At 41.7% G+C, this 232,124-nt stretch overlaps 4 protein-coding genes and 1 pseudogene across 12 annotated transcripts; 4 read left to right on the top strand and 1 right to left on the bottom strand.

Annotated features, from left to right (window-relative positions):
* Positions 1-5,163: 5,163 nt before the first annotated feature.
* Bmx (BMX non-receptor tyrosine kinase) lies at positions 5,164-67,726 on the bottom strand. 2 transcript variants are annotated; one of them, XM_075957047.1, is made up of 20 exons: positions 67,557-67,684; positions 57,345-57,491; positions 55,612-55,716; positions 52,959-53,040; positions 48,894-49,013; positions 47,348-47,412; positions 40,882-41,057; positions 36,275-36,331; positions 33,548-33,619; positions 32,591-32,644; positions 27,309-27,363; positions 25,058-25,137; positions 21,810-21,937; positions 18,714-18,788; positions 17,880-18,051; positions 12,995-13,211; positions 12,088-12,152; positions 11,695-11,813; positions 9,199-9,356; positions 5,406-5,605 (listed from the first exon to the last, which is right to left on the bottom strand). In XM_075957047.1, exons 1-20 carry the CDS (start codon positions 67,557-67,559, stop codon positions 5,531-5,533), a joined length of 2,025 nt encoding a protein of 674 aa, XP_075813162.1. In that variant the 5' UTR covers positions 67,560-67,684; the 3' UTR covers positions 5,406-5,530. The 2 variants fall into 2 exon arrangements, with proteins under 2 accessions (XP_075813163.1, XP_075813162.1); XM_075957048.1 differs by lacking the exon at positions 36,275-36,331 and having other exon boundaries at positions 5,164-5,605; positions 67,557-67,726.
* A 3,553-nt stretch (positions 67,727-71,279) lies between these two features.
* LOC142840807 (ADP-ribosylation factor 1 pseudogene) lies at positions 71,280-71,863 on the top strand (annotated as a pseudogene).
* Positions 71,864-79,230: 7,367 nt separating this feature from the next.
* Pir (pirin) lies at positions 79,231-169,566 on the top strand. Of its 2 annotated transcripts, none has more exons than XM_075958159.1 (10): positions 79,231-79,480; positions 81,409-81,537; positions 90,846-90,938; positions 109,394-109,477; positions 112,495-112,701; positions 134,047-134,131; positions 145,910-145,954; positions 155,111-155,193; positions 165,423-165,489; positions 168,958-169,566. In XM_075958159.1, exons 2-10 carry the CDS (start codon positions 81,442-81,444, stop codon positions 169,071-169,073), a joined length of 876 nt encoding a protein of 291 aa, XP_075814274.1. In that variant the 5' UTR covers positions 79,231-79,480; positions 81,409-81,441; the 3' UTR covers positions 169,074-169,566. The 2 variants fall into 2 exon arrangements, with proteins under 2 accessions (XP_075814274.1, XP_075814275.1); XM_075958160.1 differs by having other exon boundaries at positions 79,342-79,480; positions 112,495-112,712; positions 134,073-134,131; positions 168,958-169,216.
* Positions 169,567-169,809: 243 nt separating this feature from the next.
* Positions 169,810-202,545, top strand: Vegfd (vascular endothelial growth factor D). Of its 2 annotated transcripts, XM_075958140.1 has the most exons (7): positions 169,810-170,430; positions 185,668-185,893; positions 191,347-191,537; positions 194,121-194,269; positions 195,631-195,731; positions 200,543-200,738; positions 201,977-202,545. In XM_075958140.1, exons 1-7 carry the CDS (start codon positions 170,341-170,343, stop codon positions 202,098-202,100), a joined length of 1,077 nt encoding a protein of 358 aa, XP_075814255.1. In that variant the 5' UTR covers positions 169,810-170,340; the 3' UTR covers positions 202,101-202,545. The 2 variants fall into 2 exon arrangements, with proteins under 2 accessions (XP_075814255.1, XP_075814254.1); XM_075958139.1 differs by lacking the exon at positions 201,977-202,545 and having other exon boundaries at positions 169,813-170,430; positions 200,543-201,902.
* An 11,794-nt stretch (positions 202,546-214,339) lies between these two features.
* Piga (phosphatidylinositol glycan anchor biosynthesis class A) lies at positions 214,340-229,447 on the top strand. Of its 6 annotated transcripts, none has more exons than XM_075957708.1 (7): positions 214,340-214,404; positions 215,908-216,048; positions 217,635-218,414; positions 222,821-222,953; positions 223,827-223,959; positions 224,105-224,311; positions 227,183-229,447. In XM_075957708.1, the coding sequence occupies exons 3-7, from the start codon at positions 217,697-217,699 to the stop codon at positions 227,447-227,449; spliced, it is 1,458 nt and encodes a 485-aa protein (XP_075813823.1). In that variant the 5' UTR covers positions 214,340-214,404; positions 215,908-216,048; positions 217,635-217,696; the 3' UTR covers positions 227,450-229,447. The 6 variants fall into 6 exon arrangements, with proteins under 6 accessions (XP_075813823.1, XP_075813825.1, XP_075813824.1 ...); XM_075957710.1 differs by having other exon boundaries at positions 217,635-218,037; XM_075957711.1 differs by having other exon boundaries at positions 214,395-214,783; positions 217,635-218,037.
* The last annotated feature ends 2,677 nt before the right edge of the window (positions 229,448-232,124 follow it).

Raw genomic sequence — 232,124 nt, forward strand, 5'->3', positions numbered from 1 at the left:
ATTTCTCCTTCATTTACATTCTCATTTTACTGACACCCTGTTGTCTTGTGTAAGTCCTGTCTAATATAAGAAGGCCTTCTGCAAGCTATTATCTAAACGTCCCTTGTAATTGCCACACTCACTTTCTGAAGCTGTCACTCTGTTTTTTTAGTTCAACACTGTGCAAAAATAATCTTCATAAGAACTAATTCTATCACCCAACACCTTCAAAAGAGCCTCTTCATTTGTGGTAAAGTACCCATGGGCACGTGACACAATCTCTAGTTGGAACGTGGAAATTAGAAAACTGCTGTCATCCCAAAATAATTTTTACCCAGGTCAGTCATCATTCTGCCCACCAGGTGAAAGCTGTGGTCCTTCTCCTATGCAGCAGCATCCTCTGAGAGGACAGAGGCTGTACAAAGGTGGTCCAGTACTGGGACTTAAGATAAGAGTTGACAAACTGTCATTCTTAGGCCAAACTATGCCCAGCCCCTTGAGTTAAAAATGAGTGTTATGTTTTTTAGTTGTTGGGAGAAACGTAGACAATTTCATGGCACATGAAAATGATATGAAATTCAAATTTCATTGTCCATAAATGAAGTTTTATTGGTACACAGCCACGCCCATCAATTTTCATATTATATAGGGCTGCTTTTGTTCTACAAAGCTGAGCTGAGGAGCTGACTTAGAGAAGCTACGGCCCACAAAGCTTTTCGCAGGCAAACATTGCTGACCCATGGGCTATAAGGAAGCAACGATGTTTATGTAAAAGAGCAATTGGAGTTCGGAGAACCAAGGGGCATTTGTTTATTAAATCTAAAGTATTTCTTTCCTGGGAGTATAATTATTTAGTACACAGTGGAGTTAGTAAAAGAGTAATGGTGTCAGAAAGAGCAGGTGCCTATTTGCTCTTGCTTGGTGCTTCTCAATGTCTTATTCTCCCTCTTGAGGTTCATTTGTTCCTATTTAGGTAACGTAGGGCTTTAGGCTTAGGAATCATTGCAGAAGAGGGGGAGGGAAGGTTGTCAGAGCCGGAGGAACAGGCAGTTTCTGTGAGATTGCCTGTCTGCAAGAAAGGTCAGAAGATAAACTCATAAAGTCTCACCAACATGGCTGCCTAAACATGACCGGAACAAGAACACACTACCACTGCTAACGTGGAAGGGAGAAAGCTTCCCTCAGCCCTAGACAAAGAACTATAGGAGACTAAGGAATGCTGAGAGCAGAAGAAATAATCTTCCCCAGAGAAGAGCACATGATCTAGTTATTCAATACCAAATGGTCAAACCTAAAAACATATATACAATCCAAATTATACAGGCTGAGCAGGTTGTGTGTATATATGTATATGTGTATATATATATATATATATATATATATATATATGATTACAAACACACACACACAGAGCGAGAGAGTGAGAACGAGAGAGAGAGAGAGACCACCACCCCATCACCACCACCACCAACAACAACAAAGTAAAATTGCTATGAAGTAAGGGAGGTACATGGGAGGGTCCGAAGGGAGGAAAGGAAAGGAGAAATGATGTAATTATAATCTCAAATTTTTTTTTTCAAAAAGGTAAGGCCTTAGGTCCAACCTGTCTTCCTTGTACACTTACTTCCAAGTCAGAATTGAAACTGAGAAACCACCATATTGGAATCTTGCTTTATTAGCTCAAGCACATATAACACAAATTTTCTAGACCCATTGACTTGTATCTCACTTTTGGCGGACCAGAAATGGCTCACCAAGACTACTGAAGCCCGCCTAGCAAAGACTGTCTCTGGATTCCTCTCTTCTTTGCCATTTGGGAATGTTTCTTATCACATCATCTCCCCTTGTTTCGCTTCTCAGAGAGTGTAGAAAGACTGTGGGTGGAAGATTAGGAAAACAATGGACACAGAACACACTTAAGCAGCGTTTTGAAAACATCATGCAAGCTTTAAAATAGCGCCACTGTTCGTCCTCTGCTGCTGCCTCTCATGAATGTACTGATTTTTTCACAGGGTTCTAGCAGCGACTTAAATTCTTGTTTGGCTTGACTTTTGAAATCAAGCTTCAAACAAGGCTTCAGTTTCATTGCAAAGTGCACAACTCTATCTGTATTGTTTGCATCTTTAACATCATGCGCTACTTTTTACAAACGACTTTTTAAAAATCACGTATATAAAAAAGTGAAGGCAACAATCAGATAATCTCAAGAGAGAGGCAGAAATAAAAGGTTAAGAATCTATGGAACACGGTATATACTCACTCATACGTGGATACTAGCTGTAAAAGGATATTGAGCCTATATAGTTAATGAGCCTAGAGAAGCTAAGTAACAAGGTGAACCCTAAGAGAAACATACATAAATCCACCTGGAAAGTTGAAATAGACAAGATCACCTGACAAAATTGGGAGCATGGGGGTGGGGGAGATAGGGAGTGTAGAAGGGGAAGAGGGGGAGAGAAGGGGAGGTGAAGAACTTGAGGGAATGGGACAGTCGAGATAGAGGAATGACAGAGATGAGAACAAGGAAAGAGATATTTTGATTGAGGGAGCCATTATGGGGCTAGCAAGAAACCTGGCACTAGAGAAATTCCCAGGAATCCACAAGGATGACGCCAGCTAAGACCCTAGGCCATACCCGAACTGGCCTTGCCTTGTAGTTAGGCTGATGACTATCTTAAATGTCACCATAGAACCTTCATCCAGCAACGGATGGAAACAGAGGCAGAGACCCGCATTGGAGCACTGGACTGAACTCCCAAAGTCCAGTTGAAGAGTGGAAGGAATAAGAATATGAACAAAGAGGTCAAGACCATGATGGGGAACACCCACTGAAACAGTTTACCTGAGCTAATGGAAGCTCACCAACTCCAGCCGGACTGGGAAGGAACCAGCATAGGACCAACTAGTCCCTCTGAATGTGGTTGACAGTTGTATGGCTGGGGAAGACTGCAGGGCCACTGGCAGTGGCACCAGGATTTGTCTCTACTGCATGTACTGGCTTTTTGGGATCCTATTCTCTTTGGATGGATACCTTGCTCAGCCTGGATATAGTAGAGAGGGCCTTGAACCTTCCCCAAAGCAATGTGCTTTACTCTCTCTGAGGAGTGGATCAGGAGTAGGGGTGAGGTCAAGTGGAGGGAATGGGAGGAGGAGAGTGGGAACTGGGATTGGTATGTAAAATGAAAAAAAAATATAGTTTGTTTTCTTTTGTAAAAATAAAATAAAAAAGAATCTATGGAAGAGGGGCTAGAGAGATGGCTCAGTGGTTAAGTATACAATTCCTGCTGCCAATGAAGACCTGGGTTCAGTTCTCAGAAACCAAATGGCAGATTCTAAGTGTCTGTAACTCCAGTTCCTGGGGATCCAGCAACCTCTTCTGGCTTCCATTGTCACCAGACATACACATGGTACACAGACATATATGCAGATAAACACTTGTACACAAAAATAAAATAATCTTATATTTTAGAAAAGTCTATGGTAGAGGTTCCTGGTGTACAAAACCCCAGAGAGCAGGACAGGCTGCCTGGGCAGGTTGTGAAGGAAGGGTTCTGTCACTTGATCCCTTTTATCCCTTGAGTAGGAAAGAACTTGGCACACAAAAAACGGTAAATGAAGGAATGAACGTATAAATGTCCTAGTGGTTATTTGAAAAGCGGCATTTCATTATTGACCCATTAGGCACTGAAATTTGTATGCCTCCATTAAAGATAGAATACTATTATCCTATCAATTCTCCGCTGAAATAGTAAAATCATTAAGGGAACGTTAAGAAGGAAATAAGCAAGGGAGACATTTGAGCTCACTGGTTGGAAAAAATGGGTGGTGGTATGAGTAAAGTAAGAATATCAGTGGCTAATAGCATGAGCTGCTCAACTAGAGGACCCTGATTTGATTCTTAGCACCCATATGGTGGCTCACAACCATCTGTAACTGTGATTCTAGATAATCAAACTCCCTCTTCTGGCTTCTGTTGGTGCACATACAAGTAAAGTGCATATACAAACACATAAAAATTATGAAAATTCAAAATGTATTTTTGTTTCAGTGTTAAGATATAAGACGGAATTAGAAACTTCAGTTATCTTTCAAATGAATCAAAAGCCCCCAAACCCCCAACTTAAGTATATAACATCATTAGAATGTAAGATCGTCTTAATTCTAGCAAAACCACCATCTCCTTGAGTGGTGATTGATGATGGTGAAGGTTAATGTGAAGGAAGAAGGCATTAAATTCTACCTGAGCATCATTCATAATAAATTGTACTCTGTATGAAACATGGAACATATTGCTCAATAGTAATATTCAACACATTGTTCATTATTATTATTTTATATCACTGTACATGATGACACGAAGTACCACTGTTTTAAGTCTGGAGCAGAAACTGTCATTCAAATGGAGTTACAGACCATATATCAGTATCCTGCAATGTAATGAGGTACCGCAGGGCAGTTCAGCATCCATGGATGCTTGGGAAGAATACCAACTCACAGGCCTACTTCATCAAACATTTCTAAGGTGCTTCCTAGGAATCTGAGTTCTAATCAACTCTCCGTTTGGCTGTCAAACATGCTTGACTTTGAAATCATTTGTATATTGCATTAGTTGCTATTCCGTTCTGTAATAAAAAGACTATGACCAAGGAAACTGAGAGAAGAAAGACTTTAATTTGACTTACAGTCCTAGAGGGCTAGAATTCATAATGGCAGGACAGAGGCAGCTTGCAGGATGATAGATAGAGCAGGATGCTGAAAGTTCACATCCTTGATTTTTTTTTAAGATGTGAATATGTCTTTTGCCTGCATATATGTCGATAGACCACATGTGTACCTGGTGTCCATGAAGGCCAGAAGAGGGCATCAGATACCCTAAAACTAAAGTTACAGATGGTTGTGAGCCACTATGTGGGTGCTGGGAATTGAACCCAGATCCTCTGGAAGAACAGCCATGTGTTCTTAAGCACTGAACCATCTCTTAAACTTTTAAGAGCTTATCTTGAACTGCAAGCAAGAAGCAGAGAGAGCAAACTACAAATAAAGCCTGCCCCCATTGACATAATTCCTCCACCAAGGCCACACCTTCTAAGCTTCCCCCAAACAATGCCACAAACTGGGGACCAAGTATTCAAACGCTGGAGAGCTTTCTCATACAGAGGCAAATGTACACAGATTCCTGTTCTTGGAAGGATATTTAATTATCACCCTTGTGCCAACAGAGACAAAGTGAGTTCTTAACAAATCATCTTTTCAGTTTTACTCCATCTTACACACAAGACACACCCTTCCCAAACTGCAGTCTAGAAATGGATGTCTACCATAACCTGGGGAGTAGTACATAAAACATAGCACAAGCAAAATGAACAATTCGATCAAAATTTCAAGGAAATACCTTGTTTTCTCCCTTTTTAGTAACTAATGTAAGAGATAAACAACACATCAGACATTATTAACTAGCTAAATCACATTGTGCCTTTCTACTTCCCTAAAAAAGAGTGAGAGGGTTGGTCAACGTTTATACTCATTCCCTTCAGTATTCCAAAGTTTCTCTTCATGGTTTATCTTGTTCCCGAAGTGGTTCGATGGCAGATAGGAGCTGCTGAAATGTGGGCCGCTTTTCTGGAAGCTAAACAAAAGAGAATCCTGAAGTGTTAGATAATCAAAGTTTTCATTCAAAGGAACAATATTGGGGCCAGGGGTGTGACTCAGCTGGCAACGTGCTTGCCTGGCATGCAGGACACCCTAGCTTTGGTTCTCTGCACCACGTTAACCAGGTGCGTGGCACACATCTGTAATCTGAGGATTTGGGAGGAAGAGGCAGGAGGATCAAATGTTCAAAGTCTTTCCCAGCTATTCAGCAAGTTTGAGGCCAGCCTGGGCTACATGAGACCCTTACTCAAAAATTTAAATGACAAACAACAATATAGGGCTGAGGTGGGTAAAAGCACTTGCCCTACAAGTTCCAATTTTCAAAACTCACATAAAAGCCAGCTATGTGACAAGAGTCTCTGTGATGTCAGCCCTCCTATGGCAAAATGGGAATTGGAGGCAGGAGGATGCCTGGGAATTCACAGGTCAACTTGTTTGGTATATACAACAGCAAAGGAGATTCTGTATCAAGCAAGGTGGATGGTATGGACTGACACCAGACACAGACTTACCATGGCAGCAGAATACCTACATTCACAATGCACACACACACACACACACACACACACACACACACACACACACACAATATATATATAAAACAAGCATACTTCAGTCCTAATGTGAGTGACATTCTTTTTCGTTTGAGAGAGGGTCTCACTGAGTAGCCCTGACCTGGAACTTGATATATATACACTAGGCTGACCTCAAACTTGTAGAGATTTGCTCTGCCCCTGCCTCCTAATTGCTACGATTCAAGGAATGTGGAATGTGTACCACACTCACTGATAGTGCCTTTTGAAATGTGGAAACACCATAGACCTTTCCACAGAGATTAGGAATAAGGCAAGTGTGACTTCTGTATTCACTATTCTTAAGATCATGTTGAAATTACTCATCTGTGTACCCAGAAAGCAAAAACCAGACCCAAGAATTAGCAAAGGAAACATAATTATATGCTGAGAAATAAAAGAGGACTAACTACAGACTTCCATGAAAAAGAAAGGATTTTGATAGGTGGGCAGGGTAAAAAAAATTAACAAATAAAATTAAATATTCAATAGTAACCAGTCTGAAAATACGATGGAAGGGAACACATCATTTATAACAGAGGCAATACCAAAATCAGATTCTTAAAAGTGAACCTCCAAACAAGGAAAAAGTTGAAAAGGTACACATGAAGATTGTAACATATATTGAGAAACAACTCTCCTTTGCCCTCCAGCAGGGCTTGTCAGTGTTATGGAGATGCAGAATGTCTCCAGTTAACATAAAAAGGAAATACAGTCTTAAGGATGTGAATGGGTTTCTCTTAAGCTAGATGAATTTATTTCACAGATTATGAATTTGTGAAATAGCTAGGAAGCTGTAAAGTACAATAAACTATAATACATGATATTTTAACATTGCAGAATACTTCACTTGCTATGTGCCAGGGTATAATTAAGATAGTGTGGTGCTGGCATAGAAAGACTAGACCACAGAAGAGGAAGTCCCAAAATAAATCACTATTATTCTGCATGGAAAGGTAGGATAATATTAGCGCGGCCTCTCACTGCTGTTAAGGTGGTGCCTTATCTCTTGATGGTCTTTTAGCAAACAGTGCTTCCAACAACTGGACAAACATTATAAAACTGTATGCATAGTTCATGCTATTTATAAGAAACACAATAGAATAAAAATAAATATTTCTAAAGTTTCATTTTCGTACTGCTCAAGATGTTTCAACAGCTCCACAATACATATAAAACTCGACTCTCTCTTCCTCTTCCTCCCTGTCCTCCTCCTCTTCCTCTTCTTCAGGGTACACAACCTCGAGCAGACTTATTTATTTTCAGTCGTTCCGACAACAGCTCTAGCTGAGAACAGTGTGCCTGCGGCCGGCTTCCACACCTTTGTGTGGTGCTGTTCTCATTAGGACACGCTTGGGCACCATCTCTACGCACATACCGAGGGAAGTTTGAAGAGAATTCCCAATTTGGCTCAGACACCAGTGCATTCAGGAAGCTGCTCTCCTTTCTCTGAGCTTCATGTTCCTTTCTGTTTTTTTTTCATTTGGGAACATAATTATGATCTTCTTGATGTTTGCCGCACAGCCCCCTACCCCCACACAGTGTGTGTACATGTGAGAAGACTTTGGGGTCAGTGAAGGAAATAGTGGAACCTCAGACCTGACAGCCCCAGTTAGTTATTTAAACATCAAAGCTAAAGCTATTTGTGATGGAATTGCCTCCATTTTAGGCCCACATCCACTTCAAGTTATTTGGTGCTTTGGGCACTCGAAGGTGGGGTGGGGGGATGAAGAAGAAGAAGAAGAAGAAGAAGAAGAAGAAGAAGAAGAAGAAGAAGAAGAAGAAGAAGAAGAAGAAGAAGAAGAAGAAGAAGAAGCAGCAGCAGCAGCAGCAGCAGCAGCAGCAGCAGCAGCAGCAGCAGCAGCAGCAGCAGCAGCAGCCGCTGCCTTTCAGGTGATTTGTGTATGTGATTAGATGTTGCTATCATGCAGCTTTGGGTTGAGCAGAGATTTTATAGTTTTGTTAAGAGTGAGGCCTCAACCCCACGCAAGAATCTCTAGGTAACTGAGGAAAGCTGGGAGTGGGAAAGGCGGCCTTCCCCAGGGAAGAGCACACCAATTGGTTGTCCAATGCCAAACAGTCAACCCTGAAAACATACATACAAGCAACTTTACATGATTAAACAGGTTATATTTAAGACTGTATATGTATATACATATGTGCATGTAATAACAATAAGTGGAAGATGAAGCCACGAATTTGAAGGGGGATATATGGAAAGATGTGGAGGGAGGAAAGACAAAGGAGAAATGTAATTATAATCTCAAAAACAAAAACAAAAACAAAAACAAGATAGCTGGGAAGTGGTGGTGCACACCTTTAATCCCAGCACTCAAGAGGCTGAGGCAGGCAGATTTCTGAGTTTGAGGCCAGCCTTGTCTACAGCGTGAGTTCCAGGATAGACCAGGGCCACACAGAGAAACCTTCTCTAGAAAAATAAAACAAACGGAGCCAAACTAAACCAACCAACCAAACAACCAAACAAACAAATGTTAAAAAAAGAAAAAAAATAGTGAAGACACTGGCAGCAGCCAGCCTGCCTCGGTAATAACTGTGTGACTTCAGGTAAGCTACTTAACCTCTCTGAGTTCCTATTTCCTCACCCTATGCACTGGGGTGGTTTCTGATGAGCTCATAAGTTCTTACAACAGTGCCATCGGTTCTTCAGTAAACTGTCAACTGCCTTGATTTTTTAAAACGATTTATTTATTTATTTATTGACTTTCTGCCAGGATAGGGTGTCAGATCCCACTACAGATGTTTGGGAGCCACCATATGGGTGCTGGGAATTGAACTCAGGACCTCTGGAAGAGCAGCCAGTGCCCTTAACCATTGAGCCATCTCTCCAGCCCTGCCTTGATTTTTTTTTTTTACATTATAAACAAACATGATCCAGAGCCGCTCCCAACTTCTCTGTGGCAGGCACTTTCCCTCACCTCCAGCGAACCCCCCCCCCCCCCGCAAACCCAGTTCTGGCCTGCTTAGGGGGTATACTTGCCTCATGCCAGCAGCTGTACATGATTTGGTAGATGGTGTCGGATGCCAGCTGCGGCCGGTAGAGTCTGTGGCCCTGGGAGACCTTCACAACCACCTCGGAGTTATCATATAAGTCATAGGGTTGCTTCCCCAGACTAAACACCTCCCACATCAGGATCCCTGTAGTGCATCCGGGGACAGCCCCAGCAGACGGAAAAGAAAGAGAGCCAGTGTCAGAAGGCCCAGGGCTTGTGGAAGGAACTTCCTATCACAGGACCAGAAGGCCATGAGATGGAGCAAGGGATTTCTGGGAAACAAGGCCTAGCGAAAAGGGGAGGGCATGGGGGCATGGATGGTGGACTTAGAGTATCACTTCTGCAGTCTAGGTGTTCCTGTATTTCTTCAGACCCATCCTCGACTCCATGCACTCAAGGCTCGTCTGTCCATCCTCTCCAAGGACACAGAGGCTAAACCAGTGGTTCTCAGTCTTCCTAATGCTGTGGCCTTTAATAAAGTTCCTCATGTTATGATGACCCTCCCAACCATACGATTAGTTTCATTGCTACTTCATAACTATAATTTTGCTACTGTTATGAATCATAATGCAAATATCTGATATATAGGATAGCTGATATGTGACCCCTGTGAAAGAAAGGGTTAGTTGACCCCCAAAGAAGTCGAGAACCACTGATTTAAACAATTAGCCAGGTTCAAAACCCTGGACAACACACATATTCAGAAAGAAGACAATTGCTCTCAAATGCCAAACTTTGAGTTATAGGCTACAGATTTTATGTAAACTAAGCAGTCTTCCGCTTTGTGATGTTTCTTCCTTTAAACACATATTCTAAACCAGTTCCACAAAAAAGTGAGACTCCCTCACAACTCTCTCTTGGTAAGGTTGCTCATGCATTCCAAGCCTGATAGCACCACATAAAATAACTGGGGGAGGGAGGGTTTTCTTTGAGAGGGGCTTTCAGAAGTCCCAATTCATTTTGAATATCCATAGCAGGAATAAATGGTTTAAGAATAGATTTACTATCTGTCCAAAGCCGGAAGACAACTGCAACTCGATTGTTTCATGAGGTGGATTATCAGGTTGGGCAATGCTGCCTCCAGTCAAAAACAAGTTGTAACTATTGAATGAGGTTACAGATTTCAAGAATACTAGTCAGAAGGCATATCAGTTGGTACATAGATATGAAACTAGTCTTGACAACAAGGGCCAAACTTAACCCAAAAGCAATATCTGTGTTACTTTGCCTTGTGGGGTGCCCATGTGGTTACCTTTATACTTTTTGAAAGGGAGTATTTATTTCTAATGTCTAGTTGGAACAGAAAAATAAACTGATAATGAAAGTTTTCTTTCCCCAAGTTGTCTTGCGTGTGTTACATGGTAAATGAAATTGCACTTATGGACTAAGACAAGCTTGAAATATTTCTTGGTTATATTTGTTCTACCTTGTTACTTGTCAATAATTTGACTTACTTATCCTGGACCCACCAGACAGTTGTTGAGAACAGTCATGATTCTATTGACATACTTTTAAAAACCCCAATTTTTAAAATATAAATATAAAATTTATAATATATTTATAAAAATATAAATATAAAATATAAAAAATAAATTTAATTTTTAAAAACTCTGACAATTGACAGAATCACAACTTACACAATTTTTTTTTTTTACCGTTTCATAATCACTTCTACAGAATTTGGCTTCTCTTCTTTTGTTTTTGTTTGTTTGTCTGTTTTTGCAGTGCTAGGATCAAACCAGGGCCTTGAACACCCAAGGCAAATGTTTTGCCTCAGAGCTATACTGCTGACCCAACCAACACAACTAATCAAACTTTTGCTATTGTCCTGAGACAGGTCTTGTTAAGTTCCTCAGCCTGGCCTAGAACTCATGATCCTCCTGCCTCAGCACCTGAGGCCCAGGACTACAAATGTGTCCTGTCATGTAGCTTGAGAGAGTAAATTTTAATCTAAACATTTTAAGAAAATAGTGGGTATCAAATTTCTATAGAAATATGCCCATAAACAGTGGTCTATATTTAAGTCGTCCAACCTTTGGGCTGAGATTTAAATTTTAACGATTCCTTCACAAAACTTTCTGAGGCTAGAAGTGGAACACACCCGGAATCCTAGCTCTTGAGAGGCTAAGGAGGTAGGAGAAAGATGAGTTTGAGCCTAGCCTGGGTTACATAACAAAACTTTGTTTGTTTGTTAAAAAAACAGAGCAAAACCATTTGAAAGTTTCATCGGAATAGCTCCTAAGTCCCTTGACTCTTAAGGCTTATGCTAACATGATGTAAATTATGGATGTGCATAAGACTTCCTAACACCGAACCCAAGGAAGGAAATGGCCTTTTTCAACCGCTTGCTTGTCTCACACCGCGTGTGGAATTTTGTAAAGACTCGGGCTTCTTTTTCAAATGGATGTTGCTGTCCTTGTGGTTTCCTGTTGTGGAAGCTGACTTATGAAATGGGGCTGGGTGCTGTGTGGTTACTTCCTTACCGAATGCCCATACGTCTGACTTGCTGCTGTATTTGAAGTAGTGAAACACCTCTGGGGCCGACCACTTGACTGGAAACTTGGTTCCTACTGAACTGACATACTGGTCATCAAGAACGTATCTGTAGGGAAAACATCAGCACAGACATCAAGACACACAGTGGGAATACCTTTATTGGCCAGCATTGCCTCCATGGCCTACTACCATCAGCTAGGCCAACGAAGGACATAGAACGTCCATAGTCTGCTGAACGCTTCAGTTTTCTAGCTAATTTTTTATTTGTTCTGTTTCTCTCTTCCTGAGACAAGGTCTCGTGATCTTCTGATCTTCTTCCTCTACCTCCCAAATGCCAGCATTTTAGAAAGAAAAGCTGTTTTGGGACATCACTGGCTCACCTTGTCATTCCAAAGTCTGAGACTTTCACAGAGAGGTCACTGTCCACCAAACAGTTCCGAGCAGCCTTGGGAGGGAAAGCAAAATCTTCAAGTGGTAAAAGCAACCAAGAATCTCCTTATATCAGAGACTCAGCCATTTTCTTCCCCTTGGCTTCATTTTCAGCCAAACCCAACACAGCCTATCACAACCCCAATTACTCAGAAGGATTTTTTTAAAAATCCCCTGGAATTTTCAATTTTTCAAAATGAAAACGCGCTGGCATAAGTCTGTCTACCCAAGCATCTGAACTGATTGACAATATACTTGAACACAGAATCTCAGCTCAGCAAGGAGAGAGCCTTCCAGTAAGTAGATCCTGTGCATTCTTAGATGCTCGGAGTTGTGCACACTACCCCCAGGACTTAGGGGATGCATTGGCCGGGTGTGTGCAGGATGCTCGCTTTTCAGCAAAGCAAATCTGAAGTTAAAGGCCAGTGCATACCAAACAGTACTCAGAACTCTCACACCAAGCCAAACACACACTTCCCTTTCCGTCTAATTCTTTTGTATTTTCAGTTATTATATCAAGTCGCCGCTTTAGCACTAAACTCTTTTTCAGAGTAAAGGTCAGCTTCGGTTTAGTGACCTTGAGAAACAGTGAACTGACCCACGTCTTTTCATCTGTTCTTCACACCACAGCGCAGGTAGCTACGGAGATCCTCATGCCTCCCTTGACTCTGACCTTTCCGAGTTTCAAATATTTCACTAAGATGGTGATCTTTAGATTGTAAAACTATTACGTGCTCACAGGAGTAAAAGCAAGGCATCCATCCCTCTTTGTCAGACCTCTCAGCGGCCCTATCCCTGGACGAGGGAACTTCGGGCTATGTCCTCTTATGTCATCCACCTGCCGGAGGCTTGCCTTACCAAATCCCTATGTATGAACTGGTGGCTCTCCAAGAAGGCCATGCCTTCACAGACATCGTAGCACATTTCCAAGAGCTGGGAGGTTTCCAGTCCCTTCCCATGACTCTTCAGGTAACTAAGCAAGCAACCGTTGGTTATATACTCAGTTACTATGTAGATGGGGTATTTCTTCGAACACACTCCATAGAATTTAACCAGCTTGGGATGGCTGAGTTTCCTGTAAAAGAATAGGTTTGTAAAGTTCATTTTCAAGATGGCTTGGCCAAGGATGAACAGATTCTCATCCCCTCTACCTGAACAGAGAAAGAGAGCTGGGAGCTTCAGATTTTGTTCAAACAGGACAATTTTTGGAGGCACAAAAGGAAACAGTGTTCTTGCCTCAGATCTGATACTGGCAGCCACTCTGCAACGCACTCAGTCTGGACATGCTGTGTTCGCCTCTACCCCCAAAAATCAGGATAGTGGCGTGGGTTGAAGTATTATAATTTGAAGGGTGTAAATACAGCATAAAATGTGAAGTGAGACTTCACATAATCTCCCTTTTTTATATCTTTTTTGGTTCTATCTTCCTTTTTTGATTTTTAAAAAATGCTGGTGTGTGTGTGTGTGTGTGTGTGTGTGTGTGTCCATTTGCATGTATGTTTCTGTGTGGAGGCCAAAGGACAATCTCAGATATCATCTTCAGAAAGGCCACCGATCTCCTTTGAGATGGGGTCTTTAACTGGCCTGAAACTTGCCAGACAGCATAGGCTGACTGGTCAGTGAGCCTCAGGAGTGCTTCTGTTTCTCCCTCCCCATAGCTTGGATCAATTTTACAGATTACAGTACTTTTTAATGACAAAAATGCACTTTAATATTTTACCAGAGACACCAGCTGTACCATGTACCCAAGAAAGTTTTTTTTTTCAGAAAAAGAATTTTACGCTCTATGAAAGGGGAACACCAAGGAGCTTTCTTTAGTTTTCTATAACAGTTTTTTTTACCAAGGACAGAACCAGCCACATAATTTCTAGGTTCTGAGAAAAAATGAGAATAGGAAAAAATAATTGCTTACAACTTAATTTGAGCACCATGTGATAGCTCACACCTATATTTCACTGTACTTATGGGGGATTTATGGTGAAGTTGGGCTACACAGTAACTTCCAGGCTACCCTGGCTTATGAAATGAAACTGTGCCACAAAACCACAAACCAAAAAAGTATTATTATTATTTTTTACTCTGACCTTTCTAAAATTATTTTTTATTGATTTTTATTGAGCTCTACATTTTTTCTCTGCTCCCCTCCCTGCCTTTCCCCTCCCCTTCAACCCTCTCCCAAGGTCCCCATGCTCCCAATTTACTCAGGAGATCTTTTTCTACTTCCCATGTAGATTAGATATATGTATGTCTCTCTTAGTGTCCTTATTGTTGTCTAAGTTCTCTAGGCTGGTTTTCTTTGCTTTATGTCTAAAAATCACCTATGAGTGAGTACATGTGATAATTATCTTTCTGTGTCTGGGTTACCTCACTCAATATGATGTTTTCTAGATCCATCCATTTGCCCACAAATTTAAAGATGATTTTTTTTCTGCTGTGTAGTACTCTATTGTGTAAATATACTACATTTTCTTTATCCATTCTTCAGCTGGGGAGCATTTAAGTTGTTTCCAGGTTCTGGCTATGACAAACAAAGCTGCTATGAACATAGTTGAGCACATGTCCTTGTGGCACAATTGAGCATCCTTTGGATATATACCCAAAAGTGGTATTGCTGGATCTTGAGGAAGGTTGTTTTCTAATTTTCTGAGAAATCACCACACTGACATCCAAATGGGCTGTATCAGCTTGCATTCCCACCAGCAATACAGGAGTTTTCCCTTTACCCCACGACCTCTCCAGCATAAGTTGTCATCAGTGTTTTTGATCTTGGCCATTCTTACAGGTGTAAGATGGAATCTCAGAGTTGTTTTGATTTGCATTTCTCTGATGACTAAGGATGTTGAGTGCTTCCTTAAGTGTCTTTCAGCCATTTTAGATTCCTCTGTTGAGAGTTCCCTGTTTAGATCTGTACTCCATTTTTTTTATTGGATTATTTGTTCTTTTGATGACCGTTTTTTTGGGCTCTTTGTATACTTTGGAGATCAGACCTCTGTCTGATGTGGGGTTGGTGAAGATCTTTTCCCATTCTGTAGGCTGACATTTGTCTTGTTGACCATGTCCTTTGCTTTACAGAAGCTTTTCAGTTTCAGGAGGTCCCATTTATTAATTGTTTCTCTCAGTGTCTGTGCTGCTGCGGTTATATTTAGGAAGTAGTCTCCTGTGCCAATGCATTCAAGAGCACTTCTCACTTTCTCTTCTATAAGGTTCAGTGTGGCTAGCTTTATGTTAAGGTCTTTGATCCATTTGTACTTGAATTTTGTGCATGGTGATAGATATGAATCTATTTTTATTCTTCTACATGCTGATATCCAGTTATGCCAGCACCATTTGTTAAATATGCTTTCTTTTTTCCATTTGATATGTCTTGCTTAATTGTCAAAAATCATGTGTTCAAAGGTGTGTGGATTAATATCTGGGTCTTTGATTCGGTTCCATTAGTACTCCTGTCTGTTTTTATTTCACTACCAGACTGTTTTCAGTACTGTAGCTCTGTAGTAGAGTTTGAAGTCAGGGATTGTGATGCCTCCAGAAATTCTTTTATTGTACAGGATTGTTTTGGCTTTTTTTTTTTGCTTTCCCATATGAAATTGAATGCCATTCTTTCGAGGTCTGTGAAGAATTTTGCTAGGATTTTGATGGGCATTGCATTGAATCTGTAGATTGCTTTTGGTAAGATTGCCATTTTTACTATGCTAATTCTGTCTACGCAAGAGTATGAGAGATCTTTTTATTTTCTGGTGTCTTCTTCAATTTCCTTCTTCAAAGTTTTAAAGTTCTGTCATACAAGTCTTCACTTATTTGGTTACAGTTATTCTAAGATATTTTATGCTATGTGTGGCTATAGTGAAGGGTGATGTTTCTCTGATTTCTTTCTCAGCCCATTTATCATCTGTGTACAGGAGGGTTACTGATTTTTTTGAGTTAATCTTGTATCCTGCTACATTACTGAAAGTGCTTATGAATTGTAGAAGTTCCTTGGTAGAATTTTTGGGGTTGCTTATGTAAACTATCATATCATCAGCAAATAGTGAGAGTTTGACTTCTTCTTTTCAAATTCGCATCCTCTTGATCTCCTTTTGTTGTCTTATTGCTCTAGCTAGGACCTCATGAACTATATTGAATAGATATGGAAAGAGTGAACAACCTTGTCTTGTTCCTGATTTCAGTGGGATTGCTGGGAGTTTCTCTCCATTTAGTTTGATGTTGGCTGTCGGCTTGCTGTATATTGCCTTTATTATGTTTAGGTATGTTCCTTGTATCCCTGCTCTCTCCAAGACCTTTATCATGAATGGATGTTGTATTTTTTCAAAAGCTTTTTCAGCATCTAATGAGATGATCATGTGGTTTTTATTTTTCAGTTTGTTTATGTGGTGGATTACGTTGACAGATTTTCATGTATTGAACTATCCCTGCATCTCTGGAATGAAACTGACTTGATCATGGTGGATGATGGTTTAAAAGGTATTATTTTACAAGAGTGAAAACACAGCCACAAAGCAAGTACTGGAGGGACCTTGCTAATATGTGGTGACATGTCCTTGGTTGCTAATACACGGTGCCATGCCCACGAAGACAGCCCGGATGAAAGGCTCGTATTCATGTAGTATCTCCACTGAACAATTCCTCAGTTATGGGAGAAGCAATCATTGTAACTTCCCTGTCTCCTTTATCTTTAAAATGAATCATCAAGGACATGGACACTGGAGGAAACGGACACCAAGGAAATGGACACTGGCCCTATAAAAATGTCTCTGAAAACTGTTGATTAGCTTTTTCAATAGATGTGGGTATATATGGCGAATAAATCCTTTCCTCCCCAAGTGGCTTTTGGTTACGGTCTTTCTCACAGTAATAAAAGTAGGTGGAATCTGCAAATTTCAACTCTTTTGTGTGTGTGGTGAAGGGTAGAAGTCAACCTTAGCTGTCACTTCTCAGGAGCCGTCGACCTTGTTTGTGAGACAGGGTCTCTCATTGAGACCTTAGATTCCTCAATTAGACAAGGTTGACTGGACAGTGAACTCCAGAGATCCACCTGCCTCCTCCTCCCCAATTCTGCAGTTACAAGCACGAATCACTGCTTTTACGTGGGCTCAAGGGATTGAACTCATGCTGCAAGGCCAGCACTTTACTGACTGAGCCATCTGACCAAGACCTTGATATAATACTTTTTGATCTTCCCTGATTAGTTTTCTAAAGGAGTGACCAGCCATGCTGCTTTACCTGGGTTAGAAGCATTTCTAAGGATGAAGGACTCACCCACTCGAGGACTGCCGAAGACAGTCCTTGAGTCTGTTTCTTCAAGGGTGAGCCATGCTACTCCTAAGTGATACCATTGGCTAACACATAGTTGTTTGTGGGAGATGCAAGGGGAAATTAGATATACTGAGGGCTGTACCCACCCACATGTAACTCTTAAGGCCCTTTGTAGCACAGGGCAATGTTGTGAGCAGGAGAAAGATCAAAAGAAGAGAATTCAAAGGCACAGAGGCCAAAGGATGCTTTCTCAATAGAGTCAGAAGTATTCTGACTTCAAACATGGCATTTCAAGGTGTTATGCAGGCCTACTTGTCAAATTAGGAGCATAACATTGATTTTATTTAACAGCTCGTTAGGCTAAACTATAAGTCTTAAATATTTGTAATTGCAACATAGGCCAGTCTTTGCAAATGTTAGGGAAAGGGACTGCTAATGTTGATGCTCTTCTGTGGAGAGTGAACATCCTCACTCCTGAGGAGAGACTTACATCATGGTCTGGGCCTCCTGAAAGAATTCATCTTCTGACATGGCGCCCTCCTTGATCATCTTTACAGCCACATCATACTGCCCCTTCCACTTGCCCAGCTGGACCACTCCAAACTGGCCACTTCCCAGCTCCTTCAACAGGGCGATCTCTTCTCGTTTCAGTTCCCAAACTCCTAATTAAAGCAAAGCAGAAACTTTAGAAGTCATGTCAACAACTCACAAAGTGATTTCTTCTGTAATGAGCTTTTTGTGTCCACAAAATGAGGGCCACTCAGACATCATTTGGAGCAAAATCCTCAGTGAACTGATATCATGACCACATCACAGGAAAATGGAGTTTTCAAAGCAGCTGCAGTTCTTGACAGGAGTCAATTTTTTTTTGTCAGCTGGGGGTGTCTTGGAGAGAAACAATGTCAAAAATGTGCTTAATGTTCTTAGGTTGGTAAACTACTTTTAAATTTTTCATATAAAACAAATTAAACTGTGATCAAGGCGGATGTTATTACTCTACAGATAATGAGCTCCAAATAAGAGTAGACATAGAAGTCAAGAAAAAGGAAAGGCAGGTAAGAGGTGCTGGGGATGAATGGCAATGTCTGGTAAGAATAAACATTTGAGAGTTATTTTTGCTAAAGCTGGGAAGATCACAGAGTTAGTTGTGGATAGCCGGTTTCAAAAAAATAAATGAATGAAATAAATTAGACTAAATTTCTCCCTGGTGCAGTCTGAGCAGGGAATTCTTCCTGTCATCCATAATGAGTCAGGTTTGAATAACAGGTGTTTGAACCCCAAATGATGAGAAATGGAGTTGAAGAGCTCAAAGGTGTGTCCATACCACTTCCCAGAGCCACAGACATTGGGACCTTGTTGGCCTTGGTTGACACTGGGTGGCGGAGCCGTGTGATCATGCCTGCAATGGAATCAGCAGCATAATGTCATGTTACCATCATATTATATTACACAGAATCACTCCACACTCTCCCAACAAGCTGAAAATGTGGGACTTGGGGTGTTGTGATGCAGAAAGAGAAGCAATGTTTAGTATTTTCATCAGATTCTTGTATTCAGTCACTTGACTCAACAAAGTCAATTAATGCAAAGCAAAATCGAAAAGAGCCAGTTACTTTGTATGAAATCCCATAGGGATTAGTTGCTAGATGTAATCTTTTGTATAATTTTTTTCTCATTCATATTTAATTGTCTTTTTCCAGTTCTACATTTACATATGCATATAAATAGCACAGAAATCAGACTAAAATCTCAATAGGAAACATATATTTACATATAAAACAAACCATGCTAAAATTAAATCTATTTCTAAATTATGTCAAATGCTCAAGCCATTTTCATCAACATATAGCTACGGTAAAGTTGAGTTAAAGCTGTCATGCTTATAGTGTCTTGAAAGAAACCACTCCAAAGAGTGAATGATTATTGCTTTAAGCATACGGTGGTTTCCTGATCGGAACTAGCATATATGTGTTTTTTCCTTCCTTCCTTTAGATAATTGTTTTCTTTTTAATAGTGTCCACCAAATGTTTTCAATATGATCCCTTTACTCAGCGGATAAAGATACCAGCATGCATAGTGTAAGTTTTTATTTTGCAAAAGCGTATAGAAATATATGTATATTTGCACACATATAAAAATATACATATAACCTCTGGGTAAGATAAATAATAATTATTTTTAAAAGTATTTTATATCTTATGATTTCTACTAGAAATGTAATGTCTTTGTGATAAAATAATTTAATAAAAAATAAACAAATTAGAAATTAACACCTGCTTTTGAAATATGTATATGTGTAACTAGTGCTGTAATAGCCATTGTGTTACCATAAAATACACTAACACACTGAGGATTTAATGAAACGATATTAAGAAAACCCAATGTTACATCAACATTTTAATATCTTTTTATATCCTGTGTATCCTCTAAGGTTCAATCGTTCATTTAGAGATAACTGTTTGTATAATAGCTTTCCCAAAAGTGCTACTGGTTACGATAAACAATTGAAGAAATTTGAGAAAAAGAAAAATCCAAGCATGAGCCAAAAGGAATTGGAATCAAGTGGTGGCAGTGCTCAGACGCCAAGCCCACAGTTTATTTCCCCCACTGTTGGGAATTCACCAAGTCACTGCCTGTAATGGATACTGTTCGAGACCTGGAAGATGGCTCAGTTAGTGAAACACTTGCTGTTCAAGCATAAGCGCCTGCGTTCACATCCCCAGTATCCATGAAAAAAACCTGGCACCATGGCGCACATCTTTAATTCTGGCACTGAGAAGGCGAAGACAAACAGATCCCTTGAAACGGCTAGCCAGCCAGTCTAGCTAATCGGTGAGCTCAAGGTTCAGTGAGAGATCCTGTCTCAAAGAATAAAGTGGGGAGTAACCGAGGAAGGCACCAAGACCTTGTCTTAGTCAGTGCTCTATTGCTGTGAAGAGACACCGTGACCAAGGAAGCTCTTACAAAAGAAAGCATTTAATTGGGGGCTCCTTTGCAGTTTCAGAGGGTCGGTCCATTATTATCATTGTGGGGAGCATGGCAACATGCAGGCAGACACTGGTGCAGTAGCTCACAGCTACATTCTGATCCATAGGCAGAGAGAGGCTTTTGAAACATCAAAGCCCACCCCCCAGTGATATACTTCCTCCAACCAGGCACACCTAATCCAAGAAGGCCACACCTACTAATCTCTGTCAAGTAGTACCACTCCTGATGAACAAGCATTCAAACCTATGAACCTGCGGGGGTCATTCTTATTCAAATCACCACATACTTCAAGCTTTTACACAATCTGCATATATGGTCATACACACACACAGAGAAACATGTACACAACATATACAATATCCCTTTGCAGAGGTACTATTATAGAAAACAGGGATACTCATTACTTCAGCAAAGTTTTAAAAGAAAAAACAATATCATACGTTGTTGAATATGAAAAACATTGTTACTAGTAGGATCATGCACTTCTGCAAACCATTTGACAATTTCTCATTTTTAAATGTTCATAGTCTTTGTCTTAGAAACAAGCAGTAGAATCATCCAAGCAAATGTACAGAGCTATGCATGCATTGCTATGCAATAAAATATCCATTAAAATGCAAAAATATCACACATAATCCTCTGCTAATCACCAGAGGGCTACTGCAAAATGTAATAGAATTCTACGTAGCTGTTAAAAAGATCACAGTAAGAAACGAATATTTGCATGGAAAGTCCTTTAAGGCAGGGTTAGTAAAGAAAACAAATTGAATAATATGTGGATATTGATCTTTTCTCTGTAAAGCATAATGTTTATGAACATGTGATTCTTATATAACAAATATTAGTATCCATATACAAAACATCATTGACACCATCCTGTGCGGAGAGATTCCCATCCAATGATGCACATTTCTCTAATGTTTGAATTTTATAATCAGATTGTTTTTATGGGCTAGGAAAAAAAACTAGAAATAAAGTTTTATTTAACCACTGAAGGATGGTTCAGTGGTTAAGAGCATTGCACTGCTCTTTCAGGGAACCTGAGTTTGGTTCCCAGCACCCACATCAGGTGGTTCACAACCATCTGTAACCACAGCTCGAGGGGATCTGATGCCCGCTTCTGCCCTCTGTGGGCACTGCATTCATTTGCCCAGCACATACATATAATTAAAAATAGATAAAAATCTAAAGGAAAAGAATTTTTCATTTTAAGTAATTCAGCTTATTTGACTTCATTCCTTTTAGTTTTATAGAGTGTATTATATTATATTTGAGGCGGTGTGAGCTACAAATTGAACCAGACAGTGATTGACAACATTTCCTCCTCATTTCTTGGTATCCTATTAATCAAGAATATTAAGGCGATCGATGGTATCCAAAAATCGGCCATTTATATGTGAGGGCCCATCCAGGAAAACCTGGACTAAGTTACCTGCTGAGTTGTGTTGGTGATAGTGTATGAGCTTTGGGATGGAGTCGAAGCAGTAGTTCTCGGCCAAGTAGAGCTTATTCTCGGCATTAGTATGCACATGGTAATGTTTGACAGTTCCTTTTTTATCACTAGTAAGGAAGAAAGACGACGTTAGAAGGTTTAAACAGTAAGGTTTGGATGAATTAATGAACACATAATTATTTTGAGTCTATTGACAAATGTTGGAGCAGGAAACCAGGGATACTTATTCAGACGACATCTGCCGCTTCTCAGCAAGCATCCCTAACAAGCAATAATGATGGCCAAGGGATCGTCTCTGAACTTGGTGTGTCCTTTACGCATATATAAAATTCATGCACAGTAAAATTTCAACTTTAGGTGCTAGTAACCTGGCCAAGCCAAGAAAGGTACCTGTAGCCAACCATAGCAAGCTGAGTTCAGTTCTACGTGGTGGAAAGAGAGAACGGACTTGCACAATTTTTTTCTCTAACATCCATACATGAGTCTCCAGTAGCACAGTTTAATAATTCATTATAATAATATTTTTGTAAAAATTCATGTACTGTTCCTTAGTGAGTATAAAAATAAAATTGACAGAATCTGTTTTTGATGGCTAAGAGCCTTGGACTTCTTTAGGATCATGTGAGAACATTAATTCTCTTTTACAATAATAATGGGGGAGAAAACTGTGTGGGCGAAGGTGATTAGGTTGTGGGTATCATCACCCTAGAGCTCCTTTGGGAGTGGGGCATGCAGGAAGAAAAGCATGGAGACATGCTTAAATCCCTCATCTAGGCCTCCTTGTTCCCAGCAGCAACAATACTATTGTTACCATCAGTTTAGCAGGTGTCTGCTCTGTGCCAGGTTGTGCCATAATCCAATAACTACATTGCGCATGCTTTCCATGTAAATCATTTTCTTCTTTTCCTCCAGTTCTAGAATATTGGGATGAGTTCACGTGCAACAACTCAGGCCAACCAGGAATAACATGTCTGTCTGAGATTTTAGAGTCCAGTTCTAATACTCACTTGCTAACTCCTCTGGTTTGTATAAAGGTCGGATGAGATTATGGTGTGCGTGTCTGTGCTATACTTGCCACTCAAGAACAAATTTATCAATGAATGAATTGTTCTTATTGTAATACAAACCAAGTTAAAAACTACAATTTAAAAAAAAAAGGAGAAGAGAGGGTATTTCCCTTTGCTGCAAATGACTGACCTGCTTTTGGTGTTAGTATAAGCTGATGACATTTCATGAAAGAGTTTTGCTTTCCCAGTCCAAATGGATATACCTACAAAACTACTTTTTAAAAAGGCTATTGCTTTCATTTAATTCCTTATCTATTTGATAATTTTCTGCTGGATCAGCTTCAAAAAATGAATCTGGGGGAATGAAGCTTGAAAGGGAAGACATTTGACATTGCATTTGGCTCTAGCCAGAGGGCCACAGCTGTTTTGACACTAAGTGAACAGAATGTTCTCTAGTTATTGGATTTGTTTCAGCCAGTGACCATGTAAAATATAGTATATATGCTTATTAGATACATGGATTCTGGTATTGGCAAACAATGTAAGATCATTCAAGATATACTCTATTATTTCAAGTTGGATGTAGGTATGCTGTAAAACAAATCTCAAAATAAAATACCTTCATCATCATCTATTACAAGTACATACGTACACTCTGGGGGATGGGGCACACGTCGACACAAGCCATTCAATCTAACTGTTAAGAAATATTTCTTTTAAATGGTCCAAATCAACTAAGCATTGGTCTGACCCCATCGCCAAAACACTGAATGTTTCCCAGACACATATATTATAAGGAAATATGGCTTGGTTATTTGTTTGTTGGCGGTCTACCTTCAGTTTGGGTGCTTATTCAGTTTCACAGACTGTAATTTTAGAGCTCCCTTTGAACCCCAATCTCCTCACGCATGAAGGGACAAATAAAAACAGTTTTCTTGTTTACTACTGAGGGGCTTTACCAGAACTAAAAGAGGTACTGGCCCTTGAGAAAGTGACTTAAAAACTCTGGAAGATGCGTGCTATAATCCCAGCCCTGGGGAGACAAAGGTGGGAGGCTCAAGAGTTGGAGGCTACGTAGTGAGGCTCTGTCTCAAGAAAACCAACTTCTGAAGGGGGTTTCTGCTGACGATGACTTTAGTAGGCGGCTCTCAAAAGTCTTACACACCTGAGGCTTGTCAGGCAATGAAAGCGGAAGCTAAAGTACTTTTTCAACAACACCAGAAACAGTAACTGCTTCTTAATTGGGTGTTACTATGTGCCAGACAGTATCCTAATCTAATATGTGCATTATTTCATTCAGTGAACATCAAAATCGTTCTTAAAAAGGTAAACCCATACATATTTACTAGCACTGTTAAAACATTAAAAGACATTCAAGTCGCTAGTAATTAGATCGCAAGCCCTCACGTGGCAATCCAAAGTCACTGAACTATGGCTACTAAGCTATACGAAATTGTATCACTTTAATTAAAGATTCTGGTCTACGTTTGGCCACCTCAAAGTCATTGTTAGGTGGGTGAATTTAAATACTGTGGCTTCCTGTTTGATGGACACTGTAGGTGTGAATGTGGGAAGTAATTTTAATTATGTGTACCTGGTCACAGGCCTACTTTGCAGCGACCATTGCTGTTTCATTTAACGCCGCCTTCTTGCTTTGAATGCATTAAAAATCACTATGACGAATCCCTTCCACATGAGGAAGTTCAGGCCCAAAGCGGTGAAGAAAATCGCTCAACATCATAAAGGCCTGAAATGCCAAGGCAGCTGACTTTGACCTAGAACTCTCACCCTCAAAGGGCCACAGTGAGAGGGAAGCTACTCGGAGAATGCGGCAAAGCATAGGATTCAACCCACGGAAAAGGCTTACTGAGAACTGGGCACTGGGGCGAGCTTCTCAGCTCAGCAGCCAAGTTTGTTTTTTTTTATTTAGAAGTGCTCTGCTTGGGCCAAGGAACTCAGGCTGCTGTTTCAATTAATGTGTACGGAGGTGTGTTGAGTTCACATCGTCTGGAGTGGACAGGAGAGGGCCACTCAGAGCACGGCTGTTTGCAAGTACAGGGTAAAAAGGCAATAGCTAATGGCTAGATTCAATGCAAATACTTTGATCCCAAATTCTGAAGTTCAAGAGTGGTGTCATATCTCAAAATATGTCTAAGTGGTCACCGTTTTCGAACAACAGTCACAAGGATGCTAAAAGACATAAACCTACATTGTACTTACTTCACAGCCTTACTAAATAAGGACACGGTGTACATTCCCGCCTGGCTGGAATTTCTAACCATAAAGGCTCCTTCTTTTCCCTGAAAAGGACAAGTCATTTTCGTTATTTTTGAAAGTGATTTTTATGTAGGCAGTAAGGAAAAAAAAAATACTTTCCATCCACTTTAAATGCCACCAAAGGAACAGGTTACCCAAGAGTTGACACAGACGGGCTGTCCCTCAGCTTAGCTTTCTTCCTTTTCTCAATCAATTCTTTCCCCTTTACCTCTTTCCCGCCCTCTCTTCCTCCCTTCCTCTTTCTTTTTTGGGACATGGGATGGAACTCAGGACCCCACCTTTGCTAAGCAAAGTGCTGGAGCGTAGAATTTTATCCTCACCCAAGTCCGTATCTTTTTCTTTTCTTTTCTTTTTTTTTTTAGACAGGGCTTTTCTCTGTGTAGTCCTGGCTGTCCTGGAACTAGCTCTATAGACCAGGCTGGTCTCATACTCACAGAGATCCTCCTGCCTCTGCCTCCTGAGTGCTGGGATTAAAGGCATGTGCCACCACCGCCTGGGTCCAAGTCATTGTCTTTACAGATCCATCCTGTGTGAACACTTCTTCTCTAGATAATTGGCAACTCTCTAAAAGTTTTGTTTTATTTTATACTTATGGAAGCTTAACATTTTCCTGTTTGAGAAATAAAATTTGTGAACACACACACACACCACTATAATCACATTCCGGAAATGTTTGAGAAAATTAGCAACAAAGAATAGATGCTTTGCTGAAGTTCTACCCTTTGTCTTTTGCAAGGTTTGTTCCAATTTTAACTAGGGCCAAGTTCATAAGAAGCACAATAAACCATGGATATAACAATTTGCCAAGTAATCTATCACATTCTGTTAAGAACGTCTCAGAATGTAATTTGTGTATTTAGTATTTTATTAGGCTGAACTCTACCAAAGTACCAATTTCATAGATGAAAAGAATTTCCTATAGGCACGTTCCTACCAATTAGCAATAAAATCAAGTAAATTAATTCCATATCACATCTGCTATGCTCGGGTTTAGGTGCTAATGAGCAATAAAGACCAGCTGAGGAAAATAATCACATCAACAATCCACATTAAATCATTTCTTTGGACTTAGGGTGTATAGCTCAGTAGTAGAGGGCATGTGTGTTATTTTGAATGCGATTGCTCCCCATTGGCTCAAATATTTGAATGCTTGGTTTTGAGGTGATGGACTGTTTGGGAAGCATTAGGAAATATGGTCTTGTTGGGGGAGCTGTGTCACTTGGGGTGGTGGGGGTGAGGTTTTAAAAGTCCACATCATTCGAGTTGGCTCTCGGTCTCATGGTCATTGTCTTAACATGTAAGCTCTCGGCTACTGTTCCAGTATCATGCCTGCCTGCCTGCTGCCATGTTCTCCACCAAGATGGTCATGGATTAACCCTCAGGAACTGTAAGCAAGACCCTAATAAACTTCTTCTTTCTCTTGTTTAGTTGCCTTGGTCATGGTGTCCCTTTACAGCAATAGTAAGGAACAAAAACAGCATGCCTAGCATATGCTAGCATATGGGTTCCACCTGCAGTCCTGAAAAGTGAAATCATCTCTCCTATTTGTGACTCTGTGATAATCTCCTCCCACCTTGACTTTGGAATGGATCACGTGACTTGCTATAGCCAATGGGACAGTAGCCAATGCTGCCAAAGCAGAGAGTCCCTAAGTACTTCATGGCTGAGTTTATCCTTTTGGAGGGTTTTCTATTCTGTGAAGAGAATCCAAACAGAGACTGGAGAGGCTGTGAAAGGAAGGACTGTGGCACTCTGGTTGGCATTCTCAACTACCCACCCTCAGCCATCCATCAGCAAGACATGGAACTGGCTCAGCTGCCGTGCACAACTGCGAGAAATCCAGAATCTTGTTTGAAGCCACTAAGTGTTGCAGTGGTTTATTTTTAAAGAAAAGATTATTGAGTACATGGCAGAGGGACAGTAAGCCACTCAGCGACTAGAGTGCCACCTACAACTTGAGGTAGTTTATTATACAGCAATAGGTAAGGTGACAGGAGACCCTCGTAACGCAAAGGGTGGACAATCGACACCATGATGAGTTGCAACACTAACTATAATGTTTTTCAGAAAAATGCATTCACCCCGGGCCCAGTCAGAGACAGATATTCTTGGGTTGAAGGTGTAGCCTAGTGGTAGGAATGCACATACACACACACACACACACACACACTGAGGAAAAAGAAGAACAATTTACCTTTTGTCTCAGTAATTGCTCAGATTGTGACCTGGAGATATTCCCAGCAAACCAGCTGCAAAAGAATTCTGGATTTGAGAATTGATAATTTTTCAATTATACAACTGTCCCTCAACTTTTGAGTCTGCACAGTGAGGCATCAGCCCATATTACAGATATTCAAACCTAACTATTGGGCAGCGAGCATAACCTGAGGATATTTTCAAAACCCAGCTTCTTAGTCTCCATCGTGCAGTCTACTTCTGGGATGAGGCCTGCACTATATTAAATTGTGAATAGGCTACTATAAGCCTCCTAGGTGACTTCTAGTTAGCCTACATTCCACTATTTTGAATGGAGGACCAGAGATTAATTAGATCAATGATGATCCAATGGGAAAGTCAGGGTGGCCAGTGATAAGCACTCTTGTCTTTCAACACCATTATCTTATTTTAATAACCCAATAGAAGCACATTTTATATCAACTATTTTCAAAGCAAATGCTTTAAAATATTTTTCTTCAGAGCAGGAAGAGATAAACATCTAAGATGATGTCCAGACAAGAGGCAAAGATATGTGGGAAAGCCAAGTAGAGTTCTTTTTCTTTAAAAAAATAAATAACCTTTGCTCTTGTAATTAATGAGCCAAGAACATCATGTCTTATTTTCTATGTGAAGCTCAATAAAAAAATTTTGTCTCGTGTGAGGTTAACTCTGTGTGTGGCTCTCTGGCTTGAGCTAAAGTGTCACATACGGGAATAAGTAGGGGATGAGGTACAATGGCACATGGGTTTGGGAAACCTGGAGGAGCTGGCTAGAGTAACCCCTGAAGATGGAAGAAGCGCAGAAGAGTGAATGCAGACACGAAGGCTCGTGAGGGAAAAGCAATCTTCCCAGTGAATGGGAACTGGTATTTTATATGGTATCTGTATTCATGGAAGCAGGAAATAATAGCAGCTGAAGAGTTCAATAAAGTGGAGAGATTCTTAGACCAGCCAGTTTGGAGGTCTGAGTTCTAGAAAGAACTGCCTCGTGTATAGTTGATTTTAAACAAGCCTCTTAGCACTTTTGACCATAGACTTTTCCATCTGTAAAATTAGGCTATCCTGTTTTGTTGTGAGAAGCACGATGACCAAAAGGAAGTTGGGGAGAAAATGGGAAAATGGTTTGTTTCAGTTTTCAGGTTACAGTCCATCACTGAAGGAAACCAATGCAGGACCTCAAGGAAGATCCTTGGAGCAAAAGCCAGTGGAGGAGCACCGCTTACCGGCTGGCTTCTGCTGCCTTGCTCAGCTAACTTTTTTTGTGGTTTTCTGAGACCAGGTTTCTCTGTGTAGCCCTGGCTGTCCTGGAACTCACTTTGTAGACCAGGCTGGTCTTGCCTCTGCCTCCTGAGTACCAAGTAATCAGCTAACTTTTTTATATGACTTAGACCCACTTGCCTAGGGATGGTACAGTCCACAGTGTACTGGCTCTCCTTCTTAATAGCAATTGAGAAAATGACAGCTATGCCAGGTGGCGGCGGCACGAGCCTTTAATCCCAGCACTTGTGAGGAAGAGGCAGGTGGATCTCAGTGAGTTCATGGCCAATCTGGTCTACAAAGGGAGTTCCAGGACATCCAGGACTGTTATACAGAGAAACCTTGTCTTGAAAAACCAAAGGAAGGAAGGAAGGAAAAAAGGAAGGAAAGAAGGAAGGAAGGAAAGAAGGAAAGACGGAAAAGAAAATGCTAGCCAGAGGGCAATTTCTCAGATGAGGGTCTCTCTTCCCAGGTGTATCAAATTGGCAACCAAGATTAGCGATCACAGGGCTGATCTGGAGCAGCCTATTCAACTCTACCCTTATACATGTTGTATAATTAACACTTGAGGTATTCGTGATAGTTTTCTTTTTAATCCACATTTCAGTGTAAGAACAGCTAATCAGAAGGTCATTTAGAAAACGTGATATAGAACCCAGATCCTTAAAACGGGGATTGGGATGCCCACATAAGATTGGATAACTGAATGTGAGGGGGTCACCAAAAATGGTGATGGTAAAAGGTTCCTGAAAGAGTAGCAAGTACAAATTCATTTAAAACTAAAGGTGCAAAGAATAGGTATTTCTGGCAGTGCTCCCCTGTATTGCATGCCACGCCTTCACTGCATTCTTGTTCTGAACACGTAATACGCACACATTGTAGTGGGCACCTCATCACACACACCGCCAATAAACGCTGTCTGAAATAGCGTGGCTCAGAGGCAAGGCCCTGTGCTTTATGGACCACAGCATTTGAGCTATCTGTGCAAAGTTTCCTGCTCTCATGGAAACATAATGGTTTAACTACTGAAAACAAAGATTCAACCTTTGAAACAAAGATTCAATCTCCTCAGCATGTAAGTATCAAATTGGCATACCTTCTGAAAGTTTTTATTTATTTGTATTTCATGTACAGTGCCTTGCATGTGTATACCTGCAGGCCAGAAGACGGCATCTTATCCTATTATAGATGGCTGTGAGCCACCACGTGGGTTCTGGGAATTAAACTCAGGACCTCTGGAAGAGCAGCCAGTGCTCTTAAGTGCTCAGCCATCTCTCTAGCAAAACTGGTATAACTTTGCATTGTTTTTTATTAAAATGTTTCCTCCTAACAGTTGCCGTTTGAGCTGTTTACTGGAGTTTCATTTGAAAAAATATTCAATGAATTTTGGTTTAGCATTAGAGCAGACTTTCCACTTTCTTAGGTGGTAGGCAGGTAAGTGGTGCATATGCATGCAGGTAAAACATCCATAGAAATATAATATAAAAATATTTTTTAAATATCTCAGTAAAACATTGACGATGCTCTTTCTTCACTATCTGATATTCAACCAAGGTCTACTTCCTTTTGTAATATAAGCAAGCAAATTTTCTTTCATCTATAATAAATGGCCAAGTTATAGGTATATCAAAGAATGGTTTTAAACAAAATTCTTTGTGATTTATTACAGTAAAAGTTTGGTTTCTATACTTATTTTATAAGTCTATATACTTGGGGGGAGGGTCATAAAACTTTTTCTGGTAAAAAAAAAAGGACTTGTGAGCAAAAGAGTTTTAAAAGTCCTTCTCTGGGCTATATACCTCCAGGTGGATTGATGAAAGGCTCAGGTATAGATATACAGACTTGGACATGAGAGGCGAGAAGGCATATATACTACATTGTCCTAGGTAGCCTTAGCATAGCTTAGAGTTACCTGCGAAGGGAGTCTCAGTTGAATGATGGCTCAGACCAGGCTTCCTATGAACACACATGTGGGGATTGTCCTACTTGCTAACTGATATAGGAAAGTTGAGCCTACTGAGTGGCACCATTTCCTGGTCATGTGGTACTGGGCCATATAAGAATGCTAGCTAAGCATGACCCTGTAAGCCTGCCACCAAGCAGAATTTTTCCATCCTTTCTGCTTTGCTTTCTTGACTGTACATTCCCTGGTTGGGGGTCATGTAGCAAGCAGTCCTGCCTTCAAATCCCCGCTGGAGTTCCTGCCCTGATTTGTGCAGTGACAGAATGTTACCTATAGGCATAAGTCAGATAAATCCTTTCCTCCCTTAAGTTGCTTTCGGTCAGTGTTTCATCGTCACAACAACGGAAAACAATCCAGGACAGACATCTTCCTAAAGCTTCACACCAATAGACTTGTTACCTGGGCCATTATTTTGTTGAACCTCAGTTCTGCTTATTTTTAAAAATTTAGTATTCTACGTGAAAAGAGCAGGGGTCCAGCTCCCGCCCTAGCATGATTTTCCGTCTGTATTCCAGAGCTTCCATCTTTATGTGAACGAAGTAGAATTGCTCATGGAATTATGACTGCAAGACAAATGATCCAGTGACAGTGGCCCTGTCAGGATAGGAATCAGGGGGTGTCAAGTAAGATGTGGGGTCCTATAGTCCTGTAAGTCTTGAGTTCCTTTTCAGAGGGCTTTGGTTGTTTTTTGTTGTTGTTGTTGTTTTGTTTTTGGTTTTTTTTTTGCAGAAGATGGGGTTTTAATGGTAATTTCCACAATGTGTAAATCTCTAAGATCATTTTAACAGTAGAGAAAATCTTGTAGAGCTTCAATTTACATGAGTGCTAAAGACTACAGCTTGACACTTTAAATACTTGCTCTCTTCTTGGAGACAGGAATCGAAGCAGAAATCACAGAGAAACACTGCTTACTGGCTTGCTTTCCATGGCTTTCTGCTTTCTTGCAGCATTCAGAGCCAAGAAAGGGGTGGCACTGGGCTGGGATGGACCCTCCCACTTGTCAATCATCAATCAAGAAAATGCCCCACAGATATGCCCACAGGCCACTCCAATGGAGGCAATTCTTCAATTGATGTTCTCTCTTCCCGGTTGACATAGAGTTCATAGCTAAAATGAACTACTAAGAGAAGGCTGGAATGTGGGAAAGAAATAGTAACACGAAGGAATGGAGGACATATCACACCTTCCCTAACGTGACAGGCATGCTTGAACTAGAGTAGATTGGAGGAAACATACAGGTCTGTTGTAAAATCTCTCACTTTACATGTAACTAATAATTGCTTTCACTCAAAAGAGAACATAAGCATGCAGAATCTGAGAGTCCATATGAATTCTAAAACTTACTAAAGTCCTTTTAATATTGAGTGTGTGCAAAATACAATATGCTATATTATTCTCATCTTTCTTTAACACAAATCTTTAAGTCTAGGAGACAATAATGTCAACATTTATAGAATGACAGGAAACCCTGAATTTTGGAAAGAACATTAATGGCCCTTAGGCCTACCGAAGGACACAATTAGGGTGACCATTTATTCTTATTTTCCCAGATCAATTTACGCCATACATCTATTGGAATGTGTCTGTCTGTCAGGAATCTCAACTTGGATGTGAAATAATAAGGCCACTCCGTGAACAGGACTCTGTAAACAGAAATGCTGCACGCTGGGTAGCCATCAGTGCGTCACACAAGTGCCTCAACAGTCCCTGGATTAGAGGGCTCCACCAGGTAAAGAATGAGCAGAAACATTGTATTCTTTATCTATGGAATGAAAACACTGAGCATGTGATAAAGCTAATGAATATATATGCAGCAGAGTTAGATGGTCCAGACTAGGGGAAATATCTTTTTATTGATAATTGATAGCCAAGTTCATTGCCACTTGCTGTTTAGAAAAATGGCTCAGAGCCTCACACGAATTTACCCATGTCAATACAGCCTGCTGCGAAATGCTGAGCAATCTGTTAATGCTGTACAGGCATCAAGCAAAAAGGTCTAATCCTACTTTTAGAAGCACGTATAAGACTTTGAACACTCACTCATAATCATCCAGATTTTCCTCCTCTTCAGATGAACTTGACTCAGGGAATCCCCTTAAGAAGAGTCCAGAAACAACATGAATGTCAAACAGACAAGTCAACCAAGAAACAATCCAAGCTCCTGGTACAGCCATGGCAAAACTCTTACTATTTTATCCACATATACAAAAGGAAGTTTCTGCTAAGTGTCCTCTCTGCACTTGGGAAACCTATCAGCAAAATGAAAAGGCAAGTCATTCACAAACTGAGTCTATGCCTAGTGCAGTAAGAGAATGGCTCTTTCACAAAAGTGGCGTCTAGGAACTCAGGTTATGTAAATTCTTTCAGAAGAGCAACATTATGAAACACATGAAGAATCCTTCAAAAATGTCTACAGTATAAAGTTTGAAAAAGTTGGTGCTATGCCTGGAGTGGCTCAGTGATGAAGAGCACTTCCTACTCTTACAGAGGCTTTGGTTCAGTTCCCAGCACCCACGTGGTAGCTCACAGCTACTTATAACTCCAATTCTCAGGGATCCAATGTCCTCGTCTGACCTTTGTAGACACTACACATATATGATGCACTTACATGCAGCCAAAACACTCGTACCCATAAAAAGAAAAAAGAAAACGGAATAATCTTTTAAAATTTTAGCTATGTGCATGGAGCTATTCTTAGGGAAGAATCATTTATTTGGCATTGCCTTTTCTCTTGTTAGAGATGCCTGAGCCAGTGTACCATAATACCAGAGTACATAATGAGTGATCAGTAGGAACAATCAGTGTGAGGGCAACTGGAACCAACAAACCCTCAATGAGACCCACCTACAAATTCAGAGGCAAACTACATGGACATTTTTTTTGGATTATATTTACTTTGTATATAAAGCCTCATTGCATACTTATTTTAAATTTGGTTAGTTTTTCTGTAAATAGAAGTAAAATCTGAGGATAAAGTAGTATCTAGACGGGATTTACCAGGACATCTTTGAGGTGTTGTGATATACAATATTTCTTTCCTCGTGGTGACTGCTGGCAGCATCTTCCTCACTGCAGACAAAGAGAGGTGGTTACTATGGTGAATGGGGAAGTTCCTGGAAAGCAGCCAGCTCTTCTACTGACCCTGCTGCAAAGGCTCGTTAACAGATCAGAACATTGGTAATTGTGGAGAGATTGGGATGCTGCAGGCTCAGAACCTAATTTTGATTTAGCTGTCTCAGGTGTGTATGGCCAAACATCCTTGTGACTGACAGGCAAACCTTTTGCAATGTATTTACTTAACCGATCACTGAAAAACTGAAATAAAATGAGGAGGACATGACTATTCCTGAAGTCTGGAGAAGATTTTCATTGTAGTTATAAGGGAGAAAGCAGGCAGAGGGAAGAGTCCGGGCTGAACATGGCCGGCAGACTAAGCCAGACCATGAGAGGAGAGAGGGGGAAGAAGAGCAAGAGATGAGTGGCCACCCAAGAGAGGTGTACCCAAAAATGACAACTGGCTGCATTATGTAAGAAAGAGAAGCTGGATGAAGGGAAGGGAAGTAGAAGCTTCTCCTTGGAAGGGAGAGATCTGGGATGGGGACCAGGGTGAGAAGTGTTGGGAGGAGCCACAGGTACTGAGTAATGCTGGGAGACTAGGCAGCAGCTGCTGTCTGCTTTGATATGTTAATAGGCACCTCAGCCATTTGGTCATGGATTTCTTTGAGACCTAATAACCACTAGCTTCCACAACCCCTAGAGCTAAATTGTCATTAGGTAATGTGAGAACCAAAATTAAATGCTGGGGGCTATTTATGTTTTCTCTCCCTTAAGCAACTTTCTTTGACCCACATACACCTGCAATGGATGTGGTTGATCACATGTAAGAGGGAGGTATGTGGGCAGGAAATACATCAGAATGTATGCTTGCTCCTGATTGGATGTAGATGGGGGGGGGGGGAGGAAGAGAGTAGGCAGGACATACGTCCGGATATATGCTCGCCTCTGATTGGAACTGATGGGCCCCTTGTGGGGCTGCCTTTTTAAGCCTCTACAAGGTGTGAGTCGTGGCCATTTTCTGGGAACTGAGAGATGGACCTGGCCAGAGAGTCCATCAACCTGACCAGTATTTAGTTAAAGTTTGCTTCAAATTTGGCTTTTAACTGTGGTAGTGGTCTTATTCTCCACTGGTGGGATTAACAGTAATATCTGAGGCCTGTAACATAGCCCCCCTTTATTATATTTCCCCTATCTCTGATGTTTCCACCTATGCATTTGAAAAGCTTTCTGCTTTTTGATGTTCTTTGTTCTGTTTCTAAAAAGAACCTCACGAGTCAGGTTAGTGTTGCATGCCTTTAATCCCAGCTCTTGGGAGACAGAGGCAGGTGGATCTCTGTGAGTTTGAGGCCAGCCTGGTCTACAGAGCAAGTTCCAGAACAGTCATGGCTGTTACACAGAGAAACTCTGTCTCAAAGAAACAACAAAATAGCAAAACAAACAAATGAACAACATTTGAACAAAACAAATGAAATTGCTGTCATTAGAACATTGAATTTGGAGTGACTTCAATTTGTGTCCCTGGGCCATGGGCACTCATATATGATTCCAAACCAAATTCTTCTGCCCCGTGACAGTTGTGATTTCTTTTGTGTTGACAGTGCATTAATAAATGTACGATTAGCGAATGTTAAGTGACAGCGTGATTTGTTTGAGATAGGTCTTCACTATTTGACCTTGACATTTTGCTCCTTTCAGAACAAAGGAGAACTGCTAAAGATGATCTAAGGGCCCCACACAGCAGGAAACCTGAATCAGGAGATCACCCGGCTTGACTTGCGCTGCTTTTCTTGCGCATGCATGAGCACTCTCTCCTTTATGTATGTTTAAGCATGTTATTTTCCTCTCTGTTGATTAGAGCTGAAAGTCTTGAACTTGTGATTCATCTGGACACAGATGGAGCAGCAAGATTTGCATAGTCCTTTGCCACCCATCATTTTATCTCATTCGTTCTGGGTGTTAAGAGCATGAAGAAGGGTCTACCTCCTCCTAAAATCCAAGGGTTGCTTTGTCTGGGAATTTAGAACCCATTTCCTGTTTGCCTTCATGACCCACCTCTTTTTCTAAACTACAGTTCACAGGGACAAAGTACTTTGGCTAGGAAACAGTCCTCTGGCTTTGTTTCAAGAAATGTCTAAAGAATTCTAAATGCCCTCAAATCCTAAAATGCTTCCTCCCCACCTGCTCAACCAGTATTGCCCCCCAAAAGAGCCTTTTGCCTTCCCTCTCTGTAAGAAACTCTCATTGAAAAAGGCAAAGCTATTTAGCCATTTCCTGTGCTTTTATTGTGTGTGTGTGTGTGTGTGTGTGTGTGTGTGTGTGTGTGTGTGTGTGTGAGAGAGAGAGAGAGAGAGAGAGAGAGAGAGAGAGAGAGAGAGAGGAGAGAGGACCAACTTGCAACAACTTAAAGGAACCAGTTCTCTGCTTCTACCATGTGAGACCTGGGATTGAACTTGAAACATCAGAGGTGACCTGATGGAACTCAAATGCTCAGGCACAGAGCATCTTGCTAGTCCAGATCTCTAAGAGCACTGGGCAGCAGTCGAACAAATGCAGCCCTTTCCTCAGTAATCAGGTATAGACACTGTACTTGGAAACTAGTTGCATCCGAGAGTGAAAAGGACCGTGATGATATTTAAAGACATTTAAATCCAGTGGAATAGTACTTACATTCTTTCAGGTTCCACATGGCCCTGTGGCTGCATCATTGGTACAGTGAGGCATTTGCTTTAAGTAAAAACAATGAGTGTGAGAAGAGTCAAGGAATACGAGCACAAGAGAAGATAAATGACAAGTCAGAGAGATGCTCTGCATTTTCTCTGCGTAGAGACAGACGTCAGTAGCACTCTGCAGGGAAACTGACATCTGCCAGAATGACAGACAGTGGACAGTGTGGTGGGGGCTGAAGTCTGAGACAGCAAAGAAGGAAGGTATTAGGATCCAAAAATTATGCTGGCCCCTGTCACCTGGCAGGATGCACCCTGGCAGTGCCCTGGTCAGCCCAGGGGCCTATGGCTGCTACCTCACTACATTGTCTGTATGCGGGTGCAAAAGGTCCCTTTAAGAGACAAGCTCTGCCCAGCACTTGGGAGGCAGAGGCAGGCGGATCTCTGTGAGTTCAAGGCCAGCCTGGTCTACAAGAACTAGTTCCAAGACAGTTAGGACGGTTACATGGAGAAACCCTGTCTCGAAAAACAAAACCAAACAAAAAACAAAAAAACAAAAACAAAACAAAAAGACAAGCTCTGCCCATTTCTGCTCTCTTTTTCTGCTGCTCTTCTGAAGAGGCAGGCTGGTCCTTGCTTCTTTTTTTTTCCTCTGTTTTTTTTTTTTTGTATTAATCTTTTGCTCTTCCACTCTTCCCTCTCTCCACTCTCTTATATTAATAAAACTCCCATGTAAACTCTGCTCTGCCTGTATGGTGAGTCTGTCCCTCACTTTTTGTGGGTTCTCCCCTGCTGTGTGGCCCCTTAGTCCGCCAAGTTACCTCTCCCACCGGTTTACAACAGAAGGGATAACACTTGTCTCTTCCTGCATGATCCGATTGCCATTCAGTTAAACATTTATTGAGTATCAACTGTGGCACAGACCCCAAAGATACATTCACTTTTTATCAGTTTATATATTATTGCCTTCAATGTGCTTTCAGTTCTGAGTTTGGATAGCATCATTGGGTTGAAAACTTGAAAGGACTAAGTAAGCCCACTTGAAACTCACTCTTTTGTATAAGAGAGGCATTTTACAGATTCTGTGTTTAGCACTTGTAATGGTCTGTCCTGTCTCTTTGAGAGACAAACCCCATCCATTCCCTCCCCTGTCTACCAGATCTTCCTTCCTGCCTGCAGTCTGACTCCTCCCTGTGGGTCTCTCTCCCAAAGAGGTAGCTGCTGTATGGCTCCTCTCCTCTCCTCTCCTCTTCCCACCTCTCTCTCTCTCTCTCTCTCTCTCTCTCTCTCTCTCTCTCTCTCTGTGTGTGTGTGTATCTCTCTCTTACTCTCTCTCTGTCTCTCTCTGTCTCTGTCTGTCTCTCTCTGTCTCTGTCTCTCTCTGCTCTTCCCCCATCTCCCTTCTCCCCTTTTCCCTTACTCCTCCATAACCCACTAAATAAATACCTACTTCCTCTGCATGGTGTGCCTACCTATCTCAGTTCTCACCCACCATGCAGATCATCCATGCCTAGGAACTGCTGGCCCTCATGGCCTGGGGGCCACTCAGGGACTCCCTGCCTGGGACCTGGCTGCCTTCGGGGTTTGCCGTGGTCTCATGCCTGCTGCCTGCCACCACTCTGGAACTGCAGCATGGTCTTAGGATCTGCTGCCTGCTGCCTGCAACCACTTAGGGACCTGTGATATGGTCTCATGGCCTGCTGCCCACTGTACCCCTTGGGGAACCTGCAGCATTTTACTTAAACCATTACATTGGTGCTGCCTGAGATGCAGAAGGCTCTCCTGCCCCTCTCCCAGGGTCAGGATCCAGAACTGTGTATTTTTTTCCACAATAATCACATGTTCCATTTGCCTGAATGCTGACCTCTATGCACACCAGCAGCTTCAGTGGTGAGTTTTCCCCTTCCAGTCCCCAACCACAGTCTTCACAGCTACGATTGAGCCCTTTGCTGCATTCCATAGCTATAAAACATGACCAGATGACCCAGGGTCAGTCCTCCCATGCTAGCCCTGCACACGCTGTGTGATACATTCAGCTAGGGGCCCAGGGACCCAGGGTCCCTCGGATTTTTCTTTCTTCTTTCTTTTTCTTTTCTTTTTTTTTCTTGGACCTCTCATCAGTTGTTCCCACTACGAGAGACCATTTGGAGCAGCCTCCATCCTCTCTGGCTTCCTTGTTGCCAGGACTGGAGTCAGTCAGGCTTTACCACCCTGCCTATAGAGAGGAGATGTCCCTCTATAGGCCCTGCTGTGTTTGTTCACTGTTTTCACAGGTTTTCACGCTTTCAGCTATGGTATAAACCCTCATTCTACCAGTGTCTCAATAGCTCCACTTTTCCTCACACTGTCTCTGCCATCGCTACTGCTGCCAAAAAGATTGGTCAGATCCATGAGGCAGCTGTTTTCAATTCCAGTCTTTTATTCCCTGCTGCAGCTTGTAGCATGGCAGCTCAGCAACAGAGTGAATCACACCTCTAGGTCTCTCTTCATACAACATGTAGCTGCTGACATTTTGACTGAGGTCAGGTGTCCTTACCACCATTTTAACTGAGGTCAGGTGACTTCACTGCCATCTTAACTGAGAGCCAGGTCAGGTGACCAAGTTCCACCATCTTTACTGAGGTATTCCCTGCCTGGTTCTTCAGTATTAACTCTGTTACATAGGTGACCTTACCGCCACTTTGACTGAAGTCGGGTGACCTTACCGCCATCTTGACTGAGGTCAGGTGGTCAAGTCCCACTATCTTTACTGAGGTATTCCCTGCCTGGTTGCCTGGTGTTGACTCTGTGACATGTGTTTTGTGCAGTGGCATGTCTTTGGTAGGGCCCACCAAGAGCATCTACTTTGCCCAATTCCTTTTCACTCTGTGTGTGTGTGTGTGTGTGTGTGTGTGTGTGTGTGAATACATGTAACTTAAATACACCTATGTTTACAGTTAAATGTTATAATTGTCTGTTCATTGTATCTCATTCCAGACTACAAAGCAATAAGTCTCATGTTTTAAATTGATATGTACTTTTAAAATCTCTTAATCCAACCCTGCTTTATCTGTTAAGTCGAGAGCCAGTACAGTCAAGCTCACACATAGCTCTCTGGGCAGATTCTATACTGGAGTTATAACTCATCTATACCCAGTAAACAGCCCTCAACTCAGAAATCTGGGAAATATGGCATTTAAATATTTAATTATTAAAAAACTTTTCATAACAAAAAGAGACAGGTTGGCTCCTAGTAGCAGCACTCTATTTCCTCCAAAGAAGACAGAAGACAAATGGGCACACAACAATGTCCATCTACAATTCACTTCAAATGCCAAGCTCTGACCACTGGGAAAAACTGCCTTTCATCAAAACTGAAGATCACCAGACAGTGGACAGGATCTCTGGAATCAACAGCCTAGCTGCTCAGGTCAAGATAGGCTTGTCTTCCTACAGATTCCTTAGCCCAAAGAATCTTCTGGAGTCTGGCAAGCCCTGTGCTAAAGAGCAAAAGGCAAATATGACCTTCACTGACCATGGAGGACCCTGAGGAGTAGCTCTAGGTGCCAAACAAGTAAGTTCTCTGTCATTTTTTAATCAATAACTCCTCAAGTAAAATTTTATCCTTTTCAAAGATCTCTGATGCAGTTTGACAACTGAGAGGTTTTTCAGTTTAAAAGGACAACCTCACCAAACAAATTTCAATAAAACACAAATACAAGTTATTAAGGTGTGTACCCACAAGTTATAAAGGTGTGAGTACAAATACAAGCTATCAAATTTCTCTTTCATGCTGTCTTTCATAGTCTTAAAAATATTTTCATTCTGATATAAAATGCTACTGTTTAAAACTTATGTTTTCATAAACCCAAAGAATTCTTGTGGGTTCCAGGGAGCCCCATTCCAGACCCTGCCCTCAGCACCCTGAGAGCTGCCCAAACCCCACCCTCAATACACCAAGCAGTGGCTCCTTCCCTGGAGCTGCCCTCCTCAAACTCCACCCCTGAAAAAGCCTGACCCTCCTAGGGGCTGCTCAAGACCATACCTAGAAACAATGTAAGACCTGGTCACCATATTTGTCACAAGATACCTCTCTCATCCTCCTGAGGGTCATTCAGGAGTGCTTTACTCTGTTCATTAAACCTAGATTTATTAATTCAATTTGATTGGCTTATTACATCAGTGGCAGCAGAATAACCAGGGATTCAAAACTGATCGTCAAGGACTAAAATGACAAGGAGCATTAGATAGGAAAATTGAAATCTATACTTTCCTTTCCAGAGGGGCTGCTTGCTTCCCCCCTATTTTTAAGATTTATTTATTTATAGAACTCTATCAGATGTATAACATTATGCCAGAAGAAGGCATCTGAACCCACCATAGATGGTTATGAGCCACCATGTGGTTGCTAAGAACTCAGGACCTCTGGAAGAGCAGCCTGTGCTCTTAACCCCCGAGCCATCTCTCCAGACCTCAGCTTCCACTCTTCCAGCTAAAGTACTGAATATTTTTGAAGATAGACCACCCTAGTAAAGCTAAGCCCTGTGCTGCCAGCTTTGAGGCTATGGTCCTAGAATATGAGGCAATGTCTATTCTATACTCTGAGCAGTCAACGTAAAGGTTTAGCTTTACCTTTTCAGTTTTCTTACTTGCCACCAGTCAGGGCAGTCTTCCCTTGGAATATAGCGTATGTTGATGGTTGGCTGGGAGCCATAACTTTTCTTTGAGTGGCTGTCATTTTGGGGCGGAGTGGCACTTGAGGATGACGCATCCATTTTGAGAACAGGAACCGCCCGAGGAATCTTCAGCTTTGAAGGACAAGAAATTTTATTAGATCAAAAGGAGGTGCAGATCCATGAACTCCTATATCAGTTCCTACACAAAAGAGGAAGGATGGAAGAAAAGAAAGGGGAGAGGGATGGAGACAATGCTAAGCACCGACAAGGATGCAAAACAACTATTAACTCATGCTTTCGCTGGTTGGAAACTCATTTGTAAGGCTGGGTGTCTATAGCCAATAGCCCAGCAATTATATGCCCTATACTCAGCAGTGAAAACCAAAGATGGGCAAAATAATGATCACAGTAGACTCATCAGAATTTGACAAAATCAGAAACTGCCAAAATACTTATCAAGTTGATAAAATAGAAAATATATTGTTGCTGCAGTAGGCTGAGAACTGGTGCCCCAGATGGTCATGTCCCAACTCACAGAATCTGTGACTATTTTCCATGGTGAAAGGGACTGCTGATTATGACTGAGTCAAGGTGCTGGAGATGGGGAGATTATTCTGGGAGACAGAGATGGGCCTGCTATAATCAGAAGTGTCAGGGATTAGCTAGAGCATGTGAGCGTGCGAGCAGGGGTAAAGCACAGAGAAGCTGCTGCCCCTCCGGCGCCCAAGATGAAGGAAGGAAACCAATGAAAATGGTGGCCTTCGGAAGCTAGGCAAGGACCCCCCCCCCAATAAAGCCTACAGAAGAAACAACTGACTAGACCTATTTCAGGCTTTTGAGCTTCAAAACTATGAGGCAATAACTCAATAAACCATATTGCCTTAAACCACTGAATTGGTGGTAATCTGTTGGAACAGCAATAAGAGAATAGTTCAGTAGTATAATCACGTGATAGAGTTCTATAAGCAATGATAATAAAATGTAACCACTATTTACAAATTAAGACTTCCATAAACTGAACCAAAAAAGACAGGTAAGTGACTGTGCAATCTCTCTCTCTCTCTCTCTCTCTCTCTCTCTCTCTCTCTCTCTCTCTCTGTGTGTGTGTGTGTGTGTGTGTGTGTGTGTGTGTGTGTGTGTATCACGCGAGAGATCAATGAGGTTGATTATCTGGCTAGTGATTGCTCTTGGCTGATGCACTAACTGAAATGGAGCGATCAATGAGGTTGAATATCTGGCTAGTGATTGCTCTTGGCTGATGCACTAACTGAAATGAAACCTGAGTACTCCTGGCATTTCCTGATTTTCTCTTTCTTAATTTGAATGTGTTTTATGCAGATTGGTTCAGATTCTGGAAATTTACAAGCTGAACATATTTGTGTGCTTCTCTTAGTGTACATTATATGTCATTAAAAATCCATTTTGTGTGTATGAACTCTAAATTTGATTTCTTTTTCTTGCATTGTATTTTCCTCTTCTTTGTTTCAGGGATATCATTTACCTGAAGTTGAAGATTTACTATCCTAGAACTCCTTGTTATGAAGGATCCCATTGCTGATAAATTCAAAGATGGATTCTCTCCAAAGATAAACACATTATAAAATTCCTCAAATGCAATCTGAGTGGAATCCCCGAAGGGCTGTTTTCCCCCCACCCCCACACACAATTCAGAAATAAACTCTCTACTTGAGTACTGTGGTCAAACACACACACACACACACACACACACACACACACACACACACACACACACAGAGAGAGAGACGGGGAGAGGGAGGAGAGGAAGAGGAGGAGGTAGAGAAGGATATTCCTATTCCTTTCATGATACTCTGATCTTTGGTTAATTTTAGCAGCTTATACTTAAAACCAGCCTTGGACTCCATGAAGATTGAAGAGTGCAGAGAGACTAAGAACCAGAGGGGCTGGGGAGGACCACTGCCAAGCCATGTCTTCCGGACATGATATGGCTGCTGCACTTGGGAACCCTACAACAGCTGGGGCTACCTACAGAGGATTCGCCCAAGCCAAGTTGGTCAATATTCCTGCATGGAGGAGGAGCTCACAAGGCCTCACCCCTAGCAGAGGAGCTGTTGGCTACTGAAAGACAGAGAGTCAATTTTCCTCAGGAGTGTGTCCCTGGTAGGTGAAGCACACTCCAGTGCATGACTCCCACACTCACGAGTATATGGGCTGCACAAATTGAGCTGTGTGTGTTATTAAAAAAAAAATAAGAAAAGGACATGAAATTGTGGAGAGGATGTGCCGTTAGGGGTCCAGGAGGGAGTAAAGGGTAGATCTAATCAAAACATGTTGACATATGTAGGGAATCGTCAAAAGAATTAATACAATATATAAAAGGACTTGGAACCCTTGGGCCATTGAGTTGTTTGTTGATTTTCCACACATTTTCCATAAAACTCCCTTGCAAGAGGTAAGATTTGATGGTTTCTAGTTCCTAATTTGCTCTACTACTTAGCTTCCACTCCAGCCAAAGACTTGGGAGTTTCAAGCAGCAGGCCTGCAGGAAGTACCCAAGCCCAAACAGCAATGTTTCTGAATACAAAGTAAAAGCCCAAACAGCCCTACCTAGTTCCTAGGACTACTATAACACACTGCCACGTGTTTGCTGGGGCTAAGGTTATGGAATTCTTCTTTTGCAGTTCTAGAGGTCAGAAGTCCCAATTTAAAGCTCCACCCTGGCCATACTCTCTCCAAAGGTTCTAGGAGAGGCAGAGCTTTGCTGCCCGAGGTTTTGATGGTAACGAATGTTCCTTGTCTTGTGGTATTATAACTCCAGCATCTGCATAGGTCTTTATACTGCTATCTCGTCTATGTGTCTATCTCCTTGTGTCCCCTCTTCTTACAAAAGCACCAGTCTTCAGCCTTACGGCCCACTCTCTCGCCCTGCACGATCACATCCTGACCTCTTTAAGTATAAATTATGTCGGCAAATATCTTTTTTTTAAACAAATAATGTTACGTTTTGAAGTTCTGTATGGACATGAAATTGGGCAATGCTACCAACCGAATTTTTTAAAAAAAAAAAATGAGTTATTTTTGTCAGTTGTATTGGTTCAGGAAAACGGTATAGGTTTTTTTTCTCAGAAGGAGAAAAATAATCAGAACTTAAACTATGCCATAGAGCTGAAAGGCCTATTTAACATGATGTCCCAGGGAACCCAGAGGCCACTTGAAACACCTCCCAGCATGTAACGAGGCTGCCACCTGCACGGGAATCCTAAAGTAGAGGGCTGTGGCTATCAACAGAAGAAGGGGGGGCAAGTTGCATATATTTTAATGATCCAGGGCTCTCTAATTTTGTTTGTTTTCCTATAGAAAGGCTCCACCCCCGGGGAACAGTTGTCTAGAAACCATCTTGAAATCTCCTGACAAAATTGGAAGAATGGGGGCAGGGGTTAGAAGGAAGGGCAGAAGGGGAAAAGGAGGAGAAAAGGGGAGAGTTGAGGAGAACTTGAGGGAATGGGATAGTCAAGTTGGAGGAAGGGCAGATATGAGAGCAAGGAAAGAGATATCTTTTTTAAAAAATTTTATTTATTTATTTATTTATTAAAGATTTCTGTCTCTTCCCCGCCACTGCCTCCCATATCCCTCCCCCTCCCCCAATCAGCTCCCCCTCTCTCATCAGCCTGAAGAGCAGACCAGGTTCCCTGCCCTGTGGGGAGTCCAAGGCTGAACACAGCGGACAATGAGGACTGCTGAGAAGTCAAGAACAATGGCACTGGGTTTTGATCCTACTGCACATACTGGCTTTGTGGGAGCCTAGGCTGTTTGGATGTTCACCTTACTAGACCTGGAAAGAGATATCTTGATTGAGGGAGCCATTATGGGGCTAGCAAGAAACCTGGCTCTAGAAAAATTCCCAGGAATCCACAGGAATGACCCCAGCAAAGACTCTTTAACAATAGAGGACAGGGTGGCCGAACTGGCCTTGCCCTGGTGTTAGGCCGATGATTATCTTAAATGTCACTATAGAACCGTCATCACACGACAGATGGAAACAGAGGCAGAGTCCCACATGCGAGCACTGGACTGAGCTCCCAAGATCCAGTTGAAGAGTAGAAGGAATGAGAATATGATCAAAGAGGTCAAGACCATAAAGGGTTCATCCACTGAAACAGTTTACCTGAACTAATGGGAGCTCACCAACTCCAGCTGGACAGGGAAGGAACAAGCATAGGTCCAGACTAGTCCCTCTGAATGTGGCTGACAGTTGTATGGCTGGGGCAGACTGAGGGGCCACTGGCAGTGGCATTGGGATTTGTCTCTACTGCATGTACTGGCTTTTGGGGGTCCTATTCTCTTTGAATGGATACCGTGCTAGGCCTGGATGGGGGGGGGGGCTTGAACTTTCCACAGGGCAGGGTGCCTTGCCCTGTCTTAGGTGGGTGGGAGGATGTGTAGAGGAAATGGGAGAAGGGGAGGGAGTGGGAATTTGGATTGGCATTTTTTAAATATTTAATTAATAATGAATTAAAAAAAGAAACCATCTCGAAGAGACTCTGTCTAAAATAGATGGAATACCCCAAGTTGTAACTTAGAATATGGAATATGGTAGCCATAGCAACAGATGGAGGCATATGCTGGATGCTTTTCTATTGTTGATTTTTTTTCAAGTCAGAGTCTCACTATGTAGCTCTAGCCATCCTGAAACTCACTATGCAGACCAGGCTGGATTTGAACTCACAAAGATCCTCCTCCTTCTGGTTCCTGAGTACTGGGATTAAAGGCATGTGCCACTATGCCCAGTTTTCTTTGGAGGCTGTTCTAATGCCCAGTAATTGGGGAGAATTTTATCATATGACAATGACTGGAAAACTATGAAGTCTGTCAAAGAATGTATCTGGAGGCAGTGAAGTCGCATTGAATGGTCGGGGAAAATAACGGAGGGAATGAATTTTGTTGTTTAATGATGTGTTCCATAGACTCCCACTCCATCACCAGGATACTGTCACAAGGTAGTTTTGTCCATGTTTGTAAGAAAAGAGACACCGTCTGTTATGAGAGATGTCATCATAAAGATTTGTCTCACATGCAATTTTGGTGGCTACTTATGGGTTTACAGGCAAGGAAACGACATAGTAGTCAATAAATAATGAAATGGCATAATGGCTCTATGTTTGGGCACATTATTTAATAGTAGCTATAGATATAAGTGATAGCTCATAGTTTTTCTCTCTCTCTGCTAAGAAGTTTGTATGAACTCCACATTTTCCAGTCTTGAACCTGGCAACTGTCGGTTTGTTAACTATATCCTGTTTGCAAAACCTTTTTCAGACTATTGACTTAGCACAGAGACTAATTGCACACCTGTTGGAACGTGGTCCATGAATGGAGCTGTGTGAGGAAATTTCTGAGAGCTTGGGTGATAACGCCAAGGAAATGAGGCGCGAGTCTTGTAACCTCTGCTTCCTATAACAGGGGTTGTTCTTGGGATGTGCTTTTGTGCCCCTCCCAGGTGTAAGAAGTAGAAGCGGGTTTATTTCAGATTACCCAACATCTTACTTTTGTTCTTCAAAGACATTTCCAAGCAGGAGTTGTCCCTGTGACTCTATACAGCTTAAACTCATGTGGCCTTTGCTTATTTGACCTTGTTTATCGGAATACCCTTCAGAGTATAAATTGTCTGGTGCTGTGAGTACATTTGCTGGTTGCATGAGACTTTAGTCTGCCTCAATTTAAGGTCCCCACTTCCCAGGTTTCCCGCTACCAACTAGAGTGGCAACTCACACTCATGGATGCTGTTCATTTATTGCTACACTTTTCACAATTACTAGGAAATGGAGTAAGCATAGGTTTCCACCAACAGATGAATAGATAAAAAGTGGGATCCATATAAACAATGGAATTTTATTTAGCTGGAAAAAAAACCAGAATCATGACACTTGCAGGGGAAACAGATGGGAACGGGAAACCACTATGTTAAGTCAAATAAGCGAGACCCAGAAAAGCCAATGCCACAGCCTAAATTTAGAGGTGTGTGTGTGTGTGTGTGAGTGCGTGTGTGTGTGCAGATCATAAAACTAAAACAGCTGGGTGGTGGTTGTGCACACCTTTAATCTCAGCACTCGGGAGGCAGAGACAGATGGATCTCTGTGAGTTCGAGGCCAGCCTGGTCTACAGAGCTAGTCCCAGGACAGGCTCTAAAGCTACAGAGAAACCCTGTCTCGAAAAAAAAAATACATACAGATAAATAAAACTAGAACAAGGATAATAAAGGGGAAGGGAGAAAACAAGAGGAAAATGAGAGGGTAATGGAATATATTGGACATAGTGCAGAATATGAAAAGGACCCAGCAGGGGAGAAGAGAAAGGATGAATTAGAACAAAATAGAAACATGCATATGTACAAATATTCCCAAACTTTGTATGTCAACTTAGACAATAATTGAAAATGGACTTACTATCCTCTCTGGGAAAGTAGGGGCTCTGTGTTTCTCCTCACTAATTGTAATGTGCAGATCAGCATCTGAAAGGTAAAAGCAAACAAAGGAAAACACCCAATACTGGGAATCAAAATAATGACCCAGTTTACCGGAACAATATACCAGAGCAACTGAAGTCACATAACGCTCAATTCAAATGGCATTCTTTCATCACCAGCAACTGACACTCTGCAATGCCTGGATGAAAGTTCAAGTTCCTGTAAATCCTAGAAGCAACAAACCCCTCATTTCTTCAAGCTTTCAAAAGAAATCAACACACCCGTACAGAGCGGCCAATCATTTTAAATAAATCTTACAATAAAAGCCATTGTCATGCTGACATATGTGATAATTACAACTGGTACTTAAATTGTATCTTTTGCCATTTATTTGAAAATCAGCGTTGCTTCATTTTTTTTATTATTTATAAGAACTAAACTCTCTATTGCGCGTGTGTGCACGTGTGTGTGTGTGTGTGTGTGTGTGTGTGTGTGTGTGTGTGTTTGAAACAGGGTTTCAGAGTGAGGTGTAGTCTTAAACTTGCTATGTAACTTGGGCCAGTCTCAAGCTATGATCTTCTTGTCTCAGACTCTTGAGTATCAGGATTGCAAATATACGCTACCATGCCTCCTTTGATTAAAAACAAAATAAAGTACACAAAAACTTCCCCTTCCTTTATTTTTGTTTTATATATGGGTAAATTTTACTTATATGTATATGGTGTACCACATGTATGCAGTGCCCATGGAGGCCAGAAGAGGGCACCAGATCTGCTGGGACTAGAGCTACAGACTGCTGTGACATACAAGTGTGGGTGCTGGGCATCAAACCCAGCCCCTCCCTCGAAGAACAGCTGTTGCCCTTAACCACTGAGTCACCTTTCCAGCCCCTCATTTTCTTATCAAATAGGAAAGCTAGTTGTTTGATTCATGATATGCTCAGCACATTCTACTTCTAAGCAGTTTGCTTTAAACTAGGAGAATTATCAGAGGTATTAATGGCTCATTACTTGTTCCATGTTTTTAATTTTTTGTTAAACTGTTTCATAAAGTATATATTGCTCATAATCTTTCCCCTTCCCCAACTCCTCCCAGACTCTCTCCACCTCCATAGCCATCCATGTTTATGCTCTTTTTCTCACTCCTTGTTTGTTGTGCTTTCAATTTTAAAAACATTTCTCATGAAGTAAAAAAGGCATCTATTAATATTGAGGGGGTATGATTCAACTGTACAATAATAACACAAGCATCTAGGACTTCCCAGGATAGGAGCAAGTGGAGAACTGCTGTAAACGGGCTACCCATGCATGCTTAGCATTGCCGGGGCATAAGTGATGATGATGATTATGATTCAACTGACACTTAAGTTATACTTCATTTCCAGCATAGCATCCGCAAAGTTGTATTACTACGATGTCATCTAATATGGTATATTTTCTTTCTGAAAAACGGATCTAGTATTGGGCAAGCTTGACCTAGTGCCCCCCCCCGACCCGAGGTCCAGCACAACAGCGAGCCTCACATACATGCTTCCCAGAGAGTGCATCCCGGGGCTGCTTTGCAGCTCTGCTGGCAGCACAGGAACTTCCCGTCCACGAAGAAGCCGCTGTGGTACTTGATCAGCAGGTGGGGGTTGCCCCGTATCTCTGAAGGGCAGGTAGGAAGGATACAAGACATAAGAAGACGTTGGCCCAAGAGATGCAATGCAGTAAGTAAATACTATAATCTCAGTACAATGACGATCCCCTTTACCAGCAACTGGGGTAAGACCCGGTGTCCACCAGAGCAGTTGTCTTTCATTCAGGAGTTAGTAAACCCAAAAAATAAATAGAAACCACAGCAGAATAATGCATTCTTCTGACACAAAAGAGTTAGGAAAATGCATACGCTGGCCAGCTTGCCATTAAGATTTTACAAATACGTCTGTCAAGGTCCCGAATGGTTTACAATGCCTGATGTTCTTTGGTGGCAGAAGTAGGCTGGGTGGTAGGACTAGATCCTAAGAAAAAGGACTTCTGACTTCCTAAGGTTTTCATTCGGAAAGGTTTCAAAGGCACAGTAAGACCTGTGCAGCATATCCTCCTGCCGCCCTTTCCTTAGATCTGCCAGTGATAACTATATTTGTTGCTGCTTCTTTCTCTTCATTACACAATTATTATTGTTCTAAATTTTTTTTTTGATTTTCGAGACAGGGTTTCCCTGTAGCTTTTTGGTTCCTGTCGTGGAACTAGCTCTTGTAGACCAGGCTGGCCTCAAACTCACAGAGATCCGCCTGCCTCTGCCTCCCAAGTGCTGGGATTAAAGGCGTGTGCCACCACCGCCCGGCTGTTCTAAAAATTTGTCATTATTATTCACTTAATAATTTAGAGTCAACAGCACATATATGGCTTGAATAATGTTACACATAAATATTTCCCTACACAGTTTCTATTACCAATGGTATTTATGCTCTTACTTAACTATAAAGCAAATTGTCAAATTCCGGAAATTGTATATTTGATTTTCTCTGATTGTTCCAATAATGTTCTTTAAATGACTTATTCTTTCCAATCAAAGTTCTTATCCAGTATTATGTATGAAATTTAGTCATTGAGTTGTCTTTGACCTGGAATAGTTTCTCATTTTTCTTGGTCTTTCATGAATTTGACATTCTTATTCTAAGGAATAAATCATTTGGGTGGGGTGGAAAGCTGTCTATTTTTTTGAGATAAGGTCTCATGTATACAAATCTAGTCTTGTCTCACCATGTAGCCAAAGCTGACACTGAACTCTTGATTCTCCCGCCTCCATCTCCCAAGTGCTGGTACTACAGGACTCTGCCACCACACCTAGCTAGGATTTGTGTGTATTTGAAAAGAGGAGCTAAGGGTGCAGTTTGGAGGTAGAGCTCCTGCCTAGCATGCACCAAGTTCCAGGCTCCACCTCCAGCACTCAGAAAACAAACCACGAGAATAAGGCAATGCCAATCAAAACAAATTAAATTCTAATACTGGAATACAGTACTGTATCTATAAGAAATTAGCATCTTTTGCAATATAGCTCAGAAACCTCTGAGGATTTAGTCGAGAAGAGCTCAAGAAGCATCTTTAGGTAGGGAGGGCTGGTTCTGTGTGTCACCTCAACTCTTCCTTCTTGATTTTATGTTTGTCTAGAAAATTCCTAACTTTGAACCCAGAGAGTTCTAGTCCTCCTTTATCAACCCAACTTAAGGAATAATAATAATATTGTACTGGATCACTGGGGAGGTATAAGGTAATACACATAAATATATAAGATAATATACATAAATTGCCTCAGATGGTTCAGCGAAAAGTGGGTTTCAGTAGACATTCATTTTATACAGCTCAGTTCAGTTTAGCTGAAAATGCCAAAACCAAGGAACAACTTTACTGGTGAGCATTAAAGGTAATTATTACAGAATGAGTTAAGATTATAAAATGTTAATTTCTGAGTTTAGGCCCAAATGACCACTGGACTTCCTCAGGCATATTGCAAGCTTTCTTCCTGCCTATACTCTTGCTCTTGAATGTGTTTCCAGCTAAAAGGATTTAGTTTCCTGAGTAACTAATCCTCCAACCAAGTCCCAAAATCCACATTGCAATAATCCCAATACTTTATGATGACATTAAAAAATTGTATGTGACTTTATGTACTTTCCCCACACATGCATCAGTTAGTCTACATACTACCCCTGAGGGCTACTGTTCTGGCTATCATGACTCTTACAGAGTTAAATGGACTGATATAGTTTAAATTGGTGAAAGTTCGTAAGAGGAAATATTTAAGTGAGAGAACCTAAGTCTTGCCACAGCAAGTAGGTTTTTGTTAACTTGATGACAAGCTCACCCACCTTGCCTATCCTCCAGCACAGAGACTGGAAAAAACAAACACAGATACTGTTTTTTCAATGTCTATTGTACATAGAGATAGATATGAGCCCTACTTCTGAGAAATGTAGCATGAATGGAAGTTTTCAGCAGGGGGCTTCTAAAACAGCTTAGAACCTTTCAGTTACCTGTAAGAATGGTAAAACAGAAAGCTAGAAGGAATCTGTGTCCTTGACATCCTCGAATGCTTGCCTAATCCCAAGACTGCCTGCCTCCCACTCCCTGGGAGAGAGAAAGCACAAATGGATCTGTTCCAGTGGGTTGCTTGATGTCTTTTCTCCTCCAGTACATAGCACTGCTAACAGGCACACACTTTCTGCTGTGCAGACAGTGGCACCAGGAGTGCAGACACAACAGCTTCATGAGGACCAAGATGCATTGTTGCTTGTCTCTTCCTTCTCCTCTTCCATCCATAAGCCATCATGTGTGTCACCCCAAAGCCTGAACACCACATAGAGTTCCAGAAGGACCCACAAATGGACACACAGGGGTTACACAAGAGCTGACTATAGGGAGTATCTATATGACAGCTGAGTCCTAGGCGGTTCACCCAAAGATGGCTGGCTGGAAAGAAAACCTTAGAGCTCCCCCTGAAAGTGTCATTATAACCACAATGGCTGATGTTTAAGAGGCTATTTTAATGATTTTTAGAGTCACTCATACATGTAATTGCTATAGGAGAAAGGAAATATGCTCCTCATTTTACAGGTCAGGAAACCCCGGATGTGCTACATAAAACAGATGACAGCCAGGTTTGCCTGGCTCTGGCAGAGGTACCCGTCTCACTTCATTGAGATGATTGTGGGTAATGAGGGAAGCATCTCTCCTTAAGGACCACTTCACCACTCCACAAAACAGATTGTTTAGTCTTTTCACATAAAGGGAAAATGAGGACCTATGTGTGGGAAAGGATGTGTTTGCATAGATGTGAGCTGGCTGTGTGCAATCTGAGGTGTACTGAGATATTGTCATAATCGAAAATAGAAGCATAACACATCAAAATAAAAGCAAAATCTTCCTCTGTTTAGTGTGTTAAAACCTGAAGCTGCACCAGTAGAGTCATTGATTTAATTTATGTGTTATCCTCACAACCTGACCCTTTTGAAAGCAAAAAGATTGCGGGGGGAATATCAAGGTGCTAAAATAATAACAATTCTCTCCCAAGTTCCCACAGCAGCTGAAAAATCACAAATAAAATCTTCATTAAATCCTCAATTTGGGCCAAAGAAATAGAGACTTAGCTTTCAATATTGTGATTTAAAAAGCTGGGCTCAGGTAATTCCATTTTGAGACTCCCATTAACAAGGTTTGTGGCATTTGTCTGTTTTCTTTTAAACTTGTGTGAAAAACAGAGACTAATAATAGCCCTGTCCAATGTCAAGAGGATTACGCAAGAAGATGCAACATGTTCTCGACAGAGTAACTGGCCAGTGGTAAGTGCTCAGTACAATTGACACTGTCTCTGAACACTGAAAATAGAATCCCGAAAGAACTGGAATGGGAAGCCCAGCTGGTCTGCCGATCCCTGGTCCCACCCCATGCCCCACCTACTGCCAGGAAATTCACAATAGCTATCTCTGTGCTCAGTGTGAAAGCGAAGGTGAAACCCTCTCGCTTCCTGCCTGTAACACTGAGAACACAAAAGTATGAATACAGCCCATCCCAGGAGAGCAATTCAAGCCTTTGTGAATGGCATTTTGTTACCTTTCTTCAGTGCTTTCAACCACTGACTTCGGCTGTCTTCGTTTGATGCATAGACGTAGAGAAGCCCATCTTTATACACAATCTGGAAAGGAAAAAGAAGCAATGAATTTTGCTGCAAGTGTTTCATGGTTCAGTCTGGTGTACCAGTAAATTTTTATATTATCAGAAATTTTTTTTTCATATACTAGCTTTGGAATTATATTAAAAAAGACTACAGGTTTTTTAAAATCTTATTTATCTGAATAAGTTTTTATGTCAGACCTTCAGAACTTGGGGAAAATCACAGCAATGAAACACAGAATGGTGGTGAACATTAAAGCCTCATTGGGGGTGCCCTGGACCAGGAAGTATTATAATATGGTAAATCACTTATTTCTTAGGAGTCCTCTGGTCCATCTTCCTAATCAGTAGGCAATTCCTTTCACAGCTAGGACGTCTTTAACTTCTGTATCCTTAGAAACTATTTCCAGGGATGGGCTATCCTACCCTTTGCTATGCTGTATTCCCCACATTCTGATCAGTTTACATTTGGGTTTATATTCCGGAAAACTCTGTCTCCTTGTTAAGTCAGTCTGTCACATTGGGTAGCCTCTCAGATGCTCCACACTGTGTTTTCTTATCCCTTATGTTAATGGGGCACTTGTTTATGGGACTGGAGAGATGGCTCAGTGAGTAAGAAAAGCAAGGCGTGCTCCTGTGCAGGCCTGTAAGCCCACTGCTCTGGAGGTCACAGTGAGGAAGATTATTGGGGCCCTGGGATTAGAAGGAGACCCGGGCTCAAGGGAATAAGGTGCCTCCACACACAAGACACTGCATGCCCTCCTCTTGCAACCACAAGCACATGTGCATGCCCCAGTTTGACAATTGCAATGCTCTCTCCAGATCGGGCTTATTTTACAACTGAAAAACAACACTACCACTTAGGAAAGATCTTCTAGAAGCTGGGCGCATCCTAACTTAATATTTTTACTTTCATTTATATATGATATATGTGAGTGTGCTTTTTTACTAGCAAATGAGCAACTATACTTAGAGATGAGTTACGATATATCTTTATGGGTATGCAGATACGAGTAGTGGGCTAGGACGTCTGTAGGGCTGGAAAACCTTTGGTAGCCTCTGTTCCTACTGTGTTTGAGGTCACCTTTATGGGCACCCTCTCCCTTGGTTTTCCCCAACTGGTTGATAGTTTCATTGTAGGTCTGATTCAGCTCAAAACCCCTTCACTGAAACATTGTCTGTAGCATGGAATTTTTGTTTTCTTTTTAGCTTTGTGAGATAGGGGTTTCTCTGTGTAGCCCTGGCTGTCCTGGAACTCACTTTGTAGACCAGGCTGGCCTCGAACTCACAGAGACTTGCCTGCTTCTACCTCCCGAGTACTGGGATTAAAGGTGTGTGCCACCACCACCTGGCTACATGGAAGTACTTAAAATTCTTTGGGGGGTCTGTGGGGCCAGTGAGATGACTCAAAAGTAAGGCTGCTTGCCACCAAATCTGATGACCTGATTTGATCCACTGAAGTCACATGGTGGAAGGATAGAACTGCCTCCTACAAGCTGTCCTTTGACTCCACATTCATGCTGTGGTGTGTGAGAGCATGTGTGCGCGTGCGCGCACACACACACACACACACACACACACACACACATATGGGGGGAGGGGAACCCCCACACAAATAAATAAATGTTAAAAAGAAAGAATTCTAGGGGTTGTGGAGATTGCTACTTGGTTAAGAGCACTGACTACTCTTTTTTTTTTTATTTTTATTGAGCTCTACATTTTTCTCTGCTCCCCTCCCTCCCTCTCCCCTCCCCCATTCAGCCCTTTCCCAAGGTCCCCCAAGCTCCCAATTTACTCAGGAGATCTTGGAGCACTGACTACTCTTTCAGAGGACCTGGGTTCAAACCCTAGCACCCACATGGGAGCTAACAATTGTCTCTAAATCCAAATCTACACGCAAAATGTACAAACCTATAAAATGAAAATAAAAATCTCAAAAAAAAGAAAGAGTTCCTTGGTGACAAACTAAAGTTGGTTAGCATGGTATGTAGAGCCCTGAGCAGTGCCGCACCACCTACTTCTCTGGGCTGGTCTCTTTCTGTCTCGTATTTCAGCCTACAGTGCCTTTGCACTTGGCTGTTTAGCTCTGTCGCCACCTCCAGATTTGCTAGGTAAAGTCTATTTGTCCTTCCCAACATGAGTGCCCCCTCCAACAGAACACTTTCCTGACTTCTTACAGTAAGGAGCAAAGCACAAGGAATGTACTGCACCCCCTTCATCTTAATCAACACTCATTTCTGTTACTGTATTAAGATGGTCTATTTTACCACCACCCTGGAGTCAAGTTCAGGGCAGGGTTGGTTAATCCCGCATAGCTTCCTGCTTGCTCTTATCCAAGAGAGAGATACCCCACAGAGTTCCATAAAAGAGAATGGTAAAAAGTTTAAGCAGGTCAGATCAGGATCGCTTAGACTCCCCTCTTGCTTCCCTTGGAGGGAAGCAGGTTGGCCAGTTCTGATAAACTGGCAACGCCCACTTGGGCGTATTCCAAACATTATCATTGTCTCAAGGGATAATTTTGCAATATTGTTATGTTCCTGTGCATAGTGAGCTAATACTAGAAGATATTAAAGAAACCAAACCCCCTTTTTACCTGAAATGGGTACTGTCTCTCCACGGGTGTCTGCTCCTCTAGGTTGACTTTTTCCACACATCTGATTTTCTTAATTTCTATCGATCCTTTTCGGCTTCCTCGTTTCTGAATTCAAAGGCAAACCAGAAGCTATATCATGCTGGTGTGTCACGGTGAGCAGGGCAAAGTGTACAGCTAAAGGTAATGTCTGGAGGGAGACGAGGGGATGTGGAAGCCAATGGAGACACATGCCCTGTTGCTCCATGGCTGTCACAATCATGTTTCTCCACTATGAACACATGCACACATGCTTCTCCAAAAGCAAGCATCTGAGTGACAGTTAGCAATCTTATTTGAGAATCGTGGAATATTTTTTTAAACCACCTGCCAAGTGGTTAATACAGATATCAAAGTTTAACGGCACGAAGCAGCTTTACTTGGTTTCAGGTTTTTGATGATGTTTGGATTTTTCTCCCAGGATCAAGTTCTCAAAGGCACAGAGCTGTTGTTATTTCCTCTACTGTTTTAAGGCAGCATTCCACATTCTCAACACTATTACTAACATTTGAGGATAGTTGAGATGGAGCAAGGACGGAGATGAGAGCAAAGAAAGAGATATTTTGGTTGAGGGAGCCATTATGGGACTAGCAAGAAACCTGGCACTAGAGAAATTCCCAGGAATCCACAAGGATGACCCCAGCTAAGACCCTAAGCAATAGAGGAGAGGGGGCCTGAACTTGCCTTGTCCTGTAGTCAACCTGATGACTGTCTTTAATGTCACCATAGAACCTTCATTTAGCAACTGATGGAAACAGAGGCAGAGACCCACAGAGGAGCACTGGACTGAGTTCCCAAAGCCCAGTTGGAGTGGAAGGAGTGAGAATGTGAGCAAGGAGGTCAAGACCATGATGGGGACACCCACTGAAACAGTCTGCCTGAGCTAATGGGAGCTCACCAACTTTAGCCAGACAAAGAAGGAACCAGCATAGGACCAAACTAGTCCCTTTGAATGTGGGTGACAGTTGTATGGCTGGGGCAGACTGAGGGGCCACTGGCAGTGGCACCAGGATTTATCCCTACTGCTTGTATTGGCTTTTGGGCAACCCATTCTTTTTGAATGGATACCTTGCTCAGCCTAGATTTAGTAGGGAGGGCCTTGAACCTTCCCCAAAGCAATGTGCCTTACCCTCTCTGAGGATTGGATAGGGGTGGGGTGGAGGAAAAGGTGGTGGAGGGAATGGGAGAAGGGGGAGGGAGAGGGAACTGGGATTGGTATGTAAAATGAAAAAGATAGTTTGTTTTCTTTTAAAAAATAAAATAAATTTAAATAATTTTTTTTAAAAAGCCATTTGCGGATGGCTAAGTCTTGGCTGTGAGCTGTAGAGTACTTTAGTTGTGTCCTCAGTCTCTAGGCAGTAGCTGCCAATAGTGCTTACCCCCACCCCCCAGAACCACTGCTTCAGCTGAGGTATCGCTAGTCATTGTCCAGTGTCTCCCAGGGAACAAAAGTTACTCCAGATGAGAACAACTGTGTTAAAGACATATTCTGATTGGTCTTAATAAAAGGAATCAGTATTTTCCAAAACCCTTTTCTTGATCCATCATACTTTGGTAAAGAGAGGCAGTGTAGCCCACTGATACGAGGTGATCTTTACTCTTAGCTAGGAAACCTGGCAGCCTTTATTTTAATCAAGTACTTTGTGGGGACCGGGAAAAGATAAGAAATAGCATGAAATAAGGAAGGAAAGCCTTACCATTTTGTCATATTCGTAGTAGGAAAGGCTTGTTTTGGTTAAAACAAAAAGGCGCTCCTTGTAATTATTGGGTGACATTTTCTTCTTTTGCTGTGACCTTTTGAGAAGCAGTTCTTCTAGAATGGATTTGGTATCCATATTGTCGTCCTAAAGAAAAGAAAAGAATTAAAATGATTGCAGTATCTAGCTAGGTTCAGGGAGAATAAAGAAGCCAATTTCTATAAATAATACTGATTCAGGATTGTAGGGTAGACCGCACCCCCCTCGTAGTGGCTTGAGATCTTTGTTCTGAGTTTGGAAGTGTGTGGGTTTTCTATGTGTCTCACTCTGTATAAGAAAGTCACCATTTTTGCACCCTCCTCCTTACCACCTCCTCTAAATGGTCTCTCCTATCTAAACATCCTACACACATCTATTGAATTGAGCAGGAGACGGTAAAACCTTTTAAAACGTACTTCAAGATACATATGTATATATGTACATATATACACCATGTATTAAGTCACTGATCAACTGAAATTTCCCTCTGTGCCTGTGGCCAGTGGTTTCGCCCTCTTATCCAAATCACCACAAAACACTGGGATCATTGTAAGGAACATTCACCAGCCCGGACCCTGACTGGGTCTTCTGACACAAAGGATGCAGGTATGATTAACGATATCAAGATTAAATCAAAGGAAGAAGATGGGTGAAAAGGCAACAAAACTTCTGCCCAGAGAGCTTCAAAAGGACGGCAAAAATGAGCACATTTACGAAGGAAAAGCTTTTCCCTCCCAAACTATGGGAAACTTTACAACCTAAGGTATATATAAAGAAAAGGAAGTGTGCCCGTTCTCTTTCTACAAAGACACAGCAGCAGGTTTTATAAGGCTCTCTTTCTGCTATGAGGTCTGATAAAAAAAAGTAGTGATGTTAAGCCTTGGGCCACAGAGATAAACTTCATCTTCTTCTTTGCTTTGTGAGACTGCACCATTATTTACAATTAGGTGCCCAGTAGTTTAAGATCTATCTTTTTTTTATTTTTTTTAAATTTATTTATTTATTAAAGATTTCTGTCTCTTCCCCGCCACCGCCTCCCATTTCCCTCCCCCTCCCCCAATTAAGTCTCCCCCCAGCCCGAAAAGCAATCAGGGTTCCCTGTCCTGTGGGAAGTCCAAGGAACCCCCACCTCCATCCAGGTCTAGTAAGTTGAGCATCCAACCTGCCTAGGCTCCCACAAAGCCAGTGCGTGCAGTAGGATCAGAAACCCATTGCCATTGTTCTTGAGTTCTCAGTAGTCCTATCTTTGATGCTCTGAAGATAACTAAGTTTACTTACCTTAGTCTCTGTGGAGTTGGGCTACGTGTGGGTCTTAACTTTAACTCTCAAGCTGGAAGCGAAACGTTACTGCTTGGAGGCACCATCTCTCTCATACTTTCCCTGACTATGCCAGGGCCGTGCATTAAAACAGAAAATATTTGCATCCTATTAACACTCTTGATCAGGAAGCACGCAAAGACATTGTTCCCTGGGATGGAGGCAGGTGCAGGCCGGAAGTAAACCCAGCCGGCCAGTAGCAGGTCCTTCCCACGAGCCCAGGAGTATGCCCCAGCAGGTAGTAGACAGAAGGGAGACTAAGAAACACAGTGAAGGTTCAATAAATCACCACCAATCGTTTCTCCTGATATAGACCCAACAATTCCAAAAGTGGGAATTAAGAAGAACAGTTCTTTCAATGCGTGTACATTGATTTGGAGGCTATGCCTACCAAAAAACGTTCTCAAGGACATTGCTTGACTTCTGGGCAGACTACAAGAAGTCCTGCTCATTAAATAGAAGTAAATATTGCACACACATGGCTCTGGATATTGTTTTATGAATTTTTTTTAAAGAAAGGGATAATCTTTAATGAGCATAGCATGGGGTATGGTGATGAGATGATTCAGTGGGTAAAGGCATTTGCCACACAAACCTGATGTCCTGAGCTTTATCTCTGAATCTCATATAAACGTGGAAAAAGAAAATTGATTCCACATGTATGTCTTGTGACCACCACCATACATAAACATACATGCACATACGCATGCACACACACACACACAACCACAGCTCACAATGTTTTCAATGTAAAATGAAGTTGGGTGGGTAGAGAGTTAGGTAAGAGCTGGGGGGAGTTGGGGGAGGAAAAAGAATATGACCAAAATATGAAAAAATTTAAGTCAAAAAAATTTTTTTAAAAGAAAAATTGCCAGGCATAGTGGCACTTGCCTTTAATCCTAGCACTTTAATCCCAGCACTTGGGTGGTAGAGGCAGGCAGATCTCGGTGAGTTTGGGGTCAGCCTGGTCTATAAAGTGAGTTCAAGGGCAGTCAGGGCTATGTAGTGAGACTCTGTCTTCAATTTTTCCTTTGTTCACTGCTTTGTTTTGTTTATTTGTTTCTTTGTTGTTGCTGCTGTTGTTTTGTTTTTTGAGACAGAGTTTCGTGATGTAGCCCTGGCTGTCCTGGAACTCACTTTGTAGATCAGACTGACCTCAAACTCATAGATCGCCTGCCTCTGCCTCCCAAGTGCTGGGATTAAAGGTGTGAGCCGCCACTGCTGGGCTCATTTTTTTTTTAAAGAACAAAAGTAAGATTAGTTTTTTTCCTGAGCAGTGTGGACACTGTGTCTTTGCCTGATCTTGGGCGACAGGGCAAAGGTGAGGCTGGAGTATGGGTGGCAGGACCTGAGTAAGGAGGTGTGACACCTCCCCTCCACCTCTGCTGCCACAGAAAGTTCCCCTCATGCTCCTTCTGCTATCCAGAGTCTGTGGCAACAAGAGAATAGTCTTGGAAATTATGAAGCGCTAGTTTTATAAGGTGGAGACCCTTGGTAGGGTAGGCAAACACTAGGCGTAGCTGCAGATACATAGTTCGTATCTTACTCATATTCTACACATTAAAAATTGTTAAAAGCTCCACCCAATTTTCTCACGCATGTGCAGCTAAAACAATATTTCTCAAAGCCACCTGCTAACTTGGCGGAGCTGATCAGAACCCAGTTTTAAATAAACAGGGCTTTACGTTCAGGATAGGATGCAGTTTTCCCCAGCACTGCACGATACTGTGATGTTTATCGGGCTTTCATGTACTTCACAGTAAAGATGGGACTGCAGGGAATTTTATATGAAGGAGTAAGAAAAAGAATTAAAAATCCTCCATATATGAGAGGCCAGAAGAACAGGAAGTAGAAAAGAAGGCTATCGGGCCTTCAATTACATTTGACAATAGATTTCTAAGAATGTATAGGACTTCAGCTCTAGACCAGGTATAACTTGTCAAATTTCAACATCGTGGCTCCTTTAAACTTGCCCTTGGTGAATGTTTGTTTTTCTTTTTCCACTTAAACATCACATGATGTACAAAACTGAAAACTCGAACAAAGAAAAAGACGAATGGATCTGTAGATTCTTTTCTTTTCGGATATGTAGACATGCTTGCTTACTGTCATTGAGATGGGTTCCCATTCTGTTCATGGGGTCTGTCATGTGTGATTCTCAGGTACCAGGCATTAGGAGCCATGTGTCTCTGAAATTCGACCTATGAGGGCCAGGCCTTGAAGGCTATGATTCCTAAGGTGAACTCCCAGATCCTTTTCCAGCCCTGAAGCGCCCTGTTTTGATGAGTCACAATTTTGTCATCACCAGATTAGCTTCTTCTAACAAACAAGCATGGTTTCTTCCCAGTGTTGGACCTTTCCTTCTGCCTCTCCTCAGTTCCTTCCCCTCTGTGGACTTCTCTAGCTCCAAGGGCATCTGATGCCCTTGTGAGCACTGTACTCATGTACACTCCCATAATTAAAAAAAAGTAGGAAATCTTTTTTTGTTGTTTTTGTTTTTTTTTGAGACATGGTTTCTCTGCAGCCTTGGCTGTCCTGGAACTAGCTCTTGTAGACCAGGCTGGCCCCGAACTCACAGAGATCCACGTGTCTCTGCCTCCCGAGTGCTGCTATTAAAGGTGTGCGCCACCACCGCCCGGCGTAAATCTTTTTTAAAGCAAAGAGTTTTACTGTGGCATTTTCACACATTTACCCTCCCTAATTCTATCCCCTTGCTTTCCTGCACACATACTGACTGCAGAGCTCTCCTGTGTTTCCCCAGCCTTTTCGACCTCTTCCTCTTCTTTCATAGTCTCCTTTCTAATCTCATGGCCTACACATATGCATGTGTACATTTATACAGACATATACATAGAAATTTAAATCTAGGTTTTGCAAGTAAGCTAAATGTGGTATTTTTCTTCTGAGTCTGTCTTATTTCTTTCAACCTGAAGATCCCCAGGTTCATCACTTTTCTGGAGATGTTATAATTTCATTCTTCTTTACGGCTAAATAGAAGTCCAAACTGAAGGCATTTCCCTGGTCCCACTTTCTACAGGAAGTGGTACTTGATTAATTTGAGAAATGCAACCCCACCTCCTTCTTTTTAGGATAGCAGTTAAAGAGGGCTCAGGTACTCTTGACTCAAATGCCTGTTCAGTGACCTGTACCATCTGCTGTGCCCTGTACCATCTGCTGTGCCCACCATCATTGAAAGGAAGTTCAGGCGGGAAGGAAGAGTTAAAGAAGACCCTTTCGTAATACACTGCCACACAAAACCTAGTTAGTATTAAACAGACATCTATTTCCATACTGAAGTGCGTGGAACTTGGCTGGCCTCTCATGATACCACTCACATAGAATAGAAACATCAATTTGCTTACCAAATAGTTCATGCTACCTATTTCCATAAGCATATCAAACTACACAGAGGGGAGGTAAAACCAAAACCTGATAGGAATAAACGCAACGAAACCAGGAATAGGAATAATATCCTATTATTAATTACATACATAAAAGTTACATGTTGAATTACTATGGCTCACAACCACATGGCCGGTGAAGACCCACAAGGAAGTGATCTTGTGAGAGTAAGTGCAATGTGGAGGTTCTAGTTGGCACGCTTGACCTTCGGCCTGAAGGGTGTCTGACACTGAATGACTCTATTTCCAGAAATACAAGTCACCTTTCTATGACCCTGAGTGGCAATAAACATGAGATAGGTTTCATGACTAATTGCTATGTCAGGGTGTTTGTGCAGCAGTAGACTCCCAAGGTTCAAAACTTATATGATTGCCATTTTCCAGCTGTAGCACCTGGACCAGGACCCTTCTAAGTTTTTCTATCCTGATTCATCAGGTGAGATCTGTTACAGCCCTCTTGCATGAAGTCACTTAAATGAAGTACCAAGAGCACCAAGTCATAGTTTCAAAAAGAACTGTACATAGAGCCCATTTGTTTTACTATAAACAGCCTGAAGAAGAAAAGAAAAGAAAAGAAAAAGATTATTTTATTTTAAAAATTGTGTGTGTGTGTGTAGATAGACAGTTATACACATGTGAGTGTGGGTGACATCGTAGGATCCTCCCTGGAGCTAGAGTTAACAGGCAGTTGTGGGCCATCCAGTGTGGATTCTGGAAACCCAACTCAGGTCCTCTGCAAGATCAATACAGTACTCTTAGCTGCGGAACCATCTCTCCAACCCCGAATGAAAACAAAAAATTAAATCATGAAAGTTATTATGTGATGGAGGATATTGATAATGAACCCTGGTGCATGCAAAAACATTTTTGTAATTATGAGCCCTGGCAACGTTTAAGGAGGGCTCAATGTATACCAGGCACTATTTAGGACATTTCTGTAATGTTTATTTGTTGGGTGATGGGGTATGACATACATCTATGCACAGCTTAAAAGTAGGCTATTGTACCTCCCTCCTAGTAGGCATGTCTTGGCACAACTATCCCATGCCAGGCTAGTTGACAAAACTTCTATCCTGTAACAATCACATCGTAGAGTATTTTGTAACTTCAGTACCTACTTAAGGTGATGAAACTGCAATAGATGAACAAATTGCCCAGTTGTAATTTACATTACATTGGGAAATTGTCAGGTGCTGTTTAAACTTATTAAAAGTGAATTCTGGGGGTCAGTTGACCTCCTCTGTCTCATATTCAAGCATGTTTGTTCAAGTGTTCTCCAGACTCCCTGTCCTAAGTCATGCTGGCTCCATGACTCTGTAATAGAAATAGGGGGAAAAATCTGTAGGTAATGAAGGGTTTTGACACACGCCTTTTATCCCAGTACTCAGGATACAGAAGCAGGCAAATCTCCAAATATGAGGCCAGCCTGATCTACAGACTGAGTTCCAGGACAATCAGGGCTACACAGAGAAACCCTGTCTTGAAAATATCAAACAAAACCAACCAAACAAACAATCAAAAACTTGTGTCCTCTAGAATAGCTAAAAGATAAACCCTTGTCAACAGAGGTTGCTATTGTTTATCTCGAGGAATAAAAATGCCTACAGTGGGAATGGGAAGTCGGAAGCTCATTGATAGAAAGACTCTCAAGGGGCTGGAGAGATGGCTCAGTGGTTAAGAGCACTGACTGCTCTGCCAGAGGTCCTGAGTTCAATTCCCAGCAACCACATGGTGGCTCACAAACATCTGTAATGAGATCTGGTGCTCTCTTCTGGGGAGCAGGTACTCATGCAGGCAGAACACTGTATACATAATAAATAAATTTAAAAAAAGAAAGAAAGACTCAAGCAGAATCTCCAGTCGGATTTTACCAGATGCTGTAACCCTCCAATCTGATGCTGTCATATTCGTTTGCTCTCTCAACTGTGCTACTCCAGCTGCCCCTGTTGGCTGTTGTAAAAGACTGGCTTGAAGATGCCCAGAATGAGTTCCCCTAAGGGGGGCAAAAAATAAGAAAAAGCAGCCTAGAAATCCTTTAGAAAGTACAGAAAATGAATCTTATGTGCAAAGCAAATACGATCTCCAACAGAAATAGCACCGGGATTCTCTCTTCATGAGAATAAAGTCTCCTCTAGATGTCTTGTTTTCATAAGCTTATCTCGGAGCAGTCCAACATGGTTTGCCAAAATGCTGAGGATGTGAGTGTTGACATTACTGTTTCTGTCTATCTCGAGCCAAGATCAACTGTAACTCTTTGACCTACCCAGTATCGTGTGAACTAGGGACTTGGGTTCTGTGGAGCTGAGAGCCAGCGTCATCAGCTTTGTTCGGCTATTTCACCTAAATCTGAATTGTACTGCTTGGTTTTGCTTAAGTTTGCCTTTGTATTGTGTTCAGTTCTTTAGCAGAAAGATAAACAGGACCTTGGGCAAATATTTGGCTATTAAAGTCGTCACGGGGATGCCCAGTTTCTCTTTCAGACCCCTGACAATCTTCATTTGTAGTTCCTGCCTCGTCTTCTCTCCTCAGTGCCCACTTCATCACTTATCACTTCACTATTTTAGTACCAGTCAAGCAATCAAAATCTATAGCTCACTGACATGCAAAAGGAGACAATGAACCAAGTAAAGGGTAACAAACGGCGGCCTCAGCTCTCCATGCTAAAGAACAAAGCCTTAAAAAACGCCATCTTGAACCATTCAGGAAACTGTTTTCCATGAGCAGAGTTGTCGACGGGGCCCATTTCAATACATCACATCTTTTCCTGTTTCCTCCCCACCTCCTGCACTACTGGCCATGTACTCCCACTTTGAAGGCTGCAAATTTTCCCCAGTATTCAAAATGTGGCTTCTAATTCATCTATAGATTCTGTGTTTCTGGAGCCAAGGATGAAACAAGGGCTTTGTCCGTGATGGACAAGTGTTCTTTACTTCCTTGCTCCACCCTAGCCTAGAGCTGTACTATTTGACACTGTTTTGAGGGGTCCTGTTGAATAACTATTTCCAAGGCATGTCTTTCTGAGCATTCCCTTGAAAGGTTCCTTGCACCTGTCTCATTAGACCAATATTTATGATTTATGTCTAGTTCCCTCAACAGTATGCCTTATTGAGGTGGCAGTCTCTCTGTCTCTCTCTGTCTCTCTGTCTCTGTCTTTTTGTCTCTGTCTGTCTGTCTGTCTGTCTACCTGTCTCTCTGTGTGTGTGTGTGTATATGCATGTGTGTGTGGGTGGATGGGTCTGGGTCTCTATCTCTCCCTGCCTCCAAAACTCTGGTTTTTCCTCTCTCTGAGACAGGATCTCACTGTGTAGCGTTTGCTGACTCAGAGCTCAGTATGTAGACCAGGCTGGCCTGAAATTCACAGAGGTCCTCCTGCCTCTACTTTCTAAATACTGGGATTAAGGCATGTGCAAACCACGCTCCGTTATTTCTGAGTATGTCCAGTTCCATGGTATGAACATGTCCAAGGCAGCCCAGCAGACTCTAGCTCTGTGGCTATTGAATTACTGGTTTGTAGTTTGGGCAAAGTTGTTTAGAATGTTTCATCTCAGTATTTCATTAGCATCAATGATTTTGGGGGTTACTCTAAGCTTTCAGATCCTAAGGCTTCTTTCTCGTGTTTAGGTTAGATCTCAGGTTGAGATCACACCATGACCATGTTCTTCTCTGTCACTGGTGTCGCCATCAACAATGTGGAATGTGGAGCTAAGTAGCAAGGATTGAAATCCCAGTTCCTTCATGTAAGTAGTGTGACTCGGTGTTCTGTGTAGTTCGGAAAATGATCTACAATAGCTGTATTTTCGGTTTCAAATTCGCGTGTTTATTAAGAATTTAGCAAGCAAAGTAAGAAAATGAAAGAGCCAGCAGCAAATAGACAGAAACAAAGCATAGCTAGGGAGCAAAATCTTCATCAGGAGGAAAGTCGAAAGTGGCAAATCTATCAGCTAGCATCGGTTTAGCATTGACCGCTGTTTAGATGTCCAGTGGCATAGGCAAAAGCATCACATACGGATGGGTTCAAATCCTTGCTGTGTCTCTATGCAACCTGACACATTACCTAACCCTGCTAAACCTCAGCTTCCCCATCTGTAAAAGGAGTAAAAACAGTAACTGCCATGAAGGGTTTTGAGAAGTCACGAGAAAACGGCAGTGCAATGCCCAGTACCCTAGGAGCTGTGCTTTCTCTGTACCACTCTGTACTGACGTGGAAAAATAGAGCACGCAAAGTCGGAACTGAAGACAATGGCATGGTCCTCAAAGATAGATTTTCCTTTCTTGCGCCCCACCCCCACATCTTTATGTGCAGCAAGCACCAGTCCCTTAGGTTTGCTACAGGCCCTATCTGGGGACTAGTTCCCCTCGAATCGGGTTGAATCAGCCTCTATGGGTGGTGTATTTGCACCGCCACAAACATTTATCATGGAAGTGACTCTAAGGTTCGATAGCATTGATACCTCCCGGAGCTGCTTAGATAGCACCTTCACTAGCAAGCTGCTCTAGTAAATAGCCCCCTGCCCACACTCAGGCAAGCAACCCCAATGAAACTCCATGGGTGCCAACAAAGATGGCATGAAACCAGGAAGGATATTTGTTCAGATGAAGGGCTTCAGCGGGAGTGAGAGGGGACTAAGAGAGGACAGTGGAGGTTGAACTAAATAAATACTTGACCAAAGTACTTTGCATCCATGTATAAACTTATCAAAGAGTAGATTACATACAATGTAAAAAGTATGGCTGGTTCTGTCTTCAGCCCAGACCTTCACCTACACCACAATCTTGGTGACTCCTGGCACGCTAGTGTTTAAGGTGCACTGACATAAGGCACGATTTTTTGTACCATTTTGAAGTCCACTGAAGTCATGGCGGCGAGTGAGAACTGTTCAATTCTATGGCTGCAGAATCAAATGCACAATTTGCCTCCCATATTTCTATTTCCACAATAAGCATTCGTGCTGTCGGATTTAGGGAGACTTCAGAAACCTAAAAGCAAATGTTTGTAGCTGAAAGAACTTGAGGGAAATATAAAGAAAAGAAGGTATAGCTTAAAAAAACTCTGTCTTTTTTAAGCGGTTATAAAGAGAATGTAAAACGCCATGCAAGGGCAGTATGGACACAAAAGTCTGGGGAAAATCAGTAGAGGAAAGAAAGAGCCCAAAGCTCCATCCAGGCGGCTGTGCTCCGCACCCCATCAGGCAGACTCTCTGAGTGAGCTTTTGAGCAAGGTTAAGAGTTCACAGCGAGACAGTAGCAGTTTCCACTTCTGGTCCCCAAATTTCAAGCTCGCTTTTGATTCCCAGGGGGAGCACAACACCTCTGTATTCTTAATTTTGTGGTTATTATTATTACTATTATTTACTGTGATGGGCTCTTCAAAATTAAAAAAAACTCCATCCCCCAACACCTTGGTCCGAACCTATCCTTCTGTAGGCTATGACATCGTATAGCCACTTCAACGTACCATTTCAGGCTTCTTCTGTCTCTCTGGGGTCCACCACAGTGAGGCGAAGCAGCTCCTGCAAGATCTCAGCCTCACCTGTCTTCTCTCTCTCCAGTAGCAGCCAATTGTCTCACATTTTTTCCCCTGGCTGTCAGGTCAGAAATGGCTACACCACTCAGTGCCCCCAAAGCGTTTATTGTCCTGCAGGGCCTTACACAATCCCACAGGAAGCCACGCTCAACACTTAGGCAACACTTGTTGATGTGATTGAATGCAATGGCCACGGAGACAAAAGCATATTTTAGAAAGGCTTCTACCACTGATAACTGCAGCTCCAGCTTTTCCCAGGCAGCTCTTGGGGACATGTGATAACCCGGCCTTTGTTTCTCGAGCTTTGTGCTGGAAAGGACAAGAAAATATCTTGGTGAAACCCGGCTTCTGACGCTGACTTCTCTCACAGGAGCCAGAAGCAGGAAATCATTAGGTAATGCCAAAGAGTACAGAGACTAAGCAATGAAAACTTCAGCCCAACACTTGGACAAAGGGGGCCCAGAGAACAAAAAACACAGCCCCGATGGTGCCCATAGCTACGTTTTGTTAAAGACTAGAAAGAAGTTTGGAATTGTCAGTAAAAGTGGGACCCAATATGATGCCTGCCTCTGAAAATGGTTAAAAACTGGAACCAGTCAGCAGGCCATGCACACTTTGTTTCTTCTGAGGCCAAACCTAGGCAAAGAAATGAGCTGTGGGCACCTGGTACTGCATGAAAATAGTGTCTGGGGGGACCTGGTCCTACAACACCACTTCCATTGCCACAGACAAACCTGCTGTCGGAAGACAGAAGGAACTCAAAGACTAGCAGAAATTCTACCAGTGTGCCCATAGGAAATGTGTTAATTTATGTCAGAGAAATTAGTCTAAAAATGGCAGTGAGACTGGTTTTGCTAAATGTTTGCTGTGCCAATGTCACAAGGAAAAAGTGTGACTGCCAGTTTTTCTTGATAGTGACCGCAGTTTGGTATTTGGCTTTTTTTCATCTGAATATTTTCTCTGGTGTATACTGGCTGGTCATGTATAACAAATCTAACAGCATTTAAATCTCAATCACTTATTATTTTGTGTGTGTGGATTATTTTTGCCTGAGTATGTGTGTGTGTGTGTGTGTGTGCAGAACATGCATGTAGAGACCAGAAAAGGATGGATACCCCAGGACTGGAGCTGCAGACAGTTATGAGCCAACACGAGAGTCCTAGGAATCAAACACGGGCCCTCCAAGAGCAGCCAGTGAATTAAACTACTGAGCCTTATCTCCATCCCCTGATGGCATATTTTCGAGTCAGCTGTAGGATGCAAGCAAATTATCCTTTCTTTATGCATTGATGTACTATATTAGTTAATGAATTGGTGGGCATGTTAATGTGTCTATGAGTATGTATGACCTGGTCATATGATGACGCCTTGTGTAGGCAATGGAGACTGAAGTCCCTGACTTTCCAACAAGCATTCTTTTTTTCCCTCCCTTTTATTTATTTACTTATGTTTTAAAAGAAAACAATCTTCTTTTTTCATTATACATACCAATTCAAGTTCCCACTCCCTCCCCTCCTCCCATTCCCTTCACATACCCTGCCACTTCACCCCCATCCAATCCTCAGAGAGGGTAAGGCACATTGCTTTGAGGAAGGTCCAAGGCCCTCCCTACTATATCTAGGCTTAGAAAGGTATTCATCCAAAGAGAATGGGTTTCAAAGAGCCAGTACAAGCATAGAGATAAATACGGTTGCCACTGCCAGTGGCCCCGCATTCTGCCCCAGCCATACAACTGTCAACCACATTCAGAGGGACTAGTTGGTCCTATGCTGGTTCCTTCTTTGTCTGGCTGGAGTTGGTGAGCTCCCATTAGCTCAGATAAACTATTTCAGTGGGTGTCCCCATCATGGTTCTGACCTCTTTGCTCATATTCTCATTCCTCCCACTCTTCCACTGGACTTTGGGAGCTCATCCAGCAAGCATTCTTTTAAGCAGAGGTAGGGTTAATATCACTGCTATTCTTTGAGTTGGTCAAATCATGGAGAGCCTGCCATGTGTTATCATTCTGGTTGAGATTGTAGTCATGACAGGAAACAGAGCACAGACCCAATGACCTGGTAAAATGATTTAATTCTATACCTTTTTCCATATTGTGATTCATATTTATTTCATGGCTTATATAGGGCAACCTGGTAGATGGCTTTTAGAATAAGAATAATTCAGAGAAAGAGAAGGAAGGGATGGTAAAAGCATGGAAAAACCTGGGTACTATCTTTTGGGATTTCAACACTCCCCTTGGGTCTTGAAACATTCAAAGGCAGCAAGAAAGAGTAGTTTCCTCTAAGTTAAAATGTCACAGATTTATTTTTTCCCCTGCTATTTCTCCTGAAACTTTCTTTGGCTCTGCATTTTCCATGGTTTCAGATAACTGCCAACTTTTGATTCCAGTTGCGTGATTTAATGTACTCAAATTATAGTCTTTGTTATCTCCTTTGGCAGGCAAGATCCTTGGCATTTTTTTTGCATGTAAGCAACAGCCAAAGGGACACAGCATGGGATTTGACTTTGTGGCATGAAGAATCTTATTCCCTTAAACTTCTGGTATTGTACCTGCTATAATTGAAACAGACAAAGGGAGAAGGGAAAGAGGGAGAAGAGAGGGTAGACAGAAGAAAGAGAGAAGAGAGGAGAGAGGGGGAGAGAGAGAAAGAGAGAGAGAGAGAGAGAGAGAGAGAGAGAGAGAGAGAGAGAGAGAGAGAGAGAGAATATGAATGAATCTCTCCTGTTAGTGGCTGATCTCTATTGTTTGCTATATTCAGCACTTGGGAGGCAGAGACAGGTGCATCTCTGTGAGGTTAGGGACAGCCTGGTCTACATAGCAGTTCCAGGACAGCTAGGGCTACATTGTGAGACCCTGTTTGAATTATTGTTGGAGGCCGTGTTGCTCCAACACAGATAATTATGTTTTATTTTTAAACTTTTTGATAATTTTATACAAGTATGCAATGTATTTAATCACACCCACTCCCCTCTCCTCCTTCTACGCTGGCTGTCCTCTTCTTTCTAACTAGGTCTCCTTCTACTTCCCTTTATGTGCGGGGGGTGGTGTCACAGCTGCCGTGAGTTCATGATTATAACAGCCATGCCACACGCAGAAGACAGGGTTCCATAGTTCTCCTCTTCATCCTCCGGCGCTCATCATCTTTCTGGCCCCTCTTGTAGGCTGTTCCTTGGTTCTTGGAAAGGGAATCAGACCATACCTGTCACATTTAGAGCTGAGCAGGTGAAAGTTATATATTCTCAGCACTTTGAGCAGTTATGACGAGTCTCTACATTAACTGTGTCACACCGCAATAAGAAGCTTCTCTGGCCCAGACTAAAAAAAGCACTAATTTATGGGAATAAACACAAATATTTAGAGGACAGTTTAGCTACATGCCTATTTAACAAAACAATAGTAGACTCACAACTAGGGCCTGTGACTTTCCCAGCCATAGGACTTTGACCAAGTTTTTATTTCCAGGTATATATTTCTTCCCATGGAGTTGGGCCTCAAAGACAAGTATATGTAGTTGGTAACTCCACAAACGATCTTGCCACTATTGTACCAGTGGGCATATGAGGCATAGAAGGTTCATATTGTAAGAATATGTATTGGTTGGGAGCTGCCGCCGCGAGGTCTCTGGCCAGTATCGTTTCCACCTGTCCACAAGCATGGGAAATATCTTTGCAAACCTCTTCAAGAGCCTTTTTGGCAGAAAAAGAAATGTGCATTCTCATGGTGGGCCCTGGATGCTGCCGCGAAGACAACATTTCTATACACACTGAAGCTGGGTGAAATTGTGACCACCATTCCTACCATTGCTTTTAATGTGGAGACAGTTGAGTACAAGAATATCAGCTTCACCATGTGGGATGTGGACGACCAGGACAAGATCCGGCCACTGTGGCGCCACTACTTCCAGTACACCCAAGGCTTGATCCTCCTAGTGGACAGCCATGACAGAGAGTGTGTGAACGAGGTCCATGAAGAGCTCATGAGGTTGCTTGCTGAAGATGAGCTCTGGGATGCCGTTCTCTTGGTGTTTGCCAACAAACAGGACCTTCCCAATTCCATGAATGCGGCCAAAATCATAGACAAGCTGAGGCTGCACTCTCTACGCCACAGGAACTGGTACATTCAGGCCACCTGTGCCACCAGCGGGGATGGGCTCTATGAAGGACTAGACTGGCTGACCAATCAACTCCGGAACCAGAAGTGAACCAGACCCCTCGCTCCCCCTCACTTCCTCTTCTCCACCCTCTACTTTCCTCTCTGTGGTCCTGAGTGCCAGAAGCTGTCTCCATGGGTTGGTCACAGTGTGCATTGCACTGTGCTGTACATGTGCAGATGCAGCCTGCAGGCAGGTTTTTATCTGATGTAAATAGTTTGTTTCCACTGACGCAGTCTCTGGTACTCCTATGCAATATTACTTAGCTTTTATTTTTATTCTAAAAAGAGCATCACTGTCAGTACTGAGAAGGGATTTGATGTAGGGGCACCTGGCCTCCCGGAGCCATTGGACTGTAGACTGGTGTCAGTATCCATTTGGTGGTTGGTTTTTACACAAACTCAGACAATTTTTTTTAAAAAAAAAGTTAAAAAAATACAGGACAAGAACACTTGAACACACAGAATGGAGACTATGCCTAGTGTAGGTTTTGCAGTAATGGCCTGAATGCTAGTCCATCGGATCACCTGTTCCCGCTGTGGGAACAGGAAAGAAGGTGGACAAACCACCATCCGCTGCATGATCACAGTAGAGCCCCTGTGACTCGCCTGTCTTTGAGTCACCCGCATTCCATAGCATTGTGCTTGTACTTGTACTCACATGGTCACCTAGGGGTGGGCTGGGAGCCATTGTGGGGTGCAGGGCCTGGCTTGTATTTGGTGTGCAGCTGGGCCAGGTGGCAGCCTACATACCCAGCTTACTTTTGGGCCCACTTGGACGAGCTGGCAGGAGGCCTGGGTCTCACCAGCAGGAGCGCATGCAAGCCGGGAGGGTTGATCCATTCCAGACCCACATCCTGGAGCACCCCCATCTCCATGTGTGAAGAAGCTTCCTCCCTCAGCCTGCAAGGGTTCGATTTGCCATGGAAAGACGACCTCTACTTTCTTCTTTTGTATTTTGATAAGCACTGAAGAAGCTGGAGCTGTTAAATTTATCTTGGGGAAATCTCAGAACCGGTTTATTTGGTGTCATGGAACCTCTTACTGTTTTCAATAAAAAATTAGTAGTCAAAAAAAGAATATGGCTCCACATCTGTGGTAAGACCACTGATGGCCTTCTCCAGCAGCTGCCTGCGTAGCACCTTCTACCTCTATGCTAGCCAACCGGGAAGAATCATCCAGCTCTAACTATTACTTTAAATATGATTCTTTTGGGTTTTAACCAAGACCCCTTGGATTTCAGAGACTTCTATTTCATTGTTAATGTGTCCATCTCTATTTGGGATATCTAATAGATATGCCCATTTTAGCATGTTGAAAGCAGACTTCCTGATTAATCCCTACAACTACTTCTATAGTTTCACCTCTTCAGTTAATAGCAGCTCCACCCATCCATCTAGTGGGTCAATCCAACAAGCTAGGCTACATTTTTATTATTCTTCCTTACAAACTCAATGATCCATCTATCATGAACCATGGCTAGCACTATCTTCTAAATGTGCCAAATATTGGACCACTTTTCAAGACCTCTCTTGCTACTTATTGGTCTAAACTGGAGTTATCTCTCACAAGTTTAACATCAGCTTGGGCTACATTGAGAGTTCCAGGCCATACTAGTCTACAAGTCTGTTGTAAAAACCCAACGTTGATATGGGATGTAGCTTGGTTTACTAATGAATCTTATCTTGACCATCCCATCAATACTACAACCCCCACACTGACCTAGCATGCTCAGTCCTCTTACCCTTTTCTCCCCAGTAGTATTAGCTTTCCTATGATACAATGCATAATTTCTAGTGTCTCTCTTTACTAAAGTGTAAGTCTACAAGGGCTCCGACAGCCTTCTTGTAGGCCAAGATTTCTGGCATGGGCAGGTGTCCATTGGGAGTTTAGCTCCATTACTTGTTGTGTGTATTTATTCTGGTATTAAAACAACATGCTTAGCAGTTGGGATCTGAGATGGATTGTTCACACTCATAGGAAATTAGTATGAACATATCACCTCTCTCAAAGATGCTTGTGTAGCAAACCTTGTGTTCAGTGATGAAACAAACAACCTTCTTCCCTGTGAAAGGAGATGGGTGTGTGAAGTGTGCATAGAGAAGCCTGTTATTTCACTTTTGTTATGACATTTCTTGTTACCTATGACACCTTTATATAAATTGTTGACATCTAGTCGTGTTTACCCCAGTTCCTTGGTGGAAGGTAAGTATTTGAAGCCTAGAAACAGAAAAGTGAGTCAGTCACACCTGCTTTCTCAAAACAAAATCAAATGGAGTAGAGCAACCTTGTCTTAAAGAATTATTGCGGGGGATTGCCTTTACTATGTAATGGCAGAACTGAGCAATTATAACAGACTTATGCCTATGAAATCTCAGGTGTTCACTAACGGGCTTTCTCAGAAACAAAATTTGCTAACTCATGCCATAGAAAAATCCTGCTAGCTGTAGGACTGTCCTAGTAGCTTTGAATTGGGTTTGGATGCTCTGTTCTATAGATACTGTACCACATACTAGAGTCGGGAGCAAAGAGAGGAGGAAAAGGGGAGTAACTTTATGGATATTTTCCAGTTTTCCTTCCTATTTGATTGTAATGTTTTTACAAAATTTTGTTATGAAATATATGATAGAAAAAGGTTAAAAGAAGTCAAAACACCCATATGCCTCCACCTACATTTTACAACTAACATTCTCCTGACGTTGACTTTGTCATGACTTTATTTGCCCATCAACTATGATATTTTTGTTGTACTTATTATCGGTGCACTCAAAGTAAGTTGTAGACATCAACGCATGCCACCCATAAACATTTCAGTAAATCCAGTATTAGGTAGAAATTATTAAAATCAGATTTGACCTTTACTTCAATGCTGTAATCCTCAAAGCCATCTTCTTTTGGTCAGAAGACACAGTTTTACAAAAGTTGAAAGCTGAGAAAGGTTATCAGGGTAAATAAATATCAGGATCTTCAGTCACCTACATTTCCCTGATTCTCTAGTTCAGAGATGAATTAGCCTTTGATGGCCAAGAGTGTTTTGCTTGCGATGGAATCTAGGAATGTTCCTTGACTTCAAAGAGAGGGCTCTAAGCTGCTTTTTGGGGGCATTTTTTCCAGAATCCCAGAGAAAAGACAGGAAGAGCATCAATGCAGCTTCCGGGCCAGAACTTGCCATATCTGTCAAAGATGTTCTCAGCCAGGTGAAGGTGAAGGTCTATGTACCCGCCTTCTCTGGATAGAACTGGATGTCTTCAACCAACAAAACACTGGCCTCCATACACTGGTGCATATGACATAATTAGACTTTGATTAGAAGCCAACTGATTTTCTGGGTTAATAACTCTGAATTTCTAACATGGAATATTCCAGAGATACTGACCCTTTAATGAATAAAAGCTTTGTTGCCCGGGAAAGCAGTTTATCCAAATCCACAAGCAAGAACATGTGTGTTGATATCTTAAAACAGAAAAATAACTGCAAACAATGGAGTGTTTAAGATGGCCATACAGTTGTATGAAATAATGCCTTTGGAAAGATATTCAGTGTTATAAAGATGAAAATCAGTATGTTGAATAAAAGGCAAAATGTTGGACTGGGAGTGTAGTCCATCTGGGAGAGCGCTTGTCTAGAAGCACAAAGCCTGGAGCTCGATCCTGGGAACTGCATCAATCAAGCATGCTGTTACAAGCCTGTGATCCCAGCACTCAGGAGGTGGAGGCAGAAGGATCAGAATTCAAAGCCATCCTTGTCTGTATAGTGAATTTGAGGTCATATAATCCTGTTACAAAACCAAAACAAAATGTGTGTCGGGGGGAGATATAACGAACATATGTTGACAATATGGGTGTCTTTAAAGATTATAGTAGTGTATTTGGAGTCATTTAGGAAAAGCTTTGCTTTTTTGCCATATCAGCACAAAGTTTTCTTTCGTGTTGCTCAGGATTCCAAGGGTGATTGGTGGTCACACATCCAGCTGCCTGCTGCATGGACTCACTTGATTTCAAATGACAATGGGAAGAAGGCTCAGAGTTCAAACAGACAGTGTTACACTTCTCATCTCTAAGATGGACTCTGTTCATAGTGAAACGTTGTCTGGCTTCTACTCCATTTGCAAAAATTCTCCCCCCTTCCATCCTTGTTTTTCCCCCTTTTTCCCCTAGCTTTTCAGAAGCGCTCTTTCTCTCTCTCTCCACCCACTCCCTATCTGAAAGGCCTACAAAGAGAACTTCTCTGCTCTGCTGTGACTACACATGCCCCTGAATTTGTCTCCTATTTTGAGAAATGTCACTAACCTTCTTTGGATGTAGAGGTGGAGTAGCTTTTGAATTCCAGAGAAATTTCCAAAAAGGTGTCCCCTGAAACATCACCCTTCAGGGTGTCTTCAGTTCTTTGGTCACTAAGTGATATTTGTGACAGCCAGCTGTGTACTGGCACAACTGTACTTTGGAGGCATCTGCTGTGGCCAGTAGGAGGGATGCAAAACTTTAGTCTCTAAATTCCAGTTAAGTTAACGATTGTTTGTCTCGCTTAATGGCTTGTTGTCTTTAAGTTGATTTAAATGGACATAACTATTTTCTGCAAGGTTTGTCAGTCAGTAGCCTGGAGCATTTTGAAAATCAATTTTTCTCCTATGATCCGAAAAAATTTTCCAGGTAGTCATTTTTATGAAACGAACTCCCCTGAAATTGTTTAGCTTAAAAACACTTGACTTTGTGAATTGGGAAGTTGGGAAGAACAACGTTGGATGTTCAGATTGTATCCATGTGGGATTGACTGGTGCAGCTGGGGCTGGAAGATCCACTTTCAAGGTGATTTGGGTCTTGGGCTTCATTTCTTCTCATGGTGTGCCTCCCTCCAAAGATCTCTTTTCTGTGGACTGTGGGCTTCTCCTGAAATGGTGACCTCAAGGTCATCACTCTTTTTTGTTTGTTTTGTTTGAGACAGGGTTTCTCTGTGTAACCTTGACAGTCTTGGAACTCACTCTGTAGACCAGGCTGACTTCAAACTCATAGAGATCCCCCTGCCTCTGCCTCTGCCTCCTGAGTGCTGGGATTAAAGGCATGCACCACCATTGTCCAGCACGGTCATCACTGGTTTCCATGAAATGGATGTGGTAACTGCTAGGCCATTTTAAAGCCCCACTCAGAAATGGCACACGGTCAAGGCAGCCACAGTTCTGCAGAGACCCAGGGCAAGAGGAGTGAATGGCACGTTCAGTAATGTGCTGGCTTATATTTCAGAACATAAAGACTGAAACTACTGTTCAGGCCGTTGTAGGAAAAGGGGATCTCCCAAGAGTTAATGAAAGATGGCTTTAGGGAATAATGTACAAGTTCTTCTTAGGTCAAAAGTATCTCCTAGACTTGAGGAAATAACTCTCAAAGGTTGTCCATGGAGCATGACATAGAAGAGCTAAAAGATGAAGTCAAAGTGAAGGAAAGAACGTTCTAGACACTAGAGATGTATGCGTAGTTCCTCCCCACCCCCTGCACAAGTGGGTTAAAGGGTGAGGTCAGTTCAAAGACATCAGAGAACTTTCTATTAAAGACAGTGAGAAGGCACTGAGGGTTTCAGGCACTGTTTTTTTTTTTTATTTGTCCACCACTGGAAAATGGTTTGGCCAGTGGTGAACCTAAAAGCAGGAGGAGTGGGTGGTGATTGGGGAAGACAGATAGTAGCCTCCAAAATGGGAAGGTTTGGATGCACTGAGAGATTTAGCAATCCGAATCCATGGGTATTTGAGCTGAGCGTGAGGGAAAAGCTTGAAGCCCAGGCACCTGGTTGAATGTTGGACTGGTCAAGGGAATGCAGTATAATTTATTTCTAGGTTCTGTAATGTGCCAGGCAGAAAGCTCATGTTTCTATTTTATGTAGAAACAGTTTCAGAAGTTATTATAAGGATGACAAATACCAATACTTTATTAGTCCAGGGAAGTTTTGATATTTACGTTTATTATCTCATTTGACCTTGAATCACTTAAGGTAGGTAGGGTTAGTTTCAGCCCCACTGATATAAGAGCCCAGGAAAAGACTTCAAAACAAAGAAAATTAGTATCTATTAGAAATATATTTTAATATGGATTTAGGTATAGGCATTAAGGAAGTGAGATGGCCACTTTAAGGAAGACAATATACACCCAAGTGTGGCCGTGGACTTCACAGGAGAGAGACAAAAATCCATGGACGACTTCACAAATTTGCGTGTGATTCTTATCCAAAGCCCATGCTACTCCCCTCTGTACTGTTCCAGTTCCAGTGTGTGCTGCCCAATTGAGCACCAGGCGAAAGTCTTTGCTCTTTTACTTCCCTCTTGGTTTACAAACTATGCATGCAGGCCAAATGGATATGCACCCCCACTGTATGCATTTTGTACAGTCTGCAAACTACGGTTGCTTTTCACATTTTAAGGTTGAGGGGGATGGGGGTGTAACTCAGTTGGCAGATTGCTCGCCTAGCAAGCACCAAGCCCTGGGTCCAGTCTCCAGGACCACATAAAACTGGCCATGGTGGTGGATGAGCTACTGTGACCCCAACACTTGGGGACGTGGGCAGGAAAATCAGAAGTTCAAGGTTATCCTTGGCTATCTAGAGAGGCAAGGCCAGCCCAGGATATACGGAACCGAGTCTCAAAATATTAGTTGACATATAAAGTCAAAAGAATATTTTATAAGTGCAAATTGCATGAATTCAAAATATAATCTCATGAATTAAAATTTTGTTATCTGTAATAAAATTTTTATTGAAATGTAGCCATGCTCAGTAAGTGTGATCTGTGGCTGTTTCCTGGCTACAAAAGCAAACTGGAGCAGTCTCCTCGGAAGAGCCACGCAGCTGGAAACTCTGTTTTAGACAATTGTCCAGGTTCATTTCAGGGTTCCTGCTCTCACTATTTTCCCAAGACAAGACTTTGTAGTTTAAAGAACATTCACATTAGCAGCATCGCCTGATTAAAAGTCCGAGGAAAACTAAATTGCTTCCTGGTTGGGTGCACATTCTCATCCTCTTGAGGGCAGCTCTCCAATGCCTTCTCCCTACAGCTCAACAAAATCCAAGCCCTTCGTCATATGTCTACCTATTAGAGTGTGCCTGCCCTTTCGGCAGGAACAGAGATGTTTTGGCTCTTGCTCTACTCTGTCCCTGGCCCTGTTCTCTCTGGCAAACAGCAAGAAGCATATTTATGAGAAACAACTGGGTAGCACCTAGGAGGAGGCGGGCTTATTTTGTTCTTACAACCCTGCAATGTTGGTACTATCTTCACCACTCTCATTTCACTGGAAACCTGATGCACAGAGGCTGACTCACCTGCCCAAAATAGGACAAGCGGTTAGGAAACATTCCTGCCCCTAGAGCCAAAGGTTTTCCTTCTAGGTGAATCTAGAGGTTTGCCGAGCACCGGAGCACCCCACACATAGGGGGACAGCGCGCCCCCAAGAGGTCGGGGTGCGCATCACTCTTTGGATAGAAGCTCAAAAGGCAGACCCAGAGAGGCGGAGTCAGAGGATCCAAACCCAGGGTAAATAAAGGGAGTGTCACCCCATCCAAAACCCCAGAGACCTAGAGACTCCGCCTTCCTGAGTCCTCACAGCGAAGTGCTGAGTCACGCTGACGGACAGCCGGCGCTCTGCAACCCTTCTTCCGTGTGCTGCGTTCCTGACGCTGCGAAGGCTGTACGACAGTGGCTTCCGTCCTGGGCCTGCTCAGCAGCCGAGTGAGTGGCCCGGGAACCCCCAGCCCCGCCCCGCCGCCGCCCCCCCATCCCGCCCCTCCACCCCCCCCCCGCGAGGGTGGTGTGTGTGTGTGTGTGTGTGTGTGTGTGTGTGTGTGTGTGTGTGTTGTGGGGAGGTGATGCCTGGACCAGTTTTCACGGTGTTCCCTTTCCCAGCATACTACTGGCTCCTAGGGGAGCTGAGGGAGGGAGATGCTTAAATAGCACCGAGATTTAGTGAAGGGACCACAGCTTGGCTTTTTTTCCACACAAAACATTGTAATTAGCTAATGGCCTCATCCTTGTTCGTGTGTGTAGTGTCCAACTGCGGGAGTCTGGAGGGACCCAGAAAATCTAGGTGGAGGCAAAACTACTTACTTGTTGCATAGATCTGGATGATGACAGGCCTGTATTCAGAAGTTCGTTTCTGTGCCCCACATTTCTTGGTTCAATAGGTACATATTGATTGTCTGCTAGAGGGGTTACACTTTAAGATCTGCCTTCCCTAAGTGGAGGGTACTCCTGTGTAGAGTCTCTCTAAATAACAGCAGCCTACTTTCCCATAGCACCATTTGAAACCTTTGAGGTAGATACTTCTTAATCCCATTTTATAGATGGAAAAACTGAGGCACAGAGAGTCACAAGTGAAAGCAGGCTGGAATGTGGCAAAGCTGAGATATAAATTTAAGGTGTCCAGCTCCAGAATTGTCATCTTGTTAAAACACTTTTCTTGGTTGCAGTAGGAATCTTTGAAGGATTGGCTAGAGTTCACTTGGTGAACAGGTCTGAGGATTTAGGATTACATGTCTGCAAACACATGAAGTTAGGAATGGGGCTCATTGTTAGGGCTTCGACTTCATCAATAAATAATGAAGCAGTCTTGAAGAATAATAAATGTGGAATATAGGTTGTTCCTGAACTATGGGTTCCCTTGCTGGGGGTAGCTCATACATAATTTGTCTGCTTTAGAGGACTTTAGCAGGAAGTTCAAAGATTTCCTGCCTGAGAAATTGCCTGCACAAGATCTACATAAGATCAAGCCAGTCAAAATTCCAACACAGATGGGAGGAAGGTTTGTCAAGTCCCACCCCTGACTGAGAAACTTTGGCACTTGGAAGCTGCTGGAGTAGGGAGTGTCAGTTTTCTTCAAGAACGTGGCCCCCGTTAGGATGCCCGTGCCTCAGTAGATGACCCAACACCCATGTGCACAACAAGGACACCACCACTCGGACTCAGTAGGCTTTGGAAAAGCAACTTAGAGCTGGGCATGAGATGTGATTGAAGTCTGAGAGAAGTTGGAGGGTGAATAAGGGGTGGATATGATAAAAAACATATTGTATACATGCTTGTAGTGATTAAGGAATGATTGTTTTAAATGACCGTGGACGTTAGAGATAGATGGGTAATTGAGTTCAATCACTCCTGAAGATCTCTTTCAATGCCAGCACCATCATTCCAGTGAGAATCACATATCTCTAGTTTTTTCTTCTTGCTTCCAACTTCACCAAAAATCCTCCACTTCCATCTTCCACCCTACCTCATGGGGTGGCCACTGAAGGGCATGTTAGTGGTGCAGGAAGTCAAGAGATACCACTGAAGCAAGACATATAAAATGCTCTTTAGATATTTCTAGTAAGTTCTTTCCAAGAGTTGTAATTGCTAACCTTTGTATGAGATGACTGCAGGATTACATGAGGTAACTGCTAATAATGGGGTTCAGGTGCCTAGTAAATACTAATACATGTTCACCATCGTTGTGTTTTAAGAAAATCACCTAATCTAGGCTCTGTTCGCAGTAAGTACGCAATAAATTACAACTGTTAGAATTTGGGGGCAAGCTTAATCTCAATATCCTTAGTTTATAGCCTGTAGAGATTTCCTCTGTTGTGATGTCTTTTGTTGTCTTTCATCTTGCCCTCCATCTTCTACAGCTCAACACCAGAACGTTCTTTATACACTTCAAAATGGGATCCTCTAAGAAGGTTACGCTCTCAGTGCTCAGCCGGGAGCAGCCAGAAGGGGTTGGAGCTCGGGTCCGCAGAAGCATTGGCAGACCTGAGGTACGTTGGCTGGACTACCTTGTACATTCATTTCTGAAGGAACGGGTGGGATAGTGAAGGGGATTTGGGAAGAAAGAGGCAAGATGGCCTTGAGGTTCCCTGTGGGGTGCCTGTCTTAAGGTTTACACTGCTGTGAAGAGATGTTGTGACCACTGCAACTCTTATACAGAAAACATTTTATTGGAGTGGTGCACTTAACGTTTTCAGAGGTTCAGGAAATTATCATCATGACGGGGAGCATGGTGTGCAGGCAGACGTGGTGCTGAAGCTGTGAGCACTACTTCTTGAGCCAACAGACTGACAGTCACACTGAGGGGAGCTTGAGCAAAAGAGACATCAAAGCCCGCCCCCACAGTGACACACTTCCCCCAACAAGGCCACTCCTCTTAGTAATGCCAGTCCCTTTGGGGGCCATTTTCTTTCAAACCACCCCAGTGCCAGAGGGAGATAGATGGAAGTCCACAACTGGGGCCACGTGTGGATCAACCCCAGCCTAAAAGAGGCTTCTGGAACGTGGGTAAAGAGGGTCTGGGTAGCAGGTTAGCTGAAGCGCAGGAGATCGTCTGCTTTTCTCTGCATGCCCGTGGTCTGTCTTGAGCTGAGGAGCATTCTGGCCGTCAGCCTCAGCATTCATGTCTTCAGATGTGCCCGACTCGTAGCCTCTCTACCCTTGCTTACATGGTCATACTTCAGAACGCAAATAACCGGATCTCAGCTTCAGATTCCTAAGGAAAACAGTCTGATTTGCTCTGCCAGGGTCAGGTCTCCTGGCTAATCACATAGTAAAGGATTTGTATTTGTGCACTGAGATCCAGCTCTGTAGATCTCTGGTGTGGTGGCAGGAGCACAAGGGAACTTAGAATTGTGAGTCTAGACTTTTTTTTTTAACATTAGAGACTTTTAAATTTAAATACTAGGGAATACATGAAATTTAGGGAGGGGTCTTAGCTGCACAGAGAGGTGTCAAATAGTGATCATAGCCAAGAGCTAGTTCCCCAGTGCTATTCCATATTAAATGTTGTGAATAAGAGAAGAAATGCATTTTGGGAAGCAGGGCTAATTTCTTATACTCCACTCCAGCATTTTCATACGGCCTCGTGGCTAAACTTTATACCTCTCATTACATACGGGTTTCTTTGTCTACAGTTTTGATAAAAAACGTATTTGAAAATGTTCATGGAGTCATTTTGTTCATCAGGTGTTTTGTTTGTTTGTTTTTTGGAGTACTGGGGATTGAACATAGGGAGACCCTTGGACATGCTAGGCAAACAATCTGTCATTGAACTATAGCCTCAGTCCTTTTTCTGGATTTTATTTTGAGACAAGAGTCTCACTAAGTTGCCTGGACTGGCCTTGAACTCCAGTCCTCCTGCTTCAGCCTCTTGAATAGCGGGGTTGCCAGGTTCCCTTTGCTCATAGGGGTTGAAAGTCTTGGCTGTTCCTCAGCGAGTGCTGCTCTGCATGACTGATGGCTTGGATGTTCTCCGTTTTCAAATTTAATTGAAAAATTGTGTGTATTGTATTTAGCAGGATGTGTAGAATAGGAATGGTCAAAATTAGCTAATCAATATCTGTACTACTTCACAGATAATTTTAAAAAGCATGTCTTTGTAAATTTCAACTATTTCATATGGTGCCATTTTATAGATAAGAAGCCCTATTGATTCTTGAGCTTCCTCTTCCTCTCCGACCATCTCTCTATCATCTTACCTCAGCATCGGGAAGTCGCCATTCTAGCCTGCATTTCTGTTTGTTTAGATTCCACATCCAGGGGAGGGGTTGCAGTATTTGTCCTTCTGTGCCTGAGCCATTTCAGCCAGCACGGTGCTGATCAGCCATTGCAGCAGGCAGCAAACACTTCTCCGTCATCGGCTCAATCAATCTTCTATCTTCCATTTTGGGCCTCTGCCATTTTCCTTTCATTAGAACATTAGCTCACTCATATATATCTTGAAATCCAAAATGTACCATTTATCAAAGAAAATACACAAATACATTTATCTTGATGGCTAAATGCATAGGGCCTGATGGAGGTGGTGCCATATCCTATGAGATAGCATCACCAACAGAAAAACTGGAAAGAGTTCTGAGACCTCACAGACACCTGTTAGTGAGCCATTGCCATGTACCAAGTGTAGCTATTCCTTTAATTAGACCATCTGTCAAGAACGTATTAACACTTTTTTTTTTAATCCTGTGAACCTCTTTAGTGGTCTAGTAAAACCTATCTTTTTTTTTTTTGTAAAACAGTGTTTTGAAGTACACAAAACAGAATAGATGACTTTCCAAGAAAAATGTTTATATTATAACATGGTTGAGTTTTTCAGAGATATCTAATCATCTTGGATTTTTATATTAAATAAAAGTTTTGAGTGATATATCTAATCACATTGTAATTTCAAACATGAACAATATTTCACATACCTACTCACAGATGTAAACTGTCATGAAATAGCTTTAGTTTCTGTTGGTTCCAGAATCACAGTTACTGGTAATTTATTATAATTGACGGAGCTTTCTCACAATTGAAGAAGATACTGGATTTCAGTGATAGTTGCGCAACAGCATGAACATGCCTGATGCTAATGAACCGTGCTCTGAAAGCTGCTAAAATGCTAAATCTTGGGCTTAGCGAGCTGGCTTAGTGGTTCCAAGTGTGTACTGCTTTTGTAGAGGACCTTAGTTTGATTCCTCATGCCCACATCTGGTGACTTACAGCTACCTATAACTCCAGCTCTGTAACATGAAGGGGCCTGCTTGTTGAGGTTTATGTCCTGCCCAGTTCCCCACAGCCAGCAAGCCCCAAAGAAAATCACACAGAGATCTCCATAAGATTATAAACTGATTGGTCCATTCGCTCAGGCTTCATATTAGCTTCTTTAATGTATAGTAACCCATTATTCTTATCTATGTTAGCCATATGATTCAGTACCTTTTCTTAGCCAGGCAGGTTACATCTTGCTTCTTTGGTCTGGGCTGGACTTCGGAGGGAGCTTCCTGCTTCCCAGAATACTCCTGTTCTCTTTGTTCCACCTCTACTTCCTGTCTGGTTTTCCCACCTATACTTCCTGCCTGGCCAATCAGCATTTATTTAAAACATGATTGACAGGATACAGACAATTCTCCCGCACTACAGCTCCAGGGTGACCTTTTGCTTCTGGCCTCTGAGAGCACCTGAACATCCCCTCACACAGACACAGGCATCTACAGAACTACTACTATGACTACTACATCTTCCAAAATGCTAGATTTTATTTTGTGTATACTTTACTATAGTCAAAAATATTCAGAAAAATTAGAGGTTAGTGAAAACAAAGATATGATTCCTCTCTACATAATCTTACATCTTTGAATTTTATGCTTTATTCTATATAAGAAATTTTGGTTGAAAACCTAGATTTTTCAAGACCATTTAAACTCAGTTCTCTGGTGTCACAGGTATTCTGTAACCATAACAGAAGAAAGAGGAATAATTCTGAATGTCATCAACTTTGTCTAATCACAAACGAGAGCAAAGGTGTTTCTAAACAGTTATGTTTTGCATTATTGAGAATTATATAGAGGGCACAGTTTTGTGTACTGAAGTTTTCTTGGGAAGACCCAAGAACTTTCCATGTTATTGTAGATTCTTTGTAAACATCGTTAAAAAAAATTTGCCACTTTTTTACTGTGTAAGCCTACCTTCATTCTTTTGTTCAAGACAATGTCTTTGACTGTTGATATTGTTGACACATTTTCACATTCTACAGAAAGGTAGACCCTGTACCCCTACCCTATCCCCTATCAGCAGAAATGAAGTCATTTGTCTACATCAAGGTTACTCTTCAAACTCTATGCACCAAAGCTTATGTCTCAAAGAAAAGGAAACTTCAGATTCCAAAGTTGTTTTCATATTAAAGCTGCAAAACTGCTCCATTTTAGCAGCTCCCACAAGTGTTTTTTTTTCCTTTTTTTTCCCTTCCTACCACTGAAAATATAGAGGTTAAAGAGGAACTTCCAGTCCTCCTTTCTATGGTTAGCAATTAGGAAAAGATGGGCTGGCTCACATCTTTCGCTATAGTTATCCGTGGACCAGGCTAGACAGTCAAGGACTTTGAGTGACTGACTGACTAGCATGTTGTTGGGAGGTGGTTCCTTTGTGCTCCCAGGAGAAGAGAAACCTATCATCTTTAGCGCTTGTCTTTATGCTGTCCAATTCCACCAGATACTGTTCAGTAGAAAACCATTCTCTGTGGGCTATTTAATTACTCAAGAGGATAATTTGAAGCAAAGAAAACTAGAGGGAATCGCATAATGAATGTCCTGTTCCATTTCTCCCCTCAAAGTATTTTGAACAGAAACACAGATGCCATTTTGTTCATAACTATTTGAATTTCTCTCTCTGAAACACAAGAATAAGAGAGGAAAATGGGATCTATGTGACACAAACGCTGAAGGGCGGAACTGTTCCAGGGTTAGGAAGTGACCAGCAAGGAGAATGCAGATATGAATAGATGCATAATATGATATATGAAAATAAAACAATGAAAATCATCACTTGGTATGCCAGCTAACAAATTAATGAGAAAGATGTGGAGGGGAATGGCACAAGAAGAGAGGATGACAAAAATATTATAGTCCCCTTATTATATTGGACCATTAAAAGAATTCTTTAATAATATCAAATAGCTATTTGCTGAGACAATAGCCACCCCTGGTCCTCTGACACAGAAAGGAGGAAGAGGACAAAAGCAAAAGGATAAACTAACTGTCCATCCTCATTTTATAAGGAACGACCCTAAAAGTTCAACCCTGGAATTGCTTTATGCTAGCCAGGTTTAGTCATAGGACCTAATTATTAGAGACTAAAGAATCTAGCAAAAGCACCACCCAGAGTTTGTGGGGTACACCCTGCGTATTTAGGAGTATTCTAGACTCAAGAGAATATTATTTGTAAAGAACACCTCCATCCTATCTCCAAAGGCCTGCCACTTCTCATAGGCACTTCCAGCACTTCTGGGTTTCCAAATCCTACTGGGCTGTTAGAGCTTTATTTTGGGGTTGCTACAGGCCTGAGGGCTGGTGGCCACAGGTTTTGTTTGGAATTCTGAAGCTGTTGAAAGGACAATCTTGGAAGCTGCTATTTAAATTTGGCAGCTAAAGGATCTGGAAGTATTACAAGGGAAAGAAACATGGGGGAAAGATGTGACTGAATTGAGGACCTCATTAGAACATTTTAGAAAATTAGAGTTCTAATAGAAGTCTGTTCTTGTGGACAGATGGCACATGCTTATTGAACATGTTGCTCAAAATCTAGCAAATGTTTTTTTTTAAATTTATTTATTTATTAAGGATTTATGCCTCCTCCCCGCCACCGCCTCCCATTTCCCCCCCCTCCCCCGATCAAGTCCCTCTCCCTCATTAGCTCGAAGAGCAATCAGGGTTCCCTGACCTGTGGGAAGTCCAAGGACTGCCCACCTCCATCCAGGTTTAGTAAGGTGAGCATCCAAACTGCCTAGGCTCCCCCAAAGCCAGTATGTGCAGTAGGATCAAAAACCCACTGCCATTGTTCTTGAGTTCTCAGTAGTCCTCATTGTCCGCTATGTTCAGCAAGTCCGGTTTTATCCCATGCTTTTTCAGACCCAGGCCAGCTGGCCTTGGTGAATTCCCGATAGAACATCCCCATTGTCTCAGTGTGTGGGAGATTAGTAAGGACTAATTTTCACGCCTGCACATCGCACTCCAGTATAACAGTCCAATGCAAGCATACTCTTGTTTATTGGAGTGTCTCTTATCCATGTCTCTCATCTTCTGGCTAGTTGAACACTTTATCCCTGTGACTCTTGCCTTGATCAGCTACCTGGATTCTATAGCCCTTTTTGTAGCGATGAGGCGAGCAAGGCCCTCCTACTCCACCTTATATTATACTGACTTTCTTCTTGTGGATGTGTTCAAATGGCATAGGGAGCCAATGTGCAGGCAAATACAAATAATATTGATATGGTTTAAATGTGTGTGTCCTTCCCCAAACCGAAGTTTGTGATCCTATCTTTCAAGCTGATGGTATTAGCAGGCAGGGTCTTTTGGAAGGCAGTTATATCATGAAGATGAAATTTGCATATCTGGGATTAATGTCCTTATGAGGAAGATCATAGAGAGTTAGCTGTCATCATGCAAGGACACAGAATGTGTTGCCTGTGAACCATAAAATATATTTTAACTAGACATTAAAGTTGCTGCTGCCTTAACCTTGGACTTCTGAACTTTTAGCACCAAAAGAAATACATTTTAATTACTTTGCAGGTATTTATGATATTTTGTGATAGCTCCTTGAGTGAACTAAGTTGGTACCCATTGCTTCTATTGTTTTGGGTAATAGTTCCTGAATTCTCTGTAGATGGGTTTTTATCAAATAGTTATTTGGCCACAAGCTTGATGACCTTCTCATTCTTTACAAGTGGGCTGCATATTTTCCCAGCCTTTCAGGTTTATTTTTCTTTTGATCAACAATTCTGGGTTTGTATTATTTCTCTCTTCATAGACTTTCCTACAAGTGCTCAAAGGGAACCGTGTCGTTCCTCCAAGACTTTGTGAGAAGTACCTTTAGCTAAGTTGAATTTCCAATTTCATTACTAGAGAGTTCTGCTGTCCTTGAAACACAAGGTCAGGCATACAGGTTGGGCACGTCTTTGTCTTGTAAGCAGGATCACCTTCCCTCCAGCTTCCAGTGTGTACTTCACTTCTTTCTGAGAAATCTGTGTGCTTGTTGCTACCATCATTTTGTGCAGAATTGTTCAGCTAGTGCTTAAGAAAACTGGGGTGCTGCCTGTGACTCATCTCCCTTCCTTTTGAGCCCACCAAATTTCACACTCCAATGGCCGTAACATAGCTTTCTTTTTCTGGGGTGACTCTCAAATGCCTTCTAGCCTTGGTCTCATTACCCAGTCCCCAAAGCTACTTCCATATCTTGAGATTGTCATTCCAGCCCAGCGCCACTTCTCAGAAACAGTGAATATTAACTGTTCTATGGTGCCTAATAATGACAAGTGTTTACTGAAAAGAGGGAACTTTGTGTTTTCATAGTTTATTTGAGAGCAGTTTCTTTGCCTATATGAATCTCTTTGACAACAAGAAGTAATAGTCATCCTCATCTTCATCCACACTAGGAGACAAAGGAGAAAAAGACACATAATTAGCTCAGTTGATACACAAAAACAAGGTAATTCAAAATCCATGATAAACTTAATAAACTAGACATGGAAGGGCAATTCCTTAACTTTATGAAGGATGTCTATTGAAAAATAGAAGTCTGCAGTTAACAACCTGCTTAATCTTTAGGTGTGTTACCCATGAGTCCCAGGGTAAGCGTCCTTCTCCTTGTTTGTCTCCATGCATGTGCTGTTTTAACATGAGTTCCAAAAAGAGAAGATACTGAGGCCAGCTGGACTCAGCAAAAACCTAGAAAAATTCAACTTGTGGTTTTTAATTAAGTCAAGAAAAAACAGTTTTTATGAACTATTGAGGAAGCTTATTCATAAATACACTGGTGAAATGAACATCTTAAAAAAAAGAAACTCCAGGGGAATTACTAAAATTAATAAATGCTGACAGTGTTCAAAGCATGTATCTATTCAGATTTATAATTCCCAACAGCAAACTGTTCAAAATATAATTTTAAGTGCAGTTTATGATGCCATTCGAGTATGTTAGCCACAAAATTAAAATATATACAAAACCTCTATGAAAAAATAATTACCTATTGGAGGACATTTAAAATATTTAAGTATATATATATATATATATAAAATGTATTTATAAATAAGATAAATCAATGTTAGTTGATACATAGATTCAAAGCAATTCCAGTAAAACTTCCATCATCTTTAATCAAAGGTGTTGATAACAGTTTCTAAACAAATGGAAAAGAATAAGCAAGACAACCTTGAATATATATCAATGATAACACAGCTGTTTCTACCCATGGACTGACCTTGAAATTCATTTTCAGTAGCTTTTGCATAAACATTAATATTTATATGCATAACACTTATAGTAGCTACCTCAAAATTAACATGACCTCAAATGAACTCATAGCTATTTTAAGGGTGCTGCTTCTGTAATAATTCCTTGATTTGTTGAATGGGATTGCCTTCTTTCCAGGCATCCTAACAAGAAATTTGGGAGTTATTTAATAGTCTTTTCACTTACCTCATCGTTTCTATCTAGTCACTCAATGATTCTCCATCATTCCTGCTATCATCTTAGTTCCGACCCTTGCTCCTACTCAGAATATAGAATGATCTTTCATAACGTAAATTGTCTCACTTCCCAATTACAACCTATTACCTTCAGGAGAAGATCCAAATTCCTTTAAGATTTGAACTATAGTTAGTTATGGTGGTCCATACCTTTTGTCCCAACACTTAGGAGGCAAGAGGATTGAGAGCTTAAGGCCAGTGTGGGATACACAGTGAGAATTTGTTTCAAGAACCAAAAACTTTCACCTCTATCACCTCTATTCTTTGCCCAGCTCTTGTCATAATCCAGTGTGTACTACAAAGACATAATATGTATTTTTAAATACAATATAGTCAAATTTAAATATTTACTTTGATTTATATCGCTACAGACGTTTCTATTTGAACTATTTTAATAAAGAGCAAGAACTGACATATGTATTCAAGTCCATGTGATTAGCTTATAGTTGACAGAAGAAATTAAGGGTTTATTAAATAAAATTGTGGAGAAAATCTGTTTTCTCTGCAAGAATATTCAGGAACATTTAATTTTATGTGCACATGGAATTCCAGTGAGTGGTGGACAGAGACTTTGTCAAGCACACCAATCTCTTTTAGACCTCTTCTTTCTGGAACATTCTCCTTTTCCTCCTTTCTACTTAATTGACTCCAACATGCTCTTCAAGAGTCAGCGCAAGAGCCACTTCCCTGGTAGCTGATTCCCTGATGCCACCCATTCTTGTTTGTGTGAAGTTGTCTTCCTTGAGAGCACTCATAATAGCATTGACGATACTGATTTTCTAGACTCCTACCTCATGACGCTAAGAACCTGTTACAGGCTGATACTGACTTAGTTGACTATCATAGATAATCATGAAATGTTTGCTCTTCGCTCCTCTTACAATGTCAGTTCCAGTGTACTTGATGAGTCCCTGTGTGCATGCATTGTTGCCTTCTGAATGTGATCTGCATTTTAGAAGGTTGCTCACTGGCTATGCGATCTTCAGTGAGTTTTGTTAGCTATGTCTATGAATATTCCCTGGTAGGATGACCTAAAAGCCATGTCTAATGTGTTGAATTTTACTATTCCAGTTGAAAAATCTGGATCCATTCTTACTGTTTGATGAGTTTAAAGGAGGAAGGCCGGGAGGGTTTCCTGATCACCCACACCGAGGCTTTGAAACAGTAAGTATCAAGATTTGACTGCAGACGTGTGTGTTTTGACTTTTATTTCCAATAGAAAATTCTATTAGAAGCAATAAATAGAGGCAAAAATTGATTTATAAATATTTTGTCATAGGCTGCTATGTTGCTATTATAGCAATTTAAAACGAAATATAGTCAAATTTAAATATTAACTTTAAAACAAAATTTTATTAATTAAATTTATTTTACATCTTGATTGAAGTTCCTTTTCCCTCTCTCCTCTCCTTCAATTCGCCCGTCACCACCTCCCCTCTGCCTCCGCACCCTACCCACTCCTCCTCCATTTCTAATAAGAAGAGTGCAGGCCTCCCATGGATATCGACAAAGCATGAGATAGCAAGTTGCAGAAAGACTAAGCACCTCCCTTTTAGTAAGGCTGGACAGGTGTGACCCAGTATGAGGAGAAAGAGTCCCAAAAGCCGACAAAAGAGTCAGAGACAGCCTCTGTTCCCACTGTTAGGAGTCCCACAAGAGGACCAAGCTACACAACTGTAACATATATGCAGAGGGCCTAGGTCAGTTTCATGCAGGCTCCCTCCTTGTTGGTTCAGTCTCTGGGAGCCCCTATGAGCCCAGGTTAGTTGATTCTGTGAGTTTTCTTGTGGTGTCCTTGACCCCCCCCACGACATACTCACATATAAATTTATAAATTTAATTGCACAAATTTGGAGAGTCTGTTGGACACTACTTCTTTTTGTTTTCGTTAGATGGGAAATAAAGATGTGTAATGTAATATCATGGCGTTTTTCAATAGCTCCAGTTCTCCACACATATGTACATTCTTGGAGACCTTAGGGACTTTACAAAGTTTAGCTCTTTTTCCATGAGAACCACCTGTATTTGTGGGAAGAAGAGATGGGCTCATTAAAGGCTTAGTGTATTTGTAGAGCCAATCTGTGAGAGAATAAATATTTACCCAGGGCTTTCAGCATGCCGGGGTTGGTGGAGGCTGATCTCTCCTATGTTGGGGTGCTGTGTGTTGTCGAGTGTTCATAGAAGACAGAGAAGGAGACTAAAGAAGGAGGCTTGAACCCTGGTTGCTTCTGTATGTACTCTAGTTAAGGAAGTATAAACAGGGAAAGATTTGATCACTGTATGTAACTGTGGAAAGATTTAACCAAAAAGCTTCCAGAAACAAGAAGAGGCTACTTAGATGTGTGTTCCTTCATTTATCTGTTGGCCTTCAGGTTTTCCACTCTGGTAGCACATTGGCTGCGCGGTCTTCCTCTGCAGCAATGATGGAGACCTTGCTTTCCCCTCCCTATATCTGCATTTTATTCTCACCCTTTGCTCTGTTTGCCAGCTTACAAATCCTTTAAGCTCTTTTCATATATTAGTGTCTCCATTATGTTTTATGTTTTCTAAACAATCTTTTTTTTTTTTTATTTTAGAGACAGGGTATCTCCGTAGCTTTTTTTTGGTTCCTGTCCTGGAACTAGCTCTTCTAGACCAGGCTGGCCTTGAACTCACAGAGATCCACCAGCCTCTGCCTCCCGAGTGCTGGGATTAAAGGCGTGCGCCACCACCGCCTGGCTCTAAACAATCTTAAGTGGATGGACTTTCTTCCTCATTTGTTCCCAATGACATTATATTTATTATATATTTAACATACTTGTATACCTGGATGGTGGCCTTGAGCTACTGTCTTTCATTAGAATTGAGGATTACCCCAACCTTCCCTTACCACGCTCCAGAGGACTGTGCCTCGTTTCATCTTAGATTAGCCCACACCTCTCTGCATTCGCTGTGTAGGGGCACTCAGTAACTGACTTGTTAGAGACAATGACTATATTGAACAAAATGACTGCTGACCAGATTGCGCCTGTTTCCATTATGTAAAGTATCCTGGAAGGGGCCGGCTTTGTCACTCATGGTATTCAACTTTAAAGGACTTGCTGAAGAAGCTTAGCTATGCAATATTGGTCCTTGGTCCTTTCCTCGTGATTAAGAATTTTCCCTTTCATTACACTGTAATTACATTTATCCTTCTTATCCGTAGATTTTGTATTTACGAGTTCACCTGCTTGGAAAACCCATTGCTAATTGTCAAATCAATACTTGTAGAGCCTTGATGGTAATTCAGGGTGTGAGAGCGGCCCAGCGCGTCTCTTGCCAGTGGAGGTGGAACAAGGTGATGCCCTCTTTGTTGTTCAGCTCTCATAATGTAGGCCAATGTCCTTGCGTCAACCTTCGTGGCACGTTTCTTATATTTCCCTGCTTTTGGGTGTGCTTCCTATTCAATGGTTCCTGAGTGTTGGAAGCTTTCTATCTAGTATTCCTCCGCAGAAGGCTGCTCGTGTGCCTTGGTCACGGAGAAAACACGTGCAGTCAGTAACCTTCTTTTAGGTATGACTTGGTACTGCTGGTTGAGAGTTCGTTAACACCAGTGAACAGTATATATTGCAAATGGGGGAGGTCTTTAAACAGAAGTAAATATATAATAGAACAGTGTTTCTCAACCCATGGGTTGTGACCCCTTGAGAGTTGACTAACTTTTTCACAGGGGTCACCTAAGACCATTGGAAAACAAGCTATTTACATTATGATTTATAACAGTTATAAAATTACAGTTGTGAAGCAGCAAGGAAAATAATTTTATGGCTGGGGGTCGCCACAACATGAGGAACTGTATTAAAGGGGTGCAGCATTAGGAAGGCCGAGAACCACTGCAATAGAGGCACACATACATAGATAGGCTGATAAAACATTGTTGCCAGAGACTTGAAGGAGACCAATCTTAGATTGCCATTAGCAACCAATGTTTCAGGACTTGTTGATTAAAGGGATCATGGTAGTTTTTATAGAACATTATTACTTCAGAGCATGAGAAATCACTATGTTGGCTTTATCTTCCAGAATGTAGGTAAGCCAGAACTTAACTTTCTCTAAGTTCAAACCTTTAAAGCCTGCACTTTAGGACTGGTGAGATGACTCGAAAGTTAAGAGCACTGGCTGCACTTGCAGAAGTCCTGAGTTCAATTCCTGACACCCACATTACTCACAATTATCTGGAACTCTTCTGAGGGGGTCCTCTTCTGGCGTCATTTAGCACCAGACATGTACACGGTCCAGATACAACATGTAAAATATTTATACATGTACAAAAAAGATAAAATGTCTTTCAAAATTACAAATGAAAAATGAAACCTGCAATTTAAAGCCAAGTCTACTTTAGGCTCTTATGACATTCATCTCGGAAGCTCAATCGAAATTCCAAAGGCTTGTCATGTTTAAAATTCTGACTAGCATATAAAGTGAAAAATAAATAAAATGACTTGGAAATAAAAAAAAAACATTAGGATCACCTGTTATGTTTCAGTGCCACCCAGGAGTAGTCATTTCTGTTATTTTTTTTCTGTTATCATGCTATCTTTTTTTAAACTATGCAACATTATGCCATTAGAATTTTTCCAACATTCTTCAGAAGCTAATTAAAAGATGGCATTACTTTATTTATTTATTTGTGTGTGTATGTCTGTCTGTCTGTCTGTCTGTCTGTCTCTCTCTCTCTCTCTCTCTGTGTGTGTGTGTGTGTGTGTGTGTTTGTGTAGATCAGAAGTCAGAGAATAGCTTTCCAGCATTGGCTTTCCACTTCCACTACATAGAAGATCCCCATAGAACTCGGCTCAAGTTGTCAGACTTAGTGACAAGCACATCTTACCTCCTCCACATTTTTTTTAATGATTTTGGTAAGTGCCTGCCATGATATACTGCACCAACCAGTGATATATGAAGGCATATTTTCTATCAGTATCACCAATACATTTATTTGACTTTTAAAAAAGTGTTTACCATTTTAACAATAAAACTGCCTCACTGAAGTTTTAATTTACCTTTTTCTGAGCAAGGTTGATTTTCTTTAAAAAGGTTGATTTTGATTTAAAGGTATTTGTTTATTGTAGGATATATATATATATATATATATATATATATATATATATATATATCTTTGGCCTTTTGCCCCTGTTGTGCTGTCATCAATAATATGTAAACTATATTTCTTTTTCACTTTAAACTAAACTTAGGAATGGGCAGAGCTTACTCTTGTTATTGTTTTGTAAAAGTTCTTTGTATATTAAGGACATCAAATTCGTTTTAGTGATAGGAGTTTGAGATGATGGGAAGAAGGGTGAATGTGTGCTTTGCAAGCCTCTGGGGACAACATAGACACAAACTACAGAATGAAGGACGTTTTTGACAGTTCAGTTGGATATGCAAGATTGGATAAGTTCCCAGTCCCAGGTGATTTTCGTATGCCCAAGTAACACAAGTATGCACCGAACATTCGCGCACTAGGTATGTTATCAGGATTAGTGGTCCTTAAAATAGTGCTATTCTGGAGCTCATGATTATTTTTAAATAAAAATGACGTGCTAACACATGAGTATAAAATATAATGAATATATTTTGAACACAAGCTCATCTTTTCATAATTTATAGAGCTGAAAAGAAATACAGAGAATATTATCCTACAAAATTCTCACTGCCTCATATGTGGTCCATGTGTCAGCAATGCTATCTCCTGGACTATTCAGACTCCACCTCAGGGCTCCCAGATCCGAATCTGTCCTTTGAGGACATCACCACAGAGTGAGCAACATATGCAATCAAAGGGAAAAAAATATTGATCCAGTTGACTTTCCACACCAGAACTGTTAGGATTCTATGAGACAGATAAGAGTGAAAAACTTGATTTTACCTAGTTAATGACTAACTGGCATTCAGACTGTTCAGTTTATATAGATCTCTATTTTCTTGCTGCCTGACCACTTCTCTTCAAGCAATCCCAATGAAGCTCATTGGGTCACTAAAAAAGTGAACCACTGTGAAAGAAGAAGTGCAGCTAGTTGGGAAGAAAGGAGGGCAAGGCAGTGAATGTAACCAAAATACATTACATATATGTGTGAACTTGTCATAATGAAACCTGTTATCATGTGTAATTAATATACACTAAGAAAAGCATTTTAAGATCTTGCCTAAAAAAATTAAAGAGAAGGTATACCCTGGAGACAGAAGTACAACTAGTGGTCACAACCCAGTTTCCTGACAGGAATCCAAATTTCTGGAAAAGACTGTTTTCAAAGGGCCCAAGTGGTAAGCAGTAGAAGAACCCATTTCTGCTCTGGGCTAATGTTTAATTTGCCTGGGCTGGCTATAGTGATCAGAAACGGTGGACGAGATGAAGACTAGGTGAGCCTTTCCAAAGTGTAGTTCCAAAAAAGGGGTATCAATAGTTTATACACTATTGATGAGTTTTTCAATTACCAGCGGTCTGGAACTTTCAACATCACCATCAAAGGATAGAATCAAGACTTTACAGGTTTTAGGGATGGAAGTCTTATGTTTCTGGGTACCCCTCAGTCCTGGGCAAACTGAGGTAGTGGGTTACTCTTGTTTGATTGAAGTATATTATAGGGGCTGAAGAGATGCCTCTGAAATTATGAGCTCTTGCTGCTTTGTGGAGGACCCAAATTTGGGTCACAGCAGGAAGTGTATTAACCAGGGTTTCCTAAGGAACAGAATTGATAGAAATATATATTATCTATTTGTCTGTCTGACTGTCTATCTATCTATCTATCTGTCTGTCTGTCTGTCTGTCTGCCTATCTGTTTCTGTATCATCTATCTATCTATCTATCTTAAATTTTTGGAGCCAGAAAAAAAGCCTATTAGAATTCTACCACCAGATCTGCTTCACAGGGACATATTAGGATGCTGTCCACGATCTCAGTTAAGCTGAGAAGTCTATCTTAAAGTTTCACTACAAGCCTCGGCAAGTTCCTTGGTGTTTGTTAGGGCAAAACTACCGTTTCCAAGGGTGTGCCCGTAAGAAAAGCCGAGCTCATAACTCCTGGTTAGTAGCCAGCAGTAGTTGCTGGCGATGTCTGAACAATATCCTGAAGAGGAAGGGAAAGGCCCTAGTGATTCACATTTACAACTTAAGACAGACCTCAGACCTTCTGTCTCCACACGGCTTTGTTCTTACTGCTTGCTGTGAGCCATTTTCTAACGCAAACTGTTCCAAGATGGCTGGGTCCTGGTTGAAAACAAAACCTTGACTCAATTCAACACCATTTTTTTAAAGAAAGAAAACATTCTGGGCTAGTCATGGTGTTACACAGCTGTAATCCCAGTACTTGGGGCAAGGAAAGGACTTGAGGTAGCTGTTCAAAGCCATCCTTTGCTAGAGTAGAAAGTTAGAGGCCAACCTGACCTATAAGAGACTCCCAAAAAGCTAAAGAAAAATATTTTGGGAAAGCTGACAAATGATACTTTGTCAATATCATAGAGATTTCCATTGTTCAACGATTATTTGATGGTGCCTTCAACGGTGAGACATCTTGTTATTCCTATGGCTATGGGAAGAAAAGACAAGACTACCTATAAGACCCGTGATGGTTTAATGCAGTGTGGGAACTTTCAGGCTCTTACTAGGAGTTGTGGATATTGAAACGGAGGAAGAAAATTATATAGAGATAATATAATAGTAAAAGAAAATGCCAACGTGGCCAGTCTGCCTTGATTCATTATTTGACTGGAGGGAGTGGGAGCTCAGGACCCTGAAGTCCCCATTACAGGCAAACATGTATATTTTAACATATATGTTGATTTGGCATTGCTTGTGGGGAAGCTAAAGGATTCTATAGGAAGGTAGCAAAATCAATCCCCACTCTAAGATGCCCCTTGGTATCAACATCCTAAGAACATCAATCAAAGTGTGGTACCCTGCTGCGCCTGCAGGGCGTGGAACCGAAACCGAGCGAAGGATGTCAGGATTGAACACGCATACACCTCTCAAGCTGCGGGTAGAAGAAGCCCTTTATGGAACAGCACCACGGAGGTTTTATACCTAACCCAGCCAGGTGGGCCAACAGATGAAGACCTCATCGCCTGATCCTCCATCAAGGCCAGGGGCAATGTGTGCTCAGGAAGCAGAGTTGGTAAACAACTCTGACACAGCTCTCAGAAGCTCAAATCAAAAGGGCAAGAAAAGGTCACTAGCAGGGAAGAGCAGCTGGAGGCCAGGACTCCAAAGGGTCCCAACAGTACCCAAACCAGATGGTGCCAACAGAGAAAGAGCACACGTCTTAACAATTAGACCAGGTTCTTGCATAGACCTAGATTATCTCTGATAGCACACTCAGTAACATTATTTTGGTAACATTATATCCAAAGAAATTGGTAACATTATATCCACAAAATGTTACTGAGTGACTTGGATCTCTGCTCTCCCGATAAAATGTGGCTAGTTTGTTTGTTTTCTAATCAACTACTAATATCTAGCAGTATATAATGGGGAGGTTAACCCATGGGCAGGTTCCTCTAGGAAACGTCTTACGTGGATTCCATCTTAGGGTCCCACCAGTAGAAAAGAATGTCAAACTAAAAGCATAACTAAACATGTTTCCTAGCCAAAAGGAAATAAGACTGTGTATGTGTGCGCATGTGCACATATGCATTTAAGTAGGGATGGAGGACTTTTGGTGTACAAAATCTTAGGAAATGGTTGAGGGGGAATGAACGGGGTTCAGCTGAAGAAGCTTATGGGTTCAAGTGAGGAAGAAACGGTCACTGCTACCAGAAAGGTGTGAGGTTTCAGTTCAACCTTGGCCATTCAGTGAGGGGGTCCTCTTCAGAGGGGGGATGATAAGAACAGGAGGTGGAAACCGGACAGTCAGCTCTTGGCAGGAGCCCCAAAGCAGCAGTTCTAGAAATAGCCTTGGTTCTCTGGCCAGGAATGCCAGAATGGAGCCCCGGTTTCCCATCTCCTCCTCAGTAAGCAACCTGCCTAGAGGCTCTACGTGTGGGTGGATGTGTGCGTGGGGACTAGACCGCCAGTGCAGACACTGATCCCTTCTGATGGGCAGCTTTGGAACAGCATCTCCAGATTTTCATGGTGAAAGGATATATATGTGTGTGTGTGTGATGTGTGTATAGGGTATGTATGGGACATGTGTATACATACATATACACATACATGTCCCATATATATCCTATACACAAATCATACATACATACACACACATATATGTATTTTGTGTGTGTGTATATATATATATAGATATAGATCCATCTCAATTTCAGTCAATCTCTTAAATGATTTTAAGGTTACCTCTTCAGAGGAGACAGTGTTAGAGTAGCAATAAAAAAGCCGTTAAAGGGAAATATGTGGCCAAGAAAACAGAAGCTTTGGCCCGAGTGGAGCCCTGGCATTCCAGCTGGGCAGGAATGAACTAGCTATGGGCCCACTCCTCTGGAATGCAACACTGCCCCAGGAAAGCTGCTGCTTCTTTAGCCCCGTTAGAGAGGAAGAATAATTATCCCTTTAATGAGATACTCTACTTTTCCTTCCCAGAGTTTCTGCCCCTAACACCATCACAGAACTTGTTGCTTTGTAAGCCTGCCTGCTTTTCTGAATTACTTAGGAAAATGTAACTTTCCTTTTCTTTGTATTTCTTTTCTAAGCATGTTTTTCCCTAACATGTTAGATGCCCTTATTTTTCCTCTAAAGCCTGCCTCCTCACCATGTGCCTGCCTACTATTGCTTGGCTAACTTTTTAGCTAGCTTAGCTCATGCAGCATGATTTTATTTTATTTTTTCTTCTCTTTTCTCTTTTCTTCCTTGAGACAGTTGCCTGGATTTACAGCTTGCTTCTCCTGGGGTGTCTTTCGTGTAGACGCTAATAAAGTTGTCCTCAAGTGTCAAAAACCAAACCAAACCAATACAAACACAAACTTGGCCATTTAGTAGGGCCTTAAGGAACAACCTGGATGCTATGGACAGTCGAGGGCAGGTAGTAGGAACAGTAAGCAGTCCAATCGGACTTCGAAACTGTCTGTGTAAGGGTGGAGTGGGGCCTGAGCCATGTGACTGAGACTATTCTAAAGTTTGTGCCATTACTGTGGGAAGCATTCAAGGCCGAGCCAGATTAGTCTCTAGTTGTGAACCAGCGGGCACTGCTACATCCAGAAACTCCCAAGTTGACATAATTTGTTTCAAACAGATGGATCCTAAGCCCAGAAGTTTAGCTTTTGGTTGAGTATTGTCTGTGCCAGTGAGTCTCAGTTGAAGGTAATTTTGTACTGGCATCTTTCCAAAATTTCCAGTCATTTCTGGCTATGGCTGTGAGTGTTACTGCCATCTGGTGTTTGGTAGTCAGGACTGCAGCTTCACTTTCTATAGAAAGTTTTCCTACCTGAAAGCGCCAAGTATAATGTGTCTTGATTCTCTGAACTCTTGGTGTTTCGAGGAAATGGATCAAGTTATTTGTACCTAGAAATTTTAGGTCATTTATTCTACTTCTTAAAGCCATAAAGGAGATCATTCAGGCACATCTGACCCAATAATGCCCAGAACAACCTTGTGCCAAAACAATTAAAATCTGCTCTAGGACCTATGTAAACATAGGTCACACAGGGGAAAGTAGCAGTTCAATCGAAATAGTCTTTGAAAACAGTAGTTTGAGTAATTTCTCAATGAATTTTTTCTGTCCACCTCACCCACACTGTATTATGTATTACAGATTATATTCTAGAGTTTTGTTGCATTGTTTTTGTTTTTCCAAAACAGGGTTTCTTTGTGTAACAGTCCTGGCTATCCTGGAACTTGTTCTGTAGACCGGGTTGGCCTCGAACTCACAGAGATCCACCTGCCTCTGCCTCCCAAGTGCTGGGATTAAAGGCATGTGCCACCACTGCCTGGCACATTCCTAGAGTTTTAAAGTAGACAATATGGAGACAGGGAGATGTAATAAAGAGAAAACATTAAAATATTCTCATTTCTGCCGGGGGAAGACTACACAGTGGCTAAGAGGATGAACCCCCAAGCTGCCCAGGAGTGCCCGTGTCAAAGGGAAATTCAGGCACTTCACTTTCAGGAGCCCCTGATAGCCTTTAACTAGATACTGAACAAAGTGGGCTGCAGCGCACAACACCTGTCTGCGCTCTACACCTGTCTGCGCTCTACAGTTCACGAGCTTCGGGCAAGGGGCTGGAGGTTGAAACACACAAAGACACACACAGAGAGACAAAAACATGGACCTCTAGTCACTGGTAAGAAGCCCTCTATTCAATAGCACCATGGAGGCTTATATACCCAACTGTCAGGTGGGCCAACAGGTGAAAACCTTATCCTTTGATCCTCAAGGCCAAGGCCGTGAAGCAGAGCTGGTAAACAACTTTGACACAGCTTTCAGTAACTCAAATCAGAAGGAAAGTAAAGATCTCTAGCAGGGAAGAGCAGCTGGAGGCCAGGACTCCAAATGGTCCCAACAGTGGGCTAGTCCACAACAGAGTGGTCCCTTCATGACCAGATGACACCTTGTGTCATGACACTAGGTCCTTAAGCACAGGCGCTGTTTACCTGCCAAAAGACATCTTTACTTATGAATGCAGCTATTAGCAAGGCCTGAATCTAGTTTCCTAAGACCTGACTGTATGCAGATCAGTGGTTCTCAATCTTCCTAATGATGTGACCCTCTAATACAGTTCCTCATGTTGAGGTGACCCCTCAACCATAAAATTATTTCACTGCTGTTTCATAACTATAATTTTGAATCATAATGTAAATATCTGATATGCAGGGTATCTGGTGTGACCCCTGTGAAAGGGTCATCCACTCCAGGGCTTGCTGCCCACATGGTGAGAAGCACTGCTGTAAATAGCCCATATCATTTGAGCCGGCAGAGGGCTCTCTTAAGCAACAAGTTGTAGCTCCTGACTGTTCCACTGGATGGGGATAGAACACTGCTGTGTTTAAAGTTTGAGTAATCATAGAGGTCGGTAAGTCGTTCACTTGAGACCTTCAGAATAAGCGCAAGGTAAAACAGTAGGAGTGAGCCCCCTTCCCACATCTTTATAGGAGGTAGGTAATGGCAGTTAGGAAGCTGGCTGGTGGTTAGATGAGGAGTCAGGGCAAGTTTTTTTTTTTAATTAATTTATTTTACATCGTGACTGAAGTTTCCCCTTCCTCTTCTCCTCCCAGTTCCTCCCCCCTCCCTCCTCTCTGTACCCCCCCCCCACCCTATTCACTCCTCCTCCTCCTCTTCTAATCAGAAAAGGGCAGGTCTCGTGAACATCAACAAAACATGGCCTATCAAGTTACAGGGAGACTAAGTCCCTCCCCATGTACTAAGGCTGGGCAAGACAACACAGCAGGAGGAATAGAGTCCTAAAAGCTGTCGAAAGAGTCAGAGACAGGCCCTGCTCCTACTGCTAGGAGTCCCACAAGAAGACCAAGCTACACAACTGTCACATATATGCAGAAGGCCTAGGTTAGTTCCATGCAGGCTCCCTGGCTGGCACTTCAGTCTCTGCGAGCTGTTTTGTCTGAAGAAAGTCCTCCTAAGACTGAACATCTGAGTTTAAAGAGGAAGGGTTGTTCGGCCTCAGGAGATCTAGCAGTAGGTAGAAGGCACTGAGGGAATCTGCGAGTCAACTTACCTGAGCAGTTAGGTTTATGAATCTGATTGTTGCAGTATCTTGACATGCTCGTCAGACATTTTAATCAGGATGAAAAGAAAATGGGTAGGCTTGAGAGCCATTCTAGAATGGGAGCAGCGTACAATAGGAGTACAGAAGGTCAGTTTCTTTCCTCTTGTAGCTGGGTGCTATCAAGTGAAGCTCCTGAATGTCCATAACAAGGATCCTACAGTCACCTCATCTTCAGGTGCTGTAGCTTGGGTCTCCTAGTCGGCCCCGTCTTTTCACTCAGGAATCATAAGGCTTACATACAGACATAGAGCCGTAGGATTGATTCCATCTTTGCCTGGAGTGGCTGATGTACCTAAACTGGCAAAGTCCTCTTGTTTCTGTTGTGAAACCTCTACCATTCAGGCTGCGGTTGCATCTCCTGTCAGATCTCTCCTCACAGACAACCTCTGCGTTCACAACACCTACATTGATGCCATCAGCATTTGCCAGGCAATGTGGGATGGCAAAAATCATTTCCTTCTCAGACACAGAAAATGTTGCTTTAGTTTCTTGCTCTGCTGTTGTTACAATGTAACCTAATGACACTAAACCACAATAATCATACGGAGATTATGGCATATACCCAGGACCAGATGCTTAATAAATCCTAAAAGATTATGCAAATCCAAGATGCATTAATGTATTCAATATATCTTCAGGGACAGCTGGATGCAGGGCACAGTGAAAAGTTCAAACAGTGTCCCTGTTGAAAGTGCTTCAAGATGTAGTCATACACAATGGTTTTCTGAATACCACCCAGTGGCTCAGGAAACAACAGCAAGAATTGACGAATGGCATTGCATCAAATTTAAAAGACTTCCGGATGGCAAAGAAATAATCAACAGAGTGATGAGACAGGCTAGAGAATGGGAAAAGAGGTTTGCTAGTTATTTATCCTCACATGAATCCCCCTGTCAAAGGGATTGATGTGTAGAATATAGAAAAAATTCAGAGCCAAATGGTGGCGCATGCCTTTAATCCCAGCATTTGGGAGGCAGAGGCAGGTGGATCTCAGTGAGTTTGAAACCAGCCTCTGGATCTACAGAGCGAGTTCCAGGATAGCCAAAGCTGTGACACAGAGAACCCTGTCCTGAAAATCTGAAATAAAAAAAATCAGAAAATGGATACCAAAACAAATGATCTGATAATAAATGAGCTTGCAATTGCACAAAAAGTTCTCAATAGAAGTACAAATGGCCAACAAGTAGAGTGAAAAGATATTTATCCTTAGCTATCATGGAAATGCAAATGACACGTAGGTTGAGATAGCATGTCCCCCCAGTCAGAATGGCTGTCATCAAGACCACAAACAAATGTCGGTGAAGATGCTGGAGGAAACTGAACACGCTGCATTATTGATAAGAACGTAAATTGGACACATTGAAATCCATTGTCTGCTCTAATAAGAATGCTTTACAGTCCCAACCTCCATGTGTCTTATAATATTCTTTTAGACAGCCAATAAATGAATCCTGGTGAAGAGGCTGGGAAGGAAAAACAGTTCAGCATAGGATAGAGTAGACGAGATGAGATTGTTTCATTCAGTGTGTGATAGTTGAAGTGAGGCCTGAATGAAGTATCAAGCGGAACCATGAGAATGTCTGGGAAACATTTTAGGAAACTTGAGGGAGGATCTAAGGGAGGACACTTACAGATGGGATCCCTGCCCAAGGAGATGTAATGGATGGACTAGTTTTAGAACTTCCTGAACACGTGCTGGCCTTCTGGCCACATGTCATCATTTCGTTCTGACCATACTTGACCAGCCCAACTTTTAGGTCCATGTTGTATATGATCCTCTAGGAGAAAGTTAAGGCTTTCACGCCACAGCTCACAACTTGAAGATGGCAACCTGGTGATTCTAAGCAGGCCTAACCCTGACTAGCTTCCAGATGCAGAACCTCCTCAGGGAGCAATGAGGCAGGAGTCCTTGAAGGCTTGGCCCGTGTAGGCTTATGACAGGACCATGTCGAGGTAGGACCAGAGGGACTGTTACTCTCCTTGTATTTGCCCATTGCCTGGACATCTGAACTGTGTGCCCATCCCATTTCTTTTATTTATTAAAAAACCTGTCGTGACCCCCTTTGGGGGGCTTGTGCAGGTGTTTATATGGGATTTGTGCTAGATAAATGGAGCTAATGCTGTGGGCTTTCAGCTTTCAGAGGCATTGCTCATGGTGTTTTCATTTCGGGGTCCTTAAGTGTATGAATTCAAGCATCATATTTCTGCTCTTTGGGGGACAGTTCACAGTTTCTATTACACAATTCGCGCCACGCTGGCCTCTCTTGTCAGCCGTGACCTCAACCCGTGGTGTTTGTCTTTTTTGTACTACATAGCTACCAATAGGGAAAAAGTCACCGTTTCAGGGCAAAAAGAAATGAGAAGGAACTAAAGCTTTCCCTAGAATGTAGGGAGCATTGGGCCTTACAGGGTAAGTCTTGTGTTTTCTTACCAGGCACAGAAAGAATAGCGCCTCTCCTCCTTGCTCTTCTGTTTACGTGCCAGCTGGAAGGAAACAACGAGCTGTATTTTCTCTTGCTGGGAATTCTTCTGAATTCTCTTATGAATCTGCAAGACACACCTTTTTCACACTTCTCATCCACAGCGACTTCGGGCCTTTCTTTCTCCAAATGCTAACAGCCGAAGAATTAGGAACTCACAAGGGAACAAAACATATGGCAAAGGCTAGAAGGCAGCCAGGACGACAGGAGACCCAGCAGCATAGCCAGGGCTCTGAGGAAACACCTGGTTCAGATTACAGACCTATTACTTAATTGGACATAACTCTTGAGTTTAAACAGAACACAATTCAGTTCAGCCTCCAGGTGTTTGTGATTAGGTCATGCCCTAAAAGACCATTCGGCTTGTCTCCCCTCTTGGAAGTAGCTGTGTGAGGTTTTTCTTTTCTTTCAAAGCTGTTCTAGAGACATCAACTGATACACAAAGTCACTGTCAAGCATTTTTGACACTTAGCAATAAATAAATAAACAACACAAAAGATTATAATAAATAAAGTGACAGTAGTTTCTTTGGAGCCTGGAGATTTTTGCTTTAAGCATTCAAAGGTAGGCGTGGTACATGCGGTAACAAAGGATGTTTACTTTTGTTTTACCAGGAAAAAGAGGATGGGCACATTGGGAAAAGTGGGCATGACTTTCTTTCTATGCTCTAAGAACGGTTTGTAAGTGCTCCCTGAAATCAGACTTGAAAATAGCCCTCTCTTATATAGATTTTCATGTATAAATGGCTCATATCACAATTTACTTTCCAAGTTATTTCTCTCTGTGTAGATGTGTATATGCGTGACCTTAAACATACATCACACACACACACACACACACACACACACACACACACACACACACACACACACAATGGTTATGGCTTGCAAATCGAAAGACTTCATGTTTGAGTAAAGATAATCTGGGGTTGTGATTTTTTTTTTTTGGTTTTTTCGAGATAGGGTTTCTCTGTGGCTTTGGAGCCTGTCCTGGAACTAGCTCTGTCGACCAGGCTGGTCTTGAACTCACAGAGATCCGCCTGCCTCTGCCTCCCGAGTGCTGGGATTAAAGGCGTGCGCCACCATCGCCCGGCTCTGGGGTTGTGATTTAAGAGGGTCTTTTTTGAGAGCCCAGAGGAGAGCCCCAGCCCATGCAGAAGGAAAGTTGCCATTTTTCCTGCAGTTGTTTTAGTTGAAAATCCATGTGTAGCAAAAACAGGGAAGCAATCGTAGACACCATCTTTTCTCATTGCTATGACACGACGCCTAATAAAAGCAACCCAAAGGAAGAAGAGTTTAGTTGCTTATAGTTTGAGGTTATATTGTAATCCATCATGGTGAAGAAGGCACGGTGGCAGGAGCAGGAGGTAGTAGGGGCATAAGGTGTCAGTCAGGAAGCAGAGAGAGATGACTGCTACATGAACCCCACCCCATAGAATTGTGTCACCACCTTTAGGGTATCCCAGCATCCACATGGTGGCTCTCAACTGCCAGGACTCCAGTACCAGGGGATCTTATGCCCTCTTCAGGCCTCTAAGAGTACCCAAGCATGCACATGGCGCACAGACATGCATGCAGACAGAACACCCTTACATATATAGTGATGATGATGATGATGGTGATGATGATGCATTATCGGAGAGATACTGAAAACGTCATAAATATCTTCTTATTTCTTACCTCTGGGGAAAGTGTTTTGGCTTTCTTTTAAAAATATAATACTTTTATTCTTTTTCTTTTCTTGGTTTTACAGATTTAGGATTTAGGGAGTTGGTGATAGTTGTTATTTGGGAGGTTGGTAGAAAGGATAATTAATTTGCAAGTGCTGGGTTTTTTAAGTAATTTTTTTAAATTAAAAAAACCCTCTTTTATTTGGTCTAGTATATTTGAGAGAAAATTGGAATCCCAACAGTGGATACTGAGATTTTAATCAGAGATCTCATTCTTCTGGTTCACTGTGACAATTTGAAGTAAAAATTTCAAGAGTAAAAACATAACAACATTAAGGTTTAAAGAGAATACAGAGGTAGCTGAAGTCTGTAAAATGCATGGAGCTATGAGAATGTCCACGGTGGTTACTGTTAAGCCTGAAGTGAGAAGTTTTCAGAGAACCACTATGCCTTTCACAACTGCTTAGGCTGAGCGGTAATTCTTTCAGGAGTTATAGGTTTGTACAAATGAGCTAATTTAAATAAGCCACACAAAGAGAGCCTTGTATCTTTGCCCCCACACATTTTAAGCCTTGGGTGCTAACTTGAGTATTTCCTGTGACAATATGACCGTCTTTGAAGTAATTAAATGTTCCAAGTATTTGATGTCTCTTTACTCTTTTTTTTCCTCTGATTTGATTACAAGACCCTTAAAGCAGAGAATTTTAGAGTTCCTTTTTTTTGATTAAACAGAAGGTCAATTAGAATGCTTCTGGTTTGGGGGATTTTCTACTATATCCAAAATGCCCACCACTGCTAAAATCTAATTTTCAAATTCATTTTTCTAGCCCACAGTGGCAAATAGAACTCTGTAAGGATAGAACTGTTTCATAATCTACACTATTGGTTACGGCAGTCCTTAGCTACAGGAGGCTGTTGAACACTCAAAATGTGACTGGTGCAGGGGAGGAGCAGAATGTAAATTTCATTAATTTGATTGAAGTGAAACCTAAGCAGCTGCGTGTGGCTAGTGGCCACTCTTTGGGACACAGCATTTCTTTCAAGTTTCAGATTTAGTATGGACACGAATCTGGGAACAATGCTGACTTCCATTTGAAATTACTTGACATATGTCATAAATAGTTTTGAGTGCCGACTGAGTCTGTGAGCCTGGTGTCAGAAATGTTTCCTTTGGGCTTCCTGACTCGCCTTTAGGGAGAGGTGTGGTGACGTGGGATGTGTCACTCCATACATTTGTGTGAAGATGGTCTTGCTAGCAGAGACCCTGCTAGCCAAGAACAGGCTTGTTTTAACCTGACCTTGCGGCCTGGCTGTGGGAGGCACATCATACACTGTACTGAGCCTTCAGGGTGAGTGCTACTTTAATTGGCTATGAGTCTTTGGTGGAAAAATTGAACAGATCTTCACAAATTCTCAATCCTTTGTTCCTCCGTGCTTTACCAAGCTGTCATGTGACAATTCTATACACCGTAATGTTTTGATGCATGCATGTATCACATTGTTTTGATGCCTGAATATATTGCAGTATTTTGATGGATGCATGCATGTATTGTGGAATGATTATCATCTCACAAGGTTATTATGTGTGTATTTATGTATGTGCATGTTTTTGTTTGTGAGTGGAGGCCAGAAACCAATCTTGGGTGTGTTGTTGCTCTTCAGGAACTGTCTGCCTTTTCTAGAGACATGATCTCTCACTGGCTTTGAGCTTGCCAAGTAGACTAGGTTGGGTGGCCTGTGAACCCCAGAGATCTGTCTGTTTTTACCTCCCAAGCACTGGGATCACAAGTACGTACCATACCTGCAATTTTGGGTGGGTTCTGAGGATCAAACTCAGGTCCTTGGCATTTCATCGAGCTCAGTTTACCAACTGAGCCTCATCATATCAAATGCAGTATTAATTCTAGTCACATGCTGTGCATTGGGCCCCAAGAACTTAATATCACAAACTGTGGGCCTCTGACCTACATTTCTGTATTTCTTCCCTTCCAGTCCTTAGTAACTAACCCTTTAATCTCAATTTCTATAAGCGAGATCATGCAGTACTTGTCTTTTTATGTCTGTCTTTCTTCATTTGTGCAATGTTTTCCAGCTTTATCCATACTGTAAACAGTAGCAGGGCGTCTTCCCCTTGGAAGGCTCTGAGTCATTCTGTGTTGTGTGTGTATGTTGCGTTTTCATCATCCATCCACTTGTTGTTGGAAACCTGAATTGATTCCATGTTATGGCTATTGTGCACAGTAAGTACTACAGTAAGCATCAGTATGTTGGTGTGTTTTTCCTATGATGAATTCATTTGGTTTTGCTATATACCAAGGATCGAGAGAGTGGGGTCATGTGGTAATTCTATTTTTAGTTTTTAAAAATAACTTTCATCCTGTTTTCTATGGTGCCTAGATCAGTTTGCTTCCCACCTACAGTATATGAACATTCTCCTTTCCCACATTCTTTTCAACAATTCCCTGTGCTTTGACTTTGATAGTATACACCTAATAGGTGTAAGGTGATGTCATATTGTGGTTTTGATTTTCATTTCTCTGACTAGTGATGGTGAGCATTTCTTCCTGTACCTGCAAGCCATTTGCATGTTTCCTTTGGAAAAATGTCTATTCATATCCTTTGTCCATTATTTTAATGGAAAAGTAGCCTGAAATAGGAAAAATGTTTTAAAAATGAAGGTAGTGTTTAATATCTAAAATAAACATGGAACTGATTCAAGTCAATAAAAAAGACCTCAAAAATCTGATTTTACAGTAGTCAAAGGATCAACTTTTTCTTCTGTTTTTTTTTAAGGTATCTTATCTTCTGGAAGGGGGCAGCATGGCACATGAAGACTTCTGTGGGCATGTTGGTAAAATGAACCCAGGAGACCTACAGGTATGGCCATGACAGTGGCTTGCTGACCGGTTAACATTCTTACATGGTGTATGTTTGATCTTACCTATGTCCAGGACGCTAACCCTTCCTCCAGTTCCCTCATACTCATACCTTGAGCTCTGCTGTCTTAGTTTCTTTTCTGTTGCTATGACAGAATACCCCAACACAAACCCCTTAAAGGAGAAAGAGTTGTTTTTAGTTCACAGTTCATGGTGTTCCCTGGGAAATCAAGAGTCTCTTTTGTTAGTTTTCAGTCTCATTGATAAAGAATTAAAAACCAGACTCAGATGGAAGCTTGAGACAATTTATTAGCATTTAAGAGAAAAACAACAGTGCAGGCAAGCTGTGAAACTTAGCAGCTGTCAACAAGATGGAGATGGAGAAGTCATGTCTTTGTGAGTTTGGGTCTAAGAAAGTCAGCATGTTGAGCAAAGTTTAGCATGTTGGCAAGGAGCTGCATGTTCGAAGGGGAGAGGCACTTCAGAGAAAAAGTGAGAAAGTCTAGAGTATCAGGGAAAGCATGCGTAGGCTTTTGGTCAGTATTTAAATAAGAGACAGAAGGGAAAAAAAGGCAAGTTACACTTTCTGAGTTACAATTCAAAAAGTGGGCAAGCTCAGAAGTGAAGATCTCTAAACATTTTACTAGAGGAGGTATTTCTGTAGTGGATAATTATTCCTTCTACCTCCTTAGCCTATCTTCTGGTGGGTTAGCTATCTTGAGGGGTGGTCTTGTGGCAACGTGACTGACAGGTCCAGTTGGATTAATTCTTTTATTTTGTTTTATTATTTTTATAAACAATCTTGCTGTGGGATAATGCTCTTGTACACTGTAAAGATTTGTCACTCATATTAGTTTAATAAAATGCTGATTGGCCAGTAGCCAGACAGGAAGCATAGGTGGGGTGACCAGACTAAGAGAATTCTGGGAAGAGGAAAGGTAGAGTCAGTCACCATCCAGATGCAAAAGAAGCAAGATGAGAATTCCTCACTGAAAAGATATCAAGCCAGATATAGATAAGAATTATGAGTTAAGTTGTAAGAGCTAGTTAATAATAAGCCTGAGCTAAAAGGCCAAGCAGTTTATAATTAATATAAACCTCTGTGTGTTTCTTTGGGACTGAATGACTGCAGGAGTGGGTATGACAGAAACTTCTACCTGTACAATCTTGTTTTTATTTTAGATACAGTTGAATTAATTCTTAAGGGAGGAGAAACAGTGTGTAATTTTCCAATCTTTAAGGACAGTCAGAATGCCATGTCTCTATCTAAGGCCAAGGGTAGAATTCAGACACATTCTTTTGATGAGAATAAGTAGATTTCCCTGAAACCTCCCTTTTGTCGTATAGTATTTTACATTTGAAGAAGATGCAAAGCTGATGCTTTTCTTTTTGCAGTATTTCCAGGGAATAGGTGATTGGGGGCCAAAGCTGACCATAAGGGAGGAATCTCTTCAGTGTTTTCCAAGGGTTCCAATGCCAGTCTAGCTACATAACAAAGGTATAGTTCATCATGGCAGGGAAGTCAAAGCCCCAGGAGCTGCTTATATCACATCCATAACCAGAAATAGAGAGCAAAGAATGCATGCTGGTGCTCAGCTCACTTTCGTTCCATTCCATACCGTTCAGGATTCCCTGCAATAATAATAATAATAATAGCCCTGCCTCAGTCGAGATGATATTACTAATCAATTAAATACATCAAGGTAACCCCCGACAGACATGCGCAGAGGCATGTCTTCCAGGTGATTCCAGATTCTATCAAGCTGAGAACATTAGCCTTCATACCCCCCTTTCTGTGTTTTCTTTTGTTCTGCCTGGAAACCAACACAGACATCCCTTGTTCTGTTTTCATGTTTTCCTTGATTCCTCAATCAAATTTTTTTTGCAGGGCTGGGGATCAAATGCAATCTTTAAGATATTTTTATTTCATTTATTCGTTCATATGTCATGTATAGTCCTCAGAGGATAACTTGTGGGAATTGATTCTCTCCTTCTACCCAGTGAATCCCAAGGACCAAACTCAGGTTGGCAGGCTTGGCACCTGCTGAGCCACCTCAGTTTTGTAGACCTGCCCCCCATCACTTTTTAGTGCTTACCCAGTCTTTGTTTTGTTGTTGTTTTGTTTGTTTTTACTTTTCTCAAAGTGTAATCAAGAGTTACTGTCCCAAGTCACTGAAGCCATAGTTGGTCTATCTGTATCCACCTCTTCAACCTGGATTGAAGCTGTTCAGGCAGTGATCCTTTATGATGTCCCTACTGCCAAATTCAGCAGTTGAATTTTATTTCAATTTTATCCTTTCTAGACTTAGGTTCTGTGCTTATGAAAATTCATTATTTATGTTAAAGTTTATTTGCAGGGTTTGGTGTGGTCACTTTTGTTAGTAACCCAAGGTCAGGCAAGGTGACTCATACCTTTAATCCCAGCACTCAAGAGGCAGAGGTAGGTGGATCTCTGTGAGCTCAAAATCAGCCTGATTTACTTAGTGAGTTACGGGGTATTTCCTCTCTGGGAATTGTACTCGGTGGCAGGAAATTGACTTTCCCATGGCTCTGCTTCCTCCTCAGAAACAATCCTATGATAACTCTTTGCTAATTTCAGGATAATCCTGAAGATTTATCCCAACTGCACATCTCCCTGTTGGGTTGGCTAGGCCTGTAATGTAACTACATTGCTGACTGCCATCTCTCTTGCCCAGTCCTGCTTTGCCCTTCTTAAGTCAAATCATACCCCAGCATTATCTGACTGCTTCTCCTTATCTTGGAGCTCAATCTGAAACTCAGGGCTATCACAGAGGACCCTTTCACTTGGAGGCATTCAATTCTGGTGCTTTAATTTGGCTTTGGAAACTTGAAAGAGCCCCAGGAGCTGTGGTAGACATTTGTTATTTCTTGAGATGTCCAGACACTCGGATTGTGGTACCTGTTGGATGGCTCACTATGCCACAGTGGTGTGATTGTGATGTGTGCAGACTCGTTGGGAGCTGTGTTCCATTTGGCTTCTCATTCTGGTCTTTGCAGTGGATGACTGCAGGCCGGGGCATTCTGCATGCAGAGATGCCCTGCTCAGAGGAGCCCGCCCACGGCTTACAGCTGTGGGTGAATCTGAGAAGCTCAGAAAAGATGGTGGAGCCTCGGTACCAGGAACTGAAAAGTGGAGAGATCCCGAAACCCACCAAGGATGGTGTGACAGTCGCTGTCATTTCAGGAGAAGCCTTGGGAGTAAAGGTAAGTCTTGCCTGTTGTGTGTCTCCGGAACATGAGGTATCCGGTGACATCCGGGAGGATGTAGCTTCATTATCATTGTTTATCATTGTATGTGTCCCAGCGGATGGACTTGCTTCAGAGATATCAGGATAAGTGTAATGTAAGGGGACCCAGAAATGTTTTGCTGTGTATAAACTCGTAGAGTTGGAACGCATGCCAGAAGTTCCGTTCAAATGAAGAGTTTGAAAAGCAGTTTTCTAGGTGTATCTTAATGTGTGTTCACATTTACCCTAATTCCTGCTTTTTAAGTCCACTTTAATACTGCAGAATCACTGCTTTTAAGACACAAACAAAAGCCAGGATCCATTTCACTCCATAAAGATTCATGCAAATAATAAATGTCCCACTTAGTATGCAAGAAAAGCACATGGTAGCACTGCAGGGTTTTAAGACAAAAGTAACTGTTGGGGCTGGAGAGATGGCTCAGCAGTTAAGACGTATTTACTGCTCTTGCAGAGGACCTGGATTTGGTTTTTAGCACTCACTTGGAAACATAACCACCTATAACTCCAGCATCAGAGGTTCTGACCCCCCTCTTCTGGCCTCCATGGGTACTCATTCACAAATGCAGACACACACATAAATAAAAAAATAAAATCTTAAAGTATAAATCAAAATTGGCTCTTTATTTAACTTATATGGACACGCTCTGTATATATATATATATTTTTACTGAGACTTGGGTTTAGGTCTTGCTGTTTGGGTCAGGGTCTTCCTTTTTAATGAAATAAATATCAATTTAGGAAGTAGGTATGACAAGCACTTTAGTAAATGCATGCTGGGAAGGCTAGGATCCACCTAGCAGCCAGCCCGTGCTTAATGGTGAGCTTAGTCCCAGAAGCTAGTAGATGGGGGAACCTAGAAGCTGACCCTGAGATGCAGATTCCTGTGCACATGGTTTACAGGAAGCGCTCCTCGAGAGACAGTAAAGAGAACCTGGACAAAGTAGGAAGGATGCTAACCAGGGCCACTGTCTCAGGCAAAGACTGGAAGAGAGGGCCTTTTAGCAGACCTCACTGGGGATCTTTCAGGATCAGCATGTCGCAGAGTTGTTCTGACCCACCCGGGGCAAGATATTAGGCTTTTCATGCTCCCTCGACTAACACGCATTCATTTGGCCCTTGATTCTTTAGTGGAGGGTAAAAGTAGCCAAGGGAATGTGTTAAGGGGCCTGGAGGTGTGGCACCCGGTAATGCGAGCCTCGGAATACTGTAACCTGCGATGCTGTTCTCCCAGTGAGCAGCTAGCACTTGAGACTCTTTTAACGAGCAACCTAAGTGTTCTAGTTTCATCTTTGTACTGACCAAAAGCAACTTAGAGAAAGAAAAGGTTGATTTCAGTTAGCAGGGTCACACTTCATCACTGATGGAAATCAGGGAAGGAAACTGGGCGGGAACTTAATTGGAAAAGCTGCGGAGAAACACTGTTTGCTGGCTTCCTCGGGGGTCATGCTTAGCTCGCTGCTTTACACAGCCTTGATGTGGGAGTGTCATATCAATCTGTTGATTTCCTTGGTTAAGCAATAAAGAAACTGCTAGGCCCATTGGATAGGCCCACCCTTAGGTGGGTGGAGTAAACAGAACAGAATGCCGGGAGGAAGAGGAAGTGAGGTCAGACTCCACAGCGCTCTTCTCGGGAGCAGACGTCCGCCATGCTCCCGGCTCCTGGGCAGACACATGCGATGAAGCTCTGAAGCTCCGACCCAAGATGGACTTAGGCTAGAATCTTCCCGGTAAGACCGGTGCTACACAGATGATAAGAAATGGGCTAGTCCAGGTGCAAGAGTTAGCCTAGAAGAGGCTAGATAGAGATGGGTCAAGCAGTGATTAAAAGAATACAGTGTCCGTGTAATTATTTGGGGCATAAGCTAGCCGAGCCAGGCGGCTGGGGTGTTTGGGGACGCAACCCTGCCGCCGCTCCCCTTATTACTACACAGCCTGGGAGCACCTTTCTAGAGAATGGTGCTGCCCTTGGTGGGCTGGGCCCTTCTGCATCAATTGACAATCAAGACAGTCTCCCACATACATGCCTATAGGCCAGTGTGACTCAGGCAATTTCTCAGCTGAATTTCCCTTCCTGGGTGACACTAGGCTGTGTAAAGTTGATGGTTGCAGCTACCTATGACATTTGGTAAATTTTTTATTATTTTATGCGCATGTGCACATAATGGCTTGCCAGTGGCTATTGACTAGTCCAGCTCGGTGCATACATTGCATAATTACCAGGTGGGCTTGGATTACTGCCTGGGACACACTAGTTTTTGTTTACTCTTCATTGTAACCACAGTTCTAGATTTAAGACACACATTGGTATATGTTTGCTTTTACTTGTGTTTCAGGTGCACACAGAAATGATCGAAGGAATATAAAACAAGGTTTGCTCTTAGTTAAGCATAAGTGACTACAGTTTGCCGCCCTGTAGTGTAGCTGGAAATGATTTTTCTGTGCGTTTCTGTGACTGATTTGTTTCTATTGATCAAGCATGGAGCCTTCCCTTTTCAGCTCTTTTGAAGTTTCCCTACCTTCATTTTGCCAGGGACAGTTAAGACCTTTGTGAATTCTTCTGATGAAAGGCCAGAGAACATCACTGAGGTGCACCAGACTTGCTACAGCTAAACTTTGTTCTGTTACTGATTTCCAGAACTCTAGAGTTCTAGGGACATTCATTCAAGGGACACTGAGGTGGATGTTGAAGAGTAGGAGACACAAGATGCTGTTGGAGTCTACTAGAATTGTCTTGGAGTTTCCATTTAGGATACAGGTGTGCTGACACACAGCTGTAATCCCAACATTAGGTAGGCTAACACGGGAGGATCTTGAGTTTGAGACCAGGCTGGTTTACATAGTGATATTCTATCTAACCCTCTATCCCAAAGAATTTGTCTCTGTATCAAAAGGGAGAAATCAAACTGGTGATTTAATAAATAAAGCTTGCAATAGCATAAATTCATGAAGTTTGCAACTGGAGTTGGTTCCAGTTATAGGTAGAAGGACGTTTTAAAGCACACCTAGCAGACCATGTGATGTTGCAATTGCAACCCAGGCTTAGGGGATAGAAGTAATGTTTTAACTTTGTGAAATGATGTCTTGGTAGCTGCTGGCTTCACCTATTTCATTTTGTTGAGTAAAATTTCTGAAGCAAATGATATTCTCCAAGGGAAACAATCAGTCTTTATTTTGAGAGCTTTGTAATGAGGGCCTATTGGAACCTTGAGCAGCATGAGTTTCTAGAAGCACTGTGGGGCCCAGGTTTCCTGTATGGATTCTGGAGACAGACAGATGAGACAAGACTAGCTGTGTGGGCTGTGTGGGGTTAAGGAAATAGCTTGATTTCTGTGCAAGTCAGTTTTGTAAACACTACATAAGTGGTAGCTGTTGGTATTATTAATTTGACTGTTTTAAGTCTACTTGGGTGGAAATTGGGTGGAGATTTATGTGTGTCACCCATGCTAAAGAGATTGTTTTGCCATTTTGGAAAAGGTAACCAATCTACTTTGCAGTAAGGGTGAGAGTCATTGCAGAAATGAGGGCTATTGGCCATTTCTTTGTGGGTCTGCTAAGGGACCGAGTTTTGCACATTGCGTCCTCTCACCAAGGAATGATTCAGTCTTAAATGGTCTAGAGCTACCGTAAAGAAGTACTAAAGGTAATTTTGCATCTGGAAGATTATTTGAGACTGGAGAGATGGCTCAGTGGGTCAGAACAGGAACTGCTCTTTACAGTGGAACTCTGCTTTGGGGATTCTCGGTACCCACATCCGGTGATTCACAACTGCCTGTGACTCTAGCTCCAGGAGATCCAGTGCCCTCTTCTGGTCTCCAAGGGCACATGCACTCACATGCGCATGTCCACATGCACGCACGCGCGTGCGCGCGCGCACACACACACACACACACACACACACACACACACACACAAATATACAAAGTTAAAATCAAAAAAAGAAGATAACCTGAAATGATTACAAAGTGATGCTCAGAATATGCCTTACTTAGATTGATCTACTTCTAACCAACATAGGCCCACCACCAACTTCCCTTGCTACAGCTAAACTTTCTGGAAAATAGATTTGGTGACCACTACAATGCATTTGACTTTAATATTCAAATGAATTGCCTGACAGATTTCAACAATGTACAGATTGTGGTGTAGCAGATCTGCAGTGAAATCGGAGATTACACAGTTCAAACAGCCTTCTGAATGGTTCTATGCTGTAGCCCAGGAACCGCCCTGTAGTTTCTATAATGGACCTGGCATCCAGGGCAGGGGAAAATGCTCATCCTTAGGAAGTCTGGTTTGGCCCTTGTAGATGGTGCTAAATGGTTCAATCCAGTGACTTCTAGCAAATCCTACTTAATTATTCTAGACTTGAATACTTACTTATATCTACATAAAAGGGCGAGGAGTGCCTATGTAGGATGCTATAATTGAGTACTTACTTATATCTACAAAAAAGGGCGAGGAGTGCCTATGTAGGATGCTGTAAGCTTTACAATTAGCATAGCCATCTGTTAATATGTCCAAAGGTAACTGTGTCACTTTTCCCAGGTTGTATATTTCTAAGCATTTATGCAGCCCTTGAAATGCCACAGCCAGTTCTGAGCAAGATTCTGCCAGGACAACACAGTCTGAAGTCAATGTTGAAATGGGAGAGAAGAAAAATGGGATAGTTTGAATAGTTTCTGTCACTTTTGAGAAGACACAATTGCATGTTTGCTCCATGAGAGTATGCAGTTTTCCAAAGCCCATTCCATCCTTATCAGCCAGCCAATCCGCTGTATTTATTGCCAGCTCTTTCTGGAACACAATGCTGCTCCCCCTCAATGCCGCCATTTGACTCCCGCTGCTCTACATTCCGTCATGTCAAAAACAAATCTTGAGGAGGTCAGAGAAAGACAATCTGGAGCCAGATGGCCAGGGTGCAAGGTTAGCTCCAGTACTGAAATGTATTGGAGAATTTATTGAAAGTGGCTGAGCCTCAGTCTTCTAATCTGTAAAATGGAGATGGCCATGGTGACTCCATTAGAGAGTCTTTAGGGGAGTAAACCAATTATATACCCCCCTCCTTGTGTGTGCGTGTGTTGGCAAAGAGTATGGAAGTCCTATGTGGTCCTATATATGCTATTTTCAGGCCCTTTCTAAAACCATAGATAATGTTCATGTGGCCAACAGATACAATATAAAAATAATCTTCTGTTGGATGGGCAAACTTATGTAATCATGGGCCAACTGGCTCCATTAAAAAAATCCAGTTACCAAAGGAAATTTGCTAAATATCTAACACAATTTATTCCACTCACTTTGCATTCTATCTATGGTTCCATTTCAGAGGAAATTGACTTCATGGATTCTATTCTGTGCTGTTGCCGGGGAGCTCTTCACTTTACCTGCCTGAGCTGGCTTTTGTCCCCTTAGTGATGTGGGCAGTGTTGTTCCTCCATGGACAGCTGCTTTTTCCTTCCCAAACTCAAGAGAATGAGTTTACCAAGTAGCATTTTAGAAGTGATTACTCCTGGGAGACGGGAAGCATATGCATGGCCATTTTTTGGCCTTTATTGAGTCCAGCAAGTTTTAGGAGTGAAGATCTTCAAATAAGAAAAATGGATACAATTGTAAACAAGCTAAAAAAAATAGTATACTATTCAATGTCAAATTAGCTCTTGTAAACCAGGCTGGCCTCGAACTCATGGAAGTCCGCCTATGTCTGCCTCCCAAGTGCTGGGATTAAAGTGGGATTAAAGGTGTGTGCCACCACCGCCCATTACTAGAGAACTACTGTCTCGAAAGACCAAACCAAAACATAACAAAACAAAAACCAAAGCCAGGCAGTGGTGGCACATGCCTGTAGTCCCAACATTCAGAGGCAGAGGCAGGCAGAGCTCTGTGAGTTCGAGGCCAGCCTGGTTTACAAGAGCTAGTTCCAGGACAGCTAGGACTGTTACACCGAGAACCCCTGGCTCAAAAAAACAAACTAAACCCAACAAAATCCATATCAAATTAAGTATCAGATAGACAATTAAAAAGTAAATGTCCACTTTTGAGCTGTTTCTGCAAGCCTAATATGACAATCATTTTAGTAATCCAAAACTTATTTTAAAGATTGATTTTTATTTTTAGTTATGTATATGCATGCGTGTCTGGACAGAAGTGTGTGCATGTGAGTGCAGGGGCCCATGGAGGCCAGAAAAGGGTGTTAGATCCTCTGGAGCTGCAGTTGCAGGAAATTGTAAGCTGCCTAAGCTGGGTGCTGGGAATTGAACTTGGTTCTCTGCAAGAGCAGTACTTGCTCTTGACTGCTGAGCCATCTTTCACCAGCCCTGCTGTTTTCTGTTTGTTTATCTGTTTTTGTCCCAGTGACTTCTGGCAAACCCTGCTTAATATTCTAGACCTTTAGTGATACAAATTTTGACTCCTTTTGCTAATTCCTTTCTTTTGTTAGTTTTTATTTACAATGATTATATTTTTAGGATATAAGTTAATTAGGTCGTATGATAATTACTTTAAAACTTTACCTTAAATAATCACAACCAGTATCTTGAATTCTGGCTGAATTTCTCTTCTGAAATGTAAAGAAGTGTACTGTGTAGGTGGGGCAAGAGATGAAAAGAATTGTTTGGAAGGGCCAGAGAGCTGCCTGGTATTCTGTTGACACAGAGGAAGTGAGGAAACATGTTACCATGGAGAAAAAAATTATTCAATTGTGCTATAGAAAATGAATTTTGGAAGCTCACTATTTTCTTCAGCTTGTTACTGCTCAACAGGAGCCAACTCAACATCCTCCCCTTTGGTGCAGTCCTCCCAGCTGTCACAGTCGAGAAGCATCTTGACTTCTGTACAGATTCACACAGTTGTCCTATCTTCACAACTCAGCAAAGTTTGGGACATTTTATTTACGTCTTCCATTTCTCTAGGATCTCCATTCAGCCGTTAGGTACCTGTTTTGCGTACATTGCTTATGACGTGAATGGCATGTGACCACTTGCCTCAACAGAGCTCACAGAATAGGGCGTAAAAAGGGGCCAGCAATAACAGAAGTGTAATATTCCATGGGAAAACAATAAGGGGGCCATATATAAAAGTTGATCTCGGTGAGTTCGAGGTTAACCTGGTCTACAGAGCGAGTTCCAGGAGAGTCAAAGCTTCACAGAGAAACCCTGTCTCAAAACAAACACAAACAACCCCCCCCCCAAAACACCAAACAAATAAAAAAGTTTCCTGATTAGTGAGAGAAAGGGAACCTAAATTCAACCCCAAAACCCCACATAAAAACACTAGGTAGAGTGCTACATTCCTGTAATTCCAGAACTAGGAGGTGGAGACAAACTAATCCCTGGGTCTCATTGGTGAGCCAGCGAGGTCTGTTTGGCAAACCTTGAGATCCAGGGAGAGATTCTGATTCAAGAAATCAGGTAGATGATAGCTGAAGAGTGATGACATCTGAGATTGACCTCTGGCCTCCAGAAGCACACATTAGCATGTGCACCTCCCCTACATGAGGGCACTCATGTGAAAACACACCAAAAATAAGTGGGAGCTAAGAGAGGAAAATGGAAAACTACTTGGGACAGTAATCGGGGTTATATAGCCAACCGGGTGTTGATAGATAGATAGCAAAATATCATCAAATTGAAATTGATTGGGGAGTCGAAACAACCGAAATTGAGAACGAAAAGCCCCATTGAGGCAGTCAGCTGGAGTTCTCCACAGAGTCCCCGGTAGTGAAGTCTCCCCTTAGGTGAGGCTTCTGAGTAAAAAAACAAAGAGCGACACAGGGCTAACATCATTGAATTGGGTGCTCGCAAAATCCAGCATAACCTGACTGGATTCAAAATTGAGTTTTCTCTCCACGGATGAGGATCTCATGGGAATTTTTTGACTTCTCTTTCCCACTGTAGACACTTACATATCGTGGAATAAACAATAGCAACCTCTGTTGGAGATCATCTCACTCCTAGCTCTACTCAGGGACACAGCGATTTTAATACCCTCAGCTGCTTGCAGTTTTCCCCTCTCCCCATGACAGAGCCAGTGGAACAGCCTGACTCAAGAGGGGGCAGGATTGGAGGGTACTTGACATAACTTGCTTGGATCTGAAGTTGGGGAAAGGCAGCCCCACGTCCCAATTTCTCAGTGGCTTCCAACAGTACACAACAATTTACCAATGCAATACAGGTCACACTCAGAGTTTGAATAACTGACCTCGAGGTTCAGGTGGATGTGATCCTCAGCATCTCTGTATAGGCCTGTTTCATTTCTGATACCATGAAGCTATGTTTTTTTTCCATAGAAGTAGCTCAAAGTAGTCCAGGTGGTCCCTGCTGATGCTCATCCTCACTCCACAGACAATGAACACTTGACTTTGATTTGGTGTGGAGAATAGGCAAAACTAGGCTGCTGGTATTTTTAGTAAATAAGAGGACACCAAAGAAATGCACCCAGCGACTTCAAAGAACTTGACTTATGGTAGGCAGCCATAGTTGGCACGCCATGTGGAGTTAGGAATGTTCAAATAAACAAATGCTCAAGATCTGTTCAAATCAGCTGTACAAAAGGTTACTCTTGCCCAGGGCAACCCACTCACTCCAGAAATACCATTGTTGGTGTGCACTAAGGGTGCCAGATGTTCTTATTTCTTCAAGATGCCCCTGCTGACCTAATCACCTAGAGAGTGCATTCCACCAGTGTTGACAAGCCCTGTTCCACCAGCAACAGATAGGTAGGTTTATTTTAAGCCAGAAGTTACATTCCGAGCCATTCATATGTCCTTGGTCCTACTGGTGAGGATTATAAATGTGCAAGGAAATTTAGGCTAGAAACCTAATAAATGCTATGAAGAACCAAGATAATCACCTTTCATAAAGGTGAGTGGATATGTTATCATATCATTGTGCTCATTCCTATCGCTGTCAAGGCTTGTATTTTAAGGATGTAATAAGTCTTTCCTCAGGAGCATATTAAATATTTTTCATCTACAGTCAAAAAATACAGGGCAGCTTTGAAAAGTTGTTTTCAGGCTCCTGCATGATACTTAAAAAGCTGAGGTGTATGCTACTATATAAAGCTAAGTGAATAGTTATGAGCATAGCATTTTATTTTGATCAGAGTACATTGTCAATTGATTGACAAACATACTAAATGTGATCAGTCAAATTCAGTGCCAGACAGAATGCTGTTTTCTTGAAGCATTAGACTTTAATGATACATTGTTTATACCTTAATCAGTCTTAACAATTACTCCTATGGATCGGGAATAAGCACCTCAAATATTTTAAAAATCCAGCTCCAATGCGCTGTAAAGCACTGAAGTTGCTACTGTATTTTTATGAAGAGGAGCATGTTGTGGTTGTAAAACCTGCAGGGAGTCCTTTTCAGCATCGGCTGCAGATCCAGGGGTGTTCTTTTAGCTTAGAAAAATGAGAGGAGGAAAAAGAACACATCTGCCATTCTCGGAAGGTCTTCCAAAATTATCCATGGGAAATGAAAAAGGATTCCCCAAAAAAATACACCAAGCGCTCAGCTAGCATGTGCTATGGGGCTACTGTATAAGCTTTGTGAAGGTGCTGGGAGACGGGGAAAGGTGACAAAGTCAAGGAGCTGGAAGGGCGCACTGGATGGGCCAGACACGTCTACTGCTGAGATGAGTCTACTGTGATGCTCTTGCAGACTCGTGACTAGAGTTCATGGGAATGCAGATTAGGGGGCTCAGACCAATGTAAGGGTCAAGCAAGGCAGGACAAAGTCAAAAAGAGAATGCTGTCCTGGCAGACAAGTATGGGAGGGGCTGGGGAGATAGCTCAGGTGTTAAAGTGCTTGCTGGGCAAGCCTAAGGACCTGAGTTTGATCTCCCATTACTCAAAACAAACAAACTGGGCATGAGGCTCGAGAGGTGGTGTGGCAGTTAAGAGTGCATACTCCTCTTGCAGGGGTTCGGTTCCCAGTACCCATGTTGGGAAGTTTGCAACCACTTGCAAATCCAGCTCCAGGGGGATTGTATAACACCTTCCCCCAATAAAAATGGATCTTCAAAAGAAATGTACCTTTAATCCCAGCACTGAGAAGGCAGAGGCAGGAGGATCCACGGGATTTTGCTGGTCAGTCAATTTAGCTGGATTAGTGAGCTCTAGTTTCAGTGAGACCCCCTGTCTCACAAAATAATGTGGGAGGCAGTTAAGGAAGACACCCAGCGTTGACCTCTGACCTCCGCATGCATGCTTAGACATCCACACCCTCGCAAACTTGGAAGCACACACACACACATGAAGACACACACGTGGCATCCTTGCTTTCATACACAGGATGGGGCAGCACAATGAAGGATGCCTCTGTACCACATGTGAGACAGTGCTAAACTAATGCTCAGAATACACGTTTGTTGTTTTAAGCATGAAAAAAGGTTACATTATAATCTTTTGCTTCCTGGGCAATTTGCTTTTATGTGTATGAGAGTCTTTCAGGTTGAGAGTAGAGCTATTCCACACGGGGTACAGCATAAGTTGATTGATGTCTAGCTTGTCCAGGATCATTGGGGACGAGAACAATGAAAGTTCACCTTTCTCTTGAAATATTAAAAGTCCCCTGTTCTCTTTCCATATAAACAATCAGGATTAGCATTATGATGCGCAGAAGGTTTTTTTTTTCTTGGACCAACTATAAATAGTAACTCAAGAGATCTCAATGTTTCTTTTTAAAGAGAAGGCAATCTGAGGTCTGCAGCCAGACTCTTTCCTCTCCAGCCTTCAAATACCTGAGTCTGGTTCATTTTCGTCTCGTCTTTACTCTAGGCCATGAATGTTGGCTTCATCATCCTGACCTTCCTCCATGAATCTCTAATTACAAACGAGTGTTCCCCAAGAAAGAGGAAAAACTAGGTTGTAAAAAGGAGAACGAAAATAGCAGTCATTTTTCTGCCTTCCCACCATTTTGGTACCAGCTTTTCTTCTTTTCTTTCCTGTTCTCTTCTTCCCTTCTCCTCTCCTCCCCCTCTCTTTTCTTTCTTTCTTTTTTTTTTGAGGCCAAGGCTTCTGTACTGAACTTGAATTCCCCACACAACCAATGACAACGTCAAGCTCCTGATCCCCCACATTGCTTTCTGCGTGTTTGATTACTGGTCTCCACCTCTCCACCCAGTTTTATGCTATGCTAGAATTTTGTTTTTGCTAGACAAGCACTCTGTCAACCGAGCTCCATCTCTAGTCCCTTAGAGGGTCTTACAGACTGTCTCATTTCATCCTCACCAGTGAGCTTCCTGCCAGTTATGTCTTTTTGGATTACCCCTTCCCCCAATTAGCCTCCTTTCATGGCAGCGGTGTATCTGCGTTTCAGAAATCAATACTTGCCAACATCATTTTCTATCATGGGAGACTTTGAATGTCATGGACTAACTAACAAAACTTGGCTGAGATACTGATTTGAGGCCATCTGGTACTTATCAGTCTAAAAGTGGGTTTGAGCAAGGTTTTCTGGTGAGCATCACTAGACATTTGTATTTGCTGTAGCTGACAGAGTCTTCGACAGCCAGGTGAAAGAAGTGCATTAAGGAGGGCCTGGGATTTGATAGATATCAAACAGAGAAGACTGAAAAGACCCAATGAGGGTACATGTTTTCTTTCACTTCCCAGTTTAGAATGAGTTAAGACAGGCTGTGGAGGTGAGTGGATCGGGATGTAAACATTGTCTTCTTTTCCAGTCAAATGTGCATAAGACTGGATGGCTTGAGTCCAAGACGTCAGGGGCTTTACTACTTCCCCTCCTCCATTGATTATAACCAAATAATACAGTACGAGAAGTTCTCGTTGATAGATGGGAATCGTGTACACCGGTTTGGGTGGCTGGAAGGACTCTATGGAGTCCTACCACACGTGGAAAATGGGATTGGGAATGTGGCATTATCAAAACTATACCTAGAATTATACAGCCAATCTGCCAATGGTATGATAGATGCAGAAGAGTATGGACTGTGTGTTCAGACCTCACTTCTGCCATTTTAGTATCTTTAACCCAGGAAAGATTATTTGAAATGATTTTCAGCCTTTATTTCTTCATCTACCAAATGGAAATGCTATTATGTAGTCTCTGAGTTATTTGAATGTAGCAGCACAGAGTGTACTTACTAAAGGTTGGCTTCCTTTCCTCTTGTCTGTATCTTTCTGCTCCCACATTCCTTAACACAAGGCGTGACCTGGTGACAGATTTTATTGACTGAAAGCTCTAGAACTTTTTGGCAAGTGAAATGAAAACAGCTAACACCTTAATGTGCTTATGAAGCACACAGGTCTAAATCAGAGCTCATAATAAAAGTAGCCTGCATCTTAAAAATTTCTTAATTTTTAAACCCTTACCAAGAAGCGACTTGCATTTAATAGCTGCTGGGAAAGGAGAAATCTATTTACTTCAATCGATTAGCAGGCCATGTACCCAGGAATAGCTGGCTAACAAGAAGGGGATGGTTCCATATTTTTTGGATGTGCTTTTTTGTTTGTTTGTTTTGGTATTTTCTGACTTACTGTCTTTTGTTTTGATTTTGATTTTTTTGTTTTTTTTCTTTTTGCTATAGAGAAAAATTATGATGTAGTTGGGTGGGTAGGGAGGTTGGAGAGGATCTAGGAGAAGTTAAAGGAGGGGGAAGAATATGATCAACATATATTGTATGGAAAAAACTTTTTTAAACAAGAAAAGACTTGACAAATAATGTTATCAGCCACCTCTTCACTTTTAAGAATGTCATATCAAGTTTAATATTTGAGTAATATACTATACATGTATGTCCTTACTCTCTGAACCTCTTCTTGATACTTCAAAAAAATCACATATAAATGTTTCTTGTCATAAGCAATGTTACAATAATCATTTTTCTTGGGGTGTAAATCTTTACTTGGGACCTTTTATTAGAACCATCAAAAAGTTCAAGGGATATGAACATTTTAACACTCATTATAGTCCGCCACATTTCCTGTGGTCAATATCTGGAAGTGGCTAAGTGACAATTGTATTGGGCTATATTCTGACTACTTTATGTTGTCAGCTCTTTTAATTTTGATTTAACTTATGTTCTTTGGAAAGTCCCTTCCAGTTTGAATCTTTCCAGGGACAGTGGCATGAGGCCATCACCTAGAAAGGAAACAGAACAAGAGATTTCCTGGGTAAGTGATGAAAAACAGAAAGGGAACTTATGTGGGTAAGTGATGTCACTCTTCAGTTGGGCAGTGCATTTAGAGCTGAAGTTCTACAGCAGTTTGGAGCTTTTAGAGCTAAAGGTACATGGTTGGTTTTGCTACCAGCTGGCAGTTGTTGGGCACACTTTAGACAGCAGATATCGGGGATAGCACATAAAATAGATAGGTTCCAGATGACTGCAAATGCTTATTCAGAGCACCTTTAAAGCTATTTGACATTTGAGTTTGGCACAAGTGGATATTGGTCTTAGTTTACAACATGGGAGGTTATTTTAGCCCAATGTATGGGGTGTGGGGTCATTGCTGCCCCATCTATGTGATAGCCAAATAGGACCATGTCCATTCATTCAACTTTCCCATTGTTGTAATAGAGTGCTAGAGAATTTGAATGAACTTCTTATGGCAGCCAATCTAAAATTCCTGATTTTGTTCGATGCTTCTCCAAGCCAGCCAAGTCCAATCTGATCCCCTACTTCTGTACTCTTCATTTGACTCCAAATGCCAGGCAAAAATAAACCCATGAAATCAGTTCTCAAATTTCATTACTTTGTGGATGACAAAGTTGTAATCCAGCCAGGCACAAAGTGTTCCCCAAGATCACACAGCTCATTGTGAAAAAGGGACTTGACCCCAAATCATGGTTCCTGCATTTTGCCTCATTTTATGTGAATGTCTCCCTCCCTCTCACACCATTCAACCCTTGTGCATGAATTTGTCAGGCATGACTCTACTTTTTACTAATTTTTAATGGAGCAAAGCCATTTTATTTAAAATAACTAGAGATCTCTCTCCTTCTATACCCAAATGGTAGCTTTGGGCAGATTTCTGCACGTGCCCCCACTCCTGGCCACCTGTGTCTGAATGTCCTGCAAACAATCACAGAGGAGAGGCTTGCGCCATGATGCGTTTCCTCTTTATCTTACAATGAGGGATCTTATCTACACAAAGGTATTAGTTCCCGAGCTCGATGAAAGCTTATCTCTGCCAAATAGTTTCCCATGTTATATCTTGATGCACTTTCTTGCAAGAACTCTTAAAATATTTTAGTAAATACCAAATGGAGCTAGTACAAATTAAAGAAATATCATAGTGCCCCCTAAGGAATATTTTAGTATCGGATAATAAACTTGCTGACTCAATTTTGGAACATATTGCCTCTGGACTGGAGACAAAGAATAGGAAGTCTTCTTGTTGGCAGCCATAGGAGCCATTTGTGGTTTCTTTATATTGTTACTTTTATTGGGCTGTGGATTATTTTTTCAGATGCTGGAGCTTTTTTTGCTCTTTGTCTGGGATTAAATTTCCACAATACTGGGACATCTGTATCTTTGGGGGAAGGATGCTGACTGCAAGAATGAAGAAATCGAACTTCAGTTTCACAGGGAACCACCTGTCCCTGGTTAACTTGTAGGTCTATGAGTTTCATCAACATCTTCGTTCTCGTTCCCTTTAGTCGTCCTCTCTGCACTCCCCTTCCCAGAAACAAAAGGAGAGGAGAAGAGATAGAGCGCTGCTGTTGATTAAAGGAAGGGCTGATTGGAAGATAATGTTATGTAGACTACAGCAAAGGAAAATTTCACTGTGTCCCACATTCTCACACAGTTAAGAAGCTTGATGCTTAAACCTGTCTAGAATCCTCTATTGTTGATAGAGGTTAGATTGCTTTCTGGTCATCCCCAATTCCCATCCTGCAGAGACAGTGGTGCATAGACAAAGAGTTCCTAGTCTTCTTTCTATGTAGCACATCATGTATATGTCAACCAAGTCTGCAGGGTTTTAGTCCTCCCCACAGTATTTTGGCAGTGAGGATAGAAACTAATCTTTGCTGCTTTGTATCCAGAATTGTACAATCAAGAATTCAGAAATCAGAGTGCTTTTTGGATTGGAGACAGAAGACATCATTTTGTTAAAAATGAGTTGGGAGTTTGTTTTAAATAAGATGGAAAAAATCTACTTATCATTTCCTCAAACCTTAGAAGTATGGATCTCCATGTGGAGACAGGGAGAGAAAGTGGTTGGAAGAAAACTGAGAAGCTTGGATAGCCATGAGAGAGAGAGAGATACTAGAAGATTCTACAAGCTCCTTGTATTCTTTTTTTTCTTTTTTTAATTTACTTATTTATTAAAGATTTCTGCCTCTTCCCCGCCACCGCCTCCCATTTCCCTCCCCCTCCCCCGATCAAGTCCCCCTCCCTCATCAGCTCGAAGAGCAATCAGGGTTCCCTGACCTGTGGGAAGTCCAAGGACCACCCACCTCCATCCAGGTCTAGAAGGTGAACATAGCGGATAATGAGGACTACTGAGAACTCAAGAACAATGGCAATGGGTTTTTGATCCTACTGCATGTACTGGCTTTGGGGGAGCCTAGGCAGTTTGGAAGCTCCTTGTATTCTAAGTGATCTTCTGTTACTTAGGTGCCTGAGCTAGGAGATTCACACGTGGACTTCCCCACTGAGATGTCTCCATGTTGCCCGCAGAATTTAGTGCCTGCTCCTCAGTTGATGAAAAGAAAAATATGTATGCACACATACAGAGTATATGTTCAATACATTTAGTTATTCTTATATTAACAATGCTTAGTATTCCTTGTTAAATTGATAATATCATCCAAACCAATTGTCAAATTGAAAGAGTGTGGTGATAGCAATTTCTGCCTTTTAAATTACTATTAAGCCACTCAGTGTTTAATGAAATGGGTGCTGTTTTTACAGGTGCTTCCAAGTGACAACAAAAGATGATTTAGTTGAAAGTAAGCCAGTTACTATAAGAAATGAAAGAAATGATGCTTTGCCCCAATAATATTAATATATATTATATATACATACATATATATATATATAATTGTGCTTTAGAGACATTACCATTAAGCTTGTTTTTTTCTAAGTTACACACATACACTTCAAAAGTTTTTAGGCAGGTTATTTTGTTTTTATGTTTTTCTTCTTCAGCAATTAATTCTTCTGTGTGTTTATAATGAGGGGAAAATATAAATGTACAAACAGGACATTTGTTGGTATATATAATACTCTAATAGCAGATTAGATGGGAAAAGTATAGAGTTTCAAAACTGCTCTGGAGAGTAGCAAAATTACCGAACCTAGAGAAGACACTGACTAGCAGTGAATATTTTCAGAAAAAAAGAAAAGAAAAGAAAGAAAAAAAGATGTCTAGATAATTATGTTGACGATTTTCTTTAAGCTTTGAAGACCCATAATTTCTGTAAAGGAAACAGTCAGAAATGGGGTTAGAGGTTTACATACAATAACATTCATGATAAGCTAGCAATGCCATGCACATACAACAACACACAACACACAATAGCCAGCGCTAGGAGGATGGCCCTAGAGGATGAGGAGAGCCTAGGACAGTAACAATTCTGCTTGCTTCTCTTACATAATGTTGGAGAATGATAGTCCCTCATGCAGATAGTTATAACAATTCACTTTCTTGAGCTATTATGGTCTGATTGATACATTTGATGCGTTCTTTTGAAAACTCACAAGACAGTTCCCTGAAAGAATTGTGAGCACATTTATTACAGCTTTCTCATGTGACGTTAGATCCCCCAGACAGCATGGTGGGAGGCGGATGAACACTCAGGAATGGATAGCCATCAAATCTGGAAGAAACGGTGGGGAAATGGAAGCTATTTGCCACACTCACAGAGAGAGACGTAGCACTTGCCCTGTCCTGGGAAAATGTTTTTAAGCACATGGCTTCCATATGGGAGTAATTTCCATCTCCTAATTAAGATCAGATTTATAAATAAAAGTAGAGGAAGGAAGTCAGCCTGAAAAGGGTACGATACCAAAAGCCAGGGCTAAGTGCGAAGTCTTTGGAGGATGGAAAATGAAGGTAGTTGGGTTTTGGAAGGAAGTGGTTTAACAGGCCTTGTTTTGTCTTGGTTGTTTAGGACTCATTATAGGAGCATTGCCTAAGTCTCTTTAGGGATTTAGTTCTGACATGTTTATATATAGAGAGAAGACCAGCCCTCTGAATTGGCAGTACCCCTGTTGTAGGTTAGGAAAATTCACCCTTAACCTCTTACGATATATTGCTTATGTTCTAGAAGCTTCCTTGCTTGACTCTTGAACAATAAGATTTTAAATGATACAAGGCTAAACATTTTGCAAACATTTTCAACTGAGAATTATGAAATGAAAAGAACAGAGGAGGAGGAATAGCTTTGGATTTCTGTGCTTTACTGGGCACTGGTAATCGAAACCATGCAGGAAAAAAAAAAAGAGGTAAAAGCGAACAATTTCACTGCTGACTTGAAGCACATTTGCTGTGTTCCTGCTGAAGTTTGTTTAGGGATTTTATGCAGGTTTTCACAGACTAGTTTATCTTAATTCTACTGAAGTCACATGACAAATAGTCTAATTTTAATTAGAGAGAGAGAGAGAATATGATCTAGTTGAGTTCTCAATACTTTTAGTAATTATTTATGTTTCGGTGTTGCACATAAAAATCCACGAACCAGAACATAAGGACACAATCAGCCTATTGGCATGTAACAAAAACAGTAAATATGATTTTCTTAAAGTGCATTTGAGGTTGGTGTTACTGTCTTGAAGCTGAATAAACATAATTTACATTTGTTCTTTTAACTGAGTTCCCAGAGAGACGAGACATTAAAAAACAGGACTCCTTGCTTTCAACACATACATACACACACACACACACACACATCCCTCTCTATATGGATATATATGGGTACATAGGGTACATATACACACTCATGGGAATTATAGAATTAAGAGTACACATTTAAGTTTGGGTGAATGGGCAATTAGTTGTTCACAGTGTTATATTGATATTCTTCATCCAATTTTCAATATGAAAGACTTTTAGAATGGAAATTGCATTTTAGAATTGCCAGAAGCACCTCTAGAATGAATATGAAATTTTCCTTTAGTCCTTTCCTCACTGTAAATTAATAGGATGCGTGTGGCTTTGCAAAGCCTCTCTGGCTCCTATTCAGAATTTTCAAATGAATCCATATAGTGAATACAAAACACTGTGTGTGTGTGTGTGTTCATGTTTGCATGTATCTGTGTAGTTGCATTTTGGAGAGATAAATTGCTGTTTTCTTGTTGAATGGATTACATTGCAATGCTAGAGTCAGGAAGAAAGAAAATGAGACGGCTGTTTACTCAGGGCAATGCTACTGAGTAAACTTGACGGTGAGAACCCAGCATGTTAGCCAGTGGCTCCATAACTGCCCGCACCTCTAGTTACCATTCCTCATCCCAGCCACATTCTCTCTTCTCTGCAGCCCTAATTCCAAAATCCGAGGGGGAAATTTAACAGTTACAGTATGGAGAAGGATATTTATTTTCTAGTGGTGAACTTTAAGCCCTGAATAGACGTAAACTCCAGCCAAGTCTCCCCATAAGGTTCTCTGATGGGTGAATTCAACCCAAAGAAGATCCACACTTTGCTAATGACCAGGGCAAAGCAATACTAAACAACCCTGCCTCCCAGCTCAAGATGCCCACATTCTGGGAGCATGCTAGTGAAAATTGAGCCAAGCATCTCTTTGTGATTCATCTCCTTGTGGTAGGTTGTGTAGGGCTACCAGATCTGCTACCGAGGCAGGGTTGGGGAAAGTTACTTAAACTAGGAATTTTTGAAAGAGTTCATTGAGTACTGCTTGCGCAGTGGAGCTGTCTGATACGATGCGAACTTCACCCTTGATCTCTTAAGAGGTAACTTTAGCAGTCTTTTGGGCTGAAAACGGCCTCTTTCCAGATGGTGCCTCACACACCTAATGACCCTGGTGTCCCTCGTGCGCTGCCCTTGTTTCATGTCTGCATCACACTCTTCAGATTGGTTGTAAATCTGTAGCTTCAAGTTGCGCTCAATGTCACGGGGCTTCCTGGTTTCATTTAGGTGTGTAGAGGGGAATTTGTTCTTCCAGTCTTTGAAGCTGAATGAATACAGTTTGACCTTCCACACCATGTAAAACCAGAACATCTGAAAGCCAGAGGCTCTATAGGAGACATTCACCGGAGAGAAAGAGAGAAAAATCCTTTGTTCTCATGACTCATTAATTCTAATTTGATGCATAAACATATTCTTTGACCATACCAAATTCATTTGTCCTGAAGACAGGCAGGTGGCTACATATAGGTAAAGATATTAATGAATCTCTTATGTGTAGTGTCAATGACTGTATGGTTACACTTGGTATTTTCCATTGTGAAACATCTTTCAGTCAAGATCTATTAAACACCGGCTATATGACAGACATTGTGGACTGGTTCTGGAGATTCAGTGTGGGAAAAGCAGGAATGTCCCTATGCAGTTTCCATAATTAGCTCTCCAAAACCACACCCTTATCAAAGGTACTGAAAATTTCTGGACTCTGGATTCTCCTCTATGTCTATTTGCAAATGTATGTTTTTAATATGAGGGGATTTTTTTATGAGCATGTTTATATACAGAAAAGTGCCCAAATCAAGAATACAGCTTGGAGGATTTTTACCAAGTAAACATATCCATAAAATAAGCAGCCAGACAAAACAGCAGAATGTTACAGTTCCCCTGGGATCTTCATGTTTTTCTTCATGTTTGAAGCTCCTTCTTATAATTCCAGTCGACCTTCTCAACTACTTTTCCTGACTTCTGACATCATATTCTAATTTTGCCTTGTTCTGAAGTTTATAGGTATGGAATCTGCCTTCATTTGTTCAATTTTATGCTTATTTGATGCCTCTAAGTTGGTGCAAATGGTTAGGTTTATTTATTATACTGTTAAATTGCATTATAATCCTTTTATCTAATCTGTTCTTACATATTTGTGGAAAGTGGTCCTGATGTTGACATTTCCTGGTTGGGGCTATTAAGATTCCTGCATGCATCTTTTGGTGAACATTTCTACTGGGAATACACTTAGGAGTGGAATTGTTAGGTTAACAGTTGCTCATGTATTCATCTGAGCTACATGTCAACAAGTATTTTTTTTAAGTGTTTGCACTAAATTGTAGGCCCGGCACCACTGTATGAAGCCTGCCGGTCACTACATGCTTTTGCCAAGCTCAGCATTATACATTCTTTCCCTTTCATATGTATTTTTAAGTAAAAAAAAATCCAATAGTCACTGGGGCTTTGGGTGAGCAATGAGACATCATAAAGTTTACAGCAAGTATTAATCTGTTAGACTTAAATCTGTGCCCACAATTCAGGATGACATCGTATTGAATTACCATCTCTGCTGAGCTGTTAAAGAAATGAAAACCACTGTTTATACTAGAAAACCTGAAGATGTTTCTTTTACTTTGGGGTTGAGCTTTTGTTAAGCCAGCAGTGGCCAACCAGCTCCCCCCACTGCAAAAGGATCTAATGAGGAAAAGTAATATACAGATCCCTTGTTTGAATTTCAAAATGAAAATGGCTTTATCAAGTCTGGTCGGATAAACATGCAGTTGGGCTTGAGATGACTTTCCATATCAACTGTAAGGCTAAAAATGACAAAATTGGAACAATTATAGGGTAATAAAAATCCTAATGCTGGGCCCTTGGAGCTGTAAGGAGATAAATGACATATTGAAATTATCTTGCTGTTTATATTGTAAAGCTAGGAGGAAGTGTAAATATAAGGGGTCCAGACCCAGGCCTACTACAGAAAGGCTCAGCTAAAGGAAGGTATCTTATCCTGGGGCCAAGGAAATGGTCTAGCAGGTAAAGGTGCTTGTCATGGGCACCCGGCAACTTGAGTTTGGATCCCCAAATCCATGTAAAAGCCAGCCAGCCAGCCACTGTAGCACGTGCCAGTCATCCAAGCATTCTTGTGCTATCATGGGGAGGTAGACACAAAAGAATGTTCTGGAAGCTTGAGGACCAGCTAGCCTGGAGTATCTAGCATAGTAACAACAACAACAAAAAAGAGATCCTTTCTTAAGCAAGGTGGAGGTGGAAGATGAGGCCCAGCACCTGACGTTTCCTCTGACCTCTACACACGTGCTGTGGTAAACACATGCTCTCACACACAAGCATGTACACACACACAAGTATGCATGCACACACAGAGAGAGACAGAGAGAGATGGAGAGAGAGCAAACATACGCAATAAGTATTTTTAAAAGAAACTTACTCTTAGAAATCTGTTGACGTTTCCTTTTTCTTTTCAGTCTAAGGTTTACACACGCACACCTACCTTATATCTGGACTTCAAGTTGGACCAAGGAGCTAAGCATTCCCAGCCAATTCCTAAAGGTATGACGGGTTCTGGAATTTGGTAGCCATGTCAGGAAAAAAAAAATCAAATCAAAGCCCAAGCAGCTGCTTTCTTGTTAATTCAAACTTCTGCATGGTCTTCTGGGAACTTTATGTTTAAATTAGCAAAAAAAAAAAAATCCAAAAGTTTGACACTTTTCCTATCTGCTGTCTGACACACAACTAATTGGATAATCAAAACGACTTATTTATTTGCAGTTTCAGTGGTATTGGCTGCCTATATTCAGACATACTAGGTACCAACTTATGCAGCTTGTATTTTATTATGAAGTTGCTTAAATCAAGGTTACCTCATCTCTCTTCTTTGTCACCATTTTTTCTAGGTCAAATTCCGTTACAGCTCCAAGAACTGTCTAAATCCATTTTCTTTAGATGCTTTATTACAGCAAATATCCCTTGAAATGTGTGGTCCATTGGCTGTGTCCCATGCATGTTTAGCTTATCATATTTGATGGTGTTATTCCTCATGGTAAAATGATTTGACGTGGACGTCTGGGTTGTGTTTGGCTTCTGGCATGAGCCGTCTAAGTTAATGTTGACTTGGTGGTGTCATTAACAGCCTGATTGGATAGAAATGGAAGCACGCATTGCTACCATCCCACCTCTGATACCAAGAAAATGCCTGCGTCCCAAGGGAAACACAGTTAACGGAGAGCCTGGATACATTCTTCCTGAACCCTACCAGGTTTTATCGGAATTCTTTCCCATAAATAGCATTAGAATCAATTTTTACCATCTCGTTCTTTCCTTTGGGCTAGGCACATTTCTGTTGGATTGTGTTAATCTTGCAGAAAACAGATGTTTCATGCAGTGGTGATTTGGAAGACAGTTCATATCAGGAATTGGGCCTGACGATGCATCATTTACAAAGAATCCAATCTGTCGAGTTTTTGACAGTACTAGATTTCCTTTGCATTGGCCACACATTTTCTCCATTAGATCTTGGCTAAAATAAGAATTAGTAGGGTTCATTTTTTTGCATGGTGACTTTTAGCATCTCTTGCAAGGCAATCTGATTTTTCTTGCTGTAAATTGATGTGCCGACAATATTGTTATCATTCATCACGAAGGACATAAATTTGCATTTCTAGGAAAATATCAATCTTTTTCAAGAAACTTATACTTTCTGCTCTTCAGAACCTGTTTTTCTACTGACTGTTTATTTTTTCCACCTTTCTACATAGCATCTCTGCTTCTGGGTACTTTAAAGCATGGTTTGGAGTGTTAATTATGAAAATTGTTATGATATGAAAATTTTTTCATTTAGTGAACCTTTTCCTTCTTTTATAGCTTTTCTTCATGGTGTAGATAAATCGATAGCAAAACTATCTTCAGACAATGGATAGTGTACCACTCTGTTAGACAGAATATTGTCCTTCTTCCCTCAGGATGTTCATGTACTAACTCTCAGGACCTGAAACTGTGTTACATGGCAAAGGAGAAGGAGACTTTACAGATATGTATGGTGGAGCTCGCTTATAATTCCAAATCCGAGCAAGTGTAAACAGGTTAAAGGTCATCCTTGGCTACATAGAAAATTTGAGGCCAGTCTAGTCTACATGAGACCCTGTCTCAAAATGACAGCAAAAAAGTGACATGTGTGTTAATGTAGACCTGTAATCATGGTAGTCAGAAGGTAGACGCAGTAGTGGGAGGATTAGGAGTTCAAGGGCATCTCACCTACATAGTGAACGGAAGGCCAGCCTGAGCTACTCGAGACTGTCTAAAAAAAAAAGCAGGGGGACTTTGCAAGTATGAGTAAACCAAGGCTCTTGAGATGGAGTGTTCTATGGTTTTAACCTGTGTAGTGAAGGCTTGGTCCTCAGCCTATGTGGCTCCTGGAGGGGAAGGGGAAATTCTAGAAAGTTGTGTCTGGGGGAGGTTAGATCTTTGGGGATGTACTCCTGAAAAGGAAGGATACTGAGGTCCTGGATTCTCTTTTCTTTCTTTCTTTCTTTCTTTCTTTCTTTCTTTCTTTCTTTCTTTCTTTCTTTCTTTCTTTCTTTCTTTCTTTCTTTTTTGGCTGCTATAAATCAAGACGCTTCCTCTGCCAATCATGGCTGCCATGTTGCACGACCTCACTACCTCATACAAGCCCAGGAGCCACATGGGCAACCGGTCACAGACCTCTACACCATGAGCCAAAGTCAGCTGTCCATTTTTTAAGCTGATCACCTTAGGTACTGGTCCGGGAATGGAGGCCAGCTCGTGATGAGAGGATAGTCTGGGAAGTCCAGGTGGGCGTGCTGGATTTCAGCAGCAGTGACTACGTAGATGAAAGAAGGCAAGTCCCAGTAAGAGGAGCAGTGATGTAGAAGCAGAGTGAAGTCGGTACCTGCAGTGACAGCCGTAAACTAAGATAGCATTTGCAACATCAGTAGAAATTGCTTTCTGTATTCTCCTTGAGGTGAAGGAAAAAGGAAACGAGCCACATCTTTCCCATTCACTTTTAAAAGAGAATTTCAGTATTTTGTACTAAAAAAATCACTTTTGGGTGTCTTTAGGTAATTATTTTTAATATAGTCAATACATATTATACTAACATTAGTATAAGTTTTACTGTTGCGAATTTTTTGCAATTAAAACTTTCCTTTTAGTATTTCCTAATATGTTATTTTATTTCATAATGGAACACTCCATTGTTTTTCAAAAGGAACTAAGGTATGTGGCACAGAAACAGTTAGCTATGGCATTTTGCTTGTTTTATAGTATTTGGTGATGATGATAGCATACGCAATAAGTTGTAGATGTAATAGTATCAGATATTTCCTACCCCAAGTTCCTGTAACTCAGTTCATTTTTCATATTTTGGACATTGTAATGTTGAAAAAACTTAGTAGAAATACTAAGCATTAATACCAGGCTATATAGTTTATCTTTAGGCGAATCTTATTGTACAAGCTACTCTGTGACTGTATAACAAACCAACCTGGAACTTAGTGCTTTAAGGCAACTCATAGTATCTCATACCATGGTTGTGACCTCTGACCCAGTCACTATTACAGTGTTATCTTGATGTCAGCCAGTATCTTTGTCATCCTTAGTTGCAAACTCACACTCTGGTGACTGCTGGCAGGATTCGCTGACTGGTCTGTTCTCTGTTCTTGCTACATCGGTCTCTTCCTAGGATGGTTCACACAGCTTCTGGCTTTATCACAGTGTCCATGTGAGGGAACAAAAGAGAATGAGCAATCCCAGAAGCAATGTCCTGTCAATCTTGCAATCCCAGAAGCAATGCCCTGTCAATCTTGCTGTACTGTCCAGGAGAAGTAAGACACCAGGTGCCGGTCACACTTGAAGAGCTGGGTTTGTTTTATTATTATTACTATGACAACACCCGAAGGCAGGGACCATGGGATCATCATGGAGTTCGCTGCTGCTCTGGTTTGTTTCCATTGTCACCATGCCACAACCTGCAGTCACCTGGGAAGAGTGTCTCAATGATAAACTAGATCTGGCTGGTCTGTGGGCATGTCTGTGAGGGACTGTCTTGATTGGTAATGGAAGCGAAAAGACCCATCCCAAATGTGAGCAACACCATTTCCTGGCTTGGGCCATGAACTTTGTAAGAACAATGAAAACTAGCTCAACTATTTGAGCTAGTTTTCATTATTCTTACATTTTGATCCTACTGCACGTACTGGCTTTGGGGGAGCCTAGGCAGTTTGGATGCTCACCTTAGGAGACCAGGATAGAGGTGGGCGGTCCTTGGGCTTCCCACAGGTCAGGGAACCCTGATTGCTCTTCGAGCAGATGAGGGAGGGTGACTTGATCGGGGGAGGGGGAGGGAAATGGGAGGCGGTTGCGGGGAGGAGGCAGAAATCCTTAATAAATAAATAAATTTAAAAAAATAAATAAATAAATAAATAAAGAAAACTAGCTCAAAGCAAGCAAGCAAGCAAACAGGCAGGCAGGCAGTGTAAGTGTTTTCATTTGTCTTTTGTCTTGACTGGGTGTGAGGAGACTAGGCTTTTAAGCTCCTGCCTATGCAACTTCCTTGAAATGATGGACTATAACTTGGACTTATAAGTCAAATAAACCCCTTTTCCCCAAAATTGCTTTTGGTTAGGGTATTTTATCACAGCAACAGACACGAAATTAAAACAATCACAATACAACTTCTGCCTCTGTGAAAAGTGTAACCCAGTTTTTATATGCCTAGTGGTGAAAAAATGAGTAGCGATTCCCATTTCCTCTAATTTGTGACTTTTTTTTCCATACTGAGGCTTGAACCCTGAACTTGATGGATGATAGACAAATGCTTTATCCCCAACTCACTGTGATGTTTTTAATGATTTGAAAAAGCCTAGAGAAAACACATGATGAGAGGTGTCTTGGAATTCCTAGCCTGACTTCTTACAGTGTCTCTGTTGTTAGGGAGGAGCTCCAAACTCAAATAATTCATGTAGAATTGTACATGGGAGGAGTTGTTAAAGAAAGGGTGCCTGGGCGGTGGTGACATATGCCTTTAATCCCAGCAGAGACAGGCAGATGTCTGTGAGTTTGGGGCCAGCCTGGTCTACAGAGCTAGTTCCAGAACAGGCTCTAGAGCTACAGAGAAACCCTGTCTCAAAAAAAAAAAAAAAAAAAAAAAACCAAAAAAGAAAAAAGAAAAAGGAAAAAAGAGAGAGAAATTGTGATTTTTTTTTGTTCACTATATCAAATACTCAACTTGTCCCCTGGCATGTCTGTAAGGGATTGTTTTGCTAGTTGATTGAAGTTGATTAAATATTCTAATGTTCTATTACCAAGTAGAGAGCTTGGCAAAGCATTGGAATACTTGATCTCAGAGTTCCTTATAGCTATGATATACATTTAAAAGTTATGGCTATTAATCAATTAGTCCTCCAAGCATTGATAAACATGAACCTGAGGCAGTTGTAAACTTATCCTGCAAGAAATTTTAATTGTTTTACTTTGGGCGAGCTGTATGTCCTTTTCATATTGATATGTAGCAACTCTGTATATTCTGAGTTCTAGTCAGCATCATTTGCATTATAAATATCTTCTCCTTTCTACCTCTCATTTTTCTGTTCTATTCCTATACTGGAATCAATGAAAGTTTTCTTGGGTTTACAGATTGCTCCTTAGTGGTCAGTGCACTCTGTGGCTTCTTTAATCATCACTGCCAAATCAAAGGTCATGAAAATGTTCTGTAGTCTACCAGGTGTTTTCTTCCTTGTCTTTTGTGTTGGCGTGTAATTTACTTTTCTGGAATTAGTTTTCTTTTTAAATATTTTTCTTTGCAATGGTGGGGTTGGAACTCGGAGACATGTACCTGTTCTACTACTGAGCCACATCCCCGGCCTCTCATTTTAAAATTATTTTCAATTGGCAAGTAAATTAGTATTCCTTCTTTCTGTGCAACATGGTGTTTTAAAGTATGGATACATTGTAGAATGACTAAATGGAGATACCTAACACATTACTTACAGTTATTTTAATGATTTAAATAGATAAATTTTTTAGGCAGAATCTTACAACGTATCCCTGACTGACCTGGGACTCACTATGTAGACCAAGTTGGCCTCGAACTCACAGAGATCCACCTGCCTCAGCCTCCCAAGTGCTGGGGTTAAAGATTGCACTACCATAATTTTTTGTTTTATCTCACATATATGAGTATTTTGACTGTATGTATGTATGTATGTGTACCTAGTAACTATGGACATCAGAAAAAAGCATTCGATCCCCTAGAACTGGAGCCACTCTGTGGGTGATGGAAACTGAACCTGGGTTTTTCATAAAAGCAAAGGTCCTCTTAGCCACCGAGCCACCTCATAGCCCTAAACAGAACATTTTGTTGAGAATTTGCAGTTAGTGATTTTAGTACCATATTATAAAAATAAGTATCTTGACCTTGTACTATTGAACTGAAACTTTATGTCCGTTGATGACATTTATTTCTAATGCATGGATATAGAACTACATTTTAAAAATGTGGTGGTGCATGCCTTTAATGTCAGCGATCAAGAGGCAGAGGCAGGAAGAATCTTTGAGGAGTGTGGAGTTAGCCTAGGCTAGACAGGGAATTTGAAGCCAGCCTGAGCTACCTAGTGAGATTCTGTCTAAAGCAGAAAGAAAGGGAGAAGGAGGAAGGTAAAAAGGAAGGGAATGAGAAAGGAATGGAGGTAAGAAGCTAGGAGGCTCACTCAAGGGCAAGGAGTGTCACGACCATCTTCAGTTGCTGCAGCTCAATGAATCCTTCTGTTATAATGCTAGTGCACATAACTTCCTGTTTGTCAGAACTATTCTAGAACTCTCCCTGTGCTAACACCTACTATCCTCCTAATCCCATAGGCCAGTGTGATCATGTCAGTTTTTCAGATGAGGAGGCTGAGGTACAAAGAGATTCTATAACCTCATAAGATCCATTAGGCAGTGATTGTGTACGATTTCATAACCAGCCCAATGTTACTGTGATTTTTAACCTGCTACCTTGTTCCATACTCAACCAATGAGTGGCCCTTTAGTGACTTCGCTTCCTTTTGCTCTTTATTTTTAGTTATGAGATAGCCATTAGTTATACATCACTATATTTATGTCTTGTGGTGAGCTGTCAGCTGCAGTGAGATCAGAAAATCCATCTTTTTATTTATTTATTTGTTTGTGTGTTTGGGTTTTTGAGACAGGGTTTTTCCATGCATCCATGACTGCCCTGGAACTCACTGTGTAAACCAGGCTGGACTTGAACTCCTCCTGCCTCTGCCTCCTGAGTGCTGGGATTAAAGGCATGTGCCGCCACCACCTGGCCAGAAAATCCATCTTAATGTCAGCTATTCTAAACTACAATATTCAGGGGAATACTCAGTCCGGCGTGCCATGTGGTTCTCGTTGCTACTGTAGGTTTGTTTTGGACAGTTTTATACCTGTATATAATGTTTAGGGAAATACACAGAATTCTTGGTTATGTTTTGGGTAACAGTGACCCTGCCACACTTGGCTTCATGTATTTTGTAATCTAAGAGTAGAGCACTTGGATTGCTGTTTTAGGGTGCATGGGTTCATCTTAGGCCCAGGTCACAGCCCCATTAGAAGTGTTGACCTACATAGATGTTGAGGAAAGTATAAAGGAAAGGGATGGGAAGAAAAATGAGCTAAAATTTGTTTAAAATACCTCCTAAGGGCTAGATGTTGAGTGTGTGTGTGTGTGTGTGTGTGTGTGTGAGAGAGAGAGAGAGAGAGAGAGAGAGAGAGAGAGAGAGAGAGAGAGAGAGAGAGAGAGAGAGAAATGGCCTACATTAAGGAAGCACAATGAAGCAGGTAGGGTGGCATGCTGGCTTTAGGAGAATATATAGTAATTCTCTGTAGTATCTTTAGAAGTTTTCCTGAGTCTCAAATTATTTCAAAGCATAAATTGAAAAAGAGTTTATTCTGAAGAAGAGGGGCAGATGTCAGGTCCACAGTGAGGGCGTTAGCCTGAGGAAGTTGCATGTGGCAGCTTCCAATACAGGCACTTGGGATCATAGCTGCTTTGGGGTCTGGCAAACGGTATAAGCCTAAGTTGGGGGATGGGTATGTTCTCTTCTTAGCCCCATTGCCTTCTCTCCTTTCTTCTATTTAACTGACTTGTAGTGTGTCTGCAGGCCATGTTTTCCTACTTCTTCCGCCACATACATGCATAAGAACAGCTGTAAATTCACTGGAATTATGAACTCTTAATGAAGACAGAAGAAAAATGGTCTGGCTTAAGCCAAGGAATGTAGGCTGAGGAAATCTCTCACTAGGGATATTTTTAAGAATCAGGAACCTCCCTGCCACAGAAAATGATTTACACATTTAAAAGCCACGTTGTACATTTGTTTTGTGTTTGGCTGAAGGACTTGTATGTGTGGCTGACTTAACTGTCCTAAGGGACTAGACGAAAAAAACATGAGCTTCATCTCAACAGATTTGATTTGTTATTTCCCGAGGGAAGTGAAGATCTTCGCAGCTGCAAAGAGACAGTAGGGTGGCCACCATGCTTGTGGACACAAGGAAAATGTAGGCAATGTGACCTCTGAGGGAATGACAAACACTGGAGGGTGACATCGATTCCTAGTGCAGAACATAAAAGTGACAGGAGTGTTGAAGGAAGGAAGAAGGACCTGAAAACCGCACAGGGGAGAGCCCTTAGCTAACGCAATTTTGCTTTTAGCAAGGAGGAATTTGAACAAAATGTTTTTTCTTAAATGTACAGATTGCATTCATTTATACTATTTGACACTTATTTTCTTTTTGGCAGCCCCGAGAAACAGTGCTCCCTAGAAATGAAGCAAAGCTAAATAGCATGTTGTAGGTGGATATCTTTCTACAGAGAAGATAGGAGAGGGATTTCTCCACTGCTGCTGTTCCACTAGCTCTAATGCTCCGTGCTTTCCACCCAGCTACGTGAACTGTGTTCTATATACTGAGCTGTGTTACACTGTGTGTCCTAATAGATTACTTTAACAAAGAGCGAAGGCAGGCAAATGCATGGAGAACACTCACTTGGTGGCTCCTCACAGCACATACTTTGTCCTTCTGGGTTTTGTCAAGGAAGGATTTTTGAAGGAAAGGAAACAGACCCATGTGATAAGTGTGGACTAGCTGTCTGTCTGGAGAGTGACGCAGTAAGCGAAGGAGAAATGAGACGGGGATCATTTAAAAGATCCAAAATAGAGACCTCCGCTGAGCAGCCGAGAGTGATGAAGATTTGGCAGTTCTAGAAATAATCACCTATTAACTGCCTTTAGACGTGTGAAGGGAGGGTTGATTATATGAACAAAATCACATTCAAGACAGTGGAACGTTCTGCAGTCTTTCCAACAGAGGAGTTACTGCTCAATGTTTTGACATGGAAAGACGTTTAAAAGACAACATTGAGTTTCTTCTCCTTCTGAAGCTAATAATATGCAGTACGTAAAAGGAAAAAGTCCCCAAAGTGCAAATACCAAATTGCTCACCGTTTATGATGGGGTATTTCTGAGAATTACAGAAAAATTTGCAGTTTAGCTGGCTCATGCTTTGGTATTCTTAAAATGACATGTTAATTTATTTTTTCCAAGATAAAAGAAATAAAGCCATCTGCACTTAGAAAAGAAATGTTAACCATTTTCAGACTAAACATTTTTTTTATGCTAAGAGGAAAGGGGTTTGGTTGTAGAGTAGGATTCTAAATTAGACTAAATAGGAATAGGAAAGCTGATCATCCATTAGAGAGAAGCGGGAGTCCTTGCAGAGCCCCGCTGTGCACACGAGAATGGGGCTATAGATTCTCAGCATGTGTTTTCAACATCTACAAGGGACCTTCCGCCTTCACGCTGTCCCACTTGGATACCAGTGGCTGGACCTTCTTGATGTTTATACCCACAATGTGTACCATTGATAGAAGTGCAATAAACTGTGGGAGGCTGAATGGGGGAGGAGCCAAGACAGCAATGACTTAGATTTTTTCTCGTAAAATCTCAGGAAAAGCCAGAAATAGTGGCTTGCGTTTGAGATGCTAGCGCTGGGGAGGCAGAGGTCCACAGAGCCCTGGGACTTGCTGGCTAGCCACCCACGTCTCATCTGTGAGGCTCAGGTCCCAGCGAGAGACCCAGTCTCAACAAAGTGGATGGCTCCTGAGGAAAGACACCTAAGGTTGACCTCTGGCCTCTATGTGTGCATGCACACATGTGCAGCTTCTCAGGTGTATGCATCTGCACATGCACAAACACGCATATACACACAAAAACTTAAAAAAAAAACATAAAACTGTGGACTAGGAGAAGAAAAATGTTTCTCCTGGCCTGACTAAGTATGTTTATTTAGCCATCATTCAAGTTTTCTTAATGACTCAATTCATACTGAAGTTTGCCAGTTCTTTTTCCTCTTGTGCCACTATTGTATTTGCAGCCCATTCGCCATCTTAACCACACCTTTTGAGTCTATCTGCCCTGTCTGGTCTTTCTTTCACTTTACTTTGCCACCAAATTGCCAACTCCCAAAAAAACTCCAGTCTAATGGCCACCATCTGTTGATGAATGCCATTTCTTGATCTTTCCATGAAATGAATATGGAGTGATATTTTCATCTACTCTGAGTTTGCCATTCCCGGGTTTGTTTCTCTCAGCGGGAACACAGCATCTCTTCTGAGTCATGGGTACAGTGCATAAGTAGCTATGGAAACCAGTTGCTTCTCTGAGCATGCGAAGGATGGGCTGTTACTGATTCCGAACTGTTAGCTCCACAGATCCCAGGATCTGTTTCTTTGAAAACTTGTGTGGACAATTACAGGGATATTACAGGCCATCTGAAACCTATTCATCACTAAAGATTTTAGGTCCCCGTTGGTAGGGAGCAAGTGAAGTCTTGAGGGCCTGTTTGTTGTTGACAGGAGCACAGCCATGTCAAGGACTCCAGTGCCTCAGCATGGGAGTAGCAAAGCCTTCCTTGGATGAGGCTCAGAGGGATGGCAAAGCTTTTCTCTGGTTACAAGGGCAAATGTACAGTTTGTGCTAAAAATGTCCAGCATAGTTTCCATCTCCCGCTGGCTTGTTTCCAACCTGAAGGCTGCTTCTCCTGAGAAGAGCTAATCTTGCCTCCTTGTATGTCATAAACCCTGGCTCCTTGTTCATCTGTATGCAATAACATTGCTTCTCTGTTCAACTGTATATAATATGTTACGATTATATATATATACACACACACACAACTGTATATATAGTTTGCAGCTTCTCTGAGAGTCAAGCCCACCCAATCCCAGATTACCCCCTACCCGTGTGTGTGTGTGTGTGTGTGTGTGTGTGTGTGTGTGTGTGTGTGTGTGTGTGTATCTTCTCTTCATTCTGTCAATGCCCCAGTTAGGGCAATCTCTAGAGCCCTTCAGGACGTGGCACCTGTTATTGATAGATAGAAAAAGAATGTGTTCACTGCAAACCAGCACTCAACCAAATATAAAAACACTCCTTCATTATTCATACTTCAGCCTACTTGGGAGTATCGCAAATTGAACATGAATAAGGACTGGAGTGCTCTAACTTACAGCATGGTGATAGAGTTGTAAGAAACAATTTGTGGGCTGGCGGATGGCTCAAAAGTGCAGAGTGCTTACTGCTCTATCGGAGGACAGTAGTTCGAATTCCAGCATCCCACTCACAAATGTGAGTAGATCCAGCTCCAGGGGATCTGTTGTTTCCCCTCTGACTTCTGTGGGTACCTAGCTCGTAGACACAAATGAGGGTAAAATAATTTGATAATATTACTTTTGACAAATAGATATATTGCTAAAGTGAACTGGAGAGTGCCTACTTTGGGTGGCCCTTAAATAGCAAGTACTCTAAGTCCGTCATGTATAGAAGTATGTTTGTGTATGCTTGTGTGCATGTGTGTGTGTGTGTGAGGGAGGAGAAAATATGCAAATATGTAATAGGTATAAAAAATACCTCACAGGGGGCTGGAGAGATGGCTCAGCGGTTAAGGGCATTGCCTGCTCTTCCAAAGGTCCTGAGTTCAATTTCCGGCAACCACATGGTGGCTGACAACCATCTGTGATGAGGTCTGGTGCCCTCTTCTGACCTGAAGGCATACATGTAGACATAATATTGTATATATAATAAATAAATTAAAAGAAATAGCTCACAGAACTAAAGTCTTAAAACATGTATCTAAAAGAAAAAATATTTCACCCTCAACTTTTCTTTTTTGTCTATTATATATGGTTATATCATACATGTAATATCAAAATGCATATGCAATAAATATGTATAAATTGATAGTATGTGCACTAATATTGTAATGTCTCTGGTCCTTTTCCAGGGTGGACAAGCTTCATTTATACCATCTCTGGAGATATATATGTTGGTGAGTAAAGGGTATTGCAGTTTAATTCAAACGACTGGGTAAACTACTGAGACGGTTGTGTGTAATAGAATACTGTGCCTCCTTCCTTCCCCTACAAATCTGGAGCAGCATATCTGGAAGCCTTGCAGCTTCCAGAATGTTCAGTGACCGAGCCCGACATGAACAAAGGGCCCAGGCAGAAGGCACAGGCATGGCTATGCTTGTTAAAAGTTTCCATGCCCATAAGGAGTTTGCGCTCCAGTGGGCTTCAGTGAGAGGAGCAGTCTGCCTACCCCTCTGCAGGTAGAAGAATACAAGTTAGATATTTGGGGTATCTCGCCATTTCTTTTCCTTCTAAGGGTTGTATGTTGTTGCTGGTTGAGAAATGCATGCGAACAAACCAACTCCCATTTTGTATGAAAATAGTGAGATATCTAAAAGAAGTTCTTCATGCCAAGGTTTCACATCTGTACGCCCGAGACAAGGATCGAGCCATGTTGATGTGAAAGAAAGTGGCCCCCATAAACGGTCATTTGAATTCTTGGTTCCCAGTTGGTAATGCTCTTTAGGGATGTTTAGGAGATGTGGCCTTGTTGAGGATGCGTGTCACTGGAAATAGTCTTTGAGAGTTTAAAAATTCTTGCCATCGCTAGATCTTACTTTCTGCTTCCTGCTCACTGTTCACGTTATGAGCTCTCAGCTCCCAGCTCCAGCCACCTTAGGTTGCCGGATTCCAGATTTTTCTACCAGGACAGAGTCTTATCCTAAAGGAACCATAAGCCAAATAGACGCTTCCTTCTGTAAGTTTCCTTTGTCATTTTTTTTAATCCCAACAATAGAAAAGTAACTAATACACAAGTGTTTCTCAACTACAGCCTCCATGGCTTGCGGTACACTCTGTTCAGTTACAATGTAGAGTTCAAGCCGGCTTCCGTCTTCAAGCCTAGCCAACATTGTAGCAGAAGAGGCAGAATTCAGATGATAGGAGAAGGTCACACAGAGCAGGTCGCCTCTGCTTGTGTCCACCCCAACCATTGCCATCTTCCTGGAAACAGGAACCAGCTTTTTGTGGGCATGACAGCAAGTGGCTGGGTGACAGCTGTACGATGAATGTCCCACCTAAAACCCTCCGGGCCTGCTTTGTCAGTAGTTGGCTGACCAACTTTCAACTGTCCTAGCTCTGCCATGTCTTCTGAAACTGGACCCCGGTCAGGAAAGACAACAGCTCTGGAGAATTAACATTCTGGAATTAGCTGACCCTTCAGGTAGGCTGTCTCAGAGCCCATGCCTGAGTTTCCCACTGCACTTTCAAGTCTTTCACAATGGGAATATATACTCAGATGCCTGCCCTGCCTTGCTGTGCTGGTTTGAATGAGAATGGCCCCCATCGGCTCCTAGGTTTAAATACTTGGTCCCCAGTTGGTAGAGCTGTTCAGGAAGGATTAGGACTCATGGTTTTTGTTGGAGGAGGTGTATCACTGGGTGTGTGGGCTGTTAGCTTTGAGGTTTCAAAAGACTGCCATTTCCAGGCCACCCTCTCTACATTTTGCTTGTGGATCGTGATGTGAACTTTCAGCTGTCCTTACCACCATGCCTTTGTTCCTCCATCATGGACTTTAACCCTCTGAAACCATGCGCCCAACCAAACAACTTCTTTTATAAGTTCATGTTTGTGTCCTGGCAATAGAAAGGCAACTGCTACACTTCCTTTCTTGAATAACTCTGCTCATATCTGGACTGCTGTTCCCTGACACACCATCTCCTGAATCAGCTCCGTACACAAGAATATTCCTTTGTACGTCTCTAGCTTCAGGAAGAAGCTAGAGTAAGAGACCCAGTCATTGGCTTCCCCTTCTCCTCTCCATCCACACTGATGAGTGACAGGGATGTGGGTGTGGCCAAGATTCCCCATTTCTGAGACCTGTTCTCTACCACACTCCTGTGGGGGATGCAGCAGCCTCCCTGGGCAACACATTCTCAATTTGTAGTGAACATCCTCGTTTGGCAATATATTATCAGTTAACAGAGAGATGGCTTGCTAATGCCATCTGCGTGGGGTGTGGTGCCATACCCAGGGTGATCTATTTAAACCGTTCTTTATATCCTCCCAAAAACACGTTGTTCAATCACTTGACGCTTCTAGAAATAACAGTAATTAGAATTTACTCTTAATGTGGCATAATTGGGCTTGGTGCCTCCTTCACTGAATAGCATTTTAATTACAAGCTCCAAACGAAATTCACTTCTTTTATCATTCAAGAGAGTAAAAAATCACGTTGTAAAAAACAAAGCAAAACAAATAAAAAAAAGCTCTCCAGTAGTAGTGCAGCAAGCTCCTGTGTGCACATTGTTAACCATCTGGGAAGAATGAGGCCACCATTATTTTCTTTGATAGTCTGAGAATCATATAATACTTTATAAAAATAGAAAAAAATATGCTTTGGAGGTCTCACCTTAACATAATTTTAAGATAAAAAATAATTTTCAAAAATGGAATATTGGTGTAGGAAGGTCATCTGCCTATGTGTTACTTTCATTGGTTAATAAAGAAACTGCCTTGGCCCTTTGATAGGACAGAAAATTAGATAGGTGGAGTAGACAGAACAGAATGTTGGGAAGAAGGGAAGTGAGACACAGACACTATAGCTCTCCTCTCTGAGATGGATGCAGGTTAAGATTTTTTCTAGTAAGCCACCACCTCGTGGTGCTACACAGATTACGAAATATGGGTTAAAGCAAGATGTGAGAATTAGCCATTAAGAGGCTAGAACTAATGGGCTAAGCGGTGTTTAAAAGAATTCAATTTGTGTGTTGTTATTTCAGGTATGAAGCTAGCCTTGTGGGAGCTGGGCAGGAATGCAGCTTGCCACTCCTCACTACAGAATATAGTTAAAAAAAAGGGCATGAATTTTAAGTGTTAAGGAGTCTTGAAATGTTTATGTAGAATAAGAAAAAGTAATGGAGACCAAACTTTATGGAAAGGGCCAGAGAGGAAATATTTTTATCTCTGGGACTACTATACCCTGCCCATGTAATATGAAAACAGCCATAAATAAATAGGGTACATATTGTAATCCAAGTTTTTGTGAACTTTATGTTTTTTTCATGTATCCTGAACTACTATTTTGAATTCTTTGCAATTGTTTTTTCCCCCTTAAAGTGAAGACCTTTCTTAGGGTCTTGACTCTGCCAAAGCTCGCAAATGATTTTGCCTTAAATGTCATTAAAAGGGGGAGGGTGAATGGTAGCTAGATTGGCAAGTGATCTGCTAAGCCTCTTTTAACCAGTAATTGCAACCCCTTTTAACCAGACAGACCTTTAGCCTCAGGACTCAATAAATGAAGAGTTCAGAAATTCCAGGCTAAGAGGGACCTATACTTCTACTTGTTTTTCTTGACATGAGGTCAAATTGTCCTGAGTCATTTCTTCTCACTGGCTTATTCCCTGCTACCTCCCCCCCCCCGACACACACACACACACACATCCATGATCGTGGGCCACATGTACAAAACATCTGGCAGAAGATAGAATTATGGTTTCGAGCCTCTGAGTGAAACTGCCTATGTCCAAAGTAAACTGGACCATGGACCGAATCCAGCTCCCCAAACTGGCCTCCTAGGACTCTGCTTCAACCAATGAGCAACAGGCCAAATGACATCATTTGAATCTGCTCTCCTTGCTTTGCTCATATCTACCCCTCCATGAGGTTGCTAATGAGAAAAACAAAAGAGCAACAGCCCATCACCAGAGAAAAAGAAATGGCCAAACAGAAATAGCTCTTAAAAATGTTCTCACTTGCAAAGCTTAAAACAAGAATCCAGAAAATGCTTCTCCACGTTAGCACCTCATTTTTCTCTTGCTCATAAACACGAATGGCACCCCTCAACCCCAGATGGCAGGAACTGGTAGTGAGTCTTTCTCTGTTACACAGCATGAAACATCACTGTTCAGTTAATGCAACATCAACATGTGTAGGTAGTGTGTCGGGTTAGAAGGCCACAATTTGGATGGCAAAAGTAATCTTGGAAGACTGCATACAGTAAAAACATGAGTGCTATTAATTTGGGAGCAAAGTGAGGGGTGGGAATAGAAGGGTTAGTGTAGTGACGTATGAGGGAAATATATTCCAAGTACATTATATATTTGATTGGAATGGTTTTGTGTGACCTAGTACGATACCATTTTTAAAACATGTGTATCTTGCATTGTTTGTGTGATGTGGTACATGTGGTATATGCATTTGTTAGTGTGGATATGATCACATGTGTGTAGGTTTACAAAGATATCAGCATCAAGTTGCTTCCTCAGTTACTCTCCCCCCCCCCCCCCCCCCGCAACAGAGAACTTGAACTCTCATTGAACTTGGACCTCCAAGTTTCAGCTACCCTGGCCAGTCAGTGAGCTCCTGAGTTTCTCAGCCTCTGACTTTCTCTCCTTCATCACCATCCTCAGTGATTAGTGAGGATGCCTTGGGCTGGGCATTCCAAGGCATAGGCCAAGTATTCCCATTTCGAATCCTCAGAACCCACGGAAAGCTGCACATAGTAGACAGCATTAGGAGGAGCAGCAGAAAGGATCAATGGGGCTTTGTTGGTCATCAGACTACCTCCAGATCCAGTGAGAGACCCTGTCTCAAAAGCTGAGGTGGAGAGCAATTGAGGAAGATACCCAATGTCAACCTCTAGCCAGACTAACACACACACACACACACACACACACACACACACACGCACGCACACATAAACCTACATACACAAAGAAACACACGCTAAAGAAATAATTAAAATGAAGGACAATGCTTTAATCTAGCTCTCAGACACTTCAACTATAGTTATCAAAGCTATAAATGACTGTACATGTGTACTTTAAAATAAGGCGCTGGCAGCACTTTAATTCTCCGTGAGTAGTCTGTTGTGTTAGCTAAGAACTTCCAGTATACATATACATGTGATGATGTCACAGTCTGTGATGCAAGTTACCAGAATGCGTAGGACAGAGTGTGAGACACTGGTTCTTATAAAGATCTCTTATAAAGAAAATGAAAAGAGGAAACTCACACTTAGGAGTTGGACCCTAACATTTAAAAAAATTAAAAATATTTTGCCCTTTTATGATTGTTTAGGCAAAAAACTACCCTACAATTACATTTTTGGGGGTTCAATTTTTCTTAACTGCATTATTCAATTTAACATTCTTGGCAAAGATTACCAATGGAAAGTATTTTATTATCTGATCTGGCTCATTTTATAACTACAAGTAGTCAGGAACAATAGGATATACTTTGGAGGGACTTATTTTAGGTTCAGAAGATAACCAGATGGGTGCCATATCACCGAAATGACCTGGAAAGGAAGATGCAGTCTGTCTGATTTCTGCGGTACTGTTTTGAAGACTTCGAGTAGGAGGCTAGAAACTCACAGTAGACTGAAAATTCTCAGCCTGGAAATGACTCTGGTATCATTACCCAAGCGTTCCTTGGGGTAGAACATTTCAAATGGGCCCTTCTGGATAGACACCGTGATTTCACTTATGCATCAGTAAGGAGCATGGGGAACAGGCATCTAACAGCATGCCAAGATTAGAGGCCTTTGGACATGCTTAACTCTATTTCTAAATTAAAGTTTCCTCACAGGCCAATCAACACTGCCGTCAAGCACACCACCCTGATACGGGATGCAGAGAAATACCAATTCAGCAGTCCTTTTGAGTCTGTCTCTTGTCAGCTCACTCTATTAAAAGAGTATCACAAACATATTGCATGACAAAATCAGGGTCCAGGAGTGGACCACGTGGGTTCTGGGTGTGACATACGAATTAGTTGAAGATAGAAAAATGGTGCATTGTCTGCAGAGGATGTCAGTAAAGCACACCTAATAAAATGCCGTTCCCTGTCACAGCCTGAAATATTAGCCAGCTCTAAATGACATTCCTCTTAGACTTCCAGACTTCTCTTGCCAAATCTCTGTGTAAATGGAAAGTCGATGGAGTTCTATTATTCACTCCAGGACATTTGCTGACATACATCTTTGATAAATGAATGCTTTGTTGGGGTGGCTCTTGCTAACGTGCAGGGGCTGATTGTGCCTAAGCTCATGTTGAATCTTAAGCTCATGTTGAATCTTTGACTTTGGCAAAGGTAGAAGTATTTTCACCAGGGAAGCTGTTATACACCGTAATTGGATTGGTTCTCCATCCCCATTGTCCTCCAAGGCCAGTGATTAAACACATTTTAATTTTTTTTCTGCTGTGGACTTTTTTACATTTGCTAAGCACCCCTCAGACAGCTTTTTTTTTTTTTTGGTTTTTCGAGACAGGGTTTCTCTGTGGTTTTGGAGCCTGTCCTGGAACTACCTCTTGTAGACCAGGCTGGTCTCGAACTCACAGAGATCCACCTGCTTCTGCCTCCCAAGTGCTGGGATTAACGGCTCAGACAACGTTTTTAAACTCAATGGCATTATCAAAGTGTTAAAGAACCAGTTTATGAAGCAATTACATCTATGCTTCTCTAGTGGCATTTGCAATGATGTGATTTAGTAGCAGGTCTGTTCTTAATTGTATTAACAACTCGTATAAACTATATTTTGAGATACACACCACACTGTAACATGATTTTAAAATAGCTGTGATTTCTCTTGGAGATGGAGCTATCAATAGAGCAAATACTGCTGTTGTTTTTTGGTTACTTTTATGACAGAAGCAAAGCTATATTTCAGTTAGCTGGTGTAGAAAATGCACATGTAATTTGTCTCCCATCCAGAGCCACACTCAGTTCTAGCTGCGGACTCTGTGAAACACGTTACTCCAGGATAAGAGCTCCTGTTAAAAAAAAAAAAGTACTCTTTGTCTATCAGAATCCTATTTTATGTTGCAACAATGTAAACCATATGCTCCCTGTAGAATATATCCCCTATCTGCGAAATATAGACTGAAAGATGAATTCTCTAGAAAACATAGCTGTTTGAATGCTAACTAATGTGTTCTGTATTTGCAAATTGTGATTGTTTCTATAATAATACGTCGTTATTGTTTTATTTAGATAATCACTTCCTTAGTGGTTTTTAAGTTTTAGCATGAAGTCTTTGTGTCTTCTCCCTTTTCCTGTGTGAGATTGTACACATGTAGTATATGTGCCTGTGCATATGTGGGGGCCAGAAGAGGGCCTGTCCTCACAGTCTCCACCCTATTCCCTTGAGACAGGGCCATTTACTGAACCAGCTAAGCTGGTGGCCACCAAGCACCAGTAATCCTCCTGTCTGTTCCCCACAGCGTGAAGATGACAAACATATACAGCCGTGCCTGGCTTTTTGTGTGAATGGTAGGGGTTTGAACTCAGGTCCTCATGCTTGTGCAGGCAGTGCTCTTACATACTAAACTATCGGAGCCATCTCCCTAGCCCCTTCAATGCTGGATCTGGGCTCTTCCTTCTGTTATCTGTTCACATGTCTGTGTCTGTTGTTTGTATACTCATCTGGAAGACACAGCCTACATAGCTTCCTGTGGCTATTCTAGCCCACTCCGACTTCTCCATTATCCAGAGCCCTCTTGCAGAACTGCAACTATGCTCCTCGGTCACCATGGGCTTGTTCTCCTACGGAGGAGCATGTCAAACTGAGCTTACTCAACTCCCCCTCCCTCCTTCCGTCTCTTTTCACTCCGTTCACATTGTAATCCGTTTTCACTTTAGTCCATTACAGAGAACTCTCAACAGGGTTTTCTAAATTCAAACTTGCCCTCCATTTCCTTTTATGCTATCCTTCCAAAATTATTTCTGTAAGACACACTTCTGGTCCTCTCTCTGTCTCTCTGTCTCTGTCTCTCTGTATCCCCCCCTCTCTCTCTGTGTGTGTGTGAGAGAGAGAGAGACAGAGAGAGAGAGAGGGAGGGAGGGAGGGAGGGAGGGAGGGAGGGAGGGAGGGAGAGGAAGAGGAAGAGAGGAAGAGAATCCACTCACTCTGTATGGATAAGAATGACTTTAAAGGGTTTACTTGATACATTTTCATCCTCCTTCCCAATAGCATATTAAAGTCTTGATAGGTTCACAGTTTCCCCAGAGATTTGCATCCACTACCTGAGCCATCTGTCCTCTTGTCTGCTATACCCTCTTCCAAGCTCTGTTCCTCCAGAACAAATGCTTGGGGTGCTTCAACCTGAATGAGCCCCCAAGTCTGCTGTTTTCTCTGTGATCTTTTTTGTTACCTTTAAATGTTAACTAGCTTCATTTTATCTGCAAGCCTTAGAATAGAAGGGAGGGTACCCACCTGAAGGCACCCACCCCCAGACTGTTTAAAAAACACCCCCAGAGTGTTTCGAAGGCACCCATGCTCCAGAGAGTTTGGAAGACATCCACAGAAGGATTTAGAAGATATCCCCTCCAGGGGGTTTAGAAGGTAACCACCTCCAGAGGGTTTGGACGGCCCCCACAACAGAAGGTTTAGAATCAGACCTTGTTCATTATTCAAGAAGTTGGCTATCTGACTCATTTAGTTTTCAGTTGAATTCTTCTCTGATAATTGTGTGTGCTTTTATTTGGTTGGTTCCAAGAATATTTTGAATTATTTAGATGCAAGGAATCTATTTTTCATATCTTTGTATTTCCTCTAGTTCTTGAAAGTTGGAGATGCCCAGTAAATTCATGTTGAAATGAATTGTTGATGACATTTGATCATTTTTCTAGGTCTGCTGGCTTCTTATAAGGTTTTTATTTTACACAAGAGAACACTTTTATGAGAATGCAATTCCAAGAGCCCTTGGAATTTAAAAGTCAATGAAAACCGAGCAGTAGTGGTGCACACCTTTTATCCCAGCACTCGGGAGGCAGAGGCAGGTGGATCTCTGTAAGTTCAAGGCCAGCCTGGGATACACAGTGAAACCCTGTCTCAAAAAGAAAAAAAATAAAACAAAACAAAACTAAATTCAATAAAACATTTGGTCATGGCATTAAGGGTACAAATCGAAACATAATACAGGATTCACTTTCCTGCTGTTTTCTACATTGAAATCCAATCCATTTTAGCCTTTAATAATAGCAAATGTAAACAACACAATCAAGGAGATTTCCTAAGTCTGTTATTTCTGAAACCAAAACTGATATTCTGGTGCTAAGTAGTTGGCCTCAAGTTTGGCCATTGGATCAATACACTGTAATAATTGCTAAAGTTACTGGTCATCTTGTTTTAGGACCTGATGATGCGCAGCAAAAGATAGAGCCCCATCACACAGCAGTGCTTGGAGAAGGTGACAGTGTCCAGGTGGAAAATAAGGTATTTTAAACTTCTCATTTTCTTTCTTTTCTTTCTTTGTGTGTGTATGTGTGTGTGCTGTGTATAGGTGATTGTGCCCATTCACAGGCATGCAGAGGCCAAGGAAAGACGTCCGCCGAGGGTCCTGTTGTATCGTTTTCACCTTATTGCTTTGAGACAGTTAAGACTAGATCTCTCTCTCAAATTGAAACTCACTATTGCATCTAGGCCACTGGTTGTTTCTGCACACATCCCCAAGCCTGGGGGTTGTGGGTTTGGGTGATCACACATAGGTTTTACATGGGTGACTGGGATTTGAACTCAGGCTTTCATGGTTAAATAGCAAGAGATCTTACCAACTGAGAGTATTACCTCACCTCCAAACATTTCATTTTCTTTTTGAAATCATTTGAGGGTTTTCTAAATTCATGCTTTGACTGAATCCATTTCATGTCTTTCTTTTCTACTCTCTCCCCTCTTCCACACCGTTCCTTCTCAGTGTTTCTCCATGTACTGTGTTTTTAGCCCACTGAGTTCACCTAGTGTGTTGCTTGTCTGTGCATCTGTTTCTGATCATCTTCTGAAGCATGGGGAGCCTTTTAGGGGTTGCATTCCTGAAACAAACTAACCCTCCCATCCCCAGTTCATGAATTGCCAATAGCTCCTTGGGTAGGGGAGGGACTTCATGACCTGCCCTTCATCTGTGATGGGATTTTGTCTAGCTTGATCTTGTGTAGGTCATGTGCATCGAGTCACAGCTACTTTGAATTCATATGTACCTGCCATGTCCAGAAACAGTTTCACTATATACTTCCACTGCCTCTGGCTCTTAACAATATTCCCCTCCCCTTTAATTTTCTTTTTTTTAAATATTTTTATTTATTTATTATGTATACAATATTCTGTCGACATGTATGCCTACAGGCCAGAAGAGGACACTCGACCTCATTACAGATGGTTGTGAGACACCATGTGGTTGCTGGGAATTGAACTCAGGACCTTTGGAAGAGCAGGCAATGCTCTTAACCGCTGAGCCATCTCTCCAGCCCCCCTTTAATTTTCTTAACTTGTACTTTTTACTAATGTCCATGAAAATCCTTAAATCTCTCATAAAGCTGGACATTTTTTCTCTTCCTTGGGACATAAATTCTGCCACTATTTTATCAAGCACTTTTAATAGTCTCTGGTGATTCTTACTCTATTTTGATATTTCTTTTGGTATATTTCAGAGTTTCATCTATATTAATTTCTTGCCTTCAGCCATCATATAAAAGTCTGTATTGCTTACCCCTAAACATTTGAATCTAGAGGCAATGCATCTTCATTATTTTTTAATATTACTCTGTCACAAAACTGACTTTATTTTAACATAAGTAAAGCTAGGCTAGTCTTCTAGGAGTATAAATAGAGATCTGCCTGCTCACAGGAGCCCTTTCAGAATCCTCCACATTTGGACCTACGAAGAGGATATGATGTGTTTCTTAGTTCTTTTCAATGAGAACCTCTACTTTTTAAGTTAAGTTTGGGGGCTCTTGGGGGGTTTCTCCATTCTTTCTCATGTCTGTTACATCCCACTGAGAAATTGACTCATCGTTCTGTGAACCCATTACGTCAGTCTGATTGCTTCATGTCCGTCCAGTCAGGAAGATTAAGGCGACAACTGTGGACAAACTCTGGGATGGTTCCATTTTGAAAAGTAGGAATAAGAACTATTTCGGCAGCAGCTGACCAATGAAAAGGCAGTCTGACTCACCTCTCACCCTCTGGGCCTGCTATCGTATATGCAGTGGACTGGGGCAAGGGGGAGGATTTTATGTCTCAGTCCAGTTTACTGATAACTCGCCTTCTGCTGCCTTGAACAGCAACAGTAGCTCTATGAATGATAAGCCGGACAAAACACAATCTCAGGAACATCAGAAAAATGCTATCTCAGGGTCTGTGCCCTCTGATTTCTTTTCTCAAACCATATGAAGCTATCACATTCACCTTCAAGAAAAGCAATTTCACATATCAACCAAATGTGGCAAGTAGGCCTGGAAATTATTTGCAGCCCAGAACTTGCTGGTCTATTAGATTCTAATAGGGTCTGGATACATTTGGCAACCTCAGTTTGTCCCATTATATCACAGAGAACACACTGTAGAGGAGGGTTTAGAGGCTAAGATTCAAAGCAGTGATAGGAGAACCTGCAGGTCAGAGGATAGCTGGGGTAGACAAAGAGAAATATTAGTTCATTGGCAAAGTGGCATCCCTGACACAGGGGGCATCCTGTTACTGTCATATGAAGTTCCATCTTGTTCATGTGGTCATGACATCATGACAACTTTAGAATGAAAAGTCATATTCAAAAGAACTTTCATTTGAAGAGGTTGTGTGTCTGTAGGAAAGTCAGAAGTTTCCTTTATTTTACAACAGGATAGAGGCTCTGAAGGTTTGGGTCTTGACTTTGCCACTTGTTGGCTATGAGACCGAGAACATGTTTCTGAATTTCCTGGCTCTTCAGTCTTGTTAACTTTGTACATTTATTATTTATTTGTATGTATGTATGTGGGGGGTGCACATGCCACAACATGCACGTGCATGCCAGAGGTATTGGTTCTTTCCTTCCACCATGTGTTTCCTAGGCATCAAACTTGGATCATCTGGGTTAGCGGCAAATACCTTTATCTGCTCAGCTGTCTCACTGGCCCAGGCATCATTTTATTTGTCTGTAAAATTGAAATAATTGAAGCCAACTATGTAGAATTATTCATTAATCAAGGTAACCTATGCCAGCGTCTGTTCCGGATCTAGCACAGAGGTCCTACAGGCCAGATCCAAATGCATTTCTTTGTGTTTTATTGGTCCACTGTGACACCCGTTTGTTTCTGTATTGGCCATGGATTTTTACACTGTGTAGGTACAAGTCAGTTACGGCAGAGATTACATGACCCACAAAGCCTAAAACTTTCTGGCTGTTTAAAGAGAAAGCGTTTTGGTCTTTGGCACAGGACCTTGTAGGTACCCAATAACGGTAAGCGGAAATGAAACTGCTGACAGCACCCCAATTTAACAGATTCACACATACATTATCTAATAAGGATTCAAATCACAGGCTTGAGGACACATAACAATTTTCCCTTCTAGAAAAGGCCTCGAGGGACACTGACCAATAGTTCTTAAAGTAAGGTTATTCATCCCATGTGGAACTCGTCTTCACCTGAGAACTCTGACAAGGAAAAAGATATACTAAATTATGGTCTAGAATGAGGAACTGATTGAGTACCCCCACTTTCTTCTAGCTCTTCTTTGCCTGCAGTTTCAGTTCATCTCACCCCAATGTCCTCCACCATCATGCCCATCTCCCCTGGTGACCATAGTATCGGCCACTCCTGTAGAGTGGCCAATCTGTAGGGTAAGAGAAAAAGCTAAGGAAAGGATGATGTACACAAGCCAACCTCAGTTTTCTTTATGCCATCTTACCCTTGATTTGCTCTATCTCGGGCTAACACACGGTAGCCCTTGAGGTCCCAGCCTTCCTTCCTCAGTGGGAAGATTGTCATTTTCCATTCTTCCTTTTTTCCCTAGGGATACAAACTCCAGTCCTCATGTTTGTGTGGCAAGCGCTCTAACCATTGGGCAATCTCCCCAGCCCCTCCCTTTTTCTTAATTCTGCTGTAACACCTAACAATGGCAGTGGTCCTGATTTATGCCAGGCTTAAAAATTTTTTGTGCCAGACCCTTTGACTTCATGGACAAAGCCTAAAGCATAGGGACTTTGTAATGTATTTAAATATTTCAAAGTTCTGGGAGATCGGAACTGACCTCAAGCTGTTCTGGACATATAATCCTGAACAAGAACAGGCCTCCCCAAAGCTGCCTCTGTTCCAGAAGCTCCCCATGTGAGTTTGACCTGCAGCTGGTGTGCTGGATTTTTCTTCGCAGTGACGGTTGCTCTAGTGGACCCACGATTAGAAACATGTGTGCACATTAAGACTCCATATAACCTTCAGACCCATGTTGTCCCAGAGCCCTAGAAGAGTAGCAAGCTCATTTGTAGTAAATGTACTGAGGTAGCTGAGCACTGACTGTCATGGGAACAATGAACAACCATACTCTTAAACTGTCAACAACCACGGTTATCTCATTCAAAGGATTTCATTAAAATAACCACTGAAATACAGAAATGAAACAAAGCACTCCGTGAAAGTTAATGGCAGGATTTGTCTTATTCTTCGTAAGAGTTCATGGTAAAAAGAACCACTAGGGTTTTTTTTAAGCTGTTAAACAGTTCACTGCTTGATTCTATTGATGCCTTAAGTATAGGGAGTGAGGTTTAGAAAGAGCAACTGCATGCAATTAAATCGTGCTCAAGTTCAGTCTCTTTCTGGTAATTTTTCCAGGTAATTCATCACATTAGTAAAGGCTGTTGGAGTCAAATAGCATGCCATACCTCCATTCCCACAGTCCTGCTCTGATCCCAACCTGTGTATTTATAATCAATTTAACTGAGTTAGAAACTCATAATCTGGAAGTTATTAACATGTTAAATGACCCCTGGGCCTTTCCTCTAGGCTTCGATCATGTATAGTTGATCTCCATGCAATGTAATACATGCCCTGGCCGTAACAGGTATGGAGTATCAAAAGCAATTTCCCTATTTTGCTTTATTTAGCTAGTGATTAGTGAGTGTGTCTGGGTGAGCACACATGCATGTGCTGTGGTGCACTTACGGAGGTCAAAGGACAGCTCTTAGGGGTTGGTTCTGCTCTCCCACCATGTGGGTCTCAGGAATAGAACTTGGGTTGTCAGGCTTGGTGGTCAATATCTTCACCTGCTGACCATCTTGCTGACCCCATGGACAAATCTGGAAGTTAGTATTTAAGATGTACAAGACTTAACTAAGAACCAAGGACTCTAGAAGACACACCAAAGAAAGAGGCATGAGCTGAACTCTCAAAGGTCCTGCTTTGGAGTTGGAGTCATTCTACATGAAACAGTCACCTGGGCCTCTAGTACCATTGTATGATGATTTTTCAAATTAATGTTGATAAAGGCATTGGCATAGAGGCACCTAAGGACTGACTGTCTTAGGGCTGTCTTTCATCCTCTGTTTGCTTTGCGTGATTTTCATCCTGTGACACCATGGATCAAATTTTCTACTGGGACTTTGAACTACATTGCCATTCCACTAAGCAGCTGTAGAGGCGTTTAGGTTTTTTACTGAAGGCAGTTAGCAAATGAAAAACAAGGAGATGGAGAGGAAGGTCAGCGTGTTAGCCTCGAAGCCTGCTAACCTGAGTTCAGTCCCCAGTGGAGGAGGAGAACCAGCTATCAGAATTTGGGCTTTGAACTCCACGTACATATCATTGTACACATGCACCAACCCCATGCACACAATAAATAATGTAAAAAAATTTTAGAAGCAAGAAGCAGAAAATCGAATCTGGCTTAGATTAAAGGAGGGGCCACCCAGATGGTAAATCTGTAGGAAACTCGTGGAAAGAAGTTTGGAGCAGAAACCTCCAGGGTTTTTAGAATGATGGCAAACTTCAACTCCTAAAAGGTTCCTAGTTTCTTGTTTCAGACAAAATGCACGTGTCCTTTTATCCTGCTGTCCAAATAATAATTGGAAAGTCATCATTTTATTTGAGCAATATAAAAGAGCAAAACTTCTTTTTTTTTTTTTAGCACTTTCTCATTCCACAGTGTGGAAATAAGGCACGTTTGTTACTCCCCAAAGACCTCTCTTTTGATTAGGAAACTTCCATTCTGAACAGTCACCGTGTACATGACATGCAGGCCAGTCTTTCTTCTCTGCTCCATTAACCCTTTATCTTCCACTTCCTGACCCCCCACAACTCAAGTTTGTCACCTTGGCCATGGCAAAAACAAACAAAACAAAATACTATTATGGGATTCTCTTTCCTGTGTTCCTTTTTCACCTAAAACTTCACCTCTTCAAACCCCTTAGAGAAAAATCCTTTGTGATAATGAGTTGTGGTTATTGAGGTCTTAGCCATTTAAACATCACACTGAAAAAAGAAAAAGAAGAAATCATGCCAAATGAAAACCTTCCCCATCTCTGTCAGCCGGTAGTGCACCACAACACATGAAGAGCTCTAAAATCTTATGGAATTAATTTTGGTATAAGATGGCAAAACAATATCTCCTTTTCTTGGATCTCTGAATGCTGTGCAGACTTGACAACAACCATTGTGATGGCTAATCTTGGTCAACTTGGCACACCTCGGAAGAGGGAACCTTAGTTGAGGGATCACCTCCATCATGTTAGCCAGTGGACATGTTTGTGGGTTATTTTCTGGATTTCTGATTGATGTAAGTGGCAATAGGGCCCTAGCTGTCTTCAGCACAATCGCTAGGCAAGTGGGCCTGAGCTGGTAAGAAAGGTAGCAGAGGGGCTGGAGAGATGACTCAGGTGCTAAGACCACTGACTGCTCTTGCAGAGGTCCCGTGATTGAGGTTCCTAGCAACCACACAGAATCTGAGAACCATCTGGAACTCAAGTTCCAGTAGATTCCATGTCCCCCTCTGACTTCTATACATTCAGGCAAAGCACTCATACACATAAAATAACTAAATCTCAGGAAAGGAAGAAAGAGAGGGAGGGAGGGAGGAACGGAGGGATGGAGGGATGGAGGGAGGGAGGGAAAAGAACATGAGCCTGGAAGTGAACCAGTCTGTGGTCTCTGTTTCAGTTCCCGTCTCCAGGTTTCCATCTATGACAATGTGTAACCCAAAGAAGCCATTTCCTCCTCCAGTTGTTTTTGGTCAGTGTTTTATCAGAGAGACAGAAGCAATCTAGGACAAGCACGCTGACTAGCTGTTACAACTGGGGAGAAGCAAGAGTCAGCAGAGAGTGGAGTGGATGAAACTCTGTGCTTACAACAAAGAATGAATTTTCGTACGTGATCGTGGTGCCATCAGTTTTCAGATGGCTGATTTCCAGCTAGCTTAACATTTGCATGCATTTTGATAGTGAGTTAGATTATGAGTCAGTGAGGCAATGATGGTTAGAAAGTTACAAACCTGGAACTTTTAGACACCTATTTATTTTTTGTTTATTTTTATATCATGTGCATTGGTGTTTTGCCTGCATGTGTGTCGGTATGAGGGTATCAGATCCTCTAGAACTGGAATTACAGATGGTTGTGATCTGCCATGTGGTTGTTGGGCATTGAACCCAGGTCCTCTGGAAGAGCAGTCAGTGTTCTTAACCGCTGAGCCATCTCCCCAGAGCTGACATGCATTTTTCATGTGTGAAGAAGTAATTAAAACATCAACCAAGTGTGTATGAAATGCTACTGCTCCTGAGCTATAAGGAATAGTAGAGGAAGACTTTTGAAGACATATCCTTTTAAACATGCTCCCACAGCAACTTAAAAAAAAAAAAGACTTGAAGAACCCATTCTACCATGCATTCATACTTAATTTGCTTTTATTATTATTATATTTAGTTTTTTTCGAGACAAGGTTTCTCTGACTATCCTAGACTCACTCTGTCAACCAGGCTGGCCTTGAACTCACAGAGATTTGCCTGCCTCTACTTCTCAAGTGCTGGAATTAAAGGAGTGTGCCACCGCTGCCTGACTATTAATTTACTTTTAGTTGAAGCCAAAAAGATAAACATATTTCAGACCTCTCAAATATTGCAGCTTTTATTAAATTTACAGAAGAAAGGGTTAAGTATTAATTTTGTTGAATCCAGTGGTAAATCTTCTGAGACTAGGCATTGGAATGGTTTCAAGTTAGAGAGCTTTGTATTAGTAGAAGCACATAAATATTTTATCTAATTTAAGATAATAGAGCTTTGCATCAGTAGAAATGTGTAAATATTTGGTATATTTTAAGATAGTGTTATATATTTGGAAAGATGCTATGTTAGTAGAATTTGAGTGAAGTTTTAGAAAATTTAGTTTTTCAAGTATATAGTAATTGGTTTTTTATTATTATTTGATTGAAAATTAGACAGGCCTGAGAGAAAACTGGAGCGAAATATGCAATGCTTGATTATCTATTTGTAAGAAAGCACTTCAGTACCTAGAGGGTTAAAATAGCAAGTTCCTGGCTTCTGGTCATCATGCTGGTTGGTCCCTCTGCTGGCTTCTCCAGGTGTCCCACGTGCCTAGGAGGTTGGAGGCTGGGCTTCGCTGGAGTGGTTGTTTGTGGACGCCTCAGTGCCTCAGTTCTCCTATACCTGGCCTCCCTATTTGGCTAGCTCAGGATGTCTGTTCATATGGCCCTCCACAGGAAGACTGGCAAGTAGGAGGTGCTAGGGAACTGAGGATGTAAAAACAGAAATTTTTGAAACCAGAGGAGCCACCGATCCAGTAGGTCTAGAAAGTAAAGCATATGCAGTCACTAAAGTGAGGCCACTATGGGGAAGCTGATGGAGAAGTCTGGAGTTCTGTGGCCAGCAGTCTGAAAACGGGGTACCTAGGTTAGAAGGTTAGCAATCAGGAAGAACTAGAGATGGCATGGGACAGAATGAGGACAAGATGGAACCTACCAACACCCCAGACGGTCATTTACTACGAACCGACATAGCATTGCAAGAACATAGCCTGGTAGTTACTTTAAAATGTTCAATTTTTTATAATGAAATGAGCATATGATTTTCAATCAGAAATGCCTTATTATAAAAACAATTCTCCAAACATTATACCCACATACAGGTATACATTTTATATTTATATTTTTGTATGTATTTTATCTTAAATGTGTGAGGCATATTTCATATTACTTTAATAAATGGCAAGACAATGAAGTCTTGTTTTGTGATTTGTATAAGTATTATCTCCATTTAAAAATTATATTGTTGGGCGGGGCTCATCGGTTAAAAGCACTGACTTCACTTCAGAAGGACCCAGGTTAGATACCTACATAGCAGCTGTATAAGCAGTCGTGGGGTATCCAACATCCTCTTTTAGCCTCTTTGGGCTCTAGACACACATGTGGTACAGACATCCACGGAGGCAAAAGACCGATACACATTAAATAAATAAATAAATTTAAAAATTTATATTGTTGCCGAAGAGGTGGAAAAAATGTAAGAGCCAGAGGTAGTGGAGGCCTACAAGGTAACAGTAGTTTCAGACACCACAGGGTTGATGTGCACATATGAACTCATGGAGACTGAGACAGCACTCACATAACCTGTACAAGTTTCAGCTGGACAAATCCCAACATGGTAAGGGGCACGTGGGCACAATGTCTCACCACTAACCAAGAATCTTTGCAGTTGATAGCTACGGAAAGAGGAAAATAAAGTTTTCTTCAATGCAGTGATGCTGGGTATTTCAACCACACTCTAGGCCAGGCCCCATGCTCAGGATTGTTGACCAACACAAAATGGACTCCGTGTGTGTGTGTGTGTGTGTGTGTGTGTGTGTGTGTGTGTGTGTGTGTGATGTCTGTAGTTTGTGTATGTCTGCATGCTTTTGGGGGGTGGTTTGATTTTTTTTTAGAGAAAAAAAGAACTTGTAGTTGTATAGGTAGGGAGAAGGATGTGGGGGAGGGGAAAGATTGTCAAAATATATTGTATGAAAAAAATTTTAAAATAAAAAGGAAATGTAATACAATTTTTAAATATTGCATTTAGCAAAAATGATTTTGTTAATGAGAAAGGAGGTAGTTCATTAAGATAGGTTGTTATGAAGATGTCTCTGTTAATGAAGGCCATAACTTTGGGGCTGAGGAGATGGCTTACTGAGTGAAATGCCCAAGTAACAAGAATGAGGACTGCTTCTGGTTCCCCAAGCAGCCTTGTAAAAGGCCGGGTGTGACAGCACACATCTGTAATTCCACATGAGAGGAAAGCCAGACAGGCAGATCCCTGGAGTGTGGTGCTAGGCAGTCTAGGCAAGGGGTGAGCTCTGGTTTCAGTAACAGACCCGGTTTCCAAATCAGAGGAGGAAGAGGAAACTTGACAAAGACCTCTGGCCTCCACATGCGTGGTCCTACACACACACACACACACACACACACACACACACACACACAAGATTGGAACTACAATTTTCCTTCTTTAATTACAGATGTTAGTATATTGGTAACCTGGATTTAGTGCTGAATTCTAGCTGCTGTGATACTAACCATCCTAAGGAACAGACATTCCCATATCAAGGACTGCAGAGAACATGTTTCTGTAGCACCATCTACTTAACTTCTATGTTAGCTATAACTTGTGTCCAATTTGACATTCAAAAATAGATGTGTTCACTATTTGATGCTTTCTTTGATTATTTTAGGACCCCCAAAGAAGCCATTTTGTCTTAATTGCTGGGGAGCCATTAAGAGAACCAGTTGTCCAACATGGTAAGTCCAAAATGATGATGGTTTTCCTGGCTGACATTTTTTCCTTTGATATGTGTGTGTGGGGGGGGGGGGGATTTCAACTTGAAGGGAAAAGAAAAACTTCATTGTCCACTAGGGACTTGAATATCTTTTAACCAAAGTAGCAGTGATTTCAATACTGTTTTGTGTTGCTATAACAGAATATGTGAGACTGAGTAATCTTTAAAGAAAGGAAATTTATTTTGGCAGACATCACTGGAGACTTGGAATTCCAACGTGTGTGTGTGTGTAGGGCCTCATGTTGTTTCAACTCGACAGAAAGTAGAAATGGGTATATGCTTGAGAGACAAAACTTGAGGGGTGGATGTGCTTCATAACATTCTGCCGCTGTGGTAATAAAGCCAGTTTCTCCCCACACCAAAAAATTAATCCAGCCCCACAAGAGTGAGAACTCACCCACTGGAAAAGTTATTACCTCATCTTCATGACCCGGTCACCTTTTAATGGCTCCACCTCCCCATATGGCCAAGGACAATCAGATCTTAATATGAATTGTGGAGGGGAAAATCAGTATGCAAATCATAGCCAACACGGCCCTTGTAACCTATTATATTTTTAGTGAAAAATATGAGCCTCTTAGGAATAATACTTCTTTGAAAATTTCTGTAATAGTTTAAGCCATTCTTGGTTGAATTACGAAATGAAGAGAGTTGGGCTGGAAAGATGGCTCAGCAGCACATGCTGCACTCACAGAGGACTCAAACTTAGTTCCCAGCGCCAGAAGATCTAACGTCCTATTCTGGCCTCCTTGGGCATCTGCGCGTATGTGTGCGCACATGCGCGCACGCACACACACTCACACTTAAAGAATAAAATAAATAATTTTTTTTCAAGAAAAGGAAAGAATTAATTATTGTATTGAAGAGGTAATGCTGTGGTTGGAGCCAGAAAATGCTGGCATCGGGACAAAACCACTTTGGATCTTGATGTCCTTGTATCACTGACATTTGATTAAATAAGAAACATCTAAAAGCACCAAGAACCCAACTTGTTATTTATACCTTTGTCTGCTAAACATACTGTACAGTTCTCTAATTATTAAATTGGACATGATTTAAGATCTCATTGTATTCCACTACTTGGCATGATTTCCAAGGTATACACAATGATCTCAGATAAGCCCCAGCTAGTCATAAATTTAAGTAACACTGAATATTTTAAAAAATAATATTGTTTTTCTTCTAGCAGTAATTTCGAAGGGATATTAAATCATAATCCCCTAGCTTGTGATCTCTCATGTTAATTTTGCGCACTTCCTTTTGTCGTGACTGAAGAAAATGGTTCTTTGGTAAAGAAAGCTACAAACAAATGGCGTAGGGTCTTCAGCTAGTTATAGGCTGGAATTGGGGTAGGAAAAGCATGTTTGCGATGAAAACCTTTTATGTTAGGCCCTTTCCTCCATAGCAGTCCTGCGAAACAAGAGCCCAGTTGAACGAGGATGACACAGCAAACTGGAAGGCTGGATGTATGCAAATCCTCTTCCGGTGCCTCCTAGGCGAGACACTGGGGATGCTTGTAAAAACAAGTTCACATTCATCGGCCCAAGTAGACGTATGTCTCTTGGACTGTCAGTGTCTGATAGATAGAGCGTTTTGTTTGGTTTGCTTAATTTGCTTTTCTTTTTACATTTTTTTTTAATTTTTCATGCTCAAGGGCAACCCCAAACATCCTGAGAGTATTTGGGGACTGGTTGTAATTTGTGACTTCTTAAGGCCCTGCTCCTCTTGTCACTGAGTGTTCTTAATGATGACGTTAGGCAAAGATGTCACAACATGTTGGATTAGCAAACAACAGTAACTCTGGTGGAGTTATGTCCCTCCTCCAAATGAGAAAAAAATGCAGATATTTCATTTTCTTAACATACACCTTCATGCCATTTGCTATTTGCTAAGTATTGCTCAGAGTGTTTTTCAAATGTGAATTTATTTAGTTTTCAAAGCAACCCTGAAAACTTGACAGGGGTGGCAAGGGAATGACAGAAAGACACACCGACACACATACAGAAAGCTGAAATTGGGGGCCTGAACTTCACCTGATGGAGATCTACATACGGTACACCGACCTAGAACCTCAGCGAGTTCATTCTCTACAGCACAGAAGGAGGTGGCTCGTCTCTGTGGCAGGTCTCTGTAGAGGCGCAGTCTCAGGTTGCAGTCATCACGAATGAGGAAGTTGTGGTTGTTAGTTTTTGCATACACTGCAGTGTCCTCACACAAATTGGAGGAAGACTTGCCAATTTCCTGAGCCTGACTTTGAGGAAGATTTTGCCCATTCCCATGAGTCGGAGACATGGGTCCTGATCAATACTATACCTTCACTCAGTGCATCCGCCTTTCCCTATAATGTCTTAGGTGACCCAAGGACAGTTTATAAAACTGAGAGGTATGGGACGGTGTCAAAAATAGAATATAGAAATGTACTATGGAAAAAGAGTTGAGGTATGAGTGTGGTGGGGTTCTGCCTGGGGAAACCATAGGGAATTATTGTGGATCAAGTCAGTCCTTGGGCCCAGTCAGTATTTAATCTGCTTGACTCATAAAACCTAAAGTATACATTCCCTGGCCCTTTGCTGAGTGAAAAATTGGTTGACCCTAAGAAATAAATTGTTAAAAAGTGCTGCTTGACTTGAAGTTTATTAATAAAATGTATTAACGTTGTGGTACTGGTAGTCCTTGGCAAGAGAATGGCCACACTAGCATGATGCATCTTTTGGGAAGGTGGGTGAATAAGAAATTATGGTCAAAATGAAAACTAAATCAGTAGAAACATAAAAAGAAGCATTTACAGGAAGATGAAAAATGCCTTTAATTGCAAGCACATGGTAGTGACTCGTGTCAGGAAGGAAAAACCAGCCAAACTTCAAAACTTGACCTCATCTGTGCTTGCTATAGGGTACATGGCGGTATCTTCTGGGGAACTGCAAAACAACTGTTAATGTACAAGCTGTTCAGAAGCAATTAAACCCCCTGTTGGCTGCCATGCAGATGCTGCGAGTTTTCAAAACAGACTTAGAACCATGTCATAAATGCACAGCCCCACCCACAACTTAGGCAGACGTCAAAACCATGCTCTAATCTAGGTGATTCATAAGCCCAGGCTGGTTCAGTTCCTGACGTCAGTTCGTGTTGTACAAATAACAACTACAAAGACTGCGATGAATAAAGGGATTGCTATCACTGGCAAGGACCCTGCCATGAGCAGTGGGACCTGACTGTGTTTCTCTAAGTTTGGTCTGTGCGATAATTTCTTAGCATATACAGTTCTAGCGACTGCAGTCCTGTAGGACAGAGTGCTATGGAAAGAGGCTGCGGCTGCCCGGCTATACCTAGACTGTGTTTCAAACGAGGAGCTATAGTAATACAATCCGCTTCCAGTGGTTGAAGAAAATGTCATCACCCAGAATTTTGTAAACGTCTCTTTCTTGCCTAGGTCCGTTTGTGATGAATACCAATGAAGAAATTTCTGAGGCCATTCTTGATTTCAGGAATGCAAAAAATGGTTTTGAGGGGGCCAAAACCTGGAAGTCAAAGATTGGAAACCAATGAAGAGCTGGAATTCTGCTGTTTGGATGGACTGACCATTCAGTATATTCAATTTCCAAAGCTGGCTTAGCTGGTGCCTCTAAAGAATTTCACATTAAGTCGGGTGGTGGTGGCGCACGCCTTTAATCCCAGCACTTGGGAGGCAGAGACAGGTGGGTCTCTGTTGAGTCTGAGGCCAGCCTGGTCTACAGGCAAGTTACAGGACAGGCAGGGTTATACAGAAAAAAAAAAAACCTGTCTTGAAAACCCCACAATAAAAAAAAAAGAATTCCACATTAAAATGAAAAGATGTTTTTTGTAGTGAATCATCAGAATGCATTATATACATATATGTATGAAATTGTCAAAGAGCAGATTTAACTATTTTAAGAAGTTAAAAGTAAAAAAAAATAGTAGTAATGCATGCAAATAATTCTAATTGTTGCTTCTTTAAAAACCAATGTTATTCATTTCAATGGAAATTATTGGGCTCCTATTAAAAACAATTGCTTATGTACATGTGCTTTTTATATGTGAGAAGATGCCCTTTTATCCTGTGGTCTTTGGGATTTTCTTAGAGCATTTTTATGGCTTTCTATGTCACTGGCAGCAGCTATGTGAGCATCTGAAGCTGTCCTCCTGCAGTTCAGCTGCCATCCCAGCCGTCACAACTGTGCTCCGGGTTTCATGTTACAGGTTATCTGCTTTCGAAAACACAGCAGCCCTGACCATATGAGTCAGCTTTGAAAACTGCCCTGCTATTGCTAGGGACACAGCAGGACTCCGGCCAAGACTTCCCCTCAATTTTCTGCCAAAGTCTGTGTCAGATGTAAGACACATGCTCCTGCACGCTTCCTTGAAGACTGGGAAAAGTCAGAATCCATCGTTAGGTTCCAGTCTGCTGTGGCCGCAAGTGTCGGTGGTCACACCACCTCCTTATAAAGCAGCTAGAACCTAGGGCATAGGGTGGAGATTTTTTTTTCTTTCTTTTGGCTTTCTGGACACGAAATGACTGGAGAGTGATTTCTAGCATAAAGTGGAAGGCAGGGCCACCTCCTGATTATTTTTGCAGCAGGAACTTTTAAAAGTTTTTTTTTTTTGCATCTTTCTCCCATACTAAGATTGTGTGTGTCAGGGGGTGTCCCTTGACTAACTCAAGTCGTTTTGATTACGACTGATCATGTGATTTTCCATGTGAAGTTTTGGGGTTTCGAACTTTGCTTCTGGAGAATGCCTTTTACCTCACTTTTCAGGAGTGCTTAGTCATCAGTGGCCCTTTAAAATATCCAAAATGTATAGAGAGTGGACAGTGGTGAATGTTCTCATGATGTCCTACGTGTACCTGGTGCAGGGCTTCAATAGTGACCATGGACCAGTGAAGGTAGGTGAGCTCGAGTTTTCATAATGTTTCTTGTGTTGGTTTTCACAGAAAAAGTCCTTTGCTCTCACTGTTGTTGAAGCAATATAAAAGCCCAGCCTACACTGAGCTTGTGTGTATTAGTGACTGCTTTATTTCTTAGGCTTAATAATTTTTTCCATGAGAGTATGAAAATGTACATGTGTGTGAGAATGTGTATGATGGTGTTTTATGTATTGTATGTACTTGGAATGGGACTAGAAAACGAGCATTCTGGAAACCTTTGGCATGGAAATGCTTGCTCCCGTTTGTGCCTGCTGGTGGCACAGTGGCTTGCTTTCTGGTGAAGCTGTGATTTGCTTTTATGACATACACACAATTTTGTGGACCATTGCTTTTTAGGTTGGTTGTGAGCAGCAAGCTTGAGTAATTTCTTCTGTAAATTGAAAAACACAGTGCTATTTGTGGATGCTTTCTGTCTGGTTCTGCAAATTAGCAATTGCTACCATCCAGTAGGAAAAAAAATGTTCTCTTAGAGTCTATTTTGGTTTTGTGCTTCTGCTTTTGAAAATGTGTCTAAAATTAAGCAGTTAGCAGATCTTTGGCTCTATGAACAAGCATCAAGGACAGCCCAAGAAACTGAGAATGGTGCGGAGAGGGTGGACTAGGTAGGGTGCTACCGATTGCCAAAACAGCATTGTCACTTGGTGGTTTGCATTTTCAAAGCCTTTTTATTTTTGAAAAGGACTCGGATGTAATTATTTTGATTGGAGTGCTACTAAATCATGGCTGATTTAGAAATTTCTGGCTATGACCAGACAGAAATCAGATGTGGGCTTGAGTTTTGTGGCACACATTTTCAATAGGGGGGCATATCGCCCCTCAGGGGGGAAAATTAATTCATAAGGATGTGAACTAGTTTATGGAAAGTCCCATATGCATGTGGTCCATATCCAGATAGTAAATCTACACCCAAGTTTCATAGGACAAGGCTAAAGGGCTCCTGGCACTGGAATCTATGTACAGTTTTTACCCTGCCACCTATACTCAAAAGTAAATTTCCTTCACAATCCCAGAGAACCTAGACAACAATAAGGATCCTAAGAGAGACTTACATAGATCTAATCAACATGGGAAGTAGAAAAAGACAAGATCTCCTGAGTAAACTGGGTGCGTGGAGACCATGGGAGAGGGTTGAAGGGGAAGGGAGAGGCATGGAGGGGAGCAGAGAAAAAAATGTAGAGCTCAATACAAATCAATAAAAAAGTAAATGTCCTTTCACCTCTAGCCTGAGATGGAGATCCACATCAAGGCTGGTGGCAGTCAGGGCGAGCTAAGGACAGTCCTTTCTGCCATGTAATCTGGGAGTTGCAAAGCTTGAACCGTGCAGTCTGCTAGGCAAGAAACCTTTCTACCCCAGTACAACACTGTTCGACATTGTCCTTAACACTAGTCTCCAACCCTGTCTCCAGTGAAGTTTCCAGTGTTTGGAATTTACTCTTTTGTAGACACAGCTACCACAGACTCCTCTCTGGGTCCCAGGCACAGTGAAGTTTAACACCCTTTGAATATACTTCTCCCATCTAACCTCCTTGAATGGGCAATGGAAGAAAGGGGCTGAGTTTTTATGTGACAGAAAATATGCCCTAACTGATGGCCGATGTGCAGCCTGTGTTTACTAACGTGCCTGTCAATGTTTCTCTTACATGCCCTACTTTCCCTTTGAACAGTGAAGCTCCATGGAGTGAACTTATAGCCACTCAGCCCCCAGCTAAATGAGGTTGTTTCTTATATGAAGGAAAGTGTTGCCTGTAGTCAGATACAAGTTTGGAGATACACATGACTGGATGCTGAAACATAATAGCGTGCATCATTCGGTTTATATAGTCTCTTCCCCTCCCCACCTCCTTAAAAGGAAACAAAATCAAAGAAATCTTTTGTTGTCATTGTTATTTTATTTTGTTTTTTGAGATAAAGTTTCTCGTTGTTAACAGCTCTGGCTGTCCTGGAACTTGCTTTGTAGACCCGGCTGACCTCAAACTCACAAAGATCCACCTGCCTCTGCCTCCTGAGTGCTGAGATTAAAGGCGTGTGCCAGCACTGCCTGGCTAGAAATCTATTTCTTAACACTGTTTTCTTGTTTAAATTAAAATTTAGCATAAAAATATATTCAGAGTAGTAATGGTTTAGGGCCCTGGCGCTAGATTGGTTTTAGATGTAAGAACATGTTATTCGTTATGCAAATACATCATGTTCCCCCTTGGTCCTGAGTCTGTGAGAACACGCTTTTCTCACTCACCCATTTCTCACCACATCTGTTCCAGAATGGCTATGATGCCAAATCTGTTTCCAGGTTGCCCCCTTCCCCTGGTCTAAACTTTACTTCCTAGCTTAGAGAATTGTCATATTGTTTTTCAGCTTAGACAGGCAGTGACTATGTGCCCTTCTATGACTCTGTGGCCATTTTTCCCACTATAAGCATGCAAATGGCTCCTACCACCTAGGACAACTGTGCCTAATGGCATTCGAGTGAAGACAACCTAATCTCACTAGTCCTGCAGCTTATGCACAGCATATGCTCGGAAAACTAGCTGTTTGAGGTCAACAAGACTCACAACATGTGCACTAAGAACATCTTTACAGCAATCTTAACATTCTCTTTGCCAAACAAGGATCTGGGGAGATGGCTCAGTGCTTAAGAGCACTTGTTGCTCTTACAACAGCCCCAAGTTCAGTTCCCAGTGGCTCCAAACCATCTATAACGCCAGTTCCAGGGGATCCTATGCCTTCTGACCTCAGGGACACCAGGCACACGTGTGGTCCATACATATACATACATACATTTAGAAAAAAATACCCCGATACATAAACAAATCTTTAAAATTATTTTCATTGAAACAATCAGATTGCTGACTAGGTGTGGGATTTAGTTCAGGTTCTATTCTCTCAAGCTTTTTATGCACTTGAGATGAGCCGAGATAGTTTCCCAAGGTATGCAGTCCACAAGGGTGTATGTTATAGATCGTCTGTACCCTTTAGACACTTAGTAAATGATCATCTATAGCCTTATGCTCCTGCCATTCGCCGAGGCCTTCTAGCCAGCATGATTTCTGACTGATCTAATAAATACTTGTCACCAGGTATGTTGGGTGTTATTGTAACTAGATGAGGTTAGCGTCTGTACATCTTTTCCATGGTGCTCTGAAGACCTGTCAGTATAGTAATAGGGAACAATTCTAGGTCATGGTAGCTTTCAGAACTCTTTTAAAAGCGTTTCTTCTTCAGCTTTTCTCTATACTAGCTTTTTAGGCACCATGCTTGTAATGTCTATAGAAAAAGGGTATTGCTAGATGTTGGACTCAGTCATTCAGTGCTACGTAAGATTGGAATAGGTGTCAAATCCACATGGCTCACAGGGCTTCATCACCTTCATGCCATTTGCCTTCTCTTGAAATTGTCTAAAAGTAACTTGCATGGAAAAGACTGATGGGCATCTTTCATCTTTAATTGCAGAAAACAAACCCATTCCTCCTACCCACCCCATTCTCACGCACAGAGTCATATACTGGAGAGTTTCCTGGCTTTGTTGTTAGTCAGATGAGCCAGTGAGCTCTTGCCCAATTTTTCTGTCGCAACATGAATTCAGTTTTTGCTTTTATGTTATTCTAAGATATTGTGGTACCCACGATGCCATAGAGCTCTCCCTGCTTACATCCTGTGCACAATGCTTCCTTGTATGACTCATTTTTAATTGAAAAATCCTGACTTTATGCCCGTGAATAAAATGTTGCTACAAACATGTCACAAAGATAACTTGTGAAATAAAAATAAAGTATTTGTATATACAAATGATCCCATGAAGAACTCTTTGTAAAAAGATGTGGAGTTCTCAAACCCAGGTATTTCCACAGTTAAACAAAGGCAATAGAGATATAGAGATACAAAGGACAATAACATTGTTCCTGAGCAATATCTAGGCCCAACTCTTTTTCTCAGAGATTTTATTTTAAGCTTATTTGTGTGTGGGTCTGTGCACATGAGTACCTACAGAGCCCTAAAAAGGATGCCATATCCCCTAGATCTGACGTCACCAGCAGTTGTTAACCACCTGACTTAAGTAATGGGAAACAAACTCTTAACCACTGAGCCACCTCTCCATCCCAGAGAACTCATTTTTATCATGTGATGTAAGTTTGTTTTTATTGTGTGATGGCAGTTTAGCATAACTGGGAATGAATTGGAATAAAAGGAGACCAATAAAATGAGCTTTTCTGCTTAGGTTGTTGTTATGGTGGTGAATCCACTTTTCTCTCTTGCTTCTCATTCTTGTAGGGTTACTAAGATTCTAGAGCATTATAAATCAACGGCATCCTAAGGCATCTTCAGCATCATAAAAGCCTCAGCTGGTTGAGATGTTCTAAGCCATAAAGACTCTCCTGGACTTCTCATTACAACTTTCCAATAGTTGATAATTCATTGATTTTTTTTCAGTAGGTATTTATTGAGTATCTACTGTATCTAGGATCTGAGGATGCAGCAAGAAATAAAACAATATGTTATCTCTCTTGGAATGCATAATTTGATTGTGCTTGGTGGAGGTGAACAATACACAAATCTGTCACGTAGCAGACACAAATGAGAAGCACGCAGACGAAGGAGGGGACATCGAATGATTGAGTTAAAGGAGGTGGATTGTTCTAATTCAGCTGTATTTGTTGCATAGAGGTGAAGGGGGCAGAGGCCATCATCGGGGTAGTGACTGAAGAGGGAGTAGCTTGCCTATTCTGAGGATGAGCCATACAACTGGAGTGGCTGGTGGAAGGTGAGCTGAGATCGCCGGTGCAGCCGTCCAGCTTGGAAAAGTTGCCAGGCAGATCATGCAGGTGGGGGTGATCTCCAATAAAACTTTCTGGACGCTACCATTTTAATTTTATGTAAATTTTATGCACCGGGAAATGCATTTCAACCACTTAGAACGCAAAAACTTAACTCACAGACTGTTCAAAAACAGGCTGCCCACTGGTTGTGGCCCCTGGGTCCCAGCTTACACATTGTGTCCTGTGTTGGTTACACTATTTTATTTACCTTAATGATGGCATTCACCTGGACCTGACATTCTGTGGTCTGCTCGTCCGGGTTTATTACACCCTCACCATTAGGATGAAAATTTTTCAGCACAGGAGTGTTTTCTTGTTTTCTTTGTAGAAGTGTCCCAACCCCCACTTTGCAAAGCCCGTCACACGGTAGAGGGTGAAGGCAGTGTTTGTTGGCTGGTTGATAGACTAGCTTTGGACGATCCTGAGACAGCCAGATGAAAGACAACACTCACCGGTCTCTGACATTTCTCATCACCACGGCTTGCCTGATTTCATGATTTTTATAAAATCCCAAAGCATCTTTAAGGCAGTGTATTTACCCTGTGATATCTTACTGTGGACATGAGGTAGGATTTTGGTGAGTAAAAGCATCCTGAAATGTTCTTCTAGCCTTAGGCCATCCAATAGGGTGTTCGCTTCTAGAACCCAAAGTTGAAGAATGAAGTCACTTTAACCCATTCTTTCAGCTGGACGGTCACTGCCAGTTTCCTGGAGCCACACAGTGTCTCTGTGCAAACTTAGACCCCCCCTTCCTGTCTTTCTTCATCTCTGAAAGCCTTGGGGGTGGTCTACCTATGTTTTCATCTTGGGTGATTTGTGAAGGTGTGGCAAATTATGACAGGAATGCTCTGATCAGGTGCTTTCTTAGTGAGGCAAGGTAGGGTATGCTGTAACCGCAACCACCCTCAAAAGTCTTCGTAATCAGTACAAATTTATTTGCTGCTCATACTATACAACCGTCTTGGTTCATCCACAGTCAACTCACTATTAGTATGAAGCTAGCTGAGCACCCACATCTAGAATGTTCTAGATCACTCTGACCATTGCATGCTCCGACCTAGAAGCGGCACACATCATGGATCCACTGTCCATTTATGTGCATAGTGCCAGGAGGTGCACTCTTACTTTGGCCTCAGAAAGTGGGTTGCTGGAAATATTCCACAAATAATTTATATTAATAATTATCACACATAACTTTTGCTATGTTTAAAGTTTCCCTGTCTTAGAGCAGTGCTGGAGTGTACATAGTATTGAAAGAGCAGGAAGAGAGGGGAAAAAAGGCAAAAAATCGCTGGCTTCCATCATTACCCCTTTAATGTGTGAAATAATATATACTTTATACACAGAAACTCTGTATTGGAGATTGGGAAACTCCATGGTTGGTCTCGCAGGTAAGGCATGTGGGACGAGACAGCCTATTTCAGTCGCTCAGGAAACCCTTTCTCCGTGGGAGAAGGAAAGCTGTACGTTCAGTTCAGTAAACACTTGTGGAATGTCCTCCATGTTCCAAGCACATGAGTGGAAATGATGCTTTTTTTTTATAAAATAAAGATGTCTTAGTCATTTTCACATCTTACCAGCCACCAGGGAATTCCTTTTGGCTTGTAGGAAGGATAATTTCAATGCCTGAAACTCTAAGTAATACTATAATTTCAACACGGTTTATTTCACCATTGACTGGATCTTATTAAATAATCCCAGCACTCACATGGTAGAGATGAGTATTGCTTCTTGAAAAATCAACATTTAAAGGAAAATTATTACAGGAGAGAGAAAACGGCATGACAAATGTCTTGCTGTTCTGTCGTGAATGGGACTCTTTAGGACGAGCAGAGTTTTGATTGCGTAAATAACCTTTTATTTCACTTTTATTAGTTCTTTAAGAATTTCATGCACTGAGTTTCAATCATATTCACCCTCCCTGAATTCCTCCTAGATCCATCCCCCTTTCTTACCCACCCAATTTTGTGTCTTCATTTTTTTTAACCCATCAGAGTCCAATTTGTACTAACGGTATATTATGTATGTGTGGAACATCAATACTGCACCCCTCCTCCCAAGCAAGGCTTAGGGATCATTTTAGAGGAGGGGGTGAAGAAACTGTAAGAGCCAAAGGGAGTGAATTAAGGGATATTTTAAATTTAAGAGAACACACACGGGGGCGGGGGGAGAAGCAGGATAAAAAGCTGAAACCAGCCTTTGCAATTGTGTACTTAATTCTTAACGACATTACTATAGGAAGGCTAGGGATTACAGGGCAGTGTTCTGGGTGTTGGTTGGGAAGGAGAAGGTGATGGGTAAACGTTGATGTAGGACCACGAGATGTTTAGAAGTAAATGTTTTTAAAGGCTACGTTAGGCTAGCTGCCAGTGGCAAGCAGGACTTTCTTATGGGAGACCATAATGTTTTGCACAAAGGTCTTCCCGTGAAGTTGATTGTGCTGCATTTTGGCTGAAACAGAGTCATAGCAGCTAATTATGGCTGCAATCATGCTGTTACAAACCCATACAAATTATAGTGGCTTAGCAAACACATTAATAGGTTATTCTCACGTACATCTCCGTGGGTCAACTGAGAGTCGGGATTAAGGCCCAAACCTCAGGCTGAGCCCATGTCTGCTCCACGTGTCTGCCCTCCCATTGATGAGTGGGCTGGCAGGAGCCTGTGCTTGCAGAGGTGGGAGGCGTGCTCAGTGCAGTCAATCCGAAGGCAGTGTCAAGCTTGCGCTTGCAACATGTCAAAGTAGGGCACGTGATCCAAAACCGAAACAGCTGTGGAGAGGCAGGCTGAAGTTGTTTGCAGTTCTGCTTAATCTCAATAAAGGTCTGGAGTTGTTTCTTGGGCATTGGATCCTTGATCTTTGAGATCAATGATACGGAGAATGTTAGGCAGCTCAGGAATCACCACTCTAAGGCTTGCCCCGAGAGCACAGTTTTAGAAGGTCTGAGACTATCTTGCCACTCAAGCCCACCCCACCGCCATCTTTCTTCTCATTTCTGTAGCTCAGCTGTGTCAAATAAATAGGAGCAGATGCATTGAGGAGAACATAGGTTTAACATATGTAAACGGAGACACAGGCATCTCCCCAAATACTAGATGGCTTGGCTAGAGAGAACATCACCAACGATCCTCGTTAAATTGGAAGATGGGGGCAGTTTCAAGCATCCAAACAAACCCTTTTCCACTGCCTTCAAACACCCAGGCAACTCTGCACGTGCATTCCTCTCTGCATGCACGCACACACACACAGAGAGAGAGAGAGAGAGAGAGAGAGAGAGAGATAAAGAGAGAGAGAGAGAGAGAGAGAGAGAGAGAGAGAGAGAGAGAGAGAGAGATTTCTTACATCTGTAGTTCCTTCAGTATAAGCTTTCTGGATTTCTGATTTATGCATTGAAACATAGAAGCAAAAGAGCCACTGGAACCACTAGGCACCCAAAATGAAGAACAACCTAATTCTGTTCCCAGATGGCCAGGTTTCCGGATTTCAGTGTTATGGGAACAGAGCCATGGTCGTTGTGACCTGAATAGCCACGCCTCAGCAGTCATTACTAGCACGTGGGCAGTCTCCTTCCTTCCCTCAGTTGGTATGGCCCAAACCCCAGGTGCCAGCTATTCTGGCTAATGCTAGACACCAAAACCAAAACAGAAAAGTTTAGGAAGTAGGCAGATTTCTTTTATACATGAAATCTGTAAAGACAGACATAAGACCTGAGAAGATACTTGGAAGTTTGCTTTCATTTGCAGATAACGCCAAAGATGCTTTTTTCTCACTAGAAAAAGATAGCTCACAGTTTACCCTGGAAGAGTTGTTTGGGTTTTATGTGTTTAATTGTATTTGCTATGATTAGAGTTGCCAAGTCTTGCTATTTTCGATCCCATCTCTCCAGTGACTAAGGACTATCAAGGACATAAAGCATAAACCTCTACCGCAAAGTATAGGTCCAGGTGACACCCTTGAGAAAGACAAAAAGAAACAAACTAATTACGTTCCTGCTTTATATTCTGACCCTTTCCCATTTATAAACTCCTAGATTCTCCACTGAGCGCTGTGAAGTAACTTGTTTCAACATAATATTTTTATTGTCTCTTTTGAAATTTACCCCAATCACACTCACTTCTCCGTCCTCCCAGGTCTGGCCTCCCTCACCTTGTGATCTGCTGCCCCCGCCAAGGGGAAAAAAGAAACAAGTCCAATTTGTGTTGCCATACACTCCCTGGAGCATGGTCAAACTCCCAGTGGCCAGACCCTTAAAGAAAATTGAGTCTTTCCCCACCTGTACCCCTGCCAGAAGCTGTCAACCGTGGAGGCTACACTTTAGCATCCTTGTCACAGTTTTTAAGAGTTCTCATCTATGGCTCTCTGTCTAGGTTGTTTCTTTTTCTTTTTTTAAAGATTTATTTATTTATTATGTATATAACATTCTGCCTCCATGTATGCCTGCAGGCCAGAGGAGGGAGCCAGACCTCTTTACAGATGGTTGTGAGCCACCATGTGGTTGCTGGGAATTGAACTCAGGACCTCTGGAAGAGCAGCCAGTGCTCTTAACCACTGAGCCATCTCTCCAGCCTCTCTAGGTTGTTTCTTTTGGGGGGCAGGACTAGGTTGTGTGCATGTTTGGTTGGGTTTTTTTTTGCTTTTTTTTTGGTTTTGTTTGTTTTTTGAGACAGGTTTCCATGTGTAGCCCTAGATGTCGTAGAACTCGCTCTGTAGACCAGACTGCCCTTTAACTCACAGAGATCCGCCTGCCTCTGCCCTTTGAGTGCTGGGATTAAAGGCGTGCGCCACCACTGCCCAGCCTGTGAAGTAACTATTATTAACATCAATGGGGACAGCAAATTTGAAGGAGATTAACGCCTCCACACCCTCAGTCAAAAAGTCATGCCTTGGTTAAAAACATTGTTATTATACTGTGATTGAACTTTCCTTTTTCTATAGGCACAGTTCTGTGAATTCTAGCACATGAATAAATTTATGTAACCACAGCTGTAGCCTGGATACAAACTGTTCTGTATCCATACACAGTTCACTATTAACTATGATATATAACGTTATATACAGTTTATATACTGTTATACACAGTAGCTATGTAACTGTGATAGGGAGACCACCTTTCCAGCCTCCAGCAAGCAGTGTTTTATCCTTAGTTGTTCCTGGTTTGGTATTTTGAAAACCGCAAACATATAGATTAGTGCAGTCTAACATGTTGAGACTGGCTTCTTTAATCTTTAACCCATTTACCAAGAGTTCTTTTTTTGATGAGCAGTATGCCATGAATGGCTCACCCATTCACTCATTGAATTCCATATGTGTTTTTTCCCAACTCTTTGGACTATTATTTTTTTAAGTTACTGTATACAAACATTCAAGTACAGAGTTTTGTGCATTGTAGGCCTCATTTATAAAGTGATAAATTCCCTGGAGTAGGGTTATTTAGCCATATGATGGGCACGTGTTTATAAAAAAAACTCCCAGAGTGTCATATCACTCAAAGCTGACTTTAAACAACTGGAATCTGTGCTCTTGCCTCTGAAACAAGTCATTTGAGTAGTTGGCAGTAAAATTTATGATATTAGGGCTAACTTCTTGCCTAACTCCTTTTAGGGCAATATGATTTCCACTTAAAAGTGAGGGTGTGGGAGCATCTCAGATATTCACTTAGACTCATGAGTCTGGTGGGGCCTGGACAGATTTCTTGGCAGGTGGAGGAAGGAGGACCTTTGGGGAGGATAACCAGGAGTGGAGCATCACAATGCTACTTGGAAAAGTGTGGTGGCTTTGGCCAATACTTAACCATGAAGGTAAAGATGAAGTACAAATACTCCTTGAGTGAAAGCAAAGAAGCTGCTGAGAGGTAGAAAGAAAACAGACAGTTTGGTATTTATCTCCCCAAAGCCCCTGCAACGGCAAATGGGTTACTGTGCTTTTCCTGAGCTGCAGAGATGGGTTATCAGGTGACACTTGTCATTCCTTCAGCAAATCTAGGGAAAGCTGTGTGGAATGGGTTTCCCCCATAACGTAACCCAGAGCTTTGGGACATTCCACTTTCACAAACCCGATTCACCACTCAGACATTGTCACCCAACTTCCTGAAGACAGTGAAGTTCCACGAAAAAAACAGCACTCCCAGTCTCGGCCCCATGGCCTACATGACACCCAATGAGGAATTCAGCAAAGCTGCTCTCCTTCTCCCAGGACCACAATGGTGCAGGAAAAGCATTCTGCAGCTCTTTGAGGAAAGCAGCCAAGATGCTCATGGACCAATTCTTTGTAGCTACCAAGACCATCCAGAGCTGGAACAGGGGCCCAGCTATATACCCCTAAGCCAAGAACCTTCCACTTGACACTTACATTTCCCTTGAGCTAGTTTCTAGGACCACCTTTTGAGAGACTGTATAGCTTTCTGTTGAATTCTAGTGGGTTTAGGCAATGCCTTTAAAAAAATTACCTTGAGACATGGGCCGTTTGAAATTTGGAGGAATTTGATAGGCAATTTAGTCTACCATTTAGGGTCACAGTTAACTTCATCATACTGTTTAAGGGAGGAAATGATATCACTGTTTTACTGTTTTTCAGTCTTTTAAAGGCCTTATAAGTTGAGAACCGGATAAAAAGAATAGAATTTTTGCATGTATGGAATGCCCACAGAGTTGAGTTGTGGAGACAATACATTTCACACATTCAACAGACAGGGCATGTGAGCAAGGCGATGGCTTTAGAACTCCAGTTCAGCCAGATGCTCATGCACATGTTCTGACCTTAATGTGTATCATGAAGGAATGCAAAGACCAGGCCAATTCTCCAGTCATATAGCCCATGCTAATTAGGGTTCTTGTACAGAGCTTGTATATTAACCCTTTGACCTTAAATCAGTATAGCCATGCTCCAAATTATTGGCTTTCTTAAAATCACTTGGGAAGATTTATTTTTTATTACTTTGAAACAAAGTCCCATGTATCCCAGGCTCGCTCAGTACCTATTAGAGTATGCTGAATTTCTAACACAGCTGCCTCCACCTCCAAGGTTGTGGGGTTAGTGGTGGGTACCACCGTGCCAGGTTTGTGTAGCTCTGTGACGTCAGGCAAGCCAACTGAGCTACATCACCAGTCCCTAGAGAGTTCTTTAAGAATACTTTTTATCTTGAAGTAATTCTAACTTTATGGAAAAGTTGCAAAGACACACAGAGAATTGCTGCGAACCCTTCACTCAGCTGCTACTACTGAAGCAGACACAGGACTTTTTTTCTTTTGAAGTTGTGGTCCAAATCTGTAAAATGGAACTCTCTAATGATAAGATTCAATCATCACTATTTTTTTTAAAGGTTTTCCCCGCATTCATTCAAGGTGAAGGCAAGTCTGGGAACCTCTGCTCTAAATCCTTCTCAATAGGGAATAAGCCAACCAACAGTGTGGGCATTGCTTGGTGGCTTGTTAGGAATGCAACTTCATGTGGGAAAAAGTTAGTCTATGTATATAATAACATTTATATGATGACAAAGTAGTGTTGCAGAAACCTTCGACCCTATGCTTTAAAAACTGATTGTTGGTAGCTAAAAAACCATCAGAGAGTGATTTGTTATTTAGGAGGAGAATTGATAACAGTCTTGAATTAATGACAGACCAAGGCCACCACTCTAATAGCAGAGACCTGGGAAGGCCTTTCCCATCCTCTCATCTTGCAGATTGCACTATAATTATTTTAGATTTTACTAGCGCTTAAATCAGAAAGTTGAAAGAAATAAAGAGCAATTCATTTGGCAATAGTTCAGCAGTGAAAACTATTGATATCAAGAGTTTAAGTCTGCATTTTGGACAATGGTAACACTTTTTTATATTTAGCTTCGTCTTACCCATGCAGATAGCATAAAGTTGATTACACAAAAATCAACGAGTTTAGAATGCCCATCGAAAGGGATCCATTTTCAGCCCTTCCCAAAATGTGTGCCCGGATGAATTACTTGCTTTTGTTGGGCTGTTCATATTTCCATTTAGAATTATAAAAACGACTGTCGCCGATTTCTCAGTTATTTCAAACTAGCTTTTCATTTAGCAAAGTAGGCTTAAATAGCATTGAGTATTTAAGTAAATGTTGTGGTTTCACAAAGAAACCAGTCATAGGAGCTATAATCTTAACATCAATTTAATCATTTTAATTCAGGCTTTATGATTAATGTTTTATCCTTGGTTTTTATGATAAGATTTTTTTTAAAAGAAGTCAAAATTTAATTGAGACTTGTAAGATATGAAGCCATACAGCAGCCTTACTTAGGCATGGTACTGGATAAAATTTTACCTACATAAATAAAAATTCTTTCAGCAATGCCCAATTTAATAAAAAATTGTAGAGGGTTCATACACAAGTACTTGTACTTATGCTATTTCCACTCCCTTTCCCTGTCTAATTCCTCCCTTGTCTCTCCCCGACTCCTTCTCAAATTCACAACCTCTTCTTCTATAATTGTTGTTATACACACAAGTGGTGTACACAAACATGCACACATGCACATACAGACACAAACACACACACACACACACACCCAAAGCCTGCTATGCCCAACTTAATAATCTTTTTAAAAGTATTTGTTAGACTTTCTCATTACCTTATTGAAGCAGTGTTGTGAAAATTTTATCTTGAAGATGGAATTGGGTATGAGGTAGCTTTGCCATCGAACTAGAAAGGGGAGCTTGCTGGTCAGGCAAAGAGAAGCCATTAACAAATTAGCCTTAATGTAGGACGATCACATTTAAGGATTGTCAGGGAAATGAGCAATTAACCAGTTTTGTCTCCAGGGTTCTCAGCTAAAAAAGCTGTGGCATGCCACTCACGTTCAGTGCCAAGTTCACAAACTCCATCTGTGCTCTTTAAGCTTCTTTCTCTTCCTTGCCAAAAATGTCTTTGTTTCAAACTCCAGAGATCTAATGAGAAACTACCAAGATAATCTCACCGAGCTTCTGAGGCAGCCTTGCTGTCTACAGACCCATGGGGCTCCCTATGACTCACCTGTTTCAAATTGTGTTTTATTATTATTATTATTATTATTATCTTCATACTGATCAACTAACTCACCATATGTCAAGCCTTAGAGGCTCTGTTTTCTCTCCCCTGTATATGCTTTCAGTTTCTTCTCTATTGGCTCTTTCCCCCAGCTTACAAACATATTTAATACTCTCCTACCTCCAGCCAAAATGTGCCTTCCATCTGGACATCTAGGCAGAATGACTGAGGTGAATGTTGCCTGGTATGATCACACAAGCCTGAGATGTCAGGACTTTGGAAGCTGAGGCAGGAAGATCACAAGTTCCAGACCAACCTTGGCTACGAAATGAGACCTTGCCTCAAAACAACAACAAAAGCCATAATCTTGAAGATACATATTTTGACTTTTATTTTTTAGTTCATAGACTACAACTGGTTAATAAAACAGTAGTAAACAAACATGTAAAGTCATCTAAACACTAAATGCTGATAAACTATGGAACCATCAAGTCAAAGCTGCAGGACTGAAAGATGTGAGCCTGGGAGAGAGAGGCCATCAAGAGCTCAGCTCCAGAATTGGGGGGATGGTCAGTTAGCAAAATACCTACCTAGCATGCTTAGGGCCCAAAGACTGATCCCCAGGGCTGGGGAAAATACTCTAGTAGGAAATGGGCTCCGTTGGTATATATATGTATGTATTATTATTTTGTATAGCTAAGCCCCTACTTTTGAACAAGTAGTTATGAATCAAAAATATTGCCTTGGGCTCCCCACCCCCACAAATATACCCATCTAGTCTAGTTGCATCATATTAGCCAATACAGTTCAGATGCAACCACAGAGAAATAGCAAGACTTCATCTTAAACTAGGAAATGGGGCTGTCATCACAAAAGTTGGACAAGAAAAGAATCTTTACTGCTTATCTGTGGCTGCAATAGTAAAGTGTCATAAATCTGGTGTCTCGGAACAACAAAATCCCAAAAATCAAGGTGTCAAACTCTCTTGGCATGACGCATTGCCTCGTCTGCTTTGGGGGGCTCGAGGTAATCCCTGAGATGTGGCCTCATCACTTCATGTCCGCCTCCGTATTTACATGACCCTGCTGTGTCTTTGTCTTCTCCTGGTTTCTAAGGACCTTGCTCATTGTACTTTGGGTTCATGTGACTAATATCACAAGGACTTTACCTCCATTATATATGCATTTTTCCTGAATAAGACAATGTGCTCAGGCTCTGGAAGTAAGGAAGTAGATGGATCTATCATTTTGAAGTCCACCATTAGGCATGGTTTGTCCTAGGCCCCAGTGCACATTTGAATAACCTTGTCTAGCTTCTTTTCAGATGGTCTATAGTTCAAACTGTTAGCAGCCACAGTTATCACGATATCTTTGTAACTTACTCTCAAACTAGGATTTTTCTTTCGAGCGATCATCCCGGTCAATGTTAGAACGATCTGAACAACAGATCAGAGCTGCTTCTAGTTTGGAGGAGCTGCTGCAAGTCGCACACTCCGAGGACTGGAAGCTGTGGAGATGCCGGCTGAAGCTCAAGAACCTTGCCAGTATGGACTCACGCTCAACATCCCATCGCTCCACTAGATTTGCGGCAACATTCTATGATACGGAAACGCTAAAAGGTAGGTGTGTGAGTGAAATGGCAGATTATGTCCTTATCAGATAGTGGCACAGGTACCAACTCCTTCCAAAAGTTTGAGTAGGGTGGGTATCTATGGGGGGGCGGGGGAAGGGGAGTCTTTCTCTTTATGGCAAGACGGTTCACTGGATAGAGATGAGAATGGTTCTCAGCCGCACGTATGCTCCTCCATAAATAAACAGATGTAATAAAAATGTAAACAAATCAGTCTTTGCAAGAGTCATTTCTCTCCTTCTACCTTGTGGGGCTCAGGAAATGAACACAGATCTTCAGGTTTGGCAGCAAGCACCTTTACCCACTGAACCATCTTGCCAGCTCAAGAAATCTGTGTTTTAAATGCCTACTCCACAAAGAAGAATAGTCAGTATGATTTTGATGTCTATGTGCAACCCAAAAACATTTCACATTATCAAAGTAAGTTTAACTCAGGAATTTGAGGGCATGGTAATACAGAAAGACTGCTTTTAGGGAGGGAAAAACAGGTTTAAAATAACCTCACTATTCATTCAATTACTATGCAGATAGAGAGGAAAACCAAGAATAGAGTTATGGCTTTTCTTCAGAATTCTGTGGTTTTTATCTAAAAGCTAAAGGTATAAATTGCACAGTAAGGCATAATAATGGGTTCTGGTTACTCAGAGAATAACAGAGAAAATTCTTGACACAAAATAATCAAAGCTTAGGACTAGAAAATAGCATGCAAACATACAGTCACCCTTTTGGATCCTCAGGTTCTGCCCACCCCCCATGGGGTCAGCCATCACACATGTCAAATACTTCAGGGAAATGCATGTGTTCTGAACATATCCATACCTTGTTTTGACATACAATATATTGTAATGACTATTTGTATGGAATTTGTGTATTTTATTTGTGTTACCAGAAGTTATCGAGACATGATTTCCAGTGTAAAGGAAGATATAGGGGGGCTATTTACAAATTCTAGCCCAATTATATAAGGAATTTGTTAACCCAATGATTGAGTATCTATCTGTAGGGTATCCTGGGTCCAGTCCTCCACAGATATCAAGGGACCATTATATTTCCGAATTTATTCCTGGGGTAGGGGTGAAGATAGATGTGCTGTGTATACTTATGCCACTTTCATGATATCCAGATTGAGATATAGACTCTTTACAAGACTAGTGTTTATACATACTGTGATACAATGAATGAAATGTTTTTAAATAAAGTTGTGTGGACTTGATTAGGCATATAGCTCTCTGATAAAATATCAACATAACTTGAGAAACCAGTGGCCTTGTTAGATTTAGTCTTGTAGATACAAATATTACCACATAGTACTTGAGTATATCTACTGCTTCATTTCAGTCGATCCTTAAGCAGGAATTATTCTTTTCTTTCTATCTAGAGTTGTCTTTTTTTCTTAAAGAATGGATTGCACAGGATTCAGTTTTGGGGAAAGCTGTATGGAAGTGAGGGGAATCCCATGGCAGCGTATGTGTGAAGGAAGTTCTTTGTGCTCATGAGTTGGACTGTGTGTCTGAGTGAGGGTCTAGTTGTTGATTCATGTGGTGATTTTACATGGACTTGACAAAAACAACTGCATCTGGAGACTGCAGACTTTGGCCAGATTACGTGTCCGACGGCCCGAGGGGCATGTACAGATGACCTGTAAAGACAGTTTTCCCATAAAACCACAAGGCAGTGATTTGTAAAAGTCAACCAGGTTGACATTTTCTAAGAAGGAAACCATAAAAAATCAGAGAATTTGCAGCTTCCATGGTTTCCCTCCTAATTATGTGGAGGACCAGCTGAAGTTATTCCTTAAATTAGAAGAAACAGATAATCAAATAAGTGTGTTACACTGATTATGTTTTGTTATCTACTCCCTCTCAAGGATTTCAGGGTAATTTTCTGGGCCATAGTAAAAAAAAAAAAAACTGGCCTTATGGAACCTTAGTCAGTGGTCTTGGTCATTACTGCATGAGATTTTGATTATAATCTCGTCCAACTTTTAAAAGTTATAACTTTAAAGAGAAAAATCAAGTAGAAAATAACATTTAAATAGCGTTTTAAACAATGGATATTTTCATAAGTCAATTGCTCTTTCTGTCAAAGATTCATGACTAATAGTAGCAATTTAAATAGCACCCCCTAGCAATGCTAAATAATTGTGTCATGCATACAGCCTGAAAATGAGTTTTATCATCAGAAATTTAAAAGTATTAATTTTATATTCTATGTATGTATGGGTGTTTTGCCAGCATGTATGTCTGTGCACCACATGTATGCAGTACCCATGGAGACCAGAATAAGGCATCAGATTCACTGGAATTGAGTTAGAGGTGTGAGCTTCCATACGGATGCTGGGAACTAAACATAGGTCATCTGGAGGAGCAGCTGGTACTTCTGAGCCATCTCTCCAGGACCATTGTCATAGTTAGGGTTTCTGTTGCTGTGAAAAGACACCATGACCACAGCAGTTCTTAGAAAGGGAAATATTTAATTGTTGTGTCACACTTAGAGTTCAGAAGTTTAGTCCCCCATCTTCATGGCGGGAAGCAAGGCAGCTTGCAAGCAGACATGGTACCAGAGAAGGAGCTAGAGTTCTTACATCTTGACTCACAGGCAATAGGAAGTGGTCTGTCTCACAGGGTGTGACTTGAGCATATGTGAAACCTCAATACCTGCTTCCACAGTGACACACTTCCTCCAGAAAGACCACACCTACTCCAACAAGGCCACACCTCTTAATAGTGTCACTCCCCTTGGGGGTCATTTTCTTTCAAACCACCACACCCACCAATACACATATTTTAAATACAGTGTATAGAACTGTTTGCCTGTTACTATATCTTACTCCCAAATTTGATTGTCCCAAACAGACGGATGCATACGGTTGTGGAGGCCGGAGCCTGGGGACAACCTAAAAATTAATTCTTGAGGTGCCATCCTACTTGTAAAACAGATTTCTGGGTTTTCACATTTTTTTAGAGATCTGAAATACAAGCATGGCCAGGATTTTTTTTTCTTATTCGGGATCTCTCTGGAGCCTACAGTCAAGGTCTTCATCTGGGCTCCAAGAATCTCAAGGTTCAACTGGGGCATAATGTACTTCCAAGTTCATTCAACGGTTGCTTGTAGGATTAAGTTGCACATGGACTCTTGGACTGTGAAGGGCCCCTTCCTCCCTGCCTGTTGGCCAGAGGCTGCCCTCAGTTGGTAGTAGCTTCAAAAGTGACTTTCAGGCTGGACAAGTGGCTTGGAGGTTAAGAGTACATACTGCTCTTGTAGAGGACCCATGCTTGTTTCCTATCATCTGTATAAGGTGGGTTCACAACCATCCATAACTCCACCTTTGTTTTTAAAATAGGGTCTCTTATTGTAACTGAAGCTCACTGATTTGAATAGCCTGCCTGGCCAGCAAACCCTAGAGATCCATCTGTTTCTTCCTTCCCAGCACTAGGATTCCAGGGGTACATCAGCATGCCCAGCTTTTTATGTGGGTTCTGGGGATCTGAACTAAGGTCCTTGCACATGTGCAGCCCACATTTTCCCAACTGAGCCATCTCCCCAACCCTAATGTAGGTGAAATTTCTTTTGTTGCTAGCTCCAAATAATTACACAGAGAGTTCATTTTAATTATAAATGTTTTGCCTGTGGCTTAAGCTTGTCCTACTAGCTCTTATAACTTAACCCGTTTCTATTAATCTACATTTTGTCTCATGACTTTTTACCTCTCTTCTATCTTGAACCTCCTGTTTCCTCTCTGTGTCCTCTGGTATCTCTCCCACACATTAATTCATCTCCTCTTCCTCTATCTCTGCCTGAAAGTTCTGGCTAATCTCTTCCTGCATAGCTATTGGCCATTCAGCTTTTTATTAAACCAATCAGAAGGAACCTTGGCAAAGATAAATCTTCACAGTTATAAAAAAAGATTATTACACAACATATCCTCCTTTTTGTCTAAATATAAAGAAAAGGTTTTCTTTTAACTCTAACAGTAAAACTATATACAGTAAGAACAATTATCAGGTACTGTCCAAATAATAAGGGATAGTTTTAACTTTAACAAAGTAAAACTATATACAATAAGAACATTTTCAAGTAAGAATTACATTCACAATGTTTAGTCCGTATGTGTTTGGCAAATTTGGAGGAAGTACTGTATTATTTATTCTATCTTAGTGAGTCCAAAGTTTTTTACCTAAACTATTTTTACAGTAGCTTGTATCACCAATCTAAAATATATTTTTAGACCTTAAAACATTTTCTTAAACAATTTAATCTTTTATGTTTCTCAATCTTGTACATTTTCTATCTCCTTTGTGAGTTTTATGAATTTGGTAACAAAGAAAAGTGTAACTATAACTAGGTCACCTTCAACCCCATCTGAGACCTAGGAAGGTCTCCTGCACCTTGATTCACCTCCTCTTCCTCTATGCCCAGAAGTCTTGCCTATCCAGTCCTGCCTAGCTATTGGCCATTCAGCTCTTTTTTTTTGTTTATATTTCTGTTTTTAATTTTTACATTTTTTTCACCTCTTTATTAAACCAGTTAGAAGGTACCTTGGCAAAGACACATCTTCATGGTATACAAAAAGATTATTCCACAACACCCTGTATTTCCTTTTTTCTAGTTTCCCTCAAATTAGTTATGGCCAGGGATCTGCTTCTTCTATTAAAAGGAAAGGGCTTATCTTATCATCTTCTAAAAACCCGTGGACGGTTTCAAACGTGAAAAGTCTGATTTGAGGAAAAATCAATTCCATTGGAACACCCACTTGTGTGCTTGCCGGCTTTAAGTCTCTGTGCACTTATACAAGCAGACAACAGAAATTTATTTCTCTATGATTTTAAAACCTATTCCTACAGTTGCACCTGGTAAGTTGCTTGAGAAATGACCCTCACATGTTATGTCTCCATATTAGTCCACTGGTTTCCTTATTATTCAGCCTTTGCAAATGGCACGTGTGTGGCTATTTGCAAAACATAGTGCTCCCCCAAGGGAAAATAAAATATTTTATGAAGTGATTGTATCAATGGAAAAGTATAGAGATTTCAATTAAGAAATTTTTTTGCAGGCACATCTTTGACTGAAGGATGGACAAAACTATCCATCTAGGGGTTAGAAAGATGGTTCAGGGGTTAAGACCACTTGCCATTCTTACATAGGACCCGGGTTCTCTTCCCACGTGGTGACTCACAACTATCTCTAACTCCTGTTCCAGGGGATCAAATGAGCTCTTCTAATCTCCAAAGGCACCAGCCACACATGTGGTACACATACATACATGTAGGCAAACATCTATACACATAAAATAAATACATTTCTAAAAGAAATGTTTAAATACCCACCTAGTAAAATAAACAAGTACAAAAAGGTGTGGGCGGGCGGGCGGGCATGAAAACAGCTATGTTGTGTACCGGGGCCATTTTTGTCTGCTGGCCTCAATGAACTTTAATCCTGCAGTTATAGATGAGGAATGGCAGAGAACCCAGTGTAGCCCTCGAGAGACCTGCGTGGAAGTCGCCAGCGAGCTGGGAAAGACAACCAACACGTTCTTCAAGCCCCCCTGCGTGAACGTGTTCCGGTGTGGAGGCTGCTGCAATGAGGAGAGTGTGATGTGTATGAACACCAGCACCTCCTACATCTCCAAACAGGTACGAGGAAATGAAGATGCTGCCGCTGACCTTGTCACCAAGCAACTGAGCTAAATCCTTCATGTGGGGAACCTCATCCAATTCCCCAAACAAACTCAGAGGCTATCTTATCCTCCTTGTCAGGGAAGGAAATTGAAGCTCAGGGAGGTAATATAATATCCGCCATGACGCAGCCTCGTTAGTTCCCATCTACCTAAGGCTGTAAAATCAAGACGGACCTTTGGATGTTACTAGAACAGGGTGTTAAAAGAAATGAAGGAAGCTGTGCTGTCTTATGTAGCTGTTCCCGTATATGGAGTTTAATTGGAATGATGGAGAAAAGCTGACTGAAGTGTGGGGGTGGAGTCAGAGGAAGAGAGAAGTAGGAACGCAAAGAGGACCAGCTAAGAGGGGGAGGTGCTCTCACCCTAAAACTGAAGAGGCTGAAGGAGGGAGCAGGCATAGGAAGAGAGGGAAAATGGTAGCGGACTTCCCACTTGGTGGGTGCCCACTATTAGCATGGTGGGGAATGTAAGCATGTGCGAGAATCAAAGGAACCCGGAACCAGTGAGAGCAGGTCCAGAGCCTGATAGGGAAGGGAAGAGAGACCGGGTCTCTGGGGTAGAGTGGGGAATGAAGGGAGAATCTGCGGCACAAGAGTCTTGAAAGAATCCTGCAGTGCCCGAGAAGGAAATAAAATAAATGAATCAAATCACATTTCCCCTGTAGCTAAATGTCCGTGGCTACCATCTTCTTGTAAGACGTAGTAAAAGCTGTGTGTGGGAACTGAAGTAACCCACTTAGGAAAGCGCTATTAAAATGCTGTCAACCAAGCCACATTCCTTTTGATCCTCTGTTGTGAATTCCTCACATGTTACAACTCATTTATCACATTTACTTGTCTCCTCATGATCATGTAGTAAAAGACAATTACATGGGTGCCAAATACATCCATGCCAAGGAATGTTCTAAATGCCCATTTGTTTTGTTAATAGATTAAACTTTTCTAAATTTTGTCCCCCCGCCCTCATCTAAACTGTCTTTAAGAGTGTAGCAATTTCGTGTCTGAACCCTTTTGGAGAATTTTAGAACTCAACATATCTGACCCCTACTATTTGATAACTAGAAACAATGACGTAAGTATGGCTACAATCAATGGTTAGTAAAACAAAGCTTGTGTAACGTAAGAGAGTTCAGTGTCTGATGGTGGTATTCCGTAGCTGAAGAATTATGCAAGAACATGAAGTTTATGCAGAAAAACACCCTGACTGGTTCTCAGGGAGGTCTCATGACATGTTGAAAGGTCCAAGTAAACACGACCTTAATGAGTTGTTTCCACTTAGTAGATAGCTGATTGCTTTGTTTTGACTGCTGCACTCAACAAGTGATTCATATGAAGAAATTTATTCCTGTGTAAGTGCACAGCAGTTTTTCTTTCCAAATAAGCATATCCATGCAGTTTGGCAGTTCCTACCTTAAAGGTACAGAGTATGTAACGAACTGTCTCTTAGAAACAAACTAAATAGAACTGCATAGATTGGTGATTGAGTGGAAATGCCTTAAAAACCAAGTTCAAATCTATCTACACTTCATGGAACCACACTTGAAACTTCTTTACTCCCTTTGGGCATCTCTTTTTCCATATATCATGTAAATATCATTAAACATGTAATTTTTTTTAAAAAAATATTTTTTAGTTTTATTTATATCAGTCTGTATATGTGTCTACTACATGAGTGTAATGCCTGTGAAAGCCAGAAAAGGGCACCAGATTCCCTGGAGCCACTTGAAGTGGGTGCTGGGAACTGAACTCAAGTCCTCTGTAGAAGTACCAAGTGCTCTTAAACACTGAGCCATCTCTCCAGCCTCCCAAATATAATGTTTTTACAAGCGATACAGAAATTAATAATAAAATATTTACAATAGAGCAGGCATATAGAAGCATAGGAATAGACACACTAGCTATAATTCTCTTTCTGGGTATGATCTTAACTGGTACAATGCTTTTATAGCAAATGCTCTAAAACTCAGGGGCTTCAAAAGATGATAAATTATTTTTTCTTGTGTATCTGAGGTTTGAAATATTCCAAGGTGTTATGCGAGGCCAAACCTGCTTCCTATATCCCCAATCCCGTGGACCAGCATGGCTTCCAGGTTATATTCTTCTCATGGCTATACCATAATCAAGAAACAATAAATCTCACAAACCATGCACAGCCCCAATTGTATTACAATTTACAATATTACAAATTACATAGAATCCACCCAAATCTCAAAGAACCTCCAAGGATTTAATTTCATTTATCCTTACAGTTTACACTTAAATTTAAAACAAGAGCAGGGACCAGTGGTACCACTTTCAAGAACTCTAGTGATGGTGAAAAGAACAGATTTGGAAAACACTTAAGAGACTTTACCAAGCTGGACATGTCCCCTGTTTCCTGGCTCCCAACATCCCAAGCCTCTTACAATGAGTAACTCCATTCTGCATGGATAACTTTGCTAGAGTCATTACGATGAAAACAAGGACAAAAATACAGATTGTGGAAACTGAAAAAAAATCTATAATAAAATTTACATCATGGTTCTCTCTCTTTGCTGTAGCTCTTTGAGATATCAGTGCCTCTGACATCAGTGCCTGAGTTAGTGCCTGTTAAAATTGCCAACCATACAGGCTGTAAGTGCTTGCCCACGGGCCCCCGCCATTCCTACTCAATTATCAGAAGATCCATTCAGATCCCAGAAGAAGATCAGTAAGCATTTCCTGGACTTGATAATGTCTGTTCTTGCTTTTGACAAAATTGTGTGTGCATTCCTTTATCCCTTTACCCATTATAGAGGCATCCCCAGAAAGACATGTGTTGTGTGTTTTATGTCTTGTGAATATAAAAACAAAAAGTCATGAAAGTACAAGGGGAATTTTTAGGAAAAAGGAAACAGATGAAGAGGAGGGGGCAGAGGGGAGAAGAGACGGTAAAGGTGCAAGTAAATCTCAAAAAGTATATTTTATGCACGCCTGAATAGAGCATGGTCAAACCCATTATTTTTCACAATATACATTAATAAAATGTTAGACAAAAGAAATACATGTAAAATTATCAAATTATCATCTCTTCATTAAAATTGTTTATCTTTTGGCTTCAAAACCATATCTACTCATAGTATTTGAAACACATATTTTTATTAGGTTCTACGTATATATTGCAGTAGGTCCCAAACCTTGATGGTTATAAATTTGTCAGGTTTACTTGCAGACACATATGAGGTTTTTGTGCCTGTTTTTTGTTTGTTTTGTTTTTGCTTTTTTTGTGACAAGGTCTCACTTTGTATCTCTGGCTGGCCTGAAACTTCCTATGTGGAGCAGGTTTCCTCAACCCTCAGAGATCCACTTGCCTCTGCCTCTTGAGTTCGGGGATTCAAGATGTGCCGCCACATTGGCCCAACACCTTTGTTCTTAACACGAGTGGTCGAATACATGGCAAAACTGCACCAGCCTCCAAGCTACCATGTGTCCCCTCACTCCAGAGCAAGCAGTGACTCTCCTGAATTCCAGTTTACTTTCTAAAGATTTCCTAATAGAATATTGACAACTATAGAGTTACTATCTAGTAAAATGCCATTCATAAATATAAACTCAGCTCTCTATTTTATTTTGTTTATGTTTGTGTCTGTGTATGCATGTTTGTTGGTCTGTGCACATGTGTGCAAGTGCCATTGGAGTCCAGAAGAAGGTGCTGGATCACGTGGAGCTGGAGTTACAAGTGGTTGTGAGCTTACCCACATGGGTGTTGAGAACCGAACTCAGGTCCCATGGAAGAAAAGTGCTCACTCTAAACTGATGAGCCATCTCTCTAGTCCTCAAAGTAAAGGTCTTTAAAACCTTAATTATTCTCACATAGTTGTCATTTCTTAGCCGTCACCATGCTGTGTGACACAGTGCTCTCAAACATTTGTTCTCCTGAATGACTCTTAGAAACAAAATATAAAAGCACTAGAATTCTCCACATAGAATATTTAGATGATAAGATATTAAATATTGAGAATTACTTAATATTCTCAAAGGAGAATTACCTTGAAAAAAATTTAAATATGGCTCATTATTTTCTTTTCCTAGATGTCCTCAATCCAAGAAACTCTGTCCTATTGACATGCTGTGGGATAACACCAAATGTAAATGTGTTTTACAGGATGAGAATCCACTCCCTGGAACAGAAGGTAAAGATGGCAATAGTGAAGTAATGACCACAGTGATAAAAAGAACATCAGCAGTGAACATGATTGAGGACTTACTATGACCAGGCATATTAGTTATTTTTTTGTTGTTGTGATAAAATAGCAACCAAAAGCAGCTTCAGAAAGAAAAAGTGTATTTTGACTTATGGTTTGTGGGCAATACAGACCATCATGGTGGGGAAGGCATGGGAGCAGGCAGAATGGCATCAGAAGCAGGAAACTGACTGATCACATTTCATCTGCACACAGGAAGCAAAAAGAGAACAGGAAGTGGGGTGAAACTATAAACCACCAAAACCCACCTCTAGTAGTGTACTTCCTCCAAAAGGCCCCACCTCCTAAGGGTTCCATAACTTTCTGGAACAAAACCAATTGGGAATCAAGTGTTCAAATACAATGGGGGACATTTTTCATTGATATTTATTGAGCTCTACATTTTTCTCTGCTCCCCTCCCTGTCTCTCCCCTCCCCCTTCAACCCTCTCCCAAGGTCCCAATGGGGGACATTTTACATTCATGCCACAACATCAGACAATCTTGTAATCTTCATGAAACCCTATGATTTTCCCTTTTCACAAGCACACAGTGTCCATCCCAAGTTATCTAGCTATTTCCTCATTATTACAAAGATAACGGTTGTAGAAGCATTTGGATTCTAGAGCCTTCTCTGTTGTGACCATATCCACCACGAATCACTCTACTGTTCATTCTCAAAGAAAAGTACAGAGTGACCAAAGCATCCCAAAAGCATATTTTCAAGAACAAATATTAAATTTTAATTAAAAAAATTACTTCAGGGTGAAGCACATAATTTGAAATCAAGCCAATAATATGGAAAAATATAAAGAATGGAAGAACACAGGGAAACATTTTTCCAGAGCTGGAGAAAACCCTGGTATTGGGCTAAGCCACACTGGGGATTGCTAGCCTGTCAATCTTTTTTCCAATCTGTAAAGCTGTGAGTTCCAGAAGGAATATATGTTTGACAATGCATGAGTTTTTTATTTGCTCCCCATAACATGTAACATGGTTCCACTGAAAACTATCACAAAGGAACATGCAGTGTGAACTCGCTTGCTTTAAACTATGATTTAACAAGAATAAAAAAGATTAAGCTCCATGGAATCTGTCATAGAAACTAAATAGCAAGCTGTGATTTGCACTTGCCCTCTTTTTCTGGTTCTTAACAGCTTTCTAAATGCTGCCTCAAGAGCTCAAACTAGGATGTGAGATAATATATTTTTAAAGTTATGTAGTTAAAGGCTCACACATATAGATGTGTGCACACTGACACAATATAGTATAGGGTGACAATCAAGCCAGAATACCACAATGCAGTCACTCAGAAGTCATCATCCAGCCCTACCTGAAGTCAGAGCTCCCTTGGGGATATCTCAAGTAAGCAGATTGGGTACTACAGACTGTGGGAGGGTTTATAATCTGGGGTAAGGCCTTTTCTTTCTGAGGGGGGTTAATTCCTTGGGAGAACACATTGGATAGGCTCGTGTACTGAGGTAAGAAGGTCTAGTAAGGAAGGAGAGGTATGCTTTGAGCAGGGGGCTGTAAGAGCTCAACACCAATGTGAGAGAGCAAAGCACAAACCTGCTGCTGGAAAATATGAACAAGGTGCTGGGATGTGTTAGTTACTTTTCTTGATGCTGTAGCAAAATACCTGGCAAAAGCAATGGAAAAAAGAAAGGAAGGGAGGAAGGAGAAAAGGAAGGAAGGGAGGAAAGAAGAAAAGAAAGAAAAAAGAAAGAGAGAGAGAGAGAAAGAAAGAAAGAAAGAAAGAAAGAAAGAAAGAAAGAAAGAAAGGCTTATTTTGGTTTTTACTTTGACATGGTTTTCACTTTGCCATGCTGGGGATGACCTGGCAGCATGAGAGGGCTGATCACATTGTTTCCACAGTCAGGAAGCAGACAGCACATAGCCCTTCCTGTTCCTCTTCTTCCTTTTATTCAGTCTGGGGTGCCCAGCTCACGTTTACAGTGGGTCTTCCTCAGTTAAAGCTCTCTCTGGTAGTGTCCTCAGAAGCACAACCAGAGGTGTACATCTTTGGTGGTTCTATAATCCAGTAAAGTCACCAATAAAGATTAATCATATCACAGAGACACATAACATATTGAGGAAAAAGGGTACATATGAGGAGACAAAGCTGGGGAAACCCTTAGGATTAGAGAGAAAGACTAAATAAGCTTGTGCTGGAAAAGTCTGGATGTGATCTTCTGGAAAAAATGAAAACCACCCAAATGGTTTAAGAAAGAGAGTAGTAGCATCTGTTGGAATTGTAAAAAGATCAAGCAAACAACAGTGCAGAAGAGAATAAGTTGACCTGAGCAGGAGAGGGGGCAGGGATCTTCTGGGGGAAACTGTAGCAATGGTTGCAGTAAGGAAGGAGGATGGACTGAATCCCGATTACTTTTAGTTTTCATCACTCATGACATCCTTGTGTGCCCTAAGTTTCCATCTGTTTCTCTGGTGGTCCCTTTCTATTGATGATACATTACTTTCTGTGCACTAAACACCTTTTCTGCATAAAAAGGTATTGAGCTAATTGCCTTCTCTACAGTCATTTATTCTCCAAATAGACGTGGTTGATGCAAGTCCAACTCATTTTCTTATCATTGCTATACTGGATAAAACATAATAATAGTGGAGAATGGAAGAAGGCCAAGGACAGAACACAGTGGTAACCCAGAGTCAACTTCCCTAGGGATGGAAATCAAGGTGTCAGCCTCAACTGGTTGCTGTTCAATCTAGTTCTCTTGCATCCAGTCTCTGTTTCTTTTAACTTGCTTGTAAGGACATAATGTTCCGCTCTGCCACAATCTGCTGAACACCCCAGGATTGCATTTCCCTAAACTATTCATGAATGGAGCCAGGCCTGCACAACACTTTCTTGTGCACCTCTGCTGCCACCTAGTGCTCAATGACTCTTTTAAGAGTCTTAACTGTTTTTCAGTAATCAAGCCTTGTCTTGCCCTAAATTGATATTTGCCTCAGTGACTTAGAGTATATGCGGCTCATCTTTTTCAAACTCTGCATGAAATTAAGAATGGAGTCTGTGGATATCTAGTCCATGTAATTTGTAATTATGTGTCAACTAAAGAGTAGTCAAAACCATAAGACTGGATCATAAGAAATTGTCATTTGGGGATGAGATGGAAGAGAAAAGAGGGAGGAAGGGAAGGGTGAGAATGAGTACGGGAGGTTTTTAGGGTCAAGGTCATGGAAGGTCTTTTCATGTTTAATATTCTGGTATAAAGTTTGGCCTTTTTGTGTGCAGAAAAACTTTAAGACATTTAAGGCATGGTTGGACGTGGTGGCTCACATCTTTAATCCCAGCACTAGCGTGGCTGAGGCAGAGGCAGGTGAATCTCTCTGAATTCAAGGTCAGTGTGATCTAAAAAGCAAGTTCTAGGACATCCAGGGCTACAGAAAACCCTGTTTTGTTTTTTGTTTTTTTTTTAAAGACATTTAAAGCTTCGGTCTTGATGGGATCAGGTTTGCATTTGATAGTCACCTGAGGGGACACATACTTCGGTTGTGTGGTTGTAACACAAGTAGCATCCACAAACAGAAAAAACACAAGGGATTGAGTGACTTGTGACAGAGGCAATGTGATGGAGAAGAGAGGGCATGCACAAGGGACCGAGTGGACAATGGTGCCAGTCTCCAAATGAGGCAAACTGGAAAAGAAGCAGGCTTGGGGAAGAGATACTCATTTTCTTCCAAAACCTTCATGAATGCTGAGATGAAAAGTTCAAGTTCTTCCAAACTTTTCACCTTCTCCACATGTTGTTTGCTTTTGCTTTGAGAAAGACTCTTGTTCCAGCTGAACCTTAAACTCAATATTTAGCAGAGGATGACCTTGAACTTTTGATTCTTCTGCCCCTACCTGTGGAGTGAGTCACATGGCACCACACTCAGTCTAGGAGTCACTGGGGACGGAATCCAGAACTTCTCTCCTGCTCTAGGCAAGCATCCTACTAACGGTGTCACACCTGCAGCCCATCTCTTATTCTTTCTGCAATGAATTTCAGTCCACTAGTTGAGACTGGACCACCATCCATTGTCACCTTGTATATATTTCATACACGTGTGTGATCTGAGAAAGGAAGTGTGTCATTGGTTATCGGAAGTTCTGAGGAAACTATTTCTTCAACATCAGTACTTCTGGTTCCCACTCTTTTAAAACACTGGAGAGGACTACATTTGTATCCCACAGGCAGCCTATGTCTTGTCACTGATGGTTGTTTGCATAAGTATGTGGGGTGGGTGGGTGTAGTTAAAGATGTATTTATTTTAATTTTATGTGTATGAGTATTTTGTCTCCCTTGTCTGCATATGCTTGCATGCAGTGCCTCTGCAGGCCAGAAGAGGGCAACAGACCCTCTGGGATTGTAGTTATAGGTAGTTTTAAGTCACCATGTGAGTGTTGAGAACCAAACCTAGGTCTTCTGCAAGAGCAAGGAATTCTCTTAACCCCTGAGCCATCTTTCCAGCACAGAATTTTATATTTTTAAAAGGTCGCTCAACAACATAAAAATTTGTTATGAATATTCAGTTTATGATTTTTCAATTTCAAACCTAAGAAAACACATGAGTTCTATGTTTATGTTTTGAAATCAGTGATGGATCTCACTCTATGAAAAAATTAAGGTAAAAAAATCTATAGGCAAGAAAATTGGGAAGATCCAATTTATTGGGAAGATGTAAAACTTGCAATTAATTGGGATCATTACATCCTCTAGACATTGGTCGCCAAACCAACACTTTCTTTTTTCTGTTTAGACCACTCTTATCTCCAGGAACCAGCTCTCTGTGGACCACACATGAAGTTTGACGAAGATCGTTGTGAGTGTGTCTGCAAAACATCATGTCCTGGAGATCTCATCCAGCACCCAGAAAACTGCAGTTGCTTTGAATGTAAAGAAAGTCTAGAGAGCTGCTGCCAAAAACACAAGATTTTTCACCCAGACACATGCAGGTCAATGGTCTTTTCGCTTACCCCTTAACAGCATTGACTGGTGCCATTTAAAGGGCATAGCGATCTGATTCGGTGTGGCTCCTTTGTCTCATTGCCCAAGCAACCCCTTAAAAAACAGACAAACAGAGGTCTGGCATCTCAGACATAAGTGGAAGCATGTAGAGTCATGATGAATTCTGTTGTTGTTGTTTCAAAACAGGGTCTCATGAATTTCACACCTGCACCCCATGCCTGGTATCGTGCTATCATAAGCAAAACAAGAAGTCACTGACATTTAAACAATCAGGTTAAGGGTGGTTCAGCTCAGCAAGCTTACTCTCTCTCTCTCTCTCTCTCTCTCTCTCTCTCTCTCTCTCTCTCTCTCTCTCTCTCTGTGTGTGTGTGTGTGTGTGTGTGTGTGTGTGTGTGTGTTTTCTCAACAAAGAGGCTAGCACTAGATTTGTGTAGGCAAGAAGTTTCTGGATGACTATGATCCTTGGAGGCCGTTGATTGGACTTTGATCAATTTCAAAACCTACTCAAATTAACCACTGAGATTTTTTAAAAAATAATTAAACATTTTCTTTGATGATTTCATGCACACAGAAAATGCATCCTAAGTACTTTTACCCTTACACTCTCTTACCTGCATCTTACTCCTGCCCACCCATCTCCTCCCTTCAAGTCCCTTTCCCACACTCAGATCTCTTTGTTTTGTTTTGTGACCCTCTATAGACAGTCGGGGCCATCTGTGTGACCACAGGCTTGGAACCATCTGTCAGAGCTTGTTCCGCTCACCCACCAGTAGCACCACAGCTGAAGACAGTGACTCCCAGTCTCCCAGCTTCTATCGGTAGCCTACAGTTCATTACAGAGGGGTGGGGCCCCTCACAAATGCAGAAGTGGCCACCTTTTGTAGGCCTAGGGCAGATTCTCGCAGCTGTTGTGAGTTCCAAATTGCAAAGGCACCATCAAGCCTCGAAGATGGCATTTCCTAGCCCTTCTCTCTGGCTTCTGATTCGGACATTTTCCCGACCCCTCTTCTGCGATGTGCCCTGAGCTTTAGAGGAGGCGGTACCAACATCTTCGTTAGGGCTGAGCCCTCAGCCAGTTGAGTGCCCATTAGAATATTACATTGATACTTTAAACACATCTGGAAATTTTTCTTTGAAAGCAGAATCAAATGAAATCAGAGCTGAATGGTTTACTTGAAGTTGATCTTTGCTCCAAAAGTCTCATCTTCACTTTCTTTTTCAACAGCTGTGAGGACAGATGTCCTTTTCACACCAGAACATGTGCGAGTAGAAAGCCAGGCTATGGAAAGCACTGCCGCTTTCCAAAGGGGACAAGGGCCCAGGGGCTTCACAGCCAAGAGCATTCTTGATTCAACTTTCTCCCAAGTGCCTCATCCCTGTTATTTTAAATAGCCTGCTGCTTTGTCAAGCTGCTGTCACTGCGGCCCACCCCCACCCCCCAGGTGTTAGAAAAATTGATTTTACCTAATGCCATGGTGAATCCACATTCCCGTGCAAGAGCTGCTGGGTGAGTCCCTAGTTCACTGACAAATGACTTCTAGCTTCAGGTGCATCCGCACACCAGTGCTCAGAAAGGAAGGGGTCTGGAGAGTCCATTGTTCTGATGAATGAGAAAGGGTTGCTTGCCACCAAGTAGCAGGTGCCGCGTGATTGCTTACTCAGACAGGCAAAGTCCGAGTGCGCTGCTTAGGAATTATTCTGGTTCTTTCTTTTGCAGAATTTCATTTGTATGCTCAGCATGCTTCTACTTTTCAAGTTGATTGAGCCACTGCCTGATGTTTCATTTTTAAATGTATTTAAAGGAAATAAACATCATTATTCAAGCAGTAGAACTTGGTGTTGTTTGATATGCTGTTCCTCTGTATTTAGTGCTAATGGGAAATATTTTCAAGACAAAAGAAAATCTAGAGATGGGAGGTGAGGGAACAAACAAATAGACTAAAACTATACCTCAGTTTTGGGGAGCCAAGGCAGAGCTCCCAGCAGGCTTATCATTCTAAATAAGGGTGACACCAGAATGCTGGGAATCACCATGTGGCGTGTGAATAAATTAAACTGGACCATCATCCTTTTAGGGAGAAGAACCTAACAATGCTGAAATCTCCCCACCATCTGGGATTAAGCAAACAAAACTTGTGTGTATAGGTGTGTGCACGCGCATGTATGTGCTTCATATTTGTGTGCACCGTGTGCATGTTGTTCCCTTGGAGGCCAACAGAGGGCTCCAGATTCCCTGGGAGTTAAATTTGCTTGTGAGCCACCGTGTGGGTGCTGGGAATTGAACCCTGGTCCTCTGGGAAAACAGTCAGTGCTCTCAACTGCTGAAGCTTTCTCCAGCCCCCGCTCATGGCATTTGCCTATTTGTGATTCCTCTAAAAGCCTGTAACCCTGAGTGTGTCTGCACGTGCTCATCTTTCAGTCCCATCCACATGTCAACTTGGGGGGGGGCAGCATAATTCTTCTCTTTGTTCCCTTAGCTGCCCAGGAAGGGAGCACAAGGTCTTTCTTTTTTCTTTTCTGTGCCTAAAGTGCCCCTACATATAATTTCCTGGTTTTGGTTCATCAGAGGAAGTCAAATAGCACTAGTGGTATTATTTATCAAACACCTTAAATTGATCTCTCTGAGTATGCGCACATATAAGACAGGGAGCCAAACACACACATGCATGACAGCTGTTACCACACAACTCTGTGTTCAGATCTGTCTGTCCACTCTACCATAACCCTTTTGGGATTGGAGAATTTCCTGGTCCTAAGTGCATTACTGAAATTTCTCACTCAGGTCAGACCACTCTGGGGCAGGAGAGTCACAAGGAGAAAGATAATGATAAAGAAACATAACCCTGTGGTGGTGGTGGTGGTGGATACTGGCCTAAACCCCGCCCTTCCTCTTTAAATTTGCTAAGCAGTTCCTGGTTTCTCCCTTTTTTTTTTTAAGTTGTCTGAAGCTTGTAGGTTGGGGCCTTTCAATACTTCCTGGCTTTATTACTAATCCGTGATTTTTCTCTTTACTTCTTTCTTTTCCTCTCCTCCTCCTCCTCCTCTTCCTTCTCTCTCTCTCTCTCTCTCTCTCTCTCTCTCTCTCTCTCTCTCTCTCTCTCTCTCTCTCTCTCTCTCTCTCTCTCTCTCTGTGTGTGTGTATGTGTGTGTGTGTGTGTCTCCCTAGCTATGGGATTGTCCCTTGTACAGTTCCACGAAGCATCTGCTCATCCCAAAACAATGAATTTTGCAAAAAGAGAGTGTATTCACTAAGTGGCAGTGAAATGTGGAAGGGTGCAACCTAAATCTCAAGCCTGTTTTCCAGAGGAGAGGGCACACGGATAGTTATGGGATAAAGAAGTAGGCTGAAAGGTGATCTAGTGATCAGATGGAGCACAGTGAACACTCTATGAATATGTAATTAATTTTCGTGGCTCTCCATAGAACACTTGTTCATAAAACAAGAGTCTTAGCAAGACCCATATTAGCAAGCTCCGTGGGTGGAGCTTTCAGACACACCCCACACCTCGAAAGGTCACACACATGGGACTTCTGCGCAGGCCCACGGGACTACTTGGAAGGCACAACATAAGCAGCCTTTAAATCCCTGGGAAGTGTGCTAGGCATCCTACCACCGTGACCTGCAGGTCAGAAGAGTCATGTACAGCAGAGATGGGGTGGTGTTAATAACATTCTGGGCTGTGCAGCCTCCAGAATTAGTGAGCTTTGCAGTCAGCTGCAGACAGGTAGCTGAAAGCAAGAGATTCTACTGGCTTGCTTAGGGTTCCCCCTGGATTTCAGAAGTAGTCCAATCCTGCTGTGACTATCCTTGCTCCGTCCCTTGCCATTACTGGCCCAGTCACTCCTCTCTTGTTGAATGCTTGCGTTCTTTGTCTGTGTCCACAGTGCTGATGGCTTCTCCCTTCTCGTTTTTTCTTAATCAGGTTTCTGAAAGGGCTCACACCAACTAGGCTTTATAAAATGCACTTAGCCTTCAGTGTCCTGTCTGGGCATCTCATTCCCATCCTCCCACCACGCACTCTTCCAAGGTAATTGCTGGGGCTCCCCTGATGATGGAGCCAGAGGGCAGTCCAAGTGTTCCTGTGACACAGAGGTGGATGACTCACTCGGCTCACTCATTTTCAAAATGGACTTTTAGATTTTCTTTTATGAGCATTTTACTTGCATGAATGTATGTGTTGTTCACATTTTCTGGTGCCCCAGGAGGCCAGAAGAGGCTGTTGGAGCCCCTGGAATTGGAGTTAGAGACAGTTGTTAACTGCCATGTGGGCACTAGAAACTGAACCCGGGTCCTCTGCAAGAACAACAGATGCTTGTAAGCACTGAGCCATCGTCCCAGCCCTCAGCTCATTACTGGTAGCTTCAAAAAGAGAGAGGTTAAGTCACCAATGAGGAAAAAAGGCATAAATCTAAGAATAAACTTTGCTTCATAATCTCATTGTCAGGTGGAACAAGCTCATTGAATTTCAGCTTCCTCATTCCATTTGAATTATGAGTAGTGAAAAATATTGAGCAATATAATATACTTTACAAATCAAAGGTCCTCTCTGATAGAAAGATAATTTTGGACAAATCCTATAAATTTGAGGCCTCTGAAATGTTTTCTGTTTTTATCGAATCCTTGGACTAACTGTTTTTTGGCTAAAAGTGGCTCTGGCTCCTTAAATACAGTTTACAGGGAGCTATCACAAGAAGTCATGAGGCTGGGGCCAGTAAGCCGGACAATCCTTTCCTCCTCAATTCCCAACAATCATCAAGAGGTTGTACTTGATCCCCCAATGGCTGGTCAGGATGGGGATAGTTCTGGAGGGTGTGATTTGAAGCAAGATTTGTTTTTTGGGGTTTTTTTGGGGGGGGGGTTGTTGTTGTTGTTTTGGTTTCGAGACAGGGATTCTCTACGTAACCCTGGCTGTCCTGGAACTGGCTTTGTAGACCAAGCTGGCTTTGAACTCGCAGAGATCTGCCTGCCTCTGCCTCCAGAAGGCTGGGATTAAAAGCATGCACCACCACCACCCAGCTTTGAAGTAAGCTTTATTAAATACTGGCTAGAAAGATGGACATTGGCCAGGTCCATACCTGGGTTTCCCAGAGAATGAGCACAAATTAATGTTAGTCCAGTATTTAGAAAAAGCCACATGGCTACATATTTCCCACCTTTGTCCAATCAGGGGCAAGCATACCTCTTGACATACTTCCCACCTATGTGCATCCCTCCTACATGTGATCAAGCACATATCTTGTGCAGGTGGTGCAACCACATGTGTTTCTAGAAGTGAAAACACATGGCACATGACTTGTTATCTTACATGACCAACAGCCCCCAGCATTCCGGGAAGTTATTTCTCCTTGGGCAAGTGGGGCTTACAGGTTAGAGGCATTTTTGTTTTATGGATCTCTTAAGCACAGTCATTTAAACTTCAAACATAGCTTCACCCCTCACATGTGTACTATCCGTCTTTTGTCATTGCTGTGACCCAGCAAATGCCTTCACAAAAGCAACTTTCAGGGAACAGGGTGTATTTGGATTCAGGGTTTTGAGGGTACAGTCTGTCATGGTGGGGAAGTCATGGCAGCTGGGGCATGAAGCAATTGGTCACATCAAGTCAGGAAGCAGAGAGAGAGAGAGAGAGAGAGAGAGAGAGAGAGAGAGAGAGAGAGAGAGAGAGAGAGAGAGAGAGAGAGAGAGAGAGGGAGAACAGATTTTTAAAAGATATATTTGGTTATTTTAAATTTTTTTTGTGTGTGAGAGAGAGTAAACAGATTTTTAAAAGATTTATTTGGTTATTTTAAATTTGTGTGTGTGTGTGTGTGTGTGTGAGAGAGAGAGAGAGAGAGAGAGAGAGAGAGAGAGAGAGAGAGAGAGAGAGAGAGAAAGTTAGTAAAGGATGTTGTATCCCCTGGAGTTGGAGTTGCAGATGGTTGTGAATTATCCAACTTGGGTGATAAGATTTCAACTCCTACCTACTGAAAGAGGAGCAAGCTCTCTTAAACCCGTTCTCCTTCAAGATATTTTTACAAGGAAGCACAAACCCACGAGGACAGAGTGGGTGAGACTCTTGACAAAGCATTCTGAAGGATCACATGGGTGACTTGTAAATAATTTGGCAGACAGGAATAAAAACTTTAAACCAACAGTATAGAGAGCTGAGTCCCCTAAAGATGGAGAAACTGGTGTTCCCAATACTTGCTTTAGTAAAGGTCTGCAATCCATGGAGGAAACCGTTGGATTTTTTTTTATGCCCTGTAGTGGGCTGATTGTCTCTCCAGGCAAAAGATAATTTACTAATATTGTGGAGTGACACCGAGTGCCTGGGTTGAGGACATCGGGAATGCAGAGGAACTGGATACTGAACTGACAATAAGAAGAGTAAGTGGACGTGTGCCCACCAAGTACTCAGACTTCCTGCCATTGTTCCTCTGTGCGTACCTACCCAGCATCCTGGCAGTCGTGCCTGAACCTGGAAAGTATTTCTCTGGAGAGCATCGAGATCCAAGAAAAGAGACCTAAAAACGAGTGAAACTAGCTGTGGCAAGAGTGATACTCAGGAAAACTGTCCAGTCACATCAGCATGTCCCAGGCCTGGGCTCAGAACCCTGATTAGCTCTTTTGTCCCTTACTGTGATGGCTAATCATGGTTGTCAACTTGACTGCTATCTGGAATTAGCTACAGTAAGCAGCTGGGCTAGCATCTGGGGGATTTTCTTTATTGAGTCAGTTGAGGTGGGGAGACCCAACTTATGTCTGGGCCACACTTTCTGATGGCAACCCCCCCCACACACAAAGGCAGAGAAAAAGGAAGCTTTTGCTTTTTTTCCTCCTTGCCCTCACTCTTGCTGGCAAAGCTCATCTATCCTATTGCTGAGCTATTCATTCATTGTTATTGGAACCTAAGTTTGGGGATTCCGACACAGACTGAAGACCCGCGGCTCTCTAGGGATCCTCTGCGACTTCAGCACTAGACTGGGACTGCTGAGACATCTGATTCTGTGGACAGAACATCTGTCAGATTCTTGGCCTGTCTGTCGGAAGACAGCTATTTTTAGACTACGTCAACCACATACAGTCTATAAGACATTCTAAAAAAAAATCATGTGTGTGTGTGTGTGTGTGTGTGTGTGTGAGAGAGAGAGAGAGAGAGACAGACAGAAAGAGAGAGAGACAGAGAGAGAGAGACAGACAGAGAGAGAGAGACAGAGAGAGAGAGAGAGAGATGGAGAGATGTGTGGAAAGGGAACAGAAACAGTGGAAGAGTGAGAGTAGTCAGTATGTATAATGTAGATGTACAAAATTGTAATAAAAGAGAAATCAAAGATACAAAGATTCTGGGGCCAGAGAGATGATGTGGTGGTTAAAAGCACTTGCTACACTTGCAGAGGACCCAGGTTCGGTTTCCAGCATCTGCACGGTGTCTAACAACCATCTCTAGCTCTAGCTCCAAGAGATCTAACACCCTCTTCTGACATCCACAGGCACTGAATGCATGCAATGCACATCCATACATGTCGAGCAACGCACGTATACACATAAGATGAAAATAAACCTTTAAAAACCCTAAAGTATGCCAGGCCTGGTGGGGCACACTTTAATGCTGGTACAAGGGAGGCAGAGGCAGGTGGATCTCTGAGTTTGAGGCCAGCTTGGTCTGCAGAGAACCAACAATGAAAACATGTCTATGTCAAAAACAAAGTATGACATTTCAGAGAACATTATTTGCTTCAGGAAGTATGAATAAACTTGAAAGGATGAAAAGCACGTTTTAAACATGCAGGGTCCTAGACAATTTTACTCCTACCCACCTTTCCATGACATCCTTCTTAGGGAAAAAAGATCATTGCAAAATCTTCAAAACCAGGAACTAAAACATGGAGGAAGGCACTGCTCAACCAAATCTCACTTCGCTACTTACTTTTTTGTTGCTGCAACAAGAGAAATAACAAAAGCAACTTAAGGAAGGAAGGAAGGAAGGGTATACTTTGGCTCACAATTTGACGATCATGCAAAGAGTAGGCATAGTGGCAGAAGTCCGGACTGTGTTGGGCCTGCATTTAGGAAACAGGGTTGGATGGTGTTCAGCGAACTGTCTTTCTAACTCAATCTGACATCCACGGCCAAGGAATAGTATTGTCAACTGCTACAGTGAGGCTTCCTCTCTTAGTTGAACAGATCTAGAAACTCCTTCACAGACATACTGAAGAGTTTCTCTCCTAGGTGACTGTAGACCCTATCAAGTTGACAATACCAACCATTGCAAAGTCACTCCTTGTCAACTTGACATCAAAACGTGTTGATTTTAAGTAATAACACTCTTCTTTCTTGGCCTCATAGGCTCATAGCCTTCTCGTGATACAAAGTGCATTCAGTTCAAGTGCAAAAGTCTGTAGTTCCATGACAGAGGGGGCATGGGAAAAACAGAACCCCAACCCCAGGAGTGAGAAATCCTCTTTGGAGTTGTTGGTCAGCTTTGTCAAACATACTCCGAAAATAGTATAGCCTGTTGTTACCATTCTTTTTGCCCCACCCCCAGAAATGGATGTTAAGTTCCTAATGCTGAAGACACCATGCACTTCAGGCACACGGCTGAGAGGACCTGAGTTGGATCTGACTTGAAAGCCTACTCCTTGAGGACTAGCTTTTGGGGGTACCAAAAGGAACTATGAGAGATTCCAAAGGAGGAAAGCAACCAATAGTCCTACTCAACTATGACACTTACGAATTACAACAGTAACCATCATGGCTTAATCACACCAAGGGTGCAATCCACCTTGCATCTTGGCAATAACCAACAGTTCTCTAATTGAACTGAAAGCCCAATCAACAGAAGAGAAATCATGCCTGGTGCTGGAAATCTAGCCAAGCCAGCCCTGAGTAGTTGTCACAGATCTTATAGAAGAACCTACAATGACCACTTTACTAAACCAGTATAATTCCCAACCGCATTCTAAATATGTACCCTTATACTCAAGGGTAAGTCTAGCTTTCAGCCCTCATCTTTCTAAAGAAATGTCTCTTGCAATAGACAGAGACCATTACGGAAAATCACAACCAATAATAATGCAGAGAACAAGCCATTGAGTGGCACCCAACACCAACACCATTTATAACACAACTCCTGCTCAGGAACACTTGAGAAGAGGGGACAGTAAGATTGTAAGGGTCAGAGGAACAGGATGTCTTCTGTGAGACGGTGCCCCATAGCAATGTCAGGGAATCTACACCCATAAATCTCAACAACATAAGTGCCTAAACAAGATCTAAATCAGGTCTACAGACTTGCGAAGGTGGACGGGGTAAAGCTCACAGAATCTCAGGTCCTGGACACAGAGCTACAGGCAACTAAGGAATGCTCAGAGCAGGAGCTCTCTAATTGGCTCTCCAATTCCAAGTGGTCAACATACAAGTAATATTAAATAGACTGAACAGGTTTTAGTTACATATTTAGGGATTTATATGATATATACACAAAAATATATATGTAAACATACAGTATATATATTAATATATTTATCAACAACAATTAAAGAAAAAGAGGACAGTGGCCCAACATTTGAGTATGGTGGTGGGAGAGACTATAGGGAGGAAAAGGAAGATGATGTAATTATATTTTAATTTCAAAGAATTGAACGATAAGGAGAACATTTCCAGCACTATTCAAAGTGTAAGTACAGAGTCTCTTCTGCAATTCAGGTGATCTCTTAACTGTGAAGCCCTACAAAATAAAAAATAAATCACATACTTCCAATATGCAGTGGCGTGGAGGAAGCATTCCCATTCCAAAACGGAGGGATTGGAGGCATAAGAAGGAAATAGCATAACAGATCAAAGGGAGACCAAAGCTTACCATGTCAAACACTGAATCCCACAGCTTCATGATGGATATATGGAGTTATGGCAGAATCATACAGATTCCAAAAGTAATTCTCAATCTGGGGGTCTCGAACCCCTCAGGCATTGACATTACATAACAGAACAGCAGCAACTTTGTATATCAGGTATTTACATTACATAATATACCAGTAGCAAAGTTACAGTTAGGAAGTAACAACGAAAAGATCTTATGGTAGGGTTGCAGTGTTAGGGAGGTTGAGAACCACTGGCTTAGTTCTGCCACTCCACTTCTGCTGTGCACAACATACGCAGTCTCTCTTTGCTGGTTCTACTCCCTGCATGCCACTTTCTTCGGTGGCTATCTCAGACACCCTGGGATTTCCATGGCAATTTGTGTCTTCAGAGCCTCTTGGCAGGGAATTCAACCTTGCCACATAGGCCAGCTTTGTTGGCTTTCTGGAACCTCGGCACAAGCCTCCATGACCCCCTCACCCTGCATCTTTGCTGCCCATAAACCAACATCATGTGGATGATGCTACCAAGTTCTGCTGCCAGCTTGACTTGGAGGCTTGCAGGCCCAGATGGCAGTTTTGCAGCAGCCTCTCTGCACTGACCCTGGAGAAACTCTTCCCTACATGCTTGTGTCTGACCAGGGAACCTCCTCAATAGCATCCTTACTTTAGACTCACTCTCCTTTTAAACAGACTTGGGTTTTCACAAGATGAAGTCTTCCGTGGCTAGTGTTTTGCCCTATGGCATCTTTCCTGTTGTCTCAAAGCAGAGCAGGAGGTTTCTCTTGAATAGCATGGCTGTCTCTAGCAATCACAGCTGCTTCCTCAGCACCTCCTTGTCCGTAAGTACCACCTCTCTTTGTCAAATTCCATATTTTCCTACACTTTTACTGCGCTCATGGGTTGCTTTCTCTCACTGGGGACCTGGGTTAACAGTAGGGACCTGTAGACATGCCAGAGTCTTTTTTTTTTAAAGATTTATTTATTTATTATGTATACAACATTCTGCCTCCGTGTATGCCCACATGCCAGAAGAGGGAGCCAGATCTCATTACAAATGGTTGTAAGCCACCATGTGGTTGCTGGGAATTGAACTCAGAACCTCTGGAAGAGCAGCCAGTACTCTTAACCACTGAGCCATCTCTCCAGCCCCCGACATGCAGCAGTCTTATTCCTAGCCTGTCTTGAGTTCTCCTCCACCAGAGAAGTGAGTCCATTACTTTTGAATTCCGCCGTACTTGGGTTCTCAGAATATGGGCAGAATGCAGCCAAATTTTTATCCAAAACATAACAGAATTTGCCAGCAGTGCATGACAAGACGAAGACACAGCTCTGTGCTGTCACCTGAAACAGCCTAGGGAGTTTGCCCTAACCTTTTAGGGACTTTGCTGAGAGTATTTTTGGTGAAGCAAGCCACAAGGTCAAATCTCAGACTCGATGCAGGAGGGAGTTGAATAAAGTATCACTTGACAGGTGGTTTATTGAAGGCCACCATGTAAAAGTCTCTCACAGACTAGTTTCTGTCCATAGTCACACATGGATCCTGCCGTATCCAGTATTGTACAGGAACTAACCACTGGTCCATATTTTACTGCCACCAAGTACAATGTCCTGGGCTTATGTAACTTTTAGTCTTAAGAGTTTGAGCTTTTGATTCTGTATCTGTTGGGTTCTAAAAAAAAAAACAAAGCATATACCTTTTTCATTTATATTATATGCGATTTTTCTATTTGGAGCAGAAAAAGGAAAAGAGTCACAGAATAATGATTGAAAAATGTCCCATTTGCTGCCAATCTGGGTCAGCATCAAGTATATTTTCTTCAGGAAATTTTCGTAAGCACTAATTCTTACTGACAATGCCATTATTCTGCCCCCATCTCTTCCCTATCTCTTTCTTGTATAATTACACACAAATATCCACTGAACAGTCAGCATCTGCCTCTGCATCCTCATTCATTGTTTCCTTGAAGGGCTCTTGCTCTCAACTTGTATGGATACCTTCTACTCATTGTTTCATAAATGCTAGCAGAGAGAAATATTCTTTGCCTTGAAATTCCCAGCTTGTTCCTTGCACTTCTCTTATGACATTTAGCAATTCCTTTTCTCATAGTCCATTTCATATGCGTTAGTTTATTTTTTTTCTTTTTTGGTTTTTCGAGACAGGGATTTCTCTGTCTGTCCTGGAACTCACTCTGTAGACCAGGCTGGCCTCGAACTCACAGAGATCCACCTGTCTCTGCCTCCTGAGTGTTAGCATGAAAGGCGTGCGCCACCACCGCCCATCTCAAATGCTTTAGTTTTTATCTTGGCTTGGAAACAGTCCTCATGCCAGATTTTCCCTTCATCTACTTGCATATAGTTAGCAAGCTTTCAATACATGTGTGATGCCTTCCAACTCTAAAATTATCCAAGGAAGCTTATTTACATACGAATTGGCAAAGAACTAAATTTCAAGGGAAGATGATACCTACATCTATTTTACATCTTTTCTGTTTAGGACATTTGATAGTTCAAGTGGTTCTGGCTTTCATATTTTAAGTATCATCAGAACATACTGCACAGCAATATTTTAGTCAAATTTTAGTGGTTTTCAATAACATTCTCTAAAGCAGTGATTTTCAACCTTCCTAATGCTTTAAACCCTTTAGTACAGTTCCTCGTGTTGTGCTGACCATAAAATTAGTTTCATTGCTGCTTCATAACTGTAATTTTGCTACTGTGATGGATCATAATGGAAATATCTGGTATGCGGGATATCTGATAAGTGACTCCTGTGAAAGGGTGGTTTGACCCCAAAGGGGTTGAGACCCACAGGTTGAGAACTGCTGCTCTGAATGCATGCTTCGAAGTCGTTCATGCAGAATACTACAATTAAAATCATCCCCAGATTTAACTCAACTCAGCTATTTTGACTTTTAGAAAATAGCCTTAACTTTAGCACAAGTTTCAAAAGGATGCCAGTCATGGTGATGGTAATGTTGCTCAGAAAAGAATTTAGTCTAGAAAGCACAGAAGTGGCCGTGCCAAGGAACTGCAAGTACCAACTGTAAAGAGTGGGTGACCACTAACTAGAACAATCAGATGGAGTCTGTATTCTCAGCCAAGCACCACTACGTCATGACCTGACTCCAGACCTCAAGACACTTTTGACTGAGGACTGCAACAGTTGGAAGGGGAGCATTTCAGGTTATACTTAAGATTTCTTCCCGCCTGGACTGTAGCGTTCTACGACAAAAATCTCAAATCAGAACTTTTAAAAGGAATGTCCTCAATCTTTGGGACATTCATAGTAAAGTAGATCTGAAATTCAAAGTTCATAATTTCGTTTTTGACTTGCTGTGGGTTCTTTTTCGTATCCGTGTACTTTTATTTATTGCATTTAGCAACCGTGTCAGAGTGCAGAGTGATAAGAACCAGCGTGATTGAGTAGGCTAAGGTACTGATCATAAACCGCCCTGACCCTGATTTCCCCAGCCTTCCTCCGGCAAGTCTCTCTAACCGGAAGGAGGCGGAGAGAGACAGGGCTTCCTGAAAAGAGACGCTGTAACTAGGCAACTAGGGTACGTCCGCCTGGGACCTTCCGCAGCTCTTTGGAGACGTGCTCCAGCGCTCGCTGACGCTAGGATCTGGCGCTGGAGAGTTGGGAATGACTGGGCGTCTCTCTTCTACGTGTATTCAGAACTTCTATGTGATTGGCTATCAAGGGGGCGCGGCGCTCGGGTCGCGGACGCTTCTGATTGGTGCTTTGGAACAGCGGGGCGGGATTCCGCTTAGAGCCGCGGGAGGTCCGGACAGAGGCGGCCATGGGACTCGAGGGTAAGTGCGCGTCTTGGCTGTCCTTTACAATGCTCTACCGCGCTTTCGGACGAGCTTGTGCCGTTCTTGTAAGAGCGTTGCAGGCTGTGGAGGGGATGAAGCCCACCCGGCCGGAGGCACCGAAGTCGGGTCCGAGGGTCTCCGGAGTTGAATAGGGCTGAGGGTTCATTGAGAGCTGGAGCCGGTTCCTCGGCTGAGTTTAGTAGAGCAAGGAACTGGAACCTCAGGACGCTTTTTGACTCCCTTTGGGTCTGCTCAGACCTTGCCTGATCTCGGAGGGGTGACTGATGGACCCGGGCTGACCCTCGCTTTGGCTCTAGTGCATCCAACTTGCCTCCGAGGGAGTCACGCGGGGGCGCTGTCCTGGAACTAGATTGAAGTACGGATCTCTTGATTCCTCAGCCCTGTCCGATCCCCCTCTAAGGCGCCTCAGGAGCTTCTGCTAATAAGCGAGATCCCTGGCCATGATCGAGAATTTTGAGGTGTTCTTGACTTTGTCATTTACGTTGGACAGACTGCTCAACTTGTAACGTTCGAGTGAGAATTCACCAGATTTTACAGCCTCCCTTAACCTATAGAAGCTAAGATTCAATGAGAATGCAATATGTTGAGCTTTTACGCAATAAAGATTTTAGGATAGCCTGCTGGCAGGCAGACTTCTAACAGAACATTGGAGGTGGGTGACAGGCTTTCAGATAATTTCATTTGATTTATTACTCTGTTTTCCTTATCATTCATTTCTTAAAGCTGAATTGGACTAAAGATTCAGATTTAGGTGACACACCGCAGTAGAAGCGTTAAGCTACTTAAAAGTGTTAACAAGACTTTCCTTTCTTTCTGCAAACTTTATGTTTTCTTGCTTTCATTATTTATTTATTGGTTGCAAGTTCGACTTTCTCTCTTTTCTTCTTTTTCCAGTTTTATATGGCAGAGTACCCCCACATAGCCCAGTCTTAGCTGCTCGGGAGCCCTTTAACCCTCTGCCTCCCAACTCCATGCTCCTCCCTTGCCTCCCCACTCTGTGTTTCCAAGACTATTTAGAAGTATAGATGAGTTTGTTGGGGAAAATCAACACAAATAGTTTTCAAGTGAGACCTGAAACTCAGCTTTTAGGACAGTAATTCTCCATTGAGTTCTTACAGCCTTATAGATCTAATATAAGGATTTTTGCCATCTTAGACCTCCAAGGCTCTAGTGTTAAAAGTGTAAGCATCTATTGAACTGAGTTTTGAATGAGCGTTTCATATCAGCGTAGCTTTAGGAGACTCCTAAAAGAAGCATTTCTGCCAGGTGTTGGTGGCACACACCTTTAATCCCAGCACTTGGGAGGCAGAGGCAGTCAGATCTCTCTGAGTTCAAGGCCAGCCTGGTCTACAGAGCAAGTTCCAGGACAGCCAGAGATACATAGAGAAGCCCTGTCTCGAAAAACCAGAATTTAAAAAAAGAAGAGGTAGGAAAGAGCCCACACAAATAGCCCATGCCCAGTTCTGTGTTTCTTTTCAGAGTCTGCGCTGAAAGGAGGGCACTCGTGGAGGAAAGGCCTACATAACTAAAAGGGGCTCAGAAAAGAGAAGGGAGCAGTTTGAGTGTCAGCGTTCTTGAATAAGAAAGGAGAAGCTGGATGGTCGGCAGCATGAGTTCCAGGTAATACTTGAAGAGAAACCTCTAGCTCCCGGTGTGTTTTAGTGGAAACCACAAAGCTAACCAGCAGAACCCCTATGGATGAACTGGATTGCTAGCCGAACTACGCAGCAGCCATCGGGACATTTTCTGTGAGGAGCCAGATGGCAAATATTTTAGGCTCTATGGGTCATATGATCTCTTTCAAAGCCTCTCTGCATTGTAGCATAGAAGTAGCCATTCACATAAGTGAATAAGCCACGTTTCTGTAAATTTTTTTAATAAAAATAGACAATGTGCCAGTATAATTAGGTTCAGAACCTAGCCTGTTTTAGTATCCTTTTCTGCCTCATAATAGTCCAGAACAAAAGGTAATGCTAGAAAGCAACAGTCTTTGTGCTATTCTGTCTTAACTAGTGATACTTTTATGAGTCTTTTTAGGGGTTGCTTGGGTGGCTGCATTTAGCTAATAGTCTGCCTAGAGGTCAGGACATAGAGATGGCTGAGTCCCTTCTCTCCATGTAGCTTGGAAGCACTTTTTCTCTTTATTGTCTCCCCCATGTCCTCCTTTTGTTTTAGTTTTTTTGGTTGTTTTCGAGGATTTCTCTGTGTACCTCTGGTTGTCCTGGAACTCACTCTGTGGACCAGGCTGGCCTTGAACTCACAGAGATCCACGCCCCTCTGCCTCCTGAGTGCTGGGATTAAAGGTGTGCGCCACCATTCCTGGCTTCCCCCATGTCCTTCTAGCCCAGTAGTTGTGTGACTTCTGTGCTAACTACAGAAGTGAAAGCCATCAGACATTTTATATGCTGAGGTCAAAGATTTGTGTGTCACTTGTACCATGTCCTGTGACTTAAATAGTCCAAATGTAAGGGACATTCTGGGGTGTGGTGGTGCATGCCGGTAATCCCAGCCCTCAGGAGGCAGAGGCTGGGAATATTAGAATTCAAGGCCAGTGTGAGCTATATAGATAAAATCTGGTTTAAGAAAATATGGGTAAAAGCCTGCCATATTGTGTTCCCTCTAACTACTTTAAGCTTTAGAATTTACATTTGTATTATAGAATTGATGCTTAATTTAGATGTGTCAACTAGACACATATAGCATATAGAAAACTCTGTGTAGTGTTGGATGTATAGTGACTTAATATGTAGATGCTGATAAAGTGATAAGAGGAAAGGGGGAACATATGGGTATATGCTTAATTATTGGGTTTGTTACTGTGGCAAACCATTAAGTACAATGGCCTAACATTTAAAGTGTACCAGTTTCCAAGCCAGGTGGGGGTGGCACATGCCTTTAATCCCAGTACTCTGTGAGTTTGAGGCCAGCCTGGTCTACAAGAGCTAGTTCCAAGACAGGCACCAAAGCTACACAGAGAAATCCTGTCTCAAAAAAACCAAAAAAGGACCAGTTTCTTAGCTCAGTTAACACATTTAGGATCTAGTTTAGCCATATAACATGTCACCATGCTAAGCAAGTAAATGACCAATGAATAAATTTAGGGGGAAAACTTTAAAAATTGCCTTAACGTTACAACTATTTCTTACAGGATTTGGAATAGAAAATGGGATGTGCCTTTGAGCTGATGTCTTGTTTTTATCTTTCAGGTGACTAAAGACACATTTCTTAATTGGCTTGTTTTGAGAACTGATGCCTGAACCACGTCAGTATGGCTAATAGAAGACGAGGTGGGCATGGCCAGCCTCCCTCCGTGAAGCCATCCCGGGTTAGCCCTCGAAGTCTTTCCACCAACAGGACCTGCACCCACAATATATGCATGGTGTCTGACTTTTTCTACCCAAACATGGGAGGTGTGGAAAGCCACATTTACCAGCTCTCTCAGTGCCTCATCGAGAGGGGGCACAAGGTCATAATCGTCACCCATGCGTACGGAAATCGAAAGGGCATCCGTTACCTCACCAATGGCCTCAAAGTTTATTACTTGCCTCTCAGAGTCATGTACAACCAATCCACAGCCACGACTCTCTTTCACAGTCTGCCATTGCTCAGGTACATATTTGTTCGGGAGAGAGTTACCATAATCCATTCCCACAGTTCTTTTTCTGCCATGGCCCATGATGCCCTCTTCCACGCCAAGACAATGGGGCTTCAGACAGTCTTCACAGACCATTCCCTTTTCGGATTTGCTGATGTCAGCTCGGTGCTCACAAACAAGCTTCTAACTGTGTCTCTCTGTGACACAAACCACATCATTTGTGTCTCTTATACTAGTAAGGAAAACACTGTCCTAAGAGCAGCACTGAATCCTGAAATAGTGTCCGTCATTCCTAACGCTGTAGATCCTACTGACTTCACTCCAGAGCCATTTAGGAGGCATGATAGTGTAATAACTATTGTTGTTGTCAGCAGACTTGTTTACAGAAAAGGTAATGAAACAGTAGCTCTATTTGCATTGACGACTTTTTCTTTTATTCCTTGTAGAAAACTGTTCGATACTTGTATATAATGATTGCTTTTTATTTTGGGTGGTGGTTTTATAATGACGTGTAACTATTGCAAGGGAAGGCCGGATATCAAGTTTATATATCTAATAAGAGAAATGGATAGAGTGGCTACGAATGTTGCCCCCAACCTTTGATGTTGTAATGATCATTGAACAACAACAACCAAAGCGTTTACATAATGTCCTCTGATCAGATCTTCGTAAACGTTCAGGAGCCCTGCATGGGTAGTCCGAACAGAATGTGCTGTGTGGCCTTTGCTTTTTGATTGCAGAAGTAATGGTTTCCTAATTGCAGTTTTTCAAAGTTCACGTAGCACATCTGTGACTGTTTTCTTCAGAGATGGCCCTAATGACGGTTCTCATTGGTAACTTCTTTTGTACCACTGTACGCGTTATTCAAAATCAGTAGGCCCTGTGGGCACCTGCTGTCCTGAGGCTTGCTGATTTTATCTGGTCATCTGCAAGGCATTGATATAAGCAGTCAAGTGATGAAGGAGTAGGTGGCCCAGGGTCAGAACCTGGCTCATTGCTGATCAAAGATAGGTCACTTCATAGTTCTGCATCCCTTTTTTATTTGTTTGGGTCACAACAGGAACTTAGTGATGGATCAGAGATAACTCTTATAAAGATCTTTGCCTAGATTATCCTCCACCTCCAACTTCTGTTATCTCTCACGAGTATTGTGTTCTTGCTGCTGGTTTTCCAATTTCTGTGGCACTCATGGTCCCATGTAGCATTTGTGTTTATTACACATATGAAGCCACCTGCTTATTAACATGGAACTGGTCTCCTGGTGCTATGTGAAAAGCTGTCCGATAGTCAGAAATACCATTGAAGGTTTGCGGGGCGGGGAGTCAGTAACAAATGCTACATGCTCCCCTTAACTATTTGAATTTGAAACGTTTGTGCACGGGCCAAATTGTAAGGAGCTTTGCGAGCTCTAGGACTGGAGGATGAGCTCACTGCGTCCTGCCGCACTGTCTTGCAGGGGTGCTTTCACAGAGCCAACCATTGCTACTCAGGGTTCCCTTTAAAGGAACTGGGCTGGATTAAAAACTTTTTTTTTTCAGTTTTACTCTCCAGTTTAGGTCACCTCTCATCTGACAAGGACTGGTTTTTTTTGGGGGGGGGCATTCATTTATTTGGCTCTTTCAAACTATTGAGCCTTTGTAGAAACTTGTCAGCTTATGTGATAGATACCTAGATTATTCAACACAGTCATAAGGAAAATGGGTACAAGAATGCCAACAGCCTATGCTCTGTCATGTAGCAGTGTATTTGGGAGCTGGCAGTGGTCAGTATAGGTGATGATTGTCATACTTCTGAACAATGCCCTTAAGTTAGAAAACTTGGACTCAGTTACATTCTCTGGGATAAAGGAAATCATGTCTTGCTGTTTAATCAAGATGATGTTAATGGAATTCTGTATTCTGTACCCTTTGTGGGATACTGGTGATGTATATATTATAACTTTAAAACTTTGCCCCATTTTTTTTTAATCAGATAGCTTACCTTGCTGAGATAGATGAGAAAGTATGACGGTACTTGTGATTGAAGATCTCTACAGCTACTCATACAAAGGTTAAACATGTTACTTTATCTCATGAATGTGGTAGTTTAACCATCAGAACTAGCAAGAATGGGGTCAAAATATGGTCGTTCCTGTTTTCAATTCAGTAATTCAACAGATATACTGAACTGTCACCATAGACCAGGCGCCTGCAGAATGTAACGTGAAGAGCAAAGGCCATGTCCATAGCTCACATGTGAAAGTTATGATATGATCCATTCCTTCCTAATACTGTAATTCCCTAGGGAGATGTTCAGTGGACCAGATTTCTAAGGCCCATTGAAGTAGATTAAGAGGATAAAGCCATGTTCTCCTTGCCCAGCTTTTGTAGAGAAAAGGCTGGCTTCTGAGCCTTCTTCTATCTAGTCAGGGTTTCCCACCATTCTCTGTGTGTGCAGGCACCTCCAGCTGCTTGCTGCAGTGGTAAAGACAACATTTGTATTCTGTAGTCGATAGCCTGTGCATGGCACAGTACCCCACTTGCCCCAACAACTGTAGGGTAGATCTTACCTGCATGTAACAGACAAAGAATCAGTTCTCAGAGAGGGTAAGTAACTCACCCAAGGTTACGCAGTAAGTAACAGATCACAAATGCGTCCAGCTCTTGAGTCAAGGTCTGGCCAGTGTTATCCTGGATCAGATCTGAACGTTCCTAAAACATGGTTGGACTGTGCTTTAAAATCAGTTGGAATCAGAGGGGTTTTTTGGTCTATTTTGTGTAAATGTGACTGGTGGTCATTTTGTGTGTTGTGGTTTGTGTTAGAGTCCTCTTAGAATCTAGCCAGAGGAAGCTTGTTGCTTTTTGGTTGTTTGTTTTATAGTGAGGAGGGGAAAACCTGCTTTATTCCTGGAGTACTATAACACAGCATTGATCGTGCTGACTGACTCTGTTGCGTATAAGTTTGTTTTTTTTTTTAAATCAGGATTAAGTGACCCTGTACATTTGAAGTAGATTGTGAATATAGCCAGTTCAGTAAATGTCGCTATTGTCTACAGCTGTGATGATTGCTCCCTTCTTTTTTGTATGAAGAATGGGCACTTAATATTTTCTTTCAAAGGCAGGAAAAGGAGAAAGTGTGGGAAGCTAAATGTTAAGTGGTTCTAAGGCATTTCCTGGCTCTCCAGCAATTCAGTTGATGTGTGTAGACTGGAAACGAGGATGGCTAATGGTAAGCTTTCATCATTCAGGAACCCTACAACTCAATTGATTTTTGGTGTACATAGTCATTTTGAAAAACCCGTTGGTGATTGCACAAAGTGGCTAAATTCTGAGCAGCTTCCAGAGACACGGGCAACTTCAGAACCTCACAGTAGCCAAAGCAAAATTTCTTATGAAGGAAAGAATCTGTGGGAGAAATGATTTTGTTATGGTTTATCTTGTCAGGTTGAAGCTTAGAGCAGAAAATGTCCCCAAAGAAGTCAGATACGTGGAGCGAATATTTTTTATCTATATGTTCAGTATCTCAAAGTAAAGACTAAAGGGATTTCCTTTGTCTTTTGAAATTCACTTCTTTGGATCCCTAATGAATGCGGGGACGGTCATTCTGAGGGTGCAAAGTGAGACTGTACGTATAGTGGTGAAGTACCCGACTGTTTGCCAGGGTAACGTGACTGGGCAATGACAAACCATACTCGGCATCTGATTGTTCCTTTTAGTTGGATCAAAAGAACACTGGATGAGAATCCATAGGGATTCATCATTATCCACATAATTCATGCAATATGAAAGAAGGTGTGGGTTTGTAATCTATAAAGAAAAGAAAAGCCACGCGACCTGTATTTTCCCATCGTGCGTTATATAATTGGTCTGTCTATTTTGAGGAAGATTGATGGGAAAAATGGACTTTGTGTGCATATGCAAATTTATGTGTATGCATTTTTTTAATTGAATAAATGGCTCAATAGATTATTTCATGTTTTCTTTTGAACGTATGGTTGGTAATTGTCGATGAACCAAGTTCCCAAGTAGTGTCAGCATTACTGTGGCTTTAGCTAGCTACTCTTTATACCTGTAGGCTGTGCCTTATTCTATTGCTTTATATCTCCTGAGATTATGCTTACATATTAGATGAAAACCATTTCTTTTTTGAAAGCAAAAGGAAGCTATAGCCTTAGGTCTGTGAACTATAATGATCTTACAGCCGAGGTCCTGCCACCTGCATTCACAGGTGTTCATTCTGAAATTCCCTGTAGAAACTGCAGTCTGACAGAGTGAAAGCAGTAGCTAAGGTGATTGCTTAGCCCTTTCCTGCTGCAAGAAGTGGAGTCATAGACCTGTTGACTTTTATAGCTGGAGACTTTGGACTTTAGAGATATGTTTCTGCATCTACTAGGGCGTGATGATAGGGTGGACGGGTTTTAAAAACTAAAGCTGGAGCGAGACCTAGATTTCTAGTCAGCTGTGTGCTCTGGAGAAAGCTAACAAACGTTAGCTATCTTCATCACCATTTCCAAGTAGGCGGTATGGACAAGTGAATGTCTTAAAGACTACAAAGTTGAAACAGGATTGCTCATGATTTGGGTATGTAGCAGTAGCAACGCATGTCTGTACCTGTATCTTCGGGTGTTGTAACTCTTGGGAACCAATGGCAGTTGGTTGACGACTCTCCGCTTCTGGGAAGGGGTTAAGAGGCTTGGTATGTCTATTTTAAGGAGGCTAGCTATAGTTGATTCTTAAGACGAGTAGATTCTCAGGGACTCTGGTGAGTTTTTTAAGTGTTAAATATTAATATTTCTGATATTTAACTTTATGATTTCAGGGACTGATTTGCTTAGTGGTATAATCCCTGAACTCTGTCAGAAATACCAAGAATTAAATTTCCTAATCGGAGGAGAGGGGCCAAAGAGAATCATTTTGGAAGAAGTACGGGAAAGATACCAACTACATGACAGGTATTAACGGCTTCCAAAGCACTGTGGTGTGAAAATGACAGTTGTTCATGTTTGCTTTTGACCACACGCCTGACTTATCTGCGCTCCTGCTTCTCTTTAGAAGGGGCATGCAAATAGAAGGCATGTTGGTTTCTTGTGTGAATTTCTACCAAATAAGAAAGCTTACAGAATACACAGCTTTTGTCCCTTAGCTGAATATTGACTTGGGTTCAGGTGTTGGAGGCACGGGGTTGGGGGAGAACCTTGGCTGGAAATGGTTGCAGGTTTCCAAGCCATCTTAAGTTATGATTTACGCGTCATGATCTAGTCATGTAAATTGCTGTACACATACAAGTTCGAACATATCTTTTCCTCCATAATTTCTTTAACACACAATGCATGTTATATGAAGTGCTGATTTTTAAAAGGTTTTTCCCCACTTAGAAATGACACTTTTAAACATTTAATTATGATTATGTTATTAATTTGTTCATTAGCTAGGTGTAGTGGTTCATGCCTTTAATCCCAGTACTTGGGTGGAAGAGGCAGAGGCAGGTGGATCTCTGTGAGTTTGACTAGCCTGGTCTGTGGAGTGAGTTCCAGGACATCCAGACCTACATAGTAAGACCCTGTCTTAAAAAAATTAATATAATATTCATTAAACACAAACTAGTTTTGGAAAAGATGAAATTGCATTGAATGAGAAACCAACAGGTTTCTAGAGTTGTTTCTATTATGTTGGGGGTTGGCCATATCTTTTGAGGTAGGAAGCATTAGTATCAATAAGAGTAATACAAATGACAAGCTTGGCTTAGAAATTAAATTTCTTTTGTGTCATGGCTTTTTAATTTTTTTTTACACCTTTCTTTTTCTTCCTCTCATTACAAAAATTAGGGTGCAACTTTTGGGCGCTTTAGAACACAAGGAAGTTAGAAATGTCTTGGTTCAAGGACATATTTTTCTTAACACCTCCCTCACTGAAGCATTCTGCATGGCAATCGTGGAAGCCGCCAGTTGTGGTCTGCAGGTAAAACATTCTAAGGGCTTCTCTTGTGGGATTCGTGGGATTCGGTATTTGCAATACATGCCAAATTAATATCGTTTAGCTTGATCTTTCGCTTTTCCTGAGAAATGGTCCCAGTGCATCACGTGCTCTCTCTGGTCTTTTTAAGGTTGTCAGCACGAAGGTTGGTGGCATTCCTGAAGTTCTTCCGGAAAACCTTATTATTTTATGTGAGCCTTCAGTAAAATCTCTGTGTGAAGGCCTGGAAAAAGCTATTTTCCAAGTGAAGTCGGGAACGTTGCCAACTCCAGAAAATATCCACAATGTAGTAAAGGCTTTCTACACCTGGAGGAATGTGGCAGAGCGAACTGAGAAGGTGGGTCACATGTCGGTAAAAGATTTGCGAGTTCCTCCGTGTTTGCATGCACCTTTGCTTTCTCTCGTGAACAGGCTTGCCCCTTGAGTTTTGGTTTAAGGGCATGAGCCCTTCCAAAAGGAAAGAAGTAATTATTTCTGCATCAGGTTTGGTGCATACGCTTGGCTGATTTTCTACAGAAATCACTGCCCTGGCCTCTGACAATAGGAACAACACAGTCTAGTTTCATTAAACCCTCTAAAGAAGTCACAAAAGTTTCTAGAAGTTCCAGCAGTCAGAAGCAGAAAGAGAAGTGGCATCTTTGTGTTGGGGCTGTTTCTAATTTTGCAGCGCATAGGGCCTATTGCTAGCAAATGGGTAGGTGATGGCAGTGTCTGCTCTAAATTATGAATGTCGAGTCAGAATACTTCCCAGAGCTCTTGGAATTCTTCTCCTGATGACTCATACACCGAGGCCACAAAGGAGTATCATAACTTTAGGTCAATTGACACTATATTAGAATTTAAAATATATGTGAAATTAAGGACAAATAGTCACCAATAAGAAAAGAGCCACAGGGACTTTCCAAAAAGACACATGCCGGATTGGCAGATCCTTCAAAAGGACAATTGTGGGAAATGCTGTGGTATTTATTCTGCTCGGTTCCCCTTGTGTCTATTTCTGCCTCATTCCTCATGTTACCGCTTGCCAAGCTGAGGAAAACAACTTGCTTTCTTCGTATATAGAGATCCTGTACCAGGCGGGCGGTGGTGGTGCATGTCCCCGGTCTCAGTACTTGGGAGACTTAGGCAGGTGACTCTCTGTGAGTGTGAGGCCAGTCTGATCTACAGACCTAGATCTAGGAAAGCCAAGACTACACAGAGAAACCCTTTCTTGAAAGAAAAGAAAAGAAAGAAAAAGCAAACCAGTAAATCCTGTACCAGAAAAAGAGTTGAGGAGCATGGTGAGGGTTGTAGTTTAGAGTAGGGGATTTATGCTTTGGGTGTTAAATACAGGGAGCAGTAGATGTCCAGCCTGGAGAATCTTTCTTGGTTTGAGATACAAGTTCTCGTTTATGAGATCTATCTCTAAAAGTAGGCATATACTATATGTTTCATTGATATAAAAGGTGCTGGAAACAGACATAACTTTGACGGAAGAGGTATATCAACTTAGGGAAATAAGTACCTTTTTTTCTGGAAGTTGGACTGAGTGCCAGTTGCCCGTGGGGGTGCATGTCAGAATCATGTGGACAGCCTCTTCAGACTGCATACTCATTCTTGCATCCGCTTACCGCCCCAACCACACCTTAAATTCTGACTTGTTCCTTGTGGAACAGAAATGCAGTTTGGATTATGGTTGGCAGGACTCTTTGGCCAGACAGGTTTTTTTGGTGATCTTGACTCCACCCTGATTTGAAATCATAGCTCTGTAAATTGTGATTTGACTTTGTCATCGTGCAAACCTCCAAAGTCTGAGCTGAGTAAGCCAACTCAGGGAAGAATTGCAATGGTGATTTATCAGCCAGTGTTAAAGGTGCTAACCAGCATTTTTGTAATGGTATTTTTTCTTACAGTTTTGCTTTGAGATGATAGTAATGCATCCTATATGTTTTTCTTTTATATTTCTGCTAATTTGTGCCACAAAAATATTCATAAAAAAAGAAAAGGGGGCAAAAAAGAAAAAAAAATCCAGTCCGGCATGGTGATTTACACTTGGGAGTCTGAGGCAGGAGGATGACCATGAGTTCAGGCCAACCTGGGCGGAACAGTGAATTCCAGGATAGTTCTGTGCTATACTATCTCAAAAAGACAGATAAACAGAAAAAAGTAAATCCTTATTTAAAATAGTTATGTCCTCTTCATAGTCGTAAATTGTTTATTACTTAGGTTAATAAATGAATTGACCTCAAGTGAAGATGGACAAAAAAGTTATTTCTTTTACCTCACAGACATTTTGATCCTTTTTGACTCCTTTTAATTTGACTGGGTTGCTTAGAACACTGATTGAAAAGTAATTTGGGAAGTTGGGCATGGTGGTAGACACCTCTGAACCCAGCATTCTGGAGGTAGTAACAAAACGAGCACGTCAGGACTATCCTCAGCTACCTACGGAATTTGAGGCCAGTCTGTGCTGCACGAAACCCTGTCTCCAAATGAAGTTAGAGTTCCTGCTAATAAGGAACATTTTTACTTTTATTTTTTAGTTACAATCCATTGGCCTCAGTCTCTCAACATCATTCTGATTAAAGTGTTTGTATTTAAATTGTCCCCGGGGTAGAAGAGCTAGACACAGGCTTCATGCCTTCGAAGGCCACCCATTGTGACTTTCTCCAGTTTCCAGGGAGACAAGTTTGCACGTCTAAGGTTTTCAGGATGCGGGATGAGCAGCGTTTTACAGAGCAAGCACCAACCCCCAGTTCTTAGCACAATTCTCTTGGTTCTCCTTAGCGTTGTTTTTACTGACTCTGCAGCTCAGCATCTACCCTGTCTCCTCCCTGCTTTACTTGCAGTGTAGAAGCCCTTTCCCTGTGGTGTCTCCATCCATCCTCAGTACGTTCTGTGATTGTGTGTGCTGCCTGCTAGGCGTTTGTGAGCGCTTTCTTCACCCTGTTGAGGCATTGGCCCAACTCAAGTATGCTTGCCTGCTGAAACCGTCTTCTGACCTTATAGGACTTGTGGTATTCCGGAGTCAGCTGACTGCTCTCTGTGCTAACTCCGTGTTTAGCCCAGAATTAAGTTGGCGGTAAGCACAGTGCAAAGTGACAGCAAACATGGGTGATTCTCTCAACATGTGCTTGCCAGATGCTCCTGGTCATTGTGGGTCATGGATCACCCTTTGTTACAGGCATGTGGTGGCTCAGAGTGCTCATTGTCACCTTCTCTCTTCTAGGTGTACGAGCGTGTGTCGAAGGAAACTGTGTTGCCAATGCACAAGAGATTGAACAGGCTCATCTCCCATTGTGGCCCAGTGACAGGCTACATTTTTGCTTTGCTGGCGGTGTTCAGCTATCTCTTCCTCATTTTCCTGCAGTGGATGACTCCAGACTCTATCATTGATGTTGCGGTAGATGCTACTGGGCCAAGGGGAGCCTGGATGTATCAATGTCCTTGTGATAAGAAAGGAGATGAGAATGATAAGGTGTCCAAAAGCAGGTAGAAGCAGGCCCAAGTCCACAAGTCTTAGCCTCTTGCAATACTCCTGTTAGCATTTGAACATTACCTTGCTCTTTTGTGTTTGGGCTTCAGAGTTGGTTTAGTAAATTATGCTACCTCTGTATCATTCACCATTTTTGTTTTCTGAAGAAAGGTAAAACTTATGCAATTCCTGAGTGTGGAAACTCCTTGCACTTAAGATTTTGGGGGAGAATGGTCTAACCACTCAGGCCTGACGTTTTTCAGATGACTGAGATCCCTCTAGCAGAGATGTTTTAACATTATATTTTGGGAGCCTTGGGTGCTGAAAGGCCAAACGTTTCTGGATCTTTTTTGGCCAATTTTAAACATTATCCCATTAATTCACCTTTACCAGATGTTTACAAGCTTTCTTTAGGGAGGTACAACAGTTGTGTGAACTGTTTTCAGTCCAGTTCATGTAACCTTCATTGAGCATTGAAATCATGTTCTTAGACACCTACTGGGTCCACTCAAGGGTAACATGTAATCAGATTTCTTGAGCAAGACCACTGATTGGTTGCTGAGACTAAGGACTAGTGAACCCGAAGTGGTGAAACAGCAAACATGCCAAATGCTCAAGCTACCGAACGTCAGGAGATCATCACTGGTGTGCTCCAAGTACCTCTCTGAACCGGTTTTATGCATTCTCTTAGGAAGAGCCTTTGTCTGCGCGCACGCGCGCGCGTGTGGGTGTGGGTGTGTGTGTGCGTGTGTGCGTGTGTGTGCCTGTGTGCCTGTGTGTGTATTTGTGCATGTGTGTATGCATGTGTGTGCATGTGAAGAAATGTCGATTTTTAAGTTCTACAGACCGATACCACTGTTGACCCTAGTACAGGCCCATCCTCTGCTTTTGTAGTGCCCAGTTAAGTCCCCGGAAACACCTTTGTGGTTTCTGAGCAGAACAGAAAAGGTGTACCATCTCAAAAACAGCTGCTATCCTGTCTTCTGTATAGAAGTCCCTCCCCGTCGCTATGGCCTAACTGATTTCTGATAAGTGTTGCCAGGGTACAGAGAAGTTTTCCTCCAGAATGGTTTATTTGTAGAGTATCAAGTCTGCAAGGTATCAGAGAACACAGTCCCTTTGTGGGTGGAATTTCTCAGTCATAGTCATGGCCATCTAGAGCCATGGGTTGTTGACTCCCAAATTACCTATGATATGTATTATTAAGCCTTTTGCATGGGTTTTTGTGGGAAAAGGATGAAATAAAAAGCAGCAAGGCGCTTGTGGGCATTCGATTCTGTCAGTATTGTGATTCTGTACAGGATTTTTTTAATGACATTTGTAAACCTTTTTAAAGAGTATCTTAACATGCCTATTACCTGGTTGCCCTGACTATAAAAGAGATATATTTGTGTTTTGTTTATATGAAAACACAAATGCTAGAGAGTACTTTTTAAAATGCAGAAGTTAGGGCTTCTTTTATTGGAGATAAATGACCTGGTCCAAACTGTTGAGTCTTACTCAAATTACGATGCATTGAGACAGGTGTACAGAGAGTAAACAGGGCCAGTATTCATGGTAGCCTGAGACATGTTAACGCTTGGCTTTATTTATTCTATACTACTATTTCTTCTTTTGTGTTTGCTTCTAGTTTTTGCCAAAATTATCATTGAATGCTTTGATTGTTCTTTATTTAAGATAAAAATAGAATTGAAAATTAATTTGTTCTTGTATGTAAATATGTAATTTATGAGTTAAAATTGTTTTCCTTTTTTTTTGAACAAGTGGAAATAAACTTATTTGTCTGCCTGAAATGACTTCCGGCTTCCTGGATACATTCATTATAATGATCAATGTTGCACTACTCGGCGTGGAAACCCTGTTCCACACTGCTGCTCACAATTATTGAACAAGGAAATCAACGTGGATGAGGAATTTGTTGAAAAGACGCTGTATTATTTTGATGTTGCAGCCACACACATAAAACCCGTCTATTAAAACATGTTCATATCTAATAATAAAGACAAGAATGATCTTTTAGTAGTTTTCTCAGTTTGTCTTATTTTGCGACCAGGATGTTATTTATGGAAACACCCTCTCCTCCCGTTTTCTAAGTAGAGCTAATGTGTTGCTTGGTCTCTTAGTTTTAGGAAGTGTCCTTTGTCTGATGCACCACTCTGTCATCTTTTATTTCTAGAATATGTGCTCTTTTGTATTCTTGAAATAGCAAGTTCAATTGTATCTTTGTTTCCTGATTCCAATAAGCCCTTGTTTTTCACTGTCAGTTATCACAGAAGGCAAATGAATACATCCACACACTATTGTGTGTGAACTACGTAATTATACTTTGTATGTTGCCAGCTGGTTTAAGAGAAATTTGAATTTGACTTTATTTAAAGAGCTTATTGTTCCCCAACGATAAGTAGTGGTAAGCAATTATTTTCATTTATGCTTAGATTTGTCTCACAAAGGAAGGTGGCTTTATCTTTTAATTTTTTTTTTTAATTTTAAAATTTGTGTTTGTGTGTGTGTGTTTTGTCTGTATGTATGTCTGTGCAACATTTACATATATGGTGCCCATGGAGGCCAGAAGAAGGTGTTTGATCTCCTGGAACTGGAGTTGTAAATGGTTATGAGCCCCAAAATAGAACCTATATGAATGAAACCACTGCTTGGCCTGTTAGCTCTAGATTCTTATTGGCTAGCTCTTATATCTTAATTTAACTCATTTCTATTAATCTGTGTAGCACCACATGGCTGTGGCTTACCAGCAAGGTTTTGTCAAGCGTCTGACTCTGGCTGGTCTATATGGCTTCTCTTGACTCCACCTTCTTTCTCCTAGCATTCAGTTTAGTTCCTCCCCACCAGCTCTATGCTGCCATATCACCAGCCAAGGCAGATTCTTTATTCAGTAACCAATATAAACAAAGCATATACAGAAGGACTTCCTACACCAAGGTTCTCTGTAAGAGCAGCCAGTGCTCTTAACTCTTGAGCCATCTCTCCGGCTCCAAGGTGGCTTGATCTAAAATGAGATTATCCTGTGGCTGGATTGAGGGTGGGCAGGTGCAAGTGAATCTTTGTGTGCATGTGTGTGTAGAGGTTGACAATGTCTAGTGTCATTGCACAAGCATCCCCGTTTTAAAAAAACGAGAGTAAAATATTTTATTATGTTATGGATTCTTTGATAAATACAGCTGGGAGGTGGAAGGTAAATCTTGTCCCCCAGAAGATGCCTTTAAAAAGATTTGCAGACCGTAAGCTGGGCATGGTGGTGCATGCCTTTTATCCCTTTTACTCAAGAGGCAGAGGGTCTCTACCAGCCTAGTCCAGAATTGTTACACAGAGAAACCCCGTCTCAAAAAAGAAAAGTTTACTAAATCAGTTCCTATAGAGATAGTTATTCCAATTTGCTGGAGAAAGTCATATATTTTGACACAAAGCATTTATTTAAAAAATGTTCTTGGGGCTGGAGAAATGGCTTAGCAGGTAAGATATCCTTGCAGACATCAGTAGCTACAGTTGGAGGATTCAACACTCATTTCTGACTTTCAACACACACCAGGCACTCATGTGGTGCACATATATACATATAGGCAAAATATTCACATATAAAAAATATTTCTTTTAAAGTCACTCTGCTCTTAAAATTGTACTTTTGCTTTCTGTGAGGGCTGGCCTTGGTTTTCAGCTGGAATCCATCTGGAATTAACTAAAACACAAATGGCTGGGCCTATCTGTGAGGGATTTTTTTTTTCTTAAATCATCTGAAGTGGGAAAACCCACTTTTAATCCAGATCTTAGAGATGGGATGATCCACCTGTAATGTGGGCCACACCTTCTCTACTGGCAGCCTGTGTAAAGGGCATGGAAGAAGGGAGCTTGCTCTTGGCCTGCTTGCCCTCCCTCCTGCTGGCAAGTTCATTCTTTCACTGGCATTGGAGCCGACTTCTTCAGGATTCCTGTATTTACTGAAGACCAGCTGAGACATCCAATCTTGTCAGATGAACAACCACTGGATTCTTGGACCTTCCATTGGTAGATAGCCATTGTTGGACTATCTGGACCACAGTCTGTAAGTCGTTCTAATAAATCCTTCCGTTTCTCTCTCTCTCTCTCGCACTTGTGTGTGTGTGTGTTTGTTTGTTTGTTTTATAAGGTCTGTTCCTCTAGAAATCCCTGATTAATGCACTTGCACTTTCAGTAGATTTTAGAAATTTATAAAAACGCTCATCTAAACAAGAATAAAAGAAGAAACTTATTAGTGAGGGAAACTAAACACAAATGAGTTTTACTTGTATCGGCCAGCTGATAAGAAAACCCTGCCCAGCTAAGGAAGGTACTGATTCATGGAATCTTCATCTGGAAACTAGGGCATGGCATTCATCCATTTTGGTATCACACTCCCAAGATTGAGAAGGGGCCACATCCTCCAGGAGGAGTTGCCATCCTCTCCGAAGCTTCAAACAAGTGAACAAGCGAGAAGGACCTTGCTGGGGGACCTTGTCACAGGTGTCAGGACTGTCACCAGAATCGTCTCAGCAGTCCAGTCACACTCCCAACTTTCATCTGGAGAAACATGTAAGGTAGGCCTTATATTCACTATTACCTTACCACCAAGAGTCTTTTTTTTTTTGACTAGTCATCGTTTAGATTTGGACTTAATCTTTTGTAAACCACTACATGAAAAGCAAGTGAAGAACCCCTACGAACTGTA

The sequence above is a fragment of the Microtus pennsylvanicus genome, chromosome X (assembly GCF_037038515.1).
Source record: "Microtus pennsylvanicus isolate mMicPen1 chromosome X, mMicPen1.hap1, whole genome shotgun sequence".
Taxonomy (NCBI): Eukaryota; Metazoa; Chordata; class Mammalia; order Rodentia; family Cricetidae; genus Microtus; species Microtus pennsylvanicus.

Excerpts from the sequence above, each read along its gene's own strand:
- Bmx (XM_075957047.1), bottom strand. Across the intron at positions 55,717-57,344 it reads ACTACGAATATGACAAAATG|AAACGAGGAAGCCGAAAAGG; the intron begins GTAAGGCTTTCC and ends CTTTGAATTCAG. Across the intron at positions 21,938-25,057 it reads TTATTTAGTAAGGCTGTGAA|TGATAAAAAAGGAACTGTCA; the intron begins GTAAGTACAATG and ends CTTCCTTACTAG.
- Pir (XM_075958159.1), top strand. The coding sequence starts at position 81,442 with ATGGGATCCTCTAAGAAGGTTACGCTCTCAGTGCTCAGCCGGGAGCAG. Across the intron at positions 109,478-112,494 it reads TGAACCCAGGAGACCTACAG|TGGATGACTGCAGGCCGGGG; the intron begins GTATGGCCATGA and ends TGGTCTTTGCAG. Across the intron at positions 134,132-145,909 it reads TTCCCAGCCAATTCCTAAAG|GGTGGACAAGCTTCATTTAT; the intron begins GTATGACGGGTT and ends GTCCTTTTCCAG.
- Vegfd (XM_075958140.1), top strand. The coding sequence starts at position 170,341 with ATGTATAGAGAGTGGACAGTGGTGAATGTTCTCATGATGTCCTACGTG. Across the intron at positions 170,431-185,667 it reads GTGACCATGGACCAGTGAAG|GATTTTTCTTTCGAGCGATC; the intron begins GTAGGTGAGCTC and ends CTCTCAAACTAG. Across the intron at positions 191,538-194,120 it reads CCTCCTACATCTCCAAACAG|CTCTTTGAGATATCAGTGCC; the intron begins GTACGAGGAAAT and ends TCTTTGCTGTAG.
- Piga (XM_075957708.1), top strand. The coding sequence starts at position 217,697 with ATGGCTAATAGAAGACGAGGTGGGCATGGCCAGCCTCCCTCCGTGAAG. Across the intron at positions 218,415-222,820 it reads CAGACTTGTTTACAGAAAAG|GGACTGATTTGCTTAGTGGT; the intron begins GTAATGAAACAG and ends TTATGATTTCAG. Across the intron at positions 224,312-227,182 it reads TGGCAGAGCGAACTGAGAAG|GTGTACGAGCGTGTGTCGAA; the intron begins GTGGGTCACATG and ends TCTCTCTTCTAG.